We start from the raw sequence: 284517 nt of genomic DNA, 5'->3' as shown, positions 1-284517 counted from the left end.
TTTTTTGGTAAGGCTATACCCTTATGTTTTTTTCAAATTTCGGCCAAAATCGCGACTTTTTTATTTATCACCAAAATCATCCGTGTGATTGGTGGCACCCTTCTGATTACCTGCCAGTCGATAATCATCTCATAATCCGTCCCCAATCTGAGAAATGGATCGATTTTATGAATAAATATTAAATATCATTTTTCAATGTTTAGAGGCTGAAGATCCCATAGAATGCCACTTTTAACTCAATGAAAATGCTATTGTGAGCCCTGGGAATCCAAAACGAGCCTCGAAATATGAAAATCGAACATTTTTATTTTCGGCCAATTTTTTGGTAAGGCTATACCCTTATGTTTTTTTCAAATTTCGGCCAAAATCGTGACATTTTTATTTCCTTCCAAAATCATCCGTGTGATCGGTGGCACCCTTCTGGTTACCTGCCAGTCGATAATCATCTCATAATCCGTCCCCAATCTGAGAAATGGACCGATTTTCTGAATAAATATTAAATATCATTTTGTAATGTTTAGAGGCTGAAGATCCCATAGAATGCCATTTTTAACTTCATGAAAATGCTATTTTGAGCCCTGGGAATCCAAAACGAGCATCGAAATTTGAAAATCGAACATTTTTTATTTTCGGCCAATTTTTTGGTAAGGCTATACCCTTATGTTTTTTTCAAATTTCGGCCAAAATCGTGACATTTTTATTTATCTCCAAAATCATCCGTGTGATTGGTGGCACCCTTCTGATTACCTGCCAGTCGATAATCATCTCATAATCCGTCCCCAATCTGAGAAATGGACCGATTTTATGAATAAATATTAAATATCATTTTTTAATGTTCAGAGGCTGAAGATCCCATAAAATGCCACTTTTAACTCAATGAAAATGCTATTGTGAGCCCTGGGAATCCAAAACGAGCCTCGAAATATGAAAATCGAACATTTTTTATTTTCGGCCAATTTTTTGGTAAGGCTATACCCTTATGTTTTTTTTTAAATTTCGGCCAAAATCGTGACTTTTGTATTTCCTTCCAAAATCATCCTTGTAATCGGTGGCGCCCTTCTGATTACCTGCCAGTCGATAATCATCTCATAATCCGTCCCCAATCTGAGAAATGGTCCGATTTTATGAATAAATATGAAATATCATTTTTCAATGTTTAGAGGCTGAAGATCGAATCGAATGCCACTTTTAATTCCATGAAAATGCTTTTGTGAGCCCTGGGAATCCAAAACGAGCCTCGAAATATGAAAATCGAACATTTTTATTTTCGGCCAATTTTTTGGTAAGGCTATACCCTTATGTTTTTTTCAAATTTCGGCCAAAATCGTGACATTTTTATTTCCTTCCAAAATCATCCGTGTGATCGGTGGCACCCTTCTGGTTACCTGCCAGTCGATAATCATCTCATAATCCGTCCCCAATCTGAGAAATGGACCGATTTTCTGAATAAATATTAAATATCATTTTGTAATGTTTAGAGGCTGAAGATCCCATAGAATGCCATTTTTAACTTCATGAAAATGCTATTTTGAGCCCTGGGAATCCAAAACGAGCATCGAAATTTGAAAATCGAACATTTTTTATTTTCGGCCAATTTTTTGGTAAGGCTATACCCTTATGTTTTTTTCAAATTTCGGCCAAAATCGTGACATTTTTATTTATCTCCAAAATCATCCGTGTGATTGGTGGCACCCTTCTGATTACCTGCCAGTCGATAATCATCTCATAATCCGTCCCCAATCTGAGAAATGGACCGATTTTCTGAATAAATATGAAATATCATTTTGTAATGTTTAGAGGCTGAAGATCCCATAAAATGCCACTTTTAACTCAATGAAAATGCTATTGTGAGCCCTGGGAATCCAAAACGAGCCTCGAAATATGAAAATCGAACATTTTTTATTTTCGGCCAATTTTTTGGTAAGGCTATACCCTTATGTTTTTTTTTAAATTTCGGCCAAAATCGTGACTTTTGTATTTCCTTCCAAAATCATCCTTGTAATCGGTGGCGCCCTTCTGATTACCTGCCAGTCGATAATCAACTCATAATCCGTCCCCAATCTGAGAAATGGTCCGATTTTATGAATAAATATGAAATATCATTTTTTAATGTTCAGAGGCTGAAGATCGAATCGAATGCCACTTTTAATTCCATGAAAATGCTTTTGTGAGCCCTGGGAATCCAAAACGAGCCTCGAAATTTGAAAATCGAACAATTTTTATCTTCGGCCAATTTTTTGGTAAGGCTATACCCTTATGTTTTTTTCAAATTTCGGCCAAAATCGTGACTTTTTTATTTATCTCAAAATCATCCGTGTGATCGGTGGCTCCCTTCTGGTTACCTGCCAGTCGATAATCATCTCATAATCCGTCCCCAATCTGAGAAATGGACCGATTTTCTGAATAAATATTAAATATCATTTTGTATTGTTTAGAGGCTGAAAATCGAATGGAATGCAATTTTTAACTTCAAGAAAATGCTATTTTGAGCCCTGGGAATCCAAAACGAGCATCGAAATTTGAAAATCGAACATTTTTTATTTTCGGCCAATTTTTTGGTAAGCATTATACCCTTATGTTTTTTTCAAATTTCGGCCAAAATCGTGACATTTTTATTTCCTTCCAAAATCATCCGTGTGATCGGTGGCTCCCTTCTGATTACCTGCCAGTCGATAATCATCTCATAATCCGTCCCCAATCTGAGAAATGGATCGATTTTATGAATAAATATTAAATATCATTTTTTAATGTTTAGAGGCTGAAGATCCCATAAAATGCCATTTCTAACTTCATGAAAATGCTATTTTGAGCCCTGGGAATCCAAAACGAGCATCGAAATTTGAAAATCGAACATTTTTTATTTTCGGCCAATTTTTTGGTAAGGCTATACCCTTATGTTTTTTTCAAATTTCGGCCAAAATCGTGACTTTTTTTATTCATCTCCAAATTCATCCGTGTGATCGGTGGCGCCCTTCTGATTACCTGCCAGTCGATAATCAACTCATAATCCGTCCCCAATCTGAGAAATGGACCGATTTTATGAATAAATATTAAATATCATTTTTAATGTTCAGAGGCTGAAGATCGAATCGAATGCCACTTTTAACTCCATGAAAATGCTATTGTTAGCCCTGGGAATCCAAAACGAGCCTCGAAATTTGAAAATCGAACATTTTTTATTTTCGGCCAAATTTTTGGTAAAGCTATACCCTTATGTTTTTTTTCAAATTTCGGCCAAAATCGTGCCTTTTTTAAATTTCGGCCAAAATCATCCGTGTGATCGGTGGCACCCTTCTGATTACCTGCCAGTCGATAATCATCTCATAATCCGTCCCCAATCTGAGAAATGGACCGATTTTATGAATAAATATTAAATATCATTTTTTAATGTTCAGAGGCTGAAAATCGAATCCAATGCCATTTTTAACTTCATGAAAATGCTATTTTGAGCCCTGGGAATCCAAAACGAGCATCGAAATTTGAAAATCGAACATTTTTTATTTTCGGCCAATTTTTTGGTAAGGCTATACCCTTATGTTTTTTTCAAATTTCGGCCAAAATCGTGACTTTTTTATTTATCTCCAAAATCATCCGTGTGATTGATGGCGCCCTTCTGATTACCTGCCAGTCGATAATCAACTCATAATCCTTCCCCAATCTGAGAAATGGACCGATTTTATGAATAAATATTAAATATCATTTTTAATGTTCAGAGGCTGAAGATCCCATAGAATGCCACTTTTTAACTCCATGAAAATGCTATTGTGAGCCCTGGGATTCCAAAACGAGCCTCGAAATTTGAAAATCGAACATTTTTTATTTTCGGCCAATTTTTTGGTAAAGCTATACCCTTATGTTTTTTTCAAATTTCGGCCAAAATCGTGACTTTTTTATTTATCTCCAAAATCATCCGTGTGATCGGTGGCGCCCTTTTGATTACCTGCCAGTCGATAATCATCTCATAATCCGTCCCCAATCTGAGAAATGGACCGATTTTATGAATAAATATTAAATATCATTTTGTATTGTTTAGAGGCTGAAAATCGAATCGAATGCCATTTTTAACTTTATGAAAATGCTATTTTGAGCCCTGGGAATCCAAAACAAGCATCGAAATTTGAAAATCGAACATTTTTTATTTTCGGCCAATTTTTTGGTAAGATTATACCCTTATGTTTTTTTCAAATTTCGGCCAAAATCGTGACTTTTTTATTTATCTCCAAAATCATCCGTGTGATTGATGGCGCCCTTCTGATTACCTGCCAGTCGATAATCAACTCATAATCCTTCCCCAATCTGAGAAATGGACCGATTTTATGAATAAATATTAAATATCATTTTTAATGTTTAGAGGCTGAAGATCCCATAGAATGCCACTTTTTAACTCCATGAAAATGCTATTGTTGGCCCTGGGAATCCAAAACGAGCCTCGAAATTTGAAAATCGAACATTTTTTATTTTCGGCCAATTTTTTGGTAAGGCTATACCCTTATGTTTTTTTTTTAAATTTCGGCCAAAATCGTGACTTTTTTATTTCCTTCCAAAATCATCCTTGTAATCGGTGGCGCCCTTCTGATTACCTGCCAGTCGATAATCAACTCATAATCCGTCCCCAATCTGAGAAATGGACCGATTTTATGAATAAATATTAAATATCATTTTTAATGTTCAGAGGCTGAAGATCCCATAGAATGCCACTTTTAACTCAATGAAAATGCTATTGTGAGCCCTCGGAATCCAAACGAGCCTCGAAATATGAAAATCGAACATTTTTTATTTTCGGCCAATTTTTTGGTAAGGCTATACCCTTATGTTTTTTTTTTTCAAATTTCGGCCAAAATCGTGACTTTTTTTATTTCCTTCCAAAATCATCCTTGTAATCGGTGGCGCCCTTCTGATTACCTGCCAGTCGATAATCAACTCATAATCCGTCCCCAATCTGAGAAATGGACCGATTTTATGAATAAATATGAAATATCATTTTTTAATGTTTAGAGGCTGAAGATCGAATCGAATGCCACTTTTAATTTCATGAAAATGCTTTTGTGAGCCCTGGGAATCCAAAACGAGCCTCGAAATTTGAAAATCGAACAATTTTTATTTTCGGCCAATTTTTTGGTAAGGCTATACCCTTATGTTTTTTTTTCAAATTTCGGCCAAAATCGTGACTTTTTTATTTATCTCCAAAATCATCCGTGTGATTGGTGGCGCCCTTCTGATTACCTGCCAGTCGATAATCAACTCATAATCCGTCCCCAATCTGAGAAATGGACCGATTTGCTGAATAAATATTAAATATCATTTTTAATGTTCAGAGGCTGAAGATCCCATAGAATGCCACTTTTAACATTTTTTTAACAATTTTGGGGTAAGGCCTTGACTTTATCCTGAAACACCTTGACTTTATCCTGCTAAAATTTGTTTAATCCTTGTGTGTAATTTTTTCTACTTCTTTAATATAAAATTAAAAAAATGTTTTGTATTAAAGTAATAAACTATATGAATGCTTTTTACTCTATTGTTTAACATAGACATGAAATGTAATTTATGAGGCTCCAGAGGCAATAAAGACAAATTCTTTCAATCTACAAAGTTTTGAGTCATCATCCTATATTATACATTTGTCTGTAAATTCTTTTTAAATCTGATGTTGCAGATTGAACAAAACTCTACCAATGTAATAAATTAATTAATTGTCTCACCTGGATTAATCTTTGGATCAAAATCTGTTCTGATCAAAATCTGATCTGATCTTAATTGTCTCACCTGAATCAATCTTTGGATCAAAATCAATCTTTGGATTAAATCAATCTTTGGATCAAAATCTGACTTATTTTGCCAGATTTCTATCATTAATTTGGAATAATAGACAGCCTTGTTTGATATAGCTGAAGGGTGTGTCTGGTGGTTTTGCAGGAATCTCGAAGCTAAAGGGACACTAACAAATGCTTCTTAAAAGTTTTGTAAACAGTTTGTAACGAGTTTACTTTAGACTAAGTACCACTCAAGACCAATAAAAGGAAAGATAAATTACCTATCTATGTATTTTGCTACAAATTGATACATAATGAAATTAAAATTCTAAACATTTGAAAACAAACATTACATTACATTTTGTGGTCGGACAACAAGTTTCCTGTGATTTTTTATTAAATGGCACAATAGCTAGTTAGGAGCAGCCACATGAGTCTATTAGTTATACGGCGAGTATCTAATTATGGGTGAATATTATGTGGCAAAAGCTACAAATTAGAGCTATGATGAGATATTTGGTTTTAGTTTTTGCCATTATTTTTAAGTTATTAACCTCCTCAACAATGTCCCCAAGTATTATTCCAAAATTCTTATGAAAAAAATGATGGAAAATTGCATCAAAGTTCAGAGTTTTGGCAATTGCTCATTTTCGAAAAAAACTGAAACGAATGTATTCACCTGTATTCACCTGTATCCCACACCTCATCACTAGAGAGATGTAGTGTGGGATGAAGAAGGGAGAGAGAGCACAGCTCTTGTAACTCCCCTACAATGCAGATGTCTGTCCAAAAGTCCCTTGAACTGATTAATACTGGTAGCATCAATGGCAGACTGTGGAAGGGCATTCCATTCGGATACAACCCTGACCGAAAAAAAATGTCTGCGTACATTCAATTTTGAATATTTTGCGCACAGTTTCATTGAATGGCCTCTAGTAAAAGAGATGTCGCTAAATTCAAACCATAATTGAGGGCTAGCTTTTACGAAACCTTTCATAATTTTAAAAGCTTCAATTAAATCTCCTCTTAGTCTTCTGGTGGATAATGTTGTGAGATTTAGAGCAGAAAGTCTTTCACTGTATGGCAAATGCTGCAAAACAGGTATCATCCTTGTAAATCTTCTCTGTACTTTTTCCAGATAATCTATATCACCTTTTAAATATGGGTTCCAAGCTTGAATGGCAAATTCCAAGTGTGGACGAACAAGAGATTTATAAAGTTGCAACATTAATACAAGTTCCTTTGTTTCAAAAGTTCTGTAAATCATTCCCAAAATCCTGTTGGCTCTATTCACACAGGCAACAACTTGTGTATTTAATTTGAGAGAGCTTGAAACAATAACACCAAGATCCTTTTCTTCATTCACTGTCTCTAATGGCTGACCATTCATAAAGTAGTTGAAACGATGGTTATTATGACCAAAGTGCAGAATCTTACACTTCTGACATTAAATAACATTTGCCATTTCTCAGAATGTAGATGCAGTTTATAGATATCCTCTTGCAAAGATAATGCATCGTTTTCATCTTCAATCCTGGTAAAAACTTTAGTGTCATCTGCAAATTTTAAAACATGGCTAGAGATTTCATCATCAATATCATTGATGAAAATCAAGAATAATGATGGTCCAAGGACTGAACCCTGTGGAACTCCACTTCTAACTGGCAACCATGATGAAAAAGTACCATTCAAAGCCACTCGCTGTCTTCTACCATTAAGCCAGGCTGAAATCCATGCGCTCACTGATCCAGAAATACCATGAGATTCAATTTTGGAAACAAGCCTTTTATGTGCCACCTTATCAAAAGCTTTAGCAAAGTCAAGATATACAACATCAACTGGATAACCTTTGTCAACTTCATTGGTAACATATTCAAGAAAAGTCAGAAGATTTGAGAGAGTAGAACGACCTTTAGTAAATCCATGTTGTGTATCCTTTAATAATTGATGATCATCCAAGTGTTTAATAATAGCATCCTTTATCAACATTTCCAGAATTTTACAAGCCGTGGATGTCAGACTTACAGGACGATAATTACATGGATCATGCTTTGAACCTTTTTTGAAGATAGGTATTACATTAGCTTCACGCCAATCATCTGGGACAATACCTTCATCCAGAGATTTGTTAAATAATATGGCAAGAGGGCCGGAAATTTCTGGAGCCATGGACTTTAAAATGTTATTATACACATTATCCGGTCCTGGAGCTTTGTTTGGCTTCAAGCTCTTAATCTTCTTTAGAACATCATCATGAGTAAAGCACAGACCTGACAATACTTCCTCACTTCCTCTTGTAAAAACACGATCAGGCACTGGTATATGTTCAGTTGATTCACAAGTAAACACCGACGAAAAATAATGATTCAATATACTTGCCATAAATTGATTGTCAAACACCACATCACCCTCTGAATTATGAAGAGGTCCCACAGTATCTTTAGTTTTACATTTTGAACGTACAAAGGAATAGAATGACTTTGTATCTTCTTTAATCTTATCGCCGAGTTTTCTTTCAAACTGTCTTTTAGACCTTCTTAATTCTGTTGTAGCTTCATTAAGAGCTTTCTTATATTCTGACTCTGCTGTCTTTGTTTGTAACATTCTGAATAGTTTCCATTTCTTGTACTTTCTCTTGCGTGCTTGAAAAGCCTTGTAATCCATCCAAATAGGCTTTTTACTTCTTTTTCTCTGACTCCAGGGAACAAAGTCATCCATTGCCTTATTCAAAATAATCTTGAAATGGTTCCACATGTCAACAGTATTCAGACCATCAAATAACCTATTCCAATCAATACTTTGCAGATATCTTCTCATCCCATTATAATCAGCCTTTCTAATGTCTCGGAACTTGTTAATCACCTTTTTGACATTCACTTGAACAATAAGCTCAAACGTGACTATATTGTGGTCACTAGTTCCAAATCGTTCCATAACATTAACATCTTCTACCATCCCAGGTTCAGAACTGAAAACCAAATCCAGTATAGAGTCACCTCTTGTTGGTACAAAAACATGTTGAGTGAGAAAAAGGTCTTGAGAAAGATCAAGTAAAGCTTGACCCTCGCTGTTGGCTGTTAACGTTGACCAGTCAATTCCCCTTCGATTGAAATCACCCATTATCAGTGAATGCTCTTTTGAAGCACTTCTCAGCTCAGCAAGTGAACACTTCTCAGCTCAGCAAATGAAGTCACTGGGTGTGGTCATACTGTTTGGACAAAATGCCAATATTTATATATATTCATTGCTGCTGCGATTGTTGCTTTCCATGAAAAAAAACAGCAGAATACAAAAAAAGTATGTTTTGCTCATTTTTGGTTTCGATGATAATCGTAACCTATGCATTCAAGATGGCATATGTGTGAATGTGTTTGTGACACCCAGCTTGTAAACAAAATATCTCAACAAGGGAAGATCAGACGAATTTCATATCTAGTGTGTAGAAGAACCACATTGAGTACAAAAAGCCTATTGTTTTTGGTGGAGGTCAAAGGTCATTTGGGGTCACCAGGGATCAAAGTGTGTAAACCTTGTAAACACGATAACTCAAGAAGAAAAGTTCGGATGGACCTTATATTTAGTGTGTAGAAGAACCATATTAAGTACAAAACCCTTTTGTTTTTGGTGTAGGTCTAAGGCCATTTGGGGTCAAAGTGTGAAAACCTTGTAAAAACGATATCTCAAGAAGAAGTTTGGGTAGACCTCATATTTAGTGTGTAGAAGTACCACATTAAGTACAAGAAGTCTATTGTTTTTGTTGGAGGTCACAGCACATGTGTAGGCTGTGTATGACCCAACAGGTTCGCCATATTGGAAATAATTAAAACTCTCACTCTAAATGAAACATAAATGAAACTTACCTATAAAGGCCACTGTGAGTATCTGTAATAAATACCACCGATTTGGTGTCACTCCATTCGTATAAAAAAACGAGATTTTATTACGGACGGTCTGCTCTGACCAAGAAGCTGATGGACCACACAAGAAAACGTGGGCCCCCTATCAGAACAAGATTTTAGCAACACCCTCAAGGGACCCCTTAGGGCTCTCGATCAAGATAATGCACATATCCATCTAACCCAGGTTACCTAGTTACATACATATAGCCATGCTAGCATAATTTATTAACCTTTTTCAGGCCTAACATTTGATAGAACCCCACTTTCAATTGGTGCTAAAACCTCCCCTGGGACCCTGGATGGCCATTAAAGGTATCCTGATAAAGTCGGAGAAATTATATCTTTATCCCCAAATTTGGTAAGGCAATATAAATATATAGCCTTATAATCCTATTTTAAGGCCTGAAAAAGCAAAACTTAATTATGCTAACATTAGGGTTATTTCTCTCTCATTATTGTGTAGCACTGCATATAACATTTAAAGGGTGTGAAGACTCGCGCAAAAAGAAACGTCTAATGCTGGTAATTTGATCTAGTTTCGAATGAAGTGTAACAGAAGTGTTAAACACTACCATCGATCCCAGAACACACACAGCTTGCTACCGTCGGTAATTAGACACTAGTGTACAGTCAGTACATACAGCTGCGGTCGATACCCACAGCACAGTAAACAAACGATACCGTAGCGATGGACATCTCAGGTCCAGCTAAAGATAACAATTAAGGTATCACGTTTAATTACTGTCTGCATTTTGTAGCGACACAAACAAAACGTCACTTGCAATCAACAGAAAGTTAACTTTTTCAGATGGCCACACGCGGTTTGGGGCGAGTCTTCAATGCCTTTAACATGAAGGGACTTTTGTTATTAAATTGTCAAGAGGTTGGTAAGAGGAGGGAGTGGGTTGGTTGCTGCATTTTCATTTCCACAACAGTTGAAGATGTCATTACCCAATGGTGTTGGTACAATATAAACAAGTTTCTTTACCGAAGTGGGTAGACTAACACTTTTTTCAAATGATCTCAATTCTTGTGATTGCCAAGTTGCTAAAGTAATGGTCAAGGCAACGTTTCCTGAATCTGCTTAGCTCATTTCGCGGCGCGGTTGGGGTTGAAAACTATTACAAAAACCAGTTAAAACAACAGCATCGGGCAGTATTTTATCACCCCCAGTTCTATCTTTGAAGAAAAAATTACGATTAAAACATTGAACCCTTCTATTGCTTAGCATGCAACCTCTGAGGAACAACACAAAACTGGAAAACATTTATGAATAACAAAGGTTTGATTTGACTGCTTTTAAATCACGTATCACTGGCAAGATGTGCCGAGCGCCCTCTTTAAACACTTCTACTATCGCTCAGCATGCAACTTCCGAGGAAAAACCATTTATGAACAACAAAGGTTTGATCAACCTTTGTTGTTCATAAATGTTTTCCCGTTTTGTATTGTTCCTCGGAAGTTGCATGCTGAGCGTTAGAAGTGTTTAAAAAGGGCGCTCGACGCATCTTGCTTTTGGTAGAGGTCAAAGGTCATCTGGGTCACCAGCAGTCAAACTCTGGAAACCATTTAAACATGATAGCGTATCACATGGTAGATATCAGGACATTTATATCATAATAGCTGTTTCTGGTGAAAAAAACAGAAGTCTATTGCAATGAAGTAATCAAAATTTTCAATGCATTTTTGCATTCTGGTAATTATTTAAGTCGATACAACCATTGATTGGTCAATACAAAATAAAGTGAGCTTTAATTATATCAGCTACAAATGTCAGCCTCCGTATAATTGAAAGACAATGCACACATTACACATGCAAACATTACACATGCATATTCATTAGAAAGAAAGATACAGGGATGTTATCAAGGTGGAGATATAGCAGTAGCACACAGCAAGAAAATATTTGATAAAACAATACAGAGGTTGAAAGAATATTACCAGATGCAGCTAATCTCAGTCTGGCTTATAAAAGGCTTAACTTTTAATAACCTGCTTCCCCTCAAAGTTTGTAACAAATGCAAGTCTCGATTTTTGCGAAGGAAGTATTGAATAAGGTTTGATGTATCTTTTTTTAGATTCAAACTGATGAAGGCCTTGCCATTGTACTGTATTATTAACAAAAGTTCCTTCATATAATTTGAATTGTTTCTACAACATTTCTCTTGAGTTCTTTCATTTCGACCAAATAAATGTGGCTTACTTCTACCCCTTGTATTACAGTAAATGCTGATCAAGGGTAAAGTAACATATATAGTAAGATTATTACAAGAATTTGCTACATTGTTTTTATACACATCAGCACTACAGAATAATAAGACAAAAGCCTCATCTACTGCCAGAGTTAAGAGGGAAAAAAAATACAGGATCGGAGAAATTAATTTGTTCTAAAGGTTTTTGGTAATTTTTGAACAGTGCAATAGAGGAATTGTTTTGAGGGAATCTATCACTGTGAAGCGAGCATGAATAATGCAATACCCCCATCATCTGTGAGAAAACCGTTCAGTTCTTCACATTCTGAAACTGAAAGATTGTGGATACAAAACAAAGACAAGCTCACAATCAACACCAATTTTGTTTTTACGAAAGCTCTATCCTTTTTTTGCATCAATGCATTGAACGCTGAAAGTATATGTGTATAATTGAGAGAAATAATTCTTGCACTCAATAATATACCTAAGTTAGAATTAGATCAACTATGGCATGCACTCCAAAATACACACCCCTCATCATAAGTTGCTTCTCAAATCATGATAAGTTGCTTCTCAAAGCAAATAAGAAAGCCCCTTCAACTCTTTGAAATGGTATTTAACTAAGAAATCAGCACAAAACTTCAATAAATAGTTCAAATGCAGCTTGCTTAATCTTTGAAACATTTTACCACATTTGAAAGTGACTTTAAAGTTGGCAAGATTACAAGATGTTATAAACCAAGAAAAAGTACAAGGTGTTAAAACTGAGAAGTACCGTCAAAAAAAAATAAAAAATGTTAATCAAGGTGTCTGATATTAAAACATACAATATATCCTATGCAGCATGAAAGCCTCGGTCAATGGTCCAAATACACCAAACAGAAAAAAATAATTCATAAAATCTTAAAATTTGATCAAGGTGAAACGTATAAAAGACTCCATGGTTCGCATTTCTAGCAGATGTAACCGGACATATTTTTCTAATCTTACTCAACCACTTAAAATAAATTGAGGTAAACAGCAAACAATATGTTGAAAGAAAAGGGGGGAAAATACCTCATTGTACTTTGTACAAAACCTTTATGTTAGCAGGACTACTGTCAAAATACACCTTTAAAAGCACCAATGTTTGTAAGGAGTGTATTTCGACCCTTAATGCAACTTTACAACAAATTATGAGTGGAGACATTTTCACTTAGCTTCTTGATAAGGAAGGCATTTTTTACAGAGTGACTGAACATAGACTACTTAGGAAGACCACAAGAGGTCACAACCCTGGCCTCCAAAAAACAAAGTGATCCACGGACAAATGAAAATTTTGTTAGATTTCGACACATAGCCCTATGGAGTTGTTCAGGTTTATTTAATGTAGAAATGGAATGTGAGATAATGGACACTGAAAACATGATATTCACTAAAATTGTTCAAATTGTTTAAAATATTCTACATTTACAATATAACTTTGGTAAAACACTGCATCCTTTTGTCCACAGTAAAAAAAAAAAAACTATTAAAATTTTGTTTTAAAAACTGTGTGTCTCATAAGCATGATACTACATTGATAACACACATTATAAAAGCCAAATTTTGAACCTTCCTTATTCCAGATAGCTTTAGGTGTGTTCAGAACATCATAGCAGATTTTCTGACTACACGATTGATTATATATTCCTATCACAATCAAAGTAATACCTCATAAAACTTTACTCTGAATAAATTGAAATGTTAGAATCAGCTGACCAGCAGTGACTCAGGAGCAATTACTAATACCAGAACCAGACAGAGGTTCCTGCTGCAAATTAACGGTGACCAGATTCCTAGTGGGATTTCTAGCCGTGGCTAACTGAATTATGCAACCGTCCAGACCCTGATGGAATATGCCTCCTGTGAGCTCCCTTACATTCTCAGGATGACCACCTGCATAGAGACAAATCATAATAAAAATAATAATTATAATCAGCAGTTATTTTTACAACACTTTATGCGACCACAGACGTGGGAGACATTAGCCCCGCAAGGGCTAATGGATTACAACCTACATGTTGAGTGGCTTGCAGTTCAACATTTTAAATTTGGAATCTCTTCAATTGAGAAAGTCATTTCAGATGGGAAAACCATAGATTGCCCTTGGATGAAAAACCCAACTTACTATGACCCGGCCGGGTATCGAACCCGCAACCTCCCGACTGTTATATGATAACAGTAATAACAAACATTTAACTGGACTGCAAGGAAAATTGGCTGAACGATGTGAATATATTATTTTGAGCAGAAATTATATGGAGCTGAATTCAAATAATTTAAAGGGCCGTCAGTAATAACCCCTGAAAAATATGCTAGAAAGTGAAATAATGGTCACCCATGCTCAAATGTTAATAAGCATGTTACATCCACTTTTAAAGTTGTGGCAAACACACAGATATTTAACTGACAATTTTAGCTCTCTTCAATTGCTGGTAATAATTTTGAAGGGCAGAGCCACCAAGGATCTACTTTTGAAAACTTCCAGCGAGTTAAAATTTGGGGCTGATACTGATCACCTTACATACTATTCAAAATATTTGTATATAGAAAAAGATTAAATGTTTCTAACAAAACATGCCATTGTACAATTTTTTTTTCATTCAGTAGTGTAAATAAATAAATAAATAAGTAAATAAAAAATTGTACTAACAACTGCCTATAAAGTCAAATATTTGAAAAATAAACTCTGGATGAGTTTTAAAGGATATAGCAAGATACAGCGAGGCTGGACTCTGAGATTATCAAACGATGGAGTAATTGAGTAGAACTGAAATATACCTCACTGTACCTCGTTGTATTTCACTGTGCCAATTAACATACATACCTATGTAAAGGGATGATCCAAATGTATTCAAGCCTGTCTGGCTTCCTGAGGTAGATCCTTCCACTGTTTCCATGTTACCGGAAGTGTCCTGCACAATCATGGTAACAGCAGTCCCAACCCTATCAAGAGAAAAACACACTGGTGTCAGTCGTGGGAGAGACCCATGGTTTAACAGAGCCTACTCTCAACAGCAGAAGGCACAGCAGATGGAAGGATAAATACTGGTATCAGCAGTGGGAAAGACCCAAAGTTGACCCAAACATACAAGACAGGAGATGACGTAGCAGATGGAAGGACAAATACTGGTATCAGCAGTGGGAAAAACCCAAAGCTTACCCAAACATACTAGACAGGAGATTACACAGCAGATGGAAGGACAACTAATGGTATCAGCAGTGGGAAAGACCCAAAGCTTACCCAAACATACTAGACAGGAGATTACACAGCAGATGGAAGGACAAATAATGGTATTAGCAGTGGGAAAGACCCAAAGCTTACCCAAACATACAAGACAGGAGATGACACAGCAGATGGAAGGACAAATACTGGTATCAGCAGTGGGAAAGACCCAAAGCTTACCCAAACATATTAGACAGGAGATGACATAGCAGATGGAAGGACAAAAAATACTGGTATCAGCAGTGGGAAAGACCCAAAGTTTACCCAAACATACTAGACAGGATATGACATAGCAGATGGAAGGACAAATACTGGTATCAGCAGTGGGAAAGACCCAAAGTTTACCCAAACATACTACTAGACAGGAGATTACATAACTGATGGAAGGACAAATACTGGTATCAGCAGTGGGAAAGACCCAAAGTTTACCCAAACATACAAGACAGGAGACGACGTAGCAGATGGAAGGACAAATACTGGTATCAGCAGTGGGAAAGACCCAAAGTTGACCCAAACATACAAGACAGGAGATGACGTAGCAGATGGAAGGACAAATACTGGTATCAGCAGTGGGAAAGACCCAAAGTTTACCCAAACATACTACTAGACAGGAGATTACATAACAGATGGAAGGACAAATACTGGTATCAGCAGTGGGAAAGACCCAAAGTTTATGCAAATATACTCGACAGGAGATCACAAAGCAGATGGAAGGACAAATACTGGTATCAGCAGTGGGAAAGACCCAAAGCTTACCCAAACATACTAGACAGGAGATGATATAACAGATGGAAGGACAAATACTGGTATCAGCAGTGGGAAAGACCCAAAGTTTATGCAAATATACTGGACAGGACATTACACAGCAGATGGAAGGGGAGAATGATTTGAATATATATAAAGATGTAATCTATTTACCTTTCAATTGAAATGCTATAGAGCTGATTAAAGTTAATGGTGATGCCTTGAGCCACTACTGACAACACTCCATCTCCTAGATTGACGTGAAGCTCAACATTTCTGTTCTTGACACCGACGGCGAAGAAGTCGCTGTGAACACCGGCACCGTTCCAGAGGAGTAGAGAGTTCATCTCCAGGTTGGAGGTTCGGAAGACTAAGTTCACCTTATTGAAGGCAAATTCACTGCGCAAAGAGAAATACAATCATACTGAACCAAGGATGTTGGCTGTTGCGATATTACAATGTCAACAATGTATATCGATACACGATTTTGTCACCCGATATCATTTTGCCAAAGCAGCCAACATGATTTTGTGGAAATTTTAACTGACTCATAAATATTTAAAAATTTTATATTCAATCATACCATGAACAGATTTTGCTGGCAACACAATGAAAATATCACACATGGTTTGCTTCCAAGCTGTACAAAGATGAAATTAATTTCTGAGAATATTAATGTCAAGAATATATCACTGTGTTCAGTTAGTGGAAATGAGATCACTAAAAAGATTTGCTTACTGTTAAACTGCAAAATACCAAAACTATTCTTAGTTTTGAAGAACACATACAAATCAAGAGCACATATAAACAAAGTCAGACTATAAATGAAATTTCAAACTGAATATTTCACCTGGCAATGACTGCACGGCTGAATTCTATGAAACTTCTTCCAGAGAACTGAGGAATGTTGTAATCGACCACTGAAACGAAATCAAAGATCGTTTAAGTCAGGGATGAAGGGGGAGAGCATCATGCAGGACAGTAATAACCAACTATCTGACCACTGGCAAAACTGGTCACCTGACAACCTGGTCACCTGACAACCTGGTCACATGACACTTGACAAACCTGTCAGTGATCTGACACATGATTGACAAGCTGATGACCAGACAGTTGACAAACTGATCGCCTGAGGTATCCCCTCCCCTTTGAGAAATTTGTAGTTTAGTTTTAATTGTTTTCGGAAGCTTACTTACTTAAATGGTGTTACATTTTGAAATTCTGAAGTAATTTATGGTTCAAGATATTTTAAACTTTTTCCCCGCAAATATCAGCAATTTCTTTTTTAATATCGATTTTTGGATGACTTCAAAATTTGTTGTCAACCCTAAAACTTTCAACTTTATAATACAGGGGCTTTTAGGATGATGGCAAAAGTGACAACAGCATTTGAGAAAGATTTGGAGATGACCCAATTCTTTAATTAATGATGTCATCTACAATCACGTAAAGTTGCAATATTATCCTGTCTAATGTTCACCTGTTTGAATAAGAAAGTAATCAATGAACCCTTGCCGTACTCACCAATAGAGCAACGATCACCTCCGAATCCGAGAGAGCAAAGACAATCAGGCTGTCCCTGACCAGACAAGAAGCAGGTCCCTCCATTCTGACATTGGTCTTCCATTGGTAGAGTTTGGCATGCAGATATCTCACACAATATTCCTTTTATAACAAAAAAGAGGAAAAAAGCCATTTTAGCAATTGTTGTTAAATATATCACAAACAGGTCATCACCGTAGCAATACTGACCCAATCCAAATAAGGCAAACTAAAGAAATATAGAAATTCATTGTTACATTATTAAAGAAGACTTGCCTTTGTAACACAATGGTGTTGCCATAGTGAGACAATGTTACAATGGTACATCCCTTCCCCTTCAAACCTCCATCATCCCCACCCCACCCCACCCATCCATCGACTATAGCCCCCCCTAAACCCCCACTCCACCTCATATAAAAAAAAATGGGGTAGAGAGTTACTCCAACTTTATTATGATATGAGATACATCAGAACAGCAGATTAGTGAGGAAAAACATGTCAGGTCAAAACCAACTTCATTCCTGGGCTATCGATCAAAGTTACCCATCCTTTAAGTTTACTGGTGAATCCTGCTATACATGTTTCTTATTTATTTGCCAATCAACCCCTACATTACCCACTACTCATTGTCACTGAGAATCACACCCAAGTGTCATCTGATGCAGCCCACAGTGGCAGGAAAGGAATTTAGTTAGAAAACATTTGCTTCTAAAATATATGCACACATATACAAGTTTAAGTTTTTAACAATATTCCAACTTCTTCGTCAGTAATTATGTTTATGATATGCTTATACAAAATACCTAGTAGAAGTTACAATCAAAAGTTAATACATACGTTCAGGCGCGGCGGAACGCAAAAATTATTGGGGGGGCTAATATGTGGAGACTATCTAAGCGGAGCGCCACCATCGGTTGGCGCGGAGCGTACAAGAAAATTTTGGGTTTTTCAAACCCCCCAGATAGCCGGAAACGGCACTTCCCGAGTGTTTTATGCTGCGAATACCTAGCCCTAAAACATGGGTCTCAAGCCTGCAATTTCTCAGATTGCACGTAAAAATCTGTAAAAACATTGTAATTTGTATATTCGATGGTGTTTTAAGAGAGTAGCTATTACTCGACGTGTACTCGCAAAGACGTTTTTGAGTGTAGTAAATTACTACTCGCAATTAAATGCAATAATTAGAAGGTCGTCGGAAGCTATTTTTGATTGGTACGGCGGTTCAGAGTGTGGCCAACTATCATAATTATCGGGGGACGTTTGGTAGGTCAAACTACGCTACGTGCCACCATGGTTGGCGCGTAGCGTAATGGAGAAAATTTTGAAAATATGCCTCCCCGATTGCAGGAAATGGCACTTCCCGAGCTTGAAAACAAGACCCCTGTCATGCCAGAGTAGTCACATTTAGCCTACTTGCCGTCATCATTATTGAAAATTATTGAAACATATACCTCCGAGATTTTTTTCTTCCATTTTTTAGTCCTACTTTTTTTTTTGCGTCGTGAATATTGGTCCGGCGTTCGCCGGACCTGCCCGTACCGGCTCTGACGCCCCTGAATTAAATAAATATCATAAGAAAAAACAGAGAGCATTTCTTACTGTCAACAAATGGGTAATTCCAAAACAATGTGCAGTTGCCAACAAATTTCTATGACCTAGCACTCTCATCATGTCATGAATGCATGTATATACAGTACAGGTGAAATGCAAATATTGTGTTTTTGTTCGTTGAATAATTGATTGCGTTTAAACATAGAGCCATGTTCCACGCCTTGCGTGTACTCGTAGTGTAAACGCAAATGTTGATGAGTGTAGCGTTTAGCTTATTACGCTCTTATTTAAAACACTAATATTCGATGAGGCATGATACAGACAATCAATTATCATATTTAATTATTACACCTATATAGTATACGTGTGCATCGGACAGATCGACAAGTATGCATTACAAAATGGGCAGATGAACGTTTCGGAGTCTTGGTAAATATTGGGGGGGCTTATCATGCATTTGCCCCCTCAACTTTTTCATTGGGGGGGCTGAGCCCCCCCAAGCCCCCCCGGTTCCGCCGCCACTGCATACGTTCATTCATGGATAATACCATCACTTACTTTGGGAACTCCTTACTTTTTAGACAATTTACTTGTGCATTTTCCACGCCACTGGAGCACAACTCATAGAATTTTACTACCAAACAGGTGGAATATAATCACGCAACACCAGAGCTAGCCCGCCTCTAACCAAGGCCGACCAACTTCCTTCCCACTAGTCGGGGTACTTGTGTGGTTCTGAATGGCCAGATCACTGTGCCGATCCTAGCTAGAGGTGGGCTAGGTCGGGTGTTGCGTGATCTTGATCTTTGGTATCAGTTTCTGTGATTTGGGTGCCAATGGCGCAGGGAAAAGGCACAAGTAAATTGCAAAAGTCCTTTCCTCGTATTCAACAGCTCCACTAACCTGGGGATAATTATTCCAGTCAAACCTTAAGATGATATGAAGTATATTTCCTATTACCTGTAAAGCCAGCAGGGCAGACACACTGGTACATGAGGTCACTACTGGGGTCGTCCAGACAGGTCGCTCCATTCCTGCAGTCTGGGTTCAGGTTACAAACCTGATCAGCACACGCCATGACCTCTGACCCCTGAGAAGGTTGGTCCAATTGGAGATCAACATTATTCACTGTTATTCTTCGTATACATCCAAAAAATCCTGGAAAAGAAGCAAACATTTCTCCAGTGATTTCTAGTTATCCAGTTTGAAGTAAACATTTCTCCAGTAATTTTCAGTAAATTTCTGACAATGTACAACATATGAAAATAACCACTGCAGTGGTTTGACTTGGGACCTCCCAACCCGACCCCCTCCCCACCACAATACTGCCCCCGACCTCCCAACCATCATACACTGGAAGGTGCTATTAATATTGAATGATTGAATAACTTCAGACAATGTTAATCCTCAAGAGGAGATTAACAGTCTCTTTGAAAGTGGTTGGCCTTTCTTAATTCTGAGGCATAGTACACGTTTGACATTTTAAATATATCTCTCTTTAAATGAAACTGCTGAGCATTTTCATCAATTAACCATCGGCCTCTCAATTGGTCTTACCTCCAGTCAGGCCAGCCCTGTCTGGGATCATCACCTCTGGTGGTAGACCGCCGATAAAGGACCGACTACCAATGCTCAGACCAGTATTGGCACCGGAAGACTGGCCGCTGGCTGGGATTAGCTCATTATCGATAATCAGAAGTCCAGACCGACCGGTCCTGGAAGCAGACACCGTATGCCAATCGCCCAGAGCTATTCTCGTGTTACTGAAAATATACGAAGGACCTGGATGGGAAGCAGATCAAAGAACACATGGAATGTAAAGATGAGTTGTTATCGGGCACTTAAAACAAAAGGATGTTTACAGCTTATTCAAAATATTTACACATTTGATGAGGCTGATATAGATGGAATATGAAGGAATATTCCGTCCGGGTGACAATCTTTAATGGAGTTGTACATTTCAACAGTAAAACTACAAGGCAGACTATCCCGTTTCTCTGGAACCCTCTCGATAAACAACAATCGGAGCACATCATTCCTCTAACTGGACGCAGACTAGAAGCACTTTAGTAAAACAACTCCAACTTTGTACTGAATCCTGTACCAGTTACAGACAATAACTACTTGTGATCTAAATTCACATGCAAACTATGCTGTGATCTGGCTGTAGATTTCATAAAACTGACCTGACCCAAGGTCAAAGGTGAACACCATCCTTCCACCCACTAAACCGAGGCCGATGAAGTCAGTGCCGTCCGAGTTCCAGAAGAGGACACCATCGTCGTCGGATGCCTTGAATTCTACGTCGATGCCAGTGCTGGCAGAGGCAGCTAGAATATCTTCAAAGATGAGAAACGAGCTGGAACCGAACGAAGGTACTCTGATGGAAGCAGCTACAGACAAATGAGAAGAATAATAACAATAATTAACAGTTCTTATGTAGTGCAACTTACAATAAAGTCTCGCCGCACTGTACTTAACCCTGGTCATTGGTAACTTGTCACACCTACACACCAAAGTGTGCATAATTCAAACAATCTTTCCAGGGCACCACAGTGCACCACAGCCATATGTCCCCTGGGGGCCTTCACATAGGGTGCAGCCACAAACCGGCGCACACAACTATATTTACAAGTCACCTCGCAAGTCCCCATTTATACACCTGGGTGATGAGAGGCAATGGAGATAAAGTGCCTTGCCCAAGGACACAGCGCAATGATCTGGCCAGGGCTCGAACCTGTAATCCTTAGATCACAAGTCCACTGCCTTAACCACTTGACCACAATGCCCCCAGAGAAGAATAAGAAGATATATGTAGCATGACTGGAAGTAAGAAATATGTAGGCCAGCTGCACTCATTGTCACTGACTGCATTATTTAATTAGTAAGATTAAAGATTTAGAAATGTTTAGACATGATTTAGATTGATTTAGAAATGATTGAATTGATTGAAATGATTGATTGATTGATTGATAGATTTATTTAGACATGATTTAGAAATGATTTTATTCCAGCTTAATGAACTTATTTTGCAGGAACGTGAGAAAACAGAGTTTTTTTTTCATTCCAGGTATCATACCTAACCTACATCAATTAACAATGTAAACCAAAATGTCATTTCTGGATTTTCTTTAATGTTTTCACTCAATATTTTCTGAGATTTACATCTTTGGCATATAGCACAAATTATTGTTCCATATGATCAGTGCCTCTTAGCTGTTTTTAACCTTGGTGTGTATAGAATTGTCAATGTACAGTCTCAACGGATAAGTACACAAGAAAGCTCCTCGAGGCTCTCTGGCAATTGTGTCCACTTACATAACCCACTACACATCTTCTCTTGTACTTTACATTCCCTAACCCCCCCCCCCCCCTTTCTCCTTACCTATCTGTCCTCAAATTTGTCTCAATCCTCCTCCTCCTTCCCATCCATTCATTACATATCATCCTTTTTCTCTTCTCCTCACAGCCACCCCATCTCTCCCCTCCCTGTTCCCTCTCTTAAATACCTCCCTCCCAAAAGGTAATGAAGATAAAAGGCTATTACATGAAACTATTTTACAAGACACTTACCTTCATCACAGTGTGTGCCTGTCCATCCTGCTCCGCACAGGCAGGTAAAAGCTGTGTCATTAATGATTTGACATACTCCGTCATTGAGACACGGCAGCAAAGAACATTCAGTGTGGTTACAGAATCCGACATCGAGTCCACCAGCTGCCTGGGACACTGGTAGTAATACTGGACTGCTGCCACCAATCTAAAGTATATAACCAACATCATAAAAATGGAAATAGAATGTGATGTTGTGTCTTGTTTTTCTTAGGCCTGATACTGAACAGACCAAGGCTTGTTGCAAAGACACATTGAAGTTCAATCATGAATGTATATATTGCTTGAACCCGTTCTGAAATAAACGAAATCAACTCAATTTTTGTTTCATATCCATTATCGTTCCCTCCATTAACTTGCTCTTGAGCTCACCTGAATATTGTGCATACACCCTGAGAACCCCTGGAAGACGCCGACATCATCTGATGGTCGTAAGCTGACCGGTAATCCTCCTATGTACGCTGTATCACCGGCAGACAACTCTACCAACCCTGAGCCGTCATGGTGTACTGTGGTACCATCCACGGTCAAATCGGCTGAGTTCCCAGACCGTTGAACATGAACCGTGTGCCAGGTGTTTAGACTGATGGTACTGCCAGAGACAACAGACACTCCAGATCCTACAACAGGATGTGAACAATGTGAACAATGCTGATCATGTCATGTCATGTCAACACATCACATCATAGAATAACATATCAAATCATATCACATTTTACTAGGTTTATAATACAATGAGGGCAACATTTCAGAAATGGGACCAAGAAGTAAAACACAGAATAAATCTCATCTCAAATCGAGCGCAATAGCTGTGCGGAGAGAAGTTCAAACTGAATTATTTTACAGTTTCGATGAATCATCCATAGGTCTCAGATTAAGGACATTTATAAGAACATAGTAGAGCTATCTTTACCTAGATCAAACCTCAATTGTACAACTCCTTCCACCAGAATCAGAGCCAAGAAATCTCCATCGGTGGTGAGGTTATCTGCAAGGTAGACCAGTAGCCCGGTAGGGGTGGATGGGCGTAACAGGAGTGATACTGCGGTCTGATCACTGACAGGGGTGACCAGAGGATAGGCTAGATATGACCGACCAGTGAATGATGGGATGAGATTGCTCACATCTGAAGACAAAAAGATATTGCAAATAAGATGATGTGTTATTTATATATGGAAGAACAAGACCATCATCCACACACTGTTACATGTTAGTATATGTCTCTGACTACAGAGATTAATATTATTATTATTATTATTATTATTTACCAAATTTATATAGCACACTTTTCATGCTTAAGCATGTTCGAGAGAGCTTTACAATGACAACAAAATTACAAAACCCTTAAAATATGAATATGAAGAATAAAATTGACGCAGCTTAAATATTAATATAAAAAATATATATATATACAAAGGAATAATTTTAAAAGTAATATAGATTTACAGTGAAATTCCTAAAAAATGAAAAAGAAAGTGAGTTTAAGTAAATTTAAGTAACAAAATGACAAAACCCCTTAATACTTTCACAACTCTGTAAAATCGTACCAAATATGCGATTCTGATTTGATGAGGAACAAATATGTTACATTAAAGGGAAACAAAAAACCTGGCCAATTCTCCTACTATATACATGAGGTAAACATCTCCATATTGCATCTAAATCTATATCTAAATGTCAATCATACCACCTTATGTGGATATTGATCTTCTAAGATACCTCCAAGCAAAGCTAAGCGAAGCAAGAAAACAAAGGGTGGTAATATGTAACTAAGGTCAGAAATGACCCAGGAGCTACTGACACACTGGACTGAACAAGTATGAGACAGACTGTCTTAAAGTGATACCTGGAAAAGTGATGGACAGATTTCTCTCATACCCACCAAAGTAAAGATTGTAGGGTCTAAACAACTTGCAGCTGTGCACAACTGTTTACAGCATCCACAACATCTTGCCATATACAGCCCTGACATATACTGTGACATCAGTAACTTGCAAGCCTAGATAGCAAGTCAACCAAATCACTATGACAACAACTTAAAGAGGTCAACTTACTATAAGATTCACTGCAGTATGTTCCAGTTTGTCCTAACCCACAGAGGCAATCATAGCTATCGCTGCTACTAACACACACAGAGTCTCCAACACAGAGATTGCCATCTTCACAATTATCCCTGATGACATCACACAAGTATCCATGGTAACCAGGTAGACATGCACAGGTATAAGATCCCGTTGTTGGGGTACAGGTGGCACCATTCTGACAAGGTTGGGTTTCACAGAGGTTTGCGTCACAGTTAACGACATTTCTACCCGAAAGAGCAGAACCTGGACGGAAGCTGAAAGAAATACAGGGCAAAACATTTACTATTATAGGTTAAAAGAATTAATGAAAAAGCACCACCATGTTATTAGCATTGTGCAACTATAAACACCATGCAGCTACTAGTAACACCATACAACAATGAATATTTCAAACTATGAATAACATAGAATAATATGCCATATAGAAATAAGGTCACGCGATCGTTTGCGTCAAGTTGTCTGATGATCGCCGCACAGGCGTGAAATTTGAATTACAAACATGCTGTAAGGTTACCATATATACGTATAACACATTAAATACCATATATACCATGCAACAAGAAACACCCTCCATACATGGAAGTATGTAACTGTTGAACAATGCTATATACACAGGACCATACAAATGAGAACATTGCATTACGATACAACTATTCCAGTTACATCACTGTTTCTACCACACAAATGTAATTTCAACTGAATTTGAATATTCCCTCAATAAGATGTCCACAAAATATTATAGTAAGAGAATGTTAAAAGAAACAGATGGATGAATGTTCACCTAAATGGAATTCCCTGCATTTGCAGCATCAGGATACAGCCTGTGAATCCCGTCTGTACGTTAGTTCTTCTCTGTGCCTGGGCGAGGTCGTCGGAGCCTCCCACAAAGATGTAATCATTTACATTCAAAGATGTGTAATTACCAGCAGATTCTACTGTGAACGACCTAAACATGAAACAATGAAAACTACGATAGCTGAAAGACACACGTGAGTCATAAACAGAAGCCTCCCCACCCCCAACCCCACCCCAAGGTAAACTTCAAGCTGAAAGTAGTAGAGAGCCAGTTTAATGTTTCCAAATGGCAAATGAAAAAGCATTCATTAAAAATACATAAAATTTAAATATTTATACACTATAAAATTATATTAATATCATAACTATCTCTAACCTGGATAGAATCCATTCATCAAGCTCAGAAATATTCTGTTCCAAAGCTAATTATAGTTGGTAGAGAATCTAGTAAGTTTTACTTAATTCTGAAGTGCCTAAACATGGCATTTTCTAAACAAACATTGGTACTGGTGTAAACTAAACAAAAAACCTGCATTCCTAAATTTTGCCTTGTTTGTGATTCCAATTGACTAGTCACCACTAGTCGACCCATTTTGGAATCGGGATTTAGAGTTTGAAGAAGCACTGTTTGTTCTTAAACTACTTGACGCTGTCATAAGTAAACATCAGATCTTCTTACCCTTGACCAGTGATGTTCATCACACCTATCAATTCCTCCCTTCTGATATTGACTGTCATCTCCGAACCAAGACTCAACGGATCACTTGTGATAGCTGTGGTACCGTCACCTATGAAAGAAAAATAATAAAAAGAACCAAATTCACCCGCGGTCCTTTAACCTTATTAACCTTATTCACAAATGAAAATTGAAGAAAAAACATGGAGAAACCATTGTATAGGCTTTCATAACCCTATGAAAAGAAATATCGTCCACAAATGAGAAAGGGGAAGGGTTAAAATGATGCTCAAATAATGTTTAACAAGCATCCAAGTATGATGAAGCTTTGAAATTGATATCCGTTACTTGGAGCATCTAATGGGGGAAGGAAAGCCAAAAAGGACAAAAATCTTCATTCTGTTTGACAAAGGAAATAGCAGCTGGCCAGGGTTACTTTAACCCCGTCATCCCCCTCTCCCCAGTCTGTTGCCTAATCACATAAATCAGAAAGATGTGGCACACCGCAATAAAATTCTTGTCGAGTTTCAGCCATGCAGTGATCAATGATGATGAGTACTGATGTTGTCCAACATGTCAACATTATTATTATTATCATTATTTAGGTTTACAGTCTTGTACAGGGCCAAGGCCCTTTCACACTACTTTTACAACTTAACCCTGGTCATTGGTAACTTGTCACACCTACACACCAAAGTGTGTACAATTCAATCAATCTCTCCTGGGGCACCACAGTGCACCACAACCACGTGTCCCCCGGGGGACTGCCCATAGGGTGCAGCCACAAACCAGTCCACATTTTATACACCTGGGTGAAGAGAGGCAATGGAGATAAAGCGCCTTGCCCAAGGACAAAACGCAATGATCTGGCCAGGGCTCGAACCTGTAATCCTTAGATCACAAGTCCACTGCCTTAACCACTTGACCACAACGCCCTCACGTATATAACAGCCTTAAGTCATAAAATACCTAGAAAGACAGATTATCCCTTTACAAGAATATGTCCTTCTAATTTAAAAATTCAAATGGAAGAGACTAGGTTAACACAAATGAAATAGCAAAGTTGATTTAAATTTTAGAGAGAAACCTCTAAGGATTCATGGTTCTTCATGGACAGAGTGCCTGCACTACAAACAGTTACCACATTTACGTCATACCTGTGAAACATATTCAGAAGTATTGTGTTAAAGAGCAATATCGATAGCATACAACCCTGTTTTTATCCCTACGAATCAAACTCCCATCATGCTTTTCTGTCAAACATTTGTCTCATGTCTGCTCCTTTCACAGCTTTGGTTTTGTATTTTCGTCATAGTTTTAATACAACCTTCTGCCAGTTGTGAAGCTGATGTCGAAATTTTACTGACCATCGAACTGACCATCATATAAAACAGAATAGGTATCGGACTCACCAAGATCAAACTCGAAAACCAGTCTGCCTTCCTTCAGAGAGAGGGCGAAATAATCTCCCATAGAGCTAGTACTCTGACTGTACAGTATTAAACCATCCGGTGATTCTGGTCTGAAAGTGATGCCGATGGTCAAGTTGTTCACCAAAATGTCAGAGTTAGGCAGGCCATATCTCAGGTAACCATTTGAGGTAAAGTACGGAGGGTTTATGGATACAGCTGATGGATAAAAATGGATTGACGTTTATAATATTTATTAAACAAAGTAATAATGAAAAAACAGGGGATATTGTACATCTTTTACCAAGAACAAAGTGTCAATGATACTGATTTATAAAACATGTATAAATGGATAAACTAACAGATATGAGATAAAAAATATTGTGATCAAAACGTGAGTACACGAAAACATACTAGTATCTTGTAACTGATTAATTAGACATGAAGGCTTGATACGGTTACATGTCAGTCTACTACAGATTTATACTATTTGCATTTGGCATCCTAATTCCCACCCCAACCAGTGTGAAAGGAACCTGTCACTTTGGTGTTAAAGAGTTTAACAAAGTTTATATTACCCCATAAACTGAGCTCGATGTAAAGAACTATTTCTCATGATGTTCTATAAATTGTATTACCTGTAGCACATGTTGATCCAGCGTATCCCAGCATGCATCTGCAGGTCGAGTTGCCATCTTCTATAACGCACTGGCCTCCATTGAGACATCTGGCATCATCTTCTCCATCACAGAGAGTCGTCTGACAGTTTCTGCCACCAAATTCTGGTTCACAGATGCAAGTGTAGTCTCTTCCTCCCTGTTAAAGATGGGTTTTGTTTGACATGACTTCTCTGAAACTTTTGTCCCTTCTGTTACTGTTACTTGTCATTTAGCCTTTGAAGAAGATCCTGCTAGGATCGAAATGTCAGGCCAACTCACTTTAGTAGTGTTGCGCCGATATCACCAATATCGGTTTTGGCCGATATCCGATATTATCATCCCAATATCGGTCCGATACCGATACGATACCGATATTTTTAACAGACAAAATGAAGGCAAAATCGTACTTTAGTCATGCATACATTCACAAATAAATCTTCAAGTAAACAACAAAATATGGTGTTTTGTTTTCCTTTTGTCCTAAGTTGAAAAGAATGACTTTTTTCCTGATTTTGAAAAAGAGAATTATAATTGAAATCCAACCAGAATCTTTTTCACTGCAGCGCTGCACGCGATAATAAAATGGACGCAGTAAATGTGAGCCTTAACATCGTAAAGACTTACAAGTAGCTAAAGTGTTAACGTCTGCTTGCAAAATTGCATCTTAATTAGGTTACGAACTGTCGATCACAATGTAAAAATGATAATTTATTGAGTTTATACTCAATGTACAACTTATTCACTTGACCGTATAGAGAAGAAAAAAACTGAAAATCAGTAGAGAAATGACCAATTGTGTACGGAAAGTAAGGTGGTACACCTTTCAAATATTACGAAAGATCGAGCAAAACACTTTCGAAAAATTCACGCAAAACTGGCATATCGTACTAAATGCAACTAATGTCATGTAAACAAGGCTCTAGTGCATCCATTTATGAATATACCGTAAGACCACATCTGTTTTTAAGCGGGGGAAAAAAGAAAGTATTTTCTAGAATTTCCAAAAATACGGAAAAAATAATATCCTACCATAGTTAATTGTATAGCAAATAGCCTAACCACCTCGGCGGTTACGGATCTCACGTAACTGAAAAGTTCCCTGGCAAATTGCCAAAATATGTTAACAAACAGGTGTTACACAGGGGATGAGCTTACAGTGTGTTTGGGAAGGTACCTGGGAAAATTCGCAGCACATGTACGGCGGTAGTTGGGTATAGGGTTAAACACCGCAGTTGTAAAAATGTACGCATTGTGCACGCTATTCATTGTTAGGCAGTCTAGAGACAGGGCTTTGCTGAACGTTGTTTGTTTCATAATATCGGAAGTTTTGTAAGTTGCACTTTTTAAAGATTGAAAGACAGATTAAATCTCTTTTCATTTTATAACATAATATAGCTACTCTAACTTGTCATTTTAAAATTTTCATCTGTTTCGTGACAATTTAAATAAAAAAATTATTTTGCATACTCAACTGCGATTTTTTTTTTATCGCCAGACACGCAAAAAAAAAGCCAATTTTTCGGGGCTTTATCCCCCAGGATCCCCACAAGGGGTTCTACCCCATGACCCCACCAAGGCCCTAAGGCGGACCCCTGGACACTACGCCTTTATGCTCGCGTGCTCGGCGTGTTCGCTGGGCGAACACCGGCGGGAAATCGGCAGTGTGTTCACGGAAAATTAAAAGTGCAGTTATGCATCATGTTCAAGGTTTTCACGGAGGCCTTTGAGAAAATGAATGGTTAGTACAGTACAGTGTATACATGCTGCACTAATGCTATGTGTAGGCCAAGGTTCTCGAAGGTCATTGGTTATATTCGCGCGCCGTAGACGTGTTTTATAGGTTTAGGAGGGTCAGGTATCCATGGATATTAATCGAAAACGAATCTGAGTTTAACTGACGCTAAAGAAATGGATCGTCTTGGGCAGATTAACAAATCATTGCAAGTATAAATAAGTAGCTCTGCTGTGAAAAAAATAGTTCAATATCGGTTTGCTGTTATCGGCAATTAGGCAAAATTTTACCGATACCGATATGCGGCCGATATTGCAAATATCGGCCGATACCGATATTGAAAACGATTATCGTAGCAACACTACACTTTACACATTCTCCTACACAGGCTCTCTAGTGGATAAGCAGTTTTGCTAACAGTTTTATTTTATTTTGATTTCAGCTGCTCTGTTACTGTATCCCTTCGGGTGATCCTCCTTATCTACTCTGTATTTGTACTTGTATTTGTATTCTTGTGTTCCAGTTTTTCATTTCATTTTTATTCTGTGCGTGTTTTTGTCCTTTCTGTTACTGTACTGTTACTTGTCATTTAGCCTTTGAAGAAGATCCTGCTAGGATCGAAACGTCGACCAACTTACTTTTACGCATTCTCTGAAACTTGACACTTAAATTTTATTTGAAAACTTGGGATTGTCCTTCCACTCCCTCCCTCGGTTCTATCCACTGCCCACATGCTATAGTACGACATTATGCCCTCCTTCCAACAATAGGACCTTCTAATGTTTCATAACTTACGCAGTACTTAATGCATTTTGTTGTTTCTAATATAGTCCAGCATGCATGTAGTTTAAATGAAGCTTCCACATCACTTAAGAGGTACTCACCCCCCCTCTTACCCCATACCTACACCCCCTGCCCCCTCTCCTCCTTTCCACACTCCACATCTTGTCTTTTGGTCATCAAACACAAACCTGTACATCCATAATATAGAACTGGTAATTACTTCTAACATAAGGAGCTGAATTGAGTAATCATAAACATAATAATATGTAATATTTATATAGCGCATAATCAGCAAAGCTGCTCATGGCGCTTTACAAATGTAAAACCTAAAACCAAATAGTAACAAAAACCTAAATATTAAATATGTAGAACCAATAAGGCAAAAAATGTAAAAGCCTACAGCAACAATATAAAAAACACCCATACTAAACGGTCATAAAAAAAACAAAAAAAAACAAATAATAAACAAAAAAGCCCAAAACGCAATAGTCCAAAACAAATTCAAAAGTATGTAAATAGTAAAATAGATTAAATCATAGTCCATATTTAAATATAAATTAGTATGAGAAACTATAGTACAGTAAGACAATTATGGTGAAAGCCTAAAACAGATAGTAATAAACACCCAATACTAAACGATAATTCACTTACCCTTCAAGTAGTTTAGTCATCAAACACAAACCTGTACATCCATAATATAGAACTGGTAATTACTTCTAACATAAGGAGCTGAATTGAGGAATAATGCACTTCACTTACCCTTCGAGTACAGTTTCCTCTGCCGCTGCAGTCTACACCCTCACATGCAGCGATATTACAATCACCAACATTCACTGCTTGCTTAAAGTCTGTTAACAAGCCAACACTTCTAGAGCCAAGGACCAGATCCTCCACGCAGCCCTCAAAATGAGTGGGAATGAAATTGACAGCGGGGGTTAAACTCTGAGAGGAAAACAAGAAAATGCAGATGAATTTATAAACCGAGGGTGTTATGATCATCCAGTGAATGTGGACCAATTACCAGCTATTGCCATCAATTTTGGCTAAAACTATACTTCCATAGCAACCATACAGAAAAAAATAATAATAATTAGTGCATTAAAAGAATTATAAAAATTAGTGCATTATACAAAAATTCCATAATTTTCAGAACGAAACCAAAACCAGCTACATTACACAATACTTCAACTGATTATTCTAACTTGTAGAGCAAAAGTTTGAAATCATTTTATTCAAAGCAGAAAAATTTGCACTTTCACATCATTCTTGATAATTATTATAAGCTAATACACAACAAGTTTAAGCACTAGATATGTAGCTATAGATGTTAGTATTCGCCTGTCCATCCTTCCTTCCGTCCCGTTTGAATGCAAATTGTTGTACACTTACCATGGGAACTCCTCCAATGTAAACTACGGCGAGCCCTGTTATGAGAATGCCATTAAAGTCCTGTGAGGTCACTACAGACCCATTCACTATCAGCTGTACCATGTCACTGGTCTGTTGCACGCCGATGGTATGATAAAAGCTTCCAGTGAGGGCGGCAGACTGTAAGTTGAGTATCTCAGCTGACGATGTAGAGGCCACAACACGTAGGGTTCCACCAGAGTGATACACAGCTAGATAACCTTCAAAAGAAATTGAAAGTTAAAACCAATATACATTTCCTTCTTCTTTTTAAAAAGAGCATTGCACCCAGATTTTAGCAAGCTATGGTTTTCAAAATTACTCTCCTGGAAATTCAAATATGTGTGATTTATACAATCAGATGACCCAGTGATGGAAAGAAATGTTTTACAGGTGGCAGTGAAATTATTGAAATTCTTGTTCAAGGTACATTGTATGCTATTTGGCAGTTTAGAAAATTTGGGAGATATATTGGTGATCCTTTAAGTAGCTTTCACATAATGCATGAGCAATTTGCATAATGCATATTTATTAATGCATAAGTATCACTAAGCTGACTATGCAACCGACTTGGTGACAATGACAAATACTTTATACAAAGTCATTGGTATGTTACAATGTGTTACAATTATAATGTTCCAAAGATGAGGGAAAAATAATACACCACACAAGATGAGATACTGTTCTCTAATCTATTAATACTTCTTCTCTCTACTGCTACCAGGATGTGAGTGACCACAGAAACAAAAAACTGTCTAAGTGGTGATAACCTCTGACCCTGACTGTGACTAACTGTTATCTTACAATTGAGAGGAGGTTAGAGACAGGACTCATTGATTGTGTCACCTAGGGGTGTTTAATATACAAGTGACACAAGTACTAGACATAAAATATAGCATTGTTTGAACACTACAACAATGTGGGTTACAAACCAGCAAATTTTGGCAAGCAAATGTTCTTGGGTGGTAGAGCTTTAGTACTGGAAGGTAACCATAAAGCTACTTTATCAACAAACAAAGATGTTTATAAACACATGATGAAAGTACTCTGAAAACATTTGAAAATACTACAATTTTTTTTCAAAAGCGCACAAATTTCGTAAACCTCGTCCAAAAATTGTTTCGACATTTGGTAGAGAGCTAATATATCCTAGGAATGCAAAGATGAATTCTGAATATGTGATGTATATATGGAATTTACAGCCCTGGAAACAAAACCCTTTCACTCCTTATGCAAAAAATTATAATAATTTCTTATTTTCCTTGAAACATTCACTCAAACACTTACCACTAGAGGCAGTATTCTCTGCATACAGGATAAGTCCTTGTGAGTTACTATCAAGGTGAACAGATGTTACAATTCTCAAAGGAGAGTTGAAAGTGTGATCGTACGATAGAAAGCTACCCGCTGCGAATGACGGTACCTGGATATCAAGGTCTAAAGAAAAACAAACAGAGAAATGGTAAAAAATGATGTGAGTTTCATTAAAGGCATTGAAGACTCGCCCCAAACAGCGTGCCGCCATCTGTAAAAGTTAACTTTCTGTTGCTTGCAAGTGAAGTTTTTCTCTTGTCGCTACAAAATGCAGACAGTAATGAAACGTGATACCTTGTTATCTTCAGCTGGAGCTGAGATGTCCATCGCTGTATCGTTTGCACACTGTGCTGTGGGTACTGACCGCAGCTGTATGTACTGACTGTACACTAGTGTCTAATTACCGATGGTAGCAAGCTGTGTGTTTGTATTTTCTGGGATCGATGGTGGTGTCTAACACTTCTGTTACACCTCATTCGAAACTAGGTCAGATTACCAACATTAGACGTTTCTTCACACCCTTTAATTATAATTCTACATGAATATTCATTCAATGATGGAAATTTGTAAATTGGCTAAATGAATATTCATTTAAAAAAGATTCTCCCAATTGGTCTCCAAGTTTTGTCATTTTACCAAACCGAACAATTATTGCTCAAACATAATACTCCCACTGCAGAAACCCTCGCGGATTGTTCAACAAGAACAAACTTTGATTAGAGAGTAAGAATGAGTATATCCGATTTTTAAAAAGACAAATAGAAAATTAAAATTAAAGCAATGCCAATACATGTTCTCATATTAGTTATAATCATATGCAATAAAATCAAAAAATTTCTTAACTTTTTAAGTTTAATATTTTTCAATGAAACAAAGACTTGTCGTCAGGCAACTGCACTGCATTAATATAGTATGACAGTAACCAACACGGCCTACAATTTTACTTAAGTTGATGCAAAATATCTTATGAAAAATCTTATGAAGTCAATTGTTCAACTGGAGGACTTTCAGATGAGACCTCAACATGTAACCCACCTGCCTGTACATTTTACTTTGGTGCATCCATACTTTAGATATGAAAATGTTCAATATTTCAATTGTCAGAAAGTTTATACCCTTACTTACCTGCTAACTGTTACATGTATTTATCAGAAAACAGTAACACAAGTGTTCACCTGACATTTGTAATCAGATCAAAAAGCAGTTTTCATGAAATATGTGAATATTCACGGATGTTTCATATCAATACCATATATATATTAAAATATGTAAATATCTTACCCGCAGAGCAGTAGTTACCACCCCAACCGAGAGGACAGAGACAGACAGGATCACCAGATGAATCTAGAACACACTCTCCAGTATTACAATTCACCCCATCACAAGGTGTCTGCTCACACAAATCCCCGGTGTATGGGCCTTCGCAGAGGCAAGAAAACATATTCACCTGTTATAAAAAGCAACAAAGATTTTGTAAGGAAAGAAAATGCATATAACACAGTCAAATTAATATTTTACATTTTGTGGATTCTAAATTTATTGAAACATCATACAGTAGAACATAATTTGGTCACCACAGCTTGCTACACAATATGATTATATGCATGTCACTTTTACGATCAGGCTAGCATGCATACAACAGTCCATTTAAATAAAGCACTATTAGAGAGCTAAAATTTGAAAAGTCTGCAATCTACTGAAAAAAAGCCATTGTAGGTCAAATATCTTGTAGTTTAATGGCCTGTGTTCCGTCCAACATCTGTTTCCATTTTTCATTGGCGTTTGAAGAAGATCCTGCTAGGATTGAAACATCAATAGATCACTATAGTCTGAATTCCAATCACCCTGCTGAAACACTAAGCCATGACCTCTCCACACCCAACCCCCTGCCCCACACCCAACCCCCTGCCCCACACCCAACTCCCTGCCCCGCACCCAACCCCCTGCCCCGCACCCAACCCCCTGCACCGCACCCAACCCCCTGCCCCACACCCAACCCCTGCCCCACACCCAACCCTCTGCCCCACACCCAACCCCCTGCAGCACACCCAACCCCCTGCCCCACACCCAACCCCCTGCCCCACACCCAACCCCCTGCCAACTCTGTGGTTGCACCAAAAGATCACTTTTTAGCAAACTAGCTAGACTTGAGTCTATCATGCTCCATATCTGACACCACTGTTAGAATGTAACACCGTTGTTCTTGACATACCTGATCGACGCAGGTAGCACCATTCTGACAGGGGCCACCAGCACATTCGTTTATGTTGATACTGCAATCTCGCCCGGCAAAGCCGTCCAGACACTGACAGACAAAACTACTCTCCAGATCATTCATGCAAGTGCCGTTATTTGTACAAGGGGAACCTGACAACCAAAGAAAGAAAGAAATCCTTTTAAAGGCATTGAAGACTCGCCTCAAACAGCTTACCGCCATCTTTAAAAAGTTAACTTTCCGTTGCTTGCAAGTGAGGTTTTCTCTTTTCGCTACAAAATGCAGACAGTAATGGAACGTGATACCTTGTTATCTTTAGCTGGACCTGAGATATCCATCGCTATATCGTTTGTACACTGTGCTGTGGGTATTGACCGCAGCTGTATGTACTGACTGTACACTAGTGTCTAATTACCGACGGTAGCAAGCTGTGTGTGTGTATTTTCTGGGATCGATGGTGGTGTCTAACACTTCTGTTACAACTCATTCGAAACTAGGTCAGATTACCGGCATTAGACGTTTCTTTTTATGCGAGTCTTCACACCCTTTAATCCATAAACAGTTATTCCTCTATTGACACATTTTAAGAAGGAATACATTTCTTATCGTCAGCACGACCAGGCTAATGTAAACTTAATCAGGGATAAAGTTAAAATGAGAGAAGTCAAAAAATATATTGACTTCAAGACAAATTTATTGATTAGTTTAATTAGATACTTCAGTGGATAAACAAAACTGAAATAAGAATAACTTGAGTTTAAATCTCAAAATATTTGCCAATGATTAGAACAAAGGTTTTAACAGTAGAAACCTGACAGAAAATTCTATAAGTAGAGTGGCCATCCAGAGGTCAAAAGGTCACCAATGATCACCTAGAAAATGGGTGTAGTCTGCATGACCTCTGCTGTATATTGGACTTACTTTGACAGAAATTACAAGTGAATGTTCCCAGTGAATTAATACAAGGTACACCCACTGGACATGGCAGCTGGACACACAGGTCCTCAACCTCACATCTGGACCCTTCGTAGCCCTCACCGCAATCACAAGTAAAACTAGTTCCAAATGGTGCGTTTGCAACATTTCTACAAGCAGCTGAGTTGAGGCATGGATTAGGGTCACAATAGTTTTGTAGTTCACATTGGTTGCCAAGGTATCCTGATGGGCACAGACAACTGTAAGACAAGATGGGAAGAATGAGACAAAAGATATCGTTTGGTTACAACAAAGAGGAGAATATTTACACTAAGATACCAAACTTCAAGTCTACCTGTGACTCATTCTCGGAATCTAACAGATCATAGGAACAGTAATCACGAGAAGCCGTTTGACACCAGCACCGCCCTCATATATATGAGAGAGTCAAATAATGGCCAATTATGCTCAACTATCCACATTGTTTTGCTTCCTCTCTTAAATACCTTTCCCATACTGAGACATTTAATTTCTACTTGAACCATGTTGAATGTCCGAGGATAAAACTCTTACAACACTATTAAATCTTTAAGCAAATCCGAAACATGCATGTCAAAACCAATGACCTTTAAACTGACACGAGTATTAAGTATCATACACAAGTATTAATTATTATACACAAAGTATTAAGTATCATACACAAGTATTAAGTACCATACACAAGTATTAAGTATTATACATAAGTATTAAGTATCGTACACAAGTATTAAGTATTATACATAAGTATTAAGTATCGTACACAAGTATTAAGTATCGTACACAAGTATTAAGTTTCTTACACAAGTATTAAGTTTCTTACACAAGTATTAAGTATCATACACAAGTATTAAGTATTATACATAAGTATTAAACATAAGTATTAAGTATCATACACAAGTATTAAGTATCGTACACAAGTATTAAGTATCGTACACACGTATTAAGTTTCTTATACAAGTATTAAGTATCATACACAAGTATTAAGTATCATACACAAGTATTAAGTATCATACACAAGTATTAAGTATCATACACAATTTCTGTACACAAAGATTAAGTGACTTAAGGCTGTAATTAATATCAAAGTGTTGTACATCTCTTAAAGATTTCCTTTCTACCTGAAACTGTTGACCTGGTCGACACAGGTACCGCCGTTACTACAGCTGGACCCTGTGCAGTCATTATCGTTTATTTCACAATTAGCTCCAGAGAAACCTGCCAAATATAAAGACGTCACAATGTTGATGATCCATACTCAGAGATGATTTAAACCAGATAAACACACTTCAACACAAAATGTGTTTCAATATACATAACGTACTTCTTTCATATATAAATACCACTAATAGTAACAACAGGGTCAATATTCTCAATATCAAACTTCAAGCATCAGGAATGAGCCTTTTTATCGCTCTTTTGTACGAAATCACAACAAAGCCACTGTAGGGAGTAAATACCTTCCACTCCATTATTTGACCCACCTACAAGTTCTCTACGATAACAGAAATAGTAAAGATTCCCTTGTATTTGTCTATGGTGTGTTCATGCGTCATTTGGGCTTTGCTTTGAGAATCACCGTGTTCATGCCTCACATTGTGATTCTTAAAGCAAAGCAGAGCTCAAATGCTGCTAAACACAGTTGTTGTTTCGTTGACGATTCTTCAAACTTTGAAGTTAGTATCTTTCCAGGCTATCCATCGATGAACGAATACGATTGATATTTCATTCAACATGGAGAAACAAACGAGAGTTGATGTTACAAATTCATTATCTCCCCCAAAAGACCTTTGATTTTCTATTTGGTTTAAAAGCTTTTTTCACATTTTTATGCCTCTGGACAATCTATAACATAATTGACAATGAAATGATGGTTTGGAATTTTGTAATTGGTGCAATAAGAAGAAAACCAGCAGAAGAAATGGTAAAAGCAAAAACTAAGAATAGCAAAAATCTTTACCACTAACATAATTAGTGTTATCATATTCTCACCTGGCAGGCATCGGCATGTAAAATTATCTGCCGATGTAGCAATGCAGAGGGCGCCATTTGTGCAGGGGTTGTTCTGACAGGCGGAACCAACGTTGCCACAAAAGGTACCAAAATACCCCGGCTGGCATTCACAGGTAAACCCATCAGGGGAAGAGCGGCACACGGCACTGTTCTGACATGGTCCAGAGGTACAGGGGTCTGCAGATTCACATCTATCCCCTGTGTAACCAGGAGGGCATCTGAATGTAAAATAACCAAAAATAAGGGTTTCAAAAATTGCAGTAATTTTGGGTCAAGATTTTAATTGCATTATTGGCAAAGCATTAAACTGAACAGTTTCACAAAGACTATAAGATAATGCCATAATGGGTTACAGAATTTCTGTCCTGTAAATAAATTGTTTGATCCAATATGGTGGCAGCAAACAATATTACAACTGATTCATTTCTTTTTACTTAAACATCCCCTACGTAATGCCATTGGCAACACTTCATCCACTTTTCTTTTGGTCAAAATTACTAAAAGATTGGTCTTTCCTCTGAATAAGTTGCGAGTTAGAATAGCGTACAGGGTATAATTTTATCCAGTATGACTGCAAAATACTATACAAAATGGACAAGTTGCTATACATGTGCCAAGATGTATAAAGCAGTATTCTACACAGGAGCTGTAGCTTTCAATGAGAGAAATATTCACAGAATTCAAAAGTGCTATGCAAACTTTGAACACTAGATTATTCCCTGGTCTAGCAATCAAATGAAACTAACATGATTTAAGAATTACAAGGAAGATTGAGAAAATCAAAACATTAAACAATTGTAAAAAATTTATTACATCAATCCTAGACCCAATTGCCATACTAAATATCAAACCTCTTCCTGTGGGTTCCAATATCACTCTTTCATCTTTCAATTTGAATTTTTTTAAGTCTCACCGTTGGTCTAATGGGAAGCTTTGGAATGTTTTCCTACTGTGTGAAGTTTGCAAAATTCAAGAGACATTTTTTGGGGGTTATATGTTCTGGGTGAAATTTAGGAAATGGTATCTCTTTGTGAATAATACAGCATTCGATTCCCAATTTCATTCGACATGTCCATATTTCTGCATTACATCTGAAGGGTCTAATGTGCGGTGTTCTCAATTAATTTACAAAGAGGGACGTAAAACAAAGACTGGTAATTACAGCAAAGAGCCAGACAGAATGTAAAACCTCACTAGGCCTCTGTCTTTACCTAGATTGGGCAATGTGCAGAGTTGGACCATAGATGGGAATTCTGGGTCGATTCTTTTCTTTGTGGGGCCAGGTTGAAATCATTTTAGCAGGCTGCCTACTGAGAATCCCAGGTACAAATGTAACCAACTACACTACTGGTTTTACTATGATTTGTCAGTTTTATCTCCTTTATGTCAAGGATACACTGAATAGTTATACTGATTAGTAACACAAACTGTAATGTCTCAACTTAATTCCTTCAAAAGTTTTAGCATACAATTCATAAAAGACCTGTCATTGTCACAATCATTATTACACATCCGTGATTCCTGCTTTAATCCTTCAATTTACCTGCAGACAAAGTCCCCATTCCTATCTTCCAGACAGTATCCTCTGACGCAGGGATTGGCTGCACAACCAGAGATCATCTGCTCACAGAAAACACCTGTGAAGCCAGTCCGGCAATCACAGAATAGCTGTCCAAGCGAGAAATAAATGGATTTAAAGTTTAATGAAAGTACAAGATGCATGATCAAACTTTTCATACTGAAATAAAATTGAATTTGAATTAATACAATAAAGTTTTAAGCCATCTATAACCTAATTTAAAAAAGGGGATCACGATGTTATAGGTAATTATCGCCCAGTTTCTGTACTAACAGGCTTCTCTAAAATCTTTGAAAGAATAGTTCATAATCGTATTTATAATTTTATCAGTAAACATGATATTATGTTCAAAAGTCAATATGGGTATCGGCCAGGACACTCAACCGAACTTGCTTTGACTGAGGCCTTGGAGGTATTGTATGATGCCATAGATAATAAAAGGATTTCCGTCTGTGTATTCTTGGACTTGTCCAAAGCGTTTGATACAATTGATCACCGTATTTTGTTTATGAAATTGTCACATTATGGCATAAGAGGCACAGGACTAGACTGGATTAGAAGCTATTTATCAAACAGAAAACAATTTACAAATTGTCTTCATACGGATTCTGATTGCATGAATGTTGTTTGTGGGGTTCCACAAGGATCTATATTGGGGCCCTTGCTTTTTATAATATATGTAAATGATATTTGTCATGTGTCAGATAATTGTACTATCATATCATTCGCTGATGATACTAATATTTTTTTCTCTGGCTTGGATCCTGTGGAAATGAGGGCTAGAATTTGTCATGTGCTTGATGAATTTCATGCTTGGTTTTCAGCTAACAAACTTTCTTTAAATGTAGGTAAGACAAAATATGTTGTTTTCAATGAAGGTAGGAATAGGAATATTCTGTCTGACATACAGATGCATGGTAGTAGTCTAAAAAAAGTGTGTTTTACCACTTTACTAGGGGTAACTATTGATTCTGGTCTGACATGGCGTGATCACATAAATACAATATCAACAAATATTTCTCGAGGCGTTGGGATTCTTTCCAAATTGAAGCACTACTTACCAAAACATATTCTTCGTTCTTTATATTTTACTTTAATTTATCCTCACCTTACTTATTGCATTACAGTTTGGTCTGGCACGGCTGCTTATAACATTAAGAAACTTTTTGTACTTCAAAAAAGGGCTATTCGACATATATCTTCTGCCGACTATAACGATCATACTAGTAAATTATTGGCCTCACTTAAGCTACTGAAATTACCGGACCTTGTGAAAGTTCATCTTGCTACATTCGCTTATCGCTCTATTAATGGGTATAATCCGCCCACATGTAAAAATTTATTCACTGTTAATAAGGAAATCCATGATTATAATACAAGACAGGCTGGTCACATACATAGACTTTTTCCCCATAGTAACCTGGGTAAACAGAGTATACGTTATCGGGCAAACACTTGCTGGAATTATCTACTTAATCATCATGATCATATACAAAATGATTCTCAGTCACCACGTTCCTTTAAACGTCAATTAAGCGAGGTTTACATAAGTGATTATTGATCCATAATACTGTTTAGAAATCTTTGTTTGTTTATATCGTTAACACTGATAACTTAATTATTTTCCTACTTTAGGGAGTGGCTCTACTCGATAAGCCTTTCAGGTTTTTAGATCACTTCCTTTCTCTTTATACTCAATTTCATATCTGTAAACGTTTGTATGACATACTATGTACCGTATATTGAGAAAAAACAAATAAATGAAATGAAATGAAATCCTCAACCAATTTCCATCCAAATGCCCCGAAAAATGACGCAATGTTTATGAATAGAGAGAAACAAGAAACTACATCAATTAGATTCAATTAATCAATCAATTAGATCATATTCCTTACTTGTCCTCTGATGTCCCAGCAGACACCTCCATTTTGACAAGGATCTTCCGGAAAGCAAACTCCTTGTGATAGCTCACACCAGATACCTTCAAACCCATCAGGACAAAAGCAAAATGGACCTGTCAACAAAAGGGAAAAGTTTATTATTATTATGACTAAAGGACATCAATTCTCCCTTGTTATTGAAACACACTGCAACAGGTAATGTATGAAGAGACAATCTAGCCTATACACATACTGTATGTGTCTAATATAGAGTTGCACAAAACTACATCACACAGTCATGTTTGATCATTTGACAAAAAAATAACAACAATAGTACAAAATTAGCATAGCTACAGTGATATATATCTCAATACTATGCAATGGATGTGTGTGTGATTATACCATTGTATGTGTCTAACACAGCTTGACCAAACTACATGACTAAACGTTTATTGTTAATAGTTGTTGTAAAGGTGAACTACAATGTATGGATCCATTGTATTATAACAATATATTATTGTTGATTTTTTTTTCCTTTCATCAAGGAACAGCAGGAAATAATTTATCTGGTATCACATTGCAAAATGCTATCAAAATGGGCAATTGCTGTAGAAGTGCAAAGATGTATACCAGTTTTTTGTTCACAGAAGTTTTTAGTAACCATAGTACCAAGAGACAAAATTCAAGCCTTAGAAACTGCTATACAATATCTGACCACTTAACTACTCTCTGAACTGTTCTATTAAGTACCAGGTGTGTCACACACATCGAGCATCAATCGGTTCCCCAATGGCATGAACAGTCTCAGATTTTGATTGCCACGGTAACCATAACTAGCAGATTGACTCACCCAAGGCATCTTCCAAGCAGAGTCCATCATTCCGGCAAGGGTCGGGGTCACACGACGTAGCCTGCTCGGTACATAGATCGCCAAGAAACCCTGCCAGGCATTCACAGATGAAGCTATCATTTGTTTCAACACAAAGTCCATTATTCTGGCAAGGAGATGTAGCACAGGGATTAGTAGTAGGTAAGATTTGACACCTTTCACCCTGGAACCCTGGGAGGCAGTTACACCTGTATATATTGTTGTTACCCACCAGGCAGAGACCACCGTTTAAACACGGCTCACTTGCACATGCATCCACTACTTCGCATTGTGCACCAGAGTAGGGGCTTTCACAGAGACATTGGAAAGAGACAAAATTATTATTGAGGCATGTCCCAGAGTTTAGGCAAGGTTGGCTGCCACATGGATTCGGCGTCACACTTTCGCAGAGTTCACCAAAGTACGGCAGAGTACAATCGCAAGAAAACCTTGTAGAATCTAGATTGGAACAAATACCGTTGTTCTCACACGGTCGGCTGTCGCACGGGTTTTGTGGTTCCACTTCACACAGACTCCCTTCGAAGGTGGGAGGACACTGACATAGAAATGACTCGAACAGCAAGTTGACGCAGGTACCTCCGTTGAAGCACGGTTGGCTGTTGCAAGGATCTGGAAGCTGGATCTCACATCTTACTCCTCGATGAGGGAGAGAACAGTTACACTGGAAGGATTGGTAATTTACGTTAGAGCAGATTCCATTATTCAGACAGGGGTTACTACTACAGGGATCCTCCAGCTGACCTTCACAACGACTGCCAAAGAAAGGCAGACTACAACCACAGGAGTAGGTAGAGAAATCCAGGCTTGCTGTGCAGACACCGCCATTCTGACAAGGGGAGCTGCTGCACGGATTTGAAGGCAGAAACTCGCAGTCACTTCCAAGGTACGGTGGTACACAGGTACAGTTATACGACTGATAGTTGTTATTGATGCAAGAAGCAGAATTCCGACACGGTTGGCTAGAACACGGATCGGGGAGAAGGTTTTGACATGTGATGCCTGTGTACGGCACCGAGCAGTCACAGAGGAATGACTGGTACTCTACATTTTGGCATACTCCATTATTAATACAGGGGGAACTTTGACATGGATCGGGTAATTCATCCTCACATCGGCTACCTGTGAAAGGCAGCGAGCAGTTACAGGTGTACGAGGAATGGTCATTATTGATGCAAGTGGCATTCTGCATACAGGGTTGGCTCTCACAGGGATCTGGGGCTCGTTCGGTACACGTTTCTCCGATACTTGGCCATACGCACTGACAGGAAAACGATTGATAGTCATTGTTAGAGCAGATGCCTTCATTTTGACAGGGTTGACTAAGACATGGGTCGGTAATTTCAAGCTGACACCGGTCACTATGAAACGGAAGTTCACACCTACATGCATATGACTCCAGGCTATCACTGAGACACAGACCACCATTCACACACGGCTGGCTACTACAGGGAGACACTACCTCCTGCTCGCAGAATGTTCCGTAAAATGGAGATACGCAGGAACAGAAGAAGGAAACAAATCCCACATTGATACACGAGGCATCGTTCATGCAAGGATTACTCATACAAGGTTCGGAAAGTTCAACCTGACATCTATCCCCCGTGAAGGGTGCGGAACAGGCGCAAGTGTAGACCCCTGTGCTACTCTCTGAGCAGGTTCCGTTGTTGAGGCATGGTTCGCTTAGACACGGTAATGGGATCTCAGTTTCACACCTGCTCCCTACGAATCTGCCGGTACACTGACACTGGTAGGTGAACTCGTCGACGTCGCTGCAGATCCCCGCATTCAGACACGGATTGGACTCGCAGGGAAGAGGTGGGATCGGTACGTCGCAGTCTCGTCCGGTGAAAGATTCCGGGCACACACAGGTATACCCATCCTCCTGGTCGACACAACGTCCCGTCACGCACGGGTTGCTGTCACACGGTAAAATTCTAGTCTCGCAGTTAAGTCCAGTGTAGAGGTCGCCACAGATGCAGGCATAGGTGTCGTTCTGATTGAGACAGACTCCCGTCACGCAGGGGCTGCTGTCACAGGGGCGGACTTCAATCCCGCATGTGTCGCCGGTGAAACCGTCGGGACAATCGCAGGCGAAGCTATTGAGCTGGTCGGTGCAGGATCCACGAACGCAAGGTGAACTGTCACAGGGCTGTACCTCGGTCTCACACAGTGCCCCTCGGTACCCATCGAAACATTGACAGGCAAACGCCGTATCGTTTATCACCAGACACAAGCCATTGACACAGGGTCCGTCGTCGCACGGAGTCAACTGGGTCTCGCAATTATCCCCCGAGTAAGGGAAAGTACATTCGCATCGGTAGCTGTTTCCCTCGTTAGCACATACCCCCTCGTGGAGACAGGGAGAGCTATCGCAAGGCTGTACCTCCAGTTCGCAGTCAGTACCCTTGTAACCTTGCCGACAGATACACTGATAACTTTCCCCGACCGTCTGACAGGAACCGAACTGGCACGGATCCGGGGTGCAGGGTAGATCTATCTGGCACCTGGTTCCCGAGTATCCCATCGGACACTCGCACCTGTACCCCGCGGCAGCATCGATGCATTGTCCTCTGTTTTGACACGGCGGTTCCTGCGATGCGATGCACTCGTCGATCTCTATCTGACAGAGGTCGCCACTGAATCCATTCAGGCAATAGCACTGGTATTGGCCCAGGGGGATCGTCGGAGGGCAATCTTGCACCCCTCTCTGACAACAGAGCCCGCCGTTCTTGCAGGGATTTAGGTTCGTGCCACAGACATCTACATACTGCAACAGAAAAACACATGGATATAGAAATGAAAACAAGGTGATAATCGAGTGATGAATCAAAGATGGTGTGAGAACAAAATGCTTGAAAGCATACACAAGATCAAACTTGCTTTTTATAAAGGTAAAAATGTAACCTTCTACCCTTGATTATCATGGTGAACTGAGGTGGAAGGAATGGAAGAGATGAGGGAGTGGAGTGGAGGGGAGTTTTGCTCATTTTGCCCAAAAAGTATCTAACTGGAGTACAATGGCTTGAGTTGCAATAACAGTCAACTGTCTCTGTAACTTGGGAGAGAAAAGAATGTTTGTGTTTATTCACCTCAGAACAAGTAGAACCAGTCAATCCAGGAGGACACTGACAGGTGAAGCCATTAATACCATCAACACAGGTACCTGAAAAAGACAAGAATGGAACACATCAGAAGAAACAACAATAAAATACAGAGAGCAGATAAGGTACCAAGGAGCATCTGGACTTTACATCTCTGAGGTCAATGCAACATCACATAGCATCACATAGCATAATATACCATAACAGAACATAGCACAGCATATCATACTATAGCATCACATAGCATAATACACCATAACAGAACATAGCACAGCATATCATATCATACTATAGCATAGCATAATATACCATAACAGAACATAGCACAGGATATCATACCATAGCATCACATAGCATAATATACCATAACAGAACATAGCACAGCATATCAAACTATAGCATCACATAGCATAATATACCATAACAGAACATAGCACAGCATATCATACTATAGCATCACATAGCATAATATACCATAACAGAACATAGCACAGCATATCATATCATACTATAGCATAGCATAATATACCATAACAGAACATAGCACAGGATATCATACCATAGCATCACATAGCATAATATACCATAACAGAACATAGCACAGCATATAGGGTTAAGGTTAAGGTAGTAAAACTTGGTATAGCGCACATTACTGTAAAAAAACACTCAATGGCGCTGAACAAACAAAACAATTATAAAAACGATTTCTTAAATAAATGAGTCTTTAAAGTAGCTTTAAAAGTTCTGATGGTCTTCGAATTTCTTGTGTCGACGGGGAGAGCGTTCCAAAGTCTAGGGCCAGCGACGCTGAAAGAGCGGCCTGCGAAACAATTGCGGCGTGTGAAAGGAACCTTAAGAAGGATGCCCTTTGACGAGCGTGTTGAATGACCAGGTGTCTTAATTTCCAGCAACTCGGACAGATAAGCTGGTGCTGAATTATGTAAACACTTATAAACGAGGAGGAGGATCTTGTACTCGGCACGGACATTGACGGGGAGGATGTGCAGCTCCTTCAATGCTGCGGAGGCACTATCATATTTTGATCTGCCGAGAATAATTTTAGCCGTGTAATTTTGGATCCTTTGTAGGTGATGAAGTGTGGAGGCCGGGAGGTTGATAAAAAGACCATTGCAATAGTCCATATGAGAGAAAATCATGGCATTTGCAATTTTGAGACATGTCGACTTGTCCAAATATTTCCGGATCTTCTTCAGATTAAACATGGCGAGGGCTGATGCACGAGCTTTCATGGAAATATGATGTTTGAGATTGAGGGTTTCATCCAAGTAAACACCTAGTAGCTTCACACTATGGGTACGACGGACGGGAGTGTCCCCAATGGATAAAACGTCTGTATTGCACTTTGGTAGTTGGCGATTGCTTCCGAAAACGATAAACTCCGATTTTTCATCATTCATCTTAAGACGGTTAAATTGCATCCAGAGTTTCACATTTTCAAGAGTTGATGAAAGACCCCTGATTGACTCAAATTCTGAAGAAACGTCTCCGGGTTTAAAACTAGAGTAGATACTGTGGTCATCGGCGTAGCCAATGAGGAATTGGTCATCACTGATTCATGTGTTCATTGTGCTAGTATAGCAGGTGAAATATACTGGTCCATTTATACTACCCTGTGGTACGGAGAAATTGACCTTCATCGGCGTAGAAAGTGATTTGTTTATACAAACAGCGAATTGTCTCTCAGATAAATACGACGATACCCATTTTCTAGCTACCCCGTGAACTCCGAAGCACTTCTTGAGAATGTCCAATAACAGCTGGTGGTTGACTGTGTCAAACGCGGCACTCAAGTCCATAGCGGCAAATGGAGTTAATAACTGGCGCTCCATATTGCACATGATATCATTATATAATTTCAGTAAGAGTGTTTCCGTACTATGGTTGGCCCTGTATGCACTTTGATACGGAGGAAGGAGACTGTGATTCTCGATGTGTTCAGTAAAACTAATCAGAGAGGACTTCTCCACTATCTTTGAAAGGAAGGACAGATTACTAACCGGGCGATAGTTCTTCTTTATATGATCGAGGTTAGTTTTCTTCAATAGTGGTTTGACAATAGCTTGTTTCCAGTCAGGGTGAAAATTACCAGTGGAGAGCGATGTATTAATTATTTTGCAAAATATAGGAGCAAATATGTCATAATGTTCTTTGACAAGGGACGATGGCAAGGGATCAAGCTGGCAAGTCGTAGGCTTTGCATTACGAATGAGTGCTGTAACCGTCGATACATCAATGGTAGAAAATGAAGCAAAAGGTGGTACGCTCATCTCAGGTGGGATGAAGATAGGATGGTGCTCGAGCTCATTCCGGATGACATCGACCTTGTTATAAAAATACGTGGCAAAGTCACCAGCCAGCTGATCGTCTGACACACCATCCGGTAGAGGATTGGTCTTTGTACTACCAGTAATGTTGGCGACGGTAGCAAACAGTTGACGGGTGTCGTTGCCACATGATTCAATCTTCCTCCGAATGAAGGTGCTTTTCAATGCTTCGACATGGTTTTTGTATTCGTTACGGAATGAACGAAACGAATCATGATTCTCAGAGGTTGGATGTTTCAACCATCTTCGCTCTGCATTCCGTGTTTTAGTTTTCAGCCTTGACGCTTCATTATCAAACCACGGAACACTTTGGCGAACAGTTATTACTTTAGAGATGACAGGGGCATGATCGTTCAGTACTCTCTCGGTACGGATATTATAGGCGGTTACCAGATCATCAAGAGAATCAAGTGCCATCATCCCATCCATTTCGTAACTAAGATCCGATCTAAATCTCTCCCGATCAATCGAATTCAACTTGCGGAACTGAATTTGTTTCCGCACCAGTACTGGGCGAGATGTAGATAGAGTCGCCAATATGAATCGATGATCGGAAAGAGAAAAATCCGTCCTAATATTTGTGACAGAAAAGTCACTGTTTTCCCGGACTAGTATCAGGTCCAGAGTATTCCCAGAAATATGAGTTGGACCAGAAACCAATTGATTCAGCGATAATGCATTGAGCAAGTTGATAAATGCCTCTGAGCCTGGTTCAAGAACACGATTGACGCGAATGTTAAAATCGCCCAAGAGCATGCATCTGTTCGATGTTAGGAATAAGTCACTATAGCATCACATAGCATAATATACCATAACAGAACATAGCACAACATATCATACTATATCATCACATAGCATAATATACCATGACAGAACATAGCACATCAAATCATACTATAGCATAGCATAATATAGCATAACAGAACATAGCACAGCATATTATACTATAGCATAGCATAATATAGCATAACAGAACATAGCACAGCATATCATACTATAGCATAGCATAATATACCATAACAGAACATTGCACAGCATATCATACTATAGCATAGCATAATATACCATAACAGAACATAGCACAGCATATCATACTATAGCATCACATAGCATAATATACCATAACAGAACATAGCACAGCATATCAAACTATAGCATCACATAGCATAATATACCATAACAGAACATAGCACAGCATATCATACTATAGCATCACATAGCATAATATACCATGACAGAACATAGCACATCAAATCATACTATAGCATAGCATAATATAGCATAACAGAACATAGCACAGCATATTATACTATAGCATAGCATAATATAGCATAACAGAACATAGCCCAGCATATCATACTATAGCATAGCATAATATACCATACCAGAACATAGCACAGCAAATCATACTATAGCATAGCATAATATACCATAACAGAACATAGCACAGTATATCATACTATAGCATAGCATAATATACCATAACAGAACATAGCACAGCATATCATACAATAGCATCACATAGCATCATATACCATAACAGAACATAGCACAGCATATCATACTATAGCATCACATAGCATAATATACCATAACAGAACATAGCACAGCATATCATACTATAGCATAGCATAATATACCATAACAGAACATAGCACAGCAAATTATACAATAGCATAGCCTAGCATAATATACCATAACAGAACATAGCACAGCACAGCATATCATACAATAGCATCACATAGCATTATATACCATAACACAACAGAACATAGCACAGCATATTAAACTATAGCATCATATAATATACCATAACAGAACATAGCACAGCATATCATACTATAGCATGGCATTGCATAATATACCATACCTTGGCATAGGCATGGCATACCAAAATAAGTAATAATCAAACATAGCATATCATAGGTGAATTCAAGATATAACGATCCAATGTCTCTACAAGGACAGAGAACAGATATAACATAGATTCAGTAGCATCTGGACTTTACATCAATGATGTTAATGGACCATTTCATAGCATAAACATAGCATTTACAGAGTGTAGTATAACATGAAACAGCTGTACAATATATGTCATATAAAGGTCATATAAAGACAGCATACTATAAGCAAACAACAACACAAGAGAAAAACGACAAGACCTGACAGCTGCAATTTTTACATTGCTCATATATCTCTTTCGTCTACAGGTAACACTTTGCCTTCTAAGATATTTGTTACAGGAAAGTAAAAAATCAACAGTGAGAAACCTTCATATTAATACAAATTTCATATTAATAAAGAGTTCATATTAATACAAATTTTCATATGGATTATCACTAACTACTTTCAAAAAGGACTACTTCCAGTTTCACAATGTTCCTCACAAATTCCTTTATCTCATAGTTACTGCAACCTCTTCTCTGATTAACGGTGTAGCAACTTAGGAATTAGACGATTGTGATTCAGAGTTTATTGCATTCCATAGTAAAAACAAAGTAAGCTTTAACATTAATTGTTATGAACGAATTGTTCATCTGTTTCATTTATACCTGTCCCTTTCTGTTTTGCAATGCATGAATTGACAAATGTGCAAAAACAAGTTGGTTTCTGCAAGATTTATCGACTTATATTTTGGTCACACTCAGCAAGATCGACAGAAAGTTCTTTCAAAGTTTGTCAACACCTGGTATAAAAGTATAAAGAATTGATCTAAAATGACCACAAAACCAGCCCATACAAAAATGTCCTGCAGGAATCCTATAGGATTCCTGCATATGGAACAGGATTCCTTCTAAACGTACAAGAATCCTTCATATGCATGCAGGATTCCATGATGCATGTACAAGAATCATTCATAAGCATGCAGGATGTGGCCAAATCCTGGCATAAATCCTGCAGGATGCTGCATAAAATCCTGCAGGATTTTATGCAGGATTTTGTGCAGGACTTTTTTGTATGGGCTAGTTCTTTAATAATTGCCTCATTTTAAACATTCACTTACCACCTACACTGCAGGGGCCACTCTGACATTCATTCACATCAGTCTGACATAGTGTCCCTTGATACCCATCTAGACAGATACATGTAGGGTCACCTATACCGTTTGCTGGGATTTCACACACAGCACCGTTCATACAGGGGTTGTCCGCACAGGCAGAGATGAGTTCACAGTGGCGGCCCACTCTGTTCTCTGTGCAGCTGCATGTATAACCGTTTAGACTGTCCTCACAGGTTCCGCTAAACTGACAAGGGTTTGATAAACACTCATTGATCTCCTCCTCACAGAAAGTACCTGGAAAAGATTGTCAAAAACAGAAAAATACCAAGTTAAGAAATAAATAAAATAAAACTGTTAGCAAACTGCTTATCCACTAGAGAGCCTGTGTAAGAGAATGTGTTAAAGTAAGTTGGCCTGACGTTTCGATCCTAGTAGAATCTTCTTCAAAAGGCTAAATGACAAGTAACAGTAACAAAAGGGACAAAAACATGCACAGAATACAGACAGGTTAATGAGCATGGTGTGCACAAAGAGATAGATGTAAGGGGATTAGTAGACAAGGGATGGAGAGAAAAAAGAAATAAAGAAATAAAAGAAAGAAATAAAGAAATAAATAAATTAGCATTTTCATGGGATGTTTCTTCTTGTTATAAATGATGTAATCTGTACTAGGGATCACCCATCGTAATATTTTATTGTTTACATTTACTTCTGTGTTAAAGGTTTTGATGCCAGCAGTCGGTCTCTGAAGAAGATCCTGCTAGGATCGAAATGTCAGGGCCTCTAACTTTAACACTCCTTCTTTCTTTCATGTTTACTTCTTCTTTCAGCGAGTCAAAATGTAAAATGTTTGTGGCTCAATCTTCAAATTATACACAACAGTAACAGGTTAGTATTGAACCATAGTGGATTAGACCTTCACATGAAACAGTACTACATGATAAGGACAAATGTCACAATTACAATTAATGCAACTGTGGGATGCCGGTGAGAACTATTCTCTTGCTTTTGATAGTTCATGCAATCCAGTAGCAGTTTATAAGTCCAGAAACATCACTTTCAAAGTTCAATCACCATCAAACTGACAAAACCTGATGATTTTGTTCGGCCACAGGGATTACAAAAGTAAATTGATTCATATCAAGAAGATACTCGCACTTATTAAGTCATGCGTGACATTTTGTTACTCAACATAACTTGCTACCACAATTTTTTTACAGAGGTACCCTTATATGTCATTCAATAAGTAAGCAGTTTTTTTATATTCTGCTACACACGGTGTTCCTTCATAAACCAATTAAGGAATACTTATCAAAACTCAACACATGCTGTCATTCTATCACAGAAGACGTGTAAAAGTAAGTTGGCCTGATGTTTCGATCCTAGCAGGATCTTCTTCAGAGGCTGAATGACAAGTAACAGTAACAGAAGGGACAAAAACACGCACAGAATACAGACAGGTTAATGAGCACGGTGAACACAATGAGATGTAAGGGGATTAGTAGACAAAGGATGGAGTGAAGAAAGCAACAGGGGAAGAGGAGAGGTAGGAGATAAACAGTGGAGGGACAAAGAGAGGATTATACAGTACTGATTTCGCTTAACTCCCGTTAAAATTCGTTGAAAGAAAAATAACCGAAATTCTTCGTTTTTCACCGAAATTCCCCGATTTTTATCGATTTTTATCGAATTTTATCGATTGGTTATCTCAGTCATTTCCTTCGTGGAATTTTCAACGGTACGTTGAAATTCTTTTTTAAACGAAATAGAAGGTCAATTTGTGGTTACGCGAAACGTCGGAAAACGCGTAACTTCGTTTATTAATATCAGTTAGACTTTGGTTCAGTCGTTTGAAAGCAAGAATATTTTCAAAAGCATTCTCATGCTTATATGAGTAGTAACACTCAAAGAAACGTGTAATTAAACTGACGGGGGACGTTTTCTGACTGTGAACCCCAAACACAGTGACATAAGTCTTAACTTCGCCAGGCCGAAAGAGAGGTTGCAGTCAAAGCTATGTACCACGAGGCACCCTTCCAAATAAGTTGAAGTTCTGTTTAACCATTTAAATAACAGTGAATGGACATATAAGCTTGGTTTACTTGCAGATTACGAAAAATAGTTATTTCTAAGAGATGTAAATTTGGTTTTTTATGAGAGTTGAAGTATGAAACTTTGTTGCCGAGCGAAAACATGTTACTTGAAGCAAAATAAAGATGCCCCGCCCATTCTGCGAGGACGCTTCCATTTTTCAAAAAGGCGTTTTCTCTTTTTATTTTTTCTATTTTGTTTACATTTTAAACATGAAAATTATTTAAAAATATGTGAAGAACTTAGTAATGTACTGCAAACTATCTATAAAAAAACAGAAAAACGATGTTTTAGGCATGAATAATGTGTTCAATATAACTAAAGTAGTAGGCCAATAGTCATAAGCTCATGATAGTGTCGTCAATTCATTTTCCCAGTTAATATTTGTGACATATATCACCCGTGTACATCGATCAATGGCATGTTGAAATCCCGTGTGAAAATATGTTGACCCCAAAAGACGCAAATGGTCGTTCTAGAAAGTACCCATATAACATTAACAACACAAGGCCAGTTTGCTCTCTCAGGTCTGCACGTGTACAGCCATTTTTTTCACACATTGTATTATGCTGTGCATGCATTGCGGGCGGGATTGCGGCAAACATAAAAGAAAATGAATGAAAATGAAAAACTTACGATATTTTTCACAAATATTGATGCTTAGATAAGTGCTTCCTCACAATCAACGAGCCGCCTTAAAATTCGCTTCGCTTACGTAAAACTTCTATATATATAACACATGGAAAAACCTGAGATTTTACACACATAATTCCCACTGACATTGGTCACAGAACATAAGTAGGTCATTGAACTTTGCCCAAGTTCATCGCACCATGGGAACAACACAACACATTGAACATGATGTTACATCTCCCGCCATCTGGATGCCGAGTGTAAATTTTGATGTTATATGCAAATTATGAATGGTACTGCGCAGCGCGATTAAAACTTAACCTATTGCGACACAAATTTTGGCTGTTGTTGAATTAACTTTTGTATCAAATGTAAGTTACTGTATCATGTATGTGACACAAGAGAAAGAAAATGAAATCGGAGGCTGCTCAAACCAGTTTCAACTTGATTTTTACAACCCATCGCACAACACGTGCGTGCGTAATTTGTTTTCTTAACATGACTTTTAATAAGTAAGCAGGAAAGGTGGGTAAGTTTACTAATTTAGGCGAGTTTTTGTTAAAAATCTTGTGATAGATAGACAAATATATTGTTTTTTTCTTCAAAAGTTACGATGTTGCCGAAGGCCGAGTGATATAAATTCAGTGATCTGAACTTCTGAACACCACGAATACTGATCATGTGTGTTATTCTTTTCAGCAATTATTACACGAAAGGTTCGCAATATTATTGGGCCTAATTAGTAATTAACATACATTGATCGAGTGTCTTGTTGCCTCAATTGCTACCTGCTGGGAAAAAAAACCTTAATTATTGTACTCATTATGTCCTATTTTCATTAAAAGTCGAGTGACCGTGCGTCGAAAAAACCGCGATCGGGAAACGGCGTTTAAACGTTAAACCGACCGGCAGGCGATACAGTGAAACGGTTAGCGAAATATCTGTTGGGTCACACCCTTACTTAAACACACACAAAAACGACCTTATTGAATGAAAATATACTAAAAACCATATCGCAAAAACACAAAATCGCTTATAACTCGAAAACGGAAGGAGATATCGACTTTTGTCGGCTGTATAGGGATTTCCTAAACCGAATTTTGATGCGCTCTGTCCACCTGTGTCATTTATGAGCTTCTCTGACGTAAGCTGCAGTACGTAATTTCTCTATACCAGTTCCGCGAAATTTATTTACTGTACGCAATAAGCATCGTTCGCTATGTTTTCTTTCACAACGAATATTCAAAGTTGTGCTCCACACGCTTCACAGATATTGTTTTATGTCGTTCATTTTCAATTCTACTTTAAAATTACCTTTTTCGAACGATGCATTGCATGCTTTATTAAACATTCCTGATTAGTAAAACTAAGGAAGGATATTCAAATATGTATTATTTTCATTTGATATGATTTTATGAGCTGTTCCACTTGAAAAACGATGATAAAACCGAAAAACAAAAACATTTACTTCTCATGTGACGCATACCGGGAGACTCATAAAAACTCCCCCTTCTCATTAAATTAAATGTACATGCCGTCAGGCCAGTTGAAAGCCGTCAGGCTAGTTGAAAGCCCTCCCTACTAATGTTTGATCAGCTCTTCCCAATATACAATACTCAAATAAGCAATGAAAATATATTCATTTTCCACAGATTTCTACCCAACGTGGGCCCCAAGTCACTGCTTTATTTACTTAGTAGTCATGGATACAATTGTTTGCAACTCTCTTGCTGGCCAGGTGTTTCAAGTTTTATTAATAGCACGACTTCTGATTGGTTCATTCAAGATAAACTTTCTATCCCTGCTGGATTGTTCTACTTATAATATGAATGAATATTTGGTTTTCAGGTAACATCCATTCCATTACGAACAGTAGGGGTAAAATAATGTTTGCTTCTAGAGGCAGCCAGCCAAAGGTTCAGATAAATACTATGCTAATTAACAGATGGTAGGCGTGAATTTGACAAAGCCAGGTTTATGATTGGACTAAGCCTCTCAAAAAAAGTTTGGCGGTGGGGATATCCAGGGTAGGGAATACACATGTTAGCAGCAAACTGCAGGTGGCCCAGACCCAGGCTGCGACCTAAATACCAGGGCAGTCCATCTGCATTCGCGGGCAACTTACAGTAACGGGTTAGGGGGAAAATAACAGGATGTTTTTTATTTTTGCGTGCATTGAAGCTGGGGGAGATTTTTTGTACGGAATGCGCTCTCAGAAAAGTTTGTTTAGTGAGTGATGTTCTGTAGTAAACGGTACTGTAGTACGTCAAGTAACACAGGAATTTATTGGAAATAAAGATCTCTTTGATATCCAGCTACGAATGTTTCATTGTGGATATTTTTTTTTTTTTATTTCTATTTTTTCTGACGCTGCGTTCCTTGGTGAGCTAACCTAAACTTATCTTAGTTTAATACTAGCCTATAACTTAAGAGTCGTAGAATGTGCTTATTACGATCGATCAAGACTAGTTTTTATTATCCTAGCCAAATCATTTTTCAAACACCTAGTAAAGAACTTACTCTATCTACAATCAAACTTTTGTAACATTTGTAATATTCCTCTACAACTTCTGGTAGAGTCTGAAAACGGCTGTAGTTAAACTAAGGATTCAACGCAAGTCACAACCTTGATATGTCTAGAATTGCCTTTGCGGTTTTTGATCGCGATAACTTTCGTGGAATTTTCGTTGACAACCCGTGCCCGCAGTAGTCTAAATCTTGTCAACGAAATTATTCGTTTTTAACCGATTTTCAACGTTTTTTATCGATTTTCAACGTTTTTTATCGATCGTTGATTTTTTTTCAACGGGAGTTAAGCGAAATCAGTACTGTAACGGAAGACCTAAACACCGAACAGAAGTCCTACCCGTGTATCCGGTGAGGCAGATGCAACGATAGGAGTTGATACCGTCGAGACACTGTCCATTGTGCTGGCAGGGGTTACTCTCGCATTCGTTTCTCTCCACCTCGCAGAGCAAGCTGCCGTAGCCCGGTTCGCAGTCGCAGATGAACTGACCGGTACCTGTGTTGCGACATGCACCGCCGTTCTTACAGGGGTTGGAGGAGCACGCGTCCACGAAGATCTCACATTGAACTCCAGTGAAACTGGATAGACAATCACATTGGTAGCCACCTATGACATCTTGGCAATCTCCTGTGAGATAAAAAAAAAAAAACAAAGACTGTTGTCAGGACACAGTTACAGAAATAATTTCCTGAATAATAGTACAGTTCAGAATAACAAGAAATTAATGCCCTATTTCAATGAGTGTAACAAGCCTGCTCAAAGTGATATCGGAAGAAACAAACTTGAAAGGATTTTCAATCCTCAACAATATTACTGAAACATTTGTCACTTGTGATATCTGTGATATGGGTGCACCTGGGTTTAAGAAGGCTTTCACTTACAGTAGCAGTCCTCATGTCAGTTGACCTTTGACATCGCATCATTCAAATATTTTCATTGCCAAAATTAATGATAGGTTATGATATATTAACCCAGCACCTTCTTCACAAAACATTATGAAGGAAACTGAATTTTCACATTGTGTCAGATCCAAATGTTGGGCACTTGTAATTGGGTAATCTGATCCCCCTCCTCAACCCATCAGACCCCCCCCTGCCACCTCTGACTTTTCCTTATCACAATGGTCGCCAGCTTTTGACAGGATAAAAATGAAGGATACTTAAATGAACCTTCGCGGATCAAGCTTGAAACTATGTAACCTAAATACACGATAAATACTAAATAAAAATTTTAATGTTTCTATTTATCTTCAACAATTAGCAGAGAGAATATTTTTTATTCTGTGCATTAAATAACAGTGAGACTAAATACAAGGGAGTTTAACAACGTACCCTCGTTAAGGCAAGGATCACTAGCACACTCGTCGATCTCTGCTTCGCAGTTTTCCCCCGTGTAGCCGACGGTACAGTCACAGAGATACCGACCAATCAGATCCCTACATGTGGCTTGGTTCTGACACGGCTGGCTGGCACACTCTCGTATCTCTTCCTCGCATCTATTCCCGAGGAAACCGACGGGGCATAGACACTGATAGCCATTCACAGAATCCAGGCAAGTTCCCCCTTCGAGACAGGGGGAGCTGCTGCACTCGTTGATTTCGCTGCTACAGTGACTGTCCTGGTAGCCAGGAGCGCAGAGACATTGGTAGCCGCCTGGTTGATCTGCACAGGTAGCACCATTCTGACACGGCGCTGACTGGCATTCGTCGACGTCTACTTCACACTGTGATCCATTATAACCTGTAAGACAATCGCAGAAGAACCCTGCCACCTCGTCTACACAGGTCCCTCCGTTTAAACACGGCCGGCTGTTACATTCGTTGACCTCAAACTCACAGAATTGTCCCTGAAATCCAGCAAGGCACTGGCACCTGTAGCTATTCACTAGGTCAATACAGGGGGCGCCATTCCGACAGCCATGGCCGCTGCAATCATCGATATTGACCTCACAGTTAAAGCCTGCGAAACCGCTTGGACACAGGCACCGATAGCCGTTCAGGAGATCACTGCAGGTAGCTCCATTCAGGCAAGGACTGCTGGCGCATTCAAATAGTTCGGACTCACAGAGAAGGCCGGTATAACCAGGTATGCAATGGCAGGTGTAGCGTCCTACTTCTTCCATACAGGTAGCATTGTTTCCGCAGGGAAAGCTCAGACATTCGTTAATGTCGGTCTCGCACTGATTGCCTGACAAGCGGACACAGAAAGGGGAAATATTATGACCGGTGTTAGTTGAGGGACGTGAAACGTCCGACAGAAGTGTTCCATTGGTAACAGAGCAGAATTAGCATAGATTTGTAGTGTGGAATTCAATAGCACATTAATAGTTATCATTAGAAGGACAGACACCCTCATAGACAGAGTAAAGAGCCCTAAGTACGAGTACCAACCAATAGGCCAGTTGGCTTTGTGATTCATTGCCATACAATTTGCTCAAAATTCCACATAATTATCTGACTATTGCAGACCAAGTGAGTTAAATTTGTCCAAGAATTTAGTGAGGATCAGAAAAGATCACAAATTTCCAGTTCTTATTTGTAGCAATCCAGTTTGGGCACATCAACCATTTCATTCACTGTAAAGGAATTTACAGTATAGAATTTTGATTCCAAAATGTTTCAATATCCAGAAATAAACAGTCTTCCTATGTGTCACATACATATATATATCCACACACACACACACAAGTTCCTTTTTACCGCCGGCAAGAAGAAAAAAGAAAAATTCGAGTACGGTATCAAATACAAGTACAGACTTATGTACTACAATCCTTAGTCCAATAGCTAGCTATCTCACAACCTCTCTCTCTCTCTTTCTGCTATTCCCTCCTTTAATCCTTTGACTCTCCTTTACAGCCATCAGTATAAACAGACTACTCAACAGGAACCCTCCTTGGATATCTCTTACCCCCACCGAACAAAAACATTCTTTCTAAAAAAAACAGATTGTTCCCCTTGTGACCTTTGACTCTATTCCTTTTGGGATTCCCTCTTATGGATGCAACAAGGTACACTGTTGTAGTGGTATTGACGACTGGGTTCTCATCACAAGGTTAACGCATGCAAACAAAACCTGGACGGTGGAAGTAATAACTGTTTGAAATCGTGTGAGCTTACCTTCGAACCCGGCCGCACATAGACACTGATAATTTTGGACCAGGTCCAGGCAAGTGGCTTGGTTTCGACAAGGTGAGGAGGTACACTGGTCGCCATCCTCCTCGCAGTGGATTCCAAACCAGCCATTGATGCAGGAACATTGGTATCCTCCCACACGATTGATGCATTCTCCTGAGGCATGAAGAAATAAATAAATACATACATGTCTAGTCTGATATCATATTAATACAGTTTAAACAAGAGCAGAGAATTATTTGACCCCAAAAAACTCATATTTACAGTTAAAGGTTGTGAAGACTCACGCAAAAAGAGACATCTAATGCCGGTAATTTGACCTAGTTTCGAATGAGGTGTAACAGAAGTGTTAAACATAACCATCGGTCCCAGAAAATACACACACAGCTTGCTACAGTCGGTAATTAGACACTAGTGTACAGTCAGTACAGTCAATACCCACTCACAGTATACAAACGATACAGCGATGGACATCTCAGGTCCAGCTAAAGATAACAATTAAGATAACACGTTTCATTACTGTCTGCATATTGTAGCAACATGAACAAAACGTCACTTGCAAGCGACAGAAAGTTAACTTATTCAGATGGCCGCATGCGGTTTGGGGCGAGTCTTCAATGCCTTTAACAGTCATTAGTGGTGCACTGTTATGATGCAATCTCAAGTCATGGACTGTGGAGTACAGCTCCAACCTGTTGAGACTCTTCAAACCTTTTTAATTCGGTGGGTAAGGAATCTGTCAGTCAACAGCATGCAGGCTGGAGGTTTCACTGTTATATTAGCACAATAGTCTGTTGCATATTACTTCTGAGAAAAGTGTTTAGTAGCTCCTTGGTTAGTGCTGATCTTGTTACCTGATATTACTTGAGATAATCAGCATCCTCTGTTTATCTACTCCACTTATTTTGATTTGGGGTTATTTTAGAAGGTCAGGAGCCATATTATGCGGTTACTGCACGACTCCCCACAGGGAATAATTTACTGGTCAAATTTGTTGGCATAGCAGTTTTGAGGAGTTTGAACTTTGTTCTAAAACAATATTGTTGCTGTGTACAAGAACAATATTGTTCCTGTGCACAAGAACAATATTGTATCTGTGAAGAACTACTATATACATCTATTGCACTTGTATAACAATTTGCCCATTCTGTGTAGCATTTTGCAATGTGATTCCGAATAAATGATTCTCCGTCCTAGGTCATAAAGGTCATTAAGCTATAAAGATCATTGTTAGACATAGTACCTTGATTCTCGACCGAGATGTTTGTATCATGTTCTTTCAAAATAGTCCTCTATTTAATTCTCCTGCCTGGATCTTTTAAATCTATTCTCAAATTAGTTGGTTCAATTGGAATCTGCTACTAATAAACGGATGTTAATTTAGAGTCACTGATTGCACTTATTTGTACTGCAAAATTATCTTATCGGGCAATTAATATAATATAATATAATATTAGTTTGTTCCTTTACTGCCAGAACAAGATGCTAACTACATAAAAAAATACTGGCTGCTTTTCCAATACAAATGTCATCACCGAGCCTAACCTTTAATACGTCCTTCTTAATGTATGTACGTTTAGAATAGACTGTTAAATCAGGTTTGTTATTTTCATTAACTATTAATACAACAAAGCAAAGTGTTTTTTTAAGCAGCTGCTTGTGCTTGTAGAGTAAGTTTTGGGTTACATCAATATCCCTTGAAGAGATTGGTACCATAGTTTTGTTGCACAAAATGTCAAAAATCTGTCAAAGAAAATTTGGGGCTTTAAGAATAAACCTTAACACTTAGCTTAAAACCTTATTTTAACAGCAAAACGCAAAAGGGTGTGCATTTAAAGGTGATCGGTATTGGCCCAAAATATGCAAGTAAGTCAAATTATGGTCACAGGTGTTCCAAATTTTCAACAAGCTTTTTACTATACCAACACATGGCAACATCAAACTATGTTTCCTCTCTGAAACATTTTTAATTGCCTAATGTAACACAGGTTCCTCAATAACTGGAAGTAACCTTGGAGATGCAGACACCAACAGGGAAAGCACATTCTAAAATAAAAATTCTAGCATTTCTAGCATGCTAACATTTTGAGGTCAATACTTCATTTACTGAGGGATAACTTGCCTCCGTTTCGACAGGGATTACTGGAGCATTCATCAATGACATCTATCTGACAGCTATCCCCAGAGAGCCCCGACTGGCATTCACATCGATAAGCTTTCACCAAATCTACGCAGGTACCGTTGTAAAGACAAGGATTGCTGGCGCACTGGTCACCATCCTCCTGACATAACAGTCCGAAGAAACCCACAACACACTCACATCTAAATGCATCTATCAGATCGATACATTCTCCTGAAAGAAAAACAATCATTAGGAAATAACAGAATTTAACCAAACCAGAAATCCCCAGGGGCTTTGTGACTTCTTGCTAATTAAAATATCACTAGGATACTTTATGGAACTGAGTTCAGTTTGTCCAAGAATTATTAAAAAGATAGAACCAGAAAACCAGTCAATTCTAGCTCTTTTGACCACTGCATATTTGGACATCAGCCAATGATGCTCTCCAGCCACTTCACAGAATCATATCAGTCCTATCTGGTTCCGCTAAAGTCAACAGACTAAAAGTGTATAACTATAAAACATAACTGTGACCATGAGTTGATCACTAGTAGTATATACAATTGTGTTTGTCACTGTGATCTAAGAAGAGATCTTTGGAAATACATTTTTGAAGCTTCAAGGCAAGCTCACTGTTTTAAAGCACCTAACCTTGTGTTTTCTAAAGCAATTTTTTTGTTCGGAAAAACGGCGATTGGAACCTTGGACTCTATGCAAATGTTTAGTGCAATACAGACATTGTTAAACGGTACAAGTCAAAAATATTCCAATATGCAAAACGAAAAAAGAACTGTACAGTCACACAGATGTACTGTCACATGGCTTGGACATTTTCTTTACTAAACTGAGTTAAGAAAGCAATGCAGTAATCAATCCCTTAAATAATTATTCTTAATGGATGAAAGTTATACGTAGTTCACAGTAAAGATTTTTAAAAAACTTACTGGCAACGAGTGACAGTATCGTCTACAGTATTTAAATTTTTTGGGCTAGCCCCGTACCTACCGCCATATTATTCCAAAACTACAAAAAATAATGACCAAACTCATTTGAGTTTAACTTAGTTTATATCTCACCTCCATTCTGGCACGGACTGCTATCGCACTCATTAATATCGATCTCGCATCTCTGGCCCATGAACCCTGGCTGGCAATTGCATCTATATTCGTCCAAGAGATCTTGGCACGTTCCACCGTTCAAACAAGGTCCACTGGCGCATTCGTCAACGTCTATCTCACACAGACTCCCGACAAATCCTGGAACACACTCGCATGTGTAGGTTGTAATCCCATCCACGCACGTGCTGTTGTTCTCACAGCCATTGTCCGCACAGTCGTCGATATTTGTTTCGCAGTGTATACCTTTGGGTTACCAGGAACGTTTAAGAAATATTTTTGCAAGGATGAACAAGAGAAAGAAGCCTAGGTAGATTTTGCTAGGATTCCCACACTTCAGTTATAATAAATTAAGAATATGAAACTATTCTAGTCATGCATGAAGTTGATTTTATAGTGTACCGTCTTTATCGCCAAACTATTTTTTTTTTCATCGAAAACTGCAAAGAGCTATGCTTTTGAAATAGGTTAATAATTACTTTTTAGATAAGCATAATTAATAGGCTCTTATGGCATTTTATAGCCCTCTATTCCATATATTTAAATGATTTTTCAATATTTTTTGTCATATACCATACCATACTATATCACAACGAAACCATACCAAATCACAACATAATTGTATTTTCTTATATATTACAGCATATCGCTTAAGCATTAGTCAATCTAGTGTGTCATGCACTCAGTAACTCCATGGTCAGTTCAACTGTGACGAGAAATGCTCGGCATCTTCTGTTTATATTCTAGTCTGGTTTTGCTTTTAATTGAACCTTATTGGTCTACTGATATGCATGCTTTCGTGGTTGATACAAGAGGTCACCTTTTAACATCACACACAAGCTTAAAGGATTGGTTCAGTTGTCATACATGTTTATGTTATATGAAAGAAGACAATAAAAGAAACACAATGGTGAAAAACTGTTCAAATGTCTTTTTCGGTTAAAGAGATATTCAAGTGTAAAGTTTTATTAGATTGTGTAGAAACTGCTGAAATCTGACTAGCTGTGATGTCACATCCTCACATTCCTAAAAAGTCTTTGTTATTTTTTTAAAATATTTTGTGAGATTTCATGACTTTCAACCAAAAGATATGTCAGGAGATCTCATATTTGTCAAAGGAAGTATTTGAGATTAAACATCTGAAGAATTTTTGATTATATTGTTTTCAAATGTGTTAAAAAATGTAAATAATTTTTAAAGAAATATATTCACACATGTTAAGGAAGTGAGGATGTGACATCACACCCTCACAGTTAGTCTTTCTACACCAGTCGTTTTCAAAATTTTTTTGATATCTTCAAAGTGTCATATCTCCTTAACAGAGCATGCTATCATGGTAATTTCTTCAATGTTCTTTTTGTCTTTTTGTGCTTTTTCATACAAAATAGACATGTCAAACACCTGAACCAATCCTTTCATTTAAATTTACATAACTTTCCGTGGTCTTTAACCAGTAATATTCCTCCCTCATGACCCACCTTGAAATCCAGACAGGCACCGACACCTGTATCCATTTATACGATCAAGACAACTGCCTCCATTAGCGCAGGGGTTGCTCGCACACTCGATGGCTTCACTCTCACACTGACTTCCAAAGAAACCCGGTGTACAATCACACTGGTATCGACCAATCATATCTGTGCAGGTGGCGTTGTTCTGACACGGATCGCTTAGGCACTCGTCAATTTCAGTTTCACAGTTGTCACCTTGTTTACAAAGAAAAGGAAGAAAACTGAATTGAAATTGCTACAGCATTATGACTGAGGATTCAGTTATTAACGCAAATTGAATGTTTACCCCTGAAGTGAGAAAGGCGGGAGATTGAGGGTGCATACTAATGCTAACACAATTTCATCTCCAATTAGATTGGGAGTTTAATCAAATGTTTAAATCACGGAAGTGCGTCTCAGGCTGAAGAATGTAAAGATTGTACATCTCTGAGCAATTGACAGTACTAGTACTGAATAACAACGGCTGTACGATACTTGACAACGACCACAACACTTCCTCTGTGTAATAAATAAAGACAGATCTTATATGTAACGTTGTGAGGTACTTGATGATGCCTTGCATAAAAATGTCATTTGCAATGCATGAACAAGAACAACTTCCACAAATTATCCACTCTCATCACCAAACTGAAGTCAACTGCTACACACACAAATAAAACCCTTTAATTTAGCATGAAAACTATAGCCTTAAAGTTAGTTACTTTTAACAATTATTTTTTAATCTTTAATTAATGTTGGTTTCTCTCTGAAATTTACCTTTATTTTGGATTCTTTTATCCCAATTTGGAAGACGATTTCGGAAAGTCAAAATCATTTTAATCGCCTTTCATCAGGTTGTTTGCAAAGAAAATTGTCAACAAATAAGTTTTTTTGTGCTCACCTGCATAACCAAGAACACACTGACACTGGTAGCCGTTAATTCCCTCCAGACACTCTGCGTTATTAGTACATGGATCGCTGGCACACTCCAGTATGTCCGCTTCACAATTCGTCCCATTGATACCCGCAGGGCATTCACAAACAAACCCATTGAAGTTGTCCGTACAGGTAGCTCCGTTCAGACAAGGGCTGGAACTACATTCGTCTAAGTCAGTCTCACACAAACTGCCGGTCAACCCGGGAACACATACACAGAGGAACTCATTGACCAGGTCGACACACTGACCGCCATTCAAGCATGGTTCACTGGAACATTCATTAATGTTGACCTCACAGTTGACCGAGCCGAAGCCCTCTGCGCATTGACAAAAGTAGGAGTTGATTTCATCCACACAGGTCGCACCATTCTGGCACGGGGAGCTCTGACATTCCTCAATATCATCTTCACAGTTGTTCCCTTGGAAACCAGGTTGACACTGACAAGCGTATCTTCCTTGTAAGTCCTGGCAGGTACCATTGTTCATACAGGGCACGGAATCACATTCGTTGATATTTGTTTCGCAGTTTATCCCCACAAAGCCCACGTCACAGATACAGGCGTATCCAGCAATGCCTTCCTGACAAGTCGCAGAATTAAGGCACGGATCGCTGGCACACTCCAGAATCTCTGTACCACAGAGTGTTCCGTCGTATCCTTCGCTACAGAGGCAAACGTAACCGTTCACCTGGTCTCGACATCGGGCACCATTCAGACAAGGGCTGCTGGAACATTCGTTGACATCTACGGCACAAGTATCCCCCGTGAAACCATCTGCGCATTCACAAATGTGACCGTCAGTCAAATCGATGCACACTCCACCATTTTCACATGGGGCACTGGCACATTCGTCCGTGTTGATTTCGCACAGTGTCCCCTCGAAGCCCGGACTGCACTGGCATGTAAAGCCATTGACCAGATTATTACACGAACCTCCGTTAGCGCAGGGCAAGCTCAAACATTCATCAACTTCGGTCTCACAAAATTGGCCTTGATACCCGGACGCACAACTGCACTGGAAGCCGTTTACTAAGTCTCCACAGGTCGCTCCATTTCGACAGGGGTCACTCTCACAATCGTTAATATTTACCACGCACGTGTCGCCTTGAAAGCCTTCGCTGCAGATACAATCAAAGCCATTCACAAGATCATCACAGGTCGAACCAAACCTGCACGGAGAGCTTGCGCATTCGTCGACTTCGTTGTCGCAGGTCCGGCCGAAATAACCGGGAGGACAAGTGCAAAGATATCCGTCGATGAGATCGGTACATGTGGCACCGTTGCTGCACGGCGCGCTGGAACATTCATCGATCTCTACGTCACAGACGACACCCACAAACCCGGCTGGGCACTGACATTCAAACCCTGCTTGCAGGTCAACGCAGGTGGCACCATTCTGACAAGGCGTACTATTACATTCGTCAATTTCTGTTTCGCAGAGAGAACCTATGAAGCCAGCGCTACAGTTACAGGTGAAGCCATTGATCAAGTCTACACAGGCAACGGCAGAATCAGTGCACGGGTCGCTGGCACATTCGTTGACGTTCTCTTCGCAGCGTGTCCCAGCATAACCAGACGGACAGAGACACTGGTACCTATTCACGACATCAACGCAAGTTCCTCCATTCAGACAGGGGGAACTCTGACATTCGTCGACATCCACCTCACAACGTGTGCCGACGAATCCAGGGAAACAGCTACAAGAGAAACTATTAATAGCATCCAAACATTGAGCACTGTTCTGGCAAGGAGTACTCGCACACTCGTTTATATCAAATTCACAATCATTACCATTGAATCCAGGCGGGCAAACACACAGATAACCATTCACCCTGTCAAAGCAGGTCGCTTCATTTTGACAGGGGTTGTTACCACATTCGTCGATGTTTACGACACAGTTATCACCTTGGAAACCGGGCTGGCAGAGACAGCTGTATCCGTTGACCAAGTCCCTGCACGTTGCACCATTGGTGCAAGGACCTGAGGAGCATTCGTCCGTGTTAACTTGACAAGTGACGCCCTCAAACCCAGGCTGACAGTCGCATCTGTAGCCATTGATTAAATCTACACAGGTTGCCCCGTTTCGACATGGGGAACTCTCGCATTCTAGCACATCTGACTCGCATTGGAGACCTTCAAAACCTGAGGGGCAAGTGCATGAATACCTTGCTATCAGGTCAATGCAGGTGGCTTGATTTAAACATGGACCACTGCTGCATTCATTGACTTCCTCCAGACAAGTGGCACCAATAAATCCTTCCTCGCAAGCACATGTGAAGCTATCAATGCCATCGGTGCACGTTCCGTTATTCTCACAGGGCTGACTGGCACATTCGTTGATATTGGACTGGCAGGTGTCTCCGATAAAACCGTCCACACAACTGCAGCTATATCCATCGACACCATCCACACAGGTGGCACCATTTACGCACGGACTGCTGTTGCACTCGTCTATGTCGCCAGAGCAGGTGGTTCCTTCGAACCCCGCTGGACACAAGCACTGGAAGGAGTTGATCCGGTCGATACAGGTGGCATTATTTTCACAGGGTGAGCTGTTGCATTCATTGATATCTATGTCACAGTCTAAACCAGAGAACCCAGGTACACAAGTGCACAGGTATCTATTGACAAGATCAGTACAAATAGCCGCATTTTTGCAAGGATTACTCGTGCATTCATCTACGTCTATCTCACAAGTCAGTCCATCATATCCGGGTGAACAGACACAGGAGAAACCGTTAACTACGTCGTTGCAGACGCCTCCATTTTGGCAAGGAGAGCTGGCGCATTCATTTACATTAATTTGGCATGTCGAACCAACAAACCCTGGCTGACAGGTACACGAGAATCGACCAATCAGATCTACGCAGACCGCACCATTCGTGCAAGGAGAGCTAGCGCATTCCTTGATGTCAGTGTCACAGTTTTGACCTGCATAGCCAGGAGGGCAGATACAAGTGTAACTGTTAATGTTATCGATACAGGTCCCAGAGTTCAGACAGGGATTACCACTGCACTCATTAATGTCGACCTCGCAAAGGGTTCCGTCAAATCCTTGCAAACATGAGCAAATAAATCCATCTATTTGATCCAGACAGGTAGCACCGTTCTGGCAGGGGTTACTGTTACATTCGTTGGTTTCTATTTCGCAGTCGGTTCCAACGAATCCAGGAAAGCAGTTGCAGACGTAACCGTCTATAGCGTCCATACATCTACCATTAACACACGGAGAATTGACACAGTCATCGATGTTTGTTTCACAATGAGTCCCTCGAAATCCAACGAGACATTGACAATTGTATCCGTCAATTCGGTCCACACATGTGGCAGCGTTCAAACAAGGATCGCTGGCACATTCATCAACTTCGTCCAGGCAGAGAAGTCCTGTGAAACCAGTAAAACAGAGGCAGATAAAACCATTAACCTGGTCCTCACAGATGGACTGATCGCCACAGGGATTGCTGCCGCATTCATCGACATCAATCTCACAGATATCACCTCTGAACCCTGGAGGACAGGAACATGAGAATCGACCGACGCCATCGACACAAGTGGCTCCGACCATGCAAGGGTCGCTGCTGCACTCGTCGATTTCCAGTGAACAGTCCAGCCCGGTGTAACCAGTAGGGCAGGCACACATGTAACCGTTGGCCATGTCCACACATGTGGCTGCTTCGTGGCAGGGAGAGCTAGCACATTCATCGGTATCCACTTCACATCTCGTACCTGGACAGACGAGGAAAGCAAACAATGGTTTGGTTTGGAATTGTGATGGTCAATACGAGATCGGACACACAATCTGAAGTTAGAATAATTCCACTTACAGTATAAAACGAAAGAACTTAAGGCAAGATAGGTTAAAAAACTGACAAAGGTGAAGCGAATAAAAGTTTTGGATACTTTTGTCTGGCAATAACACCTATATCATCAAAACAAAAGTTCATTAATGTGAGGTGATAAATTCCATTTTACAGAATCCAATCGTCAAAAAAGACTTCTAAGCTCTTGGCATCATACATAGTTATCACAAGCAAAAGGAAATATTTCGTTTCCACTTTCTGATTGAGAAGGGGCTTCAAGATATCTGAATTATAATAAAACTAATTTTTACATTTTTAAAATTAACTTAATTCATAGACTTTTAATGCAACTGGTTGGTACTCGTAACTGAAGTTCGGCAACTGTTTTCTAAGTTCCAAATACAATGTTCCATGAAAACGCTTTAATGTGTGTCTTATTTGCTTCAAAGAGCATAATTAGCTTGCAGAAAGCCCTAAGCAGTTCAAATTAACAGCTCCCACTCTTATATGCCAAACAGCTAGGCTATGCACATAGGTACATCTGCTGTAGATGAAAGTATTGTGAAGTAATAAACTCTCTGGATATTAATTTCGCCCTTTGTTCCATTTCACAACAAGTCATCAAAAAAATTATAAAAATCTTTATGCTCAAGCAACTTTGAGTTGTGGTAAACTCTACGATCCAAGCACAACCAGCTGTTTGTGAAAATTCTAGACAAACCTAAAAATCCAGGTGGGCATTCACAAGTGTATTCCCTGAATCCGTCAGTACAGGTGCCGCCATTTTGGCACGGTTGGGAGGCACACTGGTCTCCATCTGAGCCACAGTTGGTGCCAAACCAATCAGGTGGGCATATACATGCATATTCATTGACAAGGTTTTCACAAGTACCTGCAAAAGAAACACATGTAAGAAGGTAACAAAAAATAAAAATAAGACAGAAATATAAGAATCATGAAGGCTAGAGAGATTGATTGGATAGAGTAGTAGCTACGTATGAGAAGCATACAAATTGTTAGTTTGCAGCACATTTTCAACTTTGTTTAACCAGAGCCAGATTTAGATTTAGTGACTGTACAATGAATTCTCTCAGCCACTCTAAACACTGATGCATCTGGAACCTTTTGGATTTATCTCTGGATTGGATCAAAGCATGGAGCACTGTTGGATTTTAATCTAGGAGAAAACCATCATTTTATAATTTAATATGGTCTTTGAAATGCTAAACAGCAAGATGTTCTAATTGTAAGGTGGAGTTTTCATAAAAATTTTTTTTTTAAAAGGTCCAAGTTGTTACTGGTAGATAGCTTTGCTGACAAACCATCTGAAGGGCCACACATGCAGAAAATAATTAAGAGGGTACCTCAATATTTGCCTAGAGTATGTTAGAAATTAAAATAATGGTCTCCCGTATGTAAAACTTAGCAAGCATTTAACAACCAATCCACAAATCAGCCAACATAGAGGTGCCTTATTTAATTAAACATTTCTCTATTGTCTAGAAATAACATAACCTACAAAAAGTTACTTTTTTATCTCAAATATTTACTTTCATAACTGCAGAAGTTTCAAATGGTAGTGAAATATTAAATAATTGATTTTTAATTTATCACCGCACAACTCACCTCCATTTTGGCAGGGTTGACTGTCGCATTCGTTGATGAGGTCATTCTCACAAGTAGTACCGATGACATTAAGAGGACATATGCATTGATAGGCTTTGACCAAGTCTAGACAGGTGGCGCCATTCATGCATGGACTGCTGTCGCATTGGTTGCCATCAATCATACAGTTTAGGCCTGTGAAGCCTTCAATGCAATCGCAGCGATATCCATCCAGTAAGTCTCTGCACAGACCTGATAAGAGAAGAGAAGAAAGAGTTAAATTTGGACATTTTTTATTTGAAACACCTGGTAAAGTGATCAGTATAGTAATAGCTGCAAACACATCATGTAAGGAGCGAATAACAAGATATATATATACATAAGTGACCGACATATCCAAAAATAAGGGAAACCATGGTATCTCCTTAAAAGTAGTCGACCTTGTAAGTACCCATCTGTTGTAATAATATATACTATTGAGAAATCTACGATTACTTCTTCTTTGAAAATCACTTTTGAAAAAAGGAAAATGAGATCGTAAACTAAAATGTTGAATGATGAACTGCAGTGTTCTGTAGGAAATAAAAACTTCTTAGGCTACTTGGTTGAAAGGTCAACGAAAACCAGATAATTCAAGAATAGATAGTTAATTCAAAAACACTCAATCAAATGCTCTTGATTGGAGAATGATCACAGTAGCCTATAGCAGCTGTCTGCAACCTTTTCAAGTCCACAACCCAGCAAGTAAAATTGGTATTCAGCTGCGACCTATCAATCCTCCCCCGCCCCTCGCTCCTCCATATAGCATTAAAATGCAATTATAATATGGTTGCTAATGTGATGGTGGTCCCTGCTTTTGTGCCACAACTTCATCAATCTCGGTTTCAAGAGCAGACAGTGCAATCCTGAGATTAGCACACAGGGCCACCATGTCCAGTTTATACTGATACTTCGACTAAGGATAAATTCATCTATTCCGCGGTACATGAATTGATCTCGGGACCCATCGAAAATCCTTTGCAACCTTTGCAACCTGTAGGTTGGGGACCAATGATCTAGAAGTGTCTGGACACTGTGGGAGAGAGCTGGGCTGAATGATTACAATTATTCTCCAGATTTGATAGAAATAGGGTGGTGCACAGTGTGAGTGGACATGTGAGCAAGGAGTGATGTCATTATCTCACCTCCATTTTGACAAGGTTCACTGGCACAGTCATCGACTTCATCTTCGCAGGTGGCCCCAGTCAGCCCAGGAGCACAGATACATCGGAATTGGCCAATCAGATCTTCACATGTAGAACTTCCTCGGCAAGGATTCGAAGCACATTCATTCACCTCGAAGGCGCACGTAGGTCCGAAGAATCCCGTAGCACAGGCACAAATAAACGAATTGATACCGTCGATGCAAATTGCTGAGTTTAAACAGTTGTTGTTTAGACAATCATCAGTATTAACCTCACAAAATTGTCCTGTCAGAATTTAATAAAAAACAACAGAGAAGAAAGAATGATATCATATCTTAGTAGGTTGATAACTGGTGTTTGTAAAGTATTAGTCCTACTCCTACTGGAAAATAGCTGCATTGTGGTTATTCCATGTACAAACCGATATGCTCCTCCTCTGTTCGTTTAGAATGCTCTGAAGTATTTCTTTGAACTTAATATGGTGCATTTGTCAAGCAAATAGGACTTGAAAAATATTTTGAATTATCATCATCCATTGTTGTCACAAACTGTTGCATATTTCGTACAGATGAACACAAATTTAGAAATTTAGTCACAACTGTCGGTATCAGGTACAACTTGCTGACTTCTTTGTTCTCTCGACCAATCATGTACTGCCAAATTTAGGCAGTACAGAAAAGATTACTGAAGATGGGATAAAAATTGGAGATGCTAATTACAATCAATAATGGTGATTTCACTCAAGTTTTTCTTAAAACTCAAGTACTGTGTACTAATTATTAAATCGTTAATTTACTTTTCATCATCGTTACCTGTAAACCCCGCTGCACACGTACAATGCGGGCCTGTTGATACCATGCTGCACGAGGCACCGTTTTGGCAGTCCATACTGTCACAGGGACTAACAGTTAATGGAATCGTTGTCCTTCTCTGAGTGGTTGTGACAGGGACTGTAGGTGTTACTGTTGTTGCAGGCATTACCGTTACCTTCGCTGTAGGTCTAACCGTTGTTCGAATGGTGTTGATTTCACACTGAAGTCCTATATAAGGTTCACTGCAAGTACAGGTATAATAAGCCAGTCTTTCTGCGGTCCTGGGATTTGAAGAACACTGTCCTCCATTAAGACATGGTTGACTGTCACAGGCTGATACTACAAAAAATAAGAAAAAAAAGAATAATAAAAATATCGAAAAAAAACAGAAAAACTGAAAATAAGTTACATGCAGAAATGTTATGTGTACTGACCACTTGATACCTTCGATGATAACAAGGACACAATCAAATACAAAGGGTGCACTAAAACAATATTAAATAAAACTACAGGTATATAGTGACTGTCGGAACTTGATCTTGAGGCGTTATTTGAACCTCGAGCAACATGGATAATTTCCTTCCTCGTGTAGGGAGAATGGGGGTGAACAGTTTAGGAAAGTGTCACGCACAATTCTGCATCCAGACCAGGTTCTATTTTGGGGTGATGTTTCATTTTTTAGTACCAGCACTTTCTTTTGAGGAACTCTGAACAGCAAAGTTTGTTGTTCAACTGCTTAAAGGCATTGAAGACTCGCGCACAAAGAAACGCCTCATGCCAGTAATCTGACGTAGTTTCGAATGAGGTGTAACAGAAGTGTTAGACACCACCATCGATCCCAGAAAATACACACACAACTTGCTACCAACCCTAATTACAGTCGCAATTCTCAGCTGGCGATGAGAATTTCTGGAAAAAGTAATGCTAGTCGCCAGCCCTATAATACTGTGGCGATCAGTTTTTGCAACTGAAAATTTCACCAAAATTTTACTGACTAAACGCACGTTGCTAAAAAATTAATATTGAATGGATTTCGCTTACAAAACTTTCGATATTATGAAACAAACTACGTTCGGCAAAGCCCCGTTTCTAGAATGCCTAACAATGAACAGCGTGCACGATACGTACATCAGTTTACAACTGCAGTGTTTAACCCTACTTAAATATAACGGTAGGCTGGCTTCATGTGTTTCAAATTTTCCCAGGTACCTTGCCAACAACCCCCTGTCTAACACCTGTTTTTTAACATTTTTGGCACGTTTCCAAAAACTTTTCATGGAGTAAACTATTTTGGCTCCACTCTAGAATTAATTAGGTCAGTCAGTAAACGATCGGTAAAGTGATGCGAAATATTATCTTAGACGTTCAAGAAAAGTAGGTAAATATCCCCGTAACATTAAGGTAAGTAAAACACACCTCAAGACAACCTACTCGATCCTTCGCATGAACAAAACAATCTATTCCCCATGATACACGAGGCACAGTCTATACCATACAGACATAGCACGATATCAAGGCCTCAATAGCTACAGTATGGCCATCTTTATGAAAGTAAAACTTGCAATCCCATGTTTTAGGCCACTTGGCATGATTAACTAAATGCTAAATATTGTTTCCATGTCCTTGTAGAGAATGTCAACTTCGCAAAATACAATTTAAGTTGTGTTTTTGTTGTTACGTGAGATCCGTAACCGACGAAGTGGTTAGGCTATTTACTATACACTTAACTATGGTAGGATATTAATTTTTCCATTTTTTTGTGGAAATTCTAGAAAATACTTTTTTCCCCGCTCAACACCAGATGTGGTCTTATGGTCAATTCATAAATGGGTGTACTAGAGCCTTGTTTACATAAAATTAGTTGCAATTAGCACGATTTGCCAGTTTCGTGTGAATATTTCGAAAGTATTATGCACGATCTTTCGTAAAATTTGAAAGGTGTACCAACTTACTTTTCGTACACAATTGGTAATTTCTCAACTGATTTTCAGAGTTTTGTTCTCTATACAGTGAATGTTGTAAAGGACGGGTTTTTACGAACTTCAAAAGTCATGAAGTTGATAAACTTTATTTCTTTTCAACTTTCTTAACCATGGAATGCTAGAATAACATTTACACATAAAACGGAGAAAGGATAATCGCATTTTTTTTCCACATTTATTTCAAATTTCTTTCACAAGAAATTATCGTCATTTGTTCAATCCCCAAAAATTATTGTGATAATAATAATTTTTGATATATCGCCCAACCCTATTAGCGCGGGAATTAGAACTTAATTATACTATATTTCAACATTAGTTTAGTCAGTACTGACAGTACAGTAGTTCTACTTGATGTTGAGCCTAGGCCTAGTGTTTTTTGTACTAATATTTAGCATATCAAAGTGGCGATCACATTTTCATTCTGGGCGACCAGAATTTGGGGAAAATAAAGATCTAGTCGCCACAGGTTGTTACTCCTGGCGACCTCATTCACTGGGGATATTAAAAAGGGTTGCTTGCTACCGTCGGTAATTAGACACTATGACTAGTGTACATTGGTCAATACCCAAAACACAGTGTACATAGCAGCAATGGATATCTAAGGTCCAGATAAAAGATAACAAGTTATCACGTTTCATTACTGTCTGCATTTTGTAGCGGCAAGAAGAAATCTTCACTTGCAAGCAACGGAAAGTTAACTTTTTCAGATGGCAGTACGTGGTTTCGGGCGAGACTTCAATGCCTTTAAAGGTATTAAGAAATGGATGGCATGGTTTTGAGTCCTTTTTCTGCAAATAAATTTATCCTCCTTTGGACAAGTCTTTTAAACAATACTGTTAGTTAGCAAATTTCATACCATTATCTTGACAACCCCTGTAGAAATTGGCTTTAAGTGTGGAATATATTGACCTTCCCTTTCAGTGAAAACTGACAGCCATTGGAATCAATTCCTCCAGAATAAAGTAAGGTCATTTATAACTGCATACCAATAACTTACCTCCACTCGAGCAAGAGGCTTCCGATTCATCTGAGCCATCTGAACAATCAGAAAAGCTATCACAGACAAAACCAACATAGATGCATTCGCCATTGCCACATGCAATCTGATTGGTCAATGAAGAGCTACAGATTTGTCCTGAAAATAAAAATTTTAGATAAAATTAGGTATTACAAAGTGGATGAGTGGGAGTTAATATTACAGACAGTATTTATCATCTTACTGTTACACCACTACAAGAAATACAACCATCTACAGTACAAGGTCTCCAAAGGGTACACTACTACAAGCCGCAAAATTCGGAAGGGTAGTTACCGATGGCCAAGGACGCACGAAGATAGTGACAGCTCTTAATAGACACAACTAGACACTGTACAGTTTTCATTCACAGCCCTAGTGACATAAGTGAGCCCCATCGTTAACAGCGAACAGTCATTTGTGTGCCCTAGTCAGTCCGTTAGTGTTGTGCGAGTCAGTTGTACGTCCATGGGTCTTCATGACGATTGAAAACTAAGTCAGGACGGTGGAGTTGATTAAGGTTGCTTACACTGGTATACAGTGGGAATAGTAAGCGTCCAGCTAGGGACAAATTCTAAAAAATTCTATTTGACCACACTGTGTTATTGTGCTGCCCTACAGTATTCCCCACTGCATGCACATTAACTAACCCATCAAATTTCAGTTCAGTGCCACAAAGGGTATGAAGACGGTATTCAATCCAATTAAGTATAATTTTTTCACAAATTGTCCATATATAAGTAAAATATCTAATCCACAGTACATTACATGTAGGGACAATGTAAAAATAAAACATTACATTGACATGGTGGTACACAAAATGTCTATGTCTAGACTATGTGGTAAATAATTCAAACTTAGATATGATGAAATAGCTGCAAACCACCCAAATCCCTTAATTAAACAGATCTGTGGCCTGCATAGGCGTAGGAGGTGGGGAAGGGGGGCGGGGAGCCGGGGGGCTACAGCCCCCCAATCAAATATCTTTGTAAAAATTTGGGCAATAAGCTGAGAATTTTTCGGGCACCTACTGAAAGTAAAAGAAATTGCAATGTGTTTTTCATTGGTTAAAATTATATTATTATTATTATCAAGCATTATTATTGTAACAACTTCCCCAAAAATGGTATCAATTCGGCAAATGATTGTATGTAATTGGCATGCGATGTAATAACCGATGCATCCCTATATGATATGTAGGCCTACATCAACATGTTGAAGGCGCGCGGAGCTAGCGAAAAGTTTTGGTTATATATTTCTGGCAAGTCCTTACAGCCCCCCCCCTCCCCCAAAATCAAATTGGGCTCCTACGGCTATGTCTGTTGGTAATGCAAATTCTCTGTGTGATTACAGTATTTCATGGCTATGGCATGAGACCATAGAGTAACAACCATATGGAGCAGCTTCTTCAACCTACAGTACAGGTGACGCTACGATGCATGCAAATTAATTATGTACAATAACAATGCCATTACTGTCACCTCCAATAGATGATCAGTTAGCCTGTATTAACACACAGTACAATGTTTACACACATTTCATGCTACTTTACCATCCATCAATATCTATGTAGATTCAATACCTCCAAATAGAGAGTTCCACCAGGTGAAGCATCTTCCTGCATACTGTTTGATCAGCTAAACACAGAAATTATTGATTTTTTTTCTTTGCTCTCAGCCAATTCAAAGAATAGAAAGAGCAAACTATACACTGATAATGAGTCATGAAGGAGACTGCATAGTAGAGTACTTTGTGTGAAAACATCAATGTCAATGTAAGCAGACCACACCCACTGCGGGTTACACCCATGTCCATATTAAAAAACGATCAATGACAGTAGGCAAGATTTAAGTCTTGATAGATCATAGAACAAGGGGGAAAAAACAGTTCAGTGCTTGTAATGTTTCTATATGTGCTAAAGTAAGTGGGTCTGACCTTTCGTTCCTAGCAGGATATTCAAGATTCAGAGGCTGAATGATCTACAGTAAAGATCTATTTAAGATCTCAAGATCTTCACCTTAAAATATAGATAACCTCTGGAATGCTCTTTTAAGGAAATTTATACTAATGATAACAGCAGCTCCTCAGTGCATTGCATAATGCTAATATTAATCCATTGTTTGTTAGTTTATTAAATGAGAACTAGATCAAAACATGTCCTTTTATCTTCATATATGTACAACAGATCAGCTTTGAGTGGCAATCAACATAACAGTACTTGGCATGGACCAATTTGTAATTATACCTTGTAAACTGTTATTTGAGGTAATAAATTTCTTATATATTTCTATTGAGTTTTGTGCTGCATCTGAGAGGTCCTGATCTAATGGTCTGTGTGTTAGAATACATTTAGTCCACTCAGAGTCACTTTAATTGATGAAACTCAGATGTTTAAATTGGTAATTTCTCAAAAATCAAAAGTGGCAAAGGATATATAATAACTTGGACTTATAATAGTGTTTGTGAAATGTGTTCAAGACTACAATATATCAACATTATTATTGTACCAAAAGTCAGCCATATGTCAGCCATAAGTTCTGAAAGTTTGTCAACTGACATGTACAGGCACAAGTACTGTATATGATGGTGTCTGGTACAAAATTGTATTTACAGTTTTCTTATGAAGAAAGAATCAATCCTTTAGAAACACACCCGCAAAAGAAAAAAAATCCCTTTGGAAACTATAAAACTGTTTTCAATTAGAATGTTTATAACTGCCTGCAAATTTCAACATGTTACTTATTAAGATTGCTAACATTTATTTTTAAAAAACACTTTTCTGCCTGGACTTTTTCCCAAGAACAGAGGATCATGTATAATATTTTTATAAATATAAGAATACTTATTTATAAGAGAAACAAAAATGAAGGGATAGGGTTACTTCTGATTTTCTGAAGGTAGACAAGATGGTGTGACCTGGGGAGGGATTTCCTCCAGGGGGAAGGGCACTACATTTGCAAATCGAGAAGATTTCTTACACCTCGTTAATCCCCCTGGATGTCCACGTAAGAGGGAAAGTGCGGTAATCCGGATGTATACTAACCCCAAGAAGACAATTTATGCATTCATTTGAAGATGGGTATGTTGAAGGAGAATATGTTAGGTCATCCCCCTTTCATCTTGGAACTGAAAGGATTATGTTGACCACCAATTAGGTTGACATGCTAAAAAAAAGTCCTAGCTGTTTCATGGTAAGCGATAATTAATTCTACAAATATATTTCAAATTAAAAATATCTAGGCCTAAGGGATGATCGAGGGAGGGCTGGGGTCATATGTTGACAAAACTTTTGTAGTGTCACTAGCAATCCTGCAATAAATTTAGAAAACAAAATAATAACTACCTGAGACTATAGTCAAGTCTGAGAAACTTTGCAAAAGCCAAATGATGATGATTAAAGTGGTGTGCATTGGCCATATTTCCATGGTGTTGGTTGGTTCTTCTGTCTTGAAGTAAATTCTGGTGTCCCACCTTGCATCAGGTCTTGGATTTGTAAAGAAATGTGTACCTCATTTGCATATGTTAGCACATAGCTAAGCACTGACGTACCTTCTAAACAATGATACTTTACACGCAAAGCGTCAATTTTGTATATGTTATTCAGCCGACGAAACAGTTATAATTAGGTAATGCCAATATTTAAATTTCAGTTATTTCTCAAATACTAACGTTAGGCTACGATAACACAGGTAGCCTGGCGAAGTTACTTGTCCGATGTAGTGTGGCAGTAGCCTAACATTAGTGTGGTATTGTTAGTTTCTGTAATACAGACACTGAGTGCACGGACCAGCAAGATTGTCAGGAATGCAAAAGCGTCCGTGGTAGCCAAGCCAACGAAACTTTCACTTTCCTTGGTAAAATATCTTAGCAATATTTCAAAACCCTCAGGCAATTTTAAGAATGCTCCAGTTATGTGGTAATTTTCGTTCTGATGAGAATAAATAAAAACGGCTGCCGCAATATTTCACTTTTCGTGAACTTCTGACTTACGGAGTTCTCCACGACCACAGAGCTCACATTACGGTCGGTTATGCGGTTACGCCAATTTGTTTAAGTCAGGTGACCATATCATTGCCATGTAAAATGGCTATTTGGAAGATAATAACTTGATGAATTCCTTCGTCAACTTTGTGAAGGGCAAAATGGATTAGCCTACTGGTTAATCAGATTTCGAAATTAAAATATTGTGCAGGAAAATGCTGAAAGGGTAAGCAGTTGGTGATGAGTGGTGTGGGAATACCCTTTACTTGAAACAAACAGGGATTTAGAGGTCACTTCCATATAGTACGCGACGTGAACATGATTTAAAAGGTGGATCGTTTGGTGGGGGTGGTGTGGTTGTCGGAAGTAACTTCAAGAAAATATTACTTCACGGAATGTTCGCTTTTTTGCAACATTAGTCTATCCATTCAGTCAGTCTATGATCAAATCAAAGGATTGTGTTGAGAACTTTGTTTTAACAATCGATAACATATTTGCCGTGGTGGTGGCACTTGAAGCCTCTACACTTGACAAGTCGGGATCGTATGATGATGATGATAAAAATTTCACTTTTACCGGATAGCTCATAACAAGTACACTTGTTCTTCTAGAATTTTGTCCAAATTGCCCGTACGTGGAAATTGACAAATATATATAACGACCCTAATCCTAGTAATTAAATTACCAGAATATTGTCGCATATAAATTATAAGTTTTAAGATAAAACCTGCATGTCGAAAGCAATTTTATGTATGAAAAGAAATCAAGAGAAGTGTAACCATCCCTCCCCCTCAATTCCCCACTTTCTGGACAAAAGCTCAAGGAATTTGGGTGTCATCTCCCCCCCCCCCCCACTTACACACACAACCAACTTCAAAACGGGTTCTACTGTGCATACACGTCCTCGAAACGAACTCCTTTATTGATGGAAAGACGAGTGGATGAAACTTCTGTCGGTGATTTGACGTTGCTGAACAACTTTTTTTCTCTTACTTTTATTTTCTCCACCTCTATCTTTCTCCTTTAATTTTCTCTTTGACAATTGCGATGTCATGTGTTCAGGCGCGGATCCAGGGGGGAGGTCCAGGGGGTCCGGACCCCCCCTGCTCTTGGCCCAAAAAAAAAGAGAAAAAAAAAGAAAAAAAAAAGAGAGAGAAAAAAAGAGAGAGAGAAAAAATAATTAAATTAAACGCCAATTTTAAACATGTAGGACGTCAGAAGGGCGGTTATCCTTACAAGTCAGCCAGGTGTGTCTTTTCCGTCAAATGAACTATAGTGTGCACGCGTGCTACACGTGCAAAAAATGCCTAAAAATCTCATTTTTCAGACCGAAAAGTTTCAAAATTGACAAGGGCGTAGGAACCGGAGGGGCTGGGGGGGCGCCAGCCCCCCAGTGAAAAATGTGGAGGGGCGGAAGTATCATTCCGCCCCCCCGGTTCGCAAGTCAGAAAACCCCTTTTTCATTTCTAAATGAGAAAAAAAATCTCATTTGGAGCACCAAATTGCATCTAAGGCCAGGTGAAAATACAAAATTAAGTTTACAAAATGGAGTGGGTGTTGAAGTGTGCTATATTGCACCAAATTGCATCTGAGGCCACCTGGAAGTGCAAAAAAATCCAAAGGGGAGGGGGTACCCCCTCCCCTTAGACCCCTCCCCCAGGCCGGCCATCAGTCTTCAGCCCCCCCCCCCACTCAAAAGTACCTTCCTACGCCACTGAAAATTGAGGTGGTGTTCGAATTGTTTTGGGCGGTGAGGTGGCAGAGCGGTAGGCTGCATAGGATGCGCCGACGAATTCTTCATGGGAGATCGTTTTCTGCGGTGAGAAGGCATAAAACTGTTCTCCGATCAACAATGGGCAAGGAACGTCTCACAGCTCTTGTTCTCATGAACACGTATTATAACACTCAAATCGACACTGACGAAGTGGTCCGAAAGTTCATTGAGAAACATCCACGGCGTTTGTTCTCTCCAATCTACCATGAATAGATCATCAATAAAACTAGCTAACTCGTACCGTGATGCAGATACATTTCGAGTGAGTTTTTGTAGGTGCTTTGAATGGCTAAATTGAAGGGGGTGCCCTGTTGTACTTAAATATCCAAGAATTTCACAATGGATAGAGGGAAACCCACTCCCCTTAGACTCTAGGATCACTGGAGGCCAAACCCCTCACCCTTCCAGAATCCTGGATCCGGCCCTGCATCAAACAGTGGTGACGGAACGGGAGGGGGATTGGTGACTAAAGGCATTATGATTTTTGTATCATCTCAACTCATCTGATACGTATTACCATATTTCATAGATTGTTTTTTTCTCATCAATTGAGAAATTGCAGACATGAGATCCATATTTTCAGGCTAGGTACATATGCAGCTTAGAATACTCGGGAAGTGCCGTTTCCGGCCATCTGGGGGGGTTTGTAAAGCCAAAAATTTTCTGGTACGCTCCGCGCCAACCGATGGTGGCGCTCCGCTTAGATAGTCTTTCGATCAGGGGCGGCTGGACCAGTCAGACCCCCCCCCTGTCAAAAATCCTGCACCCGCCCCTGGTGTTTGTGTCCATTGAATAATGTGTATAGGATTTGATCCAAGCAAGTGTTAAATATATACGGAAGCGTAGAAGGGACATTGCATTGACGAGTTACCAACTTGACAAAAAGACAATTTTCTGCAAATTGACGAGTTGTCGAGATGGTAACGTGACAGAAAATTGACGTTTTGACGAGATAACGGATCTCGTCAATGCAACAATTTTCTGCAAATTGACGAGTTGCACAGTTACTACCATCTCGACAAGATGACAAAATTCAGAAAATTGACGTTTTGACGAGTTAACGGATCTCGTCAATGCATCAATTTTCTGCAAATTGACGAGTTGCACACTTACTACAATTGATGCATTGACGAGATCCGTTATCTCGTCAAAACGACAATTTTCTGAATTTTGTCATCTTGTCGAGATGGTATACGTAGTAAGTGTGCAACTCGTCAATTTGCAGAAAATTGTTGCATTGACGAGATCCGTTATCTCGTCAAAACGTCAATTTTCTGAATTTTGTCGTTTTGTCGAGATGGTATACGTAGTAAGTGTGCAACTCGTCAATTTGCAGAAAATTGTTGCATTGACGAGATCCGTTATCTCGTCAAAACGTCAATTTTCTGATTTTTGTCACGTTACCATCTCGTCAACTCGTCAATTTGCAGATAATTGTCGTTTTGTCAAGTTGGTAACTCGTCAATGCAATGTCCTTTCTACGCTTCCGTAAATATACTATATTATTGCAATATATGTCACATACAAACCATAGGCATATCAACATCTTCAAAAGGTGTACTTCGATTATAATACAACCCCCGTAACGTTGATTGTATTTGATTAGTGTGTTCACCGGTAGTTTTACACGTAGTGGTGCGAACCGACCCCTGAAGTACGACTCTACGAGGTGTCGCGTACTTGTCATGATAAAGTGTGCTCTTTTATTTCAAAAATTGGCCGCCAGAAAGGAATTCCAAGTAGTTTCAAACAAGGTAAGTTCTCAGTCCACCACTCTGCCACGTTTTAGGACCATGATGTTGCTTTTGACTTGAAAGATTCTAACTTTGTGTACGGCTAGTGCCTTGTAGTACTGTAACCTACGTCCAATATCAATTGGGATTGAACTAAGTTAGGCCTAATGATACACTCAAGCCTAGCCTATTGACATCGTTCAAAGACTTTAAAGATAAAGTGTGATTGACAACATTACTAACCTTCGTCTTTTATGAAGATGGCTTAATTCAACCACGTTTATTTCCAAAAGAATTAAGGTTCACAACAAATGTATAAGTCGGAAAGTTAGGAATAACATGCCTAGGCTAAGCCTAGTAAAGTTTCATTTGGTTTAATGCTAATAAAAATAGGCCATCAAGTTATAGCACCTAACTTATGGCAGGCCTAAACACCACCTAGGCCAAACTGATCACTATCTGCAGCCCACAATGATTGATACTATTATGTAGTAAATACTTGCAAAACTATGACAAGGTATTTTTTCCCAAATTTATGGAGCCAATATAAAATTCAAACAAAATAGTTTGGTCCTTCATAAACAGAACACTTGAAGGCATCAAAACATTAATCAGATGGATGTGTGAGCAAATGTCTTGACCATTGTACACAATATTGAAGAAAAACATCTAGCCTACACAGTGAACAAAACATGTTGAGAGACTTTATTACTACCACAGTTTAAGTATCACCCTAAATTTGCATTGCTTAGCCAATAGTAACATCCCTAATGTTTTCACAGAGCATCCTAATGTACCAATTAATTAAGGTATATTAGGCTAAGGTGACCAGTCATCCCGATTCCAAAGACTGCCCCATGATTTCATGTACTGTACCAACCCCTGGATTAAAGTGTCCCTGGAAATGCCCCTGGACTTTATATACTGCCCCTGGGAATAGGCTATCATTTTTCTTTAAACACAGGTCTGTGAATAATTTCAATTTACCTGTTTGACCTCCTATTCTTAGAGACAGTTTGAACCTAAGCTGTGATTGTTAACAACTACAAATATTATATGTTCAACTCTTTGCAAGCCTTAGCTTAATATTTGTAGGTTTAATATTAAAATTTAAAATCAAGTTATAACATTAAATCCTATAAACATGATGTTAAAGATATCTGCTAGAAAGTCTAATACTGGTCACTGAATGTTCAACCTTTTAACAAGCATATTACTGCCACCCTTAGTTAGCATTTGTTCTTCTCTTCGACATATAATAGTCTACATATGAACCCTCCCACGTGTCTTGAGTCAAGACCCAGAACCTCCAGTGTAGAGTAGTTTTGAAACCCAATATGTAGCAACTTACAGCATGAACGCCTGGCAACGGTATACCGATGGCCTTTCATGGGACCATCCAATTTATTATGCAAAGTCAAGTTTGTTAAGTGTTTTACCATAAACTTGTCAAGAGGAGTATCATTTCCAACATTTGGCAGAGTTTAAGAAGGACCTTAACAATGTCAGCAAACACTCAGCAACATAGATCTTAAATTTAGTAAGGTGTGTCATTAACATTTAAATAGACTGGTACCACCATTGAGACACACCTTTTGGATAGGCTTCAAAAGAGCCCTCAAGTGGTCAGGAATTCAAGATTTCAAGATGTATCTAGATGTACTTTAATGGCCAGTTTTTCAAATACTGCACAATGTAAGTTTGCATCTTGTTAGAGGAAATCATTTAGAGATTGCAGCTTGTAAAGCACTTGTAACACATTGAATCAAGTTTGGATATTATAAAAGTACTGTAGATGAAAGTGCTAAGATTCCATAACCAGGAAAATTATCTATCCGCAAAATGCTTTGGAAAAATGGGCAAATTGAAAGTGCAAAGGTGCATAGAAGTATTTGTACACAGGCATCATAGTATTTTATATGAGTCAAAGTTCAGAGCCCTCAAAACTGTTATTGGACATTTGAACACTTAAAGTATTCTCTGAAAGTATACAAACTGCATTCACAACCTTTGCATAGGAGTTGCAATTTGGTTATAGTTCATATCGTATGAGGGGATATCATTGCTATGCTAAATTAATTATTCCCGTGTGATCTTAGGTACTAGTATGTACACACTAGCTACAAAGAGCAAATGATTAATTTGAGCTCAGCTGAACAAACCTGTCTTTCAGTTAAAATTTGAATCAATGGGATTACATGTTGGAACTTGGAAGGTACAATACATAGATAATTGCTTTGTTTCTGCCATGATTCCCACAGGTAGCCTTCTCCAGGTGTCTTACTAAGCAGACAGCACAACCTAAAATGGAAAACAAACCTTTAATCATATTTGTCCTGGGAGGTCCAGGGGCTGGTAAAGGGACTCAGTGCGAAAAAATTGTCGAGGTAAGCCTTTCTTCATCTTTCATTTTATTCCCCTTCTTTTCTCAGAACAGGCTTGTATATGGTTGGAGGGGGGTAAGGAGTAGTGTTGGGTATAATTGAAAAATCAGAATTTATTGAGTTGTAACATTGAACCTACTTGTAAAGTTATAAATTGTGGCCTGTGAAGGTCTACCCTGGGACAATCACCTACAAATGATTGGATATAATAATAATTAATACAATAGCTTCCATCAAAAAAAAAAATGTTATTCTCATGTAGCAATTCCATCACCCTCCTCTCCTTGTGAAAACCTACATCAATTAGTATATATTACAAACAGACCTTAGCAATGTTTGCATAAAATTGTTGTACAATTATAGAATAGAAGAGTTAATAGGCAGAGGCATAATTATTTACCATATTATTAATGTTTATAATAAAACTGGGAAAGACAGCTTTAACATTTGTCCACCCCTCCCTTCCCAACCCCTCCCTTCCCAACCCCTCCCTTGACATAAATAAAATGCCATCTTTTTCAGTCCAAGTCTTAATTTTTTTTTTTTTTTTTTAAATCATAAAATTTAGTCAATATTGTAAATGATCTTCAAAATCTTCAGCTCTCTAATTATTAATTGACATATCGTGGTGTTTGGTAAGATGAAATTTGAAATTCAGTTGATACTTAAGATGAAGACTCATGTGACATTAATGTTGAAGTTCATATAGTTTTTATTAGACGCTTTGTTGATAAGGAAAGTATGATAGACATCATAATGAAGACATGTTTAAATGTGGCAACAGTCTGCCAGTTAGATATTCTTTTTATTTAATGACAAAACCTTTCCTGTGCACGTCATCCAATCACAGAAATTTGGGTTTAAGCATCTCTCGGCCGGAGAACTGTTACGCGAAGAACGTAGAAGTGGATCCCCAAAAGGCGACCTGATAGAGACGTACATCAAAGACGGTAATATAGTGCCCGTTGAAATAACACTCGGACTTCTGGATACGGTGAGAAAAAATGTTTCAACATTTGCAGAATCTTTTTGTGGAGGAAATCGTTGCAAACCTTGTCCATGTATCGGTAGAGGTGTGTGTCAATGCAATTTGCAGTCTGTTTCAGGAATTGCACGTCATTGGTTCAAAATGTGTGACCGTTTCAAACTTTTGACTTTCTTGTAGTTTGGTTGCAGATTTGGTGTCGAGCATAAATTGAGGCAGAATTTTAGTGTAAATAATGAGTGTTTGGCTCTGGTTGCTCCATGTTGTAAATTCAGACATAATATAATTGACATGAGGTAATGGTCCAAAATTCATTGACAACATCATTAGGCATCCTTAGCATGAGCCCCTCAGAGCTTGTTTGAAGTGTAGTTTATTTCTGTACACACAAGTAAAGTTGTAACTTCCATCTCAGATTCCTTCCAATACCAAACACCCCCCCCCCCTCAAAAAAAAATCCTAAAAGATAACTGAATAAACAGATATTAGAAGACCTATGGTGGAATCTCTCATTCATTCCTTGAATGCTTTCTGTGTGTTTTGTAACAAATCAATTTGCTGGCTTCTTTTCAAGCATGGTACAGTATGTCTCACTAGTTACTCATTGTACAAGAATTTCCAGTGCTTGCAAAAACCTTAGCAAGATTGCAAGAGAAAGTATCCACAGTTCATGGATGTATATACTAGTTGGTAAATTCTAGATACATACAAAAGCAAAGATAACATATTCAAACCTTCCAACAAAACCCCTTCATCCCTCCTAGTACAATGAGACTTGTTTCTAACGAACTCAACCAAAATATTCTGTTAACTTCATACGTACAACTGTGTGATGGTGTCCAACACTATTGCATTTGGCATATTTGTAATGTGTGGTAAAGGTATTATTGGGGATAGTATAAAATGAGTTTGGTTTTTCTATTGAATTCTTGTGTAATACCTATAAAAGAGGAGTTGCGATTAAAGTCTTTGCCCATTTTGTAGAGCCTCTGATGTTTTATGGATCATTTCTAAAAACTTCTCAAAACCTTGACTGATAGCGTCGGGTTCTGATGGTCTATGACATATCAAAATAGGTTTGAAAGTTTCTACCCTTTTCTTGTAAAATTTGGTGTATTCTTGTCATCTGGTTTATTGGACAATGGTAGAAGCACCATTCATCTATGGCAATGCATAACATTTTCTCTTGGAATGACAAAACAATTTCTGGTCTTCTCTCAACATGATAATTAAGGACTTTTATGTATCATTTTTCTTTTCTATTCTTTTTCTTTTGTTCCCACACCAACAGGCAATGCAAAAGAGTGAAATTAAGCAATTTCTAATTGATGGCTTTCCTAGGAATGAAGACAATTATACCGGCTGGAATAAAATTATGGCGAACAAAGTCAACTTCAAATTTGTCCTATTCTTTGAATGTTCCGAGAAGGTAAGTTGATTTATACATCTGAGGTGTTTTGTAGCATTGTTATTTACTATGGGTTATTATTGCCAAGTTAGCAGTAATGCTAATTAATTGAATACTGTATAAAGTACTTGAATTTCATGCGATGATCCATAAAATATATTTGATCTCAATTTTTTTAAATTTTCCAGACATTGTTCCATTGTTAATTGCCTCGTAAATATATATAATAGCCTAATTTCTCTATAAGTCCCTTCCCTGCCAGTATCTGGGTTGTATTGGGAGAAAAAGCCGGCATGATGCCTGGTTGCAAGGTATTCTAGCTTCTAGCTAGCACCCCCTATAAAGAAATGGCTACATTGAGATCACCACAAAGAAAGGACTGAATAGCTCAGTTGGCAGAGTACAGGACCTGTAATTTCAAATCCTGTTCCAGCCCATAAAAAAGTTCCTTACTCTTTTTTTTCAATTTTAGTTTCATTTATGAGAGGAATAACAAGATCATTCTGAAGGCAATTACAAATCGACTTTTCTTAAAAAGGTTTTCTAGATTTTGCAGTGAAACTTAAAGAAAATTCAACTTCCAATTTTTCAACTCTTATTGATAGTTTTATACTCTATTTATAGAGGCTAATGTAATGAACGACATTTATTTTATCTTTCGGTATTCCATTTGTGTCATTAAAACATTTACAATTAATATATAACCACTCACTTGTAGTTTGTGTTGGCCCAACAACAGTTAAAATGACAGTAACGTACTGCAAGCTTTTGTCCGATTCTTGATTAAATTAACAATTGATTCTGCGACAGAATCAAATTTGGCAAGTGTGTATGCTGGATACAGTCATTGTTGTGTATCTTTCGCACTGCATGATTCTTCAAGCTTGATTTCAAACCCTCCTCTGAATCAGCTATAATGGGTTCCCTTTATTTAATCTAGGCTTTGACATTTCTGACTCAAGTCAATCATCCCCCTCTCCCCCAGTCCGTCTGACCCCACACCAAAATTTTAATAGTTATTAGTGCGACCTTGTATTTAGACCAAAATTATAGACATTGTTTATAGTATGCCTCAGAATGACACATTTTGCTTCTAAAATATCATTTCTTTTCTGCCAGATGACTACTACACCTCCCTCCCCCACCTCCCTTCCCCACCTCCCTCCCCCACCTCCCTTCCCCACCTCCCTTCCCCACCTCCCTTCCCCACCTCACCCCCACCCCACGTATATCAGTCAGCATCTATGACCCCAGTGAAGAATCCTACATCCGCCCCTGCACAATTAAATTCACTCTACTCATGTGGTTTACTGGTTTAGTTTGAATTTCATGTGTGGTAGGCTAGATTGACAGTAGGTTCATGTACTATATATATTTGGACTTACTGTAGGCCTAGGCTATGTGATGATGCCTGACTTTATAATATGGTACCCTATTATTTGTACTAACATGGGCTGTATTTTATGTTAAACATTACTAGTGAATATCTGTTATATATATATTGACAGCTTGTTGGGTTTTAACTTTAATTAAATGCCAAACCCAAACAATCAAATAGCTCTGTTGACCCAGCTGTTCTGATTGCTTTATAGATAATGGTGTCTATGTGATGAATGGTATTTTGAAAAGAAATAAAAAGTAATTTTGTGGTAGTGTATTTTGCATTATAATATTATATATTATACATCTACTTATGAAGAGTGATACAAAACAAATTCTCTTTTGGGATAGCTTACAGGCAGCCAGCTAGCTTTGTGAAAAATTTACTTTAATTCTCTTTTTTTCATGTTTAATGGATTTTGACATTAAATCTATATGGAAAGAATTGTTCCCCTTTGCTATCAAGTTCCAAGAGGTGTATTGTAGACTTACTGTATGTTAGATAGGAATAAACTTCAGTTCACAGGAGCAAGTGGTGTAAACTCTTTGTTTTCCACAAGTCACTTTTTTTTAAAAGTTCAGAATATCATTACATACATGTTTACAAAGTTCAAATAATTCCTCTTTTTGGACAAAAGTCTTGACTGTACTAGGAAGATGATATTTATGTTTCAATTATATTTTTAGTTCCTTTTTCCCACAGGTATGAAATTAAACTTAGCTGAAGCAAAACAGATTGATGAACAAAAAACCTAGCAAACAAGTAGCACAGATTTTACACTTCAATGATAAATCAGTCTCAATGTTACAGCTCTAGTAAATGACTTCAAGAGCCTGGGGTAGAAGAAAACTGGAATATGTAGATTAATTTAATATACTTCTTTCTTTTTCCCGAATATATTATTAAATGAAGGAAACAGATTGGCATTAATATATGGTAGTTATGTCAAACCTCGATAAAAATGCAAGCTTACCTCAGAGTTCTGAATTCTGTGAAGGTTTGCATAGTTTATGGGGGTAACATTCCATAATCGTATCTGTCATTAAGTGGTACCAATCTTTACAGAAGCAATCCCTTTGTGGAAAATGATTTGTTGTTTTGGTATGAAATTTGCATTTTTCATGACTTATATCTTTGTTTTGCTCTTGTTTTAGACCTGTGTTGAGAGGATCCTGGAGAGAGGCAAGAGTAGCGGCAGGTCAGATGACAACAGAGAGAGTCTGGTGAAAAGGTAAGCAAAGTTAGAGGCTAAGGGAGATAATATACACTTCAAACACAAGTAGTAAGGGCCATAGCAACAGAACAAAGTAAAATAATCCTAAGGAGGAATTCTTTCTTATTTCATGATGATGATCAGTTGAACTTTGACATCTACACCCTGTTACTTACTGTTACCATAGCAACAGAACAGAGTCAATAATCCTAAGGAGGAATTCTTTCTTATTTCATGATGATGATCAGTTGAACTCTGACATCTACACCCTGTTACTTACTGTTACCATAGCAACAGAACAAAGTAAATAATCCTAAGGAGGAATTCTTTCTTATTTCATGATGATGATCAGTTGAACTCTGACCTCTACACCCTGTTGTGCACATGAATGGTAAATACAAGAGTCCGATGGTTTTGTAACCTGTTTTTGTTGTTACCTGTTTGAACCAGCTTACAATATAGTTAATGTCATGTAACTGTCTAATAGCGCCTTTAAACAACTTTTGTTGATAATGGTGCTTTATGAATGTTTCTGATTGATTGATTGATTGTTATTAACTTGACCGGTAGAAACGGGAACCCGATAGTTTTGTAAGCTGTCGTTCACTCATCAGACTTTGGCTGCTGGATCAAATCTCATCGATTGTCAGTTACCAGTATTAACAAAGCATTTCTAACCTGACCAAAAATCATAACAAAATATGATAGAATAAACTAACGATACCACTTCCTATTTTTATTATTTCTTTTTTGGACATTCCTCTGCAGGTTTCAGACATATACTAACTCAACAACTCCTATCGTCGACCACTACAGGAAAGATAATTTAGTCAGGACTATTGATGCAGAAGCATCACCAGATCAGGTACAAATACTCATCTTCCCTGCTCTTTCATTTCCTCCCGTCAGTCAAAGTTCATGCAATTTCTCTTGATACTCTTGCTCACAATTGTTGGTGTTTGTACCAATCTAGAAGACCTGTATCACTAAATTATGATCCATTTGATCTTAGTTTGATCAATGCAAATTTTTTCATGAAATGAAACTCAGTAATTTTGGTAACAGTTATCGTCAGAAATTGATATCAAATGACTGAAAAAGATGCTATCATTTTTTTGATTGCTAAATTAACGTGTCTCTCAAGTGTATATGGTTAGTATATGGTTGTCCCAGATATGAAATATTTAGAATTGAAATACATGCCTGCATTCATAATCATATCCTTAGTATACCAATGCCTTAGCACGATTCCAACTTAAAGAGGCTTTCTCTAACAGCATACTGAGGCAATTTGATCACAGTGTTAAAAATGATGGAGTTATAAAAAAAATCATCAATTTGTGAAGAAGTAATGCATTTAGCTGTGATTTAAAGATATAACTAGTTGATTAATTGCACTCTTTGGTGAGAAATCCAAGATTTTTAGTCTTAAACTATTCTAAAGAAATAAATTGTTACTTTCATGTACAACTATTATTTGTTTCTACTTCTTTCCGCAGGTCTTTGAGAAAGTAAAGGAACTATTCCAGAAGGAAGGTTTATCATAACCTATCACTGCTAGCTATACCAAAATGGTCAACATGTGACTTATTAGAAATTCCTTTCATCTTTCAACCTCATCAAGGGTTTCTCTCCTATTTGATTTTTCCATGCTTTTTTCTCTTTCTTATTTGTCTCCGTCACGAATGTGCTCTGCTGAGCATCTACCACATCTTTCCAAAGGATGCCAACACTCTTATGATCAGGGTCAAAGGTCTTAATGTTGCTCTGTTTACATTATGGTAACACTTAAAAGCATTTGTTTTGACATTGTGAGCAGTGTGTGAATATCCTGTTTCCATTGGATGTGGATAAAGTTTCAAACTGTTCATATCGTCGATACGAGTGCTTTGAAAGGTGACCTGAAATAACCATACAGGGTGGTTAGTAGCATTAGAAAGTGTCCTTTCCGGGCTGGTTTTTTTCCCCAGGCAATGAATATTCATAAAGCAAAATCCGTTGACACTGTTTTCTACCTCTTATTTGATAGCTTTTTTTTCATAAACAAGTTCTTGTGTTTATCCAAGTTTTCAATCATGTACTAAGAAATTTTGTACTTTTGACTGTTTTTACGAGTAAACCTTTTCTTGTTCTTTGTCTTAAGAAAATTTGCTCTCTGTAACAAAATGTTCCAAGACTATATTGGACATGACGGAAGTTGATGCATTACAAAGTATTCAAAAAAATCTTGCGATTGTACGACTTTTGGAATTTTAGTGAAAGTTCATTTTTTTTAGAAATTGCTTCGACCGGTGATACTACCTTGCTATATGCTTGAAGAAAAGATCATAAAATACTGAGAAGGATACAGTAATGATTTAATATGGACAGTCAAGTGCTTTGAGATGATCCTTGTTATATTTTGGCGCACTGTTAGAATCATAGGCTCAGTAAGGAGAAATGTTTGGTTTAATTTAATGCTCTGCGAGTAGGATTACCATATTTCTCAAAACTAGGGATATTCAATACGCACAAATTAATAATTACAGCTATGATTTAACAACTACCAAGTTTCAACACTGATAGTTCCACTATACAACAAAAGTCACCATTATATATTTATATATATATATATATATGTTTTGGATCCGTTTTAAACGGTCTTGCAACCAGCAATAACACCCAGCATCGGCTGTTGCTATGTGTAGAAGGTGGAAGTGGTTCCATTCGAACAGTTAAAGAATACGGTAACCAGATATGAGGCCCAAAATTAAGTGAGATGTATTGAAGGTAGCGATGCTGTAATGGCTAATTAGCGATGAATTACAGTGTTCCATTAATTTAGCAGCTGGTTGGGTTCATCATGTACCTTCTCTTGCCATGTACATACATGCATGTATTTGAATATAAAGTTGCAGATATATTGCATTAGTCTGGTAACATGAGGATTAAATACTAATTCTGAGAAACATTAATACATGTATAGCCAAGATTACCATATTTCTCACCAGTACATGTATGTACATTATAAAAATCAGTGTTGTCACTCATTGTACTGAAATGAGTAGCAGATTTCACATGGGGGGGGGGGGCGGGGGAATTCTATGGATGAATTTGACAGAAAGTGATGATTGATTTAATATGTAACTGGAAATACTCAATTTAAATGCTCACATTTGTCAGGTCAGGTGATTGATTTACCCAAAATGTCACACCCAACTGACTCCCCCCCCCTCCCACCTGAGGTAATTTTAGTTATTTGGTCCAGACATTGTGCATTAACTGCATTTAGTGTTTCTCATTTTGCCTTCTTTTCTTTTTTCTTCCTTTTTTTTTTGTAGAAAATGTTTTATATTATTTCGTTTGACTGAGTTTGCTTTAACTATTTCACAAATCTTCGTATATTTGACTTGATATATCACTTAAGTTCTCACCAACAACATCCTCTGTTTAGTAATGTTGACTTACTTTGTCACCGGTCAGGGGCGTATCCAGGGGGGGGCGCAACAGGCGCGCGCCCCCCCCTATTGGCCGTCACCAAAAAAGAAAGGTTAAGCAAAAAACAAATTGATGACGACCTTTATGTGAGATGTCGGTGATCGCTCCACCCCCCCCCCCTCCCGTATGCTTTATTTTTTGTTTGCCAAAAAAAGGTTCTGGTGAAGTTCGGCGGCATAACAGTTTTAGAAACATAGAAGGTAATTGTGTTTGTATTATCACTATAAACACTAAGTGACATGCCAGCCATACTAAATTGTGCATTTTGTGTCCATTTTTACTGGAAATGTTGCTTATTATTAAGGTCGAAAAATGGATCACATATGGCACCATTTTGCATTTCAGCCCTTCTTCGAAAGCAAAAATTGTCCACCCCTCCCCTTAGATCCATCCCCCAGGACGGCGATCATTCATTCCTGATGCCCCCGCTAGTGGAAAATTCTGGATACGCCCCTGACTGTGCAGTATCTATTCCCTTTGAAGGAATTTGTTATACTTTGCTTGTGGTTTACACAGCCATAACCATACAGTTACAGTCTCATTGTAGGTGTGCAGACTGGGGTTGAAAATGGATCAATTTGTTTGGTTTTAAATGTCCAGGCTCTAACTTTGATGCCATCATCTTTAAAGAAAATTCATACTTAGGAATGAGTTGGTAAAATTATATAGTCAAGGTCCCTTTATCACTGTTATTTCATTTGGTTCATCTCCATAATGGATGTCTGGAGTCTAGAGCAGTGACCATTTCTAAAGTCGAGCTTGAGACTGAAATAGCCAATTCAGTATTGAGGGCCAAACAGCAAGTCATCTTTTTCTAACTATTAATGAGTTTTGCATTCATAGTAGTCTATAAATATATCATTCAATAACATGTTAAACATGAACAATAAATTCATTACAGTACATCAAGTTGTTTGCTTTCTTTCATATCATGCCTCATGATCCTGTTAAGTGCTGATCTCGTATAACCTTTGCAGTAGTAGCCCATCAGTGATAGGGTTTGTGAGTGAAATTCCAGTGGTATCGTTAACCATTGGGGGAACAGCCCGGCTACCGAGGAGGGCAATAGTGGGAACAGCGTGCTTCCTTGGAGGGTGGTTTTGCAAATTTGGTTCCTCTCCTTCCCTCCCCGTGTGAAATCAGCCTCTTCTTCTAATCTCCAGCTGGTTTTGTCCCCTTTGCAATGTTTCCAATCTGTGACCTTTTCTTTAATTCTCATCCCATTTTAGTTTCAACATTTAAATTGATTTAGCTATCCTGAATGATAACTTGAACAGACTTTGCCAGACTCATCATTGATAACATGTAGCCAGCAACATCATCTGAGATAATTGAAGTTTCATTGTGATGTCAAATAAGTAGATACACTATTGCGAGGGGGAAACTTATTTATTACGTTGGCTTGAGATGTGTACCATGACCAGCTCTGGGGAGGGGTTCTTTGTCCCAAATCCTGTCCCACGCTCATAAATTTGTTGATGGGAGGAACTCGTATAAATAGTAACAGACTGGTGCACATTGTAATTGATAAAGGGTGCATTGGCATTAATCTTTATTCCTCTGACTTGGTGTCTTCAGGAATATAGCTAGCTGAAGTAATTTTAACCTATTTGTCATCTATCTAAATGCTGCAAACGAACAAACTTTCCAAATAATTATCTACAGTATGTGTGCTATTAAGAAATTGCAAACACATTGTACGTAAGGGGTATTAATGCCATGTCAACTAACAAAGGGTTGGGCTGTAACGCCTCGCAGAGTCAGGTGTGGGATAAACATAACAGGGGGAGGGGATTGAAATTGCATAACTATCACTTTATTTCAATAATGAAGACACTGTCTCAACTTATCCATCTTGCTTTGAGCATGTAATTTCTAAGTGCAAAGCGTGACGTAGCTGTTAGGCTGGAATGGAATCATAAGTACCTCATTTATTAACTTTCATTTTGTTAAAACAGCTGTAAGGATATTATTCTTAAGTTGATCAATTGCAAGGTGGTTTTGTTTTTAGTAATCTAGATGGTTTCATAGAATTGCAAAAATAAAAAAAATGGCCAAATTTGAAAGATGATTTAACTCTAATAATAAATTACATTAAGATAGCGTTTAAAACAGCGTTTCAATGCGCTTTACAAAATAGGAAGAGACAAAGGAAACAAAGGCAAAAAAAAAAAAGAAACTAGGAATCAAACAGAAATGTTTGCCTCTTGAAAATACAGAGGGAGAGTCACGAACGTGAAATGGGAGTTTGTTCCGAAGAGAAGGCGCAGCGACAGAAAAGGCACGATCGCCATAACAAGTGCGGATACATGGACCAGGAGTTAATCATAACTGTAGTTACACAAAGGAATAAATAGGTCAGTGATATATTGAGGGGCAAGCCTGTTGATTGCTTTGTAGGTGTGAAGTGGGATCTTAAACTGGATGCGCTGAGAGACGGGAAGCCAATGCAATGAATGGGGGAGGAGTGATGTGATCAAACATTTTAGTGAGACTAGGCGCGCAGCAGCGTTCTGAATTCTCTGAATGGGAGTTATATGAGAAACTGGCAAATTCACATACAAACTGTTGCAGTAATCCAGGAAGTAACAAGCATGAACCAGTCATTCAGTTGAGCCTTGATCTATATACCTCCTGACTTTACCAATTTTGTAAATACCATACGCAGCTGAACGACAAGTGTTCTATGTTTTTGCATATCAAGTTTATCATCAAGCAAGACACCAAGATCACGTGTATTTTCGGAGGGAGTTATGACATTTGTATCAACAGTGAGGGCAGGTAGGTTACTAGAATCTCTATAAACTGGGAGGTGACGTGGATGACTTTGGTCTTTGAATCGTTCAGGAGTAAACTGTTGCAAGTGGGCCATTGCTTGATGTCAGTGATAAAATTGGAGAGACTGGTTAGACATGTATTAAGATCATTTTGTTTCATGTTAATGTAAAGTTGCGTATCGTCAGCATACATAACGTGTTGAACACCAAGTTGTCTTAAAGGACCAGTATACAAAATGAATTCAAGAGGTCCAAGGACAGACCCTTGTGGAACCCCCCAAGGTATTAGGTAAGGAGACGAAAGAGAAGAAACTCTAATGGTTAAAATAAAGTGAATTCTTCGACCATATAAAGGAACAGGAACAATAATCATGAAGTATTGAGAGGTTTATTAACAATTTCAGACCATGTTAATTAGCAATCATGTAAAGTCAATGAGAGTGCCCTCTGTCTTCGCGTTCTGATTCCACTTCAGACATGCCAGTCTTCTGACCCAACCATACTTCAAAATCCTGTCAACAAATAAAACAAAACAACATCATTAAACTTTACGCGAGCCGAAAGAAAACATTTAATAAAATAAAGCTCTAGGATTTTCAAAGAATATTGTTGTTGGACTATAGTTCGTTTCTAAGCAGAAGTACAGACCTTTAGTTGTATTAATGGGTATACTTGGGCATCATTCGGGCTATTTACTGGCTTAATACCAAGTGGATTTCACAATTTGCCAGTAGAACGAAAAAGGCACTTGCATTTTTCTGCAAGTGAAAGATTGTTGATTTCATATTAATTCACGTTTAATGCAAGTGGGAATTTGATTTTAGCCAGTCGATATTTTATCCACTTGCATTTTGAGCAACTGGCTAAACTTGTAAAATTCTAGGCCTGACACTGCCCCATCACCCCAGTCTGAATCAATGTTCACCAGGCATTTGATGGTACATAATAGTCACTGTGCAATAAACTTTGCTGACAAACAGCTTGAATATAACCCACCAGCAGTAGCAAAATGGAAGACACACGAATAATGGAGACATTGTACAAGCAGTAATCAACCACCATGCAGCAACTTGAATTGGGGGATATTTTGACAAATTTTACCACATAATGTATCAAAATTGTTCAACTGTTTAAAGTGTATGCTCACATTTTGTAGTAAGATGCCTGCACTATTCATCTTAACCTTCTGGCTTCTCTTTCAGATTCCAACAGTGTCAGGATGTCCCCTTCTCTTACAGGACCTTTCACATTTCTGATGATGGAACGGTTTGTGTCGTCAATAAATTCAACACGTACTTGAGTACACTGACCCTGAGAGCCAGTTCGGCCGAGGACCTTCGTAACCTGGGGAAACAAAGCAAAGGAATGTCAAATCTTAACCTCATGGCGAGTTCATTTTATTGAAAGGAACAGTTACCACCAAGGAGACTGACAGTATAAATAACCTATTACACCCAGTCCAGAAGCTGCTAATGACTAATAATTTTCTCCAAATTTGTTTTCTATTCTTGTTATTTTCTTATTCAACAAAGTGAAAATAAGGAAAGATTCATCTACATCATTCTTTCATCTTGTCATCATAGTGGTATCCCCCTCCCCCCCTCCCCTGCATTGTTTAACCTTTCAAACTGGAGGGAACATTGAGGATTCCTATCCTGCTAATAAAAGGTTTTCATAAATAGTTTTATGAAACATTAGTGGGTAGGATAGGGGCTGTGTCATTCCGCCATCGGTACATTCCGTCATAGAATATGTGCTCTTTCCGCCATAGAAAAAGTACCATTACGCCATGTTATCCCGATGGCGGTAAAGCACTTTTGTATGACGGAAAGAGCACATTTATTGTAGGTGCACTGTAGGCCTATATGCACTGTATATTGCTTCACTTCACACTACTTATAGGCCCGCAAAATCCACAAAATCTGTCATTTAAATCAAAGATCAGAATTGATGTTTTTAATAAACAATCAACCTAAATTAATTTGATTTATTCAACCAACTATGATATATGTGAAGACAGTGTATCGACTCAAGAATACGAATTTACAATTAAAACTTTTCAATCAACATGTACTTTGAACGACTGCATCTATGCATTCCCCAATCTTGTCTTAAATACAGTTCAGTATATCCAGTGAACCATCACATTTGAAGGCGGCGTACCTATCCTTCCACGCAAATCAAAGAAAGTTACACAGATACATTCCTGTGTAAAATTCATTCCTTAAATGTTTCTTTCCGCAATAGGTTTGGTCCTTTCCGCCATGGCGGAAAGGATCGAAGTCTATGGCTAAAAGGTATGGCGGTATGTACATATGGCGGAATGGCACTGGAACAGGTAGGATACCATACAATTACAAGTTACAGTTAGCATAAGCTGCAGCTTTGTAAAGCATGTTACAAACATATCAAAAGATGACATACATATGTTGTTTACTTGCATTAGGTATATAGAGAAAATCAATTTGTTTTTGGAAAATAACTGAAAACAATGCTTATGTCATGGGATTCTGCAGCACTAACCTTAACAAGCTGGTGACCAATGTTTTCCCATGAATGTCCAGATACATGACATTGACAACCCCACCTTCCTTTAGGGCCTACATATTTGATTGCAGAAATGACAGGAAAAGCTGTGTCCAATTCTCCCTCTTAACCCCAATATAGAGGATGGAAACTTGTACCTCCCAGGCCTAGTATCAATTTTCACGGAAAATCATTTACAAGACAGGCCTAACTTTCCATGAAGCCAACTGGCCAGCGAAACTTTGCAGTATGTTGGTTTGATATATATATAATCTAAGATTAAGAAGTCTCATTCATCAAACGAATTGAACTAGTATTAGTTATAACCTACTTTGGTAGAAACTAGTAGAACCCACATTTATATGCTAGGCTAGGCCCATACGTAGCCTAACGCACACTTGTTATGGAAGTTCAATTGAAAAGTGGCACATGCAGCCTTAAGTTAGGCCTATGGTGAAACTCAACACGCGAAGCAACGTTTACTGAATATTTTATGTTCATTAACCAAATTTTGGAACCAATGTAGCATATTATTTTAATCCTAAGCAATTAAATCATAATCATGATCATTGTGGGTTAAAGAAGAAAATGGATGATAGGAAAAACCTTTGCTAATTTGACAGGTTTCTCCATGGTGTCCTTCTGTGATAAAGGCAAAGCGAAAAGGACGATCCTTAGAAAATGGCGGCGCTATATCGTTTTTAAGACCAGAGCCGTATATCTCTATATACGGCTCTGTTTAAGACGATTTTAGCTAAAACGAGCAGCGTTTGAGAAAAACTTTCATGATGAGAAAAGCGCACTTGTAAATCGACGGAAGAGAGGAGGGGGGAGCAGTGGCGTAGCCAGACGGGAAGGGAAGGGCCTGAGGGTACATACATTTACAGGGACCAAAGAATTGGTAAATAAGGAATAAATAGCCATGATATACTTTATGATACTCGAAAGACTTGTTTTTCTAGCACGGTGTTATCGGCTTCTCATAATGTTTTCCCCATGGAGCCGGCCATGGAGCCGCGCTAAGCAGAGGAAGAGATTTGCCTGAAGTTCTGAACAAGTTATCTTTGCACCAGTGGTTCATAATTTAGACAAACTACCGTGCGTCATATACAGCTTGCTTGACTGTCGTCCTCAATAAAATACATAACATCGCCAGTGAGGCCAATTAATACAGAGATGTGAGATATCTACCCACATGTAAATATGATGTGTTGATATCGTTACAATATACAGAACCGTAGCCACTGGGAGGGGCAAGGTTTTTCCTCCCCCCCCCCCCCCAACCCAGCAAAAATCCATACATTCGTTGAAATTGCTTACATTTTACAACATGCAAACAAAGTCGTATTTACTGGCAAATGTTTTACAACATTAATATAGTTACACCACTGTGAGTCATGAAGTTGGGATAACACCGTTATGGTTCTGACCATTTAAAAGATTTACCAAAGATAATATTATGTATTAAAATAATAAAAAAGATGAATTTTTCATCCCCAACTCTGAATATAATTAATTTCAAAGGTCTCTACCAGACTACCACTGTTGGTGCAAAATGGTGTGGCTTATTAAAATCTTGGTCAGAAATGCATTCAAACTACACGAATTTCATGATATCAATGATCAGCTGATACTGCTGAAAACTGAGACCGAATGTGACTTAAACTGTTCTCTTCCTGCATGCCACTGAGCAACAGTCGTTCTCTACTCTCGGTTACTTCTGACGATCAATCTGTTTTTCAATCTAAATTTCCAAGACCTGGACCGAAGGTGATAACTTCCCTCTCTTCATTAATTGCTCTTCAGATTGAAGTATCATATGCGGTAATACCGTACGATGTGCCAAATACATCCTCCCCCCCCCTCCCCACACACAAGAAAATGATCTCACAAAAGTTTTGCCGTGTCCTTATAATTCCCTCACATATTTACAATGCCTGGCGACTTCGAGCAAATGATATATTTAGCCAAATGTACCTTACTGCTAATAGTAAAATATTTACACGCACACCACCCCTTTTTACAAATTGCGTGAATCTACAAATTTATTAACTTTCACAAAAAAGCGTCTCATCGGCACTTTGGAGGATAAATTGTTCCGTTAAGCGCAAATCTTCAGGTATTATATCAAAGAATTGTAATTATAGATTTTTTTCTTCCGACAAATAGTACAGTAAATTAAAAGGAAGTCTGTTTCGGAGTTTCTTTATTTCTATATTAAAGTTTTATGTTGGTACTAGTTCCACGAATTTATCTCATAGAGGTTGTTGTAGTAAAACTAAAACTGGTGGTGTACGTTTACTTCATGTGTCGCCTAATTTTGAGCATCATGCTGTGTTAAACATATGTTGCTGCCCGACAGACTCTGCAATTTCATGAATTATTTGATTATGCACCGGAATTATATGGTAAACGTCCATGTATGCATGAAGTTAGTGAGTTTCCCTTATGAGTAGTAGACAAAAGTTTTCCTTGCTATGAGAATGTTTAGAAAAATAACAAGATTTGCAACGCAAAATTTGAACACTAAATTATACCCTGTTATGGTCATCTTTCTCCAACTCCTGGGTGGGAAAGGACATTTTTCATGCTCTTGGCTAAGCAACCAGAACAAATATTTAGGTAACAATTCTTTATCAACAAGCTGCCATTATGCCATATAAATAACATACTCTAAGATGCTTCCTTAATTGTTTATCAAGCAGATGGCTGAGTAGCTAAGGTAGGATTCCTGACTTCTTACAACTGCCTAGAATGAGAAAAGGTCATAAACAACTATAGACATGATTACAATGAATTGTTGATGTGTGTCTAATAAAATTTCTATTTCCAAATTTGCCTTATTTGTTTCAGACACATCAAGCGTTCAATATGGCATCAAACTATTTTGATGAACACGATTGCGAACCAACACCAGACAGTGGACCAGAAGTACACACATTACTACACTGGGCCAGGTAAATTGAGTGGACAATACTTTACAAAACACATACTGTAACATTCTATTGCCATTGTTTTCCTCTCAGTGAGTCTGAGACCTCAATTTTAATGAATTCTTCACCTGGACCATGTTCTGCATTGAAGTTTAGTTGACATCGACTTGATTAGATCTGTGTTTCATGTTTAACATTTGCGTGCTGAAATTAGTAAGAGAAATGAAATGCTATTTAAGATCAACATAATACCTGTAACATATGAAAAACTACAGTACTTTTTTTTTTCTTCCAGGAAAGATATATTTAATTTCTTAGTTTGGTTGGTCTGCAGCTTTGGACTTGTGTGTATGCTATTGGTAGCTAAGCTTACTGAAATAGTTGAATTTAGAACCACTTTAGTCATTGCGGGCTTTTACTTTCTAATAGAATATCCACACAAAAATATAACTTCCAAGGAAACATATATAAATTATCACATCCTTAAGGATTCCTTATGAATGAAATGGTAATTTTTTTTTTACTTCAATTTTTGCTCCTTTTAGGCTCTTGCTAAGTGATGTGAGACAGTTTTATTTACAAAATGGAGGGTAAGTGATATTTATTCTTTTGTGGTTTGTTTTGTGGAGGGATGCTCAATGTCACTAAATAAAAAATTGTTGACACTTAAAAGTGATTACCTGCGTTTTGAAATAGGAAATACATAAGATGTTTTGTCTTGAAACTTTTTGTTAACATCTTTGGTTTTCCTAGGACAAACCTAGTGCTCTTACTGTAAGCTATCTGGTGGACCTTTGGATTAATTTCCGACAGCATTGGTTGCTTCAAAAGGAATAAAGTTTGGCTGTCATAGATCACTGGAAAAACCCTTACAAATACAGCCCTGCATCGAAAGGCAATTTCATGTCAATTGCTTTTAGAACATGTAAATGTAAATGAGGAAAATGGTGCCTTCCTTGATTTAGAGTAAATCAGTGTTGCTCCAAAATATGTTACTAATTAAAAATATGATTACCATATTTAAATACAGTTTTAAAATTGGAGACATTTCGGTTATGTCCAGCTCCATATTTGTTTTCTTTTCAAAAGTTAACTTTCTAACTTGACTTTCTTGAATGTCTTGGAAACAATTGTACAGTAGTTTGAACAAAATTAAACTTCAGGAAAAGTGTGCTTGATAGTATCTTATAATATATATATACTTATATTTATATATCTATGTACAGTATATGCTTATGTAGTATATTATATTTCATATCACATTAGGTAGGAGGTTATGACTTTTTAATGTCGTAATATGAGCATGAATATAGGATAAGATCTGGTTTTATTTGTTGCTGTACATTCCATTCCTACATAGACTTGGTTTCCCTGAGGAATTAAGTAAAGCACCACCTGCTGCTAAAGAATTTGTTCAGAGTCTTCCAGAAAAGACAGGAATGCCAAGTAAGTTTGTATGTTTGAACCAGAGAAATTATTATTTTGATTAAATATTAAAGGTCATGCAAGGATTTCGTGAAAGCATTCTTGAGACTTCAGGGGAATATGGCTGTGACTGGAATCTGGCCACTTTGATGGTAGAATGACATATATTCTGCCCATTGATAGAGCAGGACAGTTCACAATATTGGCATCCATATTGGCAAGCCCTTTATTATTTATGCTAATGTTTTTGAAAGGAAGAAGAACAAACTTTAATGAGTTATTTTTGCATAACATTAGAAAAAATGCCTTTGTTCAATTGAAAAAAAAAGATGCAACATAACATACTTAAAGGACCTTACTAGATGAAAACAGTGATCTGAATTTGATTTACATCCTTTATGTTTATTTCCTTGTGTGTGTCTGTGTGTTTGTTTGTTTGTATAAGTATCCTAATCTTTGAGTAATGTCACATTTTGAAAGATTTCCACAAGAAAACAGGGATGTGAGCCACTTTTGATTTCATTCATAGAGTGATAGCTTAAAAAGTCTGTTTACGCTTCCAACTTTCCATGTAATGCTTACTACCAGCCTCACCTCTTTCAATAATCAGAGTATTTGCGATTCAGTCTGAAACTTCCTTGAAGCCTTGGTTTAATAAATGCTTCGATAAAGTAAATTTAATATTTAATATCTTCTTTTGCTTTCTTTGTTACATTAGGTAGTACAAAATGCCCAATATGTCTACAGGAGTATGGATCTGATGTCAGTATTAAGGAATTACCCTGTCAGCATCATTTCCACCATAAATGTATAGTACCCTGGTTACAGCAGGTAAGTCTGAAAACACAATGTTGTGCTAATCTGGGACAGAAGGGGAAAAAAAAACTCAATACACTATAAAAGTTTAATCCGATTCTTACCAAAAATTAGTAACTTGTTTTTGCAAGTAATCAAGACCACACAGCCGTAATCAAAATCCTTCTACTTCATTACCAGTGCTCTAGTTTGTTACCACCCTCCCCCACCATCCCCCCCCCATCTTGCCCCATCCTCCTCCACTGCTCTAATATACCCCTTGTTGATTGAATATTTCAGGAAATGTAAGATAGGATGCTGAAAAGGTATGAACACTTTACTGTAATGACCATACTAACACTTTGGTCATTGTTGCCTTCAGTGTATTTCTGATAAAATACAGGGCAGTTGCCTTTAACATGAATATTCACATCGATACTTCTTCTGTGTTTGCATTTTGTCTTACCTCTTGTTTACCTTCCAACCAATCTCCTTCAACAGACAAACAGTTGCCCGATGTGTCGCAAGGAATATCCCACGGATGATGAAAATTACGAAGAATACCGGAAAGAGAAGGTAACCAGATACCCTTTCACCTCTTGACTCCATAACTTGTGACCAGTTTGTCAATTATGGTCGATGGAATACCCTTAAAAGGGATAGCCTCCCCCCGTGAACACTACTTTGTTTGATAACTCATAAGCTCCCCAATCCTGCCCCCTCCCCCCCCCCCTCCAGTAGCAACAGCAAGCTGGTACTTGGACCAGGGAGTTATTAGGGCAAAGAACATATATAAAAACCAATACTCTAAGCATTTTTGTAGCAAGCACAGTGGATGGTCCTATGAGGATGTTGTCATTTTGACGTGTCATGGGCTGGCCATTTCTGCATGATGCTAGTGTACTTCACTGATATGCATAAATCATGCAGTGATAATTTCAATGCAAAAGTTAGTACATATGTTCTTAACAATCAGTTTTAGGACATTTTGAAGCCCTCTACCGTTTCCACTGTCATTACAAAATCATGACTTTTAATCTGTAAATATTGGGTAACTTCCGGTTTTAGGATTAGATGTTCTGTAATTTGCAATTTGAGCTAGCCACTCATTAGATGGTGGCAGACTCTGTTTTAGCCATTCCTCAGCTGGAGGTGCACATCAGTAAATGAACAATGGAAAACTATAGGGAAATTATAAAAAAAAGTTTGAAGGCTAGCATGGGATCAAACCAGTGACCATGTGCTCTAACAACTGAGCCTGCAAGTCATTTGTTTGTGGCCCAGAAATTTTATTTTGTGTTAATTTATGCTATGTTGTGTTAACAGTTATTTATAACTATATGCTACCGACTGCTTTACGTTTTGTCAAAAGCCGTCCACACTCAATTACAAACCAAATTCCTCTATTTTAATACTTTATATTATAATATTGATCTGTTGTTTCTGAGCTACATTGTTTTTTTCAATTCTCTTAGAGATTGCTAACTTTTGTCTTCTTCTGTTACAGTCAAGAGAGAAACAACGTCAGTTTGAGAGAGAAACATTGCACAACTCCATGTTTACTTGACTTGCAAGCAATTGATCGATATGACTTTACTGGATATTAATGGACATATAGCAGCACCAACTATGGCTTTAATATGCTCGCACAATGAACAATAACTCCATCCCATCTGATTCCATTGAATTCCCTGCCAACAAAGGGATAACCAGGGACAATGCAATATGAGGGCAGCAACTACTGGTGAAGCCTTTTTAAATATCTCCAGAGGGCCTTGAAATCTTACACAAGCACTGTCATATGAAGCGGTGATGCATTGTAAGAGCAGCTGACTACTCCTGCATCTCAATGGCCTTCTCTGGACTATAAATGCAGAAATATGCAGAGTGTACTGGCAGACAGCAAACTGCTTGTAAAGCCTATACTTACCAAAGGCTGTGTCTGTAATAATAAAGTACTGGGTTGGAGTAATACTTTAATGAGAAGAACTCTTTTAGCCTATCAGTTTTCCAAACAACTGTGGTTGTACCAAAGTAATGCGGCAAGGATATGTATAACATGATTACTCCTGTAATCTATGCATGTATCTCCATGACCTTTGAACTCTTAAATTTAAAATTGCAACCAATAAGAGGAAGTGTATTGTTAGAGCAGCAAACTGCTCGTATAGCCTATTAATACAGGATATTGTTTTATTAAATAAAGCATCAATGCCATACAAAGTTTTAATCATGAGAGCAGCAGAATTTTCTTCTTTTCCCCAATAATTTATAGCCAAGTACTCTGAATCTCTGTACTAGCAGACCACTCATGTAGTCTGTCCATATATTCTGAATCCTACATTAATACAACAGAAATTACAGTTGATTCAAGATATAGCATTTTATTATTTACAAATATAGGAGAGTTTATCCTGTTAGTTAGCAAAATGATGTCTTAAAGTCTTGTTGTTGACAGTTTCTGCAATAAAGCTTCAACACATTCTGAGCATTTTTCAGACATTTAAAAGCATTGAAGACTCGCCGCAAACCGCGCGTCGCGCTCTGAAAAAGTTAACTTTCCGTGAACTTGCAAGTGAAGTTTTCTTCTTGTCGCTACAAAATGCAGACAGCAATGAAACGTGACACCTTGTTATCTTTTATGTAGACCTGATATGTCCATCGCTGCTATTTACACTGTGTTGTGGGTATTGACCGTAGCTGCATGTATTGACTGTACACTAATGTCTAATTACCGACGGTAGCAAGCTGTGTGTATTTTCTGGGATCGATGGTGGTGTCTAACACTTCTGTTACACCTGATTCAAAACTAGGTCAGATTACCGGCATGAGACTTTCTTTTGCGCGAGTCTTCACACCCTTTAATGATACCTTCAATGTATGCAGGTCAGGTGCTACTGAAATTAATCAGTGTGTTCATTGAAGCCATTTTGAAAGGAAACATCTCCTTATGTAAACAAAGCGATATTTCTTTTCACAATAATGTCACAAATATTGAGGAATGAGTTTGATATAATGATTAACAGTTCCATGAAGAAATCATCTAGGAGATGATAAGAATATTGTTGTCTAACCTTTATTGGTCAATAAATTCAAAATTTCCTCAGGTCACACTGTGATCAAACACTTTTATTATGGCCCTTAGCTATTTTTTAGCCACTGTTTGGAGTCCATGCTGGGCCCATCGCCAAGTAAGTCACAAGAATCCGGTGTGTGGGGGCGGGGGGGGAGGGGGTATTTGGGCATGTACTGTGGACCTGCTACATGCTGATGAGTTGCACATGATACTGCACACAAAAATTAGTATTCAAAAAGAGAAGCAACTTCCCCTTAACCAATTCTTTAAGTGTTAACATGAATTGTAAACTTGCATAATGTTGTCGAGACTTATGCTATGTTGCATTTTGAATTACTGCATTCAAGATAAAAACACACTAAGTGACTTATGAATTGATTTAATACCATACTTGAGACTTATAGATCACAACATTTTCTTTTGGTACAAGACAAGTATGGTTATGTTACTGTTGCTAGTAAATTGTGTTGTGTAAATTGCAGAGAAAAATAAGAGAAAAGCAAATCATGATTTGATAAAAACATGAGCAAATGTATTACAGAATAACATTGTACCATACACAAAACAAAAAAAGTAAATAACGTTTCTTTATCAACATCCATATTTTTGTATTCACAAGTTCTTCCCATCCCTGTATTTACTATCCTATCCCAAGGGCTGTTCACAATCTCAAGCAGATAAGTTTCTATCAAACTCTTGGTATAAAATAAATTTTGGTTAGCCTTCGATGATTCACCATGGATAAAACACAGCAGCTTATAGCAGAACAAGAAACAGAAATTTTTTAAAAAAGATCCCCGCTGATTATATACCAAGGCAGTGCAAGGTTAATGGAAACCTGAATACCGACCAAAGTGCTAATCCCTGTAATAAATAATACAATTTCGTTGTCCGTAAAACAACTCTTTCAAAACTATAATAGTGCATCGAACTTTGACCTTGTCAAAACTGTTATGCTTTAGTGATGAGGGTTGTGTACCAAATCTTCACTACACATATTCCCAACATCATCTGGTTCAAATATTTATGATACTGCTATCCCCCTATTTTTAACACTTTTGTAGACTTCTAATACCATTTTGGTTTGGGAATTAGAAGCTATCCAGCTAAGTCTCTGGGACATTGCACTTACAATACCGTTGAAGTGAAATGGGTCATAAAAAACCAAACCTACTGCACTATGCTATCTGAAGTCGACTAGGATTCCAATCACTGTTATCACTCTTTGACATGTATGAATTTTTTTAACCATTTCCAAATCCTGTTCCCTTACACTGGCAATCCCTCATTAGTGGATAGGAAACCAGGCTAAATCAATGTTGCCAAATGAAACTGCAATGATTAGACAAAACCCACTTTATCTCAAGAGTTGTACATTACTACTTGTTAAAACAACAGTGCTTACAACTTAAGGTCTCCCTACAAGTTTTGTCTACCACCCCACCCGCCTCCACCCACCCCACCACCAATTACAACCTCCCCAGACAAGTTAGTCGCAAGAATGAAGCAGTCTGTTTTGCGACCATGTTATGTTGAGTATTTGCTATGAAGTGCAACAGCAACCCTTTCTAATCCCATTCCCCTTCATGATCCCCTTCTTGATCCCCTTCTTAATCTCCTTTCCCCATCATATATATACCCCCAATTCATTGCACCCTTGTCTTCTTACTCCCAAGTTTCCGGGCTCACAATTCATCGTGGGGTTCATCCTCCTCATCTTCGTCATCAAAATCGTCCTCTCCAAAGGCTTCATCTTCGTAGTCTTCAAAATCCTCATCGTCCTCATCCTCATCATCTCCTTCCTCTTCCTTTCTCTTTGCCTCTTCTTCCTCCCTCTTCTTCCTTTCCTCTTCATCCTGTTTATCCTTCATCTTCTTTTCTCCTTCCTGGAATTATAACACAAGTATACAACATAAAGTGTTTGTGCAACCACAATGAGCCAAAAAAAAATAAATGAAAATATACACGGCAGATTTTAAAGGTGCTGTGAGGTTGTAGCCATCTCTGCTGTGTTTGGGTGTTACACATGCATATCAGGGCTCAAAATATACACTTGTGAAGGGGGGGGGGGGGGGGAACCCTCTTCGGGCATGTTAGAATTGCTCTGGACATTCATTCAAATGGCAGGCCACCTTAGCAATTTTTCCAGCTTTCAAAATGGCACTAATGCATTTTCGAAATTTGCAGTTAGATTTTCACTGAAATGGCAGGGCATTGCAACACTGTCTCTGCATTTATCCGAAAGTGAAGGGTAAGAAAGTACAGATTACGGATGATTTTCCCACAGCTACTAAACGCCATTTCCTAACTCAATTATCAGCAAGTTAACTACCCTGACATGTGAAATGCATCGTTCTTCACCATCTGGTATTTCTAACACTTTGGGAGATCCAGTGCCTTTCTTAGATCTAAATTTCAATAGTGAAGTTAAGTTAAGAAGAAATTTCCAATGGCAACATCAAAGACTTTGATTACAAGTAAATGGAATATTCTCGGGTGAAGTTATCTAAGCTACTATGTAAGCGATTAGTCCACAATCTTCTACCAGTAAAGTGCTAATGTAACATAATTTCCAAACCCTGGTTTTTTTTTGGCACACAGTTTTAGTATTGCAAACTTCTTAATCCCGATTAATCACACCAGGAGGATTATGACAAGGATGACAAGATTACTCACCTTTGTAACTTCCCATAATTCTTTTGCTTGCGTTTCTGCGTCTTCTACGCTATCAGATATAAGGATGTTATCAAAAATAGTGCCAGATTTGACCTGAAAAATTAAAAGAGAAGATCCAAAATATTAATTATCTAAAATAAATTAATACCGATGGCAAAAATCCAAGAGGGAGAATACAACATTTCCAGAATTAAAATTTTATTCAATATGCAAAACCTCCATCGTTTATTTCTCCCTTAAGATCTTAATGTCTTGCTTCCTCTGCATGAGTGTCTTCAAAGCAAGTGCCTTAAATTTTCATAATTTTGCTAGAACTACATCAATGGAATACAATATATATTTCACATTACAAATCTTGTATACTATTCTGCCTTCCTCACTGCATCATCCTTCAGTCTAAATAAAAGCTTGACTTACTTCTACTTCCTTAATGTAACCACGTAATCGTTTCCGCTGGGGAAAAATTGCGACTTACCTGCCATAGGTCGAATCCAATAACAGCTGTATCGTCGAATTGATATAGACTATCGTCGGCCTCATAATCAGGATTGTCAATCATAGGATGAACCCACTTGCCTTTGTATTCTGGGTTATCGATTTGTTTGGGTTTCCATTCTCCCTATTGAAAAGAATAAAGAAAAGTCAATAACTAGTTACTAGATAAACAACAATGTTTGTCTGCTCTCAATCTATGCATGGACTTTCTAGGCCGTACTAATTGCACTAAATTTCCAATACCTCATAAAATAGATGGACAAACACTTTAGCACAGGTTACAGACACAGTGTAACAATTACTCCACATGCTTGTGATATAAGGCATTCAATTTGTCAAAAATGAGAAGATCAGAATTCACAGTGGTTGTTTTGGTTCACTTGAGGACTACAAATTGTTCTGTCAGAGAAGCAAGATGAAATGCCCAACAGCACCTTGCAAGAGCTTTGCTTTCAATTGTGAAGGAGTACATAACACAATCGACATATCCAACGTTTTGTCTAAAATACCTGATATTCTGGGTTATTTTTCTCAAAATACCTGATATCCTGGGTTATTTATCATCTCAAAATATCTGATATTCTGGGTTATTTATCACCTCAAAATACCTGATATTCTGGGTTATTTATCACCTCAAAATACCTGATATTCTGGGTTATTTATCATCTCAAAATACCTGATATTCTGGCATATTTATCATCCCAAAATACCTGATATTCTGGGTTATTTATCATCCCAAAATACCTGATATTCTGGGTTATTTATCACCTCAAAATACCTGATATTCTGGGTTATTTATCACCTCAAAATACCTGATATTCTGGGTTATTTATCACCTCAAAATACCTGATATTCTGGGTTATTTATCATCTCAAAATACCTGATATTCTGGGTTATTTATCATCTCAAATTACCTGATATTCTGTGTTATTTATCTCAAAATACCTGATATTCTGGGTTATTTATCTCAAAATACCTGATATTCTGGGTTATTTATCATCGGTGGTTCCCACTCTCCGTCCATATCATCATCCCAATCTTCTGGCTTCTCTGCGTCCGGATCGGCGATAAACTCTGGCTTGTCATAATCCTAAGAAGAAGTAAAAGAATGCAGATTGGATTACAGAAATCTTACGGGTAAAAAACAGCCACCCAACAATTAATTCCCAAGTCTCTAAGGCATGTTACATTTATTTCATACCATGCAACAGCAAGAGCCTGTAACACCCAAACCAATAAAAGCTAAAACTGACTCTGTTTGTGCATTCAACACAGATTCAAACTAACCCATTACAGTTCTCTGTGCTGGAGAATTAATGATACACGAAGCAAGTAGATATTAGTTCCTTCTTTGTAGCACAAATTAGGCGATGTCCTTATTTTGTTTTTTAATGATACATGAATGTAACATTAATGTTACAATATATACAAACAACATCACATACTTAAAGACACTTCAAGCAGCCTAAAACTGATGAAAGCAGCAAGTGAAGTATTTTGTACCCTCATACATGGACCATCAGTTGAGCGTGGGGGGGGTGAGTTATTGACCATTATATGAGAGGGGGGGCCAAATCTTACCTCTGGTTTTGTATCTTCTGGATCATCTATTTTTTCCCTGTCATCCCAGTCCTCTGGTTTCTTGGCTTCGGGATCTTTGATTGTCTTAGCTGGGAGGAAGTCCCAATCATCCTCTAGGTTGCCCGATTCTACCTTGGAGTTATCGATGCGTACCTCGTAGGTGTTGTCAGAGTGGAGGATGAGTGTGTACAGGTGGGTCAATTCATCGTCCTGGAAGACAAGACAGAAACATGTCAGTAAGAGAGTGTCCCGGTTATTATGTATCAAAGATGGCTCACTATTTATAAATAAACGAGTTGTGAAGAACAAATGTAGATCAGAGTGAAAGCAATCACCATGCTAAAGTCTGTCCCGAAAGATGGTTAGTAGCTCAAAATCATCATTTCTACAATGTTCCCATAACAGCATTTCGTGAATAAAATTAGCCCAAAAAGGCTGAGTGATTCCTTGCCAATCCTTAAGAAGGACACACAGACACAATCACACAGATTTCCTTATGCCTCCAGCAAGGAAAAAAAAAACTTTCCCATGACAACGACCAAGTGCCATTTCACACAGGAGAAACCTGTCGCTGAAGATAAGCCTCAAGCATGACATCTTCCACATTAAAGGACATGGTCAGTGCATTGTACTACATTGTGAAGATGTTATTCTACCATCCAGACAAAACTCAGAAATATCTCTGCCGATTGCTGCCCTGCTTGTGAGGAGCAGTCTCAAGTTAGCTGGCTGTATGATGAACTAGGCAGTCAAGATCTTTTGGTGACTGCCGTGGGATATTTCAGAACTAAATGGAACTCGTGGCATATTACACGGTCAGGATTACTGGTACAAGTACCAGGCATGCATAAACTTATTTTAAGTTTTGCAATGAAAAAGGCAATTATTACATGACCTTTCAGCCTTTATTGATAAACTTTTTGAGAAACCAAGATGTTGTAAGCAATATGATACTAACCGTTATTTTACATCAGTTATTATATTCAATATTCGCAAAGATTACTCTTAAAAACCATGACACCAACCAGTGAGGACAATAAACCCACCTTGCATCTGATATCTTTCTTTGTTAGAAGGTTGTTTCCTTTGTAATTGAAAATAACATGAACTTTCTTGGTGCCTGGGCCACAGATGTCAGGACCTGTCGGAAAAGAAGATTGAAAACTAAATTTAATCAAGTATCATTTACACCAAAGTATTATTAATGGTGAAAGGAAACTTCAACTGAAAGATAGTCCATTGCTAAAATCTATCAATTGTTTCTCCCAGGCAATATCGTTAACACTTCATCAGAGGTCAGTCAAAATTTGTGCAGAAAATTTGTGCAGAACTTTTCCAACAGAAAAAGCTACTCTATTTATACGTACAGACCTAGTCCTTTCATGTCGAAGGAATGGAGTTCTTTACTAGAACTGTCCAAAAATAATCTGTTAAATTCATATAAACAGTATGGAGATACCCAATATCCTTGTATGAAAGATTATAAAATGTTTGTGTCCTTGTTTCATTAATGTTAAACATTCAGGCAGACTGCAGGTCAGAATAAAAGCGTTCACCATTATCAAGTCTGTCCCGAAAGATGGTTATATGCTCAAAATCATCACACCTGCAAACCGTTACCTAAACTTGAACAAGTTTCCTTTAAATTTAAGTTGAAATGTTAGTCAATCAGAATCATTCTTTTAGAATCAGCCCTACTAATTGGCTTCATTAACCATAAATTGAATTTCATTAACATTTGATAAGTTCATATTTTCTCCTCGTTTCTTACCAAACATAATATTGTAGGGGCTATCTCCATGCATGTCAGCTTGGACCAAGTCGGAGGGAAATACTTTGACATATCCACCACCGCAGTCAATCTTCTGCTCGTGCTTGACTGTAAATTGTATCACCAAGTCCTTGCCTTCGTTGTTAAAGGAATCAAACTTGGAAGAAATACCGTAAAATCTGGCATCTTGGCTGGTCTGTAGACCTGACAAAAGTAGAGCACCAAAGAAATCACTATCTCAGCATACACTTGTGTGTAAAGAGAATGAAAACAGCTTGCTTAAATAGTTACGTTCTTGCAACTTCCAACTGTTCGAAAAATAACGGCAATTACAATAAAGAATTGTACATTGGTGAAGAAATGCAATTATCAACATGTCATTAAAGTAAAATCAACAGAAAATTGGATTGGAAATATATACACTTGAATGTATAATTATGAACAATGCCCCTGTAGTGCATCGTAATATGCCATGTAAATCATGACTTAATTGCTTAGCAATTATAAATATGTATCACAGGTTTTGAACAACAAGTGAGAATTAGAATTCTAGATGTATATACAGTATGCAAAATACAAACCCTTTTATTTTTTTCACTAATAAATGAAAGCATCTCGCTTACCTTTGTCTTTTTCTGCATCATTGTAAAATTTTCCAGCACTCCATTTAAATGCTCCTTGCTCACTGCCTTTTGCGGTGGACTCCACCCATCTGTCTTCCCAACCCTCTGAAATTTGCATAGAGAGGAAAATACAGGTTTAGTAGCTATTTAAAAAAAATAATACATTTAAAGGCATTGAAGACTCGCCCCAAACCGTGTGCCACAAAGCTAACTTTCTGTTGCTTGCAAGTGAAGTTTTCTTCTTGTCGCTACAAAATGCAGACAGAAATGAAACGCTGGACCTGAGATGTCCATTGCTGTATCGTTTGTACACTGTGCTGTGGGTACTGACTGCATCTGCACTGACTGTACACTAGTGTCTAATTACCGATGGTAGCAAGTTGTGTGCATATTTTCTGGGATCGATGGTGGTGTTTAATACTTGTTACACCTCATTCAAAACTAGGTCAAATAACCGGCATTAGACGTTTCTTTTTGCGCAAGTCTTCCCACCCTTTAACACAGCTGGGCATTCATTTCTGAACTGAGCAACATTGACACAATACCAACTCACAACACAAGTACTGAAAAAGTAGAACTCCCTTTCAGTACATGATATGCATTGCCACACGTGTACCACTGGATGACTCAAAGCCAATCAGGAACTTCAGGAAGTCTGCCAACCCTGATTGGTTGCTTACAAGAAACATGTACACAATGTACATGTGGTTGGTTTAATACTTGCATCATATTAGCTGATAATATTAAAATACCTCATTACTGAACAAGTTTATGATTGGAACCATCTTTGCACATTGTACTATTTACTTTGATTACCCCATGAATAGCAACTTATTGATGATGCTAAGGGCTATAAGCACTATTTTTATTGCTTACCACAGCACATTTACTAACATTTACTGGTCAATAATCAAAGAGATTTTATTCTAAAATCGCGGAGTTCTGATCACAGCTTACGTTGTTTTAGAGTTTTTATTTCGCAGAGACTGATCAGCCTTACATGGTTTATGCAGTGCTTTGGGTAACAAATCTGGTCCATCGTTACTATGAAATTCCAAATATTGTTGTGATTTGATATGGTGTATATATCCATTTTGAAAGATTAATCAAGGTAGGAAGGGATTAACCAAGTTCTACACAGAAGTACAGGGATTATATAGGAAGTAGGCATATATCAGCAAAATAGAGAGAGAGGAAGTTGCATGTACATACTATCACGTACATATTACCTTATACCCCGTTGAAGTGTGTGAATTAGATTTACATAAAACATTCTATAGTGAGTGGCACTTTGACAAAGTAGTGTAGGTGGCATTTTTTTTTCAATCCAAAGGCACTCCATCCCAACATATGCCACTCAGTTATAAAGTAAATGTGAGAGGCTTGCAGTGTAATTGCAATATATAACACATCATCGGCGATATTTGGTGATCAGATTTACAAAAGTATTCACTTCCAAGTCTGCTCTACCAGAGCAAACTTGTGTTGTAATAACCACAGCCAATTGTTTTATCAATCTGATCAATGAAAATTGACTATAGATTGAGGTTGTTAAGAGTAAGAGCAAGGCACACTGTCTTAAGTATAGATTTGTTAAAAATGGCAAAATGCATTACTTTTTAAAAATTCTTGATGGACTGTAAAACTCAAAATGTGACACTCTTGAACTTAAATGTGCAGGTAAATGTGCAGGAACTTTGTATACTGGAGAGTTCTGCACTTGACCTAATTCGTCTTAAGCTCTGTGAAGTGTGAGTGCTGGGCTACATCCTATGACAAAAAGGCAGCATAAAACCATGGCAAATGGAAGGACTGGAGCACTTGATATTCAAACACATAAAGAGGGTCTGATAGTATCTAGGTGATTGGGGGAGGGGGGATGCAAAATTACTATTAATAAAGCTAGACTAGACACATTGAATGCAGTGTTTGATTAACACTAAGCTAACTTATGTCTAATCCAGTGGGGTTACACTACAGTAATTTACTCAGGACCAGTCTGTGTAGGCCTAGGCTAGAATTATTCAGTGCCACCACGAAATAAACTAGGTATTTCTACTGCTGTGCTGACCAAGTTATCAACATTAAAAGACGGAAAGTAATGCCGCATGTTCAACATCATATTTAAAAGGCCAATCTACAAAAATCTTACAAATATGGCACTAGGCCTAGGTTAGTACTACTAGGACTCGGAGGCCTAGCCTCACAGCCTATCGAATAATAAGCTACTAACCTCCGAATTGTTCTTCGAAAATGATTGTAGCAGACGCCGTGTAGCACAAAATAGCAAGAGCCACTAGGAATTTCATCTTGGCAAACTTCTTTTCTATAAAAATCAGCGTAAACTTCGCATAAAATACTTCGTTCCCGGTGGTAACACGCACTCCCTGGTTTTCCTTCAAGTAATAACAGACTACAGCTAACCCGGCCGGAGATATAATAGGTACAATCCTACACTAATCTTACGCAGCTTGGTGAAAATGCACACATGTGTACTTCATGTGTACATGTCAGAAGCCGGTGACTCCAGATGTATTGCTCTGATTGGAGCATTGTTGACCAAGTAGGCAATTCAACCAATCAAATCGGCCCACGAATTTCAGGTACGGAAAAAGGTAATAATTTGTAAACGTACGGGCGTTCATAATATCCATTTTTGCCCACGTCTAAAGCCCAGTACGGATGCCGGTATGTGATACTAGCTAGTAACGCTTGACAGGCAAAAGATACACCGTTTGCAAAACATTCCGAATAATAAGAAATGACGATTGCATTAGTGTTCTTGGAAATATGGACTAATTCTTGCATCATCGTTTTTGGAAACTACTTGCATATTTCACCCTCGATCGAACCCAAACGGGATACATGAGAAACCAGAATTCCGCTCTGATTGAAATAAAAGGAATATAATTATAGACAACAAAATATACACATATCATTTCTGTAATGGTTAATTGTCACAATACAAAACATACCGGTTAACGTTATATACGAGCTAATATTTTGCATAAACGTCTCAATCATATGACAATACACAAGTGGATATATCTGTAGGCATATATACGAACTTTCGAGGCAATACGTGGTTTTGAAATCGAGAGAATTTCACAATATCATACTCAGTTTTGCAGTCAGCGTTACGAATGGCATGGAACGCACATGTAAATACATGGTGGTGATGACACTCAAATATACCAATATATTATGTTCATAATTTTCCCTACTACTTTTGAAGGGAGAGGTGGGGGGGGGGGTGTTAACAATTAAAGTCTGTGTCCACTGATCGGGGCGTAACCATCATTTTTTGTACTGAGAGGGGGGGGGGGTAGATGTTGACTCGTCCAGGGGGAGGGTTTTCGTTGAAGGGTTCGCGTGGACGGGTGTCTTTTGAGAAATGTTGGAAATGTGCAAAGTGGTACAAATTCCAACTTTTGAGACAATGTTGAAGAAATATGTATACTAGGTTTGTTCCCCTAATATTGTGTATAGGTGCATATAGACACTTCCTAAATAAGCTCCAAAATTTACAGAGAACAGCTGCAAGACAGGTTACTAAATATTGTAACTTTCATCCCTTCACACCTGCACTCATAGTTTACATCATTTGGCTATATACCCACCAAAGAATGAAATGACAATACACAGTAACCATACATACATGCTTTGGCTCTCACATTTATAGACTCCACCTGAGTCTTTATCGAACCCCAACCCCAACAACGGGCCTGGCGAGACTGCTGGGGAAGTCGCTGGCTACCGACCCGGTCTGGGGAGAAGTTTGAGGTGCCCGCGTGGAAACATGGGATAAAGGATTTTTTTTATGTATGTATAACATACGTATAAAGAAAGATTAGGCTAAGCGTGCAAAAGAGCTAGAGGCCCGGTAACATGAGTTGTCCGGCCAGGTCCAGAACTGGCTCTCGAAACCTCTGCAGTCATTGTAGAATGAAGTTGACGCATGTTATAAACTTTCCCTCAATCTTTGTAGTTCTTGTCTATTTCGCTGACGGGTCATTTTCAATGTATGTTCCCAAAGCACATGTGGGCAAAATGAAACGCCGGCAGCATGAATCTAAGAGACTGACTTCGGACCGGCTTTGATAAGCCAATAAAATTAGGGAAAGAGACTCGGTTCGCAATTTACCTCTGTCTGAGCTGCATTTCAAAAAAGATTTATTCCTGCTCCAAGTAATTGCCCCCCCCCCCCGACCACATTCATCGTTGAAATTCTAGTGTACATCATCGTCATCATCACCTACATAAACATCGTCAATATCATGACATCTACATAAACATTGTCATCTTAAATACGTCATACATTCAGGGGCGACCACTCCTTCCCACCAAAACTGATTAGAGAGTGAATAAAATGATTCTCAATTCGATTCTTAGAACTTCCTCATGCGGCACACATTTTTTGTGGGTAGGGGTGGGGTTGGGTATTGGGTGGGGTGGGGGTGCTTGTCCAGATGAAACCCATGGAACGCGATTTAGGTTTATCGGAGCGGAAGTTTAGTAGAGTAGGATGGTTGTCTTTGGTTTACATGTAGGATAACATTCTTACGACGAGATCTCTGAAGCAGAAGAATCGTAGAAAAAGACACCCAATAATAAAGCGGCGTCGCCAGTCATTGCAAGCGGAGCACACAGACAAAGGAGAGCAACATTTTATTTTTTATTATTGGGGGGGGGGGGGGTTCCGGGGGGATTACGTCATACGGGTAAATACGGGGTCTTGGTAAATTGGACCACACTCGAGTCGAGTCGAGTCTACATGCAGAAGCATTTCATGTTTGTGAATGCCACCGTGGCCATCTTGATTTTTTCAAACTTTTGACGTTTTATAGGTATCTCAACAACTCGACCATTCTTCTCAAAATATTGATGCTTTATCGAACAGTATTGCATTTCATCTCGAAATATTTACTGGGTCTTATCTAAAATTGGTAACAACTAAAACTTATTTTTGTCTGGAAAATTGCCAGTACTCCCCCCCCAGTCTTCTAAAATCATTGCTCAATTCCCATGCATGTGCATCACGCATGTGCATCAGTTATTTATGAAAACAGATAATCATGCTTTAGTATTTACCTTTCTTGCACGGTGGTTAAGAAATGACCATTCTTAACATTTCACACTTGACTTGACAAATATACTTTACTTTTTCCTCTCGCATGGTTATAATCAGACTGGCCTCTCAAGTATACACAGAAATTTTCACGGCGCTGGCGTGTTACCGTCACGGGTTGCAATATCAACACATGCAATTTAGTGAAGAATCGATACTCGATCTTTTAAATTACAATTTTCCCTTTATTTATTCACAAATCTCCTGCAAACAATAACGTATTTGAATCGGTAAGCAATTTATACTCCAATCCAAACAGAAGGTTAAAAAATACATTACGTAAAAACCCAATGCGAAATTTCCCCGAAGTTTGGTCTAATCCATAACAATTGATGTATTCCATTTGCCAAAACATCTGTTGAATTCACGAAATCTATTTGACGCTCTTAGAGAGGGACTACTGGTGTCGCGAAGGTACTCAGCAAAACAGCATGTTCACGAGAGTCGAGATATTAACCAGTTACAATGGATGTAGAAGCATACTCGAATCGACCGAGAGATGTGTAAGATGGTGGTGGTGTACAGGGGCGTAGCGATGAATTTGCCAAGGGAGGGGCGAAGCTTGTAAGCAAACTATCTAAGCGTAGCTCCATCATAAGTTGGCGCGAAGCTTACAAGACAATCTTTGCCGAAAATGCCTCCCAGATTGCTGGATATGGCACTTCCCAGGCCTAGTAAGTTGCATCTAAGCATTTTTTATTTAGAAATTACATGCGATATCATAAAAAAAATACAAAATGTATGCTCAAGGGGGAGGGGGCGGTCGCCCCTTCTCCCCACCCCCCTTGGCTACGCGCCTGGTGGTGTGGTTGATGTCGAAAATGTATACTGTGAGACATGGAAGGTGGCTAGGCACTGTTATTGGCTGGGGATGTGGGTCGCCAAGGCGGTGGGGTCTGTGGCCTGTGGGTGGAGCCTCAGAAGTTCCGGCCTCTCCAGATATTATTATCTCAGAGTGCTTTTCAAGCACATAAAATACACATCAAGGAAGGATTACTCTGAAATTTATTTGGAATATACCTCCATGTTTTTGTGGAAATAATGATGAGAGGCAAGTCACCCTAACCCCCCCCCCCCCCACTTCTTCTGTGCCCCTCAGCAGAAATTGGAGCAGTGTGTCCAGACTCGGTTCGCATCTACATTATTTTAATTTCTGGCATATTTGGCGGTGGGGGGGGGGGAGGGGTGGACATACTGATGAACAGGTTCACCCAAATTAAGACAATCACCTCCTTTAAATATAACCAGCAATCTTTATTTTACTTAATTCTTCTACAGAATTAACCATAAATCTAGATACATGATTTTCAAATTTCTAATCATTTTTTACCTTGTAAATGAAGAAAAAAAGGCAGTGGAAAATAAAGGCACCAAATATGGAAGAAACATGTGAGAAGCTGGAAACCACCATAAATCAGTAAAAGAATCAAGTAATTAGAAAAAAAAGAATGAATAAACTTATTTAAAATCTAAAAATTATTGCTCTGCATACACTTCTTGATGGAAGATCACAAATGATTTTTCTCATCAATTGTCAAATGAATATGAGAATAAGCATGTGTAACTAGGTATTTTCAGTTATTTCTTTAGAGGTTTCTTAGGCTTATGTGTGTCACTTTGTGGAAACATTTACTCTTAACAATTTTAGAGAGTGGGGGGGGGGGGAGGGAGGGAAAAGGGGGTTGGGAGGGCATTATTATTACTTATTACAGGCCTCCTACACAAACAATTTAAATAAAAGATTACACTGTAGATTGTTCATACAATAATCACAAATAAAAAATGCTTTCAGCAAAAAAGAATGGAAATGTTATGTCAGATCTAGGAAAAACATTTGGGTGTTAGTAATATACTAAATAACTGGAATGCTCCTTTAAGGCTAAGTTCATGATGACATTTGGCACCACAGTGGTAAATGTTTATGTGCTTTGCTTAGATGTTAATATAAATTTTTTATGGATTCTAATATTTCCATCAAAATATGTTCTTTTCTGAGGAACTAACTCAAAGGTCTCTGTGCTAGACTTAATTGTTCAGCTACTTTCACTGATGAACCTCAGATGGGGTGATTCCTCAAATATTAAAAGTGATATAGAGATACAACATATCAAATTAATCCAAAGGTCATCCACTAAAAATACATAGGCTTCCAACACTTACTGTGATGACACATTGAATTGTGACTCAAAGTTTAAGACAGTGACCCCTTAAAATAAAGCTCTTATAAACTGGAGGGTGGGGGGCGTGTGGGAAGGGGGGAGGTAGTGTTCTGGGTGGACCAGGCAGGAGAAGGAGCAGAGGACATAGTCTGTTCAAATATGGAAGCCCTTTATCTATTTGTAAGAAAGATAGTGTTTGTCCTATCTGAAAATAAAAAAACTTGCAACTGACATTAGACAGAACAATAGATTTTTCCTTTTTTCATAGTATAAATGCATTTGAAAATAAAATACTATCTCGGTCTGCTGCTAGACAGATCATATATCTGCAACATGTCTAAAAAAAATTCTCTGAATTGTTTGCTTAATTAAATTCCTGAATATTCAAATATGTATATATGCATTTTTCTTTTAACTTTAACCAGAAATATTTCTTTCCAAATCAAACAACACTTACCTTTGCCTGATTTACATTGAAGTTTTATTACCAAACTTACGAAAAAATTATAGTTAAAAAAAAAAAAAAAAAAAATGAAAAAATTTAGAATAAAACCTTTCACTAAAACACTGATACACACTGTTTAAAATCATAATGTACATGTGTGTCCAATTCACAACAAATCTATATATATATATTATTATTGGTAGCTTATATTGCATATGATAATTGCTGTAACCTGAAAGGCAATTAAAAAAAAAGTACTTATTTCTGAGTTGTTTTAGTCAGTACTGACCACACAATACATCTATCTCAACATGTACAAATATATGCCATTCATGCAAACACCAGAATAGTATCATTTACATTTACCCCCAAGTTTATACTCCACTCAACACCAAATTCAAAATAACCTGTACCACTTCAAAGCTATATACACCTAAAAGAAAACATATATACACACCAGTGCACTCATACACACACACTGCAGAAATGCATGGCTTGCAGAGAGTATGAGATACCACTGTTTAATAATTTTTATCACAAAATTAAATTTGTTAACCAGCATTAAAAATGTGGAACTATAAGAACCATTACGTTAAAGTTGATTTAATCTGAAAAACAAAAAACAAATAGACTCATTCCACCAACTGAATTGTCAAATTGTGTAGTTATGCATTAAAATTAATTTCAAAATTTTTAGTCGGTTAATAATGCCCAATTACACTGTGGACCAAACAATGGTGTATCAATCAAATATCACACTAAATGGATACAAGCATTTGTAAGAAGGGAAAGCTGAATGGTACATCAAGTGGGTTGTTATCTTTCAAGTGGGTTGTTTAAAATGGTAGAATGTAGGATAACTAACGTCATCTTAACATATGTTGGGATCATGAAGAGTTCAGCATTCGTACAGAGTATAGAATAAAACAGAGAAAATTACTCAGTTTGTAACATTGTTTTTTTAAAACATATTAGAAGACTATGTAGAAGTCTTATACAAAAAAAGGAAGCCAGTGTTGTGCTCTTTCCAAAGCGTTCAGACATTTGGGTGTACATTATTTTGCAAGGAAAATGTTTAATTAACCAATATATTTTCCAAAATCTCTGGCAATCTTTCTAGCTTTTGGGTTTGCCTACACTTGATTAACCAATCAAACAAAAGTATTTTCCTGTCAGATACATAGGAACAAGATTACGGAGGATTTAAAAAGTGTCTTTGTTTCACAGCAATCAAAATAATTAAAACAAAAATGTTATGTTAGTCATTGGTTTGTTTTATGGATAATTTGGAGTTTTTCTTAAATTTAAAAAATCCTTGCTATTCAGTTATATTTTCCATTTAATCGTTACTTTGCATAGTGATGGAAATCACCATTCGGAATGCACAAACAAGGTTCCTATTTTACTTCAAAAGTTTGTTTGCGAATTAGCTGGAGAAAATTTCAAATAACATATGCAAAATAACCTCTACCATGAAGCCCTACTAAATTGCCACAGTTGTAACAAACCGCATTTATATATTATTTTTGATGGTGACACGTTGAGTCACTTCATTCAGAAATTTGTCCCACTCAAATGACTCTATTAGATGTTTAAAGTCTTTAAATATTTGGACTGAGAAATTGGTGACCTGGGTCATGGTTGGTTATTTACCACACTGGTAAATCTTTCAGACAAATGAGACTATGAGCTGAGTTTATCCAGTTTCTTTCTTCATGGGAAGCATTTCCGTCTAAACAAAAGCGTCTTGCATCTTCTCCCAGTTTGTGTCCGGAGGTTTGAATGGGATGTAAACATTGAAGGGATAATCCTTCAATTTGATGTGTCTCTAAAATAAAGAAAGAAATATAAAAATGGGGAGAAAAAAAACACTCATGAACATGGTAAGAGTATTAGACTTCAGTGATTCAATAAACTGTTTAATTTATATCCCAAAAATAAAACAAAACGGTGAGCAAACTGCTTATCCACAAAAGAGCCTGTGTAAGAAAATGTGTTAAAGTAGGAGGCCTAACGTTTCGATCCTAGCAGGACCTTCTTCAGAGGCTGAATGACATATTACAGTAACAGAAGGGACAAAATTTATATCCCTACTCTAGCAAAAGGTATTCTTCAATTGTAGCAATCCTTTACAAACTTGTTTCATTTAAACTCTCTGCTTCTTTGCTAGGAAGACAAGCCCGGGGGGGGGGGTGGGTGGGGGGGGGGGTAGGGAATGGGATGGGGGAAGAAGGAGGACTTAGCACTCACTGGGTTGTGGACAAGAGTTTTAATTAGATTCAACAGTGAACATGATTGAGCAATTTCATAGCACAGCAATCTTTCTTTTCTATTTAAAATTAAACTTCACATTATTGTAATTATTGCCAGTTTTTACCACCATCTGATATTTTCATGTTATTTATTCGCATCATATCTGCTTATCATCTCAGTACCTAAAGTAAACACTATTCTGGTGATTAGCATTGTACACTGTTGATGATTCATACAAACATGATACAGTTCAAAGAGTAAAGAATAGGTGAAACAAGAGGTGGTCAAGGACTTTTCAGTCATTCCCAAAATGATGATTTCAGTGGTTAACTTGCCTACTTAATAACAAGAGGAACTTTTGAAAATAATAGCAAAAATTCACCATGAATTTGCGATTACAAATTAGACTCATTTGAAGTGGGAGGTGGGGGTGGACAAGTATGTATGTTTCTGCTCCCACAATTTTCAGGACCTGCCTTTAATAAAACATTTCTACCAGACACCAACTCTCTAAAAGATTTCAAAATATTTACTGAAAGTTTACTTCAAAAGTTGACAACTATAGCAAAATTTTGAACACAAGCAACGTTTATTATACAAAAATCCCCCTCCCCTCTTTGCCCCCCCCCCCGTCACCCTCCAGGACTATGTTTAATAAACAGTCCACGCCTTCAAAGAAATGCATGGAAACTCCTGCGAAGAGGTCCTAGTTGTATCCAATGTAAATGTGCTATGTGTTGCAATATTAATTGATTTCAAAGGTCACATAGAACGGAAAATATATCTGATATCAAACTAATGCAACTCTTCAACTAATGCAAGTTTTATATTTGTGTACAGGCAGTAAAAAGTACTTGATTGCTGCTTTCATTAATCATCCATACATGGTATAAACCTGTGAAAACTTACTTTTGGTTAAGTTTTATATTTGTGTACAGGCAGTACAATGTACTTGATTGCTGCTTTCATTAATCATCCATACATAATATAAAAATGTGAAATATGAGCTGTGAAAACTTACTTTTGGATGTTTCACAAATCGCTTCATTTCCCTGTAGAGGAGATCAAAGTTTGGTCTGCTCTCGGGATTTCTGTGCCAGCATCTCAGCATGATATCATTAAACTCATGAGATATATGCGGGGGCCAGTCCATACGCTCGTGGTTCGATATTGCCCGTGTTAGATCTTCATCCTTGATGTTATGGAATGGGATACCACCTGAATATACGGAGAGAAAGATAATTCCAGATTTTTGTTTTTAGTTGACTTAATTCTCTCTTTACAGTCAATTCATAAATTCCCATCATTCACATTATGAAATTCCACCTGGCTTATAGCCCTCGCTTGGTTTATACCTGGGAAAATGGTGATTTTCTGGGTAGTATCACACTATCTAAGAAGTAACCAAAGCTATCTTCCTCATCTTATCTACAGAGACAGCTGCAGCCAGGATCATTTGAAAACCCACACTTTAGTAAGACTGACGTTGATTTTTCGCCACTGGCCACTTCTTCACCTTTCAAGGTTATTAGTCTTGAACATCAGTCTGTGTTTTACGTAATCAATTCGCCATGCCTTGCAAAGAAAACGAGCGTGGAAAAGTCACTTCCTCAGCTCAAATTTTCCTGATCTACTGCGAGAGCGTAATAACATGCTAGTGGCAGGTAAAATGTTATGGCAGGGGTATTAAAGGGCGCATTTTCCAATGTAAAGTTTCACAGAAGAGCAGGAGCAGAAAGATAATCAAGACAGCTCTGGTTGCACCTTGGTGAAGTGATACCGGCAAATCGCCATTTTTTTCTGGGTATAAACCAAGCGAGGGCTAACCAGGTCAAAGTCGTAACTGCAAACTTCTTCACCTTTCAAGGTGATTAATCTGTAACGGTAGCCTGTCTGTTCCGTAATCAATTTGTCAAGCCTAGCAAAGGAAATGAGCATGGAAAAGTCACTTGCACAGCTCATATTTCTCGCCATCTACTGCGAGAGCCTATTAAAAACGCTTGAGGCAGGTAAACTGTTATGGCAGTGGTATTAAAGGGTATTTTTTCAAATGAATGAAATGAAAATATGAAAGGGAACTTTCTATCTTCTAACCCTTGGGAGAAAAAAGCAAAGAGTGCCTTTGTAGAATATGCAGTGAAGAGCAAAGCCTAAAATTATTTACGAATTAAGAATCTCAACAGAACTGCTTTTACACGCTACGTTATTGAAATTAACTCGTCAAACGACCAAAGCTAATCTTGAGATTGTCAAATGATTGGTAAATTCACTTTTCTTTGAATGTAAAAGCATTCATTTTGTACATTCCAGTTTACAGTAAACAAACTTTGAGGTCTTTATAACCGTAATAGGAAATTGTCTCAAAGAGTACCATCAAATATATCTTTAAAACGACTAGCCAAATTTCCTATGCCGTCAGTGTTTTCACATAAGAGGGTGAGCTAAGTACCATACAGTACGAAGGTCTACTTCAAATCCTCTTTAAATATTGTATAAACAGGTTGTAGAAGCTCCTGCGATCATTAAAAAGTGTACAATGCCCTCGAAGGTCTTTGACCAATTGGAGCTTTTGGTCGTTGATGACCACTTTCATTCACATTCCTTTGCACTCAAAATTTATCAAAAAGAAAGCAAAAAACCCCCCCCATCAAACTGCCATCCATTATACCGGCAACTAACAAGAAAGAAAAACAAGAAATGTTGAACAGTGAATCATCAACTGAAGTACAATCAATTTTGTCAAACACTTTGTTTAGGAGTCATCAAACAACCATCTTTCATTCATACTTAGTAAAGATTCCTAAATCCTATTGGTCCATTCAGGTCAGCTGACCGTGGTTAATCTGTGAGTAACGCATGGTAAAATTACGGGGCATCACTTTAATAAATCTTTGGTTATATGTAACCAAAAATGTTTTGTTTTATGATTTTTCCCCCACACAAATGGTAGTGTATGAATGAACGGGGTTAATCAATGGTCTAGCGTGCGTTACTCACATGATTAATGCACTCCGGGTGTTAATGCTATCGCTGGATGCACTCGGGCTCCGCCCTTGTGCATCGCTTGCATTATCCCCCGATCGTGCATTAATCCTGTGAGTAACGCACGCTAGACCGTTGATTAACCCCTTATTTCACTTGATCTTATTTCTTACCTAATGTTGCAATTTCCCAAAGAAGAATACCATAAGACCATCTAAAAGAGATGAAAAAAGAAATAAAAGGATCAAAAAAAAAAAAAATTAATTCACAAGCTTGCATGCATATAGAAGTGTCAGAATAACCTGTATATAGCAAGCTTCTTTTCTCGAACATTCAGCTAACTTAAGAAAACAACCACTATTTTCTGCTCATGTCTTGTTCGTTACTTCAACCACAATAGCGTCAACCACCGCCCCCACCCCCCCTTCCCCTACAATTTTACATGCATATCTTGTTCACTACTTCCACCACAATAGTGTCAAACTTAGATAAAAACACTTCGAACAACATGTTTGTAAATTAATCATGCAGTCAATAGCCACACAGAACAGACGGTTTCAGAATCGATCTTAAACTGTAAGTTCCATGTGACATACTTCATCAACTTCATCAAGTTTCTTTATATACAAATAAGGGTAAATTTGAGCCAAGAGTGCAAAACCTAAAAAAACTTTCACCTAATTATCTAGATCCGTACTGGCATGTATCCAATGAAAATTTTCTTGTTTGTAAAGGAGTATATGAGAAGGTAATTTCACTGTTTGGTTCCTTGAAATGCAGTTTTTCTTTGGGATTTACTTTTTTTACAATTAATGCTAACTGTGATATTAAAACAAGGGGAAACATTTCACAAACTCATGCATATATGCGACACATTTATGCATATGCAATAAAAGTTCATGTATATAGAAATTACTTTTTGGGAATTCCTAAACATTTTTTTTTTTACAAATTGAGACTTATTGGATTTCTTGTAAAAAACATCTTCTTATGCAGATTTCAAACATAAACTTCAATACATACACATCACTCTTGAGGCAGTACTTCCCGTGGACTACTGCTTCGTATGCCATCCAGCGTCTCATGTATACCTATATGCAAGAAATGAATGAAAGCGATCTGATTCATGTATATAGGCTATTAAAACAAACTTTGTTATAGCTTTGATCTTAAATCTTAAACCGCAGTTTATAGGCAGGGTGATTAAATACTACAGTTACATGTGACTAAAATTGTTATATTTCATTCTAGGATGATACTCCCAATTTTGAATTTGTAAAATGTAGGGTACCTGCATTTGTGATGAAAAATAGAGAAACCTGCTCATTAACTGAAAAGAAAAAACTTTCACAAATGATCTGCTTTTGGCGATGTAATACCTATAACATCTACTTATTTAGGGGTAGCAGATTTTGAACGAAAACTGATAAAGAATATTAGATTGGAAAGCCAATATGGTCTAATCACTGGGAGGAAGGAGGGGGGAGGAGAACTTCTTATTTTTTGGGGGATGGGGGGGTTGCTATAAATCTCCATCCTGAACCCTGGTAGTATGAGGTACATCAACACTACTTTGATAACAATCGCTGAATCCACATAGTTAATGTGATCTTAAAGCCATATTTTGCATCGAATTTCCCACAACTTCTCATACCTGACTGTTACCTTCGTTCAATAAAACTGAAACTTGGCAAGAGCATTATGAGACAAAACTTCAAAGATATGCCAGCTTCATACATTTGCAGATGAAAAACATGATGATCTTCCATTATTGGGACAAAAAACTTCAACTGATTACTAGATTCAATAAGCCTCATTTTGCAATTTGCATTTAATCAAAACCACATAGATTCATCCTTTAGATCAGGGGTTCCCTAACTGGGGAGCATGAACCCCCAGGGGGTGCGTGAGTCCTTCCCAGGGGGTTCGTGAGACGTTTCTGAAAGTCAAAACTGGAATAATTTTGTTCAACTAAAATCTGAGATATCATATAATTGAGTGAAGTACAGAAGTTGTACCTATCGACAAACTCTTATCCCGTTCCATACGCATATGTTGCCATAGTAGTACCGTTCCGTGCATTTTCATTACATTATTACACTATGAATTTAATCTTTTACGAAGCACTGTTATGCGTATTATAGTGTCTCGAAAAGTTGGGGGTTCGTGGACAACTCTGACATCCACAGGGGGTTCGTGGGGGGATAAAGTTAGGAAAACCCTGCTTTAGGTGGAGGGGTAGCCAAAGCTATAAGGTAAGAGTTACAAAACTAGGTCAGAAAGAGGTGAAGTTCTTATCCAATGTCAAAAATATATCTTTGCCAGACATCGATTCCACATTTCTAAATGTTTTAGCTAATTGTGAATATCTAGAATTTTCAATGGCAAAAAAAATTACGAAGAAAAGATTAGAGATATGTATTTTTCTTACCTTCCTCGGTTCCAGGAATGGTATGAACTCGTCAAAATGTTTGACGACGGTAGATGACGCAAAGTCACACAGCTTGGCCCTGTTGTTGAATGTTATCACAACATTCCTGGCACATAGAGCTTGGTGTACAAACTGTGTTGATACAATAGGTATAAATGTTAATATTTAGAGAGAGTTAAATCATGAACTGGCAGCTGGTGTTTATCTCCATGATTGCACATAATTAGACAGTATTATGTTAGGGTTTCATCACTTGGGTATTCAATGAAAATGTGGAAAATACAATCACAATGATTCAGTGACTATTCATTGGGAACATTGATCCATAACTCGATAAACAAATGATTGTGTACATAAATGAATGACAGGTGTGTTGGCAGACACTTTGGATGGTGGAAAGAACAGCTAGTACATGGACCCGGATGGTCCAGTCGGAGACTCTGAGAGAGAGGACCCTGCTAAAGGGTACAAAAGTGCACTTTTTGACATTGTAGAGTGCAGTTGCAGTGAGAAGACAGGGAAGTGATTGGAAACATAGATGCTTTAACTCATAACATTTTAGGACGTATCAGATATCCTGAAATGATGTAAAGAAAACAATGTAATCCCTTCCTCTCTCTGTCATTTGCGCAATTTGCCATTTCAGTTTAACAGTTGAAAACAAATGGTTTAAGGGGTTAAATGGGTACCTGTGAGGTAACTTGTCATTGGGCGCAGTATATAACCTCTGCCGACTGGAGGGATTGTCTCTGGGATAGGTTATCATTGACCAGGGGTAATATAACCTCTGTAAAGCGCTTTGAGACCTATCGCTGGTATAAAGCGCTATATAAAAAAGCAAGTATTATTATTATATTATTGTTAAGGCTGAGATGATAGATGAGCTGAGAAGCAGACAGTGTTGCATTGGCATTACAATTCACACAACAACCAAGTACTGTTTCCCATATCTTGAGGATACCCCATGTCTCGTCTTTATTTTACCTTGTATGTGCTGAGATGTCTCATGCCCTTAGCAACATCCATACCAAAGGAGAGAAGTTCATGGGGTGGCAAGGGCTCCACTGGACCTTGGTCCCTACGACGGCTTCGACAGCGTCTTAAGATACGCAACATGTCACCCCTCGATACGTACTGCAGCACTAAGCACATTTGTCCTGTTGACATGTTTATAAAAAAAACAAATAATGCAACATTTGTATCCATCTCGTCACACACGCCCTTTAGTAAGACTGATGTTCATTTTTCGCTACTGGCCACTTCTGCACCTTTCAAGGTTATTAGTCTGGAACATTAACATCTGTGTTACTTAATCAATTCACCAAGCCTAGCAAAGGAAACGAGCTTGGAAAAGAAACTTCCTCAGCTCAAATTTCCAGTGATCTACCACGAGAGCCAAATAAAATTCCCAAGGCAGGGAAACTGTTATGGCAGTGGTATTGAAGGGCGCATTTTTATATGAAGTTATTTACTTTTCAAATACCACATAGAGGTCTTGCTATGTTTTGCATATTTAAATCATTTCTTAAAAAAACTGAAGAAATCATTTGCAGCTGTTGCAATTATGGTGTTCGAAGTAGACGAACATAACCTTGTTGACAAAATGACATCCAAAGATATTAACACACCTGAGCTTGAAAATATCTACTTTGATAGTTTCTTCACATAACAGTGTCAAACATATCATTACACGCACATGGGTACCTGGGGGTACATTGCAAAAACTGTTACCAATTTTTGAAAAAAAGATTTATTAGGTTTATTATTAGGTTATTAAAGGTTTATTAGAGTGCATATGTTATGGGCAGACAGGTAAAAGAGGAGGGGAGTAGCTAAACACATACACAGGTAATATCTCAAGAAAGTGTTTCACTTTTTGAAAAAAGTTATAACAGAGCTGTTATAAGGAGATTTCTTTTCATAATTTAGGTAGGTGTCAGCTTTGCATATATAGCATTATGACCAGATGTTAGTTTGGTCACTAACTGGTTATTTAAGCCACAGTCTAATCATTTCTTTCTGAATGAGAAGGAAACTGTACTAAACCTTCCACCAGTAACGTCAATGAACCGAGAAGATATATGGTAAAGGAGTTAGAATACTGATGAACAACAACTTGCTTTCAGACTCTCATGTGCCCCCTTCCATTCCCTCTACCCTCAAATCTCCCCCCCCCCCATCCTTGCCCCCGTTATCAACAAAGCATTGTCATTTGTCATCTATGCAATACTTACTCTGTTCATCGATGAGTTTGAAACAAATTCCCATCAGAAAGATTATGTTAGGATGTCTTCCTACATTTCCCAGAACCTCAAATTCTGTTCTCAATTCTTCCATCGATAGTTTGTCACGGGGGTCTGTAAGAGAAAAGGATGGTACCTATGCAAACTTTTTACAACCATGCAAGATATATTAGAAAACATATGGCACAAGAAGACAACTTGAAACATATGCAGGCATTCCATATAAAATGTTTTTGTTTTCCCTTGTATGGTCACCATCACTTGCAACACATATTCCCCTTGATCAAAGCTACCAAAGGTTTCCATGGTACTGTAGAAGTACTTGTTACAAAATAAATAAATCATAATAAACTTAATATTATCAGGTAATTTACATGCATGCTAACCTTAAAGGGTCTATACAATGAATCCGAGAGAAGCATCGCTTGATGGGAGCGAAATGCCGTGTTCAAATCATCACTATGGCAACACGCTGAAACTCGACTCCCAGTAGTGTAAACAATGTATACAGAAACTGAACCTACATGATACAGTAGTATACATGCAGTATGTGCAATATACACACTGATCTATGGTACTGTATGTAGCAGAGTTTCAGTTCATCATATACAGCGCTAGCTAGCTTGCCGAGTCGTAACGCTCGTACGTACTATAGCAGAAAGAGTTCATTACAAATACATTCAGTTGTATGACCTAACCTGGAACATACATCAATTTAATCAATTAAATCAATTTATGCCTTGAAATTTTCAAGTATAATATTTACGGCATTATATGCTCTACTCCTGTAATACCAGTTTGCTAGAATTTGAGCTTCTGTCTGATGAATCAGTACTTGCATTTCAGGTTCATTATTACCTCTGTTATCTTTCCTACAGCCTATACATGGTAATGAATACTGTTATTCCATCTTCCTTCCCTCTTTGATATCCTGAAATGTTGGAGTCGTTAATTTGTAGGTGGACTACTTTAACTCACACTGACTTTTCTAGATGGGAGAGTTCCCTTAATTTTACACAGCTGTTCATCATTCGTTCATTCCTCATTTACATTATGACAAAAAAAAAAATATCATGATGAGACATTCACATTTAGATCTGTACCATAGCACCACTGGTGGGATCTTAATGTCCAGACACAATTTTTTAATGTTTTCAACTTTTGTAAAGGTAAAAAAACACTGTTGCACATAGGCGTAGGAGGCGGGGGGCTGGGGGGGCTGCAGCCCCCCCAACCAATTATTTTTGTGAAAATTCGGGCAATATGCTGAGAATTTTTCGGGCACCTACTGGAAGAATAATAATTTGCAGTGTGTTTTTCAATTTTTTTTTTGAAAATTCGGCAATATGCTAAGAATGTTTCGGGCATCTACTGAAAGAATAATAATTTGCAATGTGTTTTTCAATTTTTTGTTAAAAATTCGGGCAATATGCTGAGAATTTTTCGATCACCTACTGAAAGAAGAATAATTTGCAATGTGTTTTTCAAATTTTTTTATGAAAATTCGGGCAATATGCTGAGAATTTTTTTCGGGCACCTACTGAAAGAATAATAATTTGCAGTGTGTTTTCAATTTTTTGGGTGAAAATTTGGGCACTATGCTGAGAATTTTTCGGGCACCTACTAGTGGCGGAGCGTCCATACAGTCAGAGGGGGCGGATGCCCCCCTGACGGACTCAAATGGACTGCTGGCGCCCTTTTCAGCTTTTTACCACTTTCTACTTATTCGCGATTATTGACTTTTTTATTGCGCTCTCAAATACCTATTGACATTTGTCACATTTTGTTGGTGCAATTTTCTGGCAAATGGCGATGACACCTATTTATTCTTCGTTTATCTGCAAATAAGCTAGGCCTGGAAAGGGTCATTTCCGGCGATCTAGGGAGTATCTTTACTCAAAATTTTGTTTTTCTACGCTCCGCGCCAACCAGTGGTGGCGCTCCGCTTAGATAGTGTCGAAAGCGCCCCTACAGACCATTCTCTCCCCCCTGGCCAAAATCCCTAGCTCCGCCACAGGCACCTACTGAAAGAAGAAGAATTTGCAATTTGTTTTTCAATAGCTAAACTTATATTATTATCCTTATTGTTGTAACGAATTCCCCAATAATTTTAACCAATATGGAAGGGTAATAACACGAAAAATGATTGATGTTATTATTATTGGCAATAAGCGATGAATGCCTATATATGATATGCACATTAACATGTGGAACGCGCGCGGAGCGCACGAAAAATTTTGGTTATATTTTTCGGGCAAGTGGTTACAGCCCCCCCAAATCAAATGAGGCTCCTACGCCTATGCTGTTGCATGGACCCCATCACAAATTTGAGATTGGGGTCTAGGGGGCGCGCATCAGACCAAGTTTTCAGTGCTGTAGAAATGTTCAGTGTTGTAAGAAGATTTGTCTGATTATTGAGTCGAAATGCAGGTGGACGGGTAGATATATATATCACATAAATCGTTATTTAAAAAAAAATATTCCACAGATATGAAATATTGCTAGGAAAAACCACTCAAATTTGTGTGACTATGGTCTCAGCCAGAATGCTCCTGATACCAGTAGAGGAAGGAGGAGGGGTGGCGGGGGGTGCCTCGGCAACTAATTTTGATTAATTTTCACTCTGTTTTGGTTCCACCACAAATGTCAATTACAACCCTATTGAACATTGTCTGATCCTTGCCTTCCCCACCCTCTCCCCCTCCCCCCAAACCCCTTGTCACTGTCAAACCTGTGTTGAGTATACCCTGCACAGTAGACAGGTCCGTTACGGTATAAATGCACAACTTCTGGACTTCAACTCACCTTTGATTGTTTTCACGGCTACTTTGACCCCACTCCTGTCCGTACTGTCCTTTGTGAGCATTCCCTCGCATACATAGGAAAATTCACCGGAGAAGAGAATCTTTCCCACGGTAAGCCTCTCAGAGAACACCATCCATCTGTCCCTCAGATGCCCGTATTTTGGGTTCTCGTGTTTGCTGTAGACGGTTGATGGAGCCTGTATAGAAAGACAAAGGTCAAAACAAAATTTAACGAGTTAGTGATCATGAATACAGACTATACCTTGTTGACAAGTCCATAATCTGGTGGAAAAAATACTGTAGCGATAAATTATAGATGAAAGTATCGGAATAGATAATTTGATATTTCCACCAAACATTTCACCGTGAATAACGATATTGAAGGTATAAACATCAAAGTGGAAAAGGATTTTGCAAACTGGTGCAATTCCAATTTATTACAAACAGATGGTATGCCATTGGCCTAGACTTTCTGATTAAAGGACATTTGGGTACCAGAAAATAACCACATTAGTTTATTGTTCCATCAAAATCTCATTAGTAACTATGAAATAAGCCCCCCTCCCCTCCCACCCCCCCAAAAAACGAAGACAAAATCTCAACACTGTGTTGGGGTCCCTGAATTACATATCAATATTACATAGGTTGGGCAGAATAAGACAGAGCATCACAAAATACAACATTATATATCAAAAAATAAGGTATACTTTTATCCAATGCAAATGCTAATTTTGATATTAAACAATGCCTCTACAAATGAAACAAAAGAAACCAGAATGCAAAATGCATTGAGGTTTCGATGACTTCAATGCACTAGACTTCTGCTTGTTAGTATAACCAGAACTAGCTGTTACAATAACACTATGGCATGCTAACACAGGTCAGTCTATACGTGGTTATACACACCTCCATCAAAAACAATAGGGTTCTTGTACTCAATGTTATGAATCCGCACACCAAGTATTACAAACCAAACCAAATCTCTAATAACTTCGCACATTAAGGTTGCAGAGGAGTCCACTTATGGCCAATTTAGATTGGAATTTGCCCACAAGACTTCAAAGAATCAACTTGAAAGAAGCTTATACAGGTCACTGGAGGTCAACCTGAGGTCAAAGGTCACCCAAATTCAGGTCTACTATTGTATTACAATAGCTTAAGTCCCAACCTTAATGGACATTTGGTTCTCAAGTTATTGCAAAAATACTAGTTTTGACCCCTGATTGACCTTTGTTGACATTGGATCACATGACTGTTATGTTTTGAAACAATCCCTTACCCCATTCACAACTAGTCCCAAAATATCAACCTTGTCACACCCTGTCAATGGTAGTTTCACAAATTATTGAGAAAAACTAGGCCAACATTGTTACAGCCAACTCCATGGAGTGAAAGCAAATCTCAAGTTCACAGGTGCTTGACCTAGTTTCTCCTTGGCAGCTGGCCAAGAAATGTTTTGAAATTCGTGGTACCTGTGCAACCTTACATCCAACCAGAACTACCAATGATCTACAAATATTTTCTAGAGAAGGCATGCTTCGCCATTCAAGTGCACTATTCCATCAAAATCACATCAACTCTTTAGCAAAATATCCATACGGATGAGTCACAAGTGTTGAAGTAGCTCTAGCACTTTTATATATCTATGGTCTGCAAGCAAGCCTTGGAAGACACTGTACATGTATGTAGATATGTACATAGCAATTCAGGACTTCTAGCGACACACTTAAGTCAATGGGGATATTGTCGCGAGTTCAGATTCAAATCTACGGATGCCCGTAAGATCATTTTCAATTGTCAGTAGGCTCTCCTGTTCTTATGAGGCGAATCGCCCATGTCATATACTTATCGGCTGGACGATGGGAGATACCGTATATTATGAAAAGGTTTTTACAAGTTGACCCCTGGTGACCCTAAATGACCTTCGATATCCACCAAAAACGATAGGCTTTTTGTACTAAATGTGGTCAACCTGCATACCAGAAATGAAATCAATCCAAGCTTTGCTTCTTGAGATATCATGTTTACAAGCTTTTCACTATTTGACCCCTGGTGACCCCAAGTGACCTTTGACCTACACCAAAAACAATAGGCTTCTTGTACTCAATAAGATACTCCTATGTACCAAATATGAGAACTGTCCAAGCTTCCCTTCTTGAGATATCGTGTTTACAAGCTGGGCGTCACAAACGCACGCACACACACACACACATACACACACACATACACACACGCATGATTGCAAAGGTTACGATTATCATCGAAACCAAAAATCATTTCCATTTCAAAGACCTCGTGATGACGAGTTTCATTGTTGCTCAATGTGTGATTTTGCATGACCTCCGGAAGTGAATTTTTGTTCTTCTTTTAGTTTCATGCACTTTATCTTTCCCTTCGTACTTCATCGTCAAATTACACTGCAGTGACTTTTATAAACCATTTCAGTGTTTCATATGTTCATTAGTTATATTTTGACCGAGTTTTTTTTTTAATGCATGTGTAATAGCTTTAGCTTAAATTTCATGTTATATATAGACACAACCAGATGAACTTTTCATCAAAAACTAGAAAAATATGTGAGCCTCTACGAAAAAAATTACTAAATCCATACATCACACTGAGAATACTTTCTGAAGCTAGTCACATTCATAGGATTTATAAATAGGTAGAAAACAAAGAGAAAAACCATGTTGAGTATTTTTGTTTATTGGTATTAAACATGAGATGGAGATTGTACCATGCCATAAACTTGTATACCTAGGAAAATATGTGTGGGGGAGTATATAGAGCAACAACAAAAGAAATGCATTGGTCCATCTCCCATGCCCTCTTGAAAGCCATTTCCATTGCTGCTAACATATAACTTCATAGTTTACAGTTTTAGCACATTTCTGAATCCTTATTACACAATTTGTAAGACCATTTGAGAAAACCGTGGATTTCTCCTGAATGAAAAAAAAAAAAAAAATCGATGGTGCTTTGGCCGGCCATTTTATGGAAAACACATCAAACTGTCTTGCAAGTTTTCATTACTATTCACTGATACATTTAGGAGCCCTTGGTCATCACTGTTTAATGTCACTTGATCATACAGTACTTTGTCAATATAGAAACGACATCCTGTTACATATTTCTTATGGTGTTTCCAATTGCTAAAATATTATAATCTTTTCATATTGAAAACTAGAGCACCAATGGTGCAGAAGCTCATACCTTTTCAAGCTGAAAAATGTAGGGCCCACAAAACCAATTTTGGGCCCATGAGGGATAACCCCCCCCCCCCCCCCCCCCCGTTAGCAGAATCCTGGCCACACCACTGGCTATAATTCCTATTTTCCCCTTTAAATCCTATTTTACCCACTCTCTCAAACAATACCACTGGCCTACCCTATTCAACTTTCTCCCCTCTACCTTAGCAGACATAACAAGCACTCCCTACAAGACATAACTTCACAAACTGCCTACATACCTCAGGCTCAAAGAGTTCTAAGAATCAGCAAGTGCTGATTGGCTATAGGGCTCTCATGCTTACAGTTCAACAGTTAATAACAACTCCCAGTCCTGCTTTAATTCCACTAACAGCCTCTGCAGAGCTTAACCACAAATGTAAACAAACACTGCAGGGATTGGGAGACAAATTAAAGGAGCTTTGGCAAAAAGTGAAGGCTCAGATTTTTTTAAACAATGGGGATTAATTGTAATTAATTAACTTTTGACCAAACATTTTTAGGCATCACCTTATTCATACACAATCCAACAATCATCAGTTCAACTTTGAATATGATCCATCAAAATCTTGAGGAGATTGAGATATTTGAAAATATTACAAAGAATGACCCCCGATGACCCCCTAAATGACCTTTGACCTCAATTTTCCGAACACCCCTCTTAACTCTCATCCCGAGGAACATTGTGACCAAGTTTCATCATAATTGGCCATACACTGTACGAACAGGAGCAATTTGAAAATATAGGGCCGCGGCCCGGGCCACAAAAGACCCCTATAGTTGATCTTTGATCTCAAATTCATGAACACCCTGAAGGTAAAACTACCATAGCACTATCGTGACAAACCCTCAACATCGTACCATGGAATCTGTAGGAGAAGAAGCATTTTGCGTATTTCCACAAAATGGCCCATTACGGCCCACAGGTGACCTTTGACCCCAAATTTTGGACCATCTCTGATGGCTCTATACCCAATGGTCCTTGTGTCCAAGTTTCATGAAATTCCATCAAACACTGTGCGAGTGGGAGCGGTTTTACCAATTGCTGACGGATAGAGTGATAGACGCCGCACTGTAACAATAGCTCACACCAGCATGCTGGTATGAGCTAAAAATGGGGGGGGGGGAGGGAGGGGCGCGGGCAAAAAAACAGTGTAGTTGCCATTTTTTGACATCACAGATTATTCAGCCATGCATGAACTCATCCAAAATCGATTTTAACAAATTTCATTATTTTTATATATCAACAATGGAACAAGCATTGATGCTGGGAGTTAAATCAATAATGCACTGTTTAGCTCTGTATTATACATCATTCTTTTTCCTTGTTTTAATATATTTATTTATTTTATTTATATATGTATTTTATCAATTAAACCTCAGTTTTCATTTATGTACATGTATGTATTTTAGATCATTCTGCAAGCAGGAACTCGCGAAAAAGCCATCATTGGCTAATCAAAGCCGCAAGCTGACCGAAGTCAGTCTCTTAGATTCATATTTTAACGTCCATGATTATGAATTGTTCATTGTCAACAACTCTGTAAATGGACGACATACATTAATCTTGGAGTGACTCGAACTCGGGACCTTATTTGCACCAACCTTAAACTTTCTTTTGATTTTATGCAGAGATTTGTTAGACATCCTGACGAATATCATCCAGAGTGTAAGTGACTTTTTCCAAATGAATTAATTTGATACGCTGATGAATTATGGGTGGGTAAGAAAACCTGGTAAAATATGTATGGTATTGGAGAGTCTCATGAATCTCACACTGAATGATCCCTCTTTTACACTTTGTAGCTGAAATTGTGACTGGTTTTATCAAAATTTTGAACTCACATTTGAGAAGTAATTGTCAAAGTATCTCGTTCCAAAGTTCTCCACGTATTCTGACCCGTAAGGCGGCTTGGGGTGGAGATGTCGCCAAGTAGTGCAGTAGCATAATAATAACATAAATATACAGAACAGTGGCAAGGAAGCTGTTCCCAAAGCCAGGGTTGAGATCGTAACAAATGTCAGGGTGTCCGGCTGTCAAACAGAACAATAAAAAACACAAGTTTAATTATTAAATATATAATATACGTAAATAATAATATTATATATAATATATGTAAAGAATTTAATAATATTGAAACAAGAAAAACCAGCCAACATTGTTAAAATGTAAAAAATTATTATTAATAATGTGAAAATGAGCACAAGAACATTAAGAATGTTGCACCTGGCAAAAATTATGATCAGAAGATGATAAGACTAACTGGGAATGTCGTCAAGGTGATATTATTAAAAATGAAAAAAAAATATTATTAAATAATGTGAAAATGAGTACAAGAACATAAAGAATGTTGCATCTGAGAAAAACAAAGATCAGAAGATGATAAGACTTACTGGGAATGTAGTCAAGGTAATATTATTAAAAATGTGAAAAAAATATTATTCAATAAGGTGAAAATGAGTAAAAGAAAATTAAGAATGTTGCATCTGGCAAAAAATATGATCAGAAGACTTACTGGGAATGTCGTCAATGTAATATTATTAAACTCATCGTGTGTCAAGCAGTCAAAGGTCACACCACCGTAACTTCTACAGTGAGGTCGGCTGTTCGGACAAGGTTCCGTTTCGCAAGGATCGTTGTACTTGTCACATCGAAAACCTTTTTAATATCAGCAAAATTTCAGAGATTTAGGAGTTCATATTAAAACAAGGCAATAAACAATGTTGTATTGAATCGTGATCCATTTCACTAAATTTCAAACAGGACTAAGTGACTCGAACAAGTTTGCCCTCATAAAAGGAATGAAATGATTTGATTCCACCATTCAAACTTAAGCACAATGATTCAAGCATCCAGTACCTGTACAACACAACAGCATACTTTAAATCAATAATACAAAAAATGAGGTGACGCCTAATTACTGTACAAAGCATTTTGCTTTAGGGATGCACCGGATCCAAATTTTTGGATCCGGCCGGAACCGGATTTTACCGGATAGTACATGAAATCCGGCCGGATAAAATCCGGCCGGAACTGGATTTTTTCATTACACAAAAGAAAATCATAAATAAGAAGTAGAAGTATGAAACAAGGAGCAAATCTTAGGTTAGGTATACACATATTATAAAGAAGGTGAAATTAAGACCCCACTTATGAGATTTAATGACTTGAAGTGGTGTAATCTACATTCTTTAATAAAATAACTACAATATAATTGTGGACAAGCTTGATACAGTATGTAAATTTGTTTGCTGGCAAAATACATACTACCTATGAAGTTTGTTTTAAAATGGGAAGCTACATTTCACAAATCTCATACTTTATACTGAATAAAAAGATTTATAATTGTTGTAATAACACTACTATCTGGATTTAGAATTGTCTTTTATTATTCATTATTTGGTAACAAATTTTTACACTGCAATATTATCTGTAAAAATAAAATAAAAAAGGCATTGTATCTGTCCAGAAGTGGAAGAAACTTCTTATCTATCTTTTATCTATCCTTTAAAATGGAATAGAATGTTCATTAGAACACTTAATGATTTAGGTTTTTCATGAACTTTTAGGAACTTTCATGTTGACAAGAGATATCTCTTTCTGTGAGAAAATTAGATACTGTTTTTTCTGTGACTGGCACCCCATTTGTTGGAAACTCTGCTAGTCCATTGCTTCATCTATATAAAAGTGCCAAGATTACAATTTGTTTATTGCCATGACCACAAACAATGAGTAACAATTGACAGCTTTCTAGACAGGAAATGGACTGTAGTGGTCCACAAAAAGATCCATTGTTTTGACTTCTTAAGGTCCTAATGCACATGTTTGGATTTTGGACATTTCATTTCATGCAAGTGTTTCTCTCTGACAAGTAGTAGTGTTAATGAAAGTTATTTCACTATAAGATTTGGAATATGGCTTCCTCATTTATTTGGAAGCATTTCACTGTTCAGGATCAGGCTGATGAAATTGCAGAGTGTACATTGTGTATATAGCTTCATATTATTACAGTAGTTGTATTATTTTGATCTTTAGAAACAGTGGGTCAGACCATTGAGAAAATTAAATTACACATGTTAAACCTAATTTTTCCTTACTCTGAATGTTTTTATTAATTTTTGGAAATAGTTTACATTGATTTAAGTTAATACCAACACCTTTTTAAGGAATAATTCAGGCCAGATTTTGCAAAAGATCCGGCCAGATTTTGCAAAAGATCCGGCCGGATTTTGAAAAATATCCGGCCGGAACCGGAACCGGATAATTTCTCACTATCCGGCCGGATATCCGGTGCATCCCTATTTTGCTTAAAGTAAATGTTCAGAGGGCCTGTTGTTCTATTTTTTTTACCTACACAGGCTAAATGCAGTAGACATGGGCAGTTTTTGACAATTTTTTGTTTTTGTTCTCTTTATATTTACAGTAAGTGTCTAATATTTTCACTCCCATGAAAAGCCTCTGGTTGATTTAAATTTAAGACAAACTGAATAGAATTTGTTACTTATTTCACGATCCATTCATCATGCCAAAGCATTTAGAATTAAGGATGTTTTCACAGTGATATTTCTCACTTAGAGTAAATATAAGCGTTACTTACCTAAATACCCTGCGTTACAATCGCATCTGAATCCGAGAGCAGAATAGACCGGAATACAAGTTCCCTGATTGCTGCAAGGATCCGGTTCTCCTTCACAGACGCCCGGATCACCCTGAGGTGGACCGGGGACCGGCTCCGTGACCATCTCTGTAACAAATTCTGTGACAGCTTCAGTTTCGAATACTGTGGTGATTGTGGTAGTAGGTGGTGCGGTAGTGGGGGGTGTCTCTGCAAGTTAATGGGGATATCACACCATGTTGCCAGATTAGATGATGAAGTACATATGAATTAAATTGAGAGGATACAGAAGGTGATACAATAATGGTATTTGAAAAAATCAAGAAGAAAATGCCCGGGATAATTAAACACACACACACACAGTGGGAGGGTTGTTGCCTTTTTTTTTATTATGTTCTAGTCTATCATTCTATAGTAACTACAGCTGTTTCGAAGCCTCATCATATCTCAACGATCTACGCTATCTTTTTTCTCCTTTTTGGGCAATTATTGCGTAGTAAATAATCACACAATCATGGCAACGTATCTTATTACCAAACTATAGTCATTGAGAAAAAATTAAAAATTCAGACAAAAATATTCTGTGGTTCTGTACAGGCAAAAAAACACTTATCGGACAAATGTGCTGGCCGATGTATCAATATTTCCGAGTTCATAACTGTACACATTAGGCTTCATGCGCTGTGTTAACTATTTTATGCAGTTTCTATGCTCAGCACTGTTACATAATGTATGTCTCTGTCAGTGTAAGGTAAGTATCATCTATCTGGGAAAATATTTTTCCAAAATGCCAAATTGTTAACCCTAAATTTATGACAAGCTTCTATTGTATCTTGCAATTTTGTTCCTCCCAAGAAGTTGGCAACTAAATAAAAGTCTTCCACTGCAGTATGATTCTGGTAAATATTACAGTACCTATAGAGCATTATTAATGTGTAGTTTACTATATGGGTGATATACATGGTGGTGGGCTAAGGGGGGGGGGTTATGGGTGGGAGGGGGGATTGAGGGAGAGAGGAATTAATGGTTTTGTTAAGAGGTATGTGGATAATGAAGATGGATAGAGAGGGGATAAAGAATGCTTGGATTATATTAATTACCACCTTTTTCAACTGATCAGTAACAATGACAGCTGGTCAGTTGCACTTTTCCAATTAACACAGAGAAAATGCAGGTTGCAACTACAGGAAAGCAATGACACAGGCCTATGGGTATATACGGGATCAATTTACAAATATGTTAGTAAATTACCATAGGGTATATTACGATATAATTTCTGTATGACAACAAATCTCCTTCATTAACTCAATGTCTTTATATACTGAAAAGCCAATTGAATAAAAGAAAATTTGAACCCAAATGATTTTTTGGGCTTGTCACCTACAGTGTATGGTAACATACAACACATTATATGTAGCAAATGTAACTTTTGGGACATTAAATACTTTTGTCAATTCTAAAGCGATCAAAAAATTTAAAAAAAAAAAAATCCTACAAAGTTGTCAATGTTTTGTAAAGGCTTACTTTTTAACGTATTACAAAAAATAAGCATTTTTTTCTTTTCCGTGAACACTGCTGTACAGACATATTTGCTCACTTTACTTCCAACCTACAGTAGCCTACACAATCTCACAGATAAGTGAAATCTAAGCATATCGTTTAGAGTTCGATCATTACAGAATATCCAATCATATACAGTATCACATGACAAAAATGCTACAGTACACAAACTTGACAATTGCTACTGTATGTCTTAAGTTGTAAATCAGAGCAAGAATCATCATCTTTTAATAACAGACAAAATTCAGTGCCTTCAAAACTGCTGCAAAACATTTTGAACGCCAAATTATTCCAGGTTATGTTAATACCTACCGACTTGTCTGATTTGTCGTCTAAGCCTAGTAGATGACCAGGGGTCTGATGGTGGTGTATAGATCATTAACATTGAGACAATTGTAATGACTGTAAAACAACCCCCAAACAACAACACCGTCCTAATGTGACTTTTCTCCATGTTCTTCCACATTCACAAGCTAGAACCTCCAGGTTTTAAAATGTTCTGACTAAAAGATAACAATATGCCCTAAGTTTGATAGTACTAGATGAAATGAGGACTATGCCTGCAGTATATCTGTCACTGCCAGTCAAAAATGTCATCACTTCCAATCTCATTTCAGATCCTCCATCGGAGAATAAGTCACAGCTGCGGTGTAGTCCATCAATATACAGTCACAGAAGTTTTAACATGTGAGATTAAAAGGTTATAACTCCGGCAAAATATCCTTCTCATAGAATAGATCCATATTAAAATCCTTGATTATCAAGTCATAGCTCTGACACTGGTTTGTCAAATTCACTTAATTCACTGAGTGAACCACTTCCCAAGGTAACCACAATTTTTATAACCACAAAATTCTGTTCATCATGCCCACCATATGCCAGTGTTATATAGATTCCAGTAGAATATGTACATATATATTTATATACATGTATAGCTTGCTACTATGATACCCTCTGTACTGATCAATTTGCCTTGTTGAATCTCATCCGACTACCGACCACGAAGTGAAACCAACCAGCAACTTTCCTCTATAATCAACACTACTGCCTTGGAGTATATTTATGGGGGTAGACAATATCCATTCAAAGGCACTGATGTGTATCTTCTAGTGCAGCTTTTGTTCAAGTACTGCTCACTGTGGTAACTCAGTGTACATTGATATCCTTAACACAAGTTTACAGATCTGGGGAACACCACGAAAAGTCAGGCAACAGTCACACAGGGGTATACACCAAGAATGCTAGCCATTGTTATGTTAATTATGGATGAACAGATCTGAATTGTCCTTTCAGAGGGGGACAGTTATTTGCATGGAGCAAACAGAATAAAGAAAAGTGGATGAGGAGGAAGACAACTTTGAAACTTAAATTCATTAATCTACATTAAGGATAATTTGATGAATTTCTGCTTGAATCCTAAATTAATTTTGTTGGTATTTTCCCAGTCAGTCTTATGCTGTTGTTATTGTTTTTATAACTCCTGTTATATGTTATTACTTTCTTTAACCATATTGGACTTATTCCCTTCAATTTAAAATAAAGGATTAGGGTAGCCAATGCCTTGTCAAAAAAGTGAACAGAAGTTGTCTCAAAGCAACTGCTTTCTGAAGCAGAAATTTAGTAAAATACTATTTCAAATTATCTTCCAAAATAGGTCAGTTATATAGTAAAAAAGAATATATGAAGTTATAAACAATATACTAGAATGTATGTATGTATGTATGTATGTATGTGTGTATGTATGTATGTATGTATGTATGTATGTATGTATATGTGATCTTCCCGCAAGCAGGAATCAAGCAGGAATCAAGCAGGAATCTCACAGAACAACTTTTAACATGGGTTCTAAGCATATTCTGTAAAACCTTGATATTTGGGAAAATTTCAGTCATTCTTGTGAAAGTTATGGATATGAAAATTCTTGGATAAGACAACATTATTTCATCTTCATCTGATTCTTTGAAGAATTTTTTTTTTTTTTTTTTAGCCCGTCAAAATGATAAAATGCAATCTCTGAACAAACACATAGAGTAAAGAAGACCCACCCACTGAGCTCACACAATGTGAGTACTTTTATACTTAGCACTGCCTTCAAAGTAATAAGAAATACAATTCCAATCTAAGGAAAATGTTTATGGTTCTGTAAAAAATTAACGGTACTGTTCTGAGAAATGTTTCCATCCAAAAACTTAATTTAGGCATTATATGCTTTCATACACTTGAATGTAAATCTGATTTTTTCTATATGTAAAAGTAATATAAAGCTAGTGGCCATTAAGATACTGATGGCTTGAACTCAGTATTGTCCCCATGCAGCAAGTTACTGCTAAATAATGCATTTCCTATGTAGCTTGAAGGATGGTGGTATTAAATAGGGACACTGTGGCAATGCCACAGTGGACCATGATTAGCAAATCTTCAAATGAAATTTGTTAGAGATTAAACTTTATGAATTTGGAGGACATTTTATAAACATAATACAAGCCTATGTACATAGTAAATAAAAGGAGGTATCAAGGTGTGTGTGGCTTATAAGGCTGAGCAATTTATGTGAACCTTCATGATGAAGTATGAGTTATTAAATATCCATCAATATGAAATTGATTCACGAACAAACTGGATGATAGGCTGTAACATTATAAACGTGTTAACCCACTCTGATTACTTCTGAAAAGTAGAAACAAACAAACCAGGCCAAAAAACACAACACTGCTATAGAAATTCTTGGTAAAGTTCTCATTTTCGCAGAAAACTAGTAAGTAAGTAGCTATATTGAACATGAACTCCCCGCCAAAACCTACTCTTGCAATAGCCAGAAGTAGGAGAGCTGATATACAACAGTAATTACAGGCATAGCATGAATGTTCATCTGATGACATAAACCCAAAAGAGGGACCTTGAAAGTAAAGGGCTGTCCTGTCCACTTCATTATATTTTGTTGAGTTATTGAAAATAAGCTGCAATGCATACTGATAATGCATGCCATCCGAGAGTAGCTGGATAGGTGCATTCAATAGCCTGCAATGAACTCAACGGTGTATGTATATGAGTATTAATATAAACAAAACTTGTTGAGTTACAACCCTCGAGGTTTATGCAGGTACTGTGTTTTCCTATGTTGTCTTTGTGTTCAGTGTTTGAATTATAAACCTCTCTAGTACACCGGTTACATTTAATTGAGAACATAATTCGTAAGCTCAAAGCTGAGTGATGGGTTATAGGGTATGATTGAAATGGGGGGGGGGGGGGGGTGAGAGGGTATAGTAGATGTGGATAGTGTGCAGGTAGGGTGAGTATTCAGTTAGGAAAGTGGTAGAGAGATGGTGGCAAGATTAAATGATGAGGGGGACGGGGAGGGGGGGTATCAGAGACAGGCAGATGGTACTCCAAAAAAGAAGGTATCTTGAAGCAGTATCAGCAGGGTTTATAACTGAGTCTTGTTACCATAATGAAAATGGTGGTCCTGCCACTTGTCAACAGAGAGTTGGGGCAATTTTTCAATGCTTAAACCACCTTATATACTGTCCTCTCATATTATGTTTCAAAGCTCTCCTGACAGAATGAACAACTTTATAACCTTTATCTGAGAGATATACTATATAGTCATACTACTGGAACTGTCAGCTCAATTGCTTTGAAGTGTGAGATGAAAGTTACAAGTAGAGAAATATTGACCCACCTGGGTGATATCAAAAGTGAATTATTTTCAAGGGTTTGATAAATGTTGGGATTAGTTGTTCACACTAGTGTAATGTAGTATGTAGTTATATCCCCATCATATTACTTTAAACATGTGCTTTGCTTTTGTCTTTGTCTTAAGAGTAACTTACTTCCTGTTCCCGAGTTTATTCACCCCTCACCCACATCATATTCGTAGAAGCCCCCTTTGTCTTAATTCCATGAAATATTCATGCTTAACGACAGATGACAACCTGTTGCATCTCATGTGTATACAAATGTGGTTAGTCATAGTCCTCTCCTATGTGCGTTAGTAATAATAAGTCAAAGACTCTGGGACCAAGAGTTTATGTCACAGAGAGGTTATTGCCCATTCAAAGGGAGTTGTAATGACTTAAGTACTGTAGTTTTTTAGTATGAAAAAGACTAGGATTTCCAAACTTCAGAGAGTGTAGTTCAGATACACTCCAGCAACAATATCGCCACACAGAATAAATAAAGCTTATATTCTACAATTATATCTATGTCTGGAGTTTCTCATAAAACTGTTGTTAATTCTACTTATTTAATAATAGAGCCCTGAACTAATTGAGCCTTCGCACCCCAATGTAACACTAGTATACAAGTAAAAAGTCTTGATGTAGTTACCGATACAAGTATTAGCCGATCCGTCTGGGAAAGGAAAGAAAGATGCTGGTTGCCACCTGGCACCTTCAAAACCTGGTGCACACCTCTCACAACTGGTTCCTCCAGTGTTATGCCCACAACTACAGACAACGTCTTCATTATCATTCAGAAAACAAAATTCACCATGGAGATTGCAATGACACCTGTTTACAGAAAGGAAAATTGAGATACCTTTGAATGAATGAAAAAAAAATAATACTATTTCTGAGGTCATAACTATTCAAATTTAGAAAAGTCTTAAATTGGTATGAATTCAGTTCTCTATGTGAAGTAATACATTTATAATTGTAGATTACAGAAAGTACAGTTACCAGATCATGAAACATTTCAAACTTTCAGAAAGAAAGAAATTTTAAAGAAAAGGAAGAAATTTTAGAAGGAAAGAAAGAAATTTTAGAAAGATAGTGTGAGAGAGATCAACAAATACTGAGGAAAAAAGAAAGTCACAATTATAGCCACTTGCTAATAAATGCCAGTAGGCTACTTAAACAGTCTACTGGCTAAAAATTAAGTTCTCCCAGGCATTTTCCTGAATCACAGGACACATGTTACCAATAATGTTTGCTGATCATAAGCAGTAACACAGCGCTTGTGTTAGGTATGGACATATGCGGACTCTGTCTGACGATTGTTAGACGAATTACCAGTTTTTTAAGTTCGTAAAGTCTAATGGCCAAAAATTGCCAGTGTCTCTTTTTGCTACATGCAAATGGCAAAATCCACTGGCATTTAGCCAGTAAATGGCTCGAATTTCGAGACCTGACTTTTAAGACAAATACAATCTCATCTTTGGCAAACCTTGACACTGGCACAAATAAAACCATACACAAGAACAATGTTATGCCTACAGTTAATTGTAAGAATTTTTTTTACAATCATATCATAAAGTATTACCATATATCAAATCATGTGTATGCATGTTTTAAAGTGATTTTATAAACGTAACTTACGATGCCAAAATGAAAATATCTTGGATGCTATAATGGTATCTGTCAGTGGAGATTTGGCCTACTATGTTCTGAGCATCGAATGGTCTCATCAAATGAATTCTAATGTCAGTGAAGGAGAAGAAGGCTCTGAAATCTGGGTCCTCTTCAAATAGCTTGTTGAGCTCATTGACGAATGATCCGTCGGGACCCGAGAGAAGTCTGTACCTCGGAAGTAACTCAAATGTCAGAAATCCATCTCTGAGATAAAAAACAGGATTTGTGCAAATGACTTGAGTAACATTTGTAAGATCACTTGGCATTTTTGATGGCAAATCAAAATCACCCAAACAGTCAGTAGAAAAATATTGAAAAACTTCCCAGGTTTGCCCAAAGTCTAACGATTTTTCAAGAGTCATTTGACTTGGAAGGTGTCCATCAGCAAATTGGACCCTCATATCACTTTCCATCTGATAGACTTTCCAAAAGGACAAGGTTATGTTGACCTCAAAGGGTGCAGGGTAGTTCTCCCAGTATGTCGACTGCCAGAAGGATGATGTATCATCATCTAACATAGCCTCTGGCGGATAGCTATTGGAAGGAAGCTCATCTGTACAGTCAAAGCAAGTTGTAGGGGAATTCTGTTGAGCAAAATGAAGAATTTATGCAACATATCAATTAAATTTCTCCCAAAAAGGTATGCTAAAAATCGTCAATAAATACAACAAAGTGGCTATTCTTACGACTGTTTGTAAGAATAATTTCCGACTACGCATGCGCAGTTGTTATTTTTATGACAGGAGTATTATCTTTTACGACCAGGAGTAACAATAATTTCCGGTTAGGGTTAGTGTTAGGGTTAGGATTGGGGTTTAGGGTTAAAGTTAGGGTTAGGGTTACCCCTACTACATGCGCAGTTGCTTTATTTACTTTACTGCGCTTGAATTTGCCTTTGTCGTAAAAATATTTTATAAATAATTGTTACGACTAGTCGTAAGAATAGCCACGGCCTAAATACAACCCATGTGAGCAGGTGTAAGACTCATAGTCATACAGCTTAACATTTGATGTTTCAATTCACCAAAGTGAACCAATATTCAGGAATTAATAAAGTGGGACAGCCTGAACAACAAAGTCACAATGTCAGTCTGATGATAAACAAATGTTCTCAGACATCTAGCCAGCTTCCTTTAGGCCAAAGCGGCTATAAGCCTATTAATTTATTTAGCCTAAAACAGCCTATCCAAACACGAGGCTAGGCCTCACTTTTAACTGGCCATATTTTCAGTTTAATTTGGGTAACAAGTACAGGACTAATAAAGGGAATAAACAAAACAATACAAAGCCCTTAAACAGCAATATATCAAATCGTTTAGTGACGTACGCCTTGTTTTTTCCTTCAACGCACATTAATCCTGTGATTCCATACGTGACACTGATGTAGGCCTAACCTAACTGGTTAGGTATCTAAGCCTAGCGTTAAAATTACACTACATAAGAAATAACCTAAGTTAGGCTATTCATTGTTTTATTCTCATTTCTAACTTTAGACTTGAAAATCGGGCTGTAATAGGAGCACAGATTAGGAGATTAGCCTGAAAGTTCCGCTAGAAACTTGACTTACGACATCACACAATGTCTCAGTACCCTTGCGCCCGCATGTCGCGTCTTCTGGATCAATTCTTAGCGTCAACCTTTTGGCCTGGAAGAGGGTTTTGCTAAATTCTGTCATTGGGGTTATGTAACCATTGTCTGCTAAGTCTTGTGCTACACCATGTGTAAAACATTCAGAAATACCGATTAGTATGACAACGAAGTTGAGCATCGTGAATCCACCTGTAATGAAACAAAAGCAATCAACTGTAGAACCGTCTTCCGATAAAAAAGAGTATTTTCCTTTCTTCTTCCTAAGCCTCATATTTTACGTTGTATGATATCATCTAGAATCGAATAAACATCCCTCCATTAAATTGCCATTTTAGCCTACGTTTTGCTCTTTTGCAATGAAAGAAATTACAATGCCAAGTATTTCGTATATAAACACTGGTTGGTAGTGGTAGTGGTACGGTTCACGGATTCATACACTTGTCTCATTAACCTTTAGGATCAGGGCAAGGCAACTTAAAAAATCTGTGTCGCTTATTTTCGAACAATCTTATCTGAGCACTTGTTTAGCAGAACATATTACAAACTATTAAAAGTTTGCAACCCACCCGAATTATCATAAGTCAGTAGCTACAATGGACATTTTCTTGACCCCAAGTAATGATATATTTCCCCGAACCCCTTATACAAATGGTACGCACCAAAACTTTTCTCCCCTTTACGTACGGTTCAAAAATCTGTCAAAACATCTGTTACTTTCATAACATGTATATCGATTATCTTTCGCTTCAGTGAGCTCGCAATAACGTTCGCCCAGCAATCCCATGTAATTGAGTTGTATGCATTCAGGGATGACATAGTTAATATTTGTAATAATAAAAGAGCGGAGTGTCATAACATGTATACCAGAGCCGTAAATATACGGCTCTGATGTATACTATACATATTCCGGGTGAGTCTAGTTACTCGCATGAACTCCTCTCGGCCTCTGACAATATTTGGCGTGCAACGGTTAGGCGTCACATAATGGGTGTATAATGATACCCTGGTAACGTGCTGGTCGACGGTGTTAGGAATATGAAACCCAAATCATCCGTGCATATGGCATCGATGAATCACACCTTTTCCACGTCATCTCATTCTCGGATTTATACCATTTTCATATTAAGCCTCGGCTGTATATGTTACAAAGATGGGCAATTCATAATGTTGTTAAATGTACATTAGCTTATCGTCGTAAAATGTGAAGTAACCATTTCCAAATTAAACTAATATTTTTTTTTAGCGGCCGGTTGGATTTACGGAGGGTATTAATATAACATATTTCGTGTAAGAGCAAGGACATCGTTCATGAGAAATAGTACAGAGTTCACTCCAGAGCTATAAGCAGCGTAAGTAGGCCTGTATATGATTAAGGATTGTCATGTCGGCATATTCACTTCAGTGACTCATTTCTCTGCGGACGTACACGGTCCAATACATGCGGCCAGTATATAACTGATCCCTTGTAGCATCTAGAAGATATATAGTCCATCTAGCTTTCACCAGATAAAAGCAACCCTCACTGAACTTCCCAGCAAACACAAAAACGTTATTAAAACGTTTCGTCTTTTGTTTTGATAACGTTATTTTTGGTGTAATAAATATGTCACGAAAACGTTTTCATGCTATTATTTCAAAACATTTTTTCGTTAAAACATTAATATAACATTAATATCACATAAAAACTTTATGCCGACGTTTTCATAACACCACATTTAACGTTATAAAAACATATTTTAGAGGCTCTTTTAAAAATATTATGATAACTTTTTGTGTTTGCTGGGTTGGTCTAGTTGGTCCCTCGATCATGGCACCTTAAATTTTCCGTACCTTGATTTACCATATATATAATTTATATAATGACAATGTAGAATTTTAACTACGAACGGCTCGAAAAATATAGAAAAAACAACATTCCTATTCAGTAATAGCAGTATTATTACATTAGTTGTATTTTCCCACTGTTGCCAACTTGTTTTTATACTACTCATGAAGACTTGGCCGTGAATTGATAGCGAAAATATGCATTATGACACCATATATATGATTAATGCTATGGGCGATATGGGGCTTTTAATTTTCCGCATCCTGACCATATAGATCTTTAAAAGCAAAGTCAAAGAAGGAAATTATATTTGACTGATGATAGAGGAACATATCGTAATTATCATGGTGAAACTTGTATTCCATTCCTAAATATCATTTTCGAGATAACAATATATTCGAAGTTGCCACGTTTTGTACCAAACGTCAATTGAAAGCAAACAGGTGTGTTGTTACAGAAACATGCACACTGACACATATCTTATATGTTTTCTTTAAAAATTTCATCCAGCCTCCTACTTCAAGATTATCTCAATAAGAACGGGGCCAATTTGATTTTGGGAGAGGGGGGGGGGGGGCTGTAATGACTTGCCCGAAAAATATAACCAAAATCTTCGCGCGCTCCGCTCCACGCGCGTTCAATGTTAATGTATATATCATACAGATAGGCAGCGGTTATCACATCGCATGCCATTGTGTACCGTACGGTCAGTGAAAGTTGTGCAGTATACCGCGGGATGCTAATGTAAACAACGAAATGTCTTATGTAGATGGCGAAAAAGCATGGAGGGCCAATTATGTCAAAACTCTCTTTTACATTAGTAATGGCGAATTAGTCGGGCAAGCTTACAACTTTATTTTAATTACCAATGAGATTTTTTTTATAACTATTGATTTCTTTTAGCAACATCATTGCAATTTATTTTTCTTTCAGTAGGTGCCCGAAAATTCTCAGCATATTGCCCGAATTTTCACAAAATATTTGGGGGGGGGGGGATTAAAGTCGGAAGCCAATCCAAGGTCGATACTATAAAGTGAGAAATAAGGAGAAACAAAACATATAGCTATCAGTGTGCAAATATGAAGTCACACACGTTTGCTATTATCTTTCAGTACGTGTAGTATGCGACAATTTCAATTATCTCACTATAAATTTGACTCACTATAAATTTCGTTTCTTGTTAACAAACCACGTTTACTCATGGCTGTAGGTCTTATGTTATGATGTTGCCATGTGATTCTACATGAACGGAATGGCACCAAGGTATAAATCGTAACTGGTATGGCAAATGAAATTAAGAAAGTTTTCCCTACACTATATACTAATCTACCGGTCGAGACGAAACTGGGAAGTCCCAAGTGATTTTCGGCATGACGACTTTACATTTGCACGTTAGACTATGTCCTCTACCCCGCCACGAGAGGAAGTCATAAACACAACCCCACCTTGAGATCAGTAAGTGCCAGTGACACACCATTATAATGCCATCTATATATTTAAATTTGTTTTACAGCTATATCCGAGATAACCTCAGTGTAATTCAAAATCCTAGTCCATATGTAGATATATATATGGAATTGAGTCTATGTGTGGCAGTAAACTTCGTCTCTCCCTGTCACTGTAACGTGGTACACGTGGTCCTAGTCCCTCTAGCACAGTTTACCCTTGATTGTAGGTATATTTGGTCTAACAGGCGGCAGACTCGAGTATAGTAGAGGCGTGCTTCTAGAGTTCCTTTATAGAGAACTCTAGCTTCTATTAGAGTTCATTTAGGAACTCTTTATCTTCTTTTAGAGTTCCTTTATAGAAAGAACTCTATCTTCTATGTGTGTCAGACGCTTTCACTCTGTTGAACAATGCGCTCGACTCATCTTCGCAAACAAGTTCTTTACACTGTGATAGACACTTTGTTCTAGGTGTTACTTTTTAGCATAAAGCAGTGTTGTCAACGTATTCCAATAGGGACATCATTTCCACTGGAAAGGTACTAAGCACCTGTATGTATGATTTCGATCGCATGAAACATCAGCACACGAATAGTAGTTTCTGGCGTTCTCATTGGGTCATTCAGATTTGGAAGGAATCGTCATATGGCAAAATTACAGGCTGTCAGTTTCTTGTAATCTGACAGGAGAATTATGCCACATTTTCAAAACAATGTTTAACGTGTTGGAAGAAACTGTCATATATGTAAGAAATCGGCATATGTTGAAATAATTGGCATAGGCTTATGTCAAGTTTTGCGTGGGGTTATTGCAAATTACTATGCATAATCATAGAACGGAGGTTCCAAGGTATACTGAAAATAAGATCAGATGGATCTTGTATTCATCAAGCCATCATGGAAGCCGTTATCCAATCAGAACATATGTCTATCATTGCATGTATTGATGCGACACAACTGATTTTAGGACCATGTGGCACGTTAGCTGCACAAACATGACACGGTCCCCATACCGTGTCACTGGCTAATAGCAGTACAAATTATAAAGATGGTTTTGTGAGAGTACGTATTCTAACTTTACTTAATGATGTATGACGTTACTATCAGTGGCGGAGACAGGAATGGTCTGTAGGGGCGCTTTCGACACTATCTAAGCGGAGCGCCACTACAGGTTGGTGTGTAGCGGACAGAATTTTTTTGCGTAAAGATACTCCCTAGATCGCCGGAAAATGACCCTTTCCGGGCCTGGCTAATTTGCAGATAAACGAAGAATAAATAGGTGTCATCGCCAAATAACACCAACAAAATGTCAAACAAAATGACAAATGTCAATATGTTGATGAGAGCGCAATAAAAAAGTCAATAATCGCGAATACTTAAAAAGTGGTAAAGAGCTGAAAAAGGCGCCAGCAGTCCATTTGAGTCCGTCAGGGGGGGGGGGGGGGTGGCATTCGCCCCCGACTGTATGGACGCTCCGCCACTGGTTACTATTACTTTGTTAAGAGTATTATTAAACAAGAGTATGCAGTGACAAAAGTACGTGTAATCTACCCTAGTTTTGTTAGTTGATAGGTCAAGTCACTCGCTAAAATAGAATTCAAGTAACAATATTATTAGTTTGTTATTGTTAGTGTTTGTTTGTTTGTGTTTGTTATTGTTTGTTTTTGTTATTGTTTTGTTATTGTTTGTTATTGTTATTTGTTATTGTTTGTTTTTTGTTATTGTTTGTTTGTTATTGTTAGTGTTTGTTATTATTAGTGTTATTAGTTTGAAAAAATAAGTCTTTTGAAAAACAACTAACCTTGAAAGACAAAACAGTTAAGATTGGAGAACCGCCACGTATGTTCTCTCATAAATCGTTAGCCAAGCGCGTTCCACAAGTCGAAAAATGACACTGCCAGTCGCTACAATATAGAAAATGTTGTCACGCTATGAAGCGGCAGTAGTTTCTTTTGACAAGTTCAAAATAAAGGCAATAAAGACAATGAAGACAGCAAGTCATTGTGCCACTGTTTAAAAAGACTGTTATTGACCGACGCGCCAAATTCGTCACTTATCGTTGGAGCAGACAAGTTTTCAACTGGCACATTCTACCCACCTTCTGACAGCATTTCCGTATGTAGCCTAAAATGACTTATTTTAAAGGAAGCCTGAAGTTTGCTGTCCACCTTGCCCATATCCACGCACAGATGTTAGTTATTTTGTCCTGCTCTTTGGATAGGCCTATCATGATTGACTTCAAATCACTGAAAGTTGAAGTTCAATTTTCAGGAAAAAAAATGACAGTCGTTCCAACGGCTACGTCAAATATTGTGAAATGTAGTATATTTAACTGGCTGTCCAAAGGCTGCTCAAAATTAATGTTGCTAAGATATAATATAAATAAGACACAAACAACAACAACATAAAAGAAGAGTTTTTGCTATATATTCGTCATCTTGTCACATGATCAAACAAACATATGAATAAAATGCGTTCATTTGAACGCTATATGATGTTACGTGGCCGTTTTGATGATATTTTCAAAAATGCCCAATAAAAACCAAACTGAGATATTTTCATTTCATTTACACGGATAAAAAACTTCAAACGTTCTTAGAAATTAAAAGTAAACATAATTATGAGTTCTGAAGCAAGTATAGTCCTATAATTCCCTGTAAAATATCACTTGTTGATTCTTTTTATCATTTATTTTCTATGGCAGCTATCGTTTGGAGATTTCTTTTCATAAAATAGTGGATGTATTATTACACAGAAAAAAAAAGAGCAGGCAAAGCATGAACAGATAGCTGACTGGAATATCGCAAAACACAAAATAAACAGGGGTGGGGTTGGGGGCGGGGTGGGGGTGGGAGGGTATTGTGGAGCAGGGATTATATTGTCAAGACTGAATGAGTAGTGTTTGTTTTCAAATCCAAAATGGTAGGACTCTGAAGTCCTCAGACATACATTGACAGATAAGTGGGAGTTTGACCCAGTTTGAAGTAATCAAATTAACAGAAGGACAAGACGGAGAAGTGGGAAGAATGACCATGCTCGATCTAGAAGGTGATGACCTTGAGGAGACACAGCCTGTGAACGAGTCTCCTGGTTACTCCATGTCCCGGTCAAGAGGCGTCACCACCGTGTATGCTTTGTCAATGACATATCGCAAACTTAGGTTCTTCTCGGGAAGAAGAGTGGGAAACATGGATCAAGCAAGCTGGGGCCCAAGTGGAGCAATGTTCCTGACCATGATTTAAGGAAAGAGTTCTTCCCCAGCACTAGAAATCATCGCTGACTTTAAGCAGGAATGAGGGGATGCATCATACCAACGACTACCTAGTGGCCTTAGAGATGGCATTCAGCTCCACAGATTCTGGTGGCGAACGTTTGATAAGATTTTACAGCCTCCACCAACAAGAAGGGGAAAAGGCATCACAATTCCTGACACAGTTGCAACAGCTCTTACCAAAGATAGTAAAAATAGGAGTGCTATTAAAGAGTGACCAGATCAGTAAGATGAGGTTGAAACAATTTTCCAGAAGAGTTCTATACAATTACAACCTCCTGACATTCCTGCAATTGGAAGACGTGGGAGTTTCATAGACTTATGTTTCATTACTTAATTTGGTGAGGAAAGTAGAGGAAGAGCAATCCCTTAAAAATTTTAAAAGAATATCCACCAACACCAACAAGACACCAAAAGCTGATGCCTCCTACCATGTAGCTACCGCTGTCTCACCGGAGAAGAAGACAACTGAAGATGACCTACTTGTTGGGGAATAGAAAAGATTGACAAATTACTTAAGGAAGCTAACGTCCAGCACCACACCACCCAAGATTCATCTGCACCTCCTAGCAATTGGACCAGACCAAATTGAATGCCAAATTTTTGTTTTTCATTTGGACAGGCAGAACACCAATCAAAGACAATGCCCTGGACGTGCCGACCCAAGACTGGTGAACAGGAATTTTATCAAATTCATATTTGCAAAGCTGGGAAACTCTGCTGCGCTTCTGAGAGAGGGCAACCAGGAGCCAGAGATGACGATGCCCAAAAAAAACACTTATTTTCCAAACGAATACTCACATTCTTGAGGGGCTTGTAGGTGAAAAGCTTGTCATCCCTTGTTAAGTAGAAGGACTATCAACATCCTGTCTGATAGAAAGCGGCTCCCAGTTAACTCTGTTGGCGGAATAGTTTTTTCGAACAGCTAAAACAAGACCTTTACCCAATGAAAGACCTTTTATTGTGGCATGAGTAATGATTGTTGTTATTGCCAAGATGTGCCGAACAAAATTAAATCAGTCAAAAGGCTCCAAGACACAGAAACATGACAAACGTAACCAACAAAAGGTACATACAGTAGACGAGGCAAACAGTGATACCGGTATGTGAAGGATCCGGCAACTCAGACTTTTTCAATGACGTTCTAGAGTTTCAGCAATGCAAAACAGCTGATGGTGAATGGAACATCAATTTGTTAGTTGAAGATGAGAAAGTCAACTTCAAACTTGACACTGGATCACAATGCAATGTGATTTCTTCATCAGTTCTGGAAAACATGGAGAATGTGAAGTTGCAGAGATCAAAGATGCATCTGATTACTTACTCAGGACACAAGCTAAAACTGATGGGGAAGTGTGCACACCTCTGTGAACACAAAAATTGCTACTATGACCTCAGTTTCCAAGTCGTCAAAGAAATGAAGAAACCCTTACTTGGCTTGAAAGCGTGCACAGCCCTAGCACTGATTCAACGTATCGACAGTGTGGAGTCATCGAAAACTCCAGAACCACAGGTCAATTACAGTGATGTATTAAAAGGACTTGGTTGTTTGCCAGGCAAAGTGTCACTCAAAGTAAAAGAAGGAAGTAGGCCAGTAGTTCAACCGCCCCGTAAAGTTCCCATTGCATTGAGAGAAGATGTAAAGGAAGACCTTAAACGTATGGTTGATTTAGATGTGATAGAGAAGGTCACTGAACCCAATGATTGGGTTAGTGGTATGGTAACTGTCATAAAACCTGATAGACCTGATATGTTTAGATCCAAATGATCTGAATGAGGCATAAGATAGAGCTCATTATCCAATGAAAACAGTGGAAGAAATCATAACTAGGCTTCCACCAGCTAAAGTTTTTAGTACTTTGGATGCAAATTGTGGGTATTGGCAGTTTGCTTAGACTCAAAAAGTTCAAAATTATGTACTTTCAACACACTGATAGGGAGGTATAGGTACAAAAGGTTGCCTTTCGGGATTAATGCTGCCCCGGAAATATTCCAAAGAGTCCTGACAGAATTATTCGGTGATCTAAGTAGTGTAGAAGTCATGATGGATGACATAATTGTGTGGGGAGCTGCTGAGGCTGAGTATAACATTAGGCTACAAAATGTCTTACAAAGATGTCAAGAAAACAATCTAAAACTAACCATCTATAGACAAGGGTAAGTTTAAAGTCAGTGAAGTCAAATATATTGGTCACATATTGACATCAAATGGTATAAATCCTGACCCAAAGAAAGTAGAGGCAATTCAGGAAATGTAGCCTCCAACAAATGTAACTGAGCTAAAGAGATTTCTGGGAATGATAAATTATGTTGCTAAGTTTATTAAGAATATATCAGCTATCTCTGAACCTTTGAGAGTGCTCCTGCCTAAAGAAACAGTATGACATTGGGAAGAAGAGCAGGAAAAATGAAGAGCAGTGAAAAATTCCCTCAAACAATTGATAACTGAAACTCCAGTACTACAGTATTTCGACACCAACAAACCTGTAACAGTAAGCGTGGATGCTTCGAAAGGTGGGGTTGGAGCTGTACTACTGCAAAAAGAAAAACCAGTTGCATATGCATCGAAAACGTTCACAGATGCACAAACAAGATATGCACAAATTGAAAAATAGTTGGCCGCTATTGTATTTGGATGCGAAAAATTCCATCAATGCATATTTGGCAGGATGACATACATTCAAACTGATCATAAGCCCCTAGAGGCTATTTTTAGAAACCATTAAATGTAGCACCCCCAAGGCTTCAGAGAATGTTGCTCAAGTTGCAAAAGTATCAGCTTACAGTGAATTGTATGTTGCTGATGCTTTAAGTCGTAGTTATTTACCTGGTACAAGAAGTTAATGACAGCTTACATATTATGGAATGTGTAGTACCTCCTTTGCCAATTTCAAATTCAAAATTGACAAACATAGAGAATGAAGCACAAAAAGATCCAGTTTTAGCAAAGCTTCATCAGCAAATTTTTTCAGGATGGCCAAACAGTAAACAAACGCTGGACCCAAAGATTTAACTCCATATTGGGCTTGCCAAAGTGAATTGACAGTTGAGAATGGGTTCATTTTCAAAAATGAAAAGGTGCTCATTCCTGTTAAATTGCAAAAAATGATGCTTGGAAAATTCACCAAGGGCATCAAGGAATCGAAAAAACTAAAAGGTTGGCAAGAGATCTAATAAATTGGCCGAACATGGCAGTGCAAATCACAGAAACAATTGAAAATTGTGATGTTTGTAATCGTTTTAGACATCAAAACCAAAAAGAGCCACTGATGAAACATGAAAGCCCAGTGCACACATGGCAAAAAGTGGGAACAGATCTTTTTGTGAATAATTCAGACACCTACATATATTACTCCAGTAACTTTGAGGTTAAGAAATTATCCAAGACTAAAGTCAAAACAAATAATTCAGTTTTGTAAACATCAGTTTGCTAGATTCGGTATTCCTAGCAATAGGCCACAGTATTCATCTGTTGAATTCAAGGTGTTTAGCAGATGTAGTAAAGTGGAATTTCTAGAGTATATTCTTGTTTTGGTCTCTTTAACTTAAACAGATCTCACCCAAGGCTTATCCGGGGTAGGCATGACTCATATCCTGTCAGTTGTTCACTCTGATATTAGTGAGCATCATACAATTTAGCGCCTGTATGTTTTCTTATTCTTTCTATAAATTTACCTTTCATTTATATCTAAATGATTTTTTTCTACCTTATATTAAATGTTTTCCCCGTAAATATTCATGCTACTGGTTAAAAATTGATAGTTACGCCATGTGATACGTCTAGACGCTTGTAAGGTAATTGCCCTTTGTTCTTGCTCTTGCCACTTATCGATCACTGAAGCCAGACGTCAGATTTTCGTGCAGTATATGGTTAGCCAAGAAGTGACTGTTTTCCAAGTGATTTTTCTTGTAGGAATAAGTGGGTGACTGTCCTTGAAGGTGTCTAACTATCTTTGTGAGGGTACATTTCTACTGGGTATCTGGATGGAGCTGTTTATCCAGAATTGACAATATAGACCAACAGACTGTATACTTCCTGGTTGTGTGTTTCTTTTTCCGAGGCTTACTACCTCAAATTTGGGTTTCTCTTCATTGGTGTCAGAAGTGGGATCCAGAGTAGAAGACAACTGAAGGCGGTGGAACAGCCTCTGGACAGAAGAAGAATTCTTAGTGTTTCAGTACATCAGTATTTCTATTGTAACTTGTTTAAGTTTGCAGAAATTTCAAGTCCTAGCAGAGGGTAGATTAGCCAGATAGGACCGTACATAACTATTGTGTTGCTTGTTTTGTCGTTTTTGGCCTCCCTTGTTCCTCTTCCTCCTTTGAGGGGCTTGCCTGTGTTGTATGTTCTTTTACATGTTGAGAAAAACTACTAGCTATGTGAGCACATGGTGTCAGCTACGACAGACGTACAGGCAATCAAGAGACAAGATTTTCAGAGTAAGTCATGGATTTTTCATGGTAGCAGAGCAAGGTTCGCCAAAAAGTTATAATGGTGCAATCTTACAAAGTTCCGCCCAAGTTGGGCGATGACTCATCTTACTATACGTGGAAGAACGAAGTCGAAATTTGGGAACTGGTAACCAACCTGGCTCCAGAAATGCAAGCCATGGCAATAACACTGTCCCTTACTGGGAAAGCGAGAGAGACCGCTCTGCAAATTAAAGCTGACGACCTCAATAAAAGTACGGGGTTGAACACTCTTTTCAAAGAATTGGATTCTGTCTATAAAAGAGAAGAGATAGACAGTGCATATGAAGCCTACACCGCGTTTGACACCTTCAGACAGGGTGAGTTGCAATCTATTACAGAATATATCGCACAGATCTACAACATGACCCTCCCAGATGCCGTGTTGGCATTTAAATTGCTGGATAATGCCAATCTCACAAGAAAAGATCTATAGACAAATGGCCCTTACAGCATGTGGCGAAATTAAGTGCGAACAAATGAAGTAGGCACTAAAACGTATTTTTAGTGATCAGCACGGTAAGGCCCATTTCGATAGTACAGATACATATAGCGTTAGGCCTAACCACTATACTAACGCAGCTAGGCCCATGAAGAATGGAACATTTGAAGAGGCATTTGCTACGGAATCAGACGTTAGGTTCAGTAGGCCTAGTAACGAATGATGCCCAAATGGAGGCAAATCAAAATCAAAGCATGACAATGATCAGATCATTTGAGGCACCAAACCACTGAACAGATTCGGTAAGAGGACAAAGTGTGCAGTTTGTGAGTCTATTTTCCATTGGGCTAAGGATTGTCCAGATAGAAATAATACGCAACAATCAGTCAAAGTTGCTGAATCTACTGATCATTCTCAGGTTCAGAAGAAACAGGAATCAGATAATATGACACTTTTTAGTAAAGGCGAAGACACTCGGGGTAAAGTTGAGAATGAAATTTTTATTACTGAATCTTTTGGTGCTGCAGTACTTGACACTGCTTGCACAAAAAAAATTTGTGGAATCAAGTGAAGAGTAAGTCGTGGATTTTTCATATTGGATTGATTCTTTTATTTGAGTAAATAGTAATTGTTTGGTACTTAGTACAATAGGGGCAGTTTATCTTCACATTTTCGAAGATGACTGACACGGAGGAACCAAAAGTAACCTTAGACATGATGAATCATTTCTTCAAAAGGGCGATGAGTTTCCAGGGTATTGCCCCTGGTAAGCTTAGTAAATTTAGTGGTGGTCCAAGGCAGAATGGGGATTGTCACTTTCAGAGTGGTTGGATGAGTTTAGGGAGGTGGTATCCCCTTACAGTCTGTGTGAGAAGGAGAAGACTCGGATTATGGTAGAACATCACACTGGTTCTGCAAAAGAAGAAGTACTGTGCATGCTCATGGAATCACGAGAGCAACTCAGTGAAGTGGAAAAGATACTAAAATTATGTTTCGGTAGATCTGAGACTGCAGTCCTAAGCAGCGCCTTCCACAGTAGAAAGCAAGACGAAGAGGAATCAACAACCGAGCGGGTGACGGGATTAACTGACAGAACAGCTCCAGCCCAGAGGGTGGTTCTCATTGCAAGGTGGTGTTCAGCTTACTGTGGTTCTCAGCTCACAGTATATTTAGAAATTTCATATTTAATCTGAATGTTAATTACTAGACAGTCTGATTAGAATCTTTTCATTAAGCTTTTAAGTAACATAAGCTTGCCAGTTCAGATATTTAAAGGAATTTCAGGTATTGCTACAATATGACTGACGACAATCCAGGGATGGCTTCAGTGAATCTGGAGATGATGAGTCAATTTTTTATTCGCGCGATGAGCTTCCAGGGCATTCCACCAGGTAGGCTTAATAAATTTAGGGGTAGTCCTAAGGGTAGTTGGGACTTGTCACTTTCAGAATGGCTCGACCTGTTTAAGGAAGTTGTTTCGCTGTATAATTTAACAGAGAAAGAAAGGATGCGAATTCTCGTCGAACACTTAGCGGACCAGCCAAAGAAGAAGTAATGTGCATGCAGGAAAGCGAGAGGCATAAGTTCTCAGAAGTTGAGAAGACGCTAAGGCTGTGTTTTGGGGGTGCAGAAACGGTTCAATCATTAAGCAGTGCCTTTCATTGGCGAAAACAACACGAAGATGAGTCCTTGTCTGACTTTAGTAGGGCCCTCAAGAGGTTATATGGAAAACTTGAAGCAGCGGCACCCACTGTACAGGATGGGAGTGCATTAACTCAACTGAGGGACAGTGCCCTCAGGACCAGTTCTGCCAGGGTGCAATGGAGGCCTGGGTAAGGCGAGAGTTGAAACGTATTCATCTGGCCACGCAAGATAAGAAATTTGATGACATGAGGAGGGAGGCGCTGTCATTTTTCAAGAGAGTGACCCAGTGGAGAGAAGGACGAGAATACGGGAAGTCGTCATGGAAGAGGCTGCTGTGGCACCACTGTCGCCAGTTTCAAACTAACTCAGGAGGTCGCCCAGATGCGACAAGAAATTGCAACCCTGAAGAATGTAGCTGATGAGGTTTCAGCATTGCGAGTCGCCATTCAGGATTTGACGGAGAGGAGCAGGCCCAAACCCAGAAAGCCACTGTCAGAGATTACCTGCTTCAGATGTAGACAAAGGGGACACTTCAAGAGCCAATGCCCTGACTCATCATGGACACCAGCTCAACAACCAATCTGAAAGAATTAAGAAGGTATCTTGGGATGGTAAACTATCTTGCGAAGTTTCTTCCCAACCTCCACGATACAACGAAGCCACTTCAAGATCTGACCAAAAAAGACACACAGTAGAATTGGACAGAAATTGGGAAAAGGTCGGCACAGATCTGTTCTGATTCTGTGGCCGAGACTACTTGATCACTGTTGACTACTACAGCAGTTTTCTTTGAGGTTGACTACTTGACTGAGACATCATCAGAAGCCGTCATCACCAAGTTGAAACATCACTTCGCTAGGTATGGCATACCTAACCTTGTGATAAGTGATAATGGGCCGCAGTACTCATCCGAAAGGTTTCAGCACTTTAGCAAGACTTGGGATTTTCGACATGAAAAGTCAAGCCCAGGAAACAGCCAATCTAACGGAGCAGCAGAGGCAGCTGTTAAAACTGCCAAAGGGCTATTTACAAAATGCCGTGCATCGAAGGAAGACGTACATTGGGTTACTGAACTTCAGAAATACACCAACTGAAGGTGTCGAGGCAAGTCCCGCACAACGACTGATAGGTAGACGGACAAAGACTAACGTACCATCTACTGCCTCTCTACTTCAGCCGGGCACGAACGATTCACAATGAATCTGGCGGCAAATGGACTCAAAGAAATCCGAGGTTGCACAACGATTAACACCAAGGAGGACACTTAAACCTCTAAATGTTGGTGACACTGTATGAATGCAACCAATACAGACAAGCCAGAAAGAATGGAAGGAGGCGACCGCGACAAAGGCAATCACATCCCGGTCATATGAGGTCGAGACAGAAAAGGGGAGGTAATTCCGCAAAGGGAGGAGATTCCTGAGGGCATCCCATAAGCCAAGTGAAGAACATCCGTCTGATGACGTCCAACCAGACAAGGAGGCAAAAGAAACCATCAACCAACCACTAAAACCACCCGAACCAAATCGAAGTCCAACAAAGGTTGTCAAGGGAATGACACCCTTTGAGGCTTGGACTGGGGAGAAGCCAAATGTTTCCAATTTCCGATCATTTGGGTGTGTTGCATATGCTCATGTCCCAAAGGATGAATGCCAGAAACTTGACTCCAAAGCAAGAAAATGCATCTTCTTGGGATATGGTACTGAGACAAAGGGGTATCGACTTTACGATCAAAAACGTTCCAAAAGTGTTCTTTAGTAGAGATGTTCAGTTTAATGAGCAGATGCATGGAGTTGAGAAGGAGTCCAATGACTCGTATGAGGATCGTCACATACTGATTGATAGTATGAGTAATGACAAGTTAGTTGCCGATGATGGAGCTCCAGAGGCACAACTTAGGCGATCAGAAAGAGATCGGAGACCTCCTGATCATTTTGGTGAATGGGTAAACTTTGTTGGAAGTAATCCAAAAGAGTCATTTACTGTGAGTGAAGCTCTAGGTAGATCTGATAAATCAAAATGGGTGGATGCCATAGAGAAAGAAGTTCAGTCTCTCCATGATAATAATGTTTGGGTCTTAACTGAGCTGCCAGAAGGTAGAAAAGCAGTTGGCAGCAAATGGGTGTTTAAGGTTAAGTCATGTTCTGATGGGTCAGTCGAACGGTATAAAGCTCGACTGGTAGCCCAAGGTTTTTCTCAGAAGTTTGGTGTTGATTATGATGAGACGTTTTGTCCAGTCATACGTTTTGAGTCTGTACGAAATGTTTTGGCACTAAGTGTTCAAAATGACTTGAAAGTTCACCAGATGGATGTAACAACGGCATTTCTTAATGGTAACCTCAACGAGGAAGTCTATATGAAACAACCAGACGGTTTCGTTGTCCAAGGCAAAGAGCACCTTGTATGCAAACTCAAAAGAAGCATTTATGGACTAAAACAATCACCAAGATGCTGGAACGAAACTTTGCATATAACCACCTAATTGAAATGGGGTTTGTGCAAACAACAAGTGATCCTTGCTTGTACATGTCTTCAAAAGGAGAGGTGTTCATCATTGCCATTTATGTTGATGACATTCTTCTAGCTGGCAAGAGTAATGAACATGTTACACAAGTCAAAGTGGCTCTTGCTGAAAAGTTTGCGGTCAAAGACATGGGAGAACTAAGTTATTTCCTCGAGGTGAATATTAAGCAGAACACCAACGGAGAAATCTGGATCGGACAACCAGTGTATACTGAGAAAGTCCTGCAGAAGTATGGAATGGAAAATTCCAAACCAGTTTCAACGCCAGTTGAAGTCAGTTCGAAGCTAGTTAAAGCAACAGAGGAATCTGAACTTGTGGACCAAGGACTATATCAGTCTATTGTTGGTAGCTTGCTCTATCTCTCAACGATGACAAGACCTGATATAAATTTTGCTGTGTGCAATGTGGCAAAGTTCACATCTGAACCCACCAAACACCACTTGACAGCTGTGAAACGTATTCTACGTTACCTCAGAGGTACAATCAACTATGGTCTGCTGTATACCAAAGATGGATCAAATGAATGTATTGGCTATTCAGATGCTGATTGGGCAGGTGATGTTAATGACAGGAAGTCAACCTCAGGTTACTTGTTTCAAGTAAGTGGAGCTGCTGTGAGCTGGAAGAGCAAGAAGCAAACATGTGTAGCCCTCTCTACTGCAGAAGCAGAGTATATTGCATTGGCCAGCGCAGCCCAGGAAGCAGTGTGGTTGCAACGACTTAACACTGACTTGCAAAATAAGCCAAACAAACCACTGAGGATCCTCGAAGATAACCAGTCTGCAATCTGCATGGCCAAGAACCCACAGTTTCATGGAAGGACAAAACACATCGAGATAAAGTACCACTTTATCAGAGAGACCGTTGAGCATGGTACTATTGAACTTATGTATTGTCCAACCGAGGACATGGTGGCTGACTTGCTAACGAAAGGACTGAGTAAACAACGGTTTGAAAAACTAAGACAAATGTCTGGGTTAAAAGAAATGTTTTAAGTCCAACTTCAAGTTAGAAGGAGTGTTGGTAAAGTCCACTTTTGCCTGGACTGTTATTCTTGTTTTCTTTTATGTCCCTACTTTGTTTAACTGTTTAACTCGTATATATATATATATATATATATATATATATATGTAAGTGTACAGTAAGCAAGTACTCTAACCTATAAGGAGATATTTGTTTACGTGCTACTGTACGATTACGAAATATCATATTGATATTTTGTCATGTTTTTTCCATCTACATGTTCCAATGCTGAAAACCTCCCGATAAGAAGCAGTGATTAAATAAACACTTTTATTGTTTTTGAAGTAAACTACAGTTACGTGTTTGACTATTTAATCTCTTCTGGAATCGTTTTGTACTTCTTTTAACGCTACAAAGTTCAGTCAACTAGTCGTTTGTGGCTACGAATCACGTCTCTGCGTTCATCTCTGCCAATAGAAAGATCATCAGGAAGACAAACCGTTTGGATCTGTAATTTTGTTCTGTTATTCGATTTTGAAGTTTGTCGATTTAATCGATTTTGAAGTTTGTCGATTTATTGATTTTTGAGTGTAATTGGAGCTACCCTTGCGATTAGTAATCCCAGAAATCATTTTGTCTTGAACTCTGACAATCCAAACATTTTATTTTAATTAGCTTAAAAATAAAAGGAGAAAGATGTTACGTGATTCATTCTATTATCTATTATAATCGCATAGTCGATCAGGTTATTGCATGCACCCCAGCAGAGGAGCTCTAGTGTGTAATTCAAGAACGTCACAATATACTTACCTAACGTTAACCTCTGTGTCTGTGTTATCTATCAGCCCATGAAACACTTCTGTTATTCCATCACAGATCGTCCACGGTCTACTGAAACCAACAATTGGACCCCTTGCGAAGTTGAATACAGCAATCAAGATTATTGAGGTACAGAGGTCCCAGTGGAAGGGTATGTGCAAGCTACGGTGAAGATAGAAAAGCAGGAGACCACTGTTGGCTTTCTCATCATAAAGACTGGCCAACTTGAAGGTAGGAAGAAGGATTTCCCAGTTTTGTTAGGGTGCAATGCCCTCCGACATTTGTTAAAGATGACTACACAGAATGGGATGTAGCAGAGATTTTGTCTAGCGATGAAGAGTGTTAATATGGCAGGTAAACAGAATGGAAGAGTAAAGAAAACTGTTAAAAAAGGACAGGTGACGACTGGACAAGTGACAACAATTCTCCCACCTAGGACTGCACAGAAGGTAGCGTGCAATGTCAAGAGTGATACGATACGGCCAGAAGTGAATGTGGTTTATTTGGTTCAGGGGGCACAGCTGGAGGTCCATTCTCAGATTGAAGTTATGGAAGGTTGTATTTCTTGTTCCTCTTCAACTATCTTGGTCCTGAATCACAGAGATTGTGAAGTATTTCTGCCACCTGACACAGTACTCTCCTCCGCTACTGGATTAGAAGGAAAGGAGGAAGTGCTCATCCAACATGCTGAGGATGGTATCCAAGTCAACATCCAAGAGGTGCTAATCTCCCAGGTAGAGGTGACATTCAGAAGATAGGTGACCTCAGAACAAATGACCTTCAGATTCACAACACCAATGAACAGTGTGCTCCAGAGCTGAAAGAGAATAGTACAGCAGAAAGACAAAGAGTGACTTCAAGTGATGGGGTAAGCATAGAACTACCGGAAGGTCTGAAACTCCAGAACCTTGAAAAGAGTGAGATGATTGCAGTAGCTCGGTTAGTTAACAAGCACACAACAGCTTTCTCCAATGACGCCTTTGATCTTGGGTTTTGTGATGTAATTCCACACGAGATAAACTTGACCAGCTGCACACCTATCAGATTACCTTATAGGAGGATACCACCTACACAGATGGCAGAAGTAAAGGAACTTTTAAAGGGCATGTTAGACCATGATATTATACGTAAGTCCATAAGTCCATATGCTAGCCCTGTGGTACTTGTTCATAAGAAGTCGGGAGGCCTCCGGTTATGCATTGACTACAGACAGCTGAATGCTTTAACGGTCAAAGATTAATTCCTCTCCAGAGGATTGACGAAACACTTGAGGCATTGGGCGGTGCGAAGTATTTCTCTTCACTAGATCTTTCCCATGGCTACTTCCAAATCGCAATGCACCACGAATCCATCCCACACACTGCATTCAGAGTCCCTTGGGGGTTATATGAGTTCAACCGAATGCCACAAGGACTGTGCAATAGTCCGAGTACCTTCCAGCGAATCATGGAGCTAATCTTTGGCGACTTGAACCTTAGCGAGGTAATATTCTACTTGGATGACATCTTAGTATTTTCCAGTGCTTTTGATGAGCATTTGGAAAGACTGGAGGTTTTTGAAAGGCTTCAAAAGTATGGACTGAAACTAAAGGGGGAGAAGTGTGATCTTTTTCGGAGAGAAGTCATGCATCTGGTGTACTGTATTGTCTTATTTTATGTTCCGCCGAATTCCCATATTGGGATAGCGCCACCTATGTTGTTAAATAAACAGACTTGTAAATGGCAACCAACTGTTTCACGTGTTATTATTATCATGACCGGTTTACGGCCACCACCACCGGACATGACAGATGACGAACGAGGATGGGATTGCCTGAAGTTGATGACATCGGTTTTTAATGAATTTCTGATCCGGACAAAACTTTCACAACGGTAGAAGGGTAAACGCTACATTCCTATCCCCGGTATGTAAGTGCAGTAAAGACTGCGATAGCCTAACATAAACGCCAAGGATAAAGTGGTTAGGATAGGACTATACGTTTCTAACACCTAAAACATAGTATTGGTTACAGACGTTACAGATAACATGGCGACCAATATTGGAACAATCGAAACATTTAATGAAAATGTAGAAGACTGGCCTACCTATGTGGAACGGGTAGAGCTGTATTTTGAAGCTAATGACATGCCAGAAAGTAAGAAAACGCCAGCATTGCTAAGTTTAATGGGTAGTAAAACCTATACTTTACTGAGAAACTTGATGGCTCCGGAAAAGCCAGCTACTGAAACGTTCACCCAGATTGTAAAAACACTGCAAAATCACCTGTCACCAGAACCATTATTAATCGTAGAACGATTTCGTTTTCACAAACAAGCGCAATATGAAAATGAAAACATTGCAACATTTGTAGCAGAACTAAGAAAGCTAGCAGAGAGGTGTCAGTTCGGCACAAATTTGGATCACTCTTTGCGAGACCGGTTCGTGTGCGGATTGATGAGTGAGAGTACACAAAAACGGCTTCTAACACAAAAAACATTAACGTTCATAAAAGCTGTAGAATTGGCAAAGGTGATGGAATCAGCAGCGAAAGAATCCCAGGAATTCTGCAATTCCGAGACCAGTGCTACTGCTCACCGAGTAGCACCACAACGGGAAACGAAGAAGAAGGTAAATAAGGCAAAATGTTATAGGTGTGGAGGACTTAATCACAAAGCAGAAGATTGTTATTACAAAGATAAAGAGTGTTTCGAGTGCCAGAAGAAGGGTCACACACGAAAGATGTGTAGAGCTAAACAGAAGAAAGAGAGAAAAAGTTCTCGCGTCAAAGCTGTTGCCGAAGGAGAGTCGGATACTTCGGAAGACTTAGAAGAAGAGTTATTACACATCCATGCGACGAATCTAGTAAAGGGATCAGCAAAGCCAATCGTAGTGGAAGCCAACATCGAAGGGGTGCCAATTTCCATGGAAGTGGACACTGGGGCAGGAGTGACACTAATTCCAAAAGAGACATTTTTTAAGAAACTCAAGTCAAAAGTTAAACTGCATGCAACAAAGGTTGTATTAAAAACTTATCTAGGAGATAAGATTCCAGTTCATGGTAAAGGTAAAGTCAGAGTTCAGTATAATGGACAGGAACAAATGTTACCTATATATGTTGTAGAGGGAAACGGTCCAGCTTTAATGGGAAGGGATTGGCTACTTGAATTGCCTTTGGACTGGCAAAACATAAAGAAAATACAAAGTCCAAATGTTCCTAAGCAAAACATTGAGGAGCATATTGCAAATAGTGGGGTATTCAATAGGGAGATTGGAAAAGTAAAGGGGGTGCATGCACATCTTACAGTAAAAGAGGGAGCAAAACCCAAATTTTTCAAACCTCGCCCAATCCCATTTGCAGTTAAAGAACAAGTTACAGAGGAGATTAACAGATTGGTAAAAGAGGGGATCCTGGAAAAAGTGGAATATTCCGAATGGGCAGCCCCTGTAGTCCCTGTAAAAAAGCCTGATGGAAAAATAAGGCTTTGTGGTGATTACAAAGTGACAATTAATCCTGAATTAGAAACCACAGAGTACCCACTCCCAAGGCCGGAGGAATTGTATGCAAAGTTGAATGGGGGGCAGAAGTTCTCAAAGTTAGATTTAACTTCAGCATACCAACAGGTAGAGCTTGATGAACAATCAAGGAAGTATGTAACCATTAATACACACCTGGGGTTATTCCAATACACAAGGCTTCCTTTTGGTGTAAACTCAGCCCAGCCATATTTCAACAGAGTATGGATAAGATATTGAATGGGCTGGAAGGTGTAGGCTGTTACCTAGATGATATCATTATCACTGGAAAAGATGATGAAGAACACAAAAGGAATCTATTAGCAGTTGTGGAAAGGCTGAATCAGTTTAATGTTAAACTGAAAAGGGAAAAGTGTGTGTTGTTTCAAGTTCAAATTGAGTACTTGGGGCATGTTGTAGACAAGGTAGGGCTACATCCTTCACCAAGTAAGGTTGAATCACTGAAGTCTGCTCCACAACCAAAGAGTCTGCATGAAGTGCAGTCACTGCTAGGGTTCCTAAACTATTACAGAAAGTTTATCCCAAACCTTTCAACCATAGTAGGTCCTATAGAGCAAAGCAAAAGCAAATCTAAGTTTGAATGGACAGTGGAATGCCAAAACGCTTTTGATAAAGTGAAAGAAATCCTAAGCTCAGAGGCTGTGCTTGTCTATTTTGATCCTGATAAGGATGTAACATTAGCAGTTGATGCTAGTCCCCGTGGTATTGGCGCCGTCATTTCACATAAGATCCTGGGCGAGGAGCGACCAATTGCATATGTTTCTAGAACCTTGACAAAAGCAGAGCAAAACTATTCACAGCTGGAAAAAGAAGCTCTCGCAATAGTTTTTGGTGTCCGGCATTTCCACCAATACTATGTGGCAAACGTTTCATCCTAGAGACAGACCACAAACCACTGACATACATCCTAGGTCCAAAGCGAGGAATACCAGTTCTGGCAGCATCTAGATTGCAGCGTTGGGCCATATTGCTAGCAGGTTATGAATATGATATAAAGTATCGCACAACAAAACAAAATGCAAATGCTGACTGTTTGTCAAGATTGCCTCAGCAAACCCAGAATAAAAGTGGGGAGAGTAACGATCAGTTCACAGTGTGGACTGATGAAGGGTCAAAGCTCAACGAGGTCCAAGTTAACAGTTTGCCTGTAAGTAGTGAGAAACTTAGGAAGGAAACTGATAAAGATAAAGTATTGTCAAGAGTCAAGTACTTCATATTAAATGGATGGCCAAATGAGACTGTCAATGTTAAATTTCAGTCGTACTACCGTAAAAGAAACAAGTTAACAGTTGAATGTGGTTGTATTTTGTGGAGGGTTAGAGTAGTTGTGCCCGAGTCATTACAGCAGTATGTTTTGAAGGAGTTACATGAAGGTCACCCTGGCATGGTCAGGATGAAGAGTCTAGCCAGGGGCCATGTTTATTGGCCAAGACTAGATCAGCAGCTAGAAGAGTTAGTAGGGTCATGCGGTGATTGTCGACAGTACCAAACTTTGCCACCCAAAGCGCCTGTAAACCCATGGAGATGGCCAACAGAGCCTTGGCAAAGAATACATATATGTATAAATATATGTAGATTTCGCAGGTCCATTTTTAGGATCTATGTTTCTGCTTGTCGTAGACAGTCACTCTAAATGGCCAGAAGTCATACCGATGAAAACTACTACAGCTGAAAAAACAATAACAGTTATGCCAAAAATGTTCAGTAGGTATGGACTAACTCATACTGTAGTGTCTGATAATGGTCCTCAATTTGTGGCACATGAGTTCAAAGAGTTTTTGAAGAAAAATAATGTGGAACACATAAAATCAGCAGTCAAACATCCATCATCAAATGGAGAAGTTGAACGTTTTGTTCAGACTTTTAAGCAGTCCATGAAGAAATCTCAAAATGAATCTGGTAATTTACATCAGAAATTAGACCGGTTCTTATTGTCATATAGAGTGACTCCACATTCGGTAACAAAAGAAACACCATCTAAGTTATTTTTGAAGCGTGAGCTGAGAACACGTTTGAGTTCTTTGAAACCGTCTCTGAGTACCAAGTTATCAAAAGGTCAAAGTCATGAAGTCATGGAAGGTTCAGTGAGACAATTTTCTGTAGGTGATTCTGTCTCAGTCCTAGATTTCAGAAAGAATTATGGTAAATGGGTAACTGGAGTTGTTTACAAAGTGTTAGGTCCTGTGACATATCTCATTCAAGTAGAAGGTCAAACTTGGAAGAGACATCTGAACCAGATACGGTCAAAGTCATTTTTTGCTCAAACACAGTCTGATTTGAAAGAATCTCAAAGCACCACAGCTTTGGAATCCACTCACTCAGAAATGTTTGACAGACTGTTGTTGCCAGATGAAGATCATGAGTCTGACACATCAGAGAGTCAGGTTAGGGAAAAAACTTCACCACATTTGTTGGAATCTGGTAAACCTGATTCTCCAAGACAGTCAGTTGATAGTCAAATTTTACTCAGAAGGTCAGACAGAATGAGGAAACCGAATAAGATTCTTGATTTGTAAATAATGTTTATTACAGGTTGTTACTTTTTAGGACATAAAATTTTTAGTTGTTGACAAGGGGAGGAGTGTACTGTATTGTCTTATTTTATGTTCCGCCGAATTCCCATATTGGGATAGCGCCACCTATATTGTTAAATAAACAGACTTGTAAATGGCAACCAACTGTTTCACGTGTTATTATTATCATGACCGGTTTACGGCCACCACCATCGGACATGACATCTGGGGCATGTGGTTAATGCAGACGGCATATCAGTGGATCCAGATAAGGTTGATCGCATTGTCAATTGGCCTGCACCAACAAACATCAGTGAGCTCAGCTCATTTCTAGGCTTAGCATCATACTATCGCAGATTTGTGCCAGGTTTTGTGAAATTGGCCTCACCACTTCATGCAATAGCTGGCAATCAAGGAGCAAGAAAAGGAAAGCATGTCAAACCTCAACCTCAGTTTGAATGGACACCGAAAGCAGACGAGTCATTTAGCCGACTTAAAGCTCTTTTGTCCACAGCACCTGTTTTGGCGTACCCAGATTTTAATAGAGTTTTTGTACTGGAGGTAGATGCATCACTGAGAGGTCTTGGGGCCTGTCTTCTTCAAGCAGATAGTGACGGTCAGCTACACCCAGTGGTCTATGCAAGTAGGGGGTTGCGTGGTGCAGAAAAGAACTACAGTGACTTTTCTAGTTTCAAGATAGAGTTATTAGCGCTGAAATGGGCTGTTGTCGACAAATGCCGTGGTTACCTGACTGGTGCTAAGTTTACAGTATACACAGATAACAATCCTTTGGCACATTTACAGACTGCCAGGTTAGGTGCAACAGAGCAGAGGTGGGCAGCCCAACTAGCCCCGTTCAACCTTGAGATAAAGTATCGACCAGGTAGGCTAAACAAGTATGCAGATGCTCTGAGTCAATGTCCATCCAATCTTCCACCGCCAAGCGAGAGCTGTACATGTTCCCCGCAGAAATTGTCAAGGAGGTGATAGAGAATAAGAGTTTTTCAAAATTTGTTGGAGGCCTAACCTTACATCAAGTTAAGGAACGCAGAAATTGAACCTGGAGGCCCAGGAGTCCCGTCCAGGACTTAGTATAAGTATGCTTTGAGCCATCAAATTAGCACAGGGGGGCGCTACGGAAGATCAAGGGAGTGAAAATCCGGGTCTGGAAGAGGTATTGAGAAACTTACTGGAGGAGACTAATGACAATGACCTGAAAGGAAACGACTTTGGTAACCCAAAATCTGAAAGTTCTAGTCCACATGAAGACGAAATTACGGTTGGTCATGATACCCCAGTCCCTGAGGAAGAATCTGACCTCAACATATTCAACGAAGAGAGACCAGATGCTGATGGATTCACTCCCAGTCCTATACCACTCCTGAAGAGGGAGCAGAGGGAGTGATTAGGAATCGAATCCGTCTGAAGTTCCAAACAATATTGTTAATGCTGGCAAACCTAGTGTAGGAGTGAAGTTTCCTAAATGAAACCGTCGACCCCCTGACAAGTTGACCTTTGACAAACTGGGTTTTCCCACTTATCACAGAAAACAAGGAATTGGTGAAAGGGTAGTAATGATTACTAATGCTGGATGTTTAGTTCGATTTGATTGATGTATCTGGCATTGGGGACAATGCAATTTTAGAAGGGGGAGATTGTAACCAGGTAACCTGGGTTAGATTGATAGGTGCATTATCTTGATCGAAAGCCCTAAGGGGTGCCTTTAGGGTGTTGCTAAATTCTTGTTCTGATAGCGCACCCACGTTTTTGTGGGTGGTCCATTGTGCTGGTTGGTCAGGGCAGACTGTCCCTTGTAAGAGGAGACTACTTATTCAGTTTTTGCCAAAATCTCCTTGCTGTATACGAATGGAGTGACACCAATTCGGTGGTTACTTATCGGAGATACTCACAGTGGCCTTTATAGATGGTTTGAGGACTTCTTGGTAGCACTTGAGTGTTTCAAGGTCGGGAACTGGTCAGGACAGAATTACAACAAATTACAACAAATTATTCTGTCTACTTTGGTGCTCGACAAGTCAGCGACACCGTCATACAAATGGGGCCTGGTATTTTGGGGTTTAGTTGAGGGGGTTACATATAATTAAGGCTTAGTTTTAATTTAATTGTAATAGATTTGATGACTATTTCTGATCACTGGTTATCACCGAGCAACTAACAAAGTATCCTTGTGTTTTTTAATTAAACAAGGAGACAGCAGAAGCATACCAGAAATTTTGAGTCCGTTTTTTGGAGTTTGACCTAGGTTACATATATATATATATATATATGAAAATATATATACTTTTATGTAGTGATGAATACAAATCCCACACTTTGTTCGTTTATACACATACTTAGTAAGTTCAAAGAACATAGTGACAACATGAAAAGACATTTGAAGGCATAGGCACTGAATGTAAAAAGATATGTCGTGGTATAAACGTCATTTAAAAATGGTACCATCTCGAAATTGAACATTGATGCTCAGGTTTGGCACTGAAAGACAGTTTGGAGTAATATTCTATCCTGCTTCTGCTAGTGTGTTTGCTTCAACAGTTCTTGGATCTCTGATAGGTAAGGGAGCACAGCCACAATATTCTCTCACTCTGATTGCCTGTGTAAGAGATAAGGTGAACAAACGTATTAGTACAATTTAAATTCTTTACTTGAAAGCACATTTGCAGCTCCCTGGTAAGTGCGGAGCTACTTGATCTTAACTCAGAATGCTCAGACAGACACCTTTTCATTTCTCTAGACAAATTTTTCAAAATGTGATGCAGTAAAAATTGAGGAATGCATAGGAAGGTCAAACAGCATTGCAAATGACATCTTGCTTTTATCTTATCAACCCCCTCCCCTCCTCTCAAAATCAAATGCTTACAAACAAACAGGAAGAAGAAAAAGCAGAAGGTTACTGTGACATTTTCCAGACGAATTTAAACCTTAATTTCACTCTTTGGCATTTATGGTCGTGCTTGAAAATTGGAATGAAAAATGAAGTGATATCTGAAAAATGCTGCAGCTTCCAAGGACTCAGCCCATCCAAAAACAGTTAACTCTCTCACCCCCACAACATTCACACCCTCAGCCATCAGAAATCCCTTTCTACACACACAGAGAAAAATAACCCAGCAAATGTTATCAGATGTTTTAGAGGCTTTCAGGATAACCCCAAAATATGCCTGAAAGTCAAAATAGTGGCTTCTCATGCTCATACATTTAATAAAGTATTCTACTGCAACTCTCAAGGGATTTTCCCTCACATGTTACATGTTTTGTTCACCGTGCTCATTAACCTGTCTGTATTCTGTGCATGTTTTTTGTCCCTTCTGTTACTGTTACTTGTCATTTAGCCTCTGAAGAAGATCTTGCTATGATCGAAACGTCAAGCTAACTTACTTTTACACAGTAATTTTAATAGTCAGAATCTCCTGGTAGGTAAAATTCAGGATTTTTGAGCAAAATTTAGCACACTAAAAATTATGGAGGCCATACTGATGACCTATAACCTGATGAAATAAATTTAAAATTGCACACGAGAAGACATCCCCCTCCCTCCCCCCCCCCCGAGAGAGGATGAATGCCCCAAGGTACCTGAGGTATGAGTTCTTCCAGATGTTTAGCTCGTTGGCTGTGGGTAGGATGCGTACTAAGAAATACCAAATCTTCTGTGTCTGGGCTGTTCCTGGACATAGTTTCCCAGAAAACTTGGCTTTCTCTCACATCGAGACAGGCCTGAAAATTAGTAGCGGATACAAACCGTGAAGATACACTGATAAACGGTCCTTTAAGCAGAGATACTCAGAGAAAATACAATCATCCGAGTGAGGGGATTTCTACCTGAAACTAAAGTTCAACTAAAGAGTGACAAATAAAAGGAAGAGAACTTTTGCAAAATGCAGATAACCAAAATTAGTTGAATACCTTATGACAACTGTTGTCCTTACACATTTTATTGTTAACTAGAAGCTATTGTTTACTTTTTGTTTTCTTAACTTAAGTTATTAAATCTGTATTACAGCTGTACACTAGCAAATACTATTGTTCGACTTGCTTTACTCATTCCCTGACATTTCTGCTTTACAAACACATCTCAGTAATTCAATGGGCCAAAATCCATGTATACAAGAAATACTTCTTGTAATCACATTTACAAGTGTACAGATTGTCTTTTAGTGCATCAGTCTTAGTGAATACCATAACCTACATTCATGAATCAGGGGCAAAATCACCTTTTTGGGTTCCTGGGGGGGGGGGGAGTGTGGTGTGGTGGCTAAGATATTAAGTCAGGTTGGGAAGAGATCTAAAGGGAGGGGTAAAGAAAAGGTTGCTTAGATGCAATAATGGTGCTATATTCTGCATTGTTTAAATAATGGTAAAGAATTTTTGAATGTTTAGGTTGTATGCATACACATGTTATATATTTACTGTATGTACTGTTCAGTAGACATACATTTTTACTAATCTGTCTGCCAGTGAGAGAGGGGGGGGGCTGTGGTAACTGCCCGCATGATTCATTCTGGGGGGCTATTGTATAATGCTTGGGCCTCTGTTATGGATCAAAAGTTACAAAATAATCCATAAATTTAACTACTAACTGAAATTTTACAGAATTGTTGTACAGTAGACACCATCTCCGTGAAAACAAGTAGAAATGAAATTTCATTCATTTTCAGGTAAAACAACCTGTACAATCTGTTTTATATACTCTACAATTGAACATTTTTTGCTGATAGCATCATGCAAAATTGTGTCATAAAAGCATCAGAGCAGATGTTTACTGGGATAGGCTTTGATAAGACTGAAGAGAGCAAGGTTCTGTCTGAAGCTCACAATGACTACAGACATCAAAACATCTTTTATTGAATTGTAACTTAGCACTAGTGTACAGCAATTGGTACTTACTAGCTCAGGCCAAAGTTGTATACGAAAGGACTCACTGTAGATGAATAATTATTCATGTGGGGAGTGGGGGGGTAGCGTGTGTTTATGGAGCCAAGAATGATAAGATAAGACTGAAGAGCAAGGTTCTGTCTGAAGCTCACAATGAATACAGAGATCAAAACATCTTTTATTGAATTGTAACTTAGCACTAGTGTACAGCAATTAATACTTACTAGCTCAGGCCAGGATTGTATACGAGAGGACTCATGTAGATTAATAATTATTCATGTTGGGGGGGGGGTGGGGGAAGGGTAGGGTGTGTGTTGATGGAGCCAAGAATGATAAGACGAGACTGAAGATAGCAAGGTTCTCTCTGAAGCTCATAATGACTACAGATATAACAACATCTTTTATGAATTTTAACTTAGCACTAGTGTACAGCAATTGATACTAACTAGCTCAGGCCAAAATTGTATATGAGGGACTGACTGTAGACTAACAATTGTTCATGTTGGGGGGGGGGGGGGAGTGTTTATGGAGCCACGAATTGAAAAAACCCCAAAATGAAACATGCATTGAGGTTTCGATGATGTTATTACCTGTATCTTTTAGGAGTGTTAGATATGAAGGTTCCCCTTCTGGAGATATCATACTGACAAGGTTTCCACAAAATCTTCTGTTTCACTGATACGATATGACCATTGAAATCCACTAAAAACAATAAGGTATTGGTACTCGATATGAGCTATCCTCATATGTAGTTTAATATTCAGCTAAAACTTCCCACTTTAGATATCATGTTTACAAGGCTTTCAGACTTCTCTGATGACCTTAAATGACCTTCCCAATATTACAGGTTCATCTTTACAACAAGATAACCTTACAGGGAAATACATTAATGTTGTTGTTAAAATGGGGATTCCAGCAATTGGAATCCATAGTTACCTTTGCAGCAAGTTGCAAGCCAACTTCATCTGCTTCTGTTTCTAGGAGACGACTGTACGGCATTGTGAGCAACAGCTGTAATTAAAAGTGAAAATATAATTGTGAGAATAAATTAAAATGATAAATGAATGGTTTTAAAGTAGCTTTGTAGCTAAAATTACAACAACAAAAAAAGCTATTCAACATAAAACAATTACTCAAGGAAATGATGCAAAATAAACAAACAAAATGTAAGGTTCGTGTGAAAGATCTGAAAGTGGATTTAAGGGAAATGGAAGAAAGTCATCAACTTTTTAAACTAACCACCATCTGTACAACGAATACCTCAACTGTACCTTCGCATTCTAAGGTATCTCTCTTACATATGCATGAGTTACAGGGAATAATTTATCCAGTATCGCATATCATTAAATACTGTGCAAAGTGAGCACCTTGCTACACAATTCCAATTATATGTATGGACAAGTTTGGTGTACATAAACCATACCATTTTCAGAATTGCATAGATATCAAGAACGCTATACAAAACGTGAAAACTCAAAATATTCCTTTAGGTAGCATATTAAGTACAGTGTTGAAACTAAATTAAATGCCATCATTTGATCATGTTAAGGGCTTATTTGATCACAACATACATAAGTTACAAAAAGACAAAAAAAACAAAACAAGCACAGTAATAAAAAAATAAAACCATTAAAAGTTGAAGCATGTGTGTCTCAATGACCTTTTTCAGACAAGTTTGCACATAAGATTCAGCTGTAATTTTTCTGTTTTCAGGTACTTTCTAGATAATTTCACCTTTTGAAGACGAAAAGAAAGCTGTCATAGAGTTCGCAGAGAACACACCTTGACTAGTTTGTTTCACTACATAGTATAGGAGCATTCCCCAGAAAGGTTGTTAGTGTTCACATGCTGAAACTTTATTGATGGAATGGATATACATATCTTTTTGTCTGGGATAGACAGTAAACCAAAGATGCCACACTCACTGCATGATTTCTTCCTTCCTTTCCATTTCAAACTTACCTCGACAACTTTATTCTTGAACCATGTCGCGACTATTGCCAACCCGTCGTTGGGTAAAATAGCCCATATCCCACCGAGAACGATGATCATGAAAAGGTCTAAAAATTCAAAGAGGCTGATTTGCTCTGCCTGGAACCAAAAAAATGCAAGAAACAGTAGAACAGTGTTTTATAAAGAGTAAAATTGGGAAATTATCAAAAATTACATTTGAATATAATATCCCAAAATATTTTAACTGGATACCTTTTTTTCAATATGAAAGCAATCTTGAAAAGGCTAGGAAAATAGCTCTTTCTGTAGTATGTTTTAAATTTTCAAGCTGTTTAATACCTTAAAATATATCTTGATGATAATAGCTATGTTAATTGTTGGGTATTCTTTGGTAAATAAACACCAGCATATCTGTAATATTTGTGGTTTTGTAATTGTAATTGTTAAACCTACAAGAACCTATATTCTCTTTTAATTTGAAAAAATATGAAATAATTATTTTGAAAAAATTATAAAATAAAGAGCGGTATGAATGTCATTGCTGCATCAACATTTCAGGTGTAAATAAGTCAAACTTTTTCCTTTCTTTTAGTTTAATAATCTTTGAAAGAGATGGAGATAGGGAGGGGTCGGGAGAAGAGCGAAACGATAGGATATAAATATTGCTCGTAACTGTATTGATGAACATATGATGAGGATTCCCATTAGGTATGAGCTAACTAATTGGCATAAGGGTGTTAATAACCAATAATGCTAGTTTTGTTGTCAGGCAAATTTCTGTTGCTTCCTCATCTGGTCTGCTTATATTAAAAAAGGACCAAAAACAAAGAAAAAAGGGGATATTACAGAGATAGCAAAGGATATATTTCACTCACCGAATGGTTCAAGACCACGTGAGATATTTCATGCGCAAGGACAATCCCAAGCTGTTGTTCATTGGTTACGGACTTGAATAAACCAGTAAAGACAAATATGTGACCATTCTGTCAGACGAAAGAAAAGAAAAAGATTTATATTGATTTAAGAATGACAAGGCATCTTTATTCTGGGTGATAGCATGTTTGAGGGATATAGATCTTGAGGAATAGACCATTGAGGGATATAAATGTTTACATTATGATACCCCCTCCCCCTTTCAAAACAACATCAATGTAACTGTTCTTTAGAAATCCAGTTCTCTGTCATTATTTGCAACTTATGTAGGCAGTTCAAGTAGAAACAGTTGAGTATTCTTTCCCGCTTTAGCAGAGGTTGACCAGGACTCACGTGTATACAAAAGTGTGCTAATGACATGTGCCATGTAAACCCCCATATTTGTCTGCAATGTGACTTTTCTTGTTGTACGACCAGCTCTTTATGAGTCTTGCAAAGATCGAAGGAGTCTTGATATGTGCTTGTTGATCTCATCCGCAGGGAGATATCTTTCATATTATCCCTTGAGGGATATCAACCCTTGAGGGATATAGACCTTTGAGGGATACAGACCCTTGAGGGATATAGATGCTTGAAGGATACAGAGCCTTGAGGGATATAGACCCCTGAGGGATATAGACCTTTGAGGGATACAGACCCTTGAGGGATATAGACCCTTGAGGGATATAGATGCTTGAAGGATACAGAGCCTTGAGGGATATAGACCCTTGAGGGATATAGACCCCTGAGGGATATAGATGTTTGAGGGATATAGTTGCCTAAGGGATAGAGACCCTTGTGGGATATGGACCCTTCAGCACAAAATATCACATGGATTTATGTGGAAAAAAGACTTATGTGGAGACCAACATAACATGCACTAAATTTTCTACTGTGTACATTATGATACCCCCTCCCCCTTTCAAAAAAAGGAAATAAAAAAAAACGTGGTCAGGCACCTCAAAGAAGTAGGTTTGAAGTTATACTGCCACATTTGCAACATGCTTTCTGCTGAATGTCTTCCAGTGTAAGGAAACAGAGGTTTAAATTGGTGGTAGCTTGATTGTTTAAAACACAACTACTATAACTGTCCAAGAGGAGGGGGTAAGTGTTGGACAGAGTGAGGATATCACAAAAACCTAGATTTCCTGTCAATTTTTTTCATCTCATTTTGATATTGAATAATGAAAATTTCTTAACTTTAAAAAAAACAATTCTTACAGGGAGGACGAAAGCATTCTTGATGTCTTTATTGACGACATGTATCGTCCAGGTCTTGTCCCTGATTTGATGTAAGTCTTGGTTCCCTTTCAGTAGACTGGTGGTTATCCTTTCGACTACCTCATGCAAAGGATGAGATGTCGGAAGTATCAGACCTTCAAAGTCCTTCAAATGCTGCGAAAGGAGAATGAAATATATGAACATGCGAGGAACAGGATAGAGGAGAAATAATTACCTTCAAAATGCCAGAACACATTTAATTTATTGGATTATTACAGCAAGTATTAAACAAAAGTGGAATTTATGTACACATTGCATATGAATGTGTCTATATTTCTATATTGTTTGCATTCATACTACTATTTGCATCTTAATGAACATCACCTTTCATCAAACAAATATTCATTCAAGTCTTTCTTTAGGGCTGTTTTATCAAAACATTGCACCCAGGGATGTGTTATTTACACAACGAAGACAGCTATCTTTGAGACTCACTTGTTATGGACGATCAGCTCCTTTATTGTTTTGTTCCCAAGAATTTGATTGCACAAAAATCGTATTACAATCAGACACAATACCTTGAGTTGTCTACTGCAGTTTAAAGGCAGTTGCTAGACCAGGTTCTACGATACTTTATTTTTATTACCCGTCGTTTTCTTAATATCCAAAATTAACATTTTCGACGTGAAACGACTCATTGTTCAATGTAAGGATGTGATTCTTTACATCTTTCTGTTTGTCAATACTGTTATAAGAAATCATAGAAATGATGGGAATCTTCGGTAATCTCTGTGGACAACATCCAAGTTTAGACTTATTTTGTTAGCATTCATCTCAAAGTTTATCCTTCCACGAGGTGTTTAATTAATAATGTTGACCCTTTTACTTTAATATCATATGTAGCTGTAACATATGTTGGAAACTACAGATGCTTCAAAGCATCGTTAACTGTTGAAGGTATCGTTCGATTTTATGTTAGGTGTAAATATAAATGATTGATAAGGAGAGGTGGGGGGGGGGTTATGCTGGGGAGTTGAAAAGACCAACTAAAGAACTGTCAATCAACTGAATAAATTGTCAAAAGTGATTAATGAGTTTCAACAATCTATTGAAATGATTTTAGAGGTTTAACGAAACCGTTGTATCCATCTAAATAACGCATCCCTGGTTCAACCACCTCATTTTACCTCCTGTGTAGACTGCAAGGATGAACATAACTAAACATTACTGCAAGGATTTTCTGGTGAGAATTGTTTTTTTTAAATTGTTTCATCGCGATACAAAATGTTATGAGGATGTGGTTTTCACCTAAAGATTCAGATAACTTTCAGCAATTTTCCTAAAGCAATCAACTTCAGCCACCAGAATATCCTTTTAAGGTATCTCATAAGCAAACAGCCTCAAGATAAATGTAACAGATGTAACTACAAACTCCGCATAGGGTACAAGGTGACCTGTCAGGGGCATATTAATCATGAGTTTAGTCACCGTTATGGCAATTTCTCACCACTACCTGTTTTCCAACCTCCTTTTTCCTTCGCATCCAGCCAGTTTGTAAATTTCTCGGGAAATTTAATATGAATTTAACAAGTTAAATGTACGGTACCATCCAAAATGTGATGCAGAATTGTAAGAATTTTCAACTGTTAAATAATTCACAAAAGAAACAAAATAGAAAAAGAAGGAAAATGGCTAACCTGTTCATATTCTACTTCAATTACATCTGCTAGTTGTTTGCTATTGAGTGCCAAGAATCTTTTACGGTTAGTGATCGGTGTCTGTTCTATATGAGAGTAGTAATAGACAAGACCTAATCCAAATAGACTCGCAACTGCTCCAGCAATCTTCCAGACGTTTCTCTTAACAGTTTCAGTTATTGATTCAGATCGATGTTGGGGTAGAGACGTCCTCCACTTCCTGAATGCTCTGAAATAAGAAGAAATAAAAAATATACTTTTTTTTTATCAGTAAACCATATAATCAGTGGCGGAGTGTCTATACAGTCAGGGGGGCGGATGCCCCCCTGACGGACTCAAATGGACTGCTGGTGCCCTTTTCAGCTTTTTGCCACTTTTTACTTATTCGCGATTATTGACTTTTTTATTGCGCTCTCATCTACATATTGACATTTGTCACATTATGTTGGTGTAATTTTCTGACAAAATGCTCTAACGGCTATTTATTCTTCGTTTATCTGCAAATTAGCAAGGCCCGGAAAGGGTCATTTCTGGCGATCTAGGGAGTATCTTTACTGAAAAATTCTGTACGCTCTGCGGAAACCTGTGGTTGCGCTCCACTTTGATAGTGTCGAAAGTGCCCCTACAGACCATTCTTGCCCCCTCTGACCAATACCTAGCTCGTTGGCGTTTTGTTCAGCTCTAAAAAATACAGCAAACTAAAAATGTACAACAAAATCATAGCCATTTCTGAAGCAAATTTGCAACACAGTTCAGGTTCCACACACTTAATATTTACACTTAATATATAAACACTTAATATTTAGGTAGCAAATTACTTTCTGGTCAACTTGAAGAAATAATGAAAACTGATATTTCATTTCAATTTCATTTCATGTTTCTTTTCACAACAAAATACAAGTAATAGGAAAACAAAAACGTTTAGTGGTTCTGATGCTGAAACATGTTTGTCATGTTAATATTCATGAAATTGTGCACACCAAAATGAAGAGGTTTATCTATTGACTAATGCAGCAACATATAAAAGAAGGCACCAGGAATCGGTTATCATGTTGACAAAGTCTGTTTAGTGAACATAGTATCAAAACAAATGTATGCATGAATATTAATGAAGTCAAATGTTATGTTCATATAAACATGTACTGTATACTTATATTGTACAATGTCAATTGGAAACTATGAGAAAGTGTTGTTAGAACATTAACATGGTTGTTCGAAGGATATACAATTCAATATCCTTAAGGTTGATGGTGTTACGTTATCCTGCTATAGCTAATAATTTCTCTGTTGTGTATAAATTTGCTAGTTTATGGTCCTACTTAATTTTATTATTTACAATACTCAAAAAAGTTAATAAGTTTAAAATTTTGAATACTGAAGTAAACTGAAAACAAAAGTTTACCTGCCACTTATAACTGCTGATATCTTTGCAATTGACTTAAATACCATCAGCAACAGCAATGGCTGAGCTTGGTGTCTTCGGCTCCTGTGAAACCATCGTATACTGCATATCTGTGGCTGTCTTCTAATCAAGATGAGTTGATGTTGGATTGATCTTTGAGAGAGACATCTGATTCCAGACAATAAAGTCTGAGAAGTTTGTAATCCTCTGACATTACCATTGATTATAGCTCCTTTAGCAATACTAGATCTACAATGAAGTTGAATGTTAGAAATCAGCTTTGACCGAGTGTGCAGCTGGTTAACTCTGCCCAATGAACAAGAGTGACGGAAAGCCCTGACGATGATAAGCATTGTGAGACGGTGCCGGGCTGAAAATGAAGTTATACAAGAAAGACACGAGTAATGATATAGTCTTTTCCAATTATGTGATAAATTTGCAGACTGCTTCATTGTTTGTTCAATGAGAAATTTCATGTGTATCAAAAATTTGAAAACAACATTTTGATACACTTCAAACTTCCAAGCTGAGAGGAGAATATTTAGTATCAGTGTTCATGGTGTATATAATTAAAAAATTATGTATTTTATCAACATAGTGTGTGCGGTTACTTTATTATTTAGTTTCTAAAGAAAACATTTATAAGTTTAATGAACCAAAATTGTCAGGTAATATATCACAAAGAAGTTTGCAGTTAATTATTGCTAATTTGCAAAGAAGATTTGCTGAAGATTACTTCCTTTAACATAGTCTAACTAGCAGGTCAATGAACTTGTATGAACTCTTAATAACATCTTGCCCAAATCAATTCTGAAAGATTGGAACATTTTGTTTACATGTTTTTTAAATGATTCCAGCAACAAACACACTAGCTACATAAAAGTTTCAAACCCTCTTGTGTCATGGATTAATTGAAGCTCAAGTGTTAAACATTCCTTCCCAACACATATAACTGAACCCACCATTACTTTGAAACTCACACTATATATGTCTTTATCCTAGGGTTGGGCGATATATATCTAAAATTATTATTATCGCAATAAATTTTTTTCAAGACGATATTTTTTGAGGATTGAACAAATGACGATAATTCTTGTGTAAGAAATTTGAAATAAATGTGGAAAAAATGCGATTATCCTTTCTCCGTTTATGTGTAAATGTTATTCTAGCATTCCATGGTTAAGAAAGTTGAAAAGAAATAAAGTTTATCAACTTCATTAATACTGACTTTTGAACTTCGTAAAAAACCTGTCCTTTACAACATTGACTGTATACGTAAAAAAAAAATCTGAAAATCAGTAGAGAAATTACCAATTGTGTACGTACAGTAAGTTGGTACACCTTTCAAATTTTACGAAAGATCGAGCAAAATACTTTCGAAAAATTCACGCGAAACTGGCATATCGTGCTAAATGAAACTTATGTCATGTAAACAAGGCTCTAGTAAACCCATTTATGAATAAACCATACGACATCTGGTGTTAAGCGGGGGGAAAAGAAAGTATTTTCTAGAATGTCCGCAAAAAAAAAGGAAAAATTAATATCCTACCATAGTTAAGTGTATAGTAAATAGCCTAACCACTTCGTCGGTTACGGATCGTACGTAACAACAAAAACACAACTAATTGTATTTTGCGAAGTTCACGTTTTCTACAGGGACATACAGTAGTAACAATATTTAGCATTTAGTTAATCATGCCAAGTGGCCTTAAATATGGGATTAAAAGGTTTACTTTCATAAAAATGGCCATACTGTAGCTATTGGGGCCTTGATATCATGCTATGTCTGAATGGTATAGACTGTGCCTCGTGTATCATGGGGAATAGATTGTTTTGTTCATGCGGAGGAGTTGGTTGGCTTGAGGTGTTTTACTTACCTTAATGTTACGGGGAATATACTTTTCTTGAACGTCTAAGATAATATTTCGCATAACTTTACCGATCCTTTACTGACTGACCTAATTAATTCTAGAGTTGAGCCAAAATAGTTTACTCCATGAAAAGTATTTGGAAACGTGCCAAAAATGTTAACAAACAGGTGTTAGACAGGGGGTTGTTTGGCAAGGTACCAGAGAAGTTCGCAGCACATGTACAGTAGCCTACCGTGATATTTAAGTAGGGGTAAACACTGCAGTTGTAAAATGATGTACGTATAGTGCACTCTGTTCATTGTTAGGCAGTCTAGAAACGGGGCTTTGCCGAACATAGTTTGTTTCATAATATCGACAGTTTTGTAAGTTAAACTTTTCAAAGATTGTAAGACAGATTAAATCTCTTTTCATTTTATCACATAATATAGCTACTCTAACTTGTCATTTTAAATTTTCATCAGCTTCGTGACAATTTAAATTAAAAAAGTTGTCAGTATATTGAAACCTCAACTGCAAATTTTTTATCGCCAGACACGCAAAAATACTAAAATTTTCCGGGGACCTTCTCCCCCTGGACCCCACACAAGGGGTTCCACCCCTTGACCCAACCGGGGCCCTAAGGCGGGCCCCTGGACCCCACGCAACAGGGGTTGGTGTGTTCGCTGCGCGAAAACACCGGTGGGAAATCGGCAGTTGTTTATAGCGTGTTGAATACACTAAACAACAACAAGGAAAAATTATCATAATTATCGAAATATCGCGATAATTTTTTAACTATTTATCATGACGTTAAAACTCAAATATCGCCCAACCCTACTTTATCCAAAACAAATGTGAACTTAACATCAAGGCCACTGTACTGAAGCAGACTGATGAAACTATTGGTATAAGTTTGGTCAACTTACTCTAGCAAAAACCAAGCAAACCTTACTTTAGCTACCTTTGCTACATTACTAGTCCTCGTCCCTCGACCTAAGTCTACGCATGTGAGTAACTAAATCTTTCAAGATTCTCAACTGCTTTGACTCCAACCACTTCTCAAAGTCAATGTGTCGGGAACGATTTCCAAACTGTCTGAAAGAAGCAATTTCACATTCATAAATACCAATAAGAGTATTAGCCTAGGTAGACAGCCTAATAGGGATGACACGTGTAGGCCCAAGTTACATAGAAGAATGCTATTCAAGTGATTTTCGCAGAAACGGTACCTGTGAGTGTGACATGTGACACATTACATAGAAAAGCTTCTGCAAGTTCTGGAACTGAAATCTTAGTTATGGGGAAACTACTTGACTACCGTAAAAGATAAAACCATACCATGAAACCAAACATCAACATTAGTACCACCAGATATAACTCGGAAACCCACAAATCCAAATGCAAGTCGTCGTATTGTTGTGCACAGTTAGTGAAACAGAAAATGTAACTCATATACTAATGGTTGACCACGCAGTAAGTTTGCATGCGTCATCTACTGATATTTTATTCGTCCATCAAAAGGAAGGCGGAACAATTGAAACCCTTGGAGTCAGGTTCAAGTGTTCTTTAGGATAATAATATAGCAGGGGCGTCGGAGCCGGTGCGGCAGGTCCGTCGAACGCCGGACCAATATTCACGGCGCCAAAAAAAAAAAGTAAGAAAAAAATGGCAAAAAAAAGAACCAAAATGAAACATACTTCAAAAATGTGTTTCAGAAGATTAATCGGGTCTTGTTTTCAAGCTCGGGAAGTGCCATTTCCTGCAATCTGGGATGCATTTTGTCAATATTTTCTCCATTACGATACGCGCCAACCATGGTGGCGCGTAGCGTGGTTTGACCTACCAAACGACCCCCGATAATTATGATAGATGGCCACACTCTGATCTGCAGTACCAATCAAAAATAGCTTCCGACGCCCCTGTATAGGTCGATAAAATCGGGTTTATCAAGACGTAATCTACGACAGATTAATATAGTGATGAAACAAAGGTAACAGATGCAAACTTGAGTTTGAAAGCAGTTTAACCAAATTATCATTCGGAAAACTGGGCTACAGCCTTAAAAAGGGTGTGAAGACTCGCGCACAAAGAAACGTCTCACGCCGGTAATCTGACCTAGTTTCAAATGAGGTGTAACAGAAGTGTTAGACACCACCATCGATCCCAGAAAATACACACACAGCTTGCTACCGTCGGTAATTAGACACTAGTGCAAGGGCGGCGGAAGCACTTTTAATCTGGGGGGGCACCGACATCAAAGGGCACTTTGCAGAAATTCGATTGGACTGATGCAGCCTTATATTTAGTACCCTTGATAACGATTATTGTATTAACTTATTTGCGTATACACATCACTCCATCAACCTCCCCCCCCCCCAAGGAAAATATGCATACTAGCACTGCAATATCCAATGTGCAAATTGGGAAACAAGGAACAAGTTTTCTTTTGAGACAAAATGAGGTGAAATCGTGCTAGTTGCTAATGTAGGAATCTTCCGAATTAGAGTTTATTTCTTGTTAATATCTTAACCAATTTGTTTCCATTCGAAATAGCTTTGAGTTTGACCCACAGAAATTCCTTAAAAGTCAGGGGCGTAGCCAGGATTTGCAAAGTTGTATATATGCACGACTATCTGAGCGGAGCGCCACCATCGGTTGGCGCGGAGCGTACAAGAAAATTTTTGGTTTTACAAACCCCTCAGATGGCCGGAAACGGCCCTTCCCGAGTGTTTATTCTGGTTCCCTGTCCTCTTGCGACACCTCTTGAGACACCTCAATTTTTATGTAGAAAAAGGGCACATTTTTAACCTGAGGAAAAGTGGGGGGGGGGCACGTGCCCCCTGTGCCCCCCCGGTTCCGCCGCCCTTGCACTAGTGTACAGTCAATACATACAGCTACGGTCAATACCCACAACCGTACAGTGTATATAACAGCGATGGTCATCTCAGGTCTAGAAAAAAGATAACAAGGTATCACCTTTCAGTACTGTCTGCATTTTGTAGCGACAGGAAGAAAACTTCACTTGCTAGCAACGGACATAATTTAGGCACACTTTTAAGATAAAGGAAATTAAATAAATAAATAAACAAACAACTGAGAGCAATAAAATGTTTCTGTACCTATTCCGGTTTTCAATATTTTCTAATAACTCAACCAAAATATGTTCTTTTAACTTCATATAAACAAAAGAGACTCCTTGGATGAGATTCAACGCAATTTGTGTTCTTGAGAGATTTGTACACACATTATAAATAAACACGTCATTTGAGACCATAAAATCTCGTTTTCCCATTGAGGTTTTGTCTTGCATTAGAGAAACTGATCCAATATGGTCTGTGTATAGGGCAACAAGGTCCACTACAAACACAAAAAACAACTGAATTATAGAAATACCACCTGGACATATTGAAGGGTTATTTAACTGAGGTCTACAGCATATAACATGTAATTTTATGCATAACTTGATGCATCCTTTTGTCAACTTTTATCGAAAAACTTTAGGTCAGTGTATCACCTTGTTTCGGTGATATCTTATTCAAGCATTTTGATAAACTAGAATACTCCAAATAGTGTTTTTCAAACACAAACTGCAGTTTTAATAAGAGGAATTAAATTTGAAATTTATCATTTGCATGCATTATGTTTCTTTCTTTCGATTATTCTTGAGGCTTTCACTGAAACACAAGACTGGGGTAAATATTTCCTTTAACCGATTGCTCCTTAGGGATCAAAGGGACGGTCCACGGGATGGTCAAACACTCAATCCCACAACCCTCCTCCGTTTAAAATGGAAACGACTGGCAACTTAATTATCATCGAGTGGGTGAAGGTTGTGGAGTTATAAGCAATGAAAACTTAACATCTGGAGGGTCGTGCAATGCATGGTATACGTTTGAGCCCTAGCCGGCTAAAATGAGATGCGCCCTTTATCACGAAAGAAATCCAGCGGTTTCCCATTTAATAAATGGTCCGTTCCAAGTTGTGAGAAAATGAGTGAACGAAAAATGCAATTGGAGAATCACCGGGCATTCAGCTTCTCCTAAAAACACTTGGCTGCTTTGCGTTATTTGTTGCCTTCAATTTCCAGACAAGACCGGTATCCGCATGGTGGCAGATAAATTAGGACTGCCCGTGAATTTCATTTGAGGCAACACCGAATCAGTAATAATGTAGTTTTCCCGAATAACAAATTATCTTTGGGTCTTTACAATACCCGACTCAATCCAATAAGCCGGACAATTAGTAACTTTTGAGTATTCCTTTTTGCTGATGAACTGTTTGTGAAGTGTAAGTTGTTCATTATGTTGATCGAGTGTTGGTTGTGCTAAATGTCGTCTGGAGGGCGGAACGGGGTAATTATATTTTAAAAAAATGCTCCTGCATGGACAGGCCTCGAAATTCGGGCTATCATCACGTACGGCGCAATCCGGCGTATACTTCTGTAGGGTGGGGGAGGGGTTTAGCTTCCCCTCAGATACAGAAAATATTTATCAGAAACTTCCAGTCTACAGTATACATACATATAAAGGGTATAAAATGACTCATTATTTAGTATGGGACTCAGCTACTACAAACTAAATAACAGTCGAACATTCTTCAACATTGCAAAATATTGCACAATTTTGCATCTAATTGCACCCTCCATTTTACCAAAATTTCCAAAAGGCACGGGATCCCCTAACTATCCTTTGCCCAGTCGACATTGAACATTTTACCCTCCTCCCTGGGGGCACTAAATGGTTGTAGCGCCACCGGCTATCATAAAGGCTGAAAACGAGTTGATTTTGCCATTGCATGGACAAGGGAGAAAAGGCATTTGCATTTTTTTGCCAGTTAAGACATTTATAACGTGAACACATGATAATTAGGTTATCGATATCGTAATGTAGTCACTGTCCACGTGATCTATGTTGTACATATTACAAGTAACATACTACTGCTTTTATTGTCGCCTTTGTCGACTAATATATTCTCGGGCTGCTCCCAAAATACTGTAACTGATCGAGGTATATTTTAATTCAGGAAAATCAGTAAGAACTTGATTTTAGCCAGTATAGATGTGTTTTTAACGCATTTGCATCTTTTAGCAAATGATGGCTAAAATTGTGAAATTCTATAAAACTGATCGAACTACTTTAATGGCACCAATGATGTATAGTTGCCCTATGGGCGAACTTCTTTTCCAAGAGAGGCGGGGAAATCTAATCAGGCCACTCCGCCACTCTTCCCTGAACAACAATTGATACGGTGAAGCGGGAGGGGGAGCGAGACAAACTTGAAGTTCCATATTCACGGCGCAAAAAAAAAAGGAAAATAAGTAGGACTAAGAAAAAAAATGGCAAAAAATGATGCCATGGCAAATAATGATGACGTCAAGTAGGCTAAATGTGACTACTCTGGCATGGCAGGGGTCTTGTTTTCAAGCTCGGGAAGTGCCTTTTCCTGCAATCTGGGAGGCATTTTTTCAAAATTGTCTCCTTTACGCTACGCGCCAACCATGGTGGCGCTTAGGCGTAATTTGACCTACCAAACGTGACACGTCCCCCGATAATTATGATAAATAGCCACACTCTGATCTGCCGTACCAATCCAAAATAGCTTCCGACACCCCTGTATACCAGTATTGTTAAAATCTTCGGAAAGCAATGTACGTAGTCTTTTTCATAAATAGCTAACTCCCTGTTTATTGCAAAGTATCACTTTTCCATGTTTGCAGTGATCTTTTGTTTAGAAATGAAGAAAACTGTAATTATAATATAATTCGTTGAATTGGTACTATAGTGAGCACTAAACTCAAGAGTAATGACGTCATACAAATGATGTAAAGGTTATATACGTCATACCGGCTCCCTTGTATGTTCATGAGCTGACACAGAAAGAGCAGATACATTTGGCTATGGAGTCAAGGAACTCCCTATCCACATTTTCGTCTTTTGTTTTGTAAATAAAAAAATCGAAGATCATTGTCATATGATGGAATGGTTACTAAATATAGCGCATACGTATCCTGTTTGATATGATCGCGATCACATCAAAATGTGTCGTTGTTGAAACAAAGTGCGGAGTACGTCGTGAGCACTTGATAGATACCAAGAAAATACATGTCATAATTATGTATATAAATTTGCGGACCCCCCTGGGACCTTCGTCAGTAACATTTGGCTGTGGAATGAAAAGTACAAAATGTAACACATATATAAACTCAATGGACTCCTGTGACAGTGACTCTAGTTTACATGACCAGCTATGCAAACAGCAAAGACTAAAGAAGATGTAGTTAGCACCGTACCAGTACATATCACTCAAAGCGCCTTCAGATCTGATATATAGTACTAGTACAACAACAAGTACCACTACAAACGGCAAGGGTTAACATTTTTGGTTATACAGAATCAGTCCTGTCTATAAAATTGGTATTGCATTACAGTAATCTGAGCATTGAACCTCTTGAACTGCCTTCAAGTGAAGAAACTCATCGAACATCATGACTGACATAAAAGGTGTTTACGTAGGCCTAACTAGTTTGCTTGAATAGGGACACGGAAATGCAACAAAGCCTAGACGTATTGTATAGCCTAGCAGTTAGGCTAAGCAAACTTAATATATTATTAGCGCTATGCCTAGCCTACAGTACCTTTCAACCGATGCGCAATTCAGAAACTATGTTTTTGCAAAACACGTCTACGGTTTGTGTTATGAAAGTACTGTTCTGACGTAAGTCAGATGCAGAATAGACTACAATTGTTCTACTAATACTAGGCAAGAATGTTAGGTTCTTGTTTTAAGCTGTTAAATGTTATTGTGCTATAGGCCTAGCCTTACCACTAACTTAAAGTAAAGGCTATAGTCTACTACATTGGGGGTCCAACTTATTCTACTAGTACTACTGTTGCCTTCTTGATAGCCTAGGCCAAAACAGGGTCCCCCCTGCACCCACCCAAATTCTCTATAGCAGACAATGTTACTCTAGAAGCAGGGCTATTGTTATTGTGCTATAGGCCTAGCCTTACGTAGTACTAGTATAACTTAGAGGCTATAGGCTACTAAGTTGGGGTCCAACTTAGGCTGCTACTAACAATGTTGTATTGTGAGATATTCCTTCTTGATAGCCTAGGCAATAACAGAGTCCTCCCCCCTCCGCCCCGCCCAAATTCTCTCTAGCAGACAATGTTACACTAGAGTCTAGGTAGGCCTAAACTCAGCCTATTAGGTACTGTACAATGTTGCAAATTATATTATATAGCCTAGGCCATACTTTAATTTAGGTTTATTTAACCAAGCTCATTTTCATGTTTGGTGAGTAGTGTATACTCTATCCAACTTCTATTGAAACAATCATGCACCTTTACATTATTCTCTTAGCAATTGTTTTCCATAAATGAAATAAAATTTTCACATGTATGTTTTGATACTTTAAAAGCCTCAAATTAAATGGAATATGTTGCATCCAAACCCATCTAATTTTATCACCTGGATTAATATACAGGTTTGCCCAAATAATGCAGTTTGTGTTTATTAAAATTAAAGGTGAAGTGTGCTTAATGGTTTCCAATCTGTTCTGGAAATATGTTAACAGTGCAATTATAAAGTGAATGTGGTAGGATGGTACACAGTATTAAACCTGTTGCAGAATACAAATATTCTTTTAGATCACAATGGTAATGATGATCTCTAAGGTGTCGCTACCTGGTTTTGCTCTATGCTTCTAGTATAGTACTAATGTGAATTCATGGATGGTTTGATCAGATTTCACCAGTATGAGACAATAATACCTGTAAGTGGTCCCAGTCAAAATGCTCAAGGCAAAAGACAAATTTCCCTAGCTTTGTGCATTAAACATTCATGCATCAAACTTCACTTTATAATTACGGTAAAGCAGTTGAATTGATTCATATATTTGTCTCAAAATACAAAATTGATATTTTCTTCCTTAACTGTATTAAATTTTTAGAAGTGTTCGTTAATTTTATGTGGATAAGAAAAACAAGGTGGTTATAATTTTACTTTTAAACATGGCACCTTCATTGTTTATCAGTATATAGCTATACATGTATAACCCAATATGCAAAGTTAGGGAACAAGTGAAGTTACCATAAACCACCATACAACTAAAAGGCGCAATAAATGTTAAGATCATGAATGTAAACTTGAATTTGTCTTTCTTCAAAATCTCAATTTCATTGTTGGTCTGTGTTGATCTATCGGTAAGGAGAAACCCCTCTTTCAATAAATCCTTTTCACTTTTTGACTTATTTATTTTTTTCTCTTTTCCTTCCCCTATTTGACACTACTCTCTCTCTCAACTTCTGACTCAAAGGGTAAGTTGCTGTACTTTTATGCCAAAATCGTATCAAATATAAGTTTACGTTAATACTGTTGGAAAATTTTCAAGTGATCTCATCATTTCATAGATGCTATTGACTTTGTCTGTCTTCTTTATGTCAACCAGTTATTTATTGAAACATATCTCAAGAATATTGTGCGAGTCCTTTCTTTTAATTTATTTACTCGTAAATCATGAACAATTTCCGCCGTCAGCTTCTAAAAAGTCTTGTAAAGCATAATTAATGTTAATGTTGACCTTGGCTGATATGGTAGTTTTAAGCACATAACTAATTAGTGCACCTGATGCTTTCTACTAGTGGGCCCTACAACAATATATGAAAAAGTTATTTTGTTTTATGATCTTTCTCTAGAGTTAGTAGAGTTGTGGAATAAGTTGTTTTATTAACACAAACATGTGACATGTTCCTTTGGTAGAAGAAGAGTTGAGGAGAAACAGGATTGGGAGGGTGGAGCCGTGGATGGCCACATGTGGGGGTGGTGAGGGTGGGGGGGGGAAACAGACCTAGATGTACTCAATAACAATGTGGGCTCATCCTCTCTAAGATAGGGCTTTTTTTTCTTGAAATCTTACTTTTCTATCTTTAGTGCACAAGGTAGAAATTGTAAATTTGTTTTTATTTCATTGTTTTAAATTATTTCACAGCCTCGTTGGTTTGGCCTTTTCTGCCTCTGTTGGTTTAATGCTGGTGGTCCTTGCCTGTGCTTTACCAACCTTTCAGTGAGTGTTCATGTCAACTCCCCCCCCCCCCCCCTGTATAGTGTACATATTCAAATACATATTTGTAAATAGGATTGTAAAAATGTGAAATATAGTAATTATGACAGACTGCAGACATCACATAATCCACTATTGAAATGGTGCAAAGTTAGACTGGAGATGCAACTAAGGGTAGTATGATAATGTACCCTAACATCAAGGGGAAAATATGAGTTTGAAATGGATAAAGGTAAAAAAATATCTCTCTGATTTTGCTCTGTGATTTAGTTTTAGGATCTATGTGATTTTATCATTGATGTAATGAGGAGATTCAGCCAGACTTAGATTTTTGGTTTCGATGATATTTGTAACCTTTGCGTTCATGATTGTGTATACGTGTGTGCGTGTTTGTGTGTGTGTTTGTGACGCCCTGATTTGATGCTTGCATCAGGGCCGGAGTACTGACAAATACCATTAAAGGGGTGAAACAATTCACCCCAATCCCAGTCCCCGAATCTCCAAGCTCCTGTCCCCATATCTCAGTTCCAACTAGGAAGTAAGATGTGTTTTTGGGAAGCAAATAGATACATTTAAGGCTTTCCCCCTAGTATGCATTTTGTCAGGTGGTCACCTCTCTATATTTCGCGACCGCCCACTGTTTCAGAGAAGAAATGAAAAAATGCAATGATTGGAATCCAACTTTTTTAACCCATGCTATCATCTGACAGTGAAAAATTGGCTGTGAACACAAATAAAAGTTCTTCTGCCTATTTAACATAGTAATTTTATCTAATTCATGATTAGGATGACTGACATTAAACAATTTTACGTGCAACTATACCCCCAGATAAAGCCCCCCACCCCCCCAGGGTATGCTCATGCCCTCCAGTGTCACAAACCAGTTACCGCCTCTAACAATAGAAATGCCATGGGAAACCCCACATTTTGCTAGTTTTTTATCCAAAGTGGCTCGCCAAGTCATGACTATTCTGTCTCTTTTGAACTCTATAGGGTATGGTGGCCGATGTTCGTGCTGGTGTTCTATGTTCTTTCACCGATCCCGCTTCTGATCGCTGCTCGGATCGGCGATACAGATGCCCTCTCCGGTTCGAGTAATGCCATTAAGGAGACGTGCCTCTTCATCACGACTGGGATCGTAGTATCTGCATATGGTCTTCCTTTCATACTATGCAGAGTAGACGCAGTGAGTTATTTTACTCCTCCTTGGATTATATCCTTGGATTGTAGTATCTGCATATGGTCTTCCTTTCATACTATGCAGAGTAGGAACAGTGAGTTATTTTACTCCTCCTTGGATTATATCCTTGGATTGTAGTATCTGCATATGATCTTCCTTTCATACTATGCAGAGTAGGAGCAGTGAGTTATTTTACTCCTCCTTGGATTATATCCAGATTATTTTTTTTTGTTATTCAAGTTATTCAAATGATTGAATATCCTATTGTTTTAGAATTTTTGACATTTATTCATTATTATATAAGGAAGCTCTAGGATTTTATTCATCAGGTTAAAGGGTGTGAAGACTCGCGCACGAAGTAACGTCTTATGCCGGTAATCTGACCTAGTTTCGAATGAGGTGTAACAGAAATGTTAGACACCACCATCAATCCCAGAAAATACACACACAGCTTGCTACCGTCAGTAATTAGACACTAGTGTACAGTCGATACATACAGCTACGGTCAATACCCACAACACAGTGTATAGCAGCGATGGACATCTCAGGTCTAGATAAAAGATAACAAGGTATCACGTTTCATTACTGTCTGCATTTTGTAGTGACAAAAAGAAAACTTCACTTGCAAACAACGGAAAGTTATCTTCTTCAGAGCGCGGCATGCCTTTAAACCTTGAGGAGTCAGAAAAGAGCATATACCTTTTTCTCTGGTACTAATCTGTGGTATTCTTTATCAAATACAATTAAAAAGTTCTGTTAAAGTTCAATGTTCCTTATTCTAAATGCACCAAGTGGGTTTAATGGAGTAAAGCTGTTGCAATCGAAAGAAACAAATGTATTTTCTGTTGCCCTTATGGCACAAACGATTTACCATAAAATCAAAGAGCCCCCTTGTCAGCATGATCATTACACAAAAGTAAACAAAATAGTCTTTATATGCGGCCTGATCAAGATTTTAGCCCAGTCCTATACTCGTATCGTCCACTTTTACAATTCTACGGGGGAAACATATGAAAACACCTGTTTACTCATTGCAATGGTAGGAAATGACACAATTTTGCAAGCTGCATCGGTAAGACCGAAAGAAAGATACTATTCAAGAGAAGAGACCTAAGATACGAAAGTGGAAGTAGGCCTAGGCCTAACATCCGATAACAAAACAGAGATTTGATTGGCGCATGATCTGTTGGGTGGGGCTTGCCAATTTGGATTGGCGTTTGTGGAATCTACGGACTTGTTAATAAATCTGGCAAATTTTTATTTAGCTCAATATTTTTAACAACAGATAACTCAAATAAAAATAATGAATATTGATATGAAAATTGCATTTGTCATTTTCACTGAGCTTTTATTGCAGTAAGCAGGAAAGGTTGAAGTTTAAATTTTGGCAAACAAGTAGTGAGACTTGAACAGACTTTGTGTTCTCACCATCATCTTATTTGTCACGGACTGCATCATCGTTTTGAATAAATAATGAAAGGAACTGAATGGAATTTTGACAGCATAAATTGTAAACACAGAGGGTACTGTACAGGTATATTTGTCTTCAGTAGAGCAGATATATTTGGATACATGACATGCTGTGCTGGATGAATAGCTTCATGTTCCCCTCCCCTTCTCCCCCTCCCCGATACCCGCCCACCTTTAATTTTGTTGGGCATAACCCAAATTGCAGAAAGTTGCTATATCTTTACCTGAAAGTGTTTATAGCAGTTCCTTGACCTTAGGGGGTTGGGGTTGGGGGGTTGAGGGGTTCTTTATTTTGGCTCATCGTCCTGCTGGATAATTCAGCACTACTTACAGGTTTCCAACTGTGCCTCCTCAGATGATGATATTTTTCAATGTACTTTATCACAGTTGTTTTTTTTTTTCCACAGATCGAGATTGTCCCTGCTATCCTTACCATGGCTGGTAATACGTGGTGTTTCATCACTATTCTCATCTTCTTTATGATCTTTAACCGGGATGATGACTTTGATTTTCATATGTGGTGAGGAGGAGGAAGAGGAGGAGGAAGAGGAGGAGGAGGAGGAGGAGAAAACAACCTCGTGCAATCAACTCAGCAGACAATTTGTTGTGTAGTTTGTGGTATTCAACAGAGGGTAGCTTCACAAACTTTCTAAAAACTTCTTTTTCCATTGTTATCCACCATAATATAATATATAACCCTAACAGAATCGCAAGACGCCCGGTGAAACTGTAGGACGTTGGGTATTTAAGAACTTCATAAAATCCTGTTTCAGTAATGTGTGACGAAAAAGTGATGTATTAGCCAAACACATTTAGAATCATATCAGATAACAGTAGAATAATCTTTCAAGGGTTGAAATGCTTTTTAACGAACCATATCTTCTGTTTTAATATGAGAAATAAATAAGAGTAAAATGAGAAACTCTGAGTAAAATGGTTAAAGATAATTGTGTTAAAGTAAGAGAATCTGATGTCTCAATGCTAGCAGGTTTATTCTGTAAAAATGTCGGAATTATCTCTGAAGATCCTGTTGGGATTGTAAGATGAGGCATTATTACTTTTAGTTTTATAGTTGTCTTTGGATACTCAAGTCAATGTGTTAACACTGATTGTATATAGAACTTGTGGAAATTTCATGTTTGGGTATTAGTTTTGCTCATGACATGTAACGTGAAGGTCATATGGCCATGTGGTAGTACTACCATTTAGTTGTTTGGTGAATATCAAGTTTTCTTCTGACATCTGTATGTAACTGTCTTCACAGTGACCAATGTAAGATTTCAAAAGCAGTGGTTTGTAAATCCTGTAGGGAAAATTAACCCAAACCAGCAGAGACATCTGCCTAACGCCCCACGTACAGACTTTTGATCTCACAGTCATTGGGCTAACAAGAGAAACACTGCTTTGTTAAATTTAGCATATTTTACCAAATTTCTTTTTATCCTATATCTTATTAATTTTTTTCTTAAAAAACAAAACAAATAGTCACCATTGTCATGTAAAATTCAATTCTCAAAGCAGTGATTGCGTACCCCTGAAAATAATATATTTACAACGAACCTTGGAGTACGCTCGGAAGCAAATATCTGATCATCCTTACAAGATGTTAAACTGTTCCTCTCCTCTCCCTTAGATTTTTATTTATTTGAATATGAAATTCCAAGGAACAGTCTGAAAAATAATCCTTACTTTGAAGGTGCAGTATATTCCATGTGCACCCTGCAAGTTACAGATGAAAGTTCACCTTTAAGGGCAAAAGATGCTGAGTTGTGAAAGATTATTGTACATAGATAAATTTTTGTCGTTTAAGTTTTGGATTCATTGTAAAAATTTGTTGGTGGGAGATATTTCTGTCTGAAGGGATATTCCGGTCGCTGAAGTCGGTCGCTTATTAAATATGGTTGATAACTGTCTGTATCAATAGGTCCAAACCATATTTTGGTAGCATTTTGTATGGCAACGATATGAATTTTTCAAATAATTTGGTGGTATTTTAAAAATTGCATCTGGCAACAGCAAAGTGAATGATGTCATCATTAAAGGCAATTCACCTGAATTTCTTTTCTTTGTAATATTTAAATTCACTTATTGTCAGAGTAGAAAAATCTTTCTACAAGAATAACTGGCAATTTTATGCTATTATAAGTTACCAAGAACAGTGAAAATTGAGCTCAGTTCGTTCTGAATGTGTCTGGTTTGAAAGGTTAAATCAACAAGAAGGATTAGGAAAGGAAAGCCAAAGTTTTTGAAGAGCATTTGCAGTTATGACGTGTCATAGACCAGACCACCTACTGTGGTCAACCCCAGGGAAAATCCTGAGGGGTTTAGCCAGTCAAAATAGGTTTCATGCAATTAACCAATATCTTGATTTCTAGACAAAAATACTCAGAAGGGATTTTCCAATAACAGTGTGGAATATTTTTCTTTTCGGTATCGGTGTCACATTGTCTGCCACCGGAGTATCCCTTTAAGTGCTACAGACTAAATACAAAGTAGTGTACAATAATAAAATGGATGATGGTGTATATATATATATATAAAAATATATAAATATTTATATATATATATATATATATATATATATATATATATATATATATATGTATATATATATATATGTATATATATATATGTATATATAAATATATATATATATATATATGTATATATATATGTATATATATATATAGATATATATATATATATATGTATATATATATATATATATATATATAGATATATATATATATATATTTATATATATAAATATATATATATATTTATATATATATATATAAATATATATATATATAAATATATATATATATATATATATATATATATATATATATATATATATATATATATATATATATATATACACATATATATGTATGCCAAATAGGTGTTATATACAGAAGTAATTATATATGTTTTTCTCTTTGTATAGGTGGGTTAAGTGTTGAATGATAGGCTCTTAACCGGCTCGGAGCTCTTTTAAAATTTAATTTAAATATATTTCCTATATATGCATTGTCTCTTTTGTTTGCTAATAGCTTCATCCTTATTATGATGTTGTCCTTTGTAATGTCAAGACTGAGAAAAGTTGTGAATGATTTGCATATGCACTGCAATGAATAACCTTTATTAAGGCTTGAAAAATTAATAAGATGATAGGGCATTTAGGGTAAGCCCACAGAATAGTAACGTATCATTCCTGGAAGACTTACGATGTCAATTTGTAAATCAACAAGTGATAACTTTTAGTGTCACACCAATTTCAAAGTTTAAGATAGTTTTGAATGTGTGCATGCCTGTGTAGGAAGAGAGGTCTGACTTAAGTGATTAAAGAGCCAGTGATGATAGTACCACTAGTCTTATGCCATAGTAAATAAGCAAAATGGTTCAATTCTTGTGTTAATGCAGGTTACGAATGACCACTACAATATCCTTCAGATTCCACATTCATCTACAGTAGTAGGTTAAATGTCCTTTTCTTGTGGCCTTGAAAATGTTGCTGCTGTTTACTATGACATCACATATTTACAAAATGGCAACCACTGGACACCATTTTGAATTCTCACGAAGGGAGCAAGACGTTTTTCTTAGCTGTGTGAGGGAGCTTGTCATTTTAAAATCTCTATATAAAGCTGAAAATAAAGCTGAAGTTTAGGTTTGTGTCTTTGTTTAAAATGTTTGATTGGCTGTCCTGAAATGTTGAAAAATTATGTCACGATATAAACAATACCACTTTCCACCATCACTCAGAAAAAGTAGTAGGACCTACAACTCTGTAAAGCTTTAAAATAAAACACATAGATTGCCCAAACCTTTCTTGCCACATTTTCAGAGAGTGTCATACCTACCCGAGGTTTGATAATAGGTTAGTAATGCATAGGTCTGTGTTAACAGTTGTGATTGGGAATAAACTAGAATTTAGGTTTGTCTAAACTGGGCTATTCCATTAGTTACATTGTTACATACAAATGGAATGAGCTAACATTCAGTAGTGAAAGAACCCTTTTACCTGTTAGTGCATGCAATGCCAGGGCTTGTGAGATTCGATGCTGGTAACCTTTTTTTTTGTACTATGAAAAAATCCTTAATATATTATTCTCAATGTTATTAACATTTAATGCGAAAAGACACATTTTTTTTGTTGATGTGTGGTATCTTAGGTCCAATCTTGTAAGAATTATGTAGAGATGGAATAAAGAAAGTATCACAAGTAAAGTGAAACTATTTAGTAAAACATTTTTGTTCATAATTATTTGAAGTTAAGTTTCTCATGTATAAGAATTAATTTAGGACTCTGAAAGATATTTAGTAGAGTGGGTCATTTATAGGACAGATGGATAGGTTGAACAGGGTTTAATTAATGCAGTGTCTCTCATAGGTCCTCAGTATTCCCCTAAGGTACTCTGGAAAAGAAGGCACCCAGACATTTTTCTGTTTTACATACTGTACCTACATTTTATGCTTCAAAGCACTTGTACTGACAGAATGGGCAGTATGAATGTTAGGAACTGCTCATACTGTCTATACTTCTGTATGCTGTGATATAAAAAGACAGTATAGAGTGGCATTAATATTAGAAAGTTGTCCCAACTGGCTGACAGAAAATTCACAAAGCTGACAGACTTGCGTGCTGCCACCGTATGAACACATTCGTTTTGTCACAGTTACTTGGAGAGCCTTCTCCATATCCGGGTATGAGCTTGTGTGTCACTTTTCTGAACTGTTCAATTAACAGTTTTTCACATGGTGAAACATTGGAGGCTGACCATGTGACACTGAAGCCAGAGTTTCTTTTGGTATTGTTGATTGGTTGGACATGTTACATTGTAGGAATTCTGACCATCGTTTTGTGCAGGCAAAGAGGAGGGCCAAACGAGAATAGTCATAATCTGTGATTTCCTTTCAATGAGCCAGTCTCTCACAAAGGGATACATCTCCTCTCCCTCCCCCACAATGTGCAGGATAGATCATGGGAAAGTGATTTTTGATATAAGGTGACGATATCTTTTCCAGGCAATGCAGGGACGTGATATTGATACTTTTATGTTGACATCAGGGAATATCTACTATCTATAATATACATTTTATGGGACAGGTGGGATTCTGAAGGCATTTCAATATTTTATGCTGTTTCAAGGTTGCTGGCCAACTATCCATTCTTCAATGATAAATCCTCCACAAACTGGCATTTATTGTACAAATTGGAATTACTCTGCACCTTCAAATAAACAAATTTGGGAAATTTTTGACTTGTAATGTTCCACGATGCATGACACATGAAATACGGGGAAAGTTCTAGGGGGTCTTATCAGGGGAGGGTACATGAAAAATCATCCGGAGACTGTCCCTGCAAAATGAGGATGTCTGGTCACCTTATTCAGAAGGCTATTTACAACATACTTTGTCCCTCTCTTTATGATGTTAATTACAAGTTATCATGGGCGCAGATAACTGTCTTGGATAATGGTGGGGATACTTGTCTGGTCTCTGCAGAGGTGCTAGTGTACAAGAAATTTTTGGCAAATATACCTTCCAAATCGCCAGAAATAACACTTCCCAGACCCAATGATGCTCCTAAACCTCCTTAAGTTTTAGATCTCATGGCTTAGAAATTTAGTTTGGGGAAATACATGGGTGTCTGCAGAAAAAAAATCAGGAGACAAATAATCCAAGTAGACTTTTGTATAAGATGGGTCTGGGGTCCTCTCCCAAAAAACAATTATAGTCTGCTGCAAATGCTTAAACAACTGTGGATAAATATAATCAAATGAGAACTGGTGATAATTAAGTTACATCGAGTTATATGAATGCTGCTCCTGCATATTCGTATATTCATCTTCGAAAGCTCATGTCTCACAGTACGATGAAAAGTGTACTATAGTGTAGCAGGTTGTAAGGCCCAGTTTATTCTTACTTCAGAGACATAATTAGAAGCATCCAAATACTTTCCTCCGTGTATTTGGCTTGTTGTGGATGAATTTCTCCGCGATAACGCGTGGTTCGATTCTGTCCAGAATCTCACTATGGACATCGCATAGCAGATGGTTAAGCCTTGATTGTTTCATGGTACTACGTAACCACGTCTTCAGTCTCCTCAAGGAACTGAATGATCTTTCAGCAGTGCAAGAACTTGCTGGATTTACGAGAATGAGTCACGCCCAAGTGTCAATAGTAATAATTCTCGTCTTTTATTGCATGTCATTTGCACAATGCTGGATCAAACTGCGCCAAAGTTCAATACAGGGGAATTTGAAATGCAGCCTTTGGTGGGGACACAGTATATCATGTCCCCACCACTGAAGTTGGTGGGGAAGCGTCCCGCTGTCCCCACCAGGATCTGCGCCCATGCATGTTATCACTGACAGATGGAGGGGGAGGAGGGGGTGAGGACACGGCCGGATTAACACAAGGCTCTGCGAGTAACATTTATTACTAGCTTTGCAGGTACAACCCAAAGATAGGAAATATTGACAAGATGTTATCACCATAGCCCCTTGACCAAGAGGATCCTTTGACTTTGGTGGGCCCTACGCAATAGCCTATTCTACCTATCTTGGCATGTCTCGCCTAGAAGTGTTCACAGAGGCCCCTTGACCTTGGTGGCCCCCTTGACCTTGGTGGTCCCAACCTAGGCAACTTGCCTCCTCTGCCTCTTGGATAACCCAGTAACTGGGCGTAGGAGCTGAACTATTAGAAAGTCAGAAACCACACAGGAAGCAACTACAAAAATAATATCTATTTCACTTTTATTAATTTTTTTTTCCAATTATTTTCAATCATTCAAAGAGTATGCTGATGAAAATTTTCATTATGGAGGATAAGATAATGTAAAAGTGTCCAGAAGTACTGTGAAATTAAATCTGAAATCTGAAATAATTTAAAAACCAAATGTTGATGTAACATTTTCAATATCGCTGATGTCACTATGAGACTTTCTATTTTTACAATATGCACACAAACCATCTAACAACCACCAAAGCGAATGTGACATGGCACCAGATTTTTTATTAGCTGATCTTCATTAATTAATGATGATAAAGACCATCAAAATTACTATTCTGTTTTCTATTTGAAATAAGCGAAAAGGAGGAAAATAAATGGCAAATTTCAGAGAAATTTGGCCAACTGGCTGATTATTTTCTTTGCATGACTAACGCTTACACAAAAGTGTCTGGACGAACAAATTCTGTAAAGTGGAAACTATTAACAAACTGTAAATTACCAATTAATAGGCAAATGTTTTAACGAACTCCCAATTTCTTTTGTTCTTTGTATCACAATAACATGATTCGTTTATTTCAGAAATTGGAAAAATTCAAACGATGAAGTCACCAAAACTGACATTTAATGAATTTTGTTTTTCATAATACTTTATTAACCATTTTTATTGGCATAGGAATATCCCCTCCCACCTAAGTAAATTAAATCAGCATGTCAATAAGAAGAATAGGCGAGTTCAAACACTAAAAACCAATGATGTAGAAATGGTTGGCAAAAAGTGGAAGATGTTGACAAGCAAAATTGAAAAACAAAACAATTAAAAGTTTTGAGAATGACCTCTGAACCATGGATACATACATTTGCCTTTATGAAGTCAGGATTAAAAATGTTAAAACACAAATCTGAGCACAGACCAAAACCATAAGATGATTATCCCACAATTCCAGATACACAAAATACCATCTTGAAATGGAAGTGCACCGACATTCTATGCATCAATTACTGACATTAAATGGAAAGGTCTTCTAGATATTCCATGAAAAATGTTTGCAGATGAAATCATCTCTGACAATTGAAGGGCATCAGTGCTGTGTGTTTCATGAATGAGAATAATGAATACAAAATAGCACAATCGGATTTCACTGTACTCTGAGCGCACGATATTGACTTGTGACTCAACAGGTCCAACAGTTACAACCGACCCCTCATCAGTTAGAAACACTTTCCATCTCCTCTTGATTTCACCCCCTTGGCAGGAAACAACTGTGCTCAATGCATGTGGAGCTGCTTCCAAGATCAGCAGATAAAATTATTCAGCACTGATTTGGTTTCTTCCTCGGAATCGATGCAGTTAAAATGTTGACATATCTAGGCTGAGCCACCTCGATGGGGATCATTCAGTGCCACTCGTTTGGTGCTTGTGGCTGGGAGTTCTGGCCTGGAGGGGTCATTCCCAACATCTGCTGCAGTTCTGCAGATGCTTGAGCAAATGGAAACGGATTGGACTTCTGATGGGTGAAAGAAGAGAAGACGAAACAATCAAACGGTGTTTTTAAAAAGTGAAAACAAATTAGAAGACGGCACAAATTAAAGGTGGAATAACCTAAACATAAAATAAAACTGTGATCTCTGATATTCAGTTGGGAGTAAAGAAATGCCTCAGTGAGTCACCACCTGGTTGGGCTACAAATCTGACATGGTGATCGTATAAACTGGGGAAGGGGAGTAGGAGTGGCTAAGCTCTCTGTCCGATTCACTTACATATCAGATTAATTGAGCATGCACCCTCACCGATACTCTCTATTTATAATGTATGAAAGCATCCCACATCATGTAGTGTATGCTAGAATTAGCTCTACAAAAGGTGGTGTGTTGGTGGGAATATGTCGGTGGGAACGTGGGGGTGGGAATGTGAGGGTGGGAGGAGACATTTGAACTTGTGTAGCATCTCAATCAGGGTGTGACCACTAAGGATAAGGACCCCCAAATTGAGAGGCACCACCCCCCCCTCCAGATATCTAGTCTAAATTGATGTCTTATAAAGATGGGCAAAGTGACACACCACACTATGACAGTGTTGTCGTGATGTCAATACCTGAGCGTGTTTACGTGATCTTCAATTAAACTGCAAAGCAATACCAAACACTGTCTCAATGGGGGTGTAACACAACAGTACTGTACTTCAGTTATACCTAGCAGCCTTATAGTGTGTAAGATGATTGTGAGGTAATCATGTTCATAATGAACTCTCTTACAGTTTTTGGTACATGTTAAGATAATTTTTTATTTGGCAGGGCTACGCCCAGCCCTGAATTTGTGGAAGGGGGAGGGGGGGGGGCGGAGGTAGGTGTAGATTTCAATTTTCTTAATATCAACACATTCAAACATCTATTCCTGCCTTCATCTTCTTTCTCGGCAGTAAGGATGCATCTAGTTTATCTCTTTTACATCCCAAAAGAGACCGTTATCAATGATATCAGTCACGACTGAAAGCTTCAAACATTCTCACCATGTCATTGGGAGCGGTCTGCGGCATGGTAGGTACTGCTCCTTGATACATTGGGTTCGGCATCATGACCAGAGGCACCGGCTGCCTCACTGGATTAACTCCAGGGTGGCTTGGAAACAATGCGTTCCCTGGGTACTGGAATTGTAGGGACATAAGCGGTTGGGGAACATGCCCTGGGGACAAGGTCAAGCCTGGTGGTGAACCCATACGATATGGAAGAGGATGCATCTGCTGAGGAGATGAACTGTAATTCCCAGGTGACCCGTAAATACCCGACAGATGTGCTAGCAAAGCAGGACTTGGTGGAGTCATAGGTGGCCTAGGAGGGGTGCCAGCCTGTAAGGGTGGGGTACTCATTTGTCTGGTTGGGGTGCCAGCCTGTAAGGGTGGGGTACTCATTTGTCTGGTTGGGGTGCCAGCCTGTAAGGGTGGGGTACCCACTTGTCTGGTTGGGGTTCCAACCTGTATGGGCGGGCTCCTGACCTGCATCGGTGGGGTTGCCGCTTTAACTGGTGATCCCATGGCATGGCCCGTGGATATCATATCCTGCAGAGAAGAATTTCCAACTTGTCTGGGAGGGGTCGAAAATTGTCTCGGGGGGTTGAAAACTTGCGACGGCGGAATCATGGCTTGCGACACTGGAGGCACCATGACCTGCACTGGTGAGGTTAAGAGTGGTGCCATTGATTGACTCATCTGCACACCCGGAGATCCGACCGGTCTCGGCAGGGTCGGAACCTGCAATGGTGGTGTCTGGGCCAGCATTTGTTGTGGGATATTTTGTCTGGTTGGTATCGGTAGGGGTTCAGCTGCTCTGACCAGGTGAGGAGTCTACAATGCAGAATAAGATGGACAGTCAGTCAATCCAATCAATCAGACAAAAATAGTTGACAAATTTGTTGAATTATTTTCACATCATTTGATGAATACCTCAAGGCAACTTTTATGTTTTATTATTATTATTAATATTTAATAATTCATAATCTTTAATAATCTTAATGACATTCAATAATCTTAATAATATTTAATAATCTTAATAATATTTAATAATATTTAATAATCTCTATTATGTAATAATTAAAAAGCTATGAGGCAATGTGAATCCTTGCCTTAAAACTCAGTAACCTTATTGAAGACACAACTGAGTTACCTTAGTCTTAAGAGGTCATGTTAACATCAAAGTTTAACACCAAGGATAACAACTACATACATGTATATCTGTAAAAACTCTCTTATGTCCAAGAATCACATCACCGATCAGTTTTAATAGATAGCACCAATGTTTTGCCAATACTGTATAACATTCAATGAGAGAACCCTCTACAAGCACACGCTATCCTGATCTCATAGACTCATTTTGCATTCAGTGACAAAACTTAAAATAACAACTTCATCTCTTCGATTGAGATGTATGTTAGTCCAGTCTATTGCAAATCATCAGAATCATAGGAGTTTGAGGCAGGGAAAGGGGTGTGATAGTTCACTAACTAGACTTGGACTCAGGACTGGAATCGGGACGATTTGGACTAGCACTCGTCTCATACTAGCTTGAAACAAACTCAGCAATCGGATCTACTGGAATCAACTACGGGCACTGCATGTAGATACTCATATATGACGTATAATAGGCTCGAATTCCAAAACAGTAGAGGCAATATTTGGGGAAAGACTAATGGTCACAGACGTGAGGTTACCACTCACAGATGTGAAAAAAACATAATGTGATTATATACCACTAACATTACCTACTAGAAATATATTTGACTAATGAAGGTAAATCAAAAAAAATGCAGACTTAATCCATGCGTGACCTTGTGAATGAGAATGCTCATAAAATCAATAGATAAGATGACAGAATTAATAATTTTGTTTATAGCATATACGTCAGCAGGACAGAGGCTTCTCACCAGTTGGGTACAATTTAACTTAGCCAGACAAAAGTTAATGGTGCAACTAGGAAAAGCACAGAAAAATGTGACATTTCAAAATTGACATTTCAAAATTGATACATATCAAAACTGATGCAACAGGGAGACTACTAACCTGGCTGGTTCTGACAAACCAACTGATACATTTCAAAACTAATGCAACAGGGAAACTACTAAAATGACTGGTTGTGACAAACCAACTGATACATTTCAAAACTAATGCAACAGGGAAACTACTAAAATGACTGGTTGTGACAAACCAACTGATACATTTCAAAACTGATGCAACAGGGAGACTACTAACCTGACTGGTTGTGACAAACCAACTGATACATTTCAAAACTGATGCAACAGGGAGACTACTAACCTGGCTGGTTCTGACAAACCAACTGATACATTTCAAAACTGATGCAACAGGGAAACTACTAAAGTGACTGGTTGTGACAAACCAACTGATACATTTCAAAACTGATGCAACAGGGAGACTACTAACCTGACTGGTTGTGACAAACCAACTGATACATTTCAAAACTGATGCAACAGGGAGACTACTAACCTGACTGGTTGTGACAAACCAACTGATACATTTCAAAACTGATGCAACAGGGAGACTACTAACCTGACTGGTTGTGACAAACCAACTGATACATTTCAAAACTGATGCAACAGGGAGACTACTAACCTGACTGGTTGTGACAAACCAACTGATACATTTCAAAACTGATGCAACAGGGAGACTACTAACCTGACTGGTTCTGACAAACCAACTGATACATTTCAAAACTGATGCAACAGGGAGACTACTAACCTGACTGGTTGTGACAAACCAACTGATACATTTCAAAACTGATGCAACAGGGAGACTACTAACCTGACTGGTTGTGACAAACCAACTGATACATTTCAAAACTGATGCAACAGGGAGACTACTAACCTGACTGGTTGTGATAATGCTCCTCCCACCAGTATTCATCCCACTTGGCTGTAAATTCTCCTCTGGACAATTCCTCCTGTTATTAATGGTATTTTCACTTGCAACTTTCTCAGACTTGGAGGGATTCTGGGTGGCTGCGTTAGGGCCATTGTTGACCTCTTTCTTCTGCTGGTGGTCAATTTTCCTTTCTGGCTTGACCACACTTTCATCAATTTCCATAGCAACCTCAACAGGTCTCTCTTTGGATGGTTTCTCTGTGGTCGGTTTCTCTGTGGTCGGTTTCTCTGGTTTTTGCTGCTCAGATGTTGGTTTCTCTGTTTGCATTTTCTCTCTTGCTGGTTCTTTCTTAGAAGTGGTTGACTTGGACTCAAGTGGCTTTGTAGTAATCTCTGCAGGGTTCTCCTTTGGCGTCTTTTGAGGTGCTAATGGGAGGAATAATCAGATATGATTAGACAACATTCTATTTTACAAAGAACAACTAAATATTAAACCACCTACCCTTCCCTGCTTTAAGAAGGGTATGCAAGGTATTTGTGATATCTGACAAGCATCAGTCAGCTAGAAAAAGGCTATAGAGAGATTGTCACCAACTAAGGGCTGGATAGGTCAGTTAGTTGAGCACAGGTCTTGTACCTCCTGAGGTCACTGGAACTTCAAACCCCATTCTAGTCGTACATTTCTCCTTTCCAATGACTTTTTTTCGCAGTTTATTAAACAAACTGCGAACTGTGGGGCACAACGAAGGATCTTGATCGCAAAATTGACACTTCTCAAAGGAGACTACTTCGTAATATTCTCAAGATTAGATGGACCAATAACAATTGGTTATCAAACGATGAGCTCTACAATGAAACCAACCAAACACCTTGGCCATCCATAGTCGCAAATAGAAGATTGAGATTTTTCAGTCATGTAGCAAAACTCCAGGAGGACGATCCAGCAAAGGTTGCTTTAAGAGAAGCATTGAGACATACTGCTAAACCAGTAGGAAGGCCCGTGACTACCTTGCTTGGAAAAATAAAGTCGCAATTTAAGGACGTTAAGCAATAAATCTTGCGCAAGACCGTGATACGTGGCGGAGGTTAATCACTGAGCATGTCGGATAGACGAGACTCAACTTACTACTACTATTAAGCAAAGACATAAGAGTACTGACAGTTGGCCAGAATATTACTCACTGGATGCCTTGGCTTGCTGCTTCCTGTCTTTACCTCTGAGTTTGATGGGGCAATCCTTCACGTAATGTCCGATCTTGCCACAGATACGGCAGCCTCTATCATTGGGTGGTTGCTGCCCGTCTGTTAAATATTGATAGTCTAGGAAAAACCGCTGTGGATATAGGAAGCCAACGACATAAGCATACATTTTTTTTCAGTTTGACATTGGGCCATTGCTACCCATCTGTTAACCTGTCATATACAAAAAGCCAAAAGTAAAACCCCGCTGTACCAAAGACAGCAAAAAACATACACAGAAATGGTTTAGATTTCATTGGGTGGCTGCAATCCAACCTGCTGAATATTCATAACCCAGCAACAGATAGTAAAACGGTCTCCATAGTGTATTTTTTTCTATATGGGTACCGAAGATTCAGTAATGTTTACAATTTTTTGCGAGCTATCTCCAAAATATTATCTGCCTACCAAAATCTCCACCCACTGTGTAGTTCTGTTATGTAAAGTACTAAGAGTTTTGTTGTATATACAGTGTTGTATATGTACTGTGTAAGCATTTCGTGCCTCAGCTGGTGCACAGCTCCATGAATGTATTTATATTGCAATATATATGAGCATTAAAATAGTTACCTGTTGCAAGTGTGAATATAGTAAAAAAAAAACAAGAAAAAATGCAAAAATTTTGTTTTTATTTCCTTACTGTTACATTTAATGTTGGCAAATGAACCAAAAGCATAAAAGAAAAGTATTACAAGCAATTGGGACTGAATACTCTGTTAACATGTGGATTGATAATACATTTTTGTGATCAATCTCCACTTCGTGCTTGCTTGCTAAAAATAGCATGGTGTTATGTAACAGGATCGTTGCAGCATTAGTCTGCTGCTAAATCCAGCAATGAACCATTGGGGCGGGTACTTTGATTGGGAACCGCAGTTTTCAGGGGAAGATTGCCGTAGCTAGGACTGATTATGCGTAATGTAACGAGTTGTAATATTTTTGTACCACCACCACAAACATGCTGACTTTTTATAATTATACAATTAAAACAGAATTAAAAAATTTAGAGTTTGCGGCACTTATCGATATACAACATATTATATACATAAGTGATCTTAATCTCTACATTTGTTCTTAGGACCCCCCTTACCTCCCCCGCACATTTTTATTTGCTGGATACTCAGCTGGTGAAGTGGGACATCATGATCGTTCTTGTCCAGACATCGGTCTGCCCCATCAATAGGCTGATTAGTGAAAGCGGCTGGGGAACAAGGTTAGCGCCACATATATGATACTTACATACAAGTGTGAAATTTGCTTTGGTGTATTCTGAGGGGTTCCGAACCTCTCTCTGCCTTTCCTGAAGATGAGCATGATGTAGTTTGCCACTGCAAAGAGAATATAGGAGGAGAGATGCCAATATAGAAGTCTGTGACAATGAATCATACATTTTATGGAATGTCAACAGACTAACTATATATCAAAAATAATGTTCCAAAAAGAGATGTCCATAATGATATGTATACCATATTATAACAGACATAATATATATAAGTTGCCACAGCACAGTTACAAACTTGATAACCATGATAAACTGATAACTTTACTAATCATAGCGTATGACTGCAGCAACATATGCGTTGAAACGAAAGCCAAAAATGCCTTAAAGCAGCATTTTGCGTTTGGTCGCCGTTTTCTACTTTTTTGACATGTCCATCGAGTTTTTTACATATATCAATCACAAAACAGCAAACTAAGATATCATCCAAGTTTTTCCCTGCCAACATCGTTAATTGGCGAGTAATTTAGGATAATTGCAGAGAATGAGAAAAGTATCCACGACAAAATTCCACATTTAAAATTAATCGCATACAGTACCCCAAACCCACTAGTTTGAATTCAACCAATCAGAGATGCAGGTTTAGTTATGAGCCGTTGCTAAAAATAGATTCAAGACTTTGCGTTGGTACAACCAGGGAGTTGTTATGGAACTCCCTGGTACAACTGCCATATAGACTGTACACAAATCAAGCTTGGTGTTGTATTACGTACGGTATTGGTCAATGAAGTTCGTAGTGTTTAAATATTCATATTATGGGCGAGGTTAATTGGGATCCCAACGGAAAATATCTTGGAGAAAAACAAAGTTGAAAGTTGCACATTTTTCGACTTTTATGCCACCATTTGAAGTAAGATTTAAATAGATAAGCTAGTTATGTATGTCGTTATGGCATAGTGGAGTCAGTGAGGTTGAGAGATATCACAGAAAAGGATGCAAAATGCTGCTTTAAATGTTACAGTAAAACGTCAGGCCCTCTCAGTTATACAGAAAAAAAGAGGTTCCGAGTTTGAAAAATAGACAAGCATCATTTTTGTATCGATTATCTCTCAAATAAACTTATAATGTCTGGTACTGATCTGACGAAACTCTGTAAAACTAAATACAATTTGGACAAATCAGTATTTTTGTAAGTTCAAAGCTTCCTCTAGCTGTTACGGTCATCAAACTTAATATGATCTGGAACTATCACTCCACAGTAGGAAAACGTACCAACCATGGAGGGTCATGTGATATGCTGCCAGGTGCAGCTAACATATTATTTAAACCTTTGTCAGTTTGAAGAGATAAGCATTCCGTAGATAACAGATTGCCACTACAACGGGCATGGTAAATTTGAAAATAATTGCCAGGTTTGGATGATCAAGTTGTTGATATTTACTTTCTGGCTCTTAACAATGTTAATTCTGCACGGACCCTTGGCTACTATTCGAACATCTACTATCAGAGTCTTATAGATTGCTTACGGTGGTCACTCCTATCATATCGTACGTGCTTGTTTACGTGCCAAAACGGCAAGGAGACTTGTGTTGCTAAGGAACAATCAATCCTGTCATCTGCTTCTCGTGTCTATGCACATTTGTGTGCAGTCCTGATAAACTGCATATTCAAGGGAAAGAAAGTTTCACACTATGTTTAAAAGTTTGCTACGATTCACGTTCTGGTTTTACCGGCTACCCTTGAGTGTAGTTTATGACATTGGAGTGATTCTCTGCCATGAAGAGGAAATAAGGAACACTGATAAAAAGTTCAAAGTTTGAAAGGTAAACACAGTTGTATCTATAAATTGATGAATATATGAGTCACTTTTCAAGAGAGTGACACCATCAGCCCAGACTTTGCAATTTGTCTAGAAAGTAACTTTTCACTCCTAATTGGCCGAGAAGGCAGTTATTCTATGGTATTAAAGCACTGAGTTTACACCTCACATCTGATTAACAGTGTTGGATTTCTTTTTTCACCCAGTGGGAGACGTTTTCCACCGGGGACAAACAAGAAACGCTCTTGGGAAATATCCAACTCACTCAAACCCACAAGACTGCAGACACCAAGTTTCATAGCTTTCAAAAGCTAACACATTTTTCCCCTTCCCACCCGCCCCTCCCCTCCCTATAGCATTGGTCTTACATCTGCTAACACATCTACTTACTCTTTCTGGACAGAGCTCCTCCTAGGTTGTGGTCAAGGTCAAACGGATCCTCAATGGCAAATCTTCTGCTGTTTCCCATCCACATCTTCTCAAACCGGGTCAGAGGTTTACTGTGACGGGTACAGACCACGTATTTACCCCAGTCAAACTGCTCGGTGTAGAAGCGTAGGAAACTCAGCCAAAGTTCTTCTTCGGAGAGTTTATTCTTACCGTATCCCTTCCAAACATTTTTCTAAATATGCAGAGAAAATAGAAAAGAGTCTATACAAAACTGACTGAAGTTTGCCAAATTTAGCCCGTGACTAAATTGACTTACTCCACGAGGGGGCCCAAAAGTGTACAAGCCTCATTAAATGTTTACATTCTTCAATACCCCCCCAATCTTCCCCATACCCCATCTCTGTCTTCAACTTTGCAAACTTTTCATTTGCAAAGTAAGTTCATAATTCAAAACAGCTCAGTCACATAATGCTTACTAAAATTAATATTTATTTTTTTTGAATTACATTATGATTTCACTTTTCTTACATTTTCAGAACTTGTAAAACTTCTCATTGCTAAAAGATGGATAAGTCTTCCAAACTGGCTTTAGATCATCACATTAAAGGGTGTGAAGACTCGCGCACAAAGAAACTTCTCATGCCGGTAAATCTGACCTAGTTTCGTATGAGGTGTAACAGAAGTGTTAGTCACCACCATCGATCCCAGAAAATACACACACAGCTTGCTACCGTCGGTAATTAGACACTAGTGTACAGTCAATACACACAGCTACGGTCAATCCCCACAAAACAGTGTACATAGCAGCATGGACATCTCAGGTCTAGATAAAAGATAACAAGGTATCACGTTTTATTACTGTCTGCATTTTGTAGCAACAAGCAACATAAAGTTAACTTTTTCAGAGTGCAGCACGCGGTTTGGGGCGAGTCTTCAATGCCTTTAAGCACAGACTTCTGTCATGCTAACACTATTGAGTCATATCTTGAAGCAAGATCTATTCACCTCACCCGTTCCGTATGATTTACTCCTTCCCCTCATAACCGTCTTGTCTATTACATTGTATCCAATCTAGGTCAAGAGGTGTCAAACACCGAGGATGAAGTCGACTGCACAACTTACCAGACGCCGAATATCGCTGAAGAACCAGGTATTCCTGCCCTCGACTATCCTCTCTGGCTTTTGGTCACCCTCGTATAGCTACGTCGAAGAAAGAGAAAGACCGATGTCATAAATCAGTGGCTAATTTTAACATTTAGAGCAAATTCTTTTGCTTGAGGACAGACTACACTCTAACAATCTTGTACTAAAGTGTCAGTGCTCAGTCCTCAAGAGTACTTTTTTTCCATCCAAGGAAGTCTAGGGACAATGAAACAAATGTTCACAAATCCCTGGACAGAGGGAACATCACCGATGAACTCAGACACTAACCATGTCGGTGTTTGCCCGAGATGACAATTTCAGATGAGTTCTGTTCTCACAGCCTATATAACATCAGCAAAATGTTAATAGGCCCCTTTCACTTTAGTAGACCCTATTTTATTCAGACCAATTTGCCATCAGTGACCCCCTACAAGTTCCTCAAACCCCCTTAGAGGGTCCACAGATCCCAGGTTGAAATTAAAAGCACAGAATGAATTTTGATACCACCTTTACTTTTTGAGATGTATTCATTAAAACATAAGAGGGTCGTCAATGAAGGTCGATGAATTACCTAGTGTAGCACATAGACCGTCAGGTCAGCTCAATAAGAGAAATTGTTTTGGCTTAAAAGATCATGTTGGTAAGGCATTTCTAATTTGTCAAGGGAAAATGTTGTCCGATACAATCCATGACTGCTCACTAAATCAAATCACAAATCATTGATTAACTTTAAGCAACAAGGTCTGGACCGGTGGAGTTGCCTTCATCAGTCACTAATCCTTAAAGGAGCATTTCAGAAATTCAGCAGTTTTTCTTTGTAAAGGTGTACAAAGGCTTACCCTGCACTCAGCTGTTGCTTATTTGTTTGGGCTTGTGTTATATCAAAGCTGAAATTCTGGTTAAATTGCAAAATGGATACTTCAAAGAAATCTGTTTATATTTTAAATCAAAGGTAGTAGTAAATGAACCTAGGAATAGCTTGCTAAGCATATACAGATAGATCATGTATATTTCTGTTGAACTACGGAACGACACACTATGAGAAAGAAGAGGTTAACTTGAACAGAGGAGGCAAATGTAAGCAGATATAAGCTGGGGGGGGGGGGCGGTACCTCTTGTAACACTGGTATGACCGGAGGCGAGGTCTGCTGGAGGAAGTACAGGGTCATCAGGATGTAAGCATAGGATGACAGGCTACCCCGAGATGCATCTGCTATGCCACATTCCTGGAAGTGAAGACAGAAATAACGAAAAGAAAAAAAGAGAACCAAAAATTATAACATTTTAAAATTGACCTAAAGTTTCTTTATCCACTTGGAGATTGTATCTAGCCACATGTGTTCATTGACAACATGTTGCATGCAACCATTTTGAGCTAGCCTCCACTGGAAACCATTTACAGATTGTTTGACAACTAGAGGGCTTGATTTATCAAAGTCATAAGTAAAGAGTGCCAGGTCTCATTGTCTTGCTTCTTCCATCTCCTAACTCCAGCCTCTGCCCCTCCCTCACCCCCCTCCCCATGACAATCTTCACCTTTCTAGTTTTTTCTACTCACCTTTCATTCTAACCATGCACTCCTCATGTAATCTTTGCTAACTGTCTTTTCTCAGTCTCCACAGATAGTTAGTTTATTAATTAATTCACCATGTGGTTGTTGATTCATCTTGACATCATCAGTTCATACAAGACTGCTAGGTGCTAACCATATCCTAATTAAACCAAGCTGTCCATCTGTTTACAGAACTTGCTTCTCTTTTTGTGTGTGTCTGTGTGTAATTTTGTCAATTTGGCTCTGAAGATCCCAATCATCAAACTACCAGGCACTCTTAACTTTTAAACTGTAACATTGAACAAAAAGCAAAACACTTTCTATAGAGTAAAACAAATATAACAGCAAAGATTGTAAGGCAAGTAAACAATTTTTGGAAGCTTACTTTTGCAAACGCCTTCACCATGTGACCTAAACGGCAGACCCTCTTGTCAATTTCTGAATAAGTCCTTAACAGCTGGGTGTTATGCTGAGCCAAGGTATTGTACAAGCTTATGTCGCCCTCGAGTTGAGTCGGCCTGTGCACGAACTTGACGATTGGCACCTTGGCAGTTGTGATCGGAATGACAGAGAAGAGTGAGTGGTGCTTCCTCAGGATCCCAGCCAAGGATTGGATGACTTCTGGCACATTTATCCCCTTACAGAGAAGGAAAGACAAAATATTCCATCTCTACTTGTTGCACTCCATGAAGACAAAAAATATGAATTCCCTGCTGTTACCAGAGTGTCAACTATTTTCATGACACACTGTTTCTCTCGGAATGCAACATTTAACATCTGAAAATTCCATAATTGTTTCCAATAAATCTTCGAACTTTTCTCTTTTTTTAACTTCAAAAAAAAAAAATTATTGATGATGCTTTGCTACAAAACTACCATCTGCAAGGAACTTCATACATTAGCATTAATGAATCTAGCAAAACAAGTTTAACCAGCCGACTTTACATGGAAGAAGCAAAAAGAGTAAAAAAAAAAAACTGTTTCCAAACTGTTAGAACCCAAACTTGAGACATCTTATTTAAAAGCTAGTTGGCTCTCACCTCTCCTGTGGCATTGTCCTTGAAGGTCATGCAAATATCAAGGTCACTATTCTGAAAGCCAAAGCCATTGACTGATGAGCCAAAGAGACTCAGCTTGATGCTGGTGCTGGAATAGTACTGGATGTATTTCTCTAATTCAACAATGATGCGGTTCCTCTCTTCAATTTCCCATCTCTTGGATGAGAATTGATCTGTAATCGAGCAATAAACGGACAACGGTCACTTTGTAAACTTTGAAGTTGCGGTCGATTCAGATATTAAAGGTGAGGTGAATTGAACAAAATTTACAACCCCAGGATTATCTTTGATGGATGATTTGTTGGGCACAAAATTAATGTTGATATGTTGTAGATGGTCAAGTCAGGGATTGTATTCTATGACACTTATGTTGTCTGAGAAACGAACCTTTGACCGTTGACCTCACCTCAATTTAAAGCCCCATTTGTGCATTCCATGACAAAACATGAAATAACCGATCCCTAATGCCACACACGTTTTTTTTTTTGTGGTCATCCTTTGAACATCTTCAGTATTCAATAATGGCTGGAAAGTTTTGAATTGCAACTTTCCATAACATCAGCTACTGTATGTGTATAGCTAAAGTGATGCACGGGGGGGGGGGGGGGGAGGGGTGTACCAAACAATCCTGGCTCTGTCATCAACATGGTAATGATACTTACCACAAACTACATTGCACAGATGATGAATTGCATTCAGATACCACTTCTCCATCTTTGGGAGAGGAACAAGATCCGGAAGTTTGTCGTCGTCACAGTCCTGGGAAATGAAAAAAAAAACAAAATGAGCAAAATGGCAGGCTTCCTAACCCTTGGGAATTATTAAGCTACACTAATAATAATACTCATAATAATCAGCAGTCATTTTTATGACGCATAAGCGACTACAACTGTGGGAGAAACCAGCAAGGACATAGGGATTACAACTTACATGTCGGGTGGCTTCCAATTCAACATTTTTACTCAAATTTGGAATCTTTTAAATTTAGAAAATCATTTCAGATGGGAAAACAGTAGATTGCTCTTGGATGAAAACCCCACCTTACAATGACCGGGCCGGGTATCGATCCCGGAACCTCCCGATTGCTAAGCCTCATTGCTTCAAATGGCCACCGCCTATATCCACTCAGCCACAGCACTGGTTTAAACACTAAACTACTTTCAATAGTGTTTTAGAAAGTGGACACATTCAACCTTTCATTTTCACAGTGTATACTGCTGACTGCATACAGTAAATTCTTGGAGGTTTCAACATCTATGGTGTCAGTAATGTTACAAAGTAACAATCACATCTTCAGCATCTAGTTCTTCTCGTTTAAGGGAATACTTGCACTACATGTGAGGGTGTAAGTCTGTTAGCAAAACTGATAAAAAAAAAACTATTTAATCTCACCTTACTGACATGTCCCTCCTGTTGGCAATTACTGCATATTTTAGGAACCTTTTGTCCTCTGGACAAATTTTCGCTATCGAATGAGAAGTTGAAATCGATTGGCAACGAATCGGCTTCATTGTTGGACTCGCCCTCGACAACCAGAGACGTCCCTCTTAGATGGTCTAGGCTTTCATTTTCAATTGTTTCTTCTGATATAGAGACGCTAGGATTGTCAGCTTCCATTTGATCTATGTTATCATCACTAATGACTTTGTCAATATTTCTTTCGTTTCCCTGAGTTCTTTCTGTAATGGTATCCACTGGAGGTATATCCGGCGGACAGTCTTCGCCCTCTGAAAACATAAACGAATCGTCCGTCAGGTGTTTTGCGTGATCGCTTGACGACTTGTCTAAGAATCCACTACCATCTCCATCTGGTGATGGTTCCACGACAGAGGTCTCCCCGTCCGTTTCCTCCGGCGAGTAGTTTGCTAGTAAGCTGTCTTCCTCGAGAGAAGTAGAAAGAAGACTGCTGTCCTGATTCAGGGATTCGTTTCCATGGCTGTGAGATGACGCCGCAGCCCCTTCTGTTCTCTTTTGAGTTGATGATTTATTGTCCTCTTTCTGATCACAAGCTGAGAAATACTCTAAGGCAATGTGAAAGCAATCCATGATATAACTCATTACCTCTGCCGCTGACAAATATTTGGTAACAGCTTTCTTCTCTGGAGCACAAGGATCTGTTATTAATGAAGCCAAAACAAATTAGATTAGATTGCTTATTCTGTCAAATGCCCATCATTTGACCAAAGGGAAAGAAGGTGAAGGGGTGGGGGGGCGGGGGTGGAGAAGAAGGAGTAGAGTTTTCCTTATTACAATTTTCTCTATTTTACTATCTTCATGCAAAACATGAAGAGGAAAACCAAACCTTAATTTATTTTAAGATTTCACCTTCACTTTAAAGCTTGTACAAGTCTTTTTCTAGTTTTAATTCTTTTTACTCTTCTGTTATTTAATTTCTCCTTTTTGTCTCACCACGTATAGGACACTGCCATCTTTAATATTGTTTTTGTATAACTTGTAAATGTTAACAGTCTCCAAACACCTCTATGGGGATAAAAAGGGTATAAAACTGAAACCTAGTGGAGTCATTATGACATAGCCATATTCCAGGAGACTTCTTGCAAAAAAACAAACTTTTTAAACTTTCATATACCTTGAATGCAGAAATAATTTTTCTTCACTGGTTTGTATGGTTGATTGTGACAAGGAGAGCGAGAGGAAAGGGGAGGGGGAAGGGGGTGGATTGAGGACTTCACCATCACAAGCATCTGTATAATAGGTGGTAAAGATAATGGTTATGGTATTTTTTTCATTTAATATAGTTTACTTCAAAAGCTATCAATGACATGAGATTCTAGACCAAAATGAAAAAAAAAATTCATCCATAATTGGATTTGAAAGTATAACGTACCCTCGACTACAATTCTCCTGTTATTGATGTTCAAGTCTTTCCGAGTTGGTGCCTTCCTTTTCCTTATGCAGATAACTTCTTCTTCTAGGTTTCTCTCCACAAGGTAGCAGTGAAATATGGCAATCCAAAGTTCTCCTAAACTCTCTTCGTTTCTGATAGGAGGTAGCTTTTCATCCTAATGACAGATCACATAGTAAGATGTTTTTGATTTCATCGACAAAATACAGCATGATGCACCACTCTAGACTAGACCCCCCAAGGTGATATATATATAACTGGTAAACAAGGTCCCAAATGATATAAGAATCCCAGAACAATGAACGTTCATTTAACTTGTCAAGTTTTCATTGCCAATAATTACCGAAAGAGGCTAAAATGTTGAAATTTTCCAGCTTAATATTTTAAGCACAATTAACGCAAATTTGACAGAGTATTCCGCACAACAACACGATGAGGTTCGAAACAAACTCATGTGTCTTGTTAATGAATGTTCCATGCCGACCAAATGGCATTGCTGCTTTATGGGATTGTATACCAGAGTTGAAACCACAGTATTTCTCCACACTGTTATTCCAGGCGCTTCATTAAAAGCTAAGACACTATATTCAAGTAATGAAACACTTACACTTTGTTATTTCATTAAAGCAGTAAACTAACTTGAACTCTTTAAATTTCTCTACACTGTTGTTATTTCCATTGTTAGGTGCTTCACTATTATGCAGTACACTTGAGCTAACCACCTAGGCTTTTGTCACAATGCTGTTTATGCCATGGATAAGAATTGCATTTAATCAATATATCGAGTTGACTTTTTTACCTTTTTTCACTCCATTGCCAGGTCTTCATTAAATTTTCATCTTAAGCTCAACAAAACGGAAATGTTCCTCTATATTTGCTTCAATAGTTGGCCGACCTTTTTTTTTTTTTTTTTCCGAGTCCGATTCCTGATAAATTTAGTTTTGAACAACAAACCTATTGTAGTTCCTCCCCTATTGTAGTAAATGACATACCTCTTGTATAACTGGAACCACGATTGGTCGGCGCCTCTGCAAGAAGTAGATGACCATCAGTGAGTAGATGTAGGGTGGTAGACTCCCATCCTGGGGTCTATCAATCTCCAGGGTATGTGCCCAATGACGGAATGCTATCGCAAGCTTGCTGACCCTTTCGTCGATCTTGCTATATTCTTGCAGTAAGTGCGACGTGGCTACTGCCTGCTCACTGCCCGTACCAAGTTCACAGTAGAGATTACTGCAAGAGATCAATTTATACTTGGTGATAAGTTTTAATATTTGATTTTTATTGAAGCCGGTTCTTATCCAAGCAACCTTCAGATTATTTCTCTCAGCTGTATACTCATGTTTCACATAGCAACCTATAACAACAGGATACTACAACCTTCTTGAACTAACTCAGGCCCCCCCACCAAATACAAATCATATCAGCAGTATTGTAAGACACTGTAATGTTCCATTCTTCCAGTGTGCAAATATTTCACAAAATTTTGTTTTATTGGAATACAAGAATCTAGTTCTGTATGATACTATAAACATAGCGACCTATATATCATTATCATGTTTCTTGACCTCCAGTTAAACCCTGCGCCCTGCTTGAGTTATCACTGTGTAAACATACAACCTACTATGTGTCTTGGAAACAACCCTTGTAAAAGGTCACAGGGAGTTCACAACACTAAAAAGGTCTTTGTTATGAAAACAACTCCCTCACCTTTTGGAATCAGTGAAGAATACCACTGGATATTTATCTTCAAATTTACTGCCGACATCTTTGCAGAATTCCTCTGTGGTAAGAGAGGGAAAGGGAAAGAAAATAGAACAAAAGCTATATTTGAAATATGAAAATTCAAAAACAGAAAAATGGAAAAAAACATTCCACTATTTATTGAAGTGTCATAATGAGAAAAAAAAAACAGTATTTCATATCAGGTGGATGGGTTAACAGTGTTACATCACACAGCCTCACTATTCATTCCCACAATAATGCAACCTTTTTCAGCTGTCTAATAAGCTGACGTGAGGTGGAACATTCAATGCAAATCAATGGTGTATGTGGGGTAATGTTCAAAATCACTACATGGGGGGCAAGTGAACTTCCTGCATGATCTATGTGTACCTGAAGCAATTATTTTATTCTTAATGTTTACTGTAAATTTAATCAAATACTGCTAAAGTGTCAAATGTTTTCTTCCCAGAGCAATTGACCTCTGAACTAATGATTTCCCTCCCTTCTTTCCATTCCAATCACCCTCTCTCCACCCAATACTATCCCTGTCTGTCTCTCCCATTCTCTGTCCCTGTCTCCACCTCCCTTCTCTATCCCTGTCTCCCTCCCCTTTTCTCCATCCTTGTCTCCTTCCCCCCTTCTCCATCCCTCCCTCCCCCTTCTCTATACCTGTCTCTCTCTATCCCCTTCACCATCTTTGCCTCCTTCCTCGTTCTCTATCCCTGTCTCCCTCCATGCCCCTTCTCTATCCGTCTTCCTCCACCCCTTCTCTTCCCTCCCATTTTCCTATCTCTTACTATGGTTATATTTGTCTAAGTTCACAGTCTTGTATCAAGGGCCAAGGTCTTGTCAGATAACTTTGCACAAACCATGTAAATGCTAACTTTTCACACCCAAACACACACGTGTGCACGATTCAAACAGTTGCTTCCATCTCCCTCCACCTCTTAGCTACCTATCTCCCTCTTCTCTACCCCCCTTTCTTCCTCCCTCCCATTTCATACTCACTCTCTTCACTTAAGACATTTAGCACAGTGACCAGCATCTCCGCAGGACTTCTTTTACCACTCGTCGTTAGATTCAGGTTGACTCCTGAAGTCTTGAAACCAAATCCACTCACGGATGAACCGTAAAGCTGCACTAAGCAATCTGTCAAATGTATGGAATAGGTCAATGTTCAACAACTATTCCTTGGGCTTGACAACAAAAAATAAATAATCACCTCCTCCTCCTCCTCCTACATGGCACCAAAAGTTGACTTGATTTGATTTTATTCAGCAAATTAAATCATTCTTCATCTACATAAGAAAATTGCACATATAGAGAAACATTTAAAATACAAGATGGAAATATACTTAAATGCAACAAAAAGAAAATAACATGCAAAGGATAACCCTTTAAGCTAAAAGCTCATTTCCAAATGGGTCCTTATAACCTTAAAAATACAAAAGATAAGAAAATTACTATTAAAACATCTAAAACATGCAAACAAACACTGTAAAAAATAAAAAGCAAGAAAGATATTTACAAGCTAGACATTCATATGATTTAAAAGGTAGGCTTTGGCATCTTGTTTTGTTGTTGTTGTTGAAATTATCGTTGAGACATTTCTGTACCCCACTGCAATGCATACAGTGTGAAACAAGTAGTAATTGGTACTTGGAAGTATACTTTTGCCTTCTTCTCCCTGGCATGTATCATGTATGTATCAAAATATGGCAACTTTCAACAACAAAAAAACAGGGCCACATTTGGAGTTATATTTGTTATCCTTGAGAAACTAACAGACTTTAGTACCTGGCATACTGTTTCGAATCACTCCGTTGATACGGCTCGCAACCTCTCTCCTCTCCGCCATCATCTTATCTGTCAGTCCAACTTTTTCAACGATATCTTCTATGGTGGCAGTTAGGGCCTCAGCGTGGCAGGCGGATAGCTTTGGTACGGTCTTGAAATTATCGGCAACACTTTTATTCTAGGGCAGAATAGGAAGTTAAAGCGAGTTACCATATGAAAACAGACTCTCTAAACCATTGATTCTTCTAGAGAGTTGATCACTCTATACAGTAGGTGGTCTGTGATATCATCATGGCAAATATTCTTCAAAAACCTTCTCTTTCCTAGGTTAATCTTCTTGTCAATTTAATTTTTCAAATGTGATACTTTTGAAATGTTTGCTTTAATAGCTGTCAAAGTTCTCTGTACTTTTGATCAAAAAGGGACTTCTGTTGTAGAAATTGTTATAATGAAAAACAATGACATTCTCAACTGGATGGCCTTGATGAATTCCCTTCACGCTGTTTGCAAGAAGTATAATATATATCGCCAAATTTGCCCAAAACCCATTCCTATATACCTCTGTCGTACAGAGAATGCTACGGTATGAAATGTGGTTTTAACCTAAGGTTGCAGAAAATGTCAAGCACTTTTGTTCAGCAATTCAATTTCAGCCACTGGAATATATCCCTCTAACCCTGATTAAATATTATACTGGGAACAGAGAAATGGATGAAAATGGAATACATCTTTGCAAATAACAGTTCAAAGCAACTTATGATTTCTTCAAATGATGTAAGACAGGGTTTCCCTTACTTTATCCACCCACGAACCCCCTGTGGATGTCAGAGTTGTGCACCAACCCCCAACTTTTCGAAACACAATCTGAGTCATTATTATACTATAATACCCATAACAGCATGTGTCTGTTTCATAATTCAGTTATTTATCACATGCAAGGTACGGTACTACTATGGCAACATATGCGTATCGAACGCGAAAAGAGTTTGTCGATAGGTACGACTTTTGTACATTACTAAATGATATGATATATCAGATTTTAGTTCAACAAAATGTACTCTAGTTTTGACTTTCAGAAAAATCTCACAAACCCCCTGGGATGGACTCACGCACCCCCTGGGGGTTCATTCCCCCAGTTAGGGAACCCCTGACGTAAGATTTCAATTGAAGATTGACTTTACACTCTGTACCTTCATAAGTCTCTTATGTCTCGTTTGGCTGGCGTGGTCTTCGCAGTCTTCGAGGGTGTCCATGTGATAGTTACATAATCTACAAAAATACTTGGCTTTGGGATACTTTGGTTTCCTCTGTCGATAGAAGAGAAAGGAAAGATGAAGACTGTTCAAATGATTCAAGTTTAATCCATACAGAGTGAAACAAAAGTTCCAAAGAAGAAAAGCCCACAGTACAGTACAAAACTGCCACCCCTGGAAAAGGTTTCGTAGAAACTGTCTGGCCTGTTGAGTTTTGTAAACAAACAAAGACAAATCCATCAGAATGCAGATTCTGTTTAACATTCTGAGGTTGACACTCACAACTTGATCTGTTCGTGGCTATGCTACGATGGGTGCTTCTAAACTGTCTCCCCCTCAGGCTTCTACAAACGCACTAGTACTTTCCATACAGTATATATTAACATTCCTGTCACATTTTTTGTTAATACCAAAATTTGCCGTTTTCCTTCCTTTTTAAATAGAATTTTATCAAACCTTCATTCCATTTGTATTTGTTTTGGGGATATTTACACTTTCCTTATTGTAAGTGTTTCTTTATTGGTTACAAAAATGAAAGATTGATTCATGGAGCATACAGTAACTTCATCTTGAAAAAAAAATCTATCTGGTCTTGCAGATGGTTATTGCACTCATACCACCACAGTTGAATGTTTCCATTGGTACACATAGTATAACACTAACAATGAAAATCAGCTAGATACAGGTGGATGAAAGACAGACAAGGTAAACGTAGAGCTCTGTAGAACTTCTTCAGAATGGTACCTTGGGAAGAAGTGGGTATCGACTAAGCAGTGGGTGAGTGGGTGTGCAGTGATAAAGTGTTACCAATTTATGTGGATTTGAAATTATTATTATTATTTTTTTTTACAAAATTTAAAAATTTAGAAATAAGAATCGATGTCAAGCATGGATACAGATGAGTCTGATTGGAAGTCGATAACTACGTTAATTGACACTTTCTCTCCTCACTGCCCTTCCAGACAACAGAGTACAGTCGCAAGACAAAGGGACATGTGCCTTACTTACCTTCTGCAATTTAAAGATACCCATTCTTTTGAGCTCCTTCCCTTCCAGCAAGCTATCTACCTCTTCTTGTGATATAGTCAACTTGTCAGGTTCTACGCCGGACCTATCGTCTTTAACCTGGTCCTTCTGTTCGTGTCCTACAGACGCAGCACTTGCGCCTACTGCTGGTGTCTTTTCTTCTCTCTTTCTGTCCCTGTTTGGTCTAGGAGCATCCGACACCTCTGCCCTAACTTGACCCGTCTTCACGTTATGCCTTGCGGCGCCGGTATTGCCGTCACTGTTTCTGTTTCCATTTGTACCTACTTTTGCAGACCCTTCTTCCCTGCCGTTATTTCGTGGGGATTCATTCTGAGCCTTGGGTACACCAATTGGTGGGTTTCCTTTAGGTTTTCCATCCCTCCTCTTTTGATTGGCATAATAGGGTTGGTTCGGACCTGGCCCTAGGTGTCCCCTTGACCCTTCACCCCTGCTCTGGAATCCATGCCCGTTATTCTTTGTACTGTTTCCTCCTCGTACCATTCGAGGAGGTCTGTAATTGTTTCGCATTGCACCATTCTGCCTTGTGTCTGTACCACTACTGCCACCCCTCCCAGGACCGCCACTGCCACTATGACGACCACCACCACCACCACGACCACCACCACCACCACCACCACCCCCACTAGTTTGGCCTGACTTTGATTTTTCCTTTGATCCCGGGGGTCTACTGGACTTGCTCTCGTTTGTTTTCGCTCTACTTTTTTCATTGGTGATCTCTAACAGACCGATGTCAGGGAGGCCAGCCGGTGGCTGCTTAGGAACAGCCTTTGGCCTTCCTGCTGGTGGCTTGTGACTGCTCTCCATTTGATGACAGTCTTGGGAGCACTAGAGAGTTGTAAACTGTGAAAATGGAAAAAATAAAAACAGAATGAGGTGGAGTAACATGATTACTGTTTAAGGTAATCTAAGATCTTCTTTCCTGCCCCCCACCCTCCCGGAGCACTAGTAAACTGTGAAAATGGGGAAAAAACAACACAATGAGGTGGATGAACATGATTATAAGCTACTCTAAGATCTGCCCCCCCACCCCCCCCCCCCCCCCCCCCCCCCCGTAAACCACAATAAGTCAATCACTTCACACAGAATTGTTAGGAAAAGAGGGATCCTGGGTTTTTACTCTTTCCAAGATAGAACAGGTTTAAAGACACACATACTCACAAGTTAAACAAAACATGTCCCAAACACACAATTGAACTTAAACATATATTTATTTCCTCAAAATAATGAATTGAAAGCAAGTTAGCTGCAACAGAGATTTGGATTTCAAGGGTGCACTTCCAATGATTTGATTGGTTTCTCTTTAACTTCAATGACTACTTAGCTATCAATCAACTATCATATGGGTGCACATGCATAATAATTTTCTTTAGCCATATTTGTTTTTCTCTACATTCATTACAGACTTGCAATTACAGAGAAGACAGTGATATTACAAACGCAGGATTCTGCGTCAGAGGTGCAAGAGTTTAGCCAGGGACACAAAATCTTCAGATTGCTCGAGTCCCACCGAGCATGAACGTAAACTTGTTTCTTCTTTTTATTGTGAGAAACAAATCCCGAATACCTGTACACACTCACAACTAGGCCTATATGCAAAACACAACAAAACATTTCTATTGAATGAACACTTTTCTTTCTTCTCAAAAGAACCAAACCTTCTTCTCAAAGGAACCAAAAACTTCTTCCACTCCTACAGATAATTGTTTGAAAAAAATTAAAACTAGCCGTCAACTGCAAGTTGCAATGCTCTGATATAGAGTTAACAACATTCTATTAAAGAAATTTTCATGCTTAAAATAGTCAATGGGGCTTTTCCAGAGTTTTCCTGTGATTTGATTGGCTCACCCATTGTCTGTGAACATTTATGCATATTCAGTGATCAATGAACATAACAGTATGTTGTTAAGTCTAAGTAGCAATACTGATTTCCCACTTTCAACGATCATTGTTTGACATATGGGTCTGTTCACATTAAGGTGCCCAAAATTTGTTGCCAAAGGTAACACTTTTTCAAATAACAATAAAGAATGTCTACTCTTAATAAATAACAGTACTAATATCTAATATCAATTTATGAATCGGAATCAACCAGACTAAAACTACTTAGGTAATCATATTTTAGGTAAAAAAAAAGTGTGAAAATCCATAAATTGCCGATATTCCTCATTTAAAATGAGTGTGTCAATGCATTGTGTTACACTTGGGAATATTGTTGTTATTTTATATTAAAGTCTCAATGTGTGTTTGCTGATGAATTTCGGAAAACAAACATCCCAAGCAGATTCAATGAGCGTGTTTCAAGCTATTGTAGCAGACAATCATAGCATAACTACTGTATGTATACATAGTGACGTCACTCTGATGCTACAGTAAATTAGTCAAAATGGGTCAGTTTTACTAGTACAGTACTAAATGATGGAAATGTGTATTGTTAATAAGGTCAGATTTGAACATTTTATGTAATTCTGATGTTTCCAATAACATTCAGGCCCAAGCATAGGATATACTGTATCCTTTAGACTTGTCACAAGTTGACAGTAAGGTGAAATGTATAGTTAAAATGACAACAAGGTTAAGAATTATTCTGTTGTAGGAAATTTGTTTACTCTTGCACAAGTTGTACACTAACTTCAACCACTTTGACCATTTAGTTGAAACTAGTGCTATTTCTACAATATATTAGATTCACAAAGGTGTCTGAAACACATGGTGATGTCGAAAACATATTGTTGAATTATTTTGCTACATTTGGCATGATTGACTAAGTTTTGAGTTGTGCAGCATGTATGTTTGCAGCAATAGTATGTGTCATAATATACTGTATGAAGTGGTTAATGATTGTGTCTTTTTTTCAAGCAATATTAATGTTTTGTTTTTCTGCACATCACCAGTGTTTCGGACATCTCAAACATGGACGGAAAAGTGTAAGTGGTTATAAAATCAAGACATATGATTGGAAATATGTCTTGTACATACTTTAATTGAGGGAGTACTGTACTTATGCCTATATTATCTGAACAAAACAGTCGGTTAACTGTACTGTTTAATGTAGGTATAAACAAACTTCATATAATATGTGCTACATGATTTTTTTTCAAAAAAATGTGGAGGGTAAAACTTTCCAACATTGTTTAACTTCATTGTGAAAATAAAATGTGACTGAATTGACATGAACCTTATATTGTTATAATTATAACAGTATAACTAAATCACACCACTTCTGACATTTGGTATTAAATCCCAAACTAGGTCACTCAACAATTGGTATACAAAATGTGGACGGAAAAAGTGATGTCCGAAACACGGGTCAGGTTTTGCAATAATTCACAAAATTCATCCGTGAAAGTTTCTGAATATTATGACAGGGAACCTATAGCCACAAAGTTTAATCATGACAAAATTTGTAGCAATCTCCTTTTAGAGTTTGGAATAGCTCCAAGTACAAATAATGCACTTTGAAAATGACAACATTTTCTGTCCACACTTTGACACCACTGGGAGTATAGCATATCATATGCCTATCTCAGGAAATTGTCTATGCTATGGCAGCTACAGCTGGGTGGACTCTCTCCATGGGCATATTATTTCTATCTCTAGAGTCTCCTAGTAATTGGTTCCATATACTTGTTACTGTGTCTTGGTAGTGATAGTGACACTTGCTTGTTTTCTGAATCTTACAACTAATGACACTGCCGTTACAACATACACATGCTGCACTAGCCAACATCGGTGAGTAGGGTTAAGAAAGTTCTGAGTATTGCATGTTCTTATGGAATAATAGAACACATTGTTTCCTTTGCCAAACGTAGGGGCGGAAGTCTTACTGAGTGGACGCAATTAGCTTTGAGGCCTAGGTTAAACAAAATGCATTGAATTTCCAAAGTCCTAAGCGTAGGCCTTATCACATAAATATCACTGCACGACATTGAGTCAGTCAATTTGGCACAAATGTGGTACTTTGAACAGAAAATGGGTTAGGCCTATCGACAAATCATAAGGTCTCCGGCAGTCGAGTTCTAGGACAATAGTATTAAAACTCAAGGTTGAACCAAAATCATAGCTCAATGCATGAACTGGACAATTGTAGTGTGCCTGCTAACATCTAACCAACTTTTCGATATTAAATTTGGACGATTTCTGCAATATACCTGTGAGAAATCTAAAATATGAAGAAAAAAATTCTTTTCATTATTAACATATTTTGTCGTAGTGTTTGTGATAGGATGGTTACCAAAATGTACTTGAAGTGGGTAATTTGGCAGCGATAGACCTATCTTTTGTGTAACACCATAATTTACATTGTCAAGCATGATCGGTAGTTCTCAGACACTCATCGGGAAAATTGCCAATCTCATCAATGTCAGCATAGCGTGCACTATTGCGCAAGCTTATAGTTCACATTTTCACATGTTACGCCTGACTGATTAGCTCTCAGCTGACACTCCAGTTAATGACAACCTGTCTATGATATCAAAGATACATGTGGAAAGTGGACTTCCTTAATGAACAAAATGAAAAACATTTTGTTGTTTCACGGTAAACTTGTTCCTGACAAAAGCTTCCTGGCATTGACAATCGATCGAACTTCAACTAGTCACTATCAGTGTTGGCCTACTTTCCGGTTATATGTATTGCAGTTACCCTCATGTATAGGCCAATAGGTGATATACAGTACCGAATGTATATATATAAATGAAAAGATTATTACACCCGTTTTTGAGTCATTGACATTTCCTTTTCAAGTTTACAGATAGTTTTGGATTGCTAATAATATTCGCTAATTTTCTCATATGTTACCTTTCAGTTTAAACTAGTAAGTTCTCGCCATGGTACAGTAAGTCATTATTAAACACAACAGCATACCAAGGTTGTGACTTGATGTACTGTAATGTTATATGGTTTCTGTACAGTTTAATAGTCTCATAAGAATATATATTTTCATTGCCCAAGTGCCAAATGAACCACTTATCTTGAATTCAGTCCAATACGTCACCAAAATCATTTAAGTGAAGCTATCAGCCACTATAATTGAGCGGTGTTTTAATATTTCAATGTTTTTCTTAATAATTTTGAACGGAAGAATTGCACTCCGTTAACAAGCACCACACACAGAAAATCCCCATACGTTTTGCACCTGCAAATAGCTAAATGATTCACACAGTTAACGTCCATTCAGATTGGTCAAGAAGAAAACTTTCATAGCATTTTGAACTTGGCTTGTAAGTTGGTTTTCATCATGTTCAGAGTCGTCCGCCAATAGCACTACGCGTTTCAAGTTGAAGTCACAGTAAACTTCTTGCATTACAGGGAGCGTTCCAGTCGCTGTGTACATGTGCGTAACTATCTCTGGAACAATCTACCATTTTCAATTCGCAATGCACCATCGGTTGACTGCTTTAAGCATCTCTTAAAAACACTATTATTCCCAAATTTACAGTGATTTGTCTTGCATATTTGTGTACTTGTTTTAAGCGCTTTGAGGCCTTTGCATAAAGCGCTCTATAAATATTTGCTTATTATTATTATCATGGTAATTGCCGTGCCATTTCCGTTTGGTGGTCTCTGATGACTCACCGACTTCCACCGTGACGGCCAAAAATATTCATTGTGAAAGGGTGTGGAAAGGGTGCTACTTTCTTACCCTATGATTCTAGTCCGAGCTGAACGGTTGAGAAATAACATAGACGGTATACCTTTGCATTGCAAAATTATTGTTGCAAGGAAATGATGTTCGACAAAAATTTTGTGTGCGATGATAACTAGAAGATATAAGAATGTTCGTGGCAGACTATTAGCCAATCCAATCATCGGAAATTATAGGAAGTAATCCTTTAAAACTAAACATGCAACTGAGTTTCAGCTGCACAAATTTTACCTACAGTCGAGTGGATTCTACATATAACTATAAGCTACTTTTTTTGTGGAGGCCTGTGACATGGACTGCAACATGCAGGCCGAGGTACTGTACTCTTAGAAATTAACATTATGATTGTAACATTTTATGGTGTTGATGCAAGAGGATTTTCAAAACGATACAATGTGTTTTAATTTTTTTGGTAATTGACAAAATATTACTTGAAAATATACAGTGAGCAATAGAAAGGTTTCTTCAAAAGGAGGTCATGGCAGTTCAAACGGAGGTCATGGCAGTTGAAATGAGAGATACGATGCTGTAGCCTTTGCCAACCCATCTCACTTAGCCTTCTGCATCTTCTTCTTCTTAATACGTTGCAGAAACCCATAGGGCAAAAGCGCAACGGGGAGATAGACAGCACTAGCGGCACGCCAGACGACACCTAAATGTGTCGATGCTCTGCACGCACACCTGCTCATCATACAACTTATTCCAACCAGCAATGGCAGAGGGAAAAAAAGAATGCTTTTACTGGGGGGTCTTACAATGAATATACTTAAGGGCTTTACTATTATTGTTGACTTGATTCCTAATTATGTTATCCGCAGCACAATCTTTAAACTGCGTAGGCATGATCCGTCTCCTAGTGGGAAGGGCAGTGAGGTAATGATCCTGTTGAATAGCTGGGAATTGGTCATTCATAATCTTGTAGAGAGTACATAATTTATCACTTTTTCTACGGTTTTCAAGTGTTGGGAGTTCTAGTTCTTCGAGCAGTCTAGTCATAAACCCTTCCTCCCGGGAAGTATAGTCACCGCTAATAAAGCGAGCAGCTCTACGTTGGATTCTTTCCAAGCGATTAATGTCCCCTTGTTGGTAAGGATCCCAAATTATGGAAGCATATTCCAAGCTACTTCTCACCAGAGATGTATAGCAGAGTTTCTTACATTCCACAGGACAACGTTTGAGGTTTCTCTTTAGCAAACCCAACATGGAGCTAGCTTTAGCAGCTTTTTTACTTATATGGGTACTCCATTTGAAGTCATCAGAGATGATAACTCCCAGGTAAGGATTATGATTTCCTTGTTTCAAGATTTTATCCTACAGTATATGCTATAAAAATGTGTTGACTTATTTCTACTACTCAACAAGTAACATTTCTCAGAGTTGAAACTCATTCCCCAAGCATCAGCCCAAGAGACTTAATTCTCCAAATCTTGTTGTAGCGCAATATGATCACTCTGTTTCCTTATAGGCCTATAGAAAAGGCAATCATCAGCAAACAATCTCACTTGTGACGAGACACAATCAGGGAGGTCATTTATATGACAAAGAAAAAGCAAGGGACCAAGAACTGTCCCCCTGGGGGACACCAGAGAGAACAGGAGTCCACTCAGAGAATTCACCATCAACAGCCACAGACATTTTCCGCTGAGTCAGGAAGGAATCAATCCACTTAAAGATGCTACCATTTATGCCATAGCCCTCTAGCTTATTCAACAGCTTTTTATGTGGAACTGTATCGAAGGCCTTAGAGAAGTCTAATATGATAACATCAATTTGTGTATTTCTGTCATAATGTTTAAGTAAATCATCCATTGTTACTAGAAGTTGAGTCTCACAAGAAAATCCTTTACGGAAACCATGGTTCATGGATGTCAGGATGTTATTCCGATCCAAGTGACCCAAGACATGTTTACAGATGATTTGTTCAAGTAACTTGGAGATAACTGATGTCAGAGAGACAGGACGATAGTTTCCAGCCAGGTGGACATTCCCTTTTTTGAATATATAGGTGCCACAATTGTATTCCGCCAGTCCTCAGGAAGCTGACCAGTGACAACCGAATTGTAAAATATCAGAGAAAGTCCTGGTGCTAGCTGTTGTGCGCAAGTCTTGAGATAGATATTTGGAAGGTTATCAGCACCACTAGCTTTTGAAGTATTGATGTTCTCCAACAATTTAGCAACCCCATCACTTGTGATAACAAGAGGGGGTAACGAAGTTAAGTTCCTCCAAGGATCAAAGGTCGCATCTCCACAGGTCTCTGTGGTGAAGACTGACGAAAATTGGTTTAGTAATATTTTGGCCTTCCTAGAGGCTTCACAAACGAGGTTACCGTTTTGTTTAAGGGGAGAGGTCCCAATATTGTCACTTCTTTTAGATTTTATATATTTCCAGAAAGGTTTGTTATTCTGGTTTGCAATTCCATCTATTATCGTATTATTGATATAGTCCTGTTCTGCCTGTTTCATTTGCACTTTGCAAAGCTTTTGGTGCGTTCTATACCTAGACCAATCATTTGTTACTTTTTCTTTATTATAAAGTTTTTGCTCTTGTCTGAGCAATCTTCTCAAGTCGAGGTTGAGCCAGGGCAATTGACCTTTTGGTTTACTGGTCTTAGAAGGGACATGTTTTGCAATAGACTGCAAAATAGCAGTTTTAAATGTCTCCCAGAGTTCCACAATGTCAGTACCATCATTATAAAGCTTAGTAATGTGAGCACTAATGGAATTAGCATCTATTTTGATCCCAGCCCAGTTAGCTTTAGAACAAACAAAGACCTTCCTACGCTTCTGTTTGACGTAAGTAGGCTACAAGACAGAGTCTGTGACCAAGATGTCATGGTCAGATATACCTGGGATATTCATAGAGGACTTGATCAGTGTAGGATTGTTGGTGAACACAAGATCTAGTCTACTTGCACCTCTAGTTGGCAGGTCGTGAACTTGGACCAGTTCATGATCACTAGCAAGATCTAAAAGAGCTTGCTGGACCTCCCTATCCTGGGCATTGGGTCTGAGACAGTTGTTATACCAATCAATATCAGGGCAGTTGAAATCTCCTGAGAGAATAATGTTCTTGAAATGCCCATCAGAGAGCCATGACAATAGACTAGGCCTAGGCTCGCCTATAATTTTGAATGGTTCCTGCCGTATGATGCATTAAGGTACAAACTCAGCTTTGCCAGAAAAGTTTATATCCATGCTGTTCCAAAGGAACCTATTGAATTGATAACCAAAAAGCCTAAAGCAAGTAATCAGAATAATAAGCTAGGCCTAATGTTCTGCATGCAAATTTTCCTAGACAAGGCTACTGCATTATTTTATTACTCACTTTTGTTACTGCAAAGTGACCGCCATAACACCCATGCACACATTTAGATCGGGAAATCCCGTTTGCATCGATCAGTCGTACACTCACATGTGCGGTAGTACGAATCCAGTGCTACACTTGTAAACACTAGTTACACATACTGAAATAGAACACATTTCGTGGATATGGGTGCTATAGCCTAGGTATTAACTGTGCAAATCTTATAAACCGAAAAAGGCCTATGGAGTACTATGGAGTGTGAGCGTTACCGAAGTGTAGTGTTAGTGTATGGCAACCAGTCACTAGATTTGATTAGCGAGTGTCTTACAGATGCTCCTGTAACCTTTATTTTAGTGACAAAACCTTGACGATAACGGTATAAATGTTATAATTATGATGTAATACCTCACGAATGTCTGTCTTCGGTACATGTAAGTTCGTGGTTAACTTACCGAACGCTTCCCCATTAAATCCTTGCACGATCTCTGATCTGTATGGTGTCCGATCGAGAACGAACTTGATGAAAGTCGTTTCTTGTTTATAATGTCTTCTCACTGACGGAAGAACGGCTGCGCAAAGGGACCAAAAAGGCAATCCGTGGAGTTGCAGATCTCATCTCCCCCATAACGGACGGAAGTGACTGATCTCAACTGACCCTTAACACCCAAATCTGCATTATTTCAAACTTCGCCTCATTACCTTACATATGTATCGTCTGGTGTAATGCCGTTTCCCTACAAATTGACAAGCAGAAATGACTAAAAACCATCTTTTAGGTTTTTTGACCTCTGACGTTACCAATCTCGGTCAGGCACCTTCACACTAATTTAGAACTTTGTGATCTGACTTACGGTTTGAAGGAAGAGTTCACGACACACTTTTTACACAATTTAGGTCAGTTTGATCTTTAACCTCAATTGACCTTTGACCCCGACCCTAAACCTGTCCTATTTCAAATTCGTCTCATCATTCTCTACATATCGCAATTTAAAGCAAACAGGGGTTTATATAATATGATGCTTTCAATCAAATTACCTCATCATCATCACAGTCGTAGACACGAGAGGGGAATGGAAGGGGGTAGACTTTACACACTTTGAAAAGTGCTAAGGCAGGAGTGTGTTTCTGTCCCTCGTTTCTTTAACACGTTCGAATGCACCCCACGACAGCGCTATAGACAGGGAGTATGGTCTCTAGCTATAGAAAATAGATATACTTCCTAATGTATAGATAGGGAGTATGGGCTGTAGCTATATATACTAGATATACTTCCTAATGTAAAGTAAGCCCCCCCCCCACCCTCCTCCTCAATCCTTTGATATTTTTTGTTGATATTTTAATATGAATAAGGGTGCTTGTTTGCAAAATGGTGTTTGGTTTGCAACATTTGAAGTAATTTATATGCAAGACTTTCCTGTAGCTTATCTTTTCAACAAATATTGGCAATTATTATTTGGACAATCTTCCAAACTAATTCTGCTACATAGCAAATATTTCACACTATTCATTAATGAGCTCCTCATTACAAGCATTTGCCTTGATACTACGTGAGTCTTGAACTGTCTTCATTGTAACTTTATATTTTGATGATTCTCAACTTGTGAACAATGCAGCCTACCCACATGTGGCTTGGCATTCATAGCCAAAGTCATGTCTTGCTGCAGTTGACCTTTGACATTTCGTAAGAAAAGTCTTCAATGCATAAAGCCTTGACATACCCAATAAAACTTGCAAGTCAATGCCATGCCTCCCCTTGGAGTTACAGCACAAAGTTATCTTCGTCTAATTTGACCTTACTCTCTGACCTTTGACCCCAATTACCATTTTGTTAGTACTTGACAAACCCCATTAAACAAGTGAAAGCCTACAAATCAGTTCAATGCTTTCCCTTGGAGTTGTAGCAAAAGTCACTTTTTAATTAATTTGACCTTTTGCCTTTCTTAACAAGGGTCTGCAGGACATAAGTTCCCATCCCGGGGCACCTTCCTGCTAAGTTTTAGGGAAATTGAGTTCTTGATACAAAGTTGCAGATGTAACTGTGGTTGACAAACTTTCCCATGCAGAACCGTCTTGTCCCATATAGAAGGGTATCACACATTTAGTGCTCCTACACAAAGTGGAGACTTGATCAAGTCTAAATATAATATCATCTGGCCACATGTGCTGCAGGTTTATAACTTTTCCTTATATATTACAATGTATATTATCTGTAACGGAAAGGGGTTTGCAAATGCTGTATCTTTAAGTTCTTAAACATGAAATAATGATGGTAATGGTTTCAGCGTCGACACTGTTAGCATTCTGCCTTGAAAATTATGAAATAATAAACAGAAATTAAAAGGTTTCAGAGCCTAGTGGCACTATGACATCATAGAGATGCATCTATGACATCAGAGATTTAAGAGCTCTCAGACACATCTATTTTAAACATGAGGACATCTGTCAAACCAAGCACGATTTTTATTAGCTGTTTCGAGGAGTCGTTCACAAATTGTTTTTACTATAAAACTAAGAGATGATGGTTGGGTTTGTGTCTCCTTTCATGTCGCAAATCAATAACACAAAAAATGAAACAGAAATGATCAAATATAAAAATTCTGAAACATTCAGAAAACTTGTAATTTTTATTTTAGAATTCTTAATATCTTTGTACACTTTTTGCAAGTTTATAACTGTTCACATAACACATTTATAGATCATAACTATGGAGCACACTCACTACTGGTCACATTACAGCAGACACCTACAGTGTTATTAGGTGTTTTATATTAATTTCATAAACAGATCAGAAGATTTGGATGATATATCATACAGAAAAATGGATTAACACGATCCTTCTATGAGCACACGGATTGAAACATCACTTTTCTTTCTTCACACTTATTCTGTCATTTTGTAGTACTAATTACACAAACAATGTTCAAATTCTCCCCCCCCCCTCCCCAAAAATGCATCATTTTTCAGAAGGAGCAACAAAATGTAACATCCACCAAAAACAGTCACTTGGCAGCACCCAAGCTACTTTACACATAAGAGTTACCACATGCTATGCTAGCTCTTGACCTTTATGTTATAAAAGATGAGATTCTTAAGTTTTGTATCAATAAACTTGTGAGTTAATACACTTTATTGAATGTGAAGTGATGTGACATATGTTAATGTGACATACGTTTATGTGACATATGCTATGTGACATATGTTTATGAAATACAACAAGCTACCTTAACACTACTTGTTCTTTTAAATATATCAATCCAATATTCTCCTCTTCCTTAGCCCTATAATTCCTTCTACCTTTTTTCTATCTTTTTTTTTTCAATTTAAATGATAAATATCTTATCATAAATCTAATAATGGGTTTTGGAATAAATAAAATTAACTATATAATCATCAGTTCATATGTCTATCAATCACATTTGTTTTTCTTTTTCTAAATCACACAGACTTCCCTTCATCTCTACTTGGAGTGTTCACTGCAGACTGTACAGAGATGCTCATTTGATAAAACTGCAGTATATTTATGTCTAATCTAAGACTTTTACAGTCAGGATAAATTTACAATTCCAAAATTTCCAAATCAACAGCTTTGTCCAAAAGAAAAGATCGAAAAAGGTTTTCAACATCAAACTTGCAATATTTCAAAGCCCACTGAGAATGTTACCAAAAGCCTTAAAGTTCTATTTCTATTTTCCTCAAATACAGCTACGGTCTCTTTTCTTTGGAGCTGAAACTATGCTGGTTTTTACCCATTTAGGTGGTATTTTGAAAAAACATTTTGGGCATTTTATTTTGCTTATTTTTGGCAAAATAACCACTCATTTTAGTAATTGATAGAAATAGTTGATCATGAACTGCATTAATAACTAAGTAAGAACTGTCATATTGATCTCGTAGATTGAATTGTGTGTAAGCGTTACATTTGTTTTCAGAATGGTGCAAAGTAAATCCCCCTCCCCCTTCCCCCACAAAAGAAATGGTTGTAGGAGGCAACTTTTAACCATTGCTTCCAAACTAGGCAAGTCAAACTCATTTCCGCTATGTTTACCATAGTCAAATTAAAGAGATATTTTAAGCTGACTGGGAAACAATTGATAAAATAAATAACAGTTCATGACTTCCCATCAACATGGAGGATGGGGGGGGAGGAGGGGGGTAAGAATGACAAAGGTATTTCACTCCTCTAAAGATGAGCAAGAAATTCCATCATGCAAAAGGCATTATTACCAAAACAATCCTCTTGGCATTTACTGGAATGAAGGGAAACAAAAACAAAAATTGTCAAAAAGTACTCAAATATGGAAGAACTTATTTCATTGCAACACAAAAGAGATTAATAACAGAATATTAAATATCAATAAAGTTGTCCCAAGTAATGAAAAGATAATTGCTAAAAATAGTTTGTTAATTTTTTACCTTTAAACATTAACTTGAGACCTATGTAATACTCAAGATTCTCATAAATACATTTCATTTAGTCGACGGTATTAAAACATTCACATAGATTGTAACAGAAGAAGCGGTAAATAACGTGCTAGTTATTATGAGTCATGACTTACTGTTAAGGCACCAACAAAAGATCCAGCTTTATAATTGTGACATGCAAATCTGGATATAATTGTTACAAGCTTGTTTTAATAATCTAGGTTTTTCTTAACAATTTTTAGTGATTTTTAAGCCAAGGCAGGTTTACTTTGCCGTGAATACTTATCATCAAGATCTTGCATATTTTGTGGAATACAGGCATTTCTTTCTATACAGTATAAAATACTTGTGTACCCAATCACTACATGTGACAGACTGATGCATTGACTCATGTGTCCTTCAAGACAACGAAAAAAACTCTCTCAAAATTAATATTCAACGCTGTAGATTATATATTCACATCACAACATTTAGAAAATGATGCTTTTACATTGTTACCAGCAGCAGATTAAAACATTCAAAATATAGTTCTATAGTTAATAATTTCACTTAAATCCTTTCTTCAGCTTATCAAAAAAAACACAATATATACCACAACAAATAATAATAAATGAATAAACATCTGTTTTAGGCCTTCACTTCAACGCCTATACATTAACCTATTGAACCTATAAACGGGTGTTGAACCTATAAACGGGTGTTGAACCTATAAACGGCAAGAAATGATACTAGCAGAGCACAGCAGAACTATTTAATGACATGAAATTTTAATTAGACTAGAAGGCACAGAATAATGTATATTAATATGTAGCCTCCAATAGTCTGTACTCAAATGAGTTTTATTAAAATACACACTATATAACCCCTTGCCTTAACTACTGCAGCTTGTAGTACTGCTTAAACACACACTATTGATATTGCAGTTTCACAGATTTATAGCAATTACTTTAATAATTTTATTTGACTAGCAAATTACAAAGATGAACAAAAGGAAAAAATAAACAGATCAAATAAATTTAACTATCAGGACATCAAAGTAGCCCAGAATCACGGCAGCAGGACAATTTAGCAGCTAGTGTATGTCTGTCAGTTAAATATTTCTTTTATCCAAGATTATTTCTTCAGGAACTATAAACCACACTTTTATGTCTTGCAATTAAGGTTCGTGGGATTGCAACAGTTGTATACTGTTTGTGAAGGTGATTATTATGCATACTACATGCAGAAATAGATTGATTAAATCCACAAAACTCCATGGACGAAGGACATACACCCTTAGAGAAGAACAAAGGACATGAACACTTAAGAGAAGAACAAAGGACATGAACACTTTAGAATGGAAAAAAAGACATGAACAATAGGAGGAGAACAAAGGACATGAACACTTTAGAATAAAAAAAGGACATGGACAATAAGAGAAGAACAAAGGACATGCACACTTTAGAATAGAATAAAGCACATGGACACTTAGACAAGAACAAAGGACATGAACTCTTATAGAAGAACAAAGGATATGAACACTTTGAGAAGAACAAAGAACATGAACTCTTAAAAGGACAAAGGACATGGACACTTTGAGAAGAACAAAGGACATGAACACTATAGAATAAAACAAAGGACATGGACAATAAGAGAAGAACAAAGGACATGAACTCTTAGAGAAGAACAAAGGATATGAACACTTTGAGAAGAACAAAGAACATGAACTCTTAAAAGGACAAAGGACATGGACACTTGGAATAAAACAAAGGACATGGACAATAAGAGAAGAACAAAGGATATGAACACTTTGAGAAGAACAAAGAACATGAACTCTTAGAGAAGAACAAAGGACATGGACACTTTGAGAAGAACAAAGGACATGACCCTTAATGACAAACTAAAGGTCATTAAAATCCACAGGACATGACCACTGAGAAAACAGCAAAGGCCACAAGTGCTGGCAAAAGAGTAGAAGGACTTTACTTTTTTACCTCTGTTTACTACCAGTCTGGTTTATTTATTACTCTCTGTTTCTGACAAACTTCATTGTGTTGTTTTGTGGTTGACACAAAGATTTAAATTGATTTTTTACACTGGTTAACCTTTCAGGGGGTTCTGCACAACATCTACTAACAAAAGAAGGTATCTACAATGATAAACATTGCAGCCTGAAAGACATTTATAACTTGAGCAATTTACATATTGATAAACATTCACTCTCAAGCCTAACATTCACTCTGTCTAACTTGATCAATTATAGCATATTTGCATATATATTAGATACAAATTACAATAGGGTATTAAGTGATTGTGTTTACCAGGTAACCAGCAATACAAACATGGTAATTAGATCCTCATTTTTGCACAATGTAATATTATCTATCGTTTTCTTTGATACATCACCAAATCTTGGAGCCATGTTTACAACTCTAAAATTTGGGACACTTCATCCAAACTTGCCAAACTCTTCTTAAGAAACTTTAGGAGGAAAAAAGAAATAAAAAAGCAGCAGAAATGCGGGTGAATTTGTGTAAAAAAGTTGAAGAAAAAATTTCACAAACTGACCAAACCAACTCCATTACAGCTTCCTCCCATCAGAGCCCCCAGCAGCAGCTTTCCTTGTATTCCTCTGAGCCATTGTTTTCCTTAAATTTTTCTTGTGCTCCTCTAGTCGTTCCCTCCTACAGGCTGGTGTGGTTCTCCTCTCAGTGGAATCACCATTCAGGGAACCCCTCCGACTGCTATTTGCCGAGGATGGGAGTCCGCCACGGGTGGATCGAGGGGTGGTGGAGCGAGGGGTGCTGGAGCTGGCTCTGCTTCGGTCACTCGTCTTTGAAACATCCGATCGGACACTCCTCTGACTTACGGAATTCAGACTATCCCTCGAACTGAAAATAGAAGCAGCACTTGATTATCATATGTGCAACGGACACTTTGTGATCATATGTAGAAAAACACCACGTGGCAGAGACACATGCTTATCACATATGCAACAGACACTTGGAATGAACACTTGGAATCACACGGAATGATCACTTGATTATCATGTGGAATAGACACTTTCTTATCATATATGTAACAAACACTTTATTATCACATGGAATGAACACTTGATTATCATGAAGAATAGACACTTGATGATCACGTTCCATTGAACTGAAAACACTGCATGCACTTGATTACCATAACAAAAAAACACATAAAAACAACAAGCACTTGATTAATCATACACAATCAACACTGGATTACCATATATAACATACACTTGATTATCATATCCAAATCAAAAGGTTAGTAGAACAAATAATGGGGATAACTAAAGCAACATTGTACCCAAGCCATAATAATAACCTTAAGTTCTTCTTATTAATAGAACTAACTGAATCAACATTGTACCCAAGCCATAATAATAACCGTAAGTTCTTCTTATTAATTACACCAACTAACTTACTGACAAGATGTTCAGCAATTCCACTGATGGTTTTCAGTTATTACGGTAACTTAACCAGGTAACTACAAAAAAATACAACATATCCCAGAGGTCAATGAAATGTTGTATGTACTTACCTATTCAGGCAATCTCCACCGTCAGGCACTAATTTAAGAGCTCGATATAACTCTTGAGTAGATGGTATTCTGTTTCTTATGTACTTACTTATGTACTGTGTACTGTTATGCACTGTTCTGTTACTTATGTTACTGATGTACTTACCTATTCAGGCAATCTCCACCGTCAGGCACTAATTTAAGAGCTCGATATAACTCTTGAGTAGATGGTATTCTGTTTCTTATGTACTTACTTATGTACTGTGTACTGTTATGCACTGTTCTGTTACTTATGTTACTGATGTACTTACCTATTCAGGCAATCTCCACCGTCAGGCACTAATTTAAGAGCTCGATATAACTCTTGAGTAGATGGTATTCTGTTTCTTATGTACTTACTTATGTACTGTGTACTGTTATGCACTGTTCTGTTACTTATGTTACTGATGTACTTACCTATTCAGGCAATCTCCACCGTCAGGCACTAATTTAAGAGCTCGATATAACTCTTGAGTAGATGGTATTCTGTTTCTTATGTACTTACTTATGTACTGTGTACTGTTATGTACTGTTCTGTTACTTATGTGCTTATGTTACTGATGTACTTACCTATTCAGGCAATCTCCACCGTCAGGCACTAATTTAAGAGCTCGATATAACTCTTGAGTAGACGGTGTTCTGTTACTGATTAGCTGGCTAGGTGTCACTATAGATGGGGTGTTACACTGAGACATACCTGAAGGTGTTCCTTTACTCTGAGGACCTGTAAGATAACACCAACATCAATGACAACATTTATCATGTACTGCTGCCAGACAGACATACGCAACTCTCTAACACAGCTTACAAAGGAAGGTAGGCAGATAGTTGAAACATCAAAACACTGTACATGAAGATATTTGGAAATTAAACCCACAGAAATAACTGGTAATAAATAACAGATAGACTGGAGTATTTTCCATTAAGAGCACTTTTAAAATATGAACATACCAAAGTGAAAATTTACATTTTTACCTCCTGGAGGTACAATAACAAAACTGGACAAAATGGTGGCCTCCTAACAATGACTTATCTATTTTATCTTGCAGAGAACTTTTAACTCATGCAAATTTTTCATGACAAATAAATCATTGCAATAAGGACGAACAGGTTTGCTTCTTTTAATTCCTCACAACCTGAAAATGTATACTCCTGTCCTGTATTTCTCACTCTAATCCTCCAGTGTAACCATTTCCCTTTCAACAAAAGAACCACATTCCTACAAACAAACAAAAACTATGAAGGAAAGTCACTAACATTCATAGCAAAGGAAGAATATGATAACAGACATGGATGGTAGAGAAATTACTGTTAGTATGGATCACTTCTACATGACAACAAAATAGTGTAATAAATAGTATACTCATGCTTTTTACATGTGATTGTCATGTTACTGACATGACTAGTCATATGTTTTATACAGTCATGCACTTTACATGTGATAGTCATGCATTTTACATGTGATAGTCATGCATTTTACATATGATAGTCATGCAGTTTACATGTGATAGTCATGCAATTAACATGTGAGATTACATTTCCTGTGGTCTTATGATGATACTCACTAATGGAAGTGTTGATTGATCTAGCTGGTCTCAAATGAGGTGACGACTGTGGACTGCTTGATAACATCTGTTGCTGGAGGAACGAAGACCTCTCTTCCTCAAATCTCTTCCTCTGTTGGAGTAGGGAAACGATATTTGAAATCTCTGTATCCGACCCATTCACTCACATACTAAACACAACTTTTGTAAGTAACCATATGGAAGAAGAGCAAGTTACACTACAGAGTGAATAGGATATACCAATGGCTTGTTAAAGAGGACAGAAGTCAAATTTGATTTATGTTTATCTTTAATATCTACGTACAATGTTTTTTCTTCAATATTGGAATGAATTAACTACAGTTATTGGGATCTTGATAGCTTCACATCCCCTTAGACAAAGTTGGAACCTGTCCAATCCAAGGTCAAAACAATCAAGTGAAGAATAAGGAAAAGTAAAACACTTGCTCTCAATGTGCGAGTATGACATTATAACTGCTTGCTTCAAGTTCAATTATGGTACAAAGAGGCCTTTTTTTTGGACCTGCATGAATTGAAAGCAAAGTATAAACTGAAAGTAGGCCCTCCTACTGGTATGAATAATAATAATAAATAATAATCATCATAAATAAATAGAATGGTGCAGACTGGGAGGGATTCAGAGCTTTCCATTTTCTCACATGCAAGACATAACCATTTTTAAAGCTATACTTTGAAAGCTACAGAAATGCAGGGCCAAACTTGCTAATAATTTTGAGATTCCCAAATATCTTTGTTACAGAAGTAAGACACCATAAATACTACCCTTTAAAATATTCACACAGTAGTGCTTGCAACGATTAAATCAAACAGGAGTGACCAAACGGCAATATGTGACTCTTTGTAAACAGAAGATTTTACCTCTTGGCCGAGCCTTACAGCTGCATCAGAAAAGTTTTTCCTTTCTCTATCAAACTTTACTTTCTGTTGTTGTAACCTCCTCTTCTCCTCTGCAAGCAGTTCTTTCTCTTCTAGAAACTGTGAATCTTTTATAAATTCGGAAAGGCTTCCATTCTGCGTTTCGTTGAACTAGAAGAGGGAATGAAATGAAACTGAAAGGTTTTCTACTGAATTGATTGACCACAAATCATGTCTGAAGAATGCTTGGAAAGGATCGTCAACCACTGCAAAATAAATCAACGGACTCAACAGATTGATAACTCAATGAGAAATGTTACCTTTTGTTAACTTCCTTTCACCCCTGCACCTCCCCATCCCCAAATCACCTTTCATAAGTTGCAAAATAAAAACAGAAAATAAATGGGAAACTGAATTTTCAATCAGTAGCCACATACTGAAGTAAACTCAATAAACTGCATAGTATAATCAGGTATTATCCCTTCGTCAATTACATTTAATCTACCTCTACTCAATCAACCACACTACCTGTAACCCCACCCCAACCCCCACACAAACTCAAACACCCTGAGCCCAACCTCCCACACTATTCTACCTCCTATTCTACCCTCACACAGCTGTCGTCCAACCCCCACACTACCCTCACCTCAACCCCTCACCCCCAACCCTCTCACCCCCAACCCCTCACCTCAACCCCTCACCTCAACCCCTCACCCCCAACCCCTCACCCCCAACCCCTCAGACCCTAACCCCTCACCATAACCCCTCACCCCAACCCCTCATCTCAACCCCTCACCTCAGCCCCTAACCCCTCACCCCCTAACCCCCATCCCAACACATTTTGTTTCTAATCACCTGCATGGCATTCTCTTGTTGCTCTATGACATCTCTATATGACTTCAATTTGCCTTTCAGTTTCTGTATTTCTTTCTCCAAGGCTGCTTTGGTTTCCGATCCCCCGTACTGTAGTAATATTGCACTTCCGTCTTCCTCCTCCCCTCTCGAGTCCACCGCCACGTTCTCCTTGTTCTCACGGTTCTCTTTCTCTATCTGCTCGATATGCTCCTTCAGTTTCTGACATTTCTGCCGTAGGCTGGACTCGATTCCTTCCCTCACCATCTCGAAAGGCATCTGGAAGTGACCGGTGGAGAGTTCGTCCACGGATGAACAGAGGGAGGTCGTCTCACTGAAGTCACACGATTCAGACACCTGCTACACGATAATCGACAGAAAGGAAAAAACCTGTGAGAAGCCTTCATTTTCTTTTTTTCATAATTATGAATAATTTACTTTGTACATCGCTGTAGGTCTATGTACATTTTTTTGTACTGGTTTGGATAATCATACCCATACATATTTGAAATGATTCACTTACATGAAATAAATCATTCAGGAGACATGTTCAGAAAAATTAATTTTTTCTAAAATCTCTTCCCTTGAGAATGGTTGCAAGAGATGAATTTTATTTTGGAAGTCACACTGTATACTAAGTATAATATGGTAGGGTTTACCACGAATCCTCTGGTAAATGGTGTGAATCAATTTCCCTACGTTTGTTTCATTGATCTTTCAAAACTTCTCTCTTTCTTGATTCATATGAAAAAAATAATATGAGCAATTCATACAACTAAGCAAAGCCATAAATTTAAAAGCAATTTTGGCTTTGTAAATGATTCAACCATTTATTTCCATCAAGAAAACTTGATTTCAGGATGAGTTTCCAATTACTCCACCTATAAAATTGTTTTGAAATTTCCAAAGATAAATCCTGGACTGGAGACATGTGGAACACAAACCACAGACAAGAAGAAACCAGAGTTTTCATCAAGCCTACGATCAGATGCATAGACTCATACAAACTGATAACAACACCCTACATATCTCATTATTTTCACTAACATTAACATATGTTTTGCATTTTGTTTTGCTCATATATATTCATAGAAATGCTCCTCGTGAATAACGTAAGAGAGCCACTTTAATCCTTGTCCACAATTATAAGCCTTGTTGTACAAGCTGAACATATTGGGTAATCACTTTAATTGTAATGCTTACATGTAACTCTGATGCCAAAAATTGTTTGCAAGAAATAAGGCAAAATTTGGTAATGCTCATCACAGCTTTTGATATTACTGAGAAAAATTAATCAGAAAGAAAATTCAAAACTTTTTTTTAACCATAAATTATGCTGTGTGGTTGGTTGAAACTATTTTAGACATTGAATATTTATAAGCATACTTGCATAAGTTGAATACCATTCTTGGCATATTACATTTCTGTTTTTAGTGTTTAATAGGCTCGCAACCTTTTTATTCACCCTTCTTGAATTAAGCCCTCAAATTTGTTTTAAATCATGTTTTGTGAACCGTAGAAGCAATTCATCTGGTTATCAAGCCAAATTATAAGTGCAAAGACTACATTCACCTCATAGCTTCAACATAGTCATAAACTCATAGGTACCACAACTAAACCCTACGCTGACACCCATCTCTCCCTCCTAACAACCCTCTGAATAACAGACCTGTAGTGAACCCCTAGTTGTAATGTAGCACAGTTGCCTGTGCTCAGTAATCAAACTCCCCTCAATGAAGTTTTGTTTACTTGTTCCATTCCTTACTCAGGTTTTTTTTGTGCAAATCTAGTATAGATATCAATTCAAGATGAACTACTAGCACCTATAATCTTGTACCCATGTTGTGGTACTAGTACCAGCCAAGATGGGACTCAATACTTATCCACACCCCACATATAACCTTGTACTCATGTTTTGGTACTCATACCAACCAAGATGGGACTCAATACTCATCCACACCCCTCATATAACCTTGTACTCATGTTTTGGTACTCATACCAACCAAGATGGTACTCAATACTCAACCCCTCATATAACCTTGTACTCATGTTTTGGTTCTCATACCAACCAAGATGGTACTCAATACTCATCCCACACCCCTCCTATAGCCTGGTACCCATGTTTTGGTACTCATACCAACCAAAATGGTACTCAATACCCATCCACACCCCTCCTATAGCCTTGTACCCATGTTTTTGGTACTCATACCAACCAAGATGGGTACTCAATACTCATCCACACCCCTCTTTTAACTGGTACTACAAGTCTGCCTACCAATGTGTCCTGTTTTTCCGGTGACTGCCTGTTGAGGAGATCTACAAGTTCTTTCTGCATGCTACTGAGAGATTCTCTCAGCTCCTGGTTCTCCATCATCAGCTCCTTCTGCCTCTCCTCGTAGTTGGTGACGATCAACCGGTACATCTCCTCCTCCTGTCTGAACAAAACAAACCATATATATGGTTTATTCTAAATAGTAACACTTCATTAAATATGTAAAATGGGGTATAGGACACTTAGTGGGTCAGTCCGTGACATCGAACATTACCGGAATCCCAAAGCACCCCAGATTACTAATGTTAACTGTTGCCAGGTGAAGATGCTTTATCTCACTTGCCTCTCTCCACCCAGGGGTTAAATGGGTACCTGTGAGGTAACTTGTCATTGGGCGCAGTATATAACTGCTACCGACTGGAGGGATTGTCTCTGGGACAGGTTATCATTGACCAGGGGTAATATACTGTCTGTAAAGCGCTTTGAGACCTATCACTGGTATAAAGCGCTATATAAAAAGCAAATATTATTATTATTCTAAATAGTTACACTTCAATAAATATGTAAACGGGGTATAGGGACACTTAGTGGGTCAGTCAGTGACATCGAACATTACCGGAATCCCAAAACACCCCAAATTACTAATGTTAACTGTTGCCAGGTGACTAAATCTATTCAGTAGACTATCTTTGGAGTGCTGATCTTAGCCATTAATTGTGGTAGTCGTTGTACACGGCTATTAATGTTCACAAACAAAAATTGTCCACATCAGGTACCCATGTATTCCCATACCAGCCAAAGTATTGTTATTACCTCAGTAAATTTTTACTTCACCAATTTCTTTGTTTCCCCTTAACTTACTTCTTTTTTATTGAACTTTCATCACCGAAATTTCCCTCTTGGAGAGCACTGACTCAGGTTTGACAAGTTTTGATTGGTCTAAAATATATCCAATCCAATCCAAATACTTAGACAGAAATCCAATAGGTGATAAGGTAATTCTGAGTGCTGCAGCAACAACTTTCATTTAACTTTCATGTTAATAACATGCAAATTATATGCGAATTACACTCAGGCAAGCTTAAGCCACAAATTTTGCTATCTGTTTTTCTTTTTAAAAGAAACTAACATTTCCAAGCAGTGTACAAAAAATTTAGAAAACAAAAATTTTTGAATGTACCATTTGTCGATTTATAATTTACAGCAGAACACACTCAATTTTGAAATTAAGTTGGTTAATGTTTGTTTTTTCTTTAAATTTATAAGTACCTTAGAGAGATTAATAGAGTTATGCTATCATGTCTTAGAACTACTTACTTAAGGCCACTCTTTCCAGTTTTCCAGGTGCCCCTTTTGCCATCTGTTCTCTGAATTGAATTAAGAATGTCCATACCTTACAAAGAGAAATAGATATAAATAGTTATACCAATATCATATCAGAGGAAAACCTATTAGATAGCCATTGCAATTTCTTAAGGTCAATTCTTAGCCACTTGCTCAAAGTCATTGTGAATGAACCCAATTCTTTACTTCCTGCAAAACTAAAAAACCCAATTGTTTGCAAAATGTAGCTGGTCTGGATATTTTCAAATGACCAGCTTACCTGTCTCCCTATAACATCTGCACCCTTGCTTTACTGTGTACAGAATGAACTGATAACCTTGTTGACAATGTACACCCTTCCCAACACGGCACTACTTGATAATAATTCTCCTCCTCATTTCTACCTCTCAAAGTATCTGGAAGTGCTTTCTCTGTGTGGATGTCTTTATCTATTTGAACCTACTTTCTGTACAACTCAAGCCATCCAGAAGAGCAACAAAATATGAAAAGTCCACAAGAGGCGCTACAAGTGCCACAAATACTGATGAATTTTGCAAATTTCAAGCACTAAGCAAAGCTGAAAGATATCTTACAAATAAAGCACAACATTGTAATACTATGCCATTATTAACATATTAACGTTCTCACTGACACTCTACCAAAAAACAGATATCACAAGGGCAGCAATGTCTTTTATATGCCCCCAAATTCCCTGGTTTGGATATTTACATATGGCGATACTTACTGTCTCGACTCTGATAATCGGCTGTGCCATCTACCCGATCTACAAGATTGATATGAAATACTGTAGCACTGCTGCACCTCCATGAGGTCAACACACACACTACTGCTTCCTTCCAAACCCACTACGCAGGGTGACCTCAGATTTGTTATATCATTATCAACACAAATGACATAGGATGAGCAGGGATGTGCCCAGGAATTCCTGAGTGCCGGGTTTACTGATCGCCGTCCTGGGGAAGGGGTCGAAAGGGAGGGGTGACATATTTACGTACATGGTGCACTCGCGCTACAACTGCCAGCCTGACATTGCCAAGGGCAAGTTGTATACAGAGCTAGTGTAGTGTGATACTGCAGATTAAAGCCACGCCTACTCCATATCTCCGCACCTGTGTGAACTTGACAAATGGGGGTAAACAAGGATACATGTGGCCCAATTTATGTTGAATATAATGTTAGGAATGTCAGGATTTTAGATGATAAAAGTGCTGGGCAGAATTCACGATTATTAAGACAGTGCTGGGCAGTAATTTTTAGTGCTGGGCAGGGCTGCCCAGCGTGGGCACATCCCTGGATGAGGCATTACCTATTCTTCTCTCATGGTTCTTGTCTGTCATCAGCTGATGTACCCTCTCCTTTAATTTACTCAGCTCTCTCTCTTTCTTCTTCAGGTCGTGCCTGAATTGAGTATCTCGTCCCTTCATCAGGCTCTCCAGTTTCTTATTCTGAAAAAACAAAACAAAAAAAAAACATGTTGATCAGCAACGTTTAATTCATGGATCTATTTCAACTAAAAGTAACGATACAATGGTTGCAACGGTGAAACAGACATGTCATAACCTGTAAAATGTTAAAAAACTACAGGCATATCAACAACAACAACAACAACAACAGGGTACGATTCTTTGAGGTACAACAGCTAGGGATAGTATGTTAGCACCATAGGATTAACTAGCCCACTGTAACTTAAGACTTGTGTATGTTTATACTAGCCTATCCTTTGTGAAACTGGTTACTATGCATTGGTGTAGTGGCCTGTAGTCTAAACTAGGCTTGTGCTAAGAAGTTATTATTTTTATTAATACTCTGATGCTCATGTCTTTTGTTCAAAGAGATAGACAGGTATGTGCACGAGATATCCATAGCTCATAATAAATGTTATTGCGCATTGCTAAAAAAGCAACCATGTGAAGTGCCAGGTGTTATGCTAGCGCGGGGTCAACTTTGGCAGTCTAACCTTTGGATGTCATGAATTACAAACTGATCGATGCTTGCATGATTCAAAATGGACTGTACTCATACTCAGAGAAGATTGACTAGAATTGATCTTTTTAAATGTCATTAATAATACTGCTTCTGGTCATTACTAACAATACAAACATTGATGCAGGAGATCTGATTGGATGTAACTTAGACTTGATTGGCAATGCTATATTATTTTCTTAATTTCTTGCATATCATTGAAATACATAAGGGTTGAAAATTATGTAGAAACCCAACCTAACTTGTACTGGAAATCGTACTTTTTACTTTCATCTCCTGATTCTTATACTACGACGTACCTCTTCTTTGGCACTTTTTAATTTATTTTGAAGAGAACTGATTTGATTGGTCAGTTGCCTGCACTGTTCAGCCAATGAAACATTGTCTTTTTCAACTTGGTCAAGTTTTTCTTTGGTTTGGGTGTGTCTTGTTTGTATATGGCTGTAGTCACTGTTTACTTTCATATGTCTGTGGAAATAAAAGAGACCAAAAAAAGAACAGTATGAAACAAAGGTATAATATAACACAGTGAGACACTTTGTGGGTAGAAAAATGAAGGAGGCCAATAGGGTCAGTGAGGGTGTACAGTGTTAAAAGATTACCAGGGCATTCTAGACACGGTAGAATGTGGTGCTAAGGTTGTGGGGAGACAGGTAAGCGGGGAGCGAAGTAAATTATTATTTTGCTTTACTATAAAACAGCACATCAAAACAAAAACAAATTGAAATGAAACAGGTCAGGCTATGTGTATCTGTCTATAATATGAGATGAGAGAAACCGCCAAGTTTGATGATTAAAATAAAATAAAACTGTTAGCAAACTGCTTATCCACTAGAGAGCCTGTGTAAATGAATGTGTAAAAGTAAGTTGGCCTGACGTTTCGATCCTAGCAGGATCTTCTTCAAAGGCTAAATGACAAGTAACAGTAACAGAAGGGACAAAAACATGCACAGAATACAGACAGGTTAATGAGCATGGTGAGCTCAAAGAGATAGATGAAAGGAGATTAGTAGACAAGTTTGATGATTCTTTTGCAAAGGGTGGGCCTATTCGGAGTTACTGGTAGTGACATTGAAGTCATAAAATAATACACGCTTGTGCTAACCTTGTATGTGGAACGTGACAGGGGGAAGGGAGGGGGAAGGGAGGGGGAAGGGAGGGGAAGGATGAGGGGACAGAGGGTGGATGGTGAGGTGAGCTTGTTGCTTTAAGAGTATGCAAGAAATGAAGTAATACATGTTTTGTTTTCTTGTCGGCCTGTTTGTTCAATTTGGGCATTGAAAGGAAACCAAACAATAACCAAACTCTTGACTTTGGGAATCATGAAAAACTTTTCTGGTCTTAACAAAGTGAATCAATCAATTATCATGACATATATACCCATAATTTCTTTAACAGTCTCCAAGAATGCCAATTACGGCAGAAGTTGTTTTTAGACTACTTCAATTCGGTTTTTTTCTTGGGGGTGTTCTTTTCTGTCTGACCCCAGCTACAGAATATGTGAAAACAATCTTCAATTAGATAAAAGATTCTCTTGTTTTTCTGGCTTTGGAAAAAATCCATTCATAATTCCCAGATAATGTGTCCAACACACATTCCAATACTTGAGATATCTGAAAGTGGTGAGGATCAAAGTTGAACCATTTCAGACTTCAACAACACATCCAAAAACAAAAATATGTTTATGAAATTTTTAATCACAGTCATTTTGGTATCAAAAGGGCAGTATTGAGCCATGAGCAGGATGCCATCACAGGAAGAGAATATCACACATGTGTTTCATAAATTAATAATTTTAACCTTAAGTTTTGTCGTATTCAATGGTTTTGGTAATAAACCAAATTATTAGAAGATACATGTTTTGTTGCACATAGTGAGAGAATGTAACACAACAAACACTGCAAAACTAATCAAATGGCAAATACAACAACAGTAACCAAAAGCTATCATTAAATGCATGCACACCCGTTGCACACATTGAAACTTCCAGTGTTGAAGAATGATCGCACAAAAATAGGTCTAAACTCTAGAATAATTTATCTTGAATTTTGACATTTCTGATGAAATTAGTGAACTATTTGACAATGCAACTTGTAAATACTATCAATTCCACTACATTCCCTCCAAAAAATGAGTTCTTTCATGTGATAGTTGTAGATGTAAGTAAAGGGGAGGGGTTCTTGCAAGGAGTTATGGTCTATGTGAATGGTTTATGTTTTGCATAGCTCTATGTGTAGTTGATATCATCTAAATGGTTTATATTTTGAATATGTGTAGTAAATACCATGTATATAATGGTTTATATTTTGCACATATATGTGTAGTTGGTATCATGTACTATAAATGGTCTATATTTTGCATATATGTTTAGTTGGTCTTACGTAAATGGTCTATATTTTACATATATAGTTAGTATCATGTAAATGGTTTATTTTTACATATATATTTATGTGTATTTGGTATCCTGTAAATAGTTTATATTTTGCATATATAGTAGGTATCATGTAAATGGTTTATAGTTTACAGGTGTAGTTGGTCTGATGTAAATGGTTCATATTTTACATTGGAGTTGGTATCATGTAAATTGTTTATATATTGCATATATATGTGTATGTGGTATCATGTAAATGGTTTATATTTTGCATATATATTTATGTGTATTTGGTATCATGTAAATGGTTTATATTTTGCATGTGTAGTTGGTCTGATGTAAATGGTTTATATTTTGCATGTGCAGTTGGTCTGATGTAAATGGTTTATATTTTGCATATATATATTTATATGTATTTAGTATCATGTAAATGATTTAAATTTTGCATATATATGTATATGTATTTAGTATCATGTAAATGGTTTATATTTTGCATATATATGTATGTGTATTAAGTATCATGTAAATGGTTTACATTTTGCATATATGTTTATATGTATTTAGTATCATGTAAATGGCTTATATTTTGCATATATTTATGTGAATTTAGTATCATGTAAATTGTTTATGGTAGAACTTTTAATGGTAGAATGAGGAGTGACCGGGGGGGGGTCCGGTCATAGAGGGTGCACAGTGTTATTATTTTACCAGGACTTTATAGGCACGGTAGAACGAGGTGCTAAGGTTGTGAGGAGACAGGTAAGCAAGGAGCGAAGTAAATTTTTCATACATATTTATGGGTATTTGGTATCATGTTAATGGTTTATATTATGCATATATATGTGTATTTGGTATCATGTAAATGGTTCATATTTTACATAGTTGGTATCATGTAAATGGTTCATATTTTGCATATATTTATGTGTATTTAGTATCATGGTTTATATTACTCTCTAACCTTGTTTCCTGCTCCTCCTGGTTCTTTAGATTTCTCTGGTGTCTCTGCATCAGTTCGTAACAACAGTTTGTCAGCTGGATGAGAACTTCACTGTGGTTGTTGTTCTCTGCAGAATCGGAATAAATGGACGGATATCCCAGCGATGTCATCTCCTGAAGATGTCAAAACCATGAAAAACAGACATATTTACTGTACTATTGAGTGTATTAAACAGATACTGCTATATACATATAGATAGATATAGACAGCAGGGAGTAATTTAAGTGTTCAAACTTGCTGTAGCAGTTTTGAGGATTCTGAATTTTGTCTCTTTGTAGACTACTATCATTCCTGTGTACAAAACTGCTATGTACATCTATGCACTCATACAGCAGTTTGTAGCGATGCAATATCGCAGAAATTATTCCCTGGAGAGTTCCAATTAGGTCTCAATTTAGAACTGAAGTGATCAGTATGTATCCACTTTTTTGGGGGGAGGGGGGGGGAGGGGATTCTGAGAAGCAAAGTAAAATGCAAAATAATTAAATATATGCATAATGCTAGGGAAGATGAAACAGTACAATTAAGACAAGATGACATAACCAGGTAAAGGATAAAGTGAAAATGACTAAATTTTCTAAGTAAATTTGTGGTAAGAATAATCTCAACTGATGGATAATATTTACCTCACTGATATACGCAATACATTGAGCAAGGTTGTCTTTGTTGCAGAAAGAGGACTTTGCGGTCTGTTCCGGCGACATCTGAGTTGGTATGAAATACCTCGATGAAAATCCATGTGGGCTGACACCGTTGGTTATCAAGGAGCTTGTAGGGGTGCTAAAAGTCGCCATTGCCAATATTCTTGGGTTGACCAACTCCCAGAGGCAAGACTGAAATATGAGGCCAGATTATCGCACACTCCTAGTCAGTAGAAAGCTAAATCAATTGACGCCATATCAGACCTGGAAAAAAAAATAGAACAAATATTAAATAACAATGATAGATATTGATCATTTTATCATTACCTGAACAATGATCGTACCTTGGGCACATACTACAAGATGGTAACTGGACATAGTTAGGAACATGAGAATACATGTAAATTATGTAATATGAAGAAACAACATTTCAGTATAATGTTTTGTTTTAGCATGCAGCATGATAGTACAAAATAAAGTACAATAGCATACAATATAACATACATGTACAGTAAAGATCACTTGGTCTATTTTATAGAGCCCTGTAGCAGGTGATGACACTTACACTGTTGTCATATAGTACAGTGTTGTACAGTAGTTCTCTGTAGCACTTATTACCAATGAAGATTGTATTACAGTATACACAAGTATTGTAGTATGCAGCATGTTTTTATGATATAAATGGACAAGTACAGAAACAAGTTCAAATTACTGGGTGGGTCTCTTTCACACAGTAGCAGGTCCTTCTGCGGTAGGCCCCCTTTAGCAGGCCCTACTGTAACAGGCCCACAGTAGCAGGCCCTACTATAGCAAGCACTACTATAGCAGGTCCAATTGTAACAGACCATAATGTAGCAGGCCAACTGTGTAGCAGGCCAACTATAGCAGGCCCTACTGTAACAGAGCCACTATAGAAGGCCCTACTGTAACAGGCCCTACTGTAACAGGCTCTACTACTGTATAGCAGGCACTACTGTAGAAGGCCCTACTATAGCAGATCCTACTGTAACAGGCCCTACTGTAACAGGCCCACTGTAGCAGGCTCTACTTTAGCAGGCACTACTATGACAGGCCCCACTGTAGCAGGCCCTACTGTAACAGGCCCTACTATAGCAGGCCCCACTGTAGCAGGCCCTACTATAGCAGACCCTACTATAGCAGACCCTACTATAGCAGGCTCTACTGTAGCAGGCACTACTGTAACAGGCCCTACTTAAGCATGCAGGCCCCACTGTAGCATGCCCTACTATAGCAGGCCCTACTGTAACAGGCCCTACTATAGCAGGCCCCATTGTAGCAGGCCCTACTGTAACAGGCCCTACTATAGCAGGCCCCACTGTAGCAGGCCCTACTATAGCAGACCCTACTATAGCAGGCTCTACTGTAACAGGCACTACTGTAACAGGCCCTACTTTAGCATGCAGGCCCCACTGTAGCATGCCCTACTATAGAAGGCCCTACTGTAATAGGCCCTACTATAGCAGGCCCCATTGTAGCAGGCCCTACTGTAACAGGCCCTACTATAGCAGGCCCCACTGTAGCAGGCCCTACTATAGCAGACCCTACTATAGCAGACCCTACTATAGCAGACTCTACTGTAGCAGGCACTACTGTAACAGGCCCTACTTTAGCATGCAGGCCCCACTGTAGCATGCCCTACCATAGCAGACCCTACTATAGCAGGCCCTACTGTAACAGGTGATGATACTGACACTTTTGTCAAAAACAGTATAGTAGCTCCCCGTAGCACTTAAGTTATTACCACTGATTGTATTACAGTATGAAGTGCTGTAGTATGTACTGTACCATGTTTTAACACTAACATGCATTTAATATGTGCATGCTGTACATCTCAGGTATACACTGACTATACCATAATTATTAAGATGCCATGGCTTGCTTAACTCCATTTGTGGTAATTAAATTCCATTTGTTAATGAGTGGTTTCCATAGCCGACAGATTTGACTAATGTTGCTATGCAGGATGTGCCATCCACCCTTGGCAGTGAAGCACACTTACCTGTACATACAATACCTCCACGCAACCAGACATTTCCCTAGCAACTGACAAGTCTACACAGGTTAATGGAACAATTATATAAAGAGATCTCATCATACAATACACCCACATGACTTAACACTATTGTATATACCAATTGAAATTGTTGAATACAACTACTGTGCTAAGTGCAGATGCAAGACAAGACTTGCAAAGACTGTAAAAACAATTTGTATCTAATTGTTAAAATCATTATGACATCAATAGAATAGAATCAAATTTAGATATTATTGAATCAAAAGATACCACCAAGCCTGTTGTAACCTTTACTTTAATAGTAATACTACAGACAGGGAGCTATTAGTGTAGCAGCTCTTCTACCTTATATCTACTGCACTCATGTTCAATATTAAAGTATGGCAGCTCCCTGGTACAATAATTTACTTTGTAACATTAACGGTTGGGGAAAGAATTATTGGCCCCAAAGGTTTGTGGGGAAATGTTGGGAAAATTGCAAAGTGGCGACAAAAATACTGGTTGAAGTTTGCACATATGACAGACCATTCTTAATATTCTTGAATATTCAGCACAATACTGATGGTCTTAAAGATGAGTCTTCACGAAAGATGTTGGATCCAACTGAAGACAAGTATACTGTAGACTTGTTAAAGATCTAAATTGTACTTAAATATCTAAAAGACAAAACAGCCTAATACTTCACTGCATTTAGCAACCAAATGCATTGATGCATGAAGGCATTACAACTTATTGCCATTAGTCATAACTACAAAAGTTTTTTTAATATGATAAATTATACCAAAGCTTGCTGTGAGGCCCATTACTGCAATCTGGAGACATACTGAAGACTTGATCAAGTTTAAGTATGAGATAATCAAGTAACATGTGGTTCATGTTTTTCTTTCTTTATTGCAATGTTAAAAAGGCATAGAAGACTCGCCCCAAACAGCGTGCGTCCATCTGAAAAAGTTAACTTTCTGTTGCTTGCCAATGAGTTTTGTTCGTGTCGCTACAAAATGCAGACAGTAATGAAACGTGATACCGTGTTATCTTTAGCTGGACCTGAGATGTCCATCCCTGTATCGTTTTGTGCTGTGTCCTGTGGGTATTGACCGCAGCTGTATGTACTGACTGTACACAAGTGTCTAATTACCAACGGTAGCAAGCTGTGTGTGTATTTTCTGGGATCAATGGTGGTGTCTAACACTTCTGTTACACCTCAATCGAGACTAGGTCAGATTACCGGCATCAGACATTTGTTTTTTGCGCGAGTCTTCACAACCATTAAACTAGGATATCTCCCATATTGAGCAAGATTTTTCTTAGCTGTTTTGGGAGATTTGTTCTTCACATAGAAAGATTTAAGCTATTAAAGCTGATAGTTTAGTTGGGTTTGGGTCCCCTTTAATAAAGTACATTCTACATGAGTGAGATTTCACATTTTCTGAAATAGATAGGACTAATTAATCCATATATTATTCTTGTATCTACAGATAAAACGAAATTAAATTTGCCGCAATGCCAAAACCGATGAATCAATCCCAAATCAACCTTTCTGGAGAAAACCAACTTAATATTTGAGTTCTCCTTTAATTTTTTTTTTACATAAGCCTGCTCCTTTAAAACAAATGACAGAATTGTAATAAAACAAGTAGCCTCCAAGCATACTGGTGCATGTTTGTAATTTTCTCAATCAGGAAACCCAGATACAATTAAACTGTGATCTAATGAAAGGTTGTTGAACATGTTGGCTTGACTATACCATACATATATGCCAAGTACTGTATCCATTGCAACATGATTTAATCTACATTTTCTGTACTGTACATTATACATGTAATAAACTGACTGTAATGGGCTGCTTTCATTAAATGTTTAATAAACATTAGCAGACCATGGAGAAGGAAAGTTTCTTTTTCAGGTATCAATCAGGGATATTGGGAAGTTTCTATGTATAATTATTTTAAATATATATATATTTAATATATACAGTTAATAATAGGCAAGGAATACTGTAACAATTATTTTTGAATGGTAGGCAAAACGGAAAAAAGGCTAATGATTTTCAGTATAGTATGAGAAATAACATTCATTGACAACAACAAACTTGCTCCACAAGAGTCCACAAAAATGTGTAGTGTACACTAAATTATTCCTTGATATGCTTAATTAAAAAATACATAAGTTTTTAAAAATTGAATTACCCTTTTCTTCATGTTCGAAGCAACTAGAGTGATTACAACAGGGTAATGTGGGCCAATGAATGCACTGAAGTATTTATGGTCCAGGTAATTACAAACAACTCAAAATGACAGACTTATATCGTGAAAAGAAGAGACAAATCAAAGATGGGGCTGATGCAGAATAATAAATAACACTTTACTTCTTAAGTTGACAAGCATATCCCAACACTAACTGATTTCTGTATTTATAAGTGTCCTCACTAACATGTCTCCTAACACGTAAACACTCTTGTCCTATTGAATGGTAACCTTTCTAACACTCCTGAAGACACCACCTCCTAGAGTGTGAGGAGACAGGTAAGCTATGTATTTAAGTGCGGAGGCGAAAATAATTTCATTTCTTGTTTTAAGTCTCCATTTCAGGTCTTCCTGCTAACCGCCTGCCCTATTTACTTACTTTTCACAGTGCTCAATTGAAAAAATATTGAAAAAATACACTTATAGGGTCGTTCTATTCTTCTTACAGTAAGTACTGTAAGTACTACAGTGTGTAAAGAAACTCACCGCTTATCTGAAAACTGTGTAATGAACTAACAGTATCATTATCATTGTCACTGATTTATTGTTATTTATTTTTTTTCATTTAGATCTACTTGGTACATAATTATGTGTGAAAATGGCTATTTATTGGGCTTATTGTGATGTTTGTAATTGATGAAAACAGTAAATAAACTAAAACCTGTTCAACCATTTGTTCACATATTGTTCCTAATATGCCTATATATATACTGCACTGATGAAAGGCCAACGTTATAACCAGTACTACTCACTCCACAAATGCACAGATTGGTTTTTATCTTTAAACTACTTTCACACCTCCAGCTAGCCTAGTCATCAATTTTCTCCCATCTCCTTCTTACAACTTTATGAGATTCATCAAAATAGCTTTAAGATCAACTCTGCCAAATTATGAGTGTCTCAGCCCGTCTCATCATCACCGATGAAGATATCTGTGAAATCAAACATCCTCTTATATTCTGGACATACCTTCACAGTCTCAAAATCGAGTCGAGTCAATTTGGTGGTAATTTAGCTAGTTGCTGTCATAAAGAGCACCCTGGGGTGCGGCGGGTGAAACAGAACGGGAGAAGTTTGCCGTGAGCGGTTCTTTTCATCGTCAAGGCCTGCTCTTCAGAGATGACTCACCGTCTCTCACACTCCATAACGTCTGCAGGTGACATTGTCGAGCGATCACAGACATTTATGTATCCATGCTCTGTTTCATTATATCCACTGTCGCCATGGATATAAACTGTGCTTTTAAGTACGTTCTTAACCTATCGTATTAAGCGAGCTTTGATGTAGATGATTGTAGTCATTAACATGTAAATCTCAGCACCCTTGGAGACTTGAAGGTCTGTTATAAATACTAGCGTGACTGACACAAAGTTAACGTCTTCTCACTTAATATCAAGCCAACTTTGCATGATTACATCTCCATATTCAATATATATATGGAGAAAGAGTTCTGCGAGACGCGAAAAATCGATATAGTAGCAGGGAAAACAGTTGACATTTTTTGTGAATATTTTATTTATTATGTACTATACATTATAAGGCATCTTATATACTTTTGTATTTATGACAATTGGCATATATCGGTGCACAGTAAAGTATGAGTGCAACAGTATGAGTATGAATGAGTATGATTACAAGTACAGTACAATTCTTGTTAGTTGAAGTATGAGTACCAAGGCTTTACTGTTATGTACTTAGTGTTACTGTTATGTACTTAGTGTTATGTACTTAATGTACTGTTATGTACTTAGTGCCTTACTGTTGTGAGTACTTACTCTTGCACCAGAACCCAGGCTTTGAGATTCAGGCTATTTACTAGCTAAATGCTACTATTAGACAGTAGCGAAAGAAAAAGGCACAGTTGGTATTTCCTACTCGTGGAGACATGTTACTTAATTGTATTGACTCCAAAATAATGCAAGTGGAAATTAGATTTTTGGGTCCACTGGCGTATTTTAGCAAGTGTGTAAAATTGTAAAATAGTAGGCCTGATATCTACACGAGAATTCCACAACGCCTTGAGTACAAGCACATGTACTGTACCAATGTACATGAGGTTAAGTGCCATTCCAAGTCACAATAACCATAGACTATATAGAACATATAGAACACGACATACAACTGCAGTACAAACACTCACTACAAGTTTATAATTAATGTAACAGTGTATTTATGGTACTGGACCGCCAGAGATGCTCTACGGTGCAAAATTTTAGTGAGCAGATTTTAATATTGATAACAATTTGAAGCTATATAATCAATCATTCGAACCTTGTGGGTCCAAAAAAACTGCATACAGATCAGTTTGTGTGACACTCTCTCAGCAGAGGGGGGGGGCGGCTGAACTTTATTCATCTGTTTAATCAGGAAGGAAAATAAATCAGTGCGCTCCGCGTGCAGTGCTCACATTTTGATGCCTTGGGCCTCGGGCAAAAAATCGAAAAATCAAGCGTAGGGTTCATGCGGCCGCCGGCCCCCTCCTTCATTATAATCATTCCACGTGGCCCTCCTCTGCAAAAGGTTGGACAACCCTGATATAAAGTATAGAATAATATGACGGCATCTCAAATACCTGGATAGTCAATTGACAAGCTTCAGTTCTTGAAATTATTGTTCACATTTGGAATCAAGACCAATATACTGTATATATTAATTTCAAAATAAAAATTAATACTAAGTAAAACAAACTTCTGTACTTACCATTATTAAAATCAACAGATCCTCAATACCAAATCCACACACTGCACTCATATGTACATGTCTACACTAACACACATCAAAACAGTGTACTGTATATATTCAACAACGTAGTTAACAATCACGTGTGATCTAGTCAGTCACCTGTTGCAGTATTGATCACCGAGCTAGAAACACCAGTAACGTATATATATACAAAGAATGGTTCATAAACAACAGTCATCGGGACCAGGCGATAATTAACATACCATGTACCAGTTAGGGTTATTGTCTCACTCGGGTAACTGACGGTTAAGACAAAGCTCACTAAACAAAGGCCAACTGCAGTATAATCTCGACTATTAACGATCGCAACCTGTCATTAACATTAATATGGTTTGTCACAAAAGAGATTCCCGAGGCAGTCTGTCATTGTCACCGCTAACTTTTGAATAATGCTAAGTAGATAAATGCCAGTCATTTAGATATAGACCGATAACAGGAAATGACAACATCCTACTATTGAGATATGATGTCGACCTTTGCTTTCCTTTGAGGTGTTTAATCATACATCTTTAATAGCACCTTTAATAAAGCTAGAATGATCTTATCATGCAAATCTAACTGATTAAAGCTGCATGTAAACTATAATGAAGGCCTGCTGTGCACATTAATATTAGTTAATGGGCAAAATGTACAAAAGATGAAAAGAATAATTAATACAGACCGTATATATACTATATTACAGTATCAGATTACAATATAGTAACTGCCTCAAATGGAAATGTCCAAACTGTTCTTTTCTCTATCTTTAGTTCAAAATTCAACTTTTAATGATTTCAAAAAAATATTCTCTTCTATAAAACAATGATAATGTCATCAGAATGTTAAATCTATATATAGCAAAGCTATCGTCATTGAAGCTGAAGGGGAAAATAGTCCCATTAGAAAAGGCTGAAAAATGGCATGGGATTGTTTTATAAGCACACAAAACCTTTGGATTTGTCAGCAGAGTAAACATGGCATCCATCATGAAATATGGACAAACCTTTATACGAAATGTGTTTCCAAAGTACACTATCATGCTCTGACATTTGAAGTGTGTGCCCATAAACTTACATTGCTATATATTGACTGTATCTGGGTGTCAGCTTTTAATGCATTTCACTAGGATAAATAACATTGTTACAGAAACTGTGTCTGGATGTCACTAGGATAACATTAAAATGTTAAAATGTCTAGTGACGACACATTGAACAGTTCAATTCAGTTATAAACATCTCTTCCATATACAGTACACATACTGTAACAAAGATAGAAACTACATTTCAAGGAAGAACACGCAGGTTACGACTTCTGAAGGGGAGGGGGGGGGGCGGAACGGGTTGATTCCGAAGAAGATTAAATGGGGGAAGAGTTGAGGGATGTATGATATTAAAGCTGGCAGGCAGCTCATTGCTAAAATGTCAAAAATTTAGTAATTTTGGTAGATCTAGACTCTATTAAACTGTATAAGTAGACTGGAGACTATTATTGAAATTCCAGCAAATCGCAATTTCACTTTATTTTCATTATTAGTGGTATTCATATTCAAATATCCAAATAGATGAAAATGTAGCTCAACAGTAAGCAGGAATGCTAGGCCAAGGCACTAGGCAATATATACAGTTCAAATGGTAAAGTACAGAAGGAGACAAGTTACCCTGTACTGTATAAATTCATTGGATGATTCATTTTGTCTCCCTAGAAGAGTATTTTACAGGCAGCTACAGTAGAATCTAAGCCAGAGTTTTAGCATTCATTATTTTGTTAACCATCCTGTTCATTCTTTTGTAAACCAGCCTGTTTATGTTCATGTCCATTTAAGTACTACACAAACATTTTCATTAAGCGATCTGTCCTTCACATTTGACATAAATTTGAGTGCAGTCCCAATTTAAGTTAAAACAAGTTGCTCACTTTTAACAAAATAAAGATTTTGAGATTCTGTGGCACCTTCAGTGATCCTCACAAGCAGGGACCTTTGTGGACTGGCTATTTTACACCCATGTCACTTTCAAAGTTGAGAATCTACTTTTAACACTATGGTATCAAATATGTTTGATTTTCCAACACTAAGTTCATTTCTCATAAAACTTCCAGCTATATTAGCCACAGCATCATATTTATCAAGATTAATTATAATACTGCCCTCTGAGTTAACTTGGCTTCAACATCTGCTTCTGTCATGATGACTGATCTGCACCATTAAATACATCCAGGCCACTATGGAATATTGCATACTACAAATTCTTAAATATGAAAACCATAACAAAATTGTCAACGCTTGTTATCAGCAGCTGTGTACAGCATTGCTAATGCGAGAATCTATAGATACGGTATATATACAGTTCTGCACTTGTGAAGTGACTGCCCGTAGCACTCTATAATGCTGCTACAGTATTAAACTCGCTACCCTGGAATCATCAATTACATATATATTTTTTAATTATGCTAAATAGAATATAGCATACACTAATATATATGCACTACTGTATGCATATTATAAGTTTCATAACTGACCACAATAAAATATTATAGGACTTGCTACAGTCATTACAGTATATATATAAATATATATTTTTAATACATATTTGGTGTAGTAATGTGTAATTAAATTTTTATAATACTGAACAATGTATTTCGAAAGAAACGAAGGAATTAATTTCAATTCTCTATCAGGGCATAATTTATCCAGTAAAGCAAAGCCAAATGACTTGCAGAAATTTTGTCAAATTGCTAACACAAATTATGCAAAGATGTATAGGAGCATGTGAACTGAGCACTAGCATAATTTTAAACACTGAAAATAAATCCATTCACTTCCAAATTGCTCCAAAAAATGTGAACACTTCATTACTTGGTTTCCCTGGTAATATCATCTCCAGTGCCAACGAAGCACGCCATAAAAATGGGAGTTGGAACAATGGGCTGCTTAAACATTTTCCATTTTCCTTCATGCATGTATAATTCTGTACTGCATATATTGAAATCAATAATTCTGTCTTCCTCGAATATCACAAGCCTAGGTATATTGAATGAAGAAGGTTACTGGCAGCGATGGACATAGAAACATCACAGAGAAGAGAGAGCAAGAAATTATCCAAGACAAAATTTTCTGTTTTCAGTATTAAGGGAATCTGTCTTATCAAATATCACAAGCCGAGGTACATTATATTGAATAAAGAAAGTCAATGGCAGTGATGGAAACATCATGAGAAGAGAGAGCAAATGTTTCTGTTTACAGTATTAAGGGAAGTCTTTATTAAGCCTTGACTCATTACTATTTCGAAACTAGTTGATATCTTGAAAGAATTGCAATTAAACGAGAGATGTTGTAAATGAACCGAGAGGAAATTAATTTTCCTACTAACCGTGGATGTGGATCTAGACGGGGGTAGATTGGCTCAACCAGACTTTGTTATGTACAGCATACACTACTTGCTTGTGATGTCTACTGTGTTCATGGAGTTTGTTGCAGAACGGGCAAGAAGGGGTACAAGTTATGAATGCAAGTTATTTACTTTGCTCCTCCTTTACCTGTCTCCCACATCTGCACTTTCCCTTCTAGCTAACTAGACATTGGAACGTTTTAGCACTGCGCCCTCGCTCCCCACGCACCGCCCACTTACACCTCTTTGCTGAATGGGCAAAGAAGGGGTACAAATTATGAATGCAACTTTAATCAGTTATCTACAGAAACTGAAAGCATGTATACAAATAGTAAACATGTTAGTATGTCTCAGCAACATTTCTCTGCAAGGGTCTTTGAGGGAAGGGGTTCACGGAAGGACTTTTAGAACACTTTCACCATTTTTACCAGTCATGACCAGTTTTTCATTCAACCAATACCCACTTTATGTAACAAGTTTATGATACCATCATTAAAAAGAGCTATAGACAGAGATTTATTTTCAGAGCACAAGCTTCAATCACAAAATTTGACAACCTTATCAGTCTATAACATAACACATCCGTGCTATAATTGTAGTGCAGATAGGGAGACAAGCAATCAGGCATCTCTCCTATTTGCAAAATTACTTATTCATCGGAAATACATGCATAATCCTTCCTTCTTAGTTTAATCCATCCTTCTTGGATTAATCATTTAAGTTTTAATACAAACAATTCAGGCAACTGTTTTCTATTCAGGAGATTTAAATTTTAGGGGGAAAGCACCTTATAATTAGATTCCAATGGCTGAGTCATTGCCTGCAAAGGGTAAAGGAAAACCACACTTTGCTCAATTTGTCCCGAGGGAAAATGTACAAGCATTATCTAGTCTGTTATAGTCAATTGGCTATTTCAAGGAAGTTCTGGATACTAATTGCCTTGATAATGGATAGAGGCTGGACATACACCAAGGTGTATCCACTGCCTTTGTAGTACATATGTATTATAGTATATAACATGAAATAACTTAATGTTCAAATTAAATTCAAGAAGTAAATCAGCTTCAAAATTCAGTGTTCTCAAAGAAATGCCAGTAAAAACTTTCATAGACCAATGCTGTTGAGAGCTGAAATGCAGCTATAAGGCTCAGCATGTTGTAATCACTATGGCAACAACCTCAAAGTCACCATCAATTGCTAATGATTTTCTATTCACACACAGAAAATGAGAGAAAATCTGTATATAATTCACTGGGTTGAACTTTATGTTCCTTTTCATACTTGTTGTTCATTTGTCAGTGTACAATGACTTTGCTCTTTACCAATGAGGCTGAAATGTGTGATCAATCATGTTTGATTAAACTTGTGTGAATTTAAACAAGACACTTTGTCAGAGCATGGAGCTCTGTTTATAGCTCCATGGTCAGAGAGAGAGAGAGAGAGAGTGCTGGACAAAAGAACCATTGATGATGAAGCTTGTTTGGTTTTCATCAGATACAATAGCTTCAATGATCTTCTTCAAGCAGACCATCTCAATAAAAAACTGTCTTTAGTAACCGATGGATCAAAATATTATCCTAAGCGTGGGAACACAATCACCTCATCCACTTAATGTCCTACGAGTTCAGCGCATGGACAGGAATGTCAGGATACATGAGAGGATGTAAATAATTAAGAGATGAAGAAATGAAAGAGTGTAATTGAGACTTAATGAGAAGCTTTCACTTATCATACAGAAATGTGTACATAACATCTGATAATATTGCAATCGTCCAGAAGCATCAGACACAGCTGATAGTCGAAAATGTGTCGTAAAAGATGTAAATGTAATATATTGTAATAATTGAGGGTATTTGCTCAGTTATTGTCATTGCTTTATAATCATATTTTCTAGCCTGCTTTATTGTTAGTGTACAGTATATATGGACATGTTCAGTCAGTTAGTAATCTGTGTTTCTGGTCAGTGAAATCTGACCAGTTTTTACTGTAAGCTTTATGGGAATTGGTTTGTGGTCACATGACCTGGCCTATTCCCTAGTACAGTACTAAAACTAACAATACTATGCTAACATACATGCTAACATGTGGGAGAGAGCACTGCTTACAGATGCTAACATATAGCTCACATATGGAGAGCACAGCTAACATAGGAGGCTTGTGCAACCTCCACAGTTGTAAGGACTAAGAGTTTTCATCCCAGTATGCCGTTCTGAGCTGATAATCAGACTCTACTACTAGTCAATTGTAAATACTTTGTGCAGAGCATTTGTTATGATACGGTGAACTTGGTGAAATAGATTTTTAATATTAGTAACTGCAACTGCAGAATTTTCTGTCTCAATTTTACTCTATCTTTGAAGTCTCTAGTCTTCCGAGCATCTGTAAATCCTTTAACCAAGAATATCCAATAGACCGCAGGTTAACATTTCAGGCCCATCCAATGAAGTGAGAATTTCTATGGCAAGAACTAATTCAGGGTTTTTATCCATTTTTTCACAGAAATTTTGTGGCTTTTAATGTATTTTTGTAAGTTACAAATTTCATATTTTAACATTTCACTTGGAATAAGAAATTGTTTCACAATTTCTTTTAACAACGATAAACAAAATAAGGATAAATTCAACTCCTGTCTGTACATCAACTCAGACCTACAGTGCATAACAGCATTTATGTACGAACTGATCTCATTAGACATATAACACAATATAACACTGTACAAAACCATAAACCAGCTCTGCAAGGAACACATTTCTCCCACAATCAATCAGAAAGACAGCTGAATAAACTCTACCCAGTAATTCTATCTAATAAAATGTAGAGAGCTACTTCACTTTACAGAGAGTTTCATCATGCAACAAATTTTACTGAGCTGTATCCTTGACAACCACCATCAAACGGAGAAAAATTTGGGGAACTTTTTGGGATGAATAGTCTCATAATGAAAGCTAATGTAACAAGTTTTGAATTGGAAGGGGTATGAAAAGGGGGTAGTGGTAGGGGAATGTGTGAGGGGAATGTGTGGTGGTACCCAGGATACACACCAAGGAATAATTTAGTGTTCAAAGTTTGTGTAGTAGTTTTGAAGGCTCTGGAACTTTGTCTCTCATGGAATGCTATAGTTTCTATAAAACAAAACAACTGCTATTCATCTTTGCCCTTAGTATAGCTATTTACCCACTTTGCAATACAATACTGGATAAATGATCCCTTTGCACACAGTTAAAGGCAGTGAAGACTCACTCACAAAGAAACGTCTCATGCCGGTAATCTAACCTAGTTTCGAATGAGGTGTAACAGAAGTGTTAGACACCACCATCGATCCTAGAAAATACACACACACAGCTTGCTATGGTCAGTAATTAGACACTAGTGTACATTCGATACATACAGCTACGGTCAATACCCGCAACACAGTGTACAAAGCAGCGATGAACATCTCAGGTCTAGATAAAAGATAACAAGGTATCAGGTTTCATTACTGTCTGCATTTTGTAGCGACAATAAGAAAACTTCACTTGCAAGCAACGGAAAGTTAACTTTTTCAGAGGGCGACACACAGTTTGGGGCGAGTCTTCAATGCCTTTAAGGGAAGGAAACTGGAAGCCTACAGTGCTTAATAAATGGCAGTTCTGTACTACGTACAGTATACTTTGACAAAGGGGAATTTGAAGAGCAACAGTAGAGAGCTGGGATGTACAAGAACAGGCAGAGTAGATCCTGAGTTCCTTTCAACGATGAAACTTCAGTAACAAAGTTAGGATTGTACGATTTGTTATCTAACAGCTTTTAGGCACATTAAAAGCTGTGCAATGATACTATGGCTTTGACCCACATTCAATGCTCTACAACTACAGTAAGTGTGGTGAACATGTAGCAGCTATCCCAATTCCAATGCTGCTAAATTTAATCACATATAACTTCAATATATTCCCTTACAGGTAGGGGCCCCTCAGAATGTAGGTGTTTTTTGTAAGTCACCTACAGCTCACCAGTTTTACATTATTGGGTAAAACAATGAATAATTATGAAGATTATCTATTAACTTAGATTGCATTTGGGTCCAAACATGAAAATATTTTTTTTATTATTTTTTTTTTGCATGGAGAAAAACCACACTAAAAAACACTTGCCCCTCAAAATGCTGGTCAACAATTTTGCTAATAATTTTCCAGGAACATGATGAATTAACAACAAATTTTGACTGGTTCACTCATTTTAAACTCTCTAAGAGTTATTTAAAAATTGATTGTGTTTCTTGCATTTTTTCCCACTGAGGTTCCCAAAATGCTGGTGTATTGCCCCTCAGAATGCTGATTTTCCCTAATGAAAAATACAAAACATGACACCTCCTTTACAAATTTTTTTTTTTGTTTTCCCATTCCTTGGCATATTGACAGTCAACAAATGGAAAAATATTCCCCACTTAAGTAATAAAAGAGCAAAAGTAACCAACAAACATCCTAAAGACAATTAACAATACTTTGGATTTCTTCAAACTCAACTATCTACACTTGTACATATGGCTCCTGACATTGCTGTCAAGAACATTCCAAATCAACAACTGAACGTGGTTCTCAAACACATGAATCCCTGTTGTACAAGTGATTAGAACGACAATTAGCAGCAAAGAAGGTAGCAAGACCAGTTGTCATTGTTTCTGGTGGCCACAGTTCCAGATTTGATATTGAGGTGTTGAGGTTCTTGAGAGCAAAAGAAATGTATCTTTTCATCACTCCACCTGATACCACTGGAGTCACACAATTACATGACCAAATCAATCAAAATTTGCACTGTGAATACCATAACAGCAAGGGAGAACTCTTTTCAGCGGAATGCACAGTCAACAGGGATGGTTTCATGAAGAAATTGGCAGATGTTTGGCCACGGTGGGCAAACAAACTTGAAATAATAAAAAATGCAGCAAAACGTGTTGGTGTAACCATGGAGCTATAAATCCCAGGTTTATAGCTCCATGGTGTAACTAAACTTGGCCTGAGTGTTGAATGGATGCAAAAGGACAAATTTGTTCAAGCATCATCTGTTATTCAAGATGAAACTGATGAAACAACAGGACCTTCATCATCAACTTCCAACACATCAATGGTTGAGTCGCCAGTTGGCATCAAGAAGTACACCAAGCAGTACTATACGCAAAAACTGGAGAACTCATTAGAAACCATCCAGAAGCTTGAAGATTCATTCAAGAGTACACCATTGGAGGAGATTGATGGACTACTGACAATTAAGAAAGTGAAGCCAAAACCAAAGGTAACAAGTAACATGAGGGTAACTCAAGTCTATGGATCCATGGAAGGACAACAAATATAAGAGTCAGTGGAGTTATTGAATAAAGGGAACGAAGCAAGGGACAAAGCCAGACAAGACAATAAGTTGAAGAAACAGTGTAATCTAGAGACATTTTTGAAGATTAAGTCACATTGTGTTTGCTTGAAACCAGATGGCAAGTGTGAGGCAGAGAAGTTGAAACTGTGTCCCAAATGCTTCAATGTGCTGGCTTCCCAAATATATGCAGTAAAGCTGCATGTAAAGATGAAAATGGAGTTAAGCCTGATATGATTTTGCCTGCTTGCACACAAGGGAAGCGTGTGCGTCGGCGACTTCTTGTTGATGACTCATCTGTTGAAGAGATGTCTGTAGATGATATTGAGGTTGAAGGTGCAGAAGAGGTTGAGGTTGATGGTGCAGATGACGTTGAGGTTGAAGGTGTAGATGCTGTGGAGGTTGAAGGTGTAGATGTGATGGGGTTAAGAAGGTTGGACATGAAGGATGTGAAAGTGTCGGTGGGTTAAGGTGAAATATGAAGAAGAAGTGTTTATTGGTAGAGTTCTACAAAAGGTGGGAGATGAAGTCTGTGAGATGTTTAGAGAAGCCATTTGGAGTAGATAAGGGTATGCCACAGGAAATGGAAAAAGTGTCTGCTTCTATATTTTATGGTGAAGTGTATGAAGCAGAAGTGCAACCAGGGATGGTGAAATGTGGAAGAATGTAGAAATACATTTATCAATAAACATGTGTTTGTGAGATGAAAAGTTGATTAATTTTATAGTTTAGTTATTACCCTTTACAAGTTCGTCTTTTCTGATGATGCTTTATTTGTTTAATTAAAGTTTCAATGATAAAGTTGTTTATTATCTGTTAAATATAAATCATTACAGTTAAAAACAGATTGTTCTTTCAGCAGCTACATGAAACTGTTACATGTGAATGTAGGTCCTTTAAAGTGTAATTAATATTTGTTTAAACTATATGTGTGTGGTACTGTATTTTGCGCCAACCCATAAGCACCCACCCAGTTGAACTGACCCACAATGTTAAAAATCTTAAAGGTAGCAAAACTTACATCCAAATGAGATCTTCATTTATATAGTAGTCATTTTGGCAGTATGTTGTGAATTGTACGTATCTTAGTAAATGTAATGGACATAGAATTGAGGGAATACTGTAGAAGGAAATAGTAAATATTTCTCAGAACATTTAAAAAAAAATGAGAGCAACTTATTTAATGTAGTTAAATTACAAAATATGTGAGGTTAGTGTTTATTTTTGGTGTTATTAGTGTAAAATTATATGTTTCATGTAAAAATAGAGTTTTGATATTACACTATAATGGATTTATTAATTTTTCATAATTTTTTTTATTGACCCTCAAAACGCTGGTTTAATGCCCCTCAAAATGCTGATTCTGATCAAGTAATGATGTTTTCAAAAATATCAAGTTACGTACAAAGTGCTATATTTCACTGATCATCATTCTACAAACAGGTAATTTTGCAATGTAAATTACCCCCTAGTTGTCCGTTTTTGATGCAGTGCCAAGAAGGTACACTTCAATTAATAGCAAATTTTAGATGCACGGTTAGCAAATAGATGATTGTACCCATATTTTTTTTGGGAAACTATGAAATAATTTTTGAGTTGTTGGCAATTTTAAATTCATCATACATATATCCTATCTAAAAAGTATAATAGAAAGTTCATGACAGGTTCAGTTTTTTTTCTAGCCAATAATATTTGTTCACCTACATTTTGAGGGGCACCAGCATTCTGAGGGGCCCCTACCTGTATGCAGCAGAACTCAAGCTGCTTCTTACAATATAGAGACCTGCTTACTCCCACACTGTTGTCTCCATGGAATAAACATAGATGTATTCAACTAAGAAACAGCAGGCGTTGAATACATTTCACCCAACGATCTGTAAAGTTACCGCTGAATTCATCACAAACAGACATATTTATGGTGTATACATTTCCCCCAGTTTCTAATGTTCTCAAAAGGGAGAGTAGCAATCCACGATTTAAATTGATAACCACATGGTGCCCCGTCAAAACCATTACCACAACTGCAGTAGCACATTATAAGGCCTTTGTATGAATTTAGCTAATTCAGAAACAATGAGACATCTTGTAACCACAACTGTATGTTTGGCATGTTTTCAATTTCGAAAATCTCTGTAAATCGCCAGGTGGATTTCAGCTCTTGGAAAGTTGTTTTATCTGAGTAAATTAAAACTAAGTTCTGGGAAAAGGAAGGGTAAAGACGGGGGAGTTAAGGGGGAAGGATAAAGAAGAGGGGTAAAGAGAAGGAGTAAAGAGGGGGGTAGAAAGCAAGGGGAGGAGGGGTCACAGATTCTCCAATTCCTAGGTGGGTTCAGTAAGGTAGATTCTTTAACTCAATAGCAGTCCATCTGCTGTGCCATCTGAAAGGTTCTCCCAAATTGGATTTCAAGGAAATCTAAAGTAAGCTACAGTATATATGAGGTCACATGCAATGATTTATTTATTATTATAATTTTTTTTTTTAGGATTGTTATTTTTGCTATTTATTTGCAGATTAGGAACCTCAAAACTATCCAAAATTAAGTCTTATATTTTCAATATTTATTTATACATCTTGTATTGATAATTTTCAAAGAGCAGAAAACATATCAAACAAAGGATCAAAGGAATCTCTGAAGTACATCAAGGGAATGTTTAAAGTATGTTGAAAGTCTTTCCAACAAGTGACTGAAGTACATACAATTTGTCAGACCTGTAAACAAGATTATTAGCCTTTAGAACATCCCCTTCAAGATAATATGGTGTTGATAAATTTTGAGACCTTTTGTATTTAAGCCTAGTGAATAGAGCACACTGTGAATAGACTGTTGATATTGTTTGCTATCTTTCTCTGTGTTTTCTTAATTTAATTGCAAAGCTATTTCCCATTCTAACTTTGATTGAGACATTGTTTACCAACCACTCGAGTCAGAGCAACGTTAGATCCAACAAATAGGGAATTACCTGTACCTAACTGAATCTGTCAATTACTTTAAAAAGCCCCAAAGAGCCAATCAACTGACCTAAAACAAACACATAAACCTGCAAATGGCTATTGAACAGAGATTTCCTTTAACAGAGACACAGACCCAACTATCAACTTTAACTAAATATGATAGAGATCTTTGTCAAGAACAACTCTGCCAAACCCAGCTAAGAAACATTTTGCTCTTGTGGTAGGTTTTCTAGCTTAAAAGTGGTGTCTTGGGCACTGAATTATTTTTATCTGTGATGTCATAGTGCCACTAGAATGTGAAACGTTTCACTTTTGCATTGTTTTCTTATTTAAAATTTACATACTTAACATATATTTACAAAGACAAAAATTGATATGACCAACAGGACTGGATCCCATTTTTCACATTAAAACAATTCCTTTAAGGCTCAGGGATCACTCCATATATGAAAACCAGAAAGCCAACAAGCTTTGATTGACAGTTACTTCCTTCTCAGGCTTAGCAGGTTTTGTATGAGAACAGTATCGTGGCAAACAAGACTTTAAAATATTAACCATTAGTTCCATCAATGACTTCAAGTTATCGGCCAGGTTCTTACACTAACGTAGACCTTAACTATCAAACTGTACGAAGTTCATCCAAGCTTTATTTGTGCTGTTATCAAGTTGATAGGGTTTTCAGAAGTTTGATTAATTTTGAGTTCAAATGACCTTTGATTTACACCGTTTTTATATTTTATAATTTAAATTATTTATTCGTAACTACTTTTGAGAACAAACAACAATGCAGAACATTGAAATCTTATCTAACAGGATGTTCTTGCTAGAGTAAGATCCGGGATAGGGGAGGAGGGGTGAATCTTCAATATTTTACTTATTTTACAGGATTCCCAAGCTGCTATCCACATCATGGTGGAAAAGTTAAACAACTTGAATTCCACTCCACAACTCCACCACAAAAAAAAACCTGTCTGAAAGGTGGTGTATTCTATAATTGTACCAGCCTATCACTGAAGCAAAATCTTGATCAGACCTTCAAAGATCCAAAGCTTAGCATAGTTAGTAAAGTAAGTTAGCAGTCCAAGTGCTCTAGCTGGTGCCACATAATAGCTACATACCCAATGGTGGCATAAGCCTATATAACATTGCAAAATAGCTAACTTAACATTTGTGTTAGTACTTGCTGCAACTAAGCTAAATATATATAGCCCATGATACACAGATTTTGCCACCAAGCTTGTGGGGTTAATGTGTGGTCATCATTGGCGTTACTCTAAAACATTACACTAAGATATATAAAGAAGCTACACTTCTGCATACTTCAAGCACATAAATGACATTTATAACCATATTCTGCCGTAACTTCATATGCACATACTGCACACCTAGTTTGCAACGGTACGTTCATTGACAATGATGCGAAGACCACTATTCACAGTAATAATGGAGTAATGGACTTGATACATGTTTTTCTATTTAAAAAATGAGACAATCTAGATGAAGCAAGGGGTGTGGTACCCCTTCCTTAGGCCTTACTGTAGACAATGGGTGCACCTATGGAGTTGGGATACTCGTGCCTGACGAGTACTGGCTTATTTAGCCCACTTTGGTCTACGAGTAGGACTAGGACACAGGTAGGTTTACTCTTGGCCACAGGCGCTCTCAACGATGACCACACAGATATAGCCTTGCCCTAGGCTACATATTTCTGTGTGGCCATGGTTGTCTAGCCTAGTAGTAGTAATAACAGTAATACTTAGGCTGAAATCAGCTGAGATTCACTTCGTCTCGAAAGGTATGAAGACTAATGTCAAGTCAAAAGTAATATAGCATACTTACAAAACGAGAAAACTCCGGTGAAATATCTTCTGTGTGGAGTAACGACACAGACGTGTTTTGTCGTGGTACTCGTTTTAAGTGAACCAAGCTTTACTTATCATTTACTAACCTGCAGCCCACAGCCTAGCAATGCATTGGCACTGAAAAAAATTCTCTAAAATATTATGCCAAACAGTCGACAGTGCTGCAAGCAAAGGCTAAAGAAGAACTTGTGCATTGTGTGCAGCTAGCATACAGTAGTTATACTACTTATTAACAGTATGTAGGAAATTTCGATGGCGCTCTTCAAAAATAGGGAATGTTAGTCATCAATTTCTATGCAAACAACCCATTGTGATCAAATTTTCCGCCACGAAATCTGAATAGCGGTTAGAGGGCGATATGTGTGTATTCTTTCCCCAAAGTTCTTGCCAGAGAGCACGGAAGTTCATCCGTAAGTACTCCAGAGTCGTGGCTTTGGCGTTTTGCAGTTGTAGAAGTCATGACGTCCGACGAACGGTTGATGGCTTACGATCGAATTTGTCTTATTAAAACATGAGTAGGGTAAGGTATAATTACACAGGATTTCTACTCATTTCTTTACCTTTTTGAACATTTTACTGCTAATTTACCCTAAATTTACCTTCGGCTATACTTCTTTTTTCTTGAACTTTCGACTCTAGTGAGTCCGAATCGATTTTTGTTTATATCGAAACTTCGACTTGCAAATCGAAAGTAATCTATGGCATTTTACATCGATATCATTCAACTGTTTAGGTCGAAATTTCGACGAAATTTGTTTCGAAATTTGCAGATGATCTTATTTCAGACTGTAGATTATATTTTTGTCTTGACATTATAAATTTATAATTTACCTTTGTATCGAAATTGTAATATTTTATATAAATTTAATAAATTAATAAATAAACTTAATAAATTTCACATAAACTGTTCGAATTCAACGGATGAACAGGGTTATAATAACGAACGAAAACTTGGTTATCATGTGGTTGGCAGACGCTCATGTTTGTATACAATACAAAGGACCCGGCTGAATGATCTGGGATGTTTTATCGGAACCTGCGAATCGTAAATGTCTATCAGCCCCCAAACCCCCTCCCCCCGGGCCCAGAAAATGTTAACAAGATAGAAAATGAACAGATTATTCAAATATTAAAGAATGGCCTTACTTTCAGAATTTTAGTTTTTATATGCCATATTGTAAGCAACAAAATGCAACATTGTTTGCTAGTATTATTTATTCACCTTTTCCGGTTTTCAAGGTTCATCCAGTTTCAAAACATGTCAAATCTTTTAAATACTCCTATTAGGGTAAATTGCTGACAACGTTTGTTCCACAGTGCAGGCCTCTATGTTATAAGGTTAAATCATCCATTGCTTCATCAATTCTAGTATATGGTTAGGTTTGTTTATAGTTTGAGCATTGCAAAGGCCTATACAAAGGCCTATAATGATAAGTATCCGATAACAAATTTCTAGTTTACCTTTCTCAACGTCTCTGTTAATTTAAGTGTGTTACGGTGTAAGTCCTCCAGAAAAATAGGGTTGATACCTCAATTGCGATCAGCAGGTTCTCAAGTTAGTTCATTGTTCAATTTATTTATCGGGTATCCGTATTTCGTAACACATGCTACGAATGTCAAACTTTCTTCGGGTGACGGAGATTTTAGATCATGAATCACAAATTATCACCAAGTTAATCATCGGTGAGAACACTAGAATTTCCACAGTGGTGGGTGGGGAAGGGGGGGGGGCTCCCCTTAAACTCTTATAATCGTTTATTTACATTAAAATGTAATCGAAATTTGGTTTAATGAGTGTAGCTCAGTTGCTTAGGCTACTACTTTTGGTGCACCTGGTTACAAACTAGAACATGCTTCCAGGCATGGTCGAGGTGGAGGCGTTGCCTTATACGACAATTTGAAGTCGACGTAATTATCAGTATGTTTTCAGAACGTAATTATGAGTCACTTTTTATCGAAACTATTACCAACTTCTTTCATATCTTATCGGTGTAATTAAGGTTTCAATGTTGCATATGATTCACTATAGCCAAAGTATTTGCTGCTCTAAATGCTAGAAAGGTTGTTTTATTATGGGTGACTTTTTTTGTGATCGTTATGATGTGGTGTCACTGCTTTTCAGTTCATGAATCTTGCTTATTCTAATGCTATTTTGCCACTCCATAATCTTCCTACCCGCGGGTGACCCATACTTCAGCTACCATTCTTGATATGGTCATGACCATAGGCGTAGGAGCCCAATTTTATTGGGGGGGGGGGCTGTAACGACTTGCCCGAAAAATATAACCAAAATTATTCGTGCATTATTAACATGTTAATGTGCGTATCATATAGGCATGTGTCAGTTATTACATCGCATGCCAAATACATACAATCAGTTGTCGTGTTATTACCCTTTCATACTGGTTATAATATTTGGGGAAGTCGTTACAATAATAATGATAATAATAATTATATTATTATAAGTTTAACCATTGAAAAACGCATTGCAATCTATTTTTCTTTCAGTATGTGCCCGACAAATTCTCAGCATATTGCCCGAATTTTCGCAAAAATAATTTCGTTAGGAGGGGGGGGGGGCTGCAGCCCCCTGCCTCCTACGCTTATGGTCATGACCAATGTATTGAACAAACCCTGCCTTCCTGGGTATACCAACTGACGATGCTTCTGACCATCTTTCTGTGTTTATACTCTCTGATGTTCATATTCCGAGTCGATGAAATTCCAGAGACAAATCTGGTCGCCCACAGGAAAATCTCCTCTGACAACTCCACAAGTTGGAATCGATTATGTAAAGTGAACAATGGGCCGATGTCTATAGTAAGGACAACCCTAACGATGCCTTTAATACGTTTAAAAAAAATCCATCCCACATGTCAAGTATTGCCCCAAGACTAATTTTACATCTCAACTTCGGCCGACCGCACGGCTGTTTTCAATTCTTGTCATACCAAACAAAACTTGTATGAAATTTTAGTAACTTCAACGTCGTACTCCCGAAAATTTTAGTGACCAAAAATCGTTTTCGTGATCGGTTAACATCAGTTATAAGATGTGCCAAAAGATGATACTATCAGGACTTATTTGCAAATTTTGATAAGGATGTGAAGAAAACATGGCGCTCTTTAATTACTATCCAGAACGATCAGTCTTCTGTTGAGCATATCGAGGAATTTCGACATGGTAACGTATTACCAAATGCAGGTGACATAACAATGCCTTTAATACTTTCTTTACTGATATTGGCCTCGAGACTCCATGGAATGTTTAGGAAGTTAGCTGTTATATACCCACAATTGCTATTTTGTGACCAATTCTTTATTCTTCCATCCAGTAATGTGTGATGACATTCTCAACAAATTGATGACACTGAAAAACTCTTCCGCCGGTTATGATGAAATTTCAGCTGTCGTTGTTAAAGGCATTGAAGACTCGCCCAAACCGCGTGCCGCCCTATGAAAAAGTTAACTTTCCGTTGCTTGCAAGTGAAGTTTTTTCTTATTGCTACAAAGTGCAGACAGTAATGAAACGTGATACTTTGTTTTCTTTATCTGGGCCTGAGATGTCCAGCGCTGCTATGTACAGGGTTATGGGTATTGACAGTAGCTGCATGTATTGGCTGTACACTAGTGTCTAATTACCGACCGTAGCAAGCTGTGTGTGTATTTTCTGGATCGATGGTGGTGTCTAACACTTCTGTTACACCTCATTCGAAACTAGGTCAGATTACCGACACCAGACATTTCTTTGTGCGCGAGTCATCACTCCCTTTAAGTATGTTGCTAATTCTATCTGTAAGCCTTTTTGCCATGTATTTCATCTATCATTAGACCAGGGAATTGTTCCTGCAAGCAGGAAAATTGCATGTGCCGTCCCTATATTTAATAGTGAAGAAAGGGAACTTGTCACAAAGTACAGACCTGCTTCAGTTCTTCCATGCTTGTCTTAGATATTAGAAAAAATAACATTTGAAAGATTACATAGTTTTCTAATGAAGCATAACATTTTCTATAATTAATAGTTTGGTTTTCTTCCTAGTTGTTCAACTTCTCATGCCCTAATCCATCTGACAGACAGGATTATGAATGTATTTGAAAAGAGGCACTTTGTCTTGGCCACATTTCTGGATTTCAGTGTCTAAGGGCAATTGATACTCTTCATCATCATATTTTATTCAGTAAACTTGAACACTATGGAGTAAGAGGCAACATCTGAGAATGGTCTAAAAGCATCTCTTTTGA

General features: G+C 37.9%; 10 protein-coding genes across 22 annotated transcripts; 4 read left to right on the top strand and 6 right to left on the bottom strand.

The window, feature by feature from the left end:
* Window positions 1-11318: 11318 nt before the first annotated feature.
* On the bottom strand, window positions 11319-79849 carry LOC139977158 (uncharacterized). Its single transcript, XM_071986326.1, has 42 exons — window positions 79160-79849; window positions 75799-75936; window positions 72820-73158; window positions 72008-72292; window positions 70845-71075; window positions 69940-70110; window positions 65383-69144; window positions 64470-64697; window positions 62953-63237; window positions 61877-62107; window positions 59740-59910; window positions 57956-58810; window positions 56964-57251; window positions 51377-51667; window positions 46016-46089; window positions 42888-45693; window positions 42053-42171; window positions 40122-40246; window positions 38558-38796; window positions 37687-37783; window positions 36536-36789; window positions 35612-35766; window positions 34681-34846; window positions 33373-33522; window positions 32068-32306; window positions 31438-31620; window positions 28143-28320; window positions 27508-27723; window positions 26099-26207; window positions 25406-25570; window positions 24595-24878; window positions 23454-23666; window positions 22913-23160; window positions 22502-22688; window positions 21115-21321; window positions 20486-20710; window positions 19889-20086; window positions 17360-17500; window positions 16686-16755; window positions 16010-16234; window positions 14693-14811; window positions 11319-13761 (listed from the first exon to the last, which is right to left on the bottom strand). The coding sequence occupies exons 1-42, from the start codon at window positions 79239-79241 to the stop codon at window positions 13595-13597; spliced, it is 14916 nt and encodes a 4971-aa protein (XP_071842427.1). The 5' UTR covers window positions 79242-79849; the 3' UTR covers window positions 11319-13594.
* Window positions 79850-83146: 3297 nt separating this feature from the next.
* On the top strand, window positions 83147-94800 carry LOC139977291 (UMP-CMP kinase-like). Its single transcript, XM_071986580.1, has 7 exons — window positions 83147-83325; window positions 85566-85691; window positions 86539-86682; window positions 87965-88102; window positions 90617-90693; window positions 91444-91540; window positions 92175-94800. Exons 1-7 carry the CDS (start codon window positions 83257-83259, stop codon window positions 92220-92222), a joined length of 699 nt encoding a protein of 232 aa, XP_071842681.1. The 5' UTR covers window positions 83147-83256; the 3' UTR covers window positions 92223-94800.
* A 6619-nt stretch (window positions 94801-101419) lies between these two features.
* LOC139977307 (E3 ubiquitin-protein ligase RNF181-like) lies at window positions 101420-106974 on the top strand. The gene is made up of 7 exons (XM_071986596.1): window positions 101420-101574; window positions 102309-102412; window positions 102934-102978; window positions 103749-103834; window positions 104532-104644; window positions 105110-105184; window positions 106116-106974. Exons 2-7 carry the CDS (start codon window positions 102327-102329, stop codon window positions 106173-106175), a joined length of 465 nt encoding a protein of 154 aa, XP_071842697.1. The 5' UTR covers window positions 101420-101574; window positions 102309-102326; the 3' UTR covers window positions 106176-106974.
* Window positions 106975-108191: 1217 nt separating this feature from the next.
* Window positions 108192-117330, bottom strand: LOC139977258 (calreticulin-like). The gene is made up of 9 exons (XM_071986548.1): window positions 117064-117330; window positions 114831-114935; window positions 114208-114411; window positions 113483-113577; window positions 112437-112646; window positions 111832-111945; window positions 110836-110979; window positions 110361-110453; window positions 108192-109570 (listed from the first exon to the last, which is right to left on the bottom strand). The coding sequence occupies exons 1-9, from the start codon at window positions 117137-117139 to the stop codon at window positions 109370-109372; spliced, it is 1242 nt and encodes a 413-aa protein (XP_071842649.1). The 5' UTR covers window positions 117140-117330; the 3' UTR covers window positions 108192-109369.
* A 3861-nt stretch (window positions 117331-121191) lies between these two features.
* On the bottom strand, window positions 121192-169148 carry LOC139977204 (uncharacterized). Of its 4 annotated transcripts, none has more exons than XM_071986461.1 (15): window positions 169010-169148; window positions 151594-151805; window positions 149994-150610; window positions 149005-149186; window positions 143101-143328; window positions 141019-141161; window positions 140348-140536; window positions 135277-135472; window positions 132463-132585; window positions 131213-131385; window positions 130229-130360; window positions 128821-128888; window positions 127971-128011; window positions 125837-126033; window positions 121192-124390 (listed from the first exon to the last, which is right to left on the bottom strand). In XM_071986461.1, the coding sequence occupies exons 2-15, from the start codon at window positions 151792-151794 to the stop codon at window positions 124295-124297; spliced, it is 2586 nt and encodes an 861-aa protein (XP_071842562.1). In that variant the 5' UTR covers window positions 151795-151805; window positions 169010-169148; the 3' UTR covers window positions 121192-124294. The 4 variants fall into 4 exon arrangements, with proteins under 4 accessions (XP_071842562.1, XP_071842553.1, XP_071842550.1 ...); XM_071986452.1 differs by lacking the exon at window positions 169010-169148 and adding an exon at window positions 156687-156774; XM_071986449.1 differs by lacking the exon at window positions 169010-169148 and having other exon boundaries at window positions 151594-152003.
* On the bottom strand, window positions 157297-190444 carry LOC139977249 (metalloendopeptidase OMA1, mitochondrial-like). Of its 3 annotated transcripts, XR_011796496.1 has the most exons (10): window positions 190311-190444; window positions 187123-187492; window positions 185721-185949; window positions 184024-184197; window positions 182766-182873; window positions 181900-182028; window positions 180874-180948; window positions 178639-178779; window positions 177505-177658; window positions 157297-169180 (listed from the first exon to the last, which is right to left on the bottom strand). XR_011796496.1 is itself a non-coding variant. In XM_071986520.1 (9 exons), exons 2-9 carry the CDS (start codon window positions 187473-187475, stop codon window positions 177566-177568), a joined length of 1302 nt encoding a protein of 433 aa, XP_071842621.1. In that variant the 5' UTR covers window positions 187476-187492; window positions 190311-190444; the 3' UTR covers window positions 177357-177565. The 3 variants fall into 3 exon arrangements, 2 of the variants coding, with proteins under 2 accessions (XP_071842621.1, XP_071842636.1); XM_071986520.1 differs by lacking the exon at window positions 157297-169180 and having other exon boundaries at window positions 177357-177658; XM_071986535.1 differs by lacking the exon at window positions 157297-169180 and having other exon boundaries at window positions 177357-177658; window positions 190338-190423.
* LOC139977699 (uncharacterized) lies at window positions 171044-173409 on the top strand. Its single transcript, XM_071987217.1, has 3 exons — window positions 171044-172061; window positions 172356-172554; window positions 172713-173409. The coding sequence occupies exons 1-3, from the start codon at window positions 171044-171046 to the stop codon at window positions 173407-173409; spliced, it is 1914 nt and encodes a 637-aa protein (XP_071843318.1).
* A 4574-nt stretch (window positions 190445-195018) lies between the features above and the next one.
* Window positions 195019-202095, top strand: LOC139977317 (leptin receptor overlapping transcript-like 1). Of its 2 annotated transcripts, none has more exons than XM_071986611.1 (4): window positions 195019-195473; window positions 197962-198036; window positions 199027-199219; window positions 201091-202095. In XM_071986611.1, exons 1-4 carry the CDS (start codon window positions 195457-195459, stop codon window positions 201205-201207), a joined length of 402 nt encoding a protein of 133 aa, XP_071842712.1. In that variant the 5' UTR covers window positions 195019-195456; the 3' UTR covers window positions 201208-202095. The 2 variants fall into 2 exon arrangements, with proteins under 2 accessions (XP_071842712.1, XP_071842706.1); XM_071986605.1 differs by lacking the exon at window positions 195019-195473 and adding an exon at window positions 195504-195659.
* Window positions 202096-207430: 5335 nt separating this feature from the next.
* LOC139977170 (terminal uridylyltransferase 4-like) lies at window positions 207431-239457 on the bottom strand. Of its 3 annotated transcripts, none has more exons than XM_071986402.1 (20): window positions 239299-239457; window positions 229858-230736; window positions 228787-228903; window positions 227597-227774; window positions 226808-226948; window positions 225785-225857; window positions 225067-225307; window positions 224057-224231; window positions 222601-223322; window positions 221871-221967; window positions 221191-221381; window positions 220536-220787; window positions 219711-219824; window positions 218578-218655; window positions 217456-217687; window positions 215267-215355; window positions 213971-214121; window positions 212793-213214; window positions 209931-210761; window positions 207431-208929 (listed from the first exon to the last, which is right to left on the bottom strand). In XM_071986402.1, the coding sequence occupies exons 2-20, from the start codon at window positions 230698-230700 to the stop codon at window positions 208819-208821; spliced, it is 5058 nt and encodes a 1685-aa protein (XP_071842503.1). In that variant the 5' UTR covers window positions 230701-230736; window positions 239299-239457; the 3' UTR covers window positions 207431-208818. The 3 variants fall into 3 exon arrangements, with proteins under 3 accessions (XP_071842503.1, XP_071842493.1, XP_071842508.1); XM_071986392.1 differs by having other exon boundaries at window positions 239252-239395; XM_071986407.1 differs by lacking the exon at window positions 239299-239457 and adding an exon at window positions 238868-239184.
* Window positions 239458-241433: 1976 nt separating this feature from the next.
* On the bottom strand, window positions 241434-280430 carry LOC139977231 (afadin- and alpha-actinin-binding protein A-like). Of its 5 annotated transcripts, none has more exons than XM_071986506.1 (12): window positions 280254-280430; window positions 259722-260000; window positions 259057-259208; window positions 256027-256195; window positions 255051-255189; window positions 253718-253793; window positions 252404-252563; window positions 250132-250485; window positions 249280-249447; window positions 248401-248512; window positions 247406-247559; window positions 241434-246138 (listed from the first exon to the last, which is right to left on the bottom strand). In XM_071986506.1, the coding sequence occupies exons 2-12, from the start codon at window positions 259887-259889 to the stop codon at window positions 245829-245831; spliced, it is 1962 nt and encodes a 653-aa protein (XP_071842607.1). In that variant the 5' UTR covers window positions 259890-260000; window positions 280254-280430; the 3' UTR covers window positions 241434-245828. The 5 variants fall into 5 exon arrangements, with proteins under 5 accessions (XP_071842607.1, XP_071842573.1, XP_071842589.1 ...); XM_071986472.1 differs by having other exon boundaries at window positions 250132-250488; window positions 280254-280429; XM_071986488.1 differs by lacking the exon at window positions 280254-280430 and adding an exon at window positions 266960-267141 and having other exon boundaries at window positions 250132-250488.
* Between the last annotated feature and the right edge of the window lie 4087 nt (window positions 280431-284517).

The sequence above is a fragment of the Apostichopus japonicus genome, chromosome 2, assembly GCF_037975245.1.
Source record: "Apostichopus japonicus isolate 1M-3 chromosome 2, ASM3797524v1, whole genome shotgun sequence".
NCBI classification, from domain to species: domain Eukaryota; kingdom Metazoa; phylum Echinodermata; class Holothuroidea; order Aspidochirotida; family Stichopodidae; genus Apostichopus; species Apostichopus japonicus.
This window is presented reverse-complemented; position numbering and strand designations above follow the sequence as displayed.

Bases quoted from the DNA above. Each gene is read 5' to 3' on its own strand.
- LOC139977158 (XM_071986326.1), bottom strand. From the start codon at position 79,241: ATGGAAATATGGCCAATGCACACCACTTTAATCATCATCATTTGGCTT. The intron at 32,307-33,372 runs GTAAGTGTTTGA...TTTCTTTTGAAG, and splicing joins AGAGAATACTGCCTCTAGTG to GTTATCTAGCTGTGTATCAC. The intron at 22,689-22,912 runs GTGAGCTCAAGA...TATATACTTTAG, and splicing joins GGTGTATGCACAATATTCAG to ATTGGTGGCAGCAGTCCAGT.
- LOC139977291 (XM_071986580.1), top strand. From the start codon at position 83,257: ATGATAAAGTGTGCTCTTTTATTTCAAAAATTGGCCGCCAGAAAGGAA. The intron at 85,692-86,538 runs GTAAGCCTTTCT...ATCCAATCACAG, and splicing joins AGTGCGAAAAAATTGTCGAG to AAATTTGGGTTTAAGCATCT. The intron at 90,694-91,443 runs GTAAGCAAAGTT...ATTCCTCTGCAG, and splicing joins AGAGAGAGTCTGGTGAAAAG to GTTTCAGACATATACTAACT.
- LOC139977307 (XM_071986596.1), top strand. From the start codon at position 102,327: ATGGCATCAAACTATTTTGATGAACACGATTGCGAACCAACACCAGAC. The intron at 102,979-103,748 runs GTAAGTGATATT...ATTCCTACATAG, and splicing joins TTTTATTTACAAAATGGAGG to ACTTGGTTTCCCTGAGGAAT. The intron at 104,645-105,109 runs GTAAGTCTGAAA...CTCCTTCAACAG, and splicing joins TAGTACCCTGGTTACAGCAG to ACAAACAGTTGCCCGATGTG.
- LOC139977258 (XM_071986548.1), bottom strand. From the start codon at position 117,139: ATGAAATTCCTAGTGGCTCTTGCTATTTTGTGCTACACGGCGTCTGCT. The intron at 114,936-117,063 runs GTTAGTAGCTTA...TGCAAATTTCAG, and splicing joins TTTCGAAGAACAATTCGGAG to AGGGTTGGGAAGACAGATGG. The intron at 112,647-113,482 runs GTGGGTTTATTG...CTTGTCTTCCAG, and splicing joins AGAAAGATATCAGATGCAAG to GACGATGAATTGACCCACCT.
- LOC139977204 (XM_071986449.1), bottom strand. From the start codon at position 151,887: ATGAGGCTTAGGAAGAAGAAAGGAAAATACTCTTTTTTATCGGAAGAC. The intron at 135,473-140,347 runs GTGAGTTCAAAA...CTTTCTATACAG, and splicing joins TTGACAATTACTTCTCAAAT to GCTCCATCAACCGTCTACAG. The intron at 124,391-125,836 runs GTAAGTTTTCAC...TCTTTATTTTAG, and splicing joins GATTTGTGAAACATCCAAAA to AGACACATCAAATTGAAGGA.
- LOC139977699 (XM_071987217.1), top strand. From the start codon at position 171,044: ATGGCGACCAATATTGGAACAATCGAAACATTTAATGAAAATGTAGAA. The intron at 172,062-172,355 runs GTAAAGTCAGAG...TCCCATTTGCAG, and splicing joins GATTCCAGTTCATGGTAAAG to TTAAAGAACAAGTTACAGAG. The intron at 172,555-172,712 runs GTATGCAAAGTT...GTGTAAACTCAG, and splicing joins CTCCCAAGGCCGGAGGAATT to CCCAGCCATATTTCAACAGA.
- LOC139977249 (XM_071986520.1), bottom strand. From the start codon at position 187,475: ATGCTTATCATCGTCAGGGCTTTCCGTCACTCTTGTTCATTGGGCAGA. The intron at 184,198-185,720 runs GTTAGCCATTTT...CTCCTTTCGCAG, and splicing joins TTGAAGTAGAATATGAACAG to CATTTGAAGGACTTTGAAGG. The intron at 180,949-181,899 runs GTAAGTTTGAAA...TTTTAATTACAG, and splicing joins TCAAGAATAAAGTTGTCGAG to CTGTTGCTCACAATGCCGTA.
- LOC139977317 (XM_071986605.1), top strand. From the start codon at position 195,589: ATGCCTAGCCTACAGTACCTTTCAACCGATGCGCAATTCAGAAACTAT. The intron at 195,660-197,961 runs TTTGTGTTATGA...ATTATTTCACAG, and splicing joins TTTGCAAAACACGTCTACGG to CCTCGTTGGTTTGGCCTTTT. The intron at 199,220-201,090 runs GTGAGTTATTTT...TTTTTTCCACAG, and splicing joins TACTATGCAGAGTAGACGCA to ATCGAGATTGTCCCTGCTAT.
- LOC139977170 (XM_071986402.1), bottom strand. From the start codon at position 230,700: ATGGAGAGCAGTCACAAGCCACCAGCAGGAAGGCCAAAGGCTGTTCCT. The intron at 227,775-228,786 runs GTACAGAGTGTA...ATTCTGCCCTAG, and splicing joins GACATAAGAGACTTATGAAG to AATAAAAGTGTTGCCGATAA. The intron at 226,949-227,596 runs GTACTAAAGTCT...TACATTTGACAG, and splicing joins GATTCGAAACAGTATGCCAG to ATTGCTTAGTGCAGCTTTAC.
- LOC139977231 (XM_071986472.1), bottom strand. From the start codon at position 259,889: ATGGCGACTTTTAGCACCCCTACAAGCTCCTTGATAACCAACGGTGTC. The intron at 253,794-255,050 runs GTAATGCCTCAT...TCTCTTTGTAAG, and splicing joins GAACCATGAGAGAAGAATAG to GTATGGACATTCTTAATTCA. The intron at 250,489-252,403 runs GTAGGCAGACTT...ATTATCGTGTAG, and splicing joins CGGAAAAACAGGACACATTG to CAGGTGTCTGAATCGTGTGA.